The following is a 288,358-nucleotide window of genomic DNA, read 5'->3' as shown; positions in this document are numbered from 1 at the left end:
GGGTGGTTCTTTTTTGAGAAATAAAAAAAATAAATGATGTTATGACCGCCGACGATCACGAAGGATGATTGGAGAAAGGTGAGAAAGTTGAATTTCTTGGATCAGTAGTTCGTGATACTGCAACGATTTGTCAAACGTTCATTCGCTCGACGATGCATATTGCATATGAGTGAGTGTTCCAGTGGCGATTTGAGGGAGTCTGTCACAGCTAACGCTGCACACGCCTCTCATCGTGTACAAGACGTGTTCGATTGGGTGAGTGAGTGAGTGAGTTAACATTTAAAGTCACATCGGCAATATTTTAGCTACATAGCGACTATATCAAATTATACAATACATACGTTTAGAATAAAACCTGTCGACAAAGAACAGCAAAAATAACTAGATTATCATATATGTAGGTTAAAAATGAAACTTAGACATATTGATCCCTTGTGATGGAAAAATCAATACAGTCAAGCAGGATATGATTGACTGTGATTCTTGCATCACAAGGGATACAAAATGGAGGAGCCTCACCTTTCAATATATATTCATGTGTATGTCTTGAATGGCCAATACGTCGTCGTAAAATGACCTCTTTAAATCACTGAATGTTAGTAATTAAATGATTGGATTCAATGTACCCTGTTAATCTATTGTTGACCATGCGTTCCATGGTTTTGCAAACGGTCAATGAAATGGGTCTTGTTTGAGTTGGATTTGTTTTTTAGTGGGTTTAAGATTTTTTCTAGAGTTAACTCGGAGTTTAAGTTTAGTGTGTTTTGGAGTGTTGTTCCGTGTGTCTTGTAGTGTGGGCAGTGGATGAGTGCATGTTCTGTGGTTTCTTTTTGAGTGCAGTGTGGGCATGTGCCTGTTGCGTGTATTTTTAGTTTTTGAAGGTGGCTGTTCAGTTTGGTGTGGCCTGTTTGTAATTTAGCTATGGCCCTGTCGATTGTTTTGGATGGATGAAGAATGTTGGCTTTTGTTGGGGGATTTTTTAGTACGTTTTTGAGCTGACAGTTTGAGTTTTTCTATTTTGTTTGTCATGTTTTGGAGTTTTTTTTGGTTTTGTTATGCTTTTAATTTCTGATTTGGAAATTGGCAGATTTAGACTATTTCTTGGAGTTTTAGTGAAAGTTTAGCTGCTTGGTCGGCATGTTCATTACCATAAATTCCTACATGTGCGGGTATCCAAACAAATTCTACCTCTTTGCATGCTTTAGTTAGTTCATTAGAGCTTTTTAGTATTTGATTAATCAGTTTGGGGTGCTTTTTAGTGTTTTTGGTTTTTAGGGCCTGGATTCCACTGAGTGAGTGAGTTAATATTTAACGTCACATCGGCAATATTTCAGCCATATCGTGACGAGAAGTAATACTTTAATAACACATATATGTAGACTTTATAAAAGGACAGTATGATAACTAGAATATCACAGAGGCTATTTAAAACTAGTTGAGGAATGTTTAAAAGCAGAAAGAATTAACAACACAATATAAAAATGGGCAAGAGATCGTCAGTAACTAAAGGGAGATCACCATACCAGGGATCATGGGGACTTACAGTGCCTTTGCTTCCTGCATGAACCTTGGATGGATTTATATCAACCCTTCAGTCACTGGCGATATTTTACCAGTTAAGCCGTATATTACAAATGACGAAAATTCTATTTTTCTAAAATTCTGGCATGCATATAAATACTTCGAATGATGTGGGACTTACATACCCTCTTAGGGGGACAACAATTTTACGCTACTTCAACCCCCTTTGAAGGTACAGCCACTAACAATCTAAGTTATAGATTAGCACTACCCATTTTTAAAACAATACAGTAAATACATCAAAATATATGAACAAGTTCTATCTCTTTTAAAAAAACATAGTATTGAATGAGAATTACCTTTACTAAAAAGGTCCTTCACTGTTTTTACACTGAAATATTTATCCCTTTTGATGGACAAAATGAATATAGTCAAGCAGGACATGCTTGACCATGATTCTTTCATCACAAGGGATACAAAACGGAGTATCATCACCTTTTAACAAATATTCATATCGCGAATGGCCAATACGACATCGCCGCATAATGACCTCTTCAAATCTTGACTGAGAAGCCAAGTAGGTGTAACCAATATTTGGTTTTATTTCATGTAATTTATTGATACCTATTTGGGTGTCCCACTTCTTTTGCATCAGATCATGGATGTAAGATCTAATTATAGGTTTATAGTCACTGTATGGAATAAGAAGTGGTGTCACAGATTTGTTGAGTGCTGCTTTTGCTGCAGCATCAGCCATTGTGTTACCAATGATACCATCATGGCTTGGTAACCAACAAAAGACGATGTCATATTGGCCAGTAGCAAGATCATTTATTAATTCGAGAATTTGGATTAAAAGTGGATGTTTCGAAGACATATTTTTAATCGCCTGAAGGCACGAAAGTGAATCAGAAAAAATAATGAATTGTTTATGTTTAGATTGATGACCGATATATTTTAGTGCTGTAAAAATGGCGTTTGCTTCTGCTGTGAATATTGAACTGTTATCAGGTAATCGTGAAGAGTGAGTGAGTGAGTGAGTTATTATTTAACGTCACATGGGCAATGTTTCAGCCATATCGTGACGAGAACTGACATAAAATACATGTATTCGAATGGAATAAATATCTGAAATCGGAGTGAACTTACACCTATGATACATATATTTAGACTAAATAAAAAGCTGTCAACGATGGACAGTGGAATAACTAGAATATCACCGACTTGATTTAAAACTAGTTGTGAACATTAAAAAACAGTAAGCATTAATGAACACCACAATATAAAAATGGGCTAGAAATCGTCAGCCACTGAAAGGAGATCACCATCCTGGGGACCATGGGGACTTACAGTACCTTAGCTTCCTGCACGGACCCCGGCAGGATTTATATCATCCCTTCAGTGACTGACGACAGTGTACCAGTTAAGCCTGAGATTAAAATAACGAAGATACTACGTTTAAAAGCCTTGTATGCAGAAAAATACCTCGAATGATATGGGACTTACATACCCTCTTAGGGGGACAATAATTTTACGCTACTTCAACCCCCCTCGAGGGTATAGCCACTAACAATCTAAGTTATTAAACTGCACTACCAATTTTTAAAACAATACAGTTAGCACATCCAAATTTATGAACAAGCTCTATTTCTTTTAAAAAACATAATAGTAAACGAGAATTAACATCATTAAAAAGGTCCTTAATTGTTTTAACATTGAAATATTGATCCCTTGTGATGGCAAAATCAACACAGTCAAGCAGGGCATGCTTGACTGTGATTCTTTCATCACAAGGGATACAAAACGGAGGATCCTCACCTTTTAACAAAAATTCATGTTGAATGGCCAATACGGCATCGTCGCATAATGACCTCTTCAAATCTGGACTGACAGCCCAAGTAGGTGTAACCGATATGTGGTTTAATTTCATGTAATTTATTGATACCTACTTGGGTGTCCCACTTCTTTTGCATCAGATCACGGATGTAAGATCTAATTGCAGCTTTAAAATAAGTGTAGGGGATCAGAAGTGGTGTCACAGATTTGATGAGTGCTGCCTTTGCAGCAGCATCGGCCATTGTGTTACCAATGATACCAACATGGCTTGGTAACCAACAAAAGACGATGTCGTATTGGCCAGTAGCAAGATCATTAAATAATTCGAGAATTTCGATTAAAAGTGGATGTATGGGTGACATATTTTTAATCGCCTGAAGGCATGAAAGAGAATCTGAAAACAGTATGAATTGTTTATGTTTAGATTGATTACTGATATATTTAAGTGCTGTAAAAATGGCGTTTGCTTCTGCAGTGAATATGGAACTGTTATCAGGTAAACGTGAAGATATAGTTCTGGATCCAATGACGGTGACACTAGCAACTGCGCCACCATCCTTGGATCCATCTGTAAAGATAGATTTATAAGTGTCATAATTGTTTCTTAATTGACTGTATTCTTGTTGGTAAATTAATTCGTTAGTGTCTGATTTCTTTAGTTTTGTTAATGTAAGATCTACCTCTGGCTTGACCATTTGCCAAGGAGGAGATTAGAAAAGTTGAGTAGGAGCTATATCTTGGAGATTAATATTAGAAGCTGATATTGCAGATTTTATTCTGATTCCGAGTGGTGGAGTGAGTGTTGATTTCTTATTTTAAAGATCTTCGTAGAGAGGATTGAATATGCATTCAAAAGCTGGATTTGACTGATTAGAATATAATTTAGTGATGTATTGTAAAGATAATTTAAGACGGCGTTGTTTAAGAGAAGGCTCATCTGCTTCTATATATAGACTGTGAATGAGACGTTCTAAAGGCTCTAAGGCTAAGCCTCAGGCCTTGATGATGTATAGTTTCTAGTTTTTGTAAATTACTTTCGCAGGTTCCACCATAGACGATGGAGCCATAATCAAGATTTGTACGGATCAGTGATCTATACAAGCGTAAGAGGGTTGTTTAATCCCCTCCCCACTTTGAATTTGAAACTACTTTCAATAAATCGAGTGCCTTCAGACATTTAGCTTTCAGGTATTTAATATGTGGGAGGAAAGTTAAATGGTTATCAAAAATAAGTCCCAAGAACTTTGCCTCCTTCTCCACTTTGATAGGGCTGCCATTTAAAAATAGCTCAGGGTCTTTATGCGGTTTATATTTCCTGCAAAAATGTATGCAGTTATTTTTTTGATTTGGAAAAATTACACCCGTTCTCTAGACACCATTTGTGAATTTTATTGAGACACAATTGTAATTGCCTTTCTATTGTGTGCATATTTTTACCACGACAAGTTATATTAAAATCATCCACAAAAAGTGAACCATCAACTGAATCATTTAAAACTTTTGACAAAATGTTAATTTTTATACTGAATAAAGTGACAGACAAAATAGTGCCTTGTGGGACACCCTGATCCTGATTATTATGATCAGACAGGTTTGTACCCATTCGGACTTAAATTGCCTGTCTGTTGAAAACTGTGATATAAAATGAGGCAGACTGCCTCTTAATCCAAAATCATTAATTTAAAATACCATGTTTCCATGTTGTATCGTAAGCTTTTTCTAAGTCGAAAAAGATCGATACAGCATGTTGTCTATTTACAATGGAATGTTTAATGAACGATTCTAAACGCACTAAATGATCAATAGTAGTTCTGTTTTTCCGGAAACCACATTGTATATTGGTAAGAAGATCATTTGTTTCCAAGTACCACACTAATCGATTATTTACCATGCGTTCCATAGTTTTATAAACACAGCTAGTTAGAGATATAGGTCGGTAATTTGATGGATGTCCAAATATCATCGAATATATTCAACCTAGTTTCAAGGCATGATTCGGGTAAGTGTTTCAGCAGCTGATAATGAATATTATCAGCGCCTGCTGCTGTATCATGAGCTTGCCCTAAGGCAGTATATAGCTCATGTAGTGAAAATAATTCATTGTAATCTTCACCATTATCAGATGAAAAAATTACTTTTTTCTTTTCCTGTTGGAGCTGATATTTTTTAAATTCAGGAACGTAATTAGATGAAGAAGCACTGCAAAAAAAATCCATATATACAAGCTTGTATATCCTTTGGAAAGATGATATTTCCAAAGGATAGACAAGATTGGAATGATGATATTTACAAAAATATACAAGTTTGTATATACGACATATACAAAAATATACAAATTTGTATATATGGTATATCCAAATTTGTTTTCTTTGTATATATTGGTAAAGAGAGATAATTGTTATGTATTTGTGTATAATTATTATATATATATATATATATATGCAAATTAAAATGTTTAAAGTTGAGCACTGTGTTTCTTTGTATATGTTTGTAAAGGAGGATAATTGTTTTGTGCAAATATGTGCAAATGCACAGAGAGGATAAGCTGTCGGGGGTGATTGCATTGGCGGTGACTTCTGTTTTGAAAGTGTTGAAATCAATTTGTGCTGAGCTTGGATTCGTTTGTACGGGGAGGCCGCGATGTGATTTGTAACATGCTCTCGTGCACATGGCAGATTAGCCAACAGTGTGGATTGCACAGAGGATGAAAACTATTTTATTATTAATTAAAAGTGTTGAATTAGGTTTGTTCTGAGGTGTCGGTTTAATTGTAGGGAAAACATTGTTATAATGTCAAATCTAGGCGGAACGCGGAAAATCGCGTTTTTTTTAAAAACGGCAGTCCTTGGAAAAATCCTCTCCAAAATATAATGAAAGATATTTTTTTTAAAATACTCCGAAAATATCGTGTTGCCGGACAACCGTTGCGGATTGTCCTGTTTTCGAGTTTTCAACATCAAACATGCCTTTATTATTATTCATCACACAATCATGGGATCATTTCCGGACATCATACGTTTTCTATCCTGAATACTTGCACTATAACGGGAGGGGGTGGGGGTGGGGGTGGAGGCGTCACACAGAAATTGTTAATAATCCAATAACGATTTTTTTTGGGATAAAGTTGTCTTTTATAAGTGAATGAGATGTTTTACAGTTGTTCATGTGAAAAAACTATGAATGTTTATTCAGCGTCCGAAAACCCATAACACGGGGATATATGTTGTATTAATGTTTTTTGTTTTACAAAAGATAATAAGTACAAAGGTATGCTTTTCTCAATATGCTTCAACATGGGGAAAGGGACATTGCACGTTTGTGGCAGTATTGCTCCCAGGTGGCGTCCTCGTCCACTAATGCCTACATCCACTAATGCCTACGGCCTACAATAAACAAAGTCATGCACCAGTGATTTTCAGCGACACCTACTATCAGTGCATCATTTCTGCATCATTGCATTAGTTCTTATAGTATATACACCAGCAGATATTTGATGATTTCAAAGAAATTTCAAAGAGTTCATTCCTAGCATGGGGCATGTTGTTTTCATTGTGCAGGATTTATTCCACACTGTTTTATTTATTTGTAGGCAAAAGTGGACTTAGCCATTAGTGGCTGGAACCCAGGTGCGCAGAAACTATTCCCGATTTTTTAAAAGTACTGATTTAACTCCGAAATTTTACATCCGCCATCTTTGTTTTTTTTACTTTTGCCACTGTTACATTTGTTGGTATGAATATTGTCCAGACGGCACAAAATTGCTTAAAATGCAATCAAATGTTCAAAACATTTCTTGTGGCTCAGTCTAATATTGTTAGCAAAGTCAACAAACTACGACCATAAATGTATTGTACAACAGGCGCAAGAAAATTTTAAAAAATTCTTACAAATACAAATGATAAGAAGTCGAATATGAATACTTATACCTGTACTTTTTAGAACAAGAAATTGACACATTGACGTATTCAGATTAAATTGATATGTTTTTTTCTTATGTAAATGCAAATGAAAAAAAAAATAATAAACAGTGAGATACTATCGCTTTTGTGCAAAGCATCCAGTCCCAATGAAAGTGAACAGCATGCCGATGTTATACAAAGCAATCATATATCATATCGCGACTGTTAGTTCTAAACAATCAGGCAGTCAACATAATGACAGTATCAGTGGGCACATCGTGATATTTGAAGATAAAAAATGATAACACATGTCATCAGTCTGGGAAGTAATACACGGCATCTTGACAATGATCAAAAAGAAGAAGAAGAAGAAGAATAGTTTATTAAAGTGTCACTATTTAAACAACCAACCATTTTGGCTTTTGAGACAAAATACGCATTAACCCTTACCCTTAAGCAACGTTTCAGTATTATAGCTTGATGTATTAGAACAACACTATTTGGGAATGCCAGGTGCTACTGGTAGTGTTGGGTATGCTTACCCTTTTTGAAGATTCACTCTTTGTAATTCGACATCAAACGGATTACATCACACTCTGAGTAAACAATCTCATTTAACCCTTAAATAGTTAATTAATCTGCAGTATATTGTATCACTTAGTATTGCCTTAACGAGGAGTAATCCCTTGTCAGTTGTTGGCGAGTTATCAATTTATGTCTGGAGAAAGGGATTAGCCTTACTCACAATAAATTAACATTTCACACTGCAACAGAAGAGATTATCGATCATTATGCCTTTATAAGAAAGTGAGAAAGATAAAGATTGAATGAAACATAACGGGCCGTGCCTGCATTATATAGCCTGCAAGAATCGTCACTGTAAACTAATAGAGGATTAATTTCAATTTTACAGAATATTCAACTGCTAAGTATATGATAAAGTGTTGAAGTAGCATTAGATATGTTTGAGATTACAGTTTTCAATTAACTGTATAATGTAGCTTGCTGTCTTTGAGAGAGTCAGTATCTGTAGAGCTGGCTTGGTCTAATTGGTATTCAGTCCCTGGGACACAAATATTGTTTAATAGCATTGTTTTGTGAGCAGCCGGATGCGTAAATGATATGTAATATATTTCCGTATTATATTTTATAGTACTTGTTGTGTTAATATTGTTAACAACAGAGAGAACGAAGATTTTTTTGGAAAAACCATAACAGCATGCAATGTTCTAGCAAAAAGAAACTTGATTAATATTCATTTTGCTTAATTTCTACTTTGGAAAACTTATTTGGAGCTCTGAAAGCTTGACGCTGTATAATTTGGGACGCGCATGGTTGGATGCAAACTAAATGTTTAATTCTCGCAAATTAAGACACCAGCGGCGGTATAGGATCATATATCTAATGTCATTCAATACAGAATAGTACATGAAGATGTTTCAATGTTAAGATTAAATATATCTAACGATATGGAAATTAAATCTTGATAACTGTTTTTTAATCTTTGATCTTTTGGGAAAATAATAGTGGAACTGGTTGAGTGACTGACGTATTCTACATTAAAAAGTGACAGATACGTGATTTACATCACTGAAATTTAAAGTGATACAGTGATACAATTATAAGTGAGGGTTGTGATTTATTTAGGAACGAAGTCAGTATTTGGGGATTTAACTTGCGCTTTCCGACATTATGCGTATTTCGCACACGATTAAGAAAATAATGTAATTCATTTATTCATATGAAGTACAAATGCATCAATCCTTAATCACCCGACTTGTTGAATGTTATTTCGTGAATACACAAATTGCATAACACATTCCCTGAGGACAAACCCAAATGGCCCGTCCCTTTGTGACAGGTGTTAATTAGAGAATGTATTGCCACCACATTATGTCCCGGCACTTTTATGACATGTAATGAACCTATTCGGTCCCTGAATCTGTAACAACAACAGTGGTCTTATAAAATCCAAGTAGCATAAATGTTACGTAATTAATATTAAAAAAATGACTGATAAATATAACATGAATATAATTGCCCTTTTGGGGATAACATAATATTGGGAAAATATACTTAAAAGTACATGATTAAAGAATTTCAGAATCAACTGTTTCTTGTATTTACGACCGACTTCACACAAACTGAATAATTAAACATATGTTTATATAGCTATAATTACATGCATGACACCTACATTATCATGAAATAATAATGTTGGTCATGTTTGTTAATTTGTACATTTCGTTGTTATTGGTATCCTGGGGATGTTGTAATTATACACGTGTTCTGATCTTATTTGACGTAGAATACATGAAAAACGATTGGTCAACAGTTTGGTGCGGTCGATGGAAAGGTGTTCAATTACTAAGAAAAGCTATTTAACTGTTTAATACTTAATACGTGTCTTAAAATATGAATTAATTCTTAAGTTATAACATTAGTGCAAATTCACCCGAACGTAGGATGTACATGGACCGATTTCAAAATAGCCAAATTGACAAATTGTTTCCCATAAACCACTGAATATAAACTCACTTAGCCTTTAGAATAGAAAGGCGAATCGTTTCTTAATATATTGTCTTTTAAGCCGATGGAAGTTTAAATCACTACAACCGAGACCGAGGCGATAAAGGATTATGTGACAAAATCTGGTATCAGATGACTATTCAAATTATTAATGGTATCAGGTAGGAATAACTTGGCAAAACATTCTGTTCTACAACATATAGCCTGTGTATTCGTTTGATTTCTATAAATGTAATTACTAACAGCAAAGATGTTTTCCATCTTGTAAAAAGGTGTAATGGCTGTGTTAGTTTCTCTATATATTTTCTCGTGGCCTGTACCCCTTATCGCCCCACAAATAGTCCGTATAGTCCGTATTGAGTGAGTGAGTTAAAATTTAACGTCTCATCGGCAATATTTCAGCGTCCGGAATGAATCTTAGTGGAAACATTCTAGGATTAATTCTTGTTCTTGGTAAAATTATCCCAAATATGGGCATTATAGGCTTGTCCATAACTTCTAACGATTTATGTGAAAGGAGTTATTTAACTGAGTGAGTGAGTATGGTTTACGGCGGTGGACACCAGAAAGGTATCTAACACTTCTAAGGCAATTAATCATAGGGATTTCCTTTTTCACTCGTCAATATCAGAATCTGACTGAAATATTATTCCCAAAGTCATAAATATTAATGCCTTTCATTTTAAGATTAGGTTTTGCACTTGGGAAGACTTTAATTTAACGTGAAATAGAAAGCTTCTGTTTTCCCTGGATGCAATTTTACTTACTTTCATCCATTTGGTAATTTTCTCCATATCAGCATTAATATTTTACGCAGTAGTACTTGGAATTGTCCCTTCGGGGAATTGTCTGGACCCCACCGCAAACACAGTAAACAGAAATTCCAATGTGAATAATATGTACAATAGTTTGTTGGCTCGACATGCAAGACCCCATAGTTTTAGTTATAATGTAAAACTCATAGTAATATTAAATTATATTTAAAACAAATAATTAATGTATTTTACATGGGAGACGAAGCGACACACATTGCATTAAACAAATACTGGATTTGATGTAGTCATATAGTGAATCAATATGTGTCTTGTCTTCCAAATGTTCTATTGCGAACACATATAGTGTCAGCGCTCATGATCGCCATATCTATGAATGAATAAAAATATCATCATTAATAAACTCACCTGAGCTCACTGTGTGTTCTGAAGACAAATCGCTGTTAGGCATCCTGCACGGCTTCGTTCACGTTCACCCTCAAATGTACCAAAGAAATCTGCGATTGTGCGTGTTCAATGTTCGAATGCATTTTTGCGACAGGCGTTCGTTTATTTATTAAAATTCCACTAATTCATTAATCACATTGAGTTGCTCGCCTCTTCTCCAGTTGCTCACACTCTCAACTGATGTAGCTGCCTTGATTAACTGGAGTCCGGATGTACCTAATTACAAACTCTGTTCTAATTATGCTAATCGTGGAAGTGCATTATACTGGATGACAAACTTAGTAATCCTTTCACACTAATGATCCTTGTTTACAATGAACGCATGCCAATTGACTAAACAAACATCCTTAAGTAGAAGTATCACAATGGACGGTGTGTACAACTGTTTGACAAACAATATCAACCAATATTTCATATTTAGAATCACCATTACATGAAATCACAGAATCATATATATTAAATTTTACTTTGAAAACTCGAGAACTAATGTCGTGAACGTAATATAATAGGAATGTATTCTAACGATGTGTTTCCTATATATGTTTCCTTGTAAATTTTAAATTCATGGATTTTTTTATCTATTATTTTGCAATGATCGTGACAATCGCTAAAAGGCTACTCTCTTGCTATTCCGTTTAGTGGTTATTCTAGTTTAGACAGCGACAGCCTCTCGTTATACAACCAGTGCTTTTAAAATCTGCACAAATGTTCTATTTCTTATGCAAAATGCTGTCAACATCAAGAAATAAAAATTATTTCATAACACTCCAAATATAGTTGCCATAATGAAATAGTATTAACGTGTTATTGTCACGTGCAAAAATACTGTTCGGTAACATTAGTTTCAAACCCGGAGAAAACCTCTTACGAGTTCAAAAAATTCAATGAAGCAGTGGTAAAATCTATCCATATATACAAAATTGTATAGTTTTGGAAATACCAACTATACAACATTGTATATTTTGGAAATACCAAATATACAAAATTGTATATTTGGTATATATGGATATTTTTTCTTGTGAAGAATGTTGAGATAAAGTTTCCCCGAGTCTGTTGGCAATGGTAGATTTATCAGTTAACAAAGTATCACCATCCTTCAGATGGTTAACTGTAGAATTTGATCCCTTGCCTTTGATTTTTTTTATCATGTTCCATACCTTGGACATAGGAGTACGAGAGTTTATTTTTGAGACATAGTTATTCCATGATTGACGTTTATTTTGTCTAAATAGACGTCTTGCCTTGGCATTTGAAATTTTGACAGTGTTTAAGTTATGGACAGTAAGATGTTTACGAACACGTGGGTTGACAGAGGACTTAGGAATTGATTCATTAGCAATTTCATTCAGTTGATATGAAAACAACTGATATGGGTTATTAACATTCTGAAAAGACGCAGGTTGTAATTTATCTTTCTATAAAGATTGAAATCAAAGCCAATCAGCCTTCACAAAATCCCATCGTCGTGAAGGTGGATCATCAGTGGGATTAATGGATTTAAGCACAGTGGTCACTTCCACTAATGTCATCGTGGACTGACCAGGAGAATTCGTTTAACAAAACTGACTCCGTCAGAGACAGATCTAGAGATGAATATGTGCCAGTAGCAGGGTGTAAGTAAGTGTCCGAGTCATCATTAAAGATGCATAGATCATTATCAGAAACAAAATCCTCGATCACTTTTCCCTTTTGATTAATAATAGAACATCCCCATAAAGGATTATTCCTATTTAGATCACCCATGATGATACAGGACTTTTGGAGTTGGTCGTATAGTTGAAGTTCATCCCGCTGAATACTAGAAGAAGGAGGAAGGTATAAAGAGCAAAGTGTGAAGGCAATATGCAGTGTAAGTCTAACTGCAACTGCTTGCAGATTCGAGTCAAGCGGAACAGGACTGTGAACGACGACCCGCCGCACCAAAATAGAAGAACCTCCAGTAGCTTTATCTGCCGGAGGAGAGAAGGAATGATACAAACTACACTGCCTTAAATCAAATTTATCTGTATGTTTGAGGTACGTCTGTTGTACACAAATTGTTGATGGAATAAAATCTGTTGTTAATAACTGAAGTTCATTAAAATTATGCCTAAGCCCTCTGCAATTCCATTGAAGTATATTTGTATGGATCATGGTGGTTCTACGGGAGATCGCTCACGTGATCGTGAAGAGGAATCACAACTGTTGTTGTGATGTGAAGATGGAGTGACATCCATCTCTAAGGGATCAAAGAAGTTATGAACAGATGTTTCAGTAAGTGTGGGGATCTTTGTTGTAATTTTCCTGTTTTGTTTTTTCTTTTGTTTTGGGAGTATTTCTGCTGGTGGTGTGACAGTAGCTAGTATTTCAGGAGTAGGTGTAGATTGAGCCTGAGCCTTAGTCACAGTTTCAGAAGTTGAAGACATAATGGACTGACATAATGATGTGGCAGATATGAATCTCCATGTATATAGGTTGTCATTTCAGGTTGTTAGAATTGTGATTGTTTATAGTTTTACCTCTAATAGTATCATCTTCAAGCGTTAGACTATGGTTATTTTTAGGTCTTTGTCACGTCTATTACGGGTATAAGGGGTGACAGGTTGTGTTGTGTCATTGCCTGTCTTATGTTCTTTGTCTTGCGCGGCCCCTTGTGTTGAGTGGCTTGTTTTTAAAATACTAAATGCTACTTGCACGTCAGCCATTGCACTTCACAACAATCAGAGCACGTCAACGATCGCATCTCAGAGCACTTAGGACTAAACAACAAATCTAAAGGTTAGTATAATGTTTTAAGGATTGTATATATGTTATGTACTGAGTAGTAATGGTATTGGTGTAAATTGATTATTCTAGTGCATCATAATGTTTGCTTAAATGTATAATCGTGTAGTTGTGTATATTTTGTGCAATGGCGTTTATACATAAGTTCAATACTGTTCAGCATTATTTACATAACGCATATGCTTTAAATTGTTAGTTACTGTGTTTAAATGGTTGAATGAAAGAATGAATTAATGAACGAATGATATGACCTGCCATTTCATATACTCTATCGTCATGAAGTTCATTAGTAATTTATACAATACCACATTCAATTGTATTTGTATATATGTGCGCATTTAGAATATTCTGAATGTGGTTTGTTTATTTTTATAGCAGCACTATATTCCTCCAGAGGAAGTGGAATAATCTACACCCCAGTGTCACCCACAGGGTATGAAACCTATTATTGTGTCACTATATTGCAAGTGTGTAAGATACATAGTTTCTCTATCTTTAGCATTCAATTTGTTTAACGTTCATCGCAACGTGTACGTTAGTATGAAGTATTTGCCTTGTGTTTGTCTTATCAAGGAGTTATCGTTCTTGCATGGTTGCCTCAATGAAATGTGTTAATGATAATGTCATTATTTCTGTATAGTGTTATTTATTGCGTATGTTTTCTGAGGAACGAAATTATAATTACTCCTATTGTAATAGAAATGGTTTGTGATATTAATTTGTCGTGTTTATTTATATATGTGTACATGTTTATTCTGAACTAGTATTTATTCCCTATACATGTGTTTCAGGGTGTCTATCTGTCAATAGACAAAGAAAATAAAGTCTCACACCCGTAGCCTGTGTCTGGTCTTCCTGTATACCTACACAATCCCGGTTACATAATGGAGCCCCCAGTGAGGACTTTGCAGATTATTGTTGACAGAGCCACCACAAGCTGACAAGGAAGAGCCTGCTGTAGTTGTGTCCGGATCCGGCAGCTAGGTGAACTGGTCAGTGTTCAGTTTTCTTGCTTAGGACTGTTTGGAACACCAGCGACTTGTGCTGAGCTTAGTCAGACATCAGAGACTTGTGCTGAGATTAGTCAGACACCAGAGACTTGTGCTGACATTGACATGTGTGCTATGAACTTCTGCTCATGATTTGTGACTTTATTGAACTCTGGATTATATGCGTCAGATGACGTCCACCTGAACTTATACACATCTGATACAATATATCATGTTGTGTGATTTACTTAACTCTGTTTCCATGTACTTGTAACAATAAAGATCTTTGTATTGCCATCCATCATATACCATAGATCAATTTTGTTTGAACAATGCAGTAGTGAGTTTTGATTTCATTACTTTAGTTAACGGCCGGCCATATTTTGTATATGTTCTCTTGATTACGTTGTTACCAACATGTTTAGTTAGTTTGTGGATCCACACTTTGTATTACAAGTTAGATCATATCAATTCTCATTAGTATTTAGGTATTTCATTTATAGAATTGCTGACTTTGGTTCATAAGTGACTACTTAGTATTGGACAAATATCTATTTCTTATGTTCAGGTCAGTGTGTAAGTGTGTGAGTGCGACATGTCCATTTCAGGTCTCGTCTATTACCTTGAGTGGTAGCTAAGCTTAAATAACACTTTAACTAGGGACGTAAGTTCAGTAATATAGTATGGTTGAGTCATAGTCACATCAGAGTCACACACTTCACCGCACTGCACTGCACTGTTGCTACACTGTTTACTAACTCTAATTGTCTTCCCTACCTGTCCACTTCTTGTGGAGATAGAGCTGTTTAGGTCAGTGAAAGAGTTCACATTCTCATGTTTCATACGGTTGTGTCAAACTCTTAGTTGTGTAACCTGTAGGACATTCATACATGTAGCTGTATATTGATTTGCTGGTTCTGGTTACAGTTACTGTTGGGTTCTTGGGCTTGGCATTGTTTTGAATTTTTATTGTGGTATCTAGACTGATATTATTTTGAAAGATCAGGATCAGAAGTTTTTTTTATAGTTTTTTTGCTTGAACTTATTTTCTTTTCTTCTTTATTGTTTAACCTACGATCTGCTCACCCACACGCCTCATAGACAAGTTTGATTGAGCTTGTTCAAGATGTTTTTATTTAGAGAGCTTATCAACTGAAGGATCAATCCAATGTGTTTGCCAGTTGAAACACATTAGTGCATTGGCAACGTCACACTTATCCATTTATATTTGGACATTGTTTCTACTTTAGTGACTTCTGGTTACTTTTCTCTGTATTTCTCGACAACAATGGAACTTGATCCTGATGGATGGGAAAGCCTACTTACAGTGTTTGAGAGGTTAGGAATGTCTTCCAAAGTCGACACAGGCAAAGGCTTCAAGGAATGGATTCAAGGGATTGCACAAAAGGAAGATGGAAAAAAGACAGCCCATGAGATGTCCACTGAGAGCAAGCCCCCTACAGAACCTGGGATAACCTCAACTACGAGTTACCACCACTTTCCTAGGCTGCCCATATTCAGTGGAGAGACAGACAAGGATACCACTTATGATTTGTGGAGATATGAAGTTGACTGCCTTCTCCAGTCCAAGACTCATACACCTGATGTTTCCCTTCAAGCTATAAGGAAGTCTCTGAAGGGAGAAGCAGCTCTAATATCATAAAAGGTTGGACAGAAAGCCAGAATTGAGGATCTTTTATCTAAAATCAGGAGTGCTTTTGGTACACTAAGGAGGAAGGAGTCTCTTATGTCTCTGTTTTATGGTGCATCTCAGAAGGAGGATGAGGACGTTTCAACATGGGGATGTCGTCTTGAGAATCTTATGTATCAGATATCAGAGCAGCGCAACCTAACCTTAGAAGAACAGGATGAGATGCTGAGGAGCAAAATGTGGGATGGGCTCAAACCTGGACTGAAGAGTTTGGCTGCACAAACGTATGAAGTTATTTCCAATGTTGATGAATTGCGACTTTGTCTGAGGGAAGTGGAATTTGACATTAACAGGGGCAAGCCCATGATAGAGAAGAAGAAGTCGGCTACAGCTAAAATGGCTACTGTTTCAGATAGCTCTACTGCAGCTTCCAAGGAAGAAGTTCTTGACCTGAAGGAAATGATGAAGGAGATGAGAGATTGCTGAGCTCAGGAATCAACATCATGGTCAAGTTTACCAGCAGCAGACTTCGAATATGCCACTTCAAGCACGCTCCAATTATTCTTCCCTCAAACCAGCAAATCCCTGTCATACCGAGAGAAAAGGACCAAATGGAGGCAAGGGGAGAGCTTCAACATACACTGGTGCACGATCACAGCCTTTCCCATCTGCCCATCAAGCGTATGGTTCCAATACCGAACAGCCATACAGTATTCAACCACAGGCAACAGGTATTTCTCCTTACCCAACTCAGGGATCTACCGGATTTGTTTCTCCAACCGAGAGAAGAGCACCATGGAACAACAATAATGAAGAGGCTACACGGGTCATATTGCACGGGGATGCAGAGTCAGACTGGATCACCTATGGCATCCTTTAAACTGTCCCTGGCCTATGGGAAGGGGCCACCCTTAGGCTGGTCATCACGCCCCAAAGTACCAGATGGATTAGTTGGCAGTGCTAACGAAGTTGAGATTGTCATTGAAGGAGTACCTGCACAAGCATTATTGGATACAGGAGCTACAGTGTCAATTGTCTCTGAGACATTCTATAAATCCCATTTGCAGCACATTGTGCTTGAGCCTCTTGGTGATATTTTGGATATCGAATGTGCTGGAGGGGAGTCACTCCCATATCAAGGATTTATACAGGTCAATGTCACCCTTACCCCTGGGGGTGTCAGCCCTCAAGATCCTGTTTCCTGTTTCCTCCTAGTTGTTCCTGAAACAAGGTATAATGTTCGAGTCCCTGCTTTGCTGGGTACGAATGTTTTGGAATGTCTTCTTGATGATTGTAGGCAGCTACATGGACCAAGATTCCTACAGAAGGCAGCTTTACATACCCCTTGGTACTTAGCCTACAGAAGCATCGTACTCCGGGAGAAGGAGTTAGCACACAATGGATGGTGAGTCAGAAGTACAGAGACCAAGAATATGACCATTCCTCCTAACAGTAATGTCATCATAAAGGGTCGTATCACAAAGGGATTGACATCACCAGGAATTTGTGCACTTCTTCAGCCTACTCTCAGGTCATCACTTCCGTCTGACATTGATGTTGCTCCAACACTCATCACTTACAATAGTTCAAGGCCAGAGATTGTTGACGTACACATCTCGAATGTAACCACACAGACCTTACGTATACCTCCAACGGCTCTTCTCTGAGGTCCAGCCAGTTACCATACATGATTCACCCTTATGCCTCACAGTTGAAGCAGATGTGATGACGGATCAGATAGAGATTGATAAGGGAGAATTAACAGAGGAGGAGATCAAACATGGATTGGATGTAATCATGAGATTTCAGGATATATTTTCATAGAATGAGGAGGATATTGGGCAGTCTTCTATGGTACATCATCAAATAGAACTCATGGATAACAGACCATTTAAACAGAGTCACCGCCGCATACCACCTGCCATGTATGAGGAAGTCTGTAGTCACCTGCAACAGCTCTTATCTGCCTGCGTTATTAGAAAGTCACACAGCCCTTGGGCATCGAACGGACGACTCAGGATGTGTGTTGATTATCGCCAGCTGAATAATCGTACCACCAAAGACTCGTATGCTTTGCCAAGGATTGAAGAGCTCCTAGATTGTCTTGGTAGCATGAAATACTTTTCTGTGTTGGACATGAAAAGTGGGTACCACCAGGTTAAAATCGAGGAAGGACACAAGTCACGCACAGTATTCACTGTTGGACCGCTAGGATTCTTTGAATACAACAAGATGCCATTTGGACTATCCAATGCACCAGCTACATATCAGCGACTCATTGAAGAATGCCTAGAGGGTCTCCATCTCAACATATGCCTGATTTACCTAGATGACCTCATCATATTTTCCAGAACTTATGAGGAACGTCTTGAGAGACTACAACTCGTTTTTCGTCGTCTCAAGCGAAAAGTCAGATATGTAGGGTACATTGTATCTGAAGCTGGGATTGAAGTTGATCTCGAGAAAGTGAACAAGATCAGAGCTTGGCCTACACCACCTAACCCAGAGGAAATCAGAAGATTCCTTGGATTTGCAGATTATTACCGCAAATTCATCAAGGGTTTCTCGAAAATCTCAATGCCTTTATCGGAGCTGATGTCCAAGTCTTCCTCAACAGACCAGTGTACGTTGGTATGAGTATTCTTGACTTGTCAAAACACTTAATGTATGACTTTTATTACAACGAACTTAAGAAGCAATATGGCAATAGATGCGAGGTGTTATATACCGACACAGATTCTTTGTTGATGGAAATACTAACCGAGGATGTGTATAAAGATATGGCAGAAAAAAAATAGATATGTATGACACGAGCGATTACCCAAAAGATAATCCACTGCACAGCGTAGTAAATAAAAAGGTATTAGGTAAAATGAAGGATGAAAGTGCTGGGACCCCTATTGCGGAGTATGTTGGATTAAGACATAACATGTATTCTATAAAGAAGTCCGATAATGGGGAGATAAGAAAAGCTAAGGGTGTTAAGAAGTATGTGGTAAAAAAGCATATCAAACACGAACAGTATAAAGAAGCATTATTCAATGGTAGAACATTCAAACACGAGATGAACTCTTTAAGAAGTTACAATCATAGGATATATGGATTAAGAATGAACAAGACATCATTGTCCCCCTTAGATACAAAGAGATGGATTGATAAGGATAGTGTAACTACAGAAGACAGAATTTTATTCAGTAAAGAAGGCCACATGACCCATAGTTACAATATATTTTGGATGCGCTCTATTAGCTAATATTCCTCAATATAAATATAGAAACAGATAGCATACTGACAGTGGTGGGATTATATAAAGTGTTATATAAATCTGACAAACTAAGATTTTCCAGACGCTTCAGTTAGTTGTTTTCTTTTCTTAGTACAGTGAACCCTGAAACATTTCAAATAGTGATAACTGTAAAAATACTAGACATCCCCTCTGATACTGAAAATGGTATATAGAAATCTGGAGAAATAATATAAAATCTCACTTTGATCTGATGTACACAACATATTTATAGTAACAAATGATTTATTCTTTTTTCTCAACTCCTCTAGAAAAACCTTTCGGCTATCTTCATACCTAGGACATTGAAATATAATATGATTTTCATTCTCAAAAACATTACAAAAAATACAAATTGCTTCTTTATCCTCTTTAACACATTTACCTTTTCTAACATTCTGGATTCCAAATGAATTAAAACCACTTCTGAATTTTAACAGCGCTCTTCTAAATTTAGTTACATTTATACAAACCACATATTTTTCACATTCTAACAAAGATTTAAATGAGGAATAAAAAACAAGCAACTTTCTTTTGTTCCACATCTGAATGCCAATCCTGTGTTGCACAATCCAACACTCTTTGCTTAAATATGTTTAGAAATAACTGCTCATCTCCCACTTCATGCGATACCCATACTACTCCAAAACCATAAAAACATAATAAATTTCTAACATGAGTGGCCCAATTAGGTTGTTTCCTATCACAACAACTTCTTAGCATTTGATAACACTGAGATGGGTACCTACTTCTGGACATAGCGATAAGCCGTAACCAATATTTTATACATTTGACATAATATATAACTTTAAGTGGACGTCTGCCACATTCTCCATAGGCTACTGCATTTGGTAACTTATAAGAAATATTCAAAATAAATTTACAAAACTTTCTATGAACAATTTCTATACTCTCCCTCTCCATAAAACCCCATATTTCACTACCATATGTAAGAATTGGCATAATTTTCTTCTCAAAAATTTGAAATGAATTTTCCACTGGAATATCAAATTTCCTTATCAAAGACCTTACTGGGATTAATGCTTTACTAGCTTGCTCTGATAATACTTTACATGCTTTAGTCCAAACAAGCTTTGGTGTTACCATCAACCCCAAATATTTATAAAAACTTACAGTTTCCATTTTAACACCATTATATGTCCAATTCTCATATCTAGAAAGTTTACCTCCATTCTTAAAAACTATTATTTTTGACTTATCCATATTTAACTCCATTCCCCACTTAAAAAAATAAACAGCAAGCTGATCTAATCGCTTTTGCAATCTAAGAGGGGTGTCTGCTACAAGAATGAGATCATCAGCAAAAAGGAGAACAAGAATATTATACATTTCTTCGGATATAAATATACCATCATCAAAAGACTTGCTAATATAATCAACATGCTCTTTAATGAATATGGAGAACAGCAGGGGACTTAATGTACATCCCTGGCGAACACCAACAGTACAAGAAAAATATTCTGATAATTTTCTACCACCATTAACTACAACAGCAGATTTCACATTATCATACATACTCTTGATAACATTACAAAATTATCCATGTATACCATTTTGTAACAATAAAAATAATAACTTATCATGACTAACTCTATCAAAGGCTTTCTGAAAATCTATGAATGCGCAATAAAACTTTCCCTTTTTGCGCGTTATGAATTTCTGAGCCATAGACTGTAAAATAAAAATGTTATCACAGGTGGAATGTTCACGTCTGAAACCACCCTGGTATTCACCGATAATTTGATGAGATTCAACAAAATACTCCAACCTAGAATTAATATTTTGATACAAAAATTTTACTCATGGAATTCAAAAGAGAGATGCCACGAAAATTATTGGGATCACTTACACTGCCCTTTTTAAACAAAGGTATGATAATTCTAGATGTCCAGGCTTCTGGAAACTGTCCGTTTCTCAATATCTGATTAAACAATAAAGTTAAATAAGGGGTTAAGGTATTGACACCACATTTAAAAAACTCATTTGGGATACCATCATCCCCTGGAGATTTGTTTGAATTTAGATTTGTTATAGCTCTAGTTACTTCAGATGCTGTAAAATCTGCCGACAATATATCATCACTATTAGTACACATAAGGCAATCTGTAGCATCATGAACAGACACAACATCAACAACTGTCTCAGAAAATTCCTTATCAGCATAAACTTCCTGGTTCAACAATTCACTAAAGTGGCTTACCCACATATCTGGCTCTATCTTATTAAAAGTTGCTTGTTTATTGGTGTATTTCTTAATAATTTTCCAAAATGTCTTAATATCTTATTACCAGCTGCTTCGGTCAGATTATCACTGACCTTTTGTTTGCACAACTTTTGTTTCTTATTACATAAAGCTTTAAAACTTCTCTGAGCTTGCTTATACTGAAGAAAGTCCTCCTTGGTAGATGTTCTTCTTAAATCATTTAACAATCTATACTTAACCTTTTTAGCATTTACACAATCTAAATCAAACCACTCTGGCTGCTTATATAATGTACAAATAAATGCCTTACTCTTCATTTCTGAACCACAACAACTCAATACCGATACCAAATCACTGACTGCTGCACTAATATCAACAAAAATATTTTGAGAAAAATCATTTAGTTTAATATAAACCTGTTCAGATGTCAAATTCTGTATATAACTAGAAGCCAGCTGTGTAACTACCTATGCTTATTGTTATGGTGGTAATACTGTATCATTGGGAACTATGAGCAACTCTTCTCGTGCAAATGCCCTGCCCGGTCCATCTTTAAGATAATAAAGAATAGGCTCTCCTTCTTTCATAACCAATGGACTAATGTTATATGTCTTAAGGGACCAAATCGGATCGGTTATGCGACGTTGGCCTCCTTCGCATTCAGCGGGCTGGTATAAATATCTTATGCTTACTCTATTCGGAAGTTTTTTTTCTTTGCCTCTCCGCGGCGCTGAAGATTCGGAAGTCACAGATTTCATTTTAATCTCATCGGATGGTTTCTTCCCGATTAATCTTGTTACTTCATTATTCATCGCTGATACAACAGCTGATAATCGTGTCACCCATTCTGTTGATCTGAATCGATCTGATTTCATTTCAATCCCATACTGATAGCCAAACAAACGTTCCGCTAATGTCCGGTTAAATCTTTCCATGATTGCTTGACTATGGTGGGCCTCTTTTTCACCACGCCTGATTTCGACATCGTTGTTTGTTAATAGTTTAGTTACTGATCCCATAAACTCGTGACCAGGATCTACTTGAAATAACTTGGGCCATCATCCCCTGCATGAATTTTTTTAATGAGTTTATATTTTCTTTGTATTTTATGAAATAACAACAGTAGATGGCACTGCATTTGAAACAAATTGTGCAGAACATTTCGTTGGGAGTAATCCAGTCTGAATGCTAATGCAATAAGGATGTAGCTCACCCACAAAAGCCTTATACAAGTAAACTAACTATAGTTATAGTTAGATATTGTGATATTCTCTGGAAACTGGAGGAGGAGTAGATTTCATAAACCTCCGTAAAACAGGGGCAGTAACTCTGTTAAAATTTGTCGAAATGAGACGGGACTGCAATATGCGTATCATCAACATGTCGACATCTTGTGTGTAGAGTGTCAGGGATATTCTCCAAAAGCTGGAGGAGGAGTTGATTTCACAAACTTAGTACCCTCTCTCACAATTAGGCAAATAAAGCTCCGTAAAACAGGGGCAGTAACTCTGTCAAAGTTAGTCGAAATGAAACGGGACTGCGATATGCGTATTATCAACAAGTCGACATTTTGTGTGTAGAGTGTCAAGGATATTCTCTGGAAACTGTAGGAGGAGTTGATTTCACAAGCTTAGTACCCTCTCTCACAATTAGGGAAATGAAGCTCCGTAAAACAGGGGCAGTAACTCTGTCAAAATTAGTCGAAATGAAACGGGACTGCGATATTCGTATCATCAACATGTCGACATATTGTGTGTAGAGTGTCAGCGATATTCTCTGGAAACTGTAGGAGGAGTTGATTTCACAAGCTTATTACCCTCTCTCACAATTAAGCAAATGAAGCTCCGTAAAACAGGGGCAGTAACTCTGTCAAAGCTAGTCGAAATGAGACGGGACTGCAATATACGTATCATCAACATGTCGACATCTTGTGTGTAGAGTGTCAGGGATATTCTCCAAAAGCTGGAGGAGGAGTTGATTTCACAAACTTAGTACCCTCTCTCACAATTAGGCAAATAAAGCTCCGTAAAATAGGGGCAGTAACTCTGTCAAAGTTAGACGAAATGAAACGGGACTGCGATATGCATATTATTAACAAGTCGATATTTTGTGTGTAGAGTGTCAAAGATATTCTCTGGAAACTGTAGGAGGAGTTGATTTCACAAGCTTAGTACCCTCTCTCACAATTAGGCAAATGAAGCTCCGTAAAACAGGGGCAGTAACTCTGTCAAAATTAGTCGAAATGAAACGGGACTGCGATATTCGTATCATCAACATGTCGACATATTGTGTGTAGAGTGTCAGCGATATTCTCTGGAAACTGTAGGAGGAGTTGATTTCACAAGCTTATTACCCTCTCTCACAATTAGGCAAATGAAGCTCCGTAAAACAGGGGCAGTAACTCTGTCAAAGCTAGTCGAAATGAGACGGGACTGCAATATGCGTATCATCAACATGTCGACATCTTGTGTGTAGAGTGTCAGGGATATTCTCCAAAAGCTGGAGGAGTAGTTTATTTCACAAACTTAGTACCCTCTCTCACAATTAGGCAAATGAAGCTCCGTAAAACAAGGGCAGTAACTCTGTTAAACTTTGTCGAAATTAAACGGAACTGCGATACGCGTATCATCAACATGTCGACATCTTGTGTGTAGAGTGTCAGGGATATTCTCCAAAAGCTGGAGGAGCAGTTGATTTCACAAGCTTAGTACCCTCTCTCACAATTAGGCAAATGAAGCTCCGTAAAACAGGGGCAGTAACTCTGTCAAAGCTAGTCGAAATGAGACGGGACTGCAATATGCGTATCATCAACATGTTGACATCTTGTGTGTAGAGTGTCAGGGATATTCTCTGGAAACTGTAGGAGTTGATTTCACAAGCTTAGTACCCTCTCTCACAACTAGGCAAATGAAGCTACGTAAAACAGGGGCAGTAACTCTGTCAAAATTTGTCGAAAAGAAACGGGACTGCTATATGCGTATTATCAACGTATCGACATCTTGTGTGTAGAGTGTCAGGGATATTCTCTGGAAACTGTAGGAGGAGTTGATTTCACAAGCTTAGTACCCTCTCTCACAATTAGGGAAATGAAGCTCCGTAAAACAGGGGCAGTAACTCTGTCAAAATTAGTCGAAATGAAACGGGACTGCGATATTCGTATCATCAACATGTCGACATATTGTGTGTAGAGTGTCAGCGATATTCTCTGGAAACTGTAGGAGGAGTTGATTTCACAAGCTTATTACCCTCTCTCACAATTAAGCAAATGAAGCTCCGTAAAACAGGGGCAGTAACTCTGTCAAAGCTAGTCGAAATGAGACGGGACTGCAATATACGTATCATCAACATGTCGACATCTTGTGTGTAGAGTGTCAGGGATATTCTCCAAAAGCTGGAGGAGGAGTTGATTTCACAAACTTAGTACCCTCTCTCACAATTAGGCAAATAAAGCTCCGTAAAATAGGGGCAGTAACTCTGTCAAAGTTAGACGAAATGAAACGGGACTGCGATATGCATATTATTAACAAGTCGATATTTTGTGTGTAGAGTGTCAAAGATATTCTCTGGAAACTGTAGGAGGAGTTGATTTCACAAGCTTAGTACCCTCTCTCACAATTAGGCAAATGAAGCTCCGTAAAACAGGGGCAGTAACTCTGTCAAAATTAGTCGAAATGAAACGGGACTGCGATATTCGTATCATCAACATGTCGACATATTGTGTGTAGAGTGTCAGCGATATTCTCTGGAAACTGTAGGAGGAGTTGATTTCACAAGCTTATTACCCTCTCTCACAATTAGGCAAATGAAGCTCCGTAAAACAGGGGCAGTAACTCTGTCAAAGCTAGTCGAAATGAGACGGGACTGCAATATGCGTATCATCAACATGTCGACATCTTGTGTGTAGAGTGTCAGGGATATTCTCCAAAAGCTGGAGGAGTAGTTTATTTCACAAACTTAGTACCCTCTCTCACAATTAGGCAAATGAAGCTCCGTAAAACAAGGGCAGTAACTCTGTTAAACTTTGTCGAAATTAAACGGAACTGCGATACGCGTATCATCAACATGTCGACATCTTGTGTGTAGAGTGTCAGGGATATTCTCCAAAAGCTGGAGGAGCAGTTGATTTCACAAGCTTAGTACCCTCTCTCACAATTAGGCAAATGAAGCTCCGTAAAACAGGGGCAGTAACTCTGTCAAAGCTAGTCGAAATGAGACGGGACTGCAATATGCGTATCATCAACATGTTGACATCTTGTGTGTAGAGTGTCAGGGATATTCTCTGGAAACTGTAGGAGTTGATTTCACAAGCTTAGTACCCTCTCTCACAACTAGGCAAATGAAGCTACGTAAAACAGGGGCAGTAACTCTGTCAAAATTTGTCGAAAAGAAACGGGACTGCTATATGCGTATTATCAACGTATCGACATCTTGTGTGTAGAGTGTCAGGGATATTCTCTGGAAACTGTAGGAGGAGTTGATTTCACAAGCTTAGTACCCTCTCTCACAATTAAGCAAATGAAGCTCCGTAAAACAGGGGCAGTAACTCTGTCAAAGCTAGTCGAAATGAGACGGGACTGCAAAATGCGTATCATCAACATGTCGACATCTTGTGTGTAGAGTGTCAGGGATATTCTCCAAAAGCTGGAGGAGGAGTTGATTTCACAAGCTTAGTACCCTCTCTCACAATTAGGCAAATAAAGCTCCGTAAAATAGGGGCAGTAACTCTGTCAAAGCTTGTCGAAATGAAACGGAACTGCGATACGCGTATCATCAACATGTCGACATCTTGTGTGTAGAGTGTCAGGGATATTCTCCAAAAGCTGGAGGAGGAGTTGATTTCACAAGCTTAGTACCCTCTCTCACAATTAGGCAAATAAAGCTCCGTAAAATAGGGGCAGTAACTCTGTCAAAGCTTGTCGAAATGAAACGGAACTGCGATACGCGTATCATCAACATGTCGACATCTTGTGTGTAGAGTGTCAGGGATATTCTCCAAAAGCTGGAGGAGTAGTTGATTTCACAAACTTAGTACCCTCTCTCACAATTAGGCAAATAAAGCTCCGTAAAACAGGGGCAGTAACTCTGTCAAAATTAGTCGAAATGAAACAGGACTGCGATATTCGTATCATCAACAAGTCGACATTTTGTGTGTAGAGTGTCAGGGATATTCTCTGGAAACTGTAGGAGGAGTTGATTTCACAAGCTAAGTACCCTCTCTCACAATTAGGCAAATGAAGCTCCGTCAAATAGGGGCAGTAACTCTGTCAAAGCTAGTCGAAATGAGACGGGACTGCACTATGCGTATCATCAACATGTCGACATCTTGTGTGTAGAGTGTCAGGGATATTCTCCAAAAGCTGGAGGAGTAGTTTATTTCACAAACTTAGTACCCTCTCTCACAATTAGGCAAATGAAGCTCCGTAAAACAGGGGCAGTAACTCTGTTAAAATTTGTCGAAATTAAACGGAACTGCGATACGCGTATCATCAACATGTCGACATCTTGTGTGTAGAGTGTCAGGGATATTCTCCAAAAGCTGGAGGAGGAGTTGATTTCACAAGCTTATTACCCTCTCTCACAATTAAGCAAATGAAGCTCCGTCAAATAGGGGCAGTAACTCTGTCAAAGCTAGTCGAAATGAGACGGGACTGCGATACGCGTATCATCAACATGTCGACATCTTGTGTGTAGAGTGTCAGGGATATTCTCTGGAAACTGTAGGAGAAGTTGATTTCACAAGCTTAGTACCCTCTCTCACAATTAGGCAAATGAAGCTACGTAAAACAGGGGCAGTAACTCTGTCAAAATTTGTCGAAAAGAAACGGAACTGCTATATGCGTATTATCAACGTGTTTACATCTTGTGTGTAGAGCGTCAGGGATATTCTTTGGAAACTGTAGGAGGAGTTGATTTCACAAGCTTAGTACCCTCTCTCACAATTAGGCAAATGAAGCTCCGTAAAACAGGGGCAGTAACTCTGTTAAAATTTGTCGAAATGAAACGGAACTGCGATACGCGTATCATCAACATGTCGACATTTTGTGTGTAGAGTGTCAGCGATATTCTCCAAAAGCTGGAGGAGGAGTTGATTTCACAAACTTAGTACCCTCTCTCATAAATTAGGCAAATGAATCTCCGTAAAACAGGGGCAGTAACTCTGTCAAAGCTAGTCGAAATGATAAGGGACTGCAATATGCGTATCATCAACATGTCGACATCTTGTGTGTAGAGTGTCAGGGATATTCTCTGGACACTGTAGGAGTTGATTTCACAAGCTTAGTACCCTCTCTCACAATTAGGCAAATGAAGCTACGTAAAACAGGGGCAGTAACTCTGTCAAAATTTGTCGAAAAGAAACGGGACTGCTATATGCGTATTATCAACGTGTCGACATCTTGTGTGTAGAGTGTCAGGGATATTCTCTGGAAACTGTAGGAGGAGTTGATTTCACAAGCTAAGTACCCTCTCTCACAATTAGGCAAATGAAGCTCCGTAAAACAGGGGCAGTAACTCTGTCAAAGCTAGTCGAAATGAGACGGGACTGCAATATGCGTATCATCAACATGTCGACATCTTGTGTGTAGAGTGTCAGGGATATTCTCCAAAAGCTGGAGGAGTAGTTTATTTCACAAACTTAGTACCCTCTCTCACAATTAGGCAAATGAAGCTCCGTAAAACAAGGGCAGTAACTCTGTTAAACTTTGTCGAAATTAATCGGAACTGCGATACGCGTATCATCAACATGTCGACATCTTGTGTGTAGAGTGTCAGGGATATTCTCCAAAAGCTGGAGGAGCAGTTGATTTCACAAGCTTAGTACCCTCTCTCACAATTAGGCAAATGAAGCTCCGTAAAACAGGGGCAGTAACTCTGTCAAAGCTAGTCGAAATGAGACGGGACTGCAATATGCGTATCATCAACATGTTGACATCTTGTGTGTAGAGTGTCAGGGATATTCTCTGGAAACTGTAGGAGTTGATTTCACAAGCTTAGTACCCTCTCTCACAACTAGGCAAATGAAGCTACGTAAAACAGGGGCAGTAACTCTGTCAAAATTTGTCGAAAAGAAACGGGACTGCTATATGCGTATTATCAACGTATCGACATCTTGTGTGTAGAGTGTCAGGGATATTCTCTGGAAACTGTAGGAGGAGTTGATTTCACAAGCTTAGTACCCTCTCTCACAATTAAGCAAATGAAGCTCCGTAAAACAGGGGCAGTAACTCTGTCAAAGCTAGTCGAAATGAGACGGGACTGCAATATGCGTATCATCAACATGTCGACATCTTGTGTGTAGAGTGTCAGGGATATTCTCCAAAAGCTGGAGGAGGAGTTGATTTCACAAGCTTAGTACCCTCTCTCACAATTAGGCAAATAAAGCTCCGTAAAATAGGGGCAGTAACTCTGTCAAAGCTTGTCGAAATGAAACGGAACTGCGATACGCGTATCATCAACATGTCGACATCTTGTGTGTAGAGTGTCAGGGATATTCTCCAAAAGCTGGAGGAGGAGTTGATTTCACAAGCTTAGTACCCTCTCTCACAATTAGGCAAATAAAGCTCCGTAAAATAGGGGCAGTAACTCTGTCAAAGCTTGTCGAAATGAAACGGAACTGCGATACGCGTATCATCAACATGTCGACATCTTGTGTGTAGAGTGTCAGGGATATTCTCCAAAAGCTGGAGGAGTAGTTGATTTCACAAACTTAGTACCCTCTCTCACAATTAGGCAAATAAAGCTCCGTAAAACAGGGGCAGTAACTCTGTCAAAATTAGTCGAAATGAAACAGGACTGCGATATTCGTATCATCAACAAGTCGACATTTTGTGTGTAGAGTGTCAGGGATATTCTCTGGAAACTGTAGGAGGAGTTGATTTCACAAGCTAAGTACCCTCTCTCACAATTAGGCAAATGAAGCTCCGTCAAATAGGGGCAGTAACTCTGTCAAAGCTAGTCGAAATGAGACGGGACTGCACTATGCGTATCATCAACATGTCGACATCTTGTGTGTAGAGTGTCAGGGATATTCTCCAAAAGCTGGAGGAGTAGTTTATTTCACAAACTTAGTACCCTCTCTCACAATTAGGCAAATGAAGCTCCGTAAAACAGGGGCAGTAACTCTGTTAAAATTTGTCGAAATTAAACGGAACTGCGATACGCGTATCATCAACATGTCGACATCTTGTGTGTAGAGTGTCAGGGATATTCTCCAAAAGCTGGAGGAGGAGTTGATTTCACAAGCTTATTACCCTCTCTCACAATTAGGCAAATGAAGCTCCGTCAAATAGGGGCAGTAACTCTGTCAAAGCTAGTCGAAATGAGACGGGACTGCACTATGCGTATCATCAACATGTCGACATCTTGTGTGTAGAGTGTCAGGGATATTCTCTGGAAACTGTAGGAGAAGTTGATTTCACAAGCTTAGTACCCTCTCTCACAATTAGGCAAATGAAGCTACGTAAAACAGGGGCAGTAACTCTGTCAAAATTTGTCGAAAAGAAACGGAACTGCTATATGCGTATTATCAACGTGTTTACATCTTGTGTGTAGAGCGTCAGCGATATTCTTTGGAAACTGTAGGAGGAGTTGATTTCACAAGCTTAGTACCCTCTCTCACAATTAGGCAAATGAAGCTCCGTAAAACAGGGGCAGTAACTCTGTTAAAATTTGTCGAAATGAAACGGAACTGCGATACGCGTATCATCAACATGTCGACATTTTGTGTGTAGAGTGTCAGCGATATTCTCCAAAAGCTGGAGGAGGAGTTGATTTCACAAACTTAGTACCCTCTCTCATAAATTAGGCAAATGAATCTCCGTAAAACAGGGGCAGTAACTCTGTCAAAGCTAGTCGAAATGATAAGGGACTGCAATATGCGTATCATCAACATGTCGACATCTTGTGTGTAGAGTGTCAGGGATATTCTCTGGACACTGTAGGAGTTGATTTCACAAGCTTAGTACCCTCTCTCACAATTAGGCAAATGAAGCTACGTAAAACAGGGGCAGTAACTCTGTCAAAATTTGTCGAAAAGAAACGGGACTGCTATATGCGTATTATCAACGTGTCGACATCTTGTGTGTAGAGTGTCAGGGATATTCTCTGGAAACTGTAGGAGGAGTTGATTTCACAAGCTAAGTACCCTCTCTCACAATTAGGCAAATGAAGCTCCGTAAAACAGGGGCAGTAACTCTGTCAAAGCTAGTCGAAATTAGACGGGACTGCAAAATGCGTATCATCAACATGTCGACATCTTGTGTGTAGAGTGTCAGGGATATTCTGCAAAAGCTGGAGGAGGAGTTGATTTCACAAACTTAGTACCCTCTCTTACAATTAGGCAAATGAAGCTCCGTAAAATAGGGGCAGTAACTCTGTCAAAGCTAGTCGAAATGAGACGGGACTACACTATGCGTATCATCAACATGTCAACATCTTGTGTGTAGAGTGTCAGGGATATTCTCTGGAAACTGTAGGAGGAGTTGATTTCACAAGCTTAGTACCCTCTCTCACAATTAGGCAAATGAATCTCCGTAAAACAGGGGCAGTAACTCTGTCAAAGCTAGTCGAAATGATAAGGGACTGCAATATGCGTATCATCAACATGTCGACATCTTGTGTGTAGAGTGTCAGGGATATTCTCTGGACACTGTAGGAGTTGATTTCACAAGCTTAGTACCCTCTCTCACAATTAGGCAAATGAAGCTACGTAAAACAGGGGCAGTAACTTTGTCAAAATTTGTCGAAAAGAAACGGGACTGCTATATGCGTATTATCAACGTGTCGACATCTTGTGTGTAGAGTGTCAGGGATATTCTCTGGAAACTGTAGGAGGAGTTGATTTCACAAGCTAAGTACCCTCTCTCACAATTAGGCAAATGAAGCTCCGTAAAACAGGGGCAGTAACTCTGTCAAAGCTAGTCGAAATTAGACGGGACTGCAAAATGCGTATCATCAACATGTCGACATCTTGTGTGTAGAGTGTCAGGGATATTCTGCAAAAGCTGGAGGAGGAGTTGATTTCACAAACTTAGTACCCTCTCTCACAATTAGGCAAATGAAGCTCCGTAAAATAGGGGCAGTAACTCTGTCAAAGCTAGTCGAAATGAGACGGGACTACACTATGCGTATCATCAACATGTCAACATCTTGTGTGTAGAGTGTCAGGGATATTCTCTGGAAACTGTAGGAGGAGTTGATTTCACAAGCTTAGTACCCTCTCTCACAATTAGGCAAATGAAGCTCCGTAAAACAGGGGCAGTAACTCTGTCAAAGCTAGTCGAAATGAGACGGGACTGCAATATGCGTATCATCAACATGTCGACATCTTGTGTGTAGAGTGTCAGGGATATTCTCCAAAAGCTGGAGGAGGAGTTGATTTCACAAACTTAGTACCCTCTCTCACAATTTGGCAAATAAAGCTCCGTAAAACAGGGGCAGTAACTCTGTCAAAATTAGTCGAAATGAAACGGGACTGCGATATTCGTATCATCAACATGTCGACATTTTGTGTGTAGAGTGTCAGCGATATTCTCTGGAAACTGTAGGAGGAGTTGATTTCACAAGCTTATTACCCTCTCTCACAATTAGGCAAATGAAGCTCCGTAAAACAGGAGCAGTAACTCTGTCAAAGCTAGTCAAAATTAAACGCAACTGCAATATGCGTATCATCAACATGTCGACATCTTGTGTGTAGAGTGTCAGGGATATTCTCCAAAAGCTGGAGGAGGAGTTGATTTCACAAACTTAGTACCCTCTCTCACAATTAGGCAAATATAGCTCCGTAAAATAGGGGCAGTAACTCTGTCAAAATTAGTCGAAAATAAACGGGACTGCGATATGCGTATTATCAACAAGTCGACATCTTGTGTGTAGAGTGTCAAGGATATTCTCTGGAAACTGTAGGAGGAGTTGATTTCACAAGCTTAGTACCCTCTCTCACAATTAGGCAAATGAAGCTCCGTAAAACAGGGGCAGTAACTCTGTCAAAGCTAGTCGAAATGAGACGGGACTGCAATATGCGTATCATCAACATGTCGACATCTTGTGTGAAGAGTGTCAGGGATATTCTCCAAAAGCTGGAGGAGTATTTGATTTCACAAACTTAGTACCCTCTCTCACAATTAGGCAAATAAAGCTCCGTAAAACAGGGGCAGTAACTCTGTCAAAATTAGTCGAAATGAAACGGGACTGCGATATTCGTATTATCAACAAGTCGACATTTTGTGTGTAGAGTGTCAAGGATATTCTCTGGAAACTGTAGGAGGAATTGATTTCACAAGCTTAGTACCCTCTCTCACAATTAGACAAATGAAGCCCCGTAAAACAGGGGCAGTAACTCTGTTAAAATGTGTCGAAATGAAACGGAACTGCGATACGCGTATCATCAACATGTCGACATCTTGTGTGTAGAGTGTCAAGGATATTCTCCAAAAGCTGGAGGAGGAGTTGATTTCACAAGCTTAGTACCCTCTCTCACAATTAGGCAAATGAAGCTACGTAAAACAGGGGCAGTAACTCTGTCAAAATTTGTCGAAAAGAAACGGAACTGCTATATGCGTATTATCAACGTGTTTACATCTTGTGTGTAGAGCGTCAGGGATATTCTTTGGAAACTGTAGGAGGAGTTGATTTCACAAGCTTAGTACCCTCTCTCACAATTAGGCAAATGAAGCTCCGTAAAACAGGGGCAGTAACTCTGTTAAAATTTGTCGAAATGAAACGGAACTGCGATACGCGTATCATCAACATGTCGACATTTTGTGAGTAGAGTGTCAGCGATATTCTCCAAAAGCTGGAGGAGGAGTTGATTTCACAAACTTAGTACCCTCTCTCATAAATTAGGCAAATGAATCTCCGTAAAACAGGGGCAGTAACTCTGTCAAAGCTAGTCGAAATGATAAGGGACTGCAATATGCGTATCATCAACATGTCGACATCTTGTGTGTAGAGTGTCAGGGATATTCTCTGGACACTGTAGGAGTTGATTTCACAAGCTTAGTACCCTCTCTCACAATTAGGCAAATGAAGCTACGTAAAACAGGGGCAGTAACTCTGTCAAAATTTGTCGAAAAGAAACGGGACTGCTATATGCGTATTATCAACGTGTCGACATCTTGTGTGTAGAGTGTCAGGGATATTCTCTGGAAACTGTAGGAGGAGTTGATTTCACAAGCTAAGTACCCTCTCTCACAATTAGGCAAATGAAGCTCCGTAAAACAGGGGCAGTAACTCTGTCAAAGCTAGTCGAAATTAGACGGGACTGCAAAATGCGTATCATCAACATGTCGACATCTTGTGTGTAGAGTGTCAGGGATATTCTGCAAAAGCTGGAGGAGGAGTTGATTTCACAAACTTAGTACCCTCTCTCACAATTAGGCAAATGAAGCTCCGTAAAATAGGGGCAGTAACTCTGTCAAAGCTAGTCGAAATGAGACGGGACTACACTATGCGTATCATCAACATGTCAACATCTTGTGTGTAGAGTGTCAGGGATATTCTCTGGAAACTGTAGGAGGAGTTGATTTCACAAGCTTAGTACCCTCTCTCACAATTAGGCAAATGAATCTCCGTAAAACAGGGGCAGTAACTCTGTCAAAGCTAGTCGAAATGATAAGGGACTGCAATATGCGTATCATCAACATGTCGACATCTTGTGTGTAGAGTGTCAGGGATATTCTCTGGACACTGTAGGAGTTGATTTCACAAGCTTAGTACCCTCTCTCACAATTAGGCAAATGAAGCTCCGTAAAACAGGGGCAGTAACTCTGTCAAAGCTAGTCGAAATGAGACGGGACTGCAATATGCGTATCATCAACATGTCGACATCTTGTGTGTAGAGTGTCAGGGATATTCTCCAAAAGCTGGAGGAGGAGTTGATTTCACAAACTTAGTACCCTCTCTCACAATTTGGCAAATAAAGCTCCGTAAAACAGGGGCAGTAACTCTGTCAAAGCTAGTCGAAATGAGACGGGACTGCAATATGCGTATCATCAACATGTCGACATCTTGTGTGTAGAGTGTCAGGGATATTCTCCAAAAGCTGGAGGAGGAGTTGATTTCACAAACTTAGTACCCTCTCTCACAATTAGGCAAATATAGCTCCGTAAAATAGGGGCAGTAACTCTGTCAAAATTAGTCGAAAAGAAACGGGACTGCGATATGCGTATTATCAACAAGTCGACATCTTGTGTGTAGAGTGTCAAGGATATTCTCTGGAAACTGTAGGAGGAGTTGATTTCACAAGCTTAGTACCCTCTCTCACAATTAGGCAAATGAAGCTCCGTAAAACAGGGGCAGTAACTCTGTCAAAGCTAGTCGAAATGAGACGGGACTGCAATATGCGTATCATCAACATGTCGACATCTTGGGTGAAGAGTGTCAGGGATATTCTCCAAAAGCTGGAGGAGTATTTGATTTCACAAACTTAGTACCCTCTCTCACAATTAGGCAAATAAAGCTCCGTAAAACAGGGGCAGTAACTCTGTCAAAATTAGTCGAAATGAAACGGGACTGCGATATTCGTATCATCAACATGTCGACATTTTGTGTGTAGAGTGTCAGCGATATTCTCTGGAAACTGTAGGAGGAGTTGATTTCACAAGCTTATTACCCTCTCTCACAATTAGGCAAATGAAGCTCCGTAAAACAGGGGCAGTAACTCTGTCAAAGCTAGTCAAAATTAGACGCAACTGCAATATGCGTATCATCAACATGTCGACATCTTGTGTGTAGAGTGTCAGGGATATTCTCCAAAAGCTGGAGGAGGAGTTGATTTCACAAACTTAGTACCCTCTCTCACAATTAGGCAAATATAGCTCCGTAAAATAGGGGCAGTAACTCTGTCAAAATTAGTCGAAAAGAAACGGGACTGCGATATGCGTATTATCAACAAGTCGACATCTTGTGTGTAGAGTGTCAAGGATATTCTCTGGAAACTGTAGGAGGAGTTGATTTCACAAGCTTAGTACCCTCTCTCACAATTAGGCAAATGAAGCTCCGTAAAACAGGGGCAGTAACTCTGTCAAAGCTAGTCGAAATGAGACGGGACTGCAATATGCGTATCATCAACATGTCGACATCTTGTGTGAAGAGTGTCAGGGATATTCTCCAAAAGCTGGAGGAGTATTTGATTTCACAAACTTAGTACCCTCTCTCACAATTAGGCAAATAAAGCTCCGTAAAACAGGGGCAGTAACTCTGTCAAAATTAGTCGAAATGAAACGGGACTGCGATATTCGTATTATCAACAAGTCGACATTTTGTGTGTAGAGTGTCAAGGATATTATCTGGAAACTGTAGGAGGAATTGATTTCACAAGCTTAGTACCCTCTCTCACAATTAGACAAATGAAGCCCCGTAAAACAGGGGCAGTAACTCTGTTAAAATGTGTCGAAATGAAACGGAACTGCGATACGCGTATCATCAACATGTCGACATCTTGTGTGTAGAGTGTCAAGGATATTCTCCAAAAGCTGGAGGAGGAGTTGATTTCACAAGCTTAGTACCCTCTCTCACAATTAGGCAAATGAAGCTCCGTAAAATAGGGGCAGTAACTCTGTCAAAGCTAGTCGAAATGAGACGGGACTGCAATATGCGTATCATCAACATGTCGACATCTTGTGTGTAGAGTGTCAGGGATATTCTCCAAAAGCTGGAGGAATAGTTGATTTCACAAACTTAGTACCCTCTCTCACAATTAGGCAAATAAAGCTCCGTAAAACAGGGGCAGTAACTCTGTCAAAATTATTCGAAATGAAACGGGACTGCGATATTCGTATCATCAACAAGTCGACATTTTGTGTGTAGAGTGTGAAGGATATTCTCTGGAAACTGTAGGAGGAATTGATTTCACAAGCTTAGTACCCTCTCTCACAATTAGGCAAATGAAGCTCCGTAAAACAGGGGCAGTAACTCTATCAAAATTTGTCGAAAAGAAACGGGACTGCTATATGCGTATTATCAACGTGTTTACATCTTGTGTGTAGAGCGTCAGGGATATTCTCTGGAAACTGTAGGAGGAGTTGATTTCACAAGCTTATTACCCTCTCTCACAATTAGGCAAATGAAGCTCCGTAAAATAGGGGCAGTAACTCTGTCAAAGCTAGCCGAAATGAGACGGGACTGCGATATGCGTATCATCAACATGTCGACATCTTGTGTGTAGAGTGTCAGGGATATTCTCCAAAAGCTGGAGGAGGAGTTGATTTCACAAGCTTAGTACCCTCTCTCACAATTAGGCAAATAAAGCTCGGTAAAATAGGGGCAGTAACTCTGTCAAAATTTGTCGAAATGAAACGGAACTGCGATACGCGTATCATCAACATGTCGACATCTTGTGTGTAGAGTGTCAGGGATATTCTCCAAAAGCTGGAGGAGGAGTTGATTTCACAAACTTAGTACCCTCTCTCACAATTAGGCAAATAAAGCTCCGTAAAACAGGGGCAGTAACTTTGTCAAAATTAGTCAAAATGAAACGGGACTACGATATGCGTATCATCACTAAGTCGACATTTTCTGTGTAGAGTATCAAGGATATTCTCTGGAAACTGTAGGAGGAGTTGATTTCACAAGCTTAGTACCCTCTCTCACAATTAGGCAAATGAAGCTCCGTAAAACAGGGGCAGTAACTCTGTTAAAATTTGTGGAAATGAAACGGAACTGCGATACGCGTATCATCAACATGTCGACTTCTTGTGTGTAGAGTGTCAGGGATATTCTCCAAAAGCTGGAGGAGGAGTTGATTTCACAAGCTTAGAACTCTCTCTCACAATTAGGCAAATGAAGCTCCGTAAAACAGGGGCAGTAACTCTGTCAAAGCTAGTCGAAATGAGACGGGACTACACTATGCGTATCATCAACATGTCGACATCTTGTGTGTAGAGTGTCAGGGATATTCTCTGGAAACTGTAGGAGGAGTTGATTTCACAAGCTTAGTACCCTCTCTCACAATTAGGCAAATGAAGCTCCGTAAAACAGGGGCAGTAACTCTGTCAAAGCTAGTCGAAATGAGACGGGACTGCAATATGCGTATCATCAAGATGTCGACATCTTGTGTGTAGAGTGTCAGGGATATTCTCCAAAAGCTGGAGGAGGAGTTGATTTCACAAACTTAGTACCCTCTCTCACGATTAGGCAAATAAAACTCCGTAAAACAGGGGCAGTAACTCTCTCAAAATTATTCGAAATGAAACGGGACTGCGATATGCGTATCATCAACATGTCGACATTTTGTGTGTAGAGTGTCAAGGATATTTTCTGGAAACTGTAGGAGGAGTTGATTTCACAAGCTTAGTACCCTCTCTCACAATTAGGCAAATGAAGCTCCGTAAAACAGGGGCAGTAACTCTGTTAAAATTTTTCGAAATAAAACGGGACTGCGATACGCGTATCATCAACATGTCGACATCTTGTGTGTAGAGTGTCAGTGATATTCTCCAAAAGCTGGAGGAGGAGTTGATTTCACAAGCTTATTACCCTCTCTCACAATAAGGCAAATGAAGCTCCGTAAAACAGGGGCAGTAACTCTGTCAAAGCTAGTCGAAATGAGACGGGACTGCACTATACGTATCATCAACATGTCGACATCTTGTGTGTAGAGTGTCAGGGATATTCTCTGGAAACTGTAGGAGGAGTTGATTTCACAAGCTTAGTACCCTCTCTCACAATTAAGCAAATGAAGCTCCGTAAAACAGGGGCAGTAACTCTGTCAAAATTAGTCGAAATAAAACGGGACTGCGATATTCGTATCATCAACATGTCGACATCTTGTGTGTAGAGTGTCAGGGATATTCTCTGGAAACTGTAGGAGATGTTGATTTCACAAGCTTAGTACCCTCTCTCACAATTAGGCAAATGAAGCTCCGTAAAACAGGAGCAGTAACTCTGTCAAAGCTAGTCGAAATGAGACGGGACTGCAATATGCGTATCATCAACATGTCGACATCTTGTGTGTAGAGTGTCAGGGATATTCTCTGGAAACTGTAGGAGGAGTTGATTTCACAAGCTTAGTACCCTCTCTCACAATTAGACAAATGAAGCTCCGTAAACAGGGGCAGTAACTCTGTCAAAGCTAGTCGAAATGAGACGGGACTGCAATATGCGTATCATCAACATGTCGACATCTTGTGTGTAGAGTGTCAGGGATATTCTCCAAAAGCTGGAGGAGGAGTTGATTTCACAAACTTAGTACCCTCTCTCACAATTAGGCAAATAAAGCTCCGTAAAACAGGGGCAGTAACTCTGTCAAAATTATTCGAAATGAAACGGGACTGCGATATGCGTATCATCAACAAGTCGACATCTTGTGTGTAGAGTGTCAAGGATATTCTCTGGAAACTGTAGGAGGAATTGATTTCACAAGCTTAGTACCCTCTCTCACAATTAGGCAAATGAAGCTCCGTAAAATAGGGGCAGTAACTTTGTTAAAATTTGTGGAAATCAAACGGAACTGCGATACGCGTATCATCAACATGTCGACATCTTGTGTGTAGAGTGTCAGGGATATTCTCCAAAAGCTGGAGGAGGAGTTGATTTCACAAACTTAGTACCCTCTCTCACAATTAGGCAAATGAAGCTCCGTAAAACAGGGGCAGTAACTCTGTCAAAGCTAGTCAAAATTAGACGGAACTGCAATATGCGTATCATCAACATGTCGACATCTTGTGTGTAGAGTGTCAGGGATATTCTCCAAAAGCTGGAGGAGGAGTTGATTTCACAAACTTAGTACCCTCTCTCACAATTAGGCAAATATAGCTCCGTAAAATAGGGGCAGTAACTCTGTCAAAATTAGTCGAAAAGAAACGGGACTGCGATATGCGTATTATCAACAAGTCGACATCTTGTGTGTAGAGTGTCAAGGATATTCTCTGGAAACTGTAGGAGGAGTTGATTTCACAAGCTTAGTACCCTCTCTCACAATTAGGCAAATGAAGCTCCGTAAAACAGGGGCAGTAACTCTGTCAAAGCTAGTCGAAATGAGACGGGACTGCAATATGCGTATCATCAACATGTCGACATCTTGTGTGAAGAGTGTCAGGGATATTCTCCAAAAGCTGGAGGAGTATTTGATTTCACAAACTTAGTACCCTCTCTCACAATTAGGCAAATAAAGCTCCGTAAAACAGGGGCAGTAACTCTGTCAAAATTAGTCGAAATGAAACGGGACTGCGATATTCGTATTATCAACAAGTCGACATTTTGTGTGTAGAGTGTCAAGGATATTATCTGGAAACTGTAGGAGGAATTGATTTCACAAGCTTAGTACCCTCTCTCACAATTAGACAAATGAAGCCCCGTAAAACAGGGGCAGTAACTCTGTTAAAATGTGTCGAAATGAAACGGAACTGCGATACGCGTATCATCAACATGTCGACATCTTGTGTGTAGAGTGTCAAGGATATTCTCCAAAAGCTGGAGGAGGAGTTGATTTCACAAGCTTAGTACCCTCTCTCACAATTAGGCAAATGAAGCTCCGTAAAATAGGGGCAGTAACTCTGTCAAAGCTAGTCGAAATGAGACGGGACTGCAATATGCGTATCATCAACATGTCGACATCTTGTGTGTAGAGTGTCAGGGATATTCTCCAAAAGTTGGAGGAGTAGTTGATTTCACAAACTTAGTACCCTCTCTCACAATTAGGCAAATAAAGCTCCGTAAAACAGGGGCAGTAACTCTGTCAAAATTATTCGAAATGAAACGGGACTGCGATATTCGTATCATCAACAAGTCGACATTTTGTGTGTAGAGTGTGAAGGATATTCTCTGGAAACTGTAGGAGGAATTGATTTCACAAGCTTAGTACCCTCTCTCACAATTAGGCAAATGAAGCTCCGTAAAACAGGGGCAGTAACTCTGTTAAAATTTTTCGAAATAAAACGGGACTGCGATACGCGTATCATCAACATGTCGACATCTTGTGTGTAGAGTGTCAGTGATATTCTCCAAAAGCTGGAGGAGGAGTTGATTTCACAAGCTTATTACCCTCTCTCACAATAAGGCAAATGAAGCTCCGTAAAACAGGGGCAGTAACTCTGTCAAAGCTAGTCGAAATGAGACGGGACTGCACTATACGTATCATCAACATGTCGACATCTTGTGTGTAGAGTGTCAGGGATATTCTCTGGAAACTGTAGGAGGAGTTGATTTCACAAGCTTAGTACCCTCTCTCACAATTAAGCAAATGAAGCTCCGTAAAACAGGGGCAGTAACTCTGTCAAAATTAGTCGAAATAAAACGGGACTGCGATATTCGTATCATCAACATGTCGACATCTTGTGTGTAGAGTGTCAGGGATATTCTCTGGAAACTGTAGGAGATGTTGATTTCACAAGCTTAGTACCCTCTCTCACAATTAGGCAAATGAAGCTCCGTAAAACAGGAGCAGTAACTCTGTCAAAGCTAGTCGAAATGAGACGGGACTGCAATATGCGTATCATCAACATGTCGACATCTTGTGTGTAGAGTGTCAGGGATATTCTCTGGAAACTGTAGGAGGAGTTGATTTCACAAGCTTAGTACCCTCTCTCACAATTAGACAAATGAAGCTCCGTAAACAGGGGCAGTAACTCTGTCAAAGCTAGTCGAAATGAGACGGGACTGCAATATGCGTATCATCAACATGTCGACATCTTGTGTGTAGAGTGTCAGGGATATTCTCCAAAAGCTGGAGGAGGAGTTGATTTCACAAACTTAGTACCCTCTCTCACAATTAGGCAAATAAAGCTCCATAAAACAGGGGCAGTAACTCTGTCAAAATTAGTCGAAATGAAACGGGACTGCGATATGCGTATCATCAACAAGTCGACATCTTGTGTGTAGAGTGTCAAGGATATTCTCTGGAAACTGTAGGAGGAATTGATTTCACAAGCTTAGTACCCTCTCTCACAATTAGGCAAATGAAGCTCCGTAAAATAGGGGCAGTAACTTTGTTAAAATTTGTGGAAATCAAACGGAACTGCGATACGCGTATCATCAACATGTCGACATCTTGTGTGTAGAGTGTCAGGGATATTCTCCAAAAGCTGGAGGAGGAGTTGATTTCACAAACTTAGTACCCTCTCTCACAATTAGGCAAATGAAGCTCCGTAAAACAGGGGCAGTAACTCTGTCAAAGCTAGTCAAAATTAGACGGAACTGCAATATGCGTATCATCAACATGTCGACATCTTGTGTGTAGAGTGTCAGGGATATTCTCCAAAAGCTGGAGGAGGAGTTGATTTCACAAACTTAGTACCCTCTCTCACAATTAGGCAAATATAGCTCCGTAAAATAGGGGCAGTAACTCTGTCAAAATTAGTCGAAAAGAAACGGGACTGCGATATGCGTATTATCAACAAGTCGACATCTTGTGTGTAGAGTGTCAAGGATATTCTCTGGAAACTGTAGGAGGAGTTGATTTCACAAGCTTAGTACCCTCTCTCACAATTAGGCAAATGAAGCTCCGTAAAACAGGGGCAGTAACTCTGTCAAAGCTAGTCGAAATGAGACGGGACTGCAATATGCGTATCATCAACATGTCGACATCTTGTGTGAAGAGTGTCAGGGATATTCTCCAAAAGCTGGAGGAGTATTTGATTTCACAAACTTAGTACCCTCTCTCACAATTAGGCAAATAAAGCTCCGTAAAACAGGGGCAGTAACTCTGTCAAAATTAGTCGAAATGAAACGGGACTGCGATATTCGTATTATCAACAAGTCGACATTTTGTGTGTAGAGTGTCAAGGATATTATCTGGAAACTGTAGGAGGAATTGATTTCACAAGCTTAGTACCCTCTCTCACAATTAGACAAATGAAGCCCCGTAAAACAGGGGCAGTAACTCTGTTAAAATGTGTCGAAATGAAACGGAACTGCGATACGCGTATCATCAACATGTCGACATCTTGTGTGTAGAGTGTCAAGGATATTCTCCAAAAGCTGGAGGAGGAGTTGATTTCACAAGCTTAGTACCCTCTCTCACAATTAGGCAAATGAAGCTCCGTAAAATAGGGGCAGTAACTCTGTCAAAGCTAGTCGAAATGAGACGGGACTGCAATATGCGTATCATCAACATGTCGACATCTTGTGTGTAGAGTGTCAGGGATATTCTCCAAAAGTTGGAGGAGTAGTTGATTTCACAAACTTAGTACCCTCTCTCACAATTAGGCAAATAAAGCTCCGTAAAACAGGGGCAGTAACTCTGTCAAAATTAGTCGAAATGAAACGGGACTGCGATATTCGTATTATCAACAAGTCGACATTTTGTGTGTAGAGTGTCAAGGATATTATCTGGAAACTGTAGGAGGAATTGATTTCACAAGCTTAGTACCCTCTCTCACAATTAGACAAATGAAGCCCCGTAAAACAGGGGCAGTAACTCTGTTAAAATGTGTCGAAATGAAACGGAACTGCGATACGCGTATCATCAACATGTCGACATCTTGTGTGTAGAGTGTCAAGGATATTCTCCAAAAGCTGGAGGAGGAGTTGATTTCACAAGCTTAGTACCCTCTCTCACAATTAGGCAAATGAAGCTCCGTAAAATAGGGGCAGTAACTCTGTCAAAGCTAGTCGAAATGAGACGGGACTGCAATATGCGTATCATCAACATGTCGACATCTTGTGTGTAGAGTGTCAGGGATATTCTCCAAAAGTTGGAGGAGTAGTTGATTTCACAAACTTAGTACCCTCTCTCACAATTAGGCAAATAAAGCTCCGTAAAACAGGGGCAGTAACTCTGTCAAAATTATTCGAAATGAAACGGGACTGCGATATTCGTATCATCAACAAGTCGACATTTTGTGTGTAGAGTGTGAAGGATATTCTCTGGAAACTGTAGGAGGAATTGATTTCACAAGCTTAGTACCCTCTCTCACAATTAGGCAAATGAAGCTCCGTAAAACAGGGGCAGTAACTCTATCAAAATTTGTCGAAAAGAAACGGGACTGCTATATGCGTATTATCAACGTGTTTACATCTTGTGTGTAGAGCGTCAGGGATATTCTCTGGAAACTGTAGGAGGAGTTGATTTCACAAGCTTATTACCCTCTCTCACAATTAGGCAAATGAAGCTCCGTAAAATAGGGGCAGTAACTCTGTCAAAGCTAGCCGAAATGAGACGGGACTGCGATATGCGTATCATCAACATGTCGACATCTTGTGTGTAGAGTGTCAGGGATATTCTCCAAAAGCTGGAGGAGGAGTTGATTTCACAAGCTTAGTACCCTCTCTCACAATTAGGCAAATAAAGCTCGGTAAAATAGGGGCAGTAACTCTGTCAAAATTTGTCGAAATGAAACGGAACTGCGATACGCGTATCATCAACATGTCGACATCTTGTGTGTAGAGTGTCAGGGATATTCTCCAAAAGCTGGAGGAGGAGTTGATTTCACAAACTTAGTACCCTCTCTCACAATTAGGCAAATAAAGCTCCGTAAAACAGGGGCAGTAACTTTGTCAAAATTAGTCAAAATGAAACGGGACTACGATATGCGTATCATCACTAAGTCGACATTTTGTGTGTAGAGTATCAAGGATATTCTCTGGAAACTGTAGGAGGAGTTGATTTCACAAGCTTAGTACCCTCTCTCACAATTAGGCAAATGAAGCTCCGTAAAACAGGGGCAGTAACTCTGTTAAAATTTGTGGAAATGAAACGGAACTGCGATACGCGTATCATCAACATGTCGACATCTTGTGTGTAGAGTGTCAGGGATATTCTCCAAAAGCTGGAGGAGGAGTTGATTTCACAAGCTTAGAACTCTCTCTCACAATTAGGCAAATGAAGCTCCGTAAAACAGGGGCAGTAACTCTGTCAAAGCTAGTCGAAATGAGACGGGACTGCTATATGCGTATCATCAACATGTCGACATCTTGTGTGTAGAGTGTCAGGGATATTCTCTGGAAACTGTAGGAGGAGTTGATTTCACAAGCTTAGTACCCTCTCTCACAATTAGGCAAATGAAGCTCCGTAAAACAGGGGCAGTAACTCTGTCAAAGCTAGTCGAAATGAGACGGGACTGCAATATGCGTATCATCAAGATGTCGACATCTTGTGTGTAGAGTGTCAGGGATATTCTCCAAAAGCTGGAGGAGGAGTTGATTTCACAAACTTAGTACCCTCTCTCACGATTAGGCAAATAAAACTCCGTAAAACAGGGGCAGTAACTCTCTCAAAATTATTCGAAATGAAACGGGACTGCGATATGCGTATCATCAACATGTCGACATTTTGTGTGTAGAGTGTCAAGGATATTTTCTGGAAACTGTAGGAGGAGTTGATTTCACAAGCTTAGTACCCTCTCTCACAATTAGGCAAATGAAGCTCCGTAAAACAGGGGCAGTAACTCTGTTCAAATTTTTCGAAATAAAACGGGACTGCGATACGCGTATCATCAACATGTCGACATCTTGTGTGTAGAGTGTCAGTGATATTCTCCAAAAGCTGGAGGAGGAGTTGATTTCACAAGCTTATTACCCTCTCTCACAATAAGGCAAATGAAGCTCCGTAAAACAGGGGCAGTAACTCTGTCAAAGCTAGTCGAAATGAGACGGGACTGCACTATGCGTATCATCAACATGTCGACATCTTGTGTGTAGAGTGTCAGGGATATTCTCTGGAAACTGTAGGAGGAGTTGATTTCACAAGCTTAGTACCCTCTCTCACAATTAAGCAAATGAAGCTCCGTAAAACAGGGGCAGTAACTCTGTCAAAATTAGTCGAAATAAAACGGGACTGCGATATTCGTATCATCAACATGTCGACATCTTGTGTGTAGAGTGTCAGGGATATTCTCTGGAAACTGTAGGAGATGTTGATTTCACAAACTTAGTACCCTCTCTCACAATTAGGCAAATGAAGCTCCGTAAAACAGGAGCAGTAACTCTGTCAAAGCTAGTCGAAATGAGACGGGACTGCAATATGCGTATCATCAACATGTCGACATCTTGTGTGTAGAGTGTCAGGGATATTCTCTGGAAACTGTAGGAGGAGTTGATTTCACAAGCTTAGTACCCTCTCTCACAATTAGGTAAATGAAGCTCCGTAAACAGGGGCAGTAACTCTGTCAAAGCTAGTCGAAATGAGACGGGACTGCAATATGCGTATCATCAACATGTCGACATCTTGTGTGTAGAGTGTCAGGGATATTCTCCAAAAGCTGGAGGAGGAGTTGATTTCACAAACTTAGTACCCTCTCTCACAATTAGGCAAATAAAGCTCCGTAAAACAGGGGCAGTAACTCTGTCAAAGCTGGTCGAAATGAAACGGGACTGGACTATGCGTATCATCAACATGTCGACATCTTGTGTGTAGAGTGTCAGGGATATTCTCTGGAAACTGTAGGAGGAGTTGATTTCACAAGCTTAGTACCCTCTCTCACAATTAGGCAAATGAACCTACGTAAAACAGGGGCAGTAACTCTGTTAAAATTTGTCGAAATGAAACGGAACTGCGATATGCGTATCATCAACATGTCGACATCTTGTGTGTAGAGTGTCAGGGATATTCTCCAAAAGCTGGAGGAGGAGTTGATTTCACAAGCTTAGTACCCTCTCTCACAATTAGGCAAATGAAGCTACGTAAAACAGGGGCAGTAACTCTGTTAAAATTTGTCGAAATGAAACGGAACTGCGATACGCGTATCATCAACATGTCGACATCTTGTGTGTAGAGTGTCAGGGATATTCTCCAAAAGCTGGAGGAGGAGTTGATTTCACAAACTTAGTACCCTCTCTCACAATTAGGCAAATAAAGCTCCGTAAAACAGGGGTAGTAACTCTGTCAAAGCTAGTCGAAATGAGACGGGACTGCACTATACGTATCATCAACATGTCGACATTTTGTGTGTAGAGTGTCAAGGATATTTTCTGGAAACTGTAGGAGGAGTTGATTTCACAAGCTTAGAACCCTGTCTCACAATTAGGCAAATGAAGCCCCGTAAAACAGGGGCAGTAACTCTGTCAAAATTAGTCGAAATGAAACGGGACTGCGATATTCGTATCATCAACATGTCGACATCTTGTGTGTAGAGTGTCAGGGATATTCTCTGGAAACTGTAGGAGATGTTGATTTCACAAGCTTAGTACCCTCTCTCACAATTAGGCAAATGAAGCTCCGTAAAACAGGGGCAGTAACTCTGTCAAAGCTAGTCGAAATGAGATGGGACTGCAATATGCGTATCATCAACATGTCGACATTTTGTGTGTAGAGTGTCAGGGATATTCTCCAAAAGCTGGAGGAGGAGTTGATTTCACAAACTTAGTACCCTCTCTCACAATTAGGCAAATAAAGCTCCGTAAAACAGGGGCAGTAACTCTGTGTAAGCTAGTCGAAATGAGACGGGACTGCAATATGCGTATCATCAACATGTCGACATCTTGTGTGTAGAGTGTCAGGGATATACTCCAAAAGCTGGAGGAGGAGTTGATTTCACAAACTTAGGACCCTCTCTTACAATTAGGCAAATAAAGCTCCGTAAAATAGGGGCAGTAACTTTGTCAAAATTAGTCAAAATGAAACGGGACTGCGATATGCGTATCATGAACAAGTCGACATTATGTGTGTAGAGTGTCAAGGATATTCTCTGGAAACTGTAGGAGGAGTTGATTTCACAAGCTTAGTACCCTCTCTCACAATTAGGGAAATGAAGCTCCGTAAAACAGGGGCAGTAACTCTGTCAAAATTAGTCGAAATGAAACGGGACTGCGATATTCGTATCATCAATATGTCGACATCTTGTGTGTAGAGTGTCAGGGATATTCTCTGGAAACTGTAGGAGGAGTTGATTTCACAAGCTTAGTACCCTCTCTCACAATTAGGCAAATGAAGCTCTGTAAAACAGGGGCAGTAACTCTGTCAAAGCTAGTCGAAATGAGACGGAACTGCAATATGCGTATCATCAACATGTCGACATCTTGTGTGTAGAGTGTCAGGGATATTCTCCAAAAGCTGGAGGAGGAGTTGATTTCACAAACTTAGTACCCTCTCTCACAATTAGGCAAATAAAGCTCCGTAAAATAGGGGCAGTAACTCTGTCAAAATTAATCGAAATGAAACGGGACTGCGATATGCGTATCATCAACATGTCGACATTTTGTGTGTAGAATGTCAGGGATATTCTCTTGAAACTGTAGGAGGAGTTGATTTCACAAGCTCAGTACCCTCTCTCACAATTAGGCAAATGAAGCTCCGTAAAACAGGGGCAGTAACTCTGTCAAAGCTAGTCGATATGAGACGGGACTGCAATATGCGTATCATCAACATGTCGACATCTTGTGTGTAGAGTGTCAGGGATATTCTCCAAAAGCTGGAGGAGGAGTTGATTTCACAAGCTTAGTACCCTCTCTCACAATTAGGCAAATGAAGCCCCGTGAAACAGGGGCAGTAACTCTGTCAAAGCTAGTCGACATGAGACGGGACTGCAATATGCGTATCATCAACATGTCGACATCTTGTGTGTAGAGTGTCAGGGATATTCTCCAAAAGCTGGAGGAGGAGTTGATTTCACAAGCTTAGTACCCTCTCTCATAATTAGGCAAATGAAGCTCCGTCAAATAGGGGCAGTAACTCTGTTAAAATTTGTCGAAATGAAACGGGACTGCGATATGCGTATCATCAACATGTCGACATCTTGTGTGTAGAGTGTCAAGGATATTCTCCAAAAGCTGGAGGAGGAGTTGATTTCACAAGCTTAGTACCCTCTCTCACTTTTTTAATGGCCGAAAGCCCAGAAGATTTAAGAAAGTGTCTCACTATATTTGAAGAATATTGTACTATCTGGAAACTTAAAGTCAATGTTGACAAAACGAAAGTTGTTATTTTTGCCAAGCGCTCCATAATAGAGTCTTCAAGTTAATGTTAAATGGCTCGTTTCTTCATGTTGTTAAAGAATATGTTTACCTTGGTATTTTATTTACAAACACTGGTAGATTCTGTAAGGCACTAAAGAGACTGACAGATCAGGCATCTAGAGCAATGTACGCTGTATTTCGTAAAATTAGAATATTAGAAATTCCTATTGACTGTCAACTGAAATTATTTGATCAACTTGTTCAGCCAGTATTGTTATATGGATCTGAAGTGTGGGGTTTTGAAAATGCTGTTGTCATTGAACGTGTACATCTTAAATTTTGTAAACATATTCTCAAGTTAAAACAGTCAACACCCGATTACATGGTATATGGTGAACTAGGGAGGTATCCTCTCAGCATTTTCATTAAGATAAGAATGATTTCATATTGGTGCAAGCTAACATCATCACAAACTAGCCTTTCTAGTATAGTATATAAACTTATGTTTCAAATGTCCATTGCAAATCCAGATTACCATTTCCCACTATTAAAAGAAGTAAAATGCATTCTTCAAAATATAGGCTTTAATTACATTTGGCTGTCTCAAGCCTTTATTAGTGCCGCATGGTTGAAACAAAATGTGAAACATGTTCTCATTGATAATTTTCTGCAAAGATGGCGAGAATCAAAGGAAAATTCATCTAAAGGTTACTATTATAACATGTTTAAAGAGTTACCATCTCTAGAACCTTATTTACTAGAACTACCAATCACCTTACGCATCTCTCTTGCTCGTTTTAGAACAGCAAATCATAGATTACGCATTGAAACAGGAAGATGGTATAATATTGTGAGAGAGGAAAGAAAATGTACATTGTGTAACACTTTTATATGTGATGAAATGCACTTTTTATTAGAATGTCCAAAACTCTCAGAAATTAGAAACAAGTTTTTGCCTCAATACTACTGTATGTATCCTTCTGCCGTAAAATTCTCTCATTTGATGTCCATTACTTATAAGCCAACTCTATTAAAACTGGCAAGTTGTATAAGATCATGTATGGAAATGTTCCACTGACATGTTTTCTTCATTGTATCTTATTCCTGTGTCCAATTACATCTCTGTATCACTGCCGTGATTTACGAGAATAAACATCATTCATACTCATACTCACAATTAAGCAAATGAAGCTCCTTAAAACAGGGGCAGTAACTCTGTAACTCTGTCAAAGCTAGTCGAAATGAGACGGGACTGCAATGTGCGTATCATCAACATGTCGACATCTTGTGTGTAGCATTCCAGGGATATTCTCTGGAAACTGTAGGAGGAGTTGATTTCACAAGCTTAGTATCCTCTGTGGGTCGGACAGACGGACGGACGGACGGACTGTGTCACGACATAATCCCCCTTCGGCCATTCTGGCCAGGCGGGGGATAATAGGTTCGATTTTGCTATCACTGAGCTTAAGGTAATTTGAAGACATCCAGCTTTAAATACTTTCAACACACTCTTGGATTGATGATGTTAATTTTGAGGGGCTCTACATCAACTCAAAATGCCTTATTTTAGTTTTTGATTGAAAACCAGTGAACTGTGTGGTAGCCATAATGAGTGAGTGAGTTGGGTCTTACGCCGCTTTTAACAGTATTCCAGTTATATCACGGCGTGTCAGCTTAATGTGGGAGGAAAGCCCGAAGTGATGCAGGTCTCAGACGTTTACCAATTCGGTGAAACCCACGAGCACAGGTATGGTGCTGACAAACCTAGAAACATAATCGGGGCGAACCGGGATTCGAACCCACAATCATAGGTTTCTGGCGTGCCCCTAGGGACGCAACTCTGCACAGCGAATCGCGGCGCCTTAGACGACTGGGCCACCCGTGGCATCTGTAGCCATAATGAAAGAAATGATGATATTCGACATTCCTGCTACCCTTCCGCTCTGGAGTGTCAACAGAGACGGTGTTGATGTGGAAACCAACCACAAACACCAGGTCTACAGGGGTGCTATACTCCAGCAAAAAAGACACAGGTATCTAAGCTTATCAAACAGGATTAAAAGCTAGGCTCGTTTCACTCGACAATTACATGAAGACAAATAGAAGCCGGGGGTCCATTAATGCAAGATTAACGCATGAGCCATCGCCTCCTGGCCAACGACTCTAGACAAAAACTCATAATTTAATCATTGGGATAAAAATATTTCATGACCAAAGGCCTGTCGAGCCCATTCTACCACCCATCTCAGTGAAGTCAGGGTCGAATTAGTGTGTTGGGCAAAAGGAAAACCTATTCCTGGCTAAAGTGCCGTCAACCCGTCCTCAAAACAGGTTGCCCATTTTAGTTGCCTCTTATGACCAGCAATGGGTTGCAGTGGACACAATCTTCACTAGGTGACCCATTGGGTGAAATATCGAAGAGGTTATGCTCCATATGTCATTTAGTTATACAATATGAAATCCTTTTGTATGTCAATATCATTGTTATTTATGAAATATGTTAGGACCAGAACGTTATCTATCACATAATCTGGTACCTGCTTTTACTTCTCTTCTCTCTTTAGGAGATGGTGTTGTCACAATAAAACTGGTTTTATATGTCAAACATGTTGTTTTTCCCTTTTAACGAACTTTTAAAGTAAAGAATTATAAAAGGCCTTTATTGCAATAAATACCCTTTACTTGACGATACCAATTATATCATCACGGTATTTATTAATTCAACTACACATATACAGTTATGTCAACTCACTGAATTTCATTACATGGAGTGAGTGAGGGAGTTTTACGTCACATCGGCAATATTCTAGCCATACTTTGACGAGATACGATTGTTGGAAATAATGTCATATTGATTATAAATCTTAAATCAGATTCTGCTACGATCACGAAAGCATGATTAGAAGTCCGTTGGTTTTGTAACAATAAGAGCCAACCAGATGATGTCAGTATGTTTTATAGAAAATATTGGTCTTCGACTGACAATGTCTTCTTTACACCACGGTCCCATAAACCACACAGTCCGTGAAGATCATCAGCTGTAAGTGATGAAAATAAACATATTTAAAATAAGAAATTGTGCACATAAATCATTTGAAAATTGACAAATTGGTCTCTAAACACAAAACATGTTAAAACTTACCACATTCCAACCGGCAGAAAAAAAATTTAAGTAAAGGAGGATCGATGATTCATGATAAGCTGTTTCAATAAGTTTGCAATGAAACTATAATTTGAAAGTAAATAATCATGGAATTAAACATGCAAAGTTTCAGCTTAAATGGTTCGTGGAAAATGATGGTGCAGGCAACTATAATGTAAAATCATGATTAAACATGACACACTGAAATTGCTATATAACTTTGTCTCAGCTCCTTTCCACATAGAAAAATTGTGCATTCACATAATAGATGTTCTGATGACAAAAGACTGTATAATGACTTTCGGCAATGGACAGTACACTAACTAGATTAGTGAGCAAATGAGTGAGTTAAAATTTACTGTTGTATCGACATTATTCAGCCCCTTAGCGATGAGAATAAGTTGATGTATACACAATTGAGTCGGGAAAACAAAGTTACATTTAAAAACAAATTTGTCAAACATATTTTGGCATAACATTTACATATAACACAGGCCAGTTAGCTTACAGTTACCAAAGCTTGCCCACCTTGCTTGGGACCATTGTGACTTATGGCGCCTCAGCTTCCTGCGCGATAATCCAGCAGAATTTACTTCATCACTTTAGCCACTAGATTAAAAACTGATCAGCAATAAGCTTAATTAAAACACTTGTTGATGATAGTTACATCAATTATGATAGGAATATAATTAAATGTCAAACAGGGGGACATTAGTTTTACGGTACTCTAACCTCAATGTCAGAGTATTCAATAATGTCAGTTGGTAAAAGCATTACACCAAAGTTAAAACAAGAAATTTGTTATTCACAAACATACGCTACTGCCTAGAAGTTCATTCTCCTTACACGCGTTGAGAACGCGTGTGCAATGAGTGACCCACGCGTGTGCCATGTGTGTAACACGGGACTGAATTTCAGTTGAATTTGACCAATAGATCCGATGAATAGTGAGGTAAAATTAAACAATGAGAATTGACGGAAACCACGAGCTGAAACGATTGTCGCGGGTTGGTAAATGTTGCAATTAATTAAGTGATTGTGTTTGTGGATTGCGAAAGTTTTTGTTTTGACATTTGTCATTCCAGGTGATTGCAAATATATATATGATGTTCATTCGCCAAAGTTATGCATTAGATGGTAACATTATGATAGAGCAATCACAGCTACTAATGTCCTATTATCTCTCAAAGGAATAAGCCCCACATTCCACTTTTTGTTTTGTTTTAGTAAGAATTAATAAGAAGACTTGGAGGGACTCTACCATTTAACATTAAATATAAGAGAATATTGGAAATGAATATGAAATGGGAATAGTAAACGTCACTGTGTGTGACCATGTAGACAGAATCTCAAAAGAGTTTGTGATTTTTACAATTGACCAAAGCGCATACTGAGTATTGTTGCTTGAGGATGCCAAAGGTAACAGTTTATTATCAGGGAAAATTGGCTCTAAATAATTTTACCTTGTCGATAGGATATCTTTAGGATCTTTTAATCCTTTCTTTCCCTGGTGTTAATCCTTTTACACTAATGGAAGGAAGTCACTCAACCAGTTCATGCATTCTATGCCGGGGTCTCATCTCCACCTGATTCTAAGCAGTGGTCATCTTATTTTTTTTATTGGATTTACATTTCGACAGAACTATCATATATATTGGTCAACGTCATGACAATGGATATCAGTCACTAAAAAGAAAACCCAACCCTACCACGATCAGTACATATTACCAAAATGCAAACAACCTTGGGCAGCTGGGCCCAAATATACACTGATGGATCCAAGAATCCTATCAACAAAAGTGATGGTTACGAGATCCATATCTCCAAACCCAATGCACATGCGGTTGGCCTGCCTGATGGTCAGTCAGTATTCACTGCTGAATTGGAGGCAATTCATCATGCACACAAACTCATACTGGAACTACCGGAAACAAAGGCAGTCATCCTGTCAGACTCACTAAGAGCACTTCAAGCGATCAGCGGCAGAAACTCAAACACAAGGCCAAACACAGTCAATAATATTCTATACGAATATGCAAAACTACCGGACCAAGGGCAATAGGTGGAGCTATGTTGGATCCCGTCCCACATATATTCATGGAACCGAAAAACCAGACACAGTGGCAAAGCCAGTTCAGGACAAAGTGGAGATACAGCCTATTCCCTTTAGTAAACAAGAGATAAAAAGCAAAAGCATAGCCCCCAAATGGCAAGCCCAGTAGGACGCAAGTACGATCGGCAGATGGGAATACAAAATTCAACCCAAGATCCACCAAAAGCAATACTCATACCAAAATGAAAAGAAAGTTAGAATAGCAATCTCACGCCTCAGACTCACTAAAACAAGGTATGTCCATCTTGCAATCAACCCAAATCCATTGCTCACTTGTTACTGCATTGGGCACTCGCGAAGAGCAACCTCCCCATGGTGAGTGCTGGATAACGCTCATAGCTCTTCCCCCGTGTGGAACCGGGGTAGAATGTTTCAACAGCACCCCACTGCTGGTCGCAAAAGGCGACCGAATTGGGCAACCTGTTTGCCGTGGGTTGCGCCCCTGTGTCGGTTGAGGAAGGTAGTCTGGTGGTTGAGGCCATTGGTTCCAGGAATAGCGTTCCTTTGTCCAATACACCACTTCGACCCTGACATCACCTAGACGGGTGGTAGAATGGACCCGGTTCTATCAATCGGCTGGTCAACGCCAAGGCCTGAGCACATATTGTGTTTGAACTGATTTGACTTTTGATTTAACGTTTGTACTTTCAGACGTGGCCAAATTATATATTTTATCAAATTTTGAATTTTGATTGTTAATCATATGAATTGCCTAGAGTGGTATGCCCAGAAGGCGGTGGCTCATGGGCCAATCTGGTGGATTAATTAATATTCAATTAATTCTTCTGCTTGAGTATACCATCTCACAGTATCCTTGGTGCTGCCAGTTGGAGATCCACTGGTCTTTATGACACTCCGTGGTTGGTGGGGAGCTGGGATGATGTACCGGATACACAATCAACATGACACAAACAAACAAAAACAAAACGTGCACTAGATGATTCCTCTGATGAGGAAAACTCTTTTTCGAAGAATTCTTCGAACAGCTGGTCTCGAGTTTTAGTGGTTACTGCTGCTGATGGTACACAATTGAAGCTTAACCCATTTGTCATTTCTAAGGCAATTTATGGCATTGCAGGCGATGTTCAGGACGTAAAGAAAATTCGTTCGGGATTTCTACTGATTGACTGTAAAACTGGAAAAACAATCTAATTTATTGCCAGCTGTCAAGCATTTGGTTTCAGTTCCTGTGTTTATTTCCCGACAAAAGACTCTTAATTTCAGAAAGGGCATTGTCAAGAGACAGAGAACGTTGTCTCTGTGATATGACAGAGACTGAAATAGCAGATGAGTTACATGATCAAGGAGTTACAAACGTCAAACGTTTCACGTATAAAAGAAATAATCCGATCTTCAAATCAAACACCTATCTCATGACGTTCTCAAAACCAGCTCCTCCTAAAAATATCAAAGCAGGATATTTTAACAGTTAAGTGGATCAATACATTCCCAACCCACTTCGATGTTACAAATGTCAGCAGTTCGGGCATGGTGCACAGTCATGCAACAATCGCAAACTATGGCTTCAATATGGCGAAAATGACCACAATACAGATGACAAATGAACTAAAAGCCCCCACTGTGCAAATTGTTCTGGCGATCATGTAGCCTCTTCAAAGTCCTGTCCCAAGTTCAAACTTTAGCTTCAGATTGTTAAGCTAAAACATGAGAAAAACATTACCTTCCTTGAAGCAAAACGTTTGATCCTGCAATCTGTTTCACCGACCACAGCTGTGTCCTACTCAGCAGCTGTGACTCTCACACCTTCTAGATCTGTCACGTCTGTCCATTGCCAGACAGATATTACTTGGATCTCAAAAGGAAAGTATTCCTTATTACGGTCAAGTACTTCTTCCCAAACAAATGATGCACCACGATCAACGCATGTGGCAACACCATCAATGACAACTGCAACAACTCCAACGCCTTTCCCTGTTGTCAAAAATGCCAGCAAAAGAATTGATTACTCAAAACATTCAGATCGTGTGCCAAAGGGTCATCGTGACCCAATACAGATTTATAATCGTTTTGAAACCTTTGAGGATATGGATGTCTCTCCTCACCATCCAGGGGGCAACAGAAGTAAGTCGCCAAGAAATGGGAGACGTAGATCTCCTGTGCATCCACCAGTAACTTGAACATTATGAATCCACTGATTCAGTGGAATTGCAGAGGTCTTAGGACCAATTTTAATGAAATACATTTATTAATCAAAGATTTTACGCTGTCAGCAATCTATCTCCAGGAGACATATCTCAAAGAGACTGATAACTTTGATTTGCGTCGGTATAGTTCTTACCATTCATTTTCTCCTCCAGGTGTTAAAGCTTCTGGAGGATCTTCTGTTTTAGTGAAACAGGGAGTGATCCACAGCCCTGTTTCACTTCCTACCAATCTAGAAGGTGTTGCAGTCCGACTGACTTTGCACATAACCTTTACACTGTGTTCTCTGTACATTTCACCTTCTTCTGTGCTTCAGCGATCAGATCTTCAATCTTAATTTGACCAGCTCCCTAACCCATGCATGATCATGGGTGACTTAAACGGCCATAATCCATTATGGGGAAGTGTTGCCGTCAATCCTAAGGGAAAGACCTGTGAAGATCCAGGGTAAAATAGGTCTTCAGCAATCTATGTCATATAGCTGGAATATTGCTGAGTGCGGCGTAAAACAACAAACCAAACCAAACCAAACCAAACCTAAGGGAAAAGTACTTGACGATTTTATTTCTGATAACAGTTTATGCATTTACAATGATGGATCAAATACTTATTCACATCCTGCTACTGGAACTTATTCCGCTTTGGATCTGTCACCAACAGATTCAAATCTATTAAACGAATTTATGTGGTCGGTCAATGATGACTTGTGTGGAAGCGACCATTTTCCCTCAATATTAACAGCACTTAATCCATCTGATGTTCCACCTACATCAAGGTGGAATTTTAGGAACTTTCAGGGACTCTGTACTGATAGATTAACACCTGATATGTTCAGGACTGTTACCGACCCAATCCAATCGTTTTCAGACAAGCTGAATGAAATTGCTGATATAACCATCCCTAAGTCCTCTGCAAATCTACACATTCGAAAACCATGGTTTGATAAAGAATGTTAACAGGCTAGGAAAAGCAGGACAAAAGGGGAGAAATATTTCCGCCAACATCCAACTGTACATAATTTGGACTGTGTTAAAATCACAAATGCCAAGGCACGCCGTACATTCAAACAGAATAAGCGTAAGTCTTGGAGGAATTATGTCTCTAAAATAAATTCTCGCACGCCGATATCCAAGGTGTGGAACATGATTGCTAAAAGTAAAGGTAAAGGCTCAAAATCGACTGTCCACCATCTCAAGGAAGGTGACCATCTGTTAACAGATAAATTGGACATTGCTAATAAATTGGGCGAGACGCTGGCCAAACACTCTTCATCGACAAATTATGATCCCAACTTTCAAAAATATCAGAAACAACAGGAAAAGAAGAGGGTTGATTTTACTTCTCAAAATGGAGAAGATTATAATGAGGTATTTTCGTCCACGAGCTAAATACTGCACTAGGTCAAGCGCACGATACTGCAACGGGAGATGATAATATTCACTATCAACTCCTGAAGCATTTGCCTGATTCATGTTTAGAGACACTTCTTGATATATTTGATCACGTTTGGACATCAGGGAATTTTCCTCCTTCGTGGCATAACGCAATAGTTGTTCCCATACCTAAACCTGGTAGGGACCTTAGTGATGCATCTAATTATCGACCAATATCATTAACTAGCTGTGTGTGCAAAACCATGGAACGTATGGTAAATAATCGACTGGTGTGGTACTTGGAAACTAACAATCTCATAAGTAACATTCAATGTGGTTTCCGTCAAAATAGAAGTACCATTGACCATCTGGTACGTTTTGAATCCTTTGTCAAAAATGCAATTGTCAATAATCAGTATGCAGTTTCAATCTTTTTTTATTTAGAAAACGATACCACTTGGAAGCATGGTATTTTAAAGGATCTACATAATTTGGGGTTAAGAGGCTGTTTGCCTCAATTTATATCCCAATTTTAACAGACCGACAGTTTCAGGTTCGTGTAGGGTCCACCCTGTCTGACCATTATAATCAGGATCAGGGAGTCCCACAAGGCAGTATTTTTTTCTGTAACTCTGTTTAGTTTAAAGATTGATGGTATGTCAAAGGTTTTAAATGATTCCATTGATGGTTCCCTTTTTGTGGACGATTTTAATATTTCAAGCCGTGAAATTGTTTTGCGTACCATCGAGAGACAGTTGCAGCTATATCTCAACAAAATCGAAAAATGGTGTCTTGAAAATAGTTTTTAGTTTTCAAAAGCTAAGACCAATTGTCTTCATTTTTGTAGAAATACAAAGACCACAAAGATCCAGAGCTCTTTTTACATGGCACTCCTATCAAGGTTGTAAAAGAGGCCAAGTTCCTGGGTCTCCTTTTCGATCACCATTTAACTTTTAAGCCGCATATTAACTATCTTAAAACCAAATGCCTGAAGGCTCTAGATTTGTTGAAAGTTGTCGCCAACACAAAGTGGGGAGGTGATCAGTCAACCCTCGTACACTTGTATGGCTCCATCGTTTATGGTGGAGCCTGTAAGAGCAATTTACAAAAATTAGATTCGATTCACCATCAGGGCCTAAGACTATGTCTTGGCGCATTTCGAACGTCTCCTGTGGATAGCTCATATGTAGAAGCTGATGAACCATCGTTGAAGCAACGGCGTATCAAATTATTGCTGCAATACATCACAAAATTACGTTCTAACCCGTTAAACCCTGCATATAACTGTATATTTCAACCCCTTTACAAAGTACTTTTTCATAGTAAGCCTAAGCTGGTCCCACCACTAGGCATTCGGATTAAACCCCACATCACAGCTGCCAATATTGATATAGATAATATTTCTCCTTTCAGGCTTTTGTCTTCTCCTCCTTGGCAACTTATCAGATCGGAGGTGGACTTTAATTAATAATATGAATCCCACCGTTCCATTTTTACAGATGGATCCAAGGACGGTAGCACAGTCTCCAGTGCTGCTGTGATTGGATCAAAAACCGCATCATCCCGCTTACCTGACCATAGCTCAATTTTCACCGATGAAGACAAAGCAATATTAATTGCTTTGGAATATATCCCAAAACAGTCCAGTTGTAAACGGTTCATCATCTTTTCAGATTCATTATCGTGTCTACAGGCAATCAAATCTAGCTCTTCACGTCATCCATTCATTTTAGATATTTTAGAATTATATAATGACCTTGCTACTGGCCAATACGACATCGTCTTTTGCTGGTTGTCCAGTCATGTTGGAATCACGGGTAACACTATGGCTGATGCTGCAGCAAAGGCAGCTCTCAACAAATCTGTGACACCACTTCTTCTACCATACAGTGACTATAAACCTGTTATTAGATTCAAAGACCTAATGCAGAAGAAGTGGGACACTCAAGTGGGTATAAATAAATTACATGCAATAAAAGTAAATATCGGTTATACCTACTTGGGTTGTAAGTCCAGATTTGAAGAAGTCGTATTAAGACGATGTCGTATTGGCCATTCTCGTTATACTCATGAATATTTGTTAAAACGTGAGGATCCTCCATTCTGTGTCCCTTGTGATGAAAGAATCATAGTCAAGCATGTCCTGCTCGACTGCATTGATTTTTCCATCACAAGGGATAATTATTTCCAGGTTTAATCTATGAAGGATCTTTTTAATGTAAGTGCTCATTTAGTTATTGGTTTATTAAAAGAAATTGAATTAATAGATACATTTTTATCAAATGTATTGTAAAAAGTATGCGATTTTAATTTGGTAAAATGATTATATAACTGTGATTGTTAGTGGCTGTACCTTCAAAGGGGGTTGAAGTAACATAAAATAATTGTCCCCCTAAGAGGGTACATAAGTCCTATTTCATTCAAAGTATTTTTCATTTTCAATGTTTTTAATCGTAGAATTCTTTTTTTTTTTTAATGATTTGGCATAAACTTACTGACAATCACAAGTAGCCAGAGCGATGGTGTAAATCTTGCTGGGTTACCATGTAGGTAGCAGAAGTATCGTAAGTCCCCATGGCACCTAGTATGGTGACCTACCTTTGGTTATTGGTGATCTATAGCCCATTTTTAAAGTTTGTCCCCTTTCAAAGTATATTAATTTCAGCCACGTTTTTATTCGTAGTATATATGTTCGTTTAACTTTGGCTAAACTTGTCAATAATCGTCAACAGCTGAAGGGATGATGTTAATCCGGCTTGGGTCCATGCAGGTAGCAAAAGTACTGTAAGTCAAATGGTAATCTACCTTAAGCTGATGGCGATCTATAGCCCGTTTTTATACTGTACCGTTGCTTATAGTGATATCCTTTTAAAGTTGTATGCTAGTTTTAAATATTAATCTGTGATATTCTAGTAATTTTACTGTCAATCGATGACAGGTTTTTATTTAGTTTAAATATATGTATTAAAAATGAATCATTTCTCGTCACGATACGGCTGAAATATTGCCGATGTGACGTAAAGCATAAACTCACTCACTCACTATTGTGTACTGTTATGAATTGTTCAAATTTTATGATGATGTGCTAGTTTTAAGTCTACATCTGTGATAGTCTAGTGTTTTTACTGTCCTTTGTCGACAGATTTTAATGTCTATACTTATGTATTATTAATGTACAACTTGATTTAGTCACGATATGGCTGAAATATTGCCGATGTGACTATAAATCTTAACTCACTCATGTGTAGGAAGTTAAAGGAGGGGTACAGTTTATAGAAGATCAGGGTTCGACAGGACAGATATCTCGAAGGAGTTATATTTTTCCCAGCTCACTGATGGAGACAAGTTGTCTTCTGATAGGTAGATGTTATGTTACCTGTTAATGTGACATGTTTACAGTGAACAAATGGTCATTCTGTGCCATCATTGTTCGAATGGGATTTTGTAACAACAACAATAACATGACACTTGTGAAAAGGAAACAGAATATAATATGTAGTAAAATTACGCATGTCATCAGGTTCTGAACTAATGTCATTTGCTTGTTGCAATCATGTTATTCAGTTATGGCCATAATAGCTATTGAAGTGTTCAGTCAGGCACGACGAATATCTAAAAACTATATTCAAATAGAATGCACGTGTTACATTAATTATTTATTTTCGAACAAGGTACACTGGTGACAGCATTCTATGATGCATGGGAAAAGTACTGTAAGTCCCCATGGACCCCAGCATGGTGATCTACCTTCAGCTGCTGGCGATCTATAGCCCGTTTTTATATTGTACCGTTACTTATAGTGATATCTTTTTATAGTTGTATGCTAGTTTTAAATATTTATCTGTGATGTTCTAGTAATTTTACTGTCTATCGATGGCAGGTTTTTATTTAGTTTAAATATATGTATTAAAAATGTATAATTTCTCGTCACGATATGGCTGAAATATTGCTGATGTGACGTAAAGCATTAACTCACTCGCTCACTCACTCACTATGATGCATGGAGTGATTTCATTGGTATAGGGTGAACCGTTTGGAATACTTTCTGTTTTGCTCTGTTATGCTTTGTTTTGCTCGTTTAATATTAGATATAGTCTTAAAAGAAGTAGTGGATATTTGAAGACAACAAATGATTACAGAAATACGGGTTACGGTAATGGGTAGATGAGAAATAGGAAGGACTAGGTGTAACATGACCATTAACAGAACATTTCGGCGGTGTATTGTGAGGGTGCAAACATCCAACAAAGACAACAGTAGTGTGTAGTAAACAAATAAACGTTTCAGATAACTTAATCAATAATAGGTCATGCCCCAGGATTGTTTACACATTCGTTTATACCCAGAGGCATGTAGGGCATGGTAGGCAGTTACGATACGTGCTCGGTGAGTACGAAGGTTATCGTGATTAAAGCAAAACGTGGACCAGCATGGTGCGGAAAGGGTACAACTATTGACGTCAGTATAATTGAGAGTGACTCAGATTCATCTGAAAACATAACACGAGACCATCTGCGATTTCCAAGTTTCAGCGGTTTGAACATCCTTGGCGTTTGGCTAGAATGTGTCGATTTATTAACGGTGATACAGCACGTGGTCGACAATTTCTGTTTGGAATTTCTAACAGCCTGTTTTGTTTTATACATCGACCTTTGAACTTCGTTTTCCGTCTTAGGCGCCCAGTGCGGGGCCAATCATTAACATTTTGTGTCCGCAGAAACCTGTTCCATAGTCTGCAAATCACATTCTGAGACACCTTGAACATATCTCGCCGAGTTCTATTAGTTTGAAGCATACAGACAGCCCAATCTGATCGTAAATAGTGCATTAAAGCAAGAGTAGAGAGCTTGCGTGTTACCGTGGATAATAAAAATCAGTAATATTAATTTTCAGAGTGATTTGCCGACCTTTCATTGAAGTGACAAAATCATGTATGATCCCAAAAGCCCATGAGTGGAGGAATTGTATGGTCCACGTGCAATGTTGCGGATGCTTTGGGGCCTTAGCGTTTTGTTACGAAACCGTTCTATGTCCTGCAGTCATTATTTCGATAATGATCTTTCTTCTGACGACCGATCACATCTATATTTCAAGATCCCCTAGTTGTTTGGAGAATAAGTTTTAAAATACAAGTACTCTGAAAATGCCAGAAACACGAATTGGAACAGCTTCAAAACGTATCATCAAAGGTGGGACCAAATAACAAAGGTTCAACTTCCCAATGCTTCAACGGTTCTTGGGTAGATGTTTAAGGTCGCAGACGAAGATTGACAAACAATGACATAAGCTCAGTTGATGTTCAGTTTGGTGAGCTTAAATATGTATGGTTACGTGTTCGTGGTAAAAGAGAGGTTTTGTTTAAAGTAATAACGATCATTTCATGTGAGCAGTGAATGTAATGTCAAACTTACACTGTCTATTTCTCCAGTAAAACCATCACTGTCGCTGCATTTGCCTATCACAAGCCCTGCTTGCTTCCTCCTCAGACTACCTGAAACAACACGAAACAATTCAGATTGAAAGGTAGTGAAATTCATATATTGACCATGCTTAATTAATACAAGCAGAAGAAACCAATTTTGATAATTTAAGGTTCGTCTTTCATATTTTAATAAATCAAATATTTACTATAAATGATATGACGAATTCATATTTAGCATTAACCTTTAATGTTATTATGTACTTTGATCTGTTAGATACCAATATACATTTGTGGTTTCTTATAACCTGTCACTCATGGACTCATGGATCTGTGGTGAGCGCGCTTCTACATTTCGATGTCCAGTGACGGTCTGGGTAAGTAAGCAGTAAAAAACAAGTCGGAAAAGTCTGATGATGTTAAATACATTAAAAGACCTACCGAAAAAAACTGGGTTTGTCTTTTGACTCTTGTTCACAGACGCTTTTACTTTGGTGCCCTCGTAGATTAAACTGACCATGTTCCACTCGTTTCTCTAGTTTGAAAACACATACAAACATACACAACAAACATGTAACCAAAGCCTAGCGTACATGTGTATCCACTTTCAATATTCGAAGGATGTCTTTTAAAGAAATTCTTAAACATCTAAATAATTCATTTTTGAACATACAGTTAATTGGAGGAGAATGACCGTTAAAGAACATTTAAGTTTAGGGTAAATACAAACGTACTGATTTGGCAAAAAGGATATAAACAAAAACAAGGTATACGTTTAATCTTCAAAACACAACGTTCCAATATGTTTCATTTGTATCGTCAGGGAGAACGAAGTTACACTGATTGTGACGCCATGCGACGGTTTCAGTTGTTATGGAAAGAACTCTTTAATAGAAATATTCTTAAATCAACCCTGCACTATATAAGCTTAAATATTACAGAGGCATTTGCCTTGTTGACCATCACAACGTCACTTTAAACTCTTGCCTATTTACATTAGTGAAAAGAAGTCACTTAAAATAGATTGATTAATTCATAACTTATCAAATCTTTGGGCGTTATGTTTTACTTCACTTACTTTGTAAGGAATCTGAACATGCCACAATGGCGAACTGTATGTGTGCACTCTAAAGACAACCGTACCATCACTGGTATGCAACCTGATGTCAACCGAAGCACTCTCAACGTCATTCCCATGAAGACAATCTGACAACAGTACCATTCTGTCGGATCCTTCACGAGCGAAAAACTTTAAGTGGACAGCAAATTTGTACCCCATCGTTGTGCCATTCAAACGTTTGATGATCATCATGCTTTTGTCATAAAACTGACCCGTTCCGTATGCTGTAGGCTGAATATGAAACATTTCGAAGTCGTTGCCAGAACTACTTATGTCTTCGAATGGGCTGTCACCATCAAAGGTCATTTCAAATTTAGGATGGCATGCTGAAAACAGAATTTGAATTTAAATTTCTAAAGAGAAATGTAAATATTATAAGCCAGAGGATACAGTATGACGAACGAACAAAACTGTTTAATGTGTACATGTATTTAATTGATCTTATACAATCTTGAAACTGTTTTACCTGGGTGATCCTGGAATCCCGTTGGGGGATAGTCGCAACGACATAGTTCCTCCCTGAATATGGTCCCATCTGGACACGGACGGATGATGGCCAACTTATGCACCATGCGATAATAATAGTGGAAATTGCCATCGACTTTCAGTCTGTCGTCACACACTGATAACATATAATGTTTAATGCAACATTCTGAAAAGACATAATATGAATAAAACAAATACTGTAATATACGATATCGGTGGTTTCCGAATTTGTTCATTCATCACTTTGTTAGTAACCAGTTGATTTTGTTCACTATATCTTATTCAGGACGGACTAAACCCATCTGGGTTTTTTGGTGTGTTTTTTTAAGGCCGCACTGAGCAATATTCCATCCGTAAGACGGTGGTATGTAAATAATCGAGTCTGTACCAGACAATAGACATCATGATCATCGATCTTCACAAACAGGACACGTTGGTATACTTCAACCAATTTAGCGAGCCTGGCCACCCGTTCCTGTTAGTTTCCTCTTACGACATTTGTCCATTTGTGTTATGTATGTTCTGAAAGGGTCCTATGCCTGAAGATTTTCATATACACTGTTGAAACATATACAAATACGAAATAGATAAAACTGATACGGGCCCGACCTTTCCATTTACCCAAACAAAATATGATCTGAAAACAATCGTTCGGCCATGTCTTCCAAATATCTAAAAACAATTCTTTGCGTCCTGTATTAGTGAAGAATATTAATATAGGAAGCTACATGATTTGATCCAATTCTTTGACTTTGACTTTATATTTTAAGGCAATGGAGTCCAAATAAGAAATGTTACACCCGGAGAAGCAACAAATTCCAGCTCGCCCCCGGACATTACTTATTTCAGTTGATGTAAAGCCAAACCTTAAGTCTCTTCACATGCTCTCAGGATTTACTCTACACACTACTTGGTTATCGCACTGTTCATAAACAACAGGTTTTTCATAAATGTATACTTTGTTCTACTTACTATATGGAATATTGCCTGTGTGTCGTTATTTTGTTGTTGTTGACAAATCATGATACTTTGAAGTTCAAATATTCTCTCCTTATTGACTCATTACGAAATAGATACAACAGTTGTTATGTAGTGATATAATGAAGATCTATCAAATGATCTCATGATTTGGGACTTGATCAAATTTCGCATTAAAATCATAAAAAAATGAACACTCTAAATTACAGACCAAATAGTGGATTCAATAAAGTGATCTGGTACAGACGACGGCAGTACTTGAAGATCAACTCATATGCAAGACAGATCAATATGAATGATAAGTCGAAATAAGAATTGGAAGAAATATATATAGAGAGTGAGATCCAGATTAAATTTGACTGAAATGGGGCAAAGCAGTAACAGCAACATTTTTTAGTTCAGAGAAATCAAGGCAAGGTTGATAGACATAATAGGAGATAAAGAAGACAGCGCTCAAGAGCAGGCAAACCAGTTTACGAAATAGGATTGTTCAGATCCACTTAAACTGTTCCTTCGGTATATTTCTAAAGTATGTTCACATCTTGTTAAGATTGTAGAGGTGCCATTTTGGTAAAACGACGTTATTTTTTCGTTTGGTAATTCTGTGTATATATTACAACGTAATGAACGTTGGTGTTATTCATTAAACAACCCATAGAGCCAAACGTGGGTTCACTTAAGAAAATGAACTGATGAATGTTTGTCATCATAAGGGTTAACATATTTTTTTCACAAGATCTCTGCATAATTTGCAATATATCAGGGAAATATACATTCTAATTTTCGTTTTTAGCCGATAATTCCAATGATCAAAACATTATTTGAAAACAACAAAATTCATGTATTAATCACGGAACCCATCCATTCCTATACCCCACCCCACTCTCAGTAGGGAATAAAAAGTAGCAAGCAGATCACAAAGAGACATCTAACTCTAAAGTACTTTACTCATTTGCATTATGATGTCATGTACACATATCATGTGCGTTTTCGTTACATTAAAATACCCTATGATATTAGATTTCGCTTCCTTCATATTTTAACGCACTATTAATACATAGATTTATATTGGTAACGAACTTACTGGAAGATATATCATACCCAGGGTCGCATTCTGGGTTACAGGAAGGATTAGGAATACAGCCATGGTTCCACGTGAAGGTCGCTTTGTTCGGGCAGCACTTCATAACTGGTTTCTCATTTTCACATTGCCAGTAAGCACGACAGTTGTTCTCATATGGAAACGACGTGCCTGAAGCGTTTGTACAACGTTCTAAAAACACAGTATGTGAATTAATTACCGAACGTAAAATTATGTGTATATGGCACAAAAGACGAAATGTGAACATCAACGTGTTATGCAAGGGCGTTAGAGCTAATATGCCGATTTCCAAAGGGTTACCGGAAGATAAAAGACATTATTCAAGTAATATATACAAAATAAAGTACACCTGATTATCATGGATGACGAAAACACAATCAAATAAGTTATTTGATAAAGGGATAACCAAGAACGATCGGATTCACAAATTGAGGCTGTGAAATTATACCTGAAATATTCAGCAATTTCTCCTCGATAGTTTCATGACTTGTTGTAGAAATCAAGTCATCGGTTGTTGTGTCCATTTTTGTAGGCGTATTAGAAGGGGCTTGTGGCTTCGATTTCATTGGCATCTTTGGAGAAGTACGGACAAGGGGTGTTGGTCTTGCGGTCACAGTTGTTGACGGAGTTGTAGATAATGAAGGTGTACTTCTAGATGTAGATAATGCAACGGTTGAATGGACTGTTGTAATAGGATTGTATGTAGTTGTCGACAGTGTTGTGGAATACGTTATGGTCGACGATGTTATTGTTGATGTGGATGGGGTCTCTCTAGTGGCCGATGGGGTTGTAGGTAATTTTGTGGTCGATGGGCTTATCGTAGTTGTAGATGATGTTATAGTGGTTGTTGGTGGAGATCGGATTGTATTCGATTGGGTGACTGTGAATGGGGTTGCTGAAGTGATAGAATGAGTTTTAGGTATTGCTGTGGCTGGCAGGGATGTTGAAGTTGTAAACGGGGTGGTTGTAGTTTGGCTTTTAGGTATCGTTGTAGGTGATAAAGCTGTTGTAATTGTTGATATGATTGTAGGTAAGTGTGTGGTTGATTGGGGTATAATAGTTGTAGATGGGGTGAATGTAGCTGTAAATTGGGTTGTATTAGATGTTTGGGTTTTAGGTATCGTTTTAGGTGATGAAGCTGTTGTAATTGTTGATATGATTGTAGTTAAGTGTGTGGTTGATTGGGGTATAATAGTTGTAGATGGGGTGAATGTAGCTGTAAATTGGGTTGTATTAGATGTTTGGGTTTTAGGTATCGTTGTAGGTGATGAAGCTGTTGTAATTGTTGATATGACTGTAGGTAAGTGTGTGGTTGATTGGGGTATAATAGTTGTAGATGGGGTGAATTTAGCTGTGAATGGGGTTGTATTAGATGTTTGGGTTTTAGGTATCGTTGTAGGTGATGAAGCTGTTGTAATTGTTGATATGACTGTAGGTAAGTGTGTGGTTGATTGGGGTATAATAGTTGTAGATGGGGTGAATGTAGCTGTAAATGGGGTTGTATTAGTTGTTTGTGTTTTTGGTATCGTTGTAGGTGATGAAGCTGTTGTAATTGTTGATATAATTGTAGGTAAGTGTGTGGTTGATTGGGGTATAATAGTTGTAGATGGGGTGAATGTAGCTGTAAATGGGGTTGTATTAGTTGTTTGGGTTTTAGGTATCGTTGTAGGTGATGAAGCTGTTGTAATTGTTGATATGATTGTAGGTAAGTGTGTGGTTGATTGGGGTATAATAGTTGCAGATGGGGTGAATTTAGCTGTAAATTGGGTTGTATTAGATGTTTGGGTTTTAGGTATCGTTGTAGGTGATGAAGCTGTTGTAATTGTTGATATGATTGTAGGTAAGTGTGTGGTTGATTGGGGTATAATAGTTGTAGATGGGGTGAATTTAGCTGTGAATGGGGTTGTATTATATGTTTGGGTTTTAGGTATCGTTGTAGGTGATGAAGCTGTTGTAATTGTTGATATGATTGTAGGTAAGTGTGTGGTTGATTGGGGTATAATAGTTGTAGATGGGGTGAATGTAGCTGTAAATGGGGTTGTATTAGTTGTTTGTGTTTTTGGTATCGTTGTAGGTGATGAAGCTGTTGTAATTGTTGATATAATTGTAGGTAAGTGGATAGTTGCAGGTGATAACGTTGTTGTGGTTGAGGTCGAAGTGGTAGAGCTAGTTATAGTCTTAGACTGTGTTGTTTTAGAAAAGGTACTTCCAGATAAAATAGTATTAAGTGAAGCCTCCGTGGATACTGGATTTGTGGGTGAATATGTAGTAACAAATGACCTAGATTGGATGGTTGTATTCAGTGGAGATGCTGTAGATGTTGTATCAAATGTCCTTGGGTGATTGTTGTTAATGATATGTTTATCAAACATTGTGGGAGGTGGGGATGATGTTAGCAATATGTTGGTAAATGAATTTACTAGGTGTGTAGTTATATAAGGGGTTGCGGTAGTGGTGTGTGTGGTCGTTATGATTGACGATGTGTGTACTGCAATGGGCGTAATAGCAGTTGTTATTGTATATTTGGTACTGGTGTTCTGTTTTATGGGAGAAAGAGTAGGCGTTCTCCAAATACTAGAAGATTTTGTAGTGACAATCGTAGCTGATGTGTGTTTTTGTTTTGCCGCAGTAGTGTTTGTTTGACCCGACCATGGTTTGGATGCGGCTTTGAAAATAGGACTTTCCCCTGCGGTGATTTTAGGTGTCGCAGTGGCAGAGCCTTTGGCACTTGATATGGTTGTATCACTGGGCACGTGAGTACTCACTATGCCACTGTCTGAGATTAATTTACCTGAAGTTGTCGTGTTTGGTAACAGTCTTACCAGGGCATGTGGGGTGTCTGCTTTTGTTGTGTTATTTAAAGAAGTAGCATTTACTCTGGATAGTGAGGCTGATCCAAATCTACCACGAGGTAAACTTGTCGTTGAAGCTGTCACATTGAAAGTGGTTGATGGAAGTAATTCCGCTTTCCCTGAAAATGTTTTGACATTTTAAATTGCACAATGTTTTTGTTTCTTTTATCAGTAAAAATAAACTTCTAAAATTCTGAAAAGGTTACGATATGAGTATTATTTTGACATATCTTGCTGTTCATTAATCTTAGAACACGAGAACAAATAGATTGTAGTAGTACCTGCTTCTGTTAGTTTTGTAGTCGTGTTCTGTGGAGACATATCTGGGACTTTCGTGGATTCAGTTCTGTATTCCTTGTTACTTGAAGTTTCAAGTCTAGTTGTCAGTACAATTTGGGCAGTTTGAGTTGTTCTGATGTCTGTCAATTGTGTTTGACCAGACGATACCACTGTATCCAATGATTGGACCTCTCCATCTTGATTTCCACCTCCAAGTAAACTAAGCACATTGTAGCTATTGCCTGCGTTCGTCATTCCTTCAGAATTTACAACATTATCTGTATTATCAGCAAGGTTCAATATCATGTTCACTTGGGAATTACTGTTCGCCTCGTATCCTAAATTTGGACCACTTGGAAGGTTAATTACCTGGTTGCTCAAAGTATCATAACCACCGCCATTGTGAGCCTGCCACAAGTAAGATGCTTTGTCAACTGGAGTTCCTGTTGACAAAGTGGTATATTATTATAATCATAACATAACCTGATAATCAACATTACATCATAATGTGAATAAAATAGTGATCGAATGATACCAGCATGTACAGCACAACATTGTACGTTTTTTTATTGGTTTATCACAGTGTAGCCGGGTTATGGTGCTCACTCTGAATGAGTTAGCCACATAAGTGCCACCCTCTCATAACCCCCTAGTATTCATTATAACTTCATGTTGTGTTTATTATATGTTGTCCTCTACAGAATGTCAGCCAACTAACATCAACCTTGGTACCCTTTTGCAGCCTCTGTGATTTCTCCAGCTTAATCTCGACTTCCCCTATCTATACTATTCAAAAAGTAGGGGATATTGGATTTACAAGATTTATGACAAGGAAATTGTGAACCCTTTGTCAATTTATCCCACACTTTTGGTACTGCCGGTGAAGCACAGATTTTCCATACTAAGGGCAAAACCAAACCCAGGGTCAAACAGCAAAGTTGGTTGCCATAGCATGGAAGCAAAGTCAATAACTTTTTTATCAACTTCTTGCAACTTCCTTTCTCAGCATTTGTCACTTTTTATTGAGGAAGGTCTCTTATTTCCAGGTGAGAATAATTCAGTATTCTTATCTTTTTCCATCCTGTTCTAGAAACAAATACATTCATAGAAAGGGTATTTTAACTTTTCATTATTTGTTCTCTGACTTTGGTCATTGGTTTCTTGGTTTGACAGCCATATTGGATTCAAGGTTTTCACAGGTTTTTTTCTTCAAATCCCTACGCCTCTAAATCCCCTGCATGAAATGTATTCAAACTTTTTGAGAATTGTCTCCATACACAACGCAACAAATTGTCTTTACCGATTTGGGATATCCTTTTTTAGTTGCGGCCATAATGGATTTTGATTTTGATCATTTTTTTCACCGAAATTTTACTTTAAAGATCATATTTTGTAAGGATGTTGACAGAAACTATTGCAAGTTTACATAAACATATTGTGCCATATGCATCTCATTTATGTTCTTGTTTGCATGCTAAAATGAACACCGCTTGATGGTAATATTTGATTAATATTTGAGACACCCCTGGAACACGCTACTTTTGTAGCGGCGATGTCCTGCAAACGGTGACTATCTTTTGACAGAGTTGGTACAAACAAACCCTTTGTGGATTCGAACATGTGTTACTTGCAGCCCGTCATTGCTGCTTGCAGCTTTAATTTAAACTGTTATTTCTAAATATTTGCCAGTTCACACATTTGTGTTACATTTACTGAGCACACCAATAACCATGTGCTTCAACCATGTGCTATCCCGTTATCCCATATAAATGAGAATCTTTTCCTTTTGGCTTAAATAAGATTAGTTTATTCGGTATGAACTCTTTATGGGGGGAGGTTACTTATTCCCAGCTTCCCTCCAATCATCTGACAAAACAGAATGAGCTTCATCATCCAAGAACATCCTCATGTTATAACTAGCAGTCCAGTGGTTGGACAGATCACACCACGCCCGGCACAAAACATTCATCCCAAAAGGTGTTGACAAACCCATTGATGGAAAAGGGATCCAACATTTACAGAAATCCAATTACTATATCAAATATTTCAAATTCTTAGACATAAAAATATCAGACAAATAGACGAATATGTCATTTGAATAGTCCCTTGTCAGGTGAACCAACAGACTTAGAAGCGGGAAGCACATGCAGGTTCCATTTGCCACGTTTACAATCCAATTCAAACTAGTCTGAGGTAAAAAAAAAAGCTGCTCTGCTAGAAAGAGGTTAGAATGTTTGTTGTTTGGTGTTTGTTGTCGTGCGTTCTTTCTTTGAGATCGGGCACTCGTGAAGAGCAACCTCCCCGTGGTGAGTGCTGGGTAACGCTAATAGCTCTCCCCCCGTGTGGAACCGGAGCAGAATGTTTCCACAGCACTGTTTCATTGCTGGTCGTAAAAGGCGACCGAATTGGGCAACCTGTTTGCCGTGGGTTGCGCCCCTGTGTCGGTGGAGAAAGGTAGTCTGGTGGTTGAGGACACTGGAACCAGGAACCGGTGGTTGAGGGCACTGGAACCAGGAACCAGGAACCAGTGTTCCTTTTGCCCAACACACCACTTCGACCCTAACTTCACCTAGACGGGTGGTAGAATGGGCCCGGTTCTATCAATCGGCTGGTCACGCCAAGCCCTGTGCGTAATATTGTATATGCACACCTGTGTTTGTAATGTGTATTTTGGACTTGGTCATGCATTACTTGTATGAATTCACAATTTTGGATGGAATAAATTGCCTAGAGTCTTACGCCAGAAGGCGGTGGCTCATGGGCCAATCTGGTGATGTTGACCTCTGTATTCTATATGTCTCCACTTTTTTGTCATGGACTGAGCCAGCCTGGCACTACATCTGGTAGACAAATATAGCTATTCAAGTCATATTTGCTGGAGTATTACATCCCTGTATCCCTGGTGTTTGCATGCTGGAAATCCGATGCGCTACAACACTGTCCTTGTTGACACTCCATGGTGGGTGGGGAGCAGGTATGCTGAAACACTTTTCTTTCACCATGTCTACCCAACTACCTGGTTCAATTCGCAACGACAAAAAAAAACGTCTTGAAGATGATGATTCTGGGAACTTTCCCAACAAATATGATTCATGGTCCTGATTCCTGGTGATCGAGGCTGCTGACAAACTACCTTTAAAATTGAATCCGTTTGCTATTTCAAAGGCTATTAACGGACATTGTGGAGAAGTGAAAAATGTCACTCGTCTCCGTAGTGGTTCTATTCTTGTTGAGTGTCTGAAGAAACAGCAATCTCTAAATCTCTTGTCGATCAGTCAGTTTGCTAATGTTGAGGTTGCTGTTTCAGCATACAAGACTTTAAACTCCAGTAGAGGCATTGTTCGAGACAGAGCTCGATGCCTTTCGGACATGTCTGAACAAGAAATTGTTACAGAGTTCAAGGAACAAACGGTGACAGCTGTTAAACGTTTCACCAAAAAGGTCAATGGTGTTATCACTCCCCTGAACACCTGTCTCTTTACATTTGATAGACCAAGTATCCCTCGTTCAATTTAAGCTGGTTATGTTAATATCGGAGTGGAGGTGTATGTCCCCAATCCAATCCAATGTTATACTTGCCAAAAGTTTGGCCATGGTTCCAAATCCTGTGGTCGACATCAAGTTTGCCAGCGTTGTGATGGTAAACATGACAGCACTGAATGTAGGGCAGATGTCAGGTGTGCCAACTGTAATGGCCAACCTGAAGCCTGGTCCAAGTCCTGTCAACTATGGAAAACTGAATCCCAGATATTAAAACTCAAACATCAAAACAATATTTCATATCTGGAAGCCAAAAAGCAAGTAGCTAATCAGTTGCCATCAACTTTAACGTATTTTGCTGCAGTGTCTCGTTCTGTTGCCACTTCATCCATAGAATGTCAGACAGAGTTGACATGGGTTCACTCCGTTCAACCAGTTGAAACAACATCTGTCATTCTGCCCAACAAATCAGATTGTCAGCCCTGTACATCATCTTCAGAATCACAGACTGATTCACAAGCTTTACCAATTATTGAAAACTCCGTCTTCACAGGCCAGAGCTAGGAGTTCTTCACGCTCGCGTGTGAGGTCACCTATTGAGCCACCATGACTCAAATGCCTCATTTGATTCAGTGGAATTGCAGAGGACTCAGGATTTTTTTTAATGAGATACAATTGCTAATTCAGGACTTAACACCATCAGCACTGTGTCTCCAAGAGACTTATCTTAAGCACAACGATATATTTGATTTAAGGCAATATAAGGGGATAAAGCTACTGGAGGTTCTACAATATTGATCAGGCAAGGCATCATCCATAGCACTGTTCCCTTCAATACAAATCTTCAAGCTGTAGCTGTCCGACTTACATTGCACATTGCACTTACTTTGTCCTCCTTGTATATTCCTCCTTCAAATACCCTTCAGCAGGCTGATCTTCAGAATCTTTATGATCAGTTACCGAAGCCCTGTATCATCATGGGCGATTTAAATGGGCATAACCCTCTATGGGGAAGTCCAAATACAAACAGTAAGGGAAAAGTGCTTGAAGACTTTATTTCTGACAACAATCTGCATATCTTATGACGATTCAAACACTTATTGCTACAGGTACATATTCAGCACTGGATCTGTCAATCACAGATTCAAACCTTTACAGCGAATTCGAATGGTCAGTTCATGATGACCTTTTGCGGGAGTGACCATTTCCCTACAATCCTTAAAACTGTTAACCCTACTGACCGTCCACCAACAACAACACGGTGGAATTTTACAAAGGCTGATTGGTCATTATATGAATTATTATCAACTGAAAAATTAACAACATGTTAAAGATCCGATACAGTTGTTTTCGGACATGCTGAATGAAATTGCTGATGAAGCAATTCCAAAATCCTCCGCAATTCCACATATTCGTAAACCATGGTTTAACAAGGAATGCAAACAGGCAAGAAAATATAGGAAGAAAGCGGAAAAGTATTTCCGCCGCCATCCTACAGTCCATAATCTAGATAAGGTTAAAATTACAAATGCCAAGGCACGACGTGCTTTAAAACAAAATAAGCGTCAGTCTTGGAGGAACCATTTCGCCAAAATAAAATCCCGCACGCCCATATCCAAGGTGTGGAATATGGTACAACAAATAAAAGGCAAGGGTTAAAAATCATCTGTTCACCATCTTAAAGAAAGTGACACGTTATTAACGGATAAAACCGATATTGCAAATAAGCTTGGAGAAACGTTAGCTTAACTTTGTTCAACATCTAATTATGTCCCGGAGTTTCACAAATTTAAGAAACAACAGGAAAAGGTAAAAGTAAATTTCACTTCTGATAATGGTGAAGACTATAATAAAGTCTTCTCATTACATGACCTACATACCGCCCTTGGGCAAGCTCATGACACAACAACGGGAACAGATAACATACACTACCAGCTTTTAAAACATTTACCTGATTCATGTCTGGAGACACTTTTAGATATATTTGATCAAATATCAGGGAATTTTCCTCCTTCATGGCATAATGCTATTGTAGTCAAAATACCAAAGCCTGACCGGGATCTTACAGATCCCTCTAACTATCGACCTATATCCTTAACAAGTTGCGTGTGTAAAACCATGGAACGAATGGTGAATAATAGATTTATTTGGTATCTGGAAACCAATAATCTAATTACAAATATCAAATGTGGTTTCCGAAAAAATCGAAGTACTATCGACCATTTAGTATGATTAGAAGCCTTTGTGAAAAATGCTATTGTAAATAAAACAACAAGTGTTATCAATTTTCTTTGATCTTGAGAAAGCATACGATACTACTTGGAAGGCATTTTAAAGGATTTACATGATTTTGTTTTGAGAGGTCGTTTACCTCATTTTATATCACAATTTTAACAGATAGACAATTTCAAGTCCGAGTTGGTACCACCCTGTCTGATCATTATAATCAGGATCAGGGTGTCCCACAAGGCAGTATTTTGTCTGTTACCTTGTTTAGTATTAAAATACAGAGTCTGTCCAAGGTTTTAAGTGATTCTGTGGATGGATCACTGTTCGTGGATGATTTTAATCTATCTTGTTGTGGTAAAAATATGCATACCATAGAGAGGCAGTGACAAATCTGTCTAAATAAAATTCAAAAGTGATCTGTCGAAAACGGGTTTAAATTTTCTAAATCTAAAACCAACTGTTATACACTTCTGCAGAAAATATAAGCCGCATCAAGACCCTGAAATATTTTTGAATGGCACCCCTATCAAAGTTGTAAAAGAGGCCAAATTCTTTGAACTCATATTTGATAGCCATTTAACTTTCTTACCACACATTAAATCACTTAAATGTCTGAAGGCACAGGATTTGTTGAAAGTTGTATCTAATTCAAAGTGGGGAGGGGATCAGACAACCCTCTTACACTTATACAGGTCACTGATCCGTTCAAAACTTGATAACGGCTCCATCGTCTATGGTGGAGCCTGTAAAAGTAATTTTAAAAAACTTGATACTATCCATCACCAAGGACTGAGGCTTTGCCTTGGAGCCTTTCGCACTTCTCCTATTCCAAGTCTGTCTGTTGAAGCGGTTGAGCCTTCTCTTTAACAACGCCGTCTGAAACTATCTTTACAGTACATCACTAAATTATATTCCAATCAGTTAAATCCAGCTTTTAATTGCGTATTTAATCCTATTTACGAAGATATTTACAATAAGAAAAAATCTCTTGATCCATCACTAGGAATAAGAATTAAATCAGTCGTTTCTGCTGCGACCATTAACTTTCAGGATATAGCTCCCACACAACTTTTTTCATCCCCTCCTTGGCAAATGGTAAGGCCAAATATAGACCTCATATTAAATAGACTTAAGAAATCTGATACAAATCCACTAATTTATAAACAAGAATACAATCAATTACGAAACACTTAAGACACTTATAAATCTATATTTACAGATGGATCCAAAGGAGGGGGCGCAGTTGCTAGTGCCACCGTCATTGGATTCAGAACAGTATCTTCACGATTACCCGACAATAGTCCCATATTCACAGCGGAAGCACACGTAATTTTAACAGCACTAAACTATATCAAGAACAAATCCAAAAATAAAGAATTCATTATTTTTTTAGATTCTCTTTCGTGCCTTCAGGCTATTAAAAATATGTCCTGTAAACATCCATTTTTAATTGAAATTCTTGAGTTATTTAATGATCTTGCGACTTGCCAATATGACATCGTCTTTTGTTGGTTACCAAGCCATGTTGGTATCACTGGTAACACATTGGCTGATGCTGCTGCAAATGCAGCACTCAACAAATCTGTGACACCACTTCTTATCCCCTACACTGATTATAAGCCTATAATTAGATCTTACATCCGTGATCTAATGCGAAAGAAGTGGGACACCCAAGTAGGTATCAATAAATTACAAGAAATTAAACCAAATATTGGTTACACCTACTTGGCTTGTCAGTCCAGATTTGAAGAGGTCATTATGCGACGATGTCGTATTGGCCATAGCAGATATACACATGAGTATTTGTTAAAAGGTGAGGATCCTCCGTTTTGTATCCCTTGTGATGAAAGAATCACGGTCAAGCATGTCCTGCTTGACTGTATTGATTTTTCCATGACAAGGGATAAATATTTCAGTGTAAAAACAGTGAAGGACCTTTTTAGTAAAGTTCATTCTCATTAAATAGTATGTTTTTTAAAGGAAATAGACCTTATTCATAAATTTTGATGTATTTACTGTATTGTTTTAAAAATTGGTAGTGCAAATTCATAACTTAGATTGTTAGTGGCTGTACCCTCGAGGGGGGTTGAAGTAGCGTAAAATTATTGTCCCCCTAAGGGGGTATGTAAGTCCCATATCATTCGAAGTATTTTTCTGCATGCCAGGCTTATAAACGTGGAATATTCGTCATTTTAATCTTTGGCTTATTGGTACGCTGTCGCTAGTAACTGAAGGGATGATATAAATCCTGCTGGGGTCCATGCAGGAAGCAAAGGCACCGTAAGTCCCCATGGTCCCTAGGATGGTGATCTCCCTTTAGTTACCGATGATCTCTAGCCCATTTTTATATTTTTATAACTAATACTTATGACTTTTATATATTCTCAGCTAGTTTTAAATCGACTCTGTGATATTCGCCGGTTTTAGCATTATTCCAGCAATATCACGGCGGGGGACACCAGAAATGGGCATGTTACTTTTAAATCAACGTTTCCTCTTACATCTGATTTATTTATTTTTATTCTGTCAATTTGTTTTATTAAATATACCAAATGAAAATGGACCATGCAACTTTCAGTAACAATACCAGTCATCACAGTTTGAAATAAAAGATTTACCCATATCATTCTGCCCCTTATAAAATGTGTTCCACCATGTAGTGCTTTGAGTCATCACCGGTGTTTTTTGTTGATCCATTTCTCACAAAATTCTGATACTCATGCTCTTTCTGCAGGGAACATAATATTGGCGAACAAGGGAGCGTCATCTGTAGGTGAGCGGCTGACGCAGTCCGACTACATTTCTATGTGTTCAGTCGTTACTGGCGACTTTAATTAAGATGTACTTCAAGAAAATTGTCAAAAGACGGGGCATTTACAATACATTCACAGGCTCAGGCAAATAATTACTGAACCTCCCAAAAAATACTACTGGTTCTAGGACTTTGATCAATGTCCTATTTGTGTCATGCGTAAATAAGGTTAGCAATAATTGTCCCATCTTTGTTACTGTAAAAGAGATGATACACAACTCTCACACTTTCAAGACAAAAATCTATACGTACTCCTTGGGAGATAAAGAAGTCATAAATAATTGTATTAATGAGATACATTGATATATCCTTTTTTCATTGAGAAACCTTCAAATCACCGAAGATTTGATTTAGGAATTAAGAGATACATTTGATATCACTGTAAGACCGTAGGAACCTTTGTGGAAACATAATGAGATAATTAGGGAACTTAACCGCATTCATAGGCTTGCTAACATTCGAAGTAGTCTACAATAGGTCGACATATCATCGGTAAGGAAATCCAAAAGGGTTCTTCCCTGTTGGGACCCGGGGAAGATAAACAAGAATGTGTCCTCAGCACCCCATTGCTGGTTGTAAAAGGTGACCGAATTGGGCAGCCTGTTTGACGTTGGCTTGCGACCTTGTGTCGGCAGAGGAAGGGGTTCTGCTGGTTGAGGGCGACAGGGACGGCAATAGTGCTCCTTAGTCCGACACACCACTTCGACCCTAACTTTGCCTAGAAGGGCGGTAGACTGGGCCCGATTCTATCAATTGGCTGGTCGTATCATGCCCCGTGCATACAATTTTATTATGCACACTTTTGGTATTTATAAATCAATGTATTCTAAATGTCTTATATATTTCTAAAACTTTTAAACTTGCTTAGAGCCCTATGCCCAGAAGGCGGTGGCTCATGGGCCACTCTGGTGATGCTGACCTCCGAATTCTGTACATCTCCAATTGATTGTCATGCCCGAACCAGCATGACCTATAATTTGATAGATAGTTATAGCTTTCCGCGTCTAATTCGCTGGAGTATAACACCCCTTTATCCCCGGTCTTTACAGCTTGGAAATCCGCTGCAGCATAAGACTGTCCTTGTAGACACTCCATGGTGGGTGGGGAAAAGGGGTGCTGAATCTCTTTCCTTTCGACATGGCTTCACAACACCGTGGTTCAAATCGAAGACGCACAGATTCTGACAATACCTCGTCTGACGTGAATACATCCATTGGATCTGATTATTGACCACGTTTCGTGGTAACTTAAGCACGTGACAAAGAACCAATCAAGCTTAATCCTTTTGCAATCTCCAAAGGTATCGCTGGTATCTGCGGAGAGGTTTCAAATGTCACTAAACTTCGTTCCGGTTTTCTCCTTGTAGAGTGTGCAAGGAAACATCAATCCGTCAATCTACTCAAATTAGATGAGTTTGTCAACATCAAGGCTGCTCTTCTGAACATCTCACACTGAACTCATTGTCCGTGACAGAGCACGCTCCCTGTCTGACATGACCGAAGAACAAATTGTGAAAGAACTTGTCCAAAATTTAGTCACAGCTGTGAAGCGGTTTACTGTCAAGAAGAATGGGGTTGCTGAACCGACCAACACCTACCTCTTCACTTTCGCTCGATCAAAGATTCCACATTCGATTAAAGCTGGTTATTACAGCATTGGAGTGGAGGTGTATATCCCCAATCCACTCCGGTGCTACACTTGCCAAGCGTTTGGACATGGATCCAAGTCCTGCCGTGCCTCTGCTGTTTCACAGCAAAAAAAGTGTAGGTTTCCGTCTTCCGGAAACCTTCCAGATACCTACCCATTTTGGATACGGCCCGGATACCTTCCAAAAAAAATGTCAAAATTTGGGGGGTGCATTTTGTTCACTTAAGTGTGAAACACATAAAAAATTAACTTGAAAATACCAAGCAATTTGAAGGTTGCTGAAGGCATCTGGAAGGTTTCCAGAAGGTTTCCGGAAGGTATCCGGTTGCAAATTTTCTTCATGACTTGCTTCTGGTAAAAAATGTTAGCCTGTGCATTACAGGTAGCTGTTGTAATATTCTGGGTTACTTTAATGGTAAATATCTCCTAAAACATTTTTGGAGAAGACAATTGTCCAATTTCATATATTGTCCTTTTCAGATGTTAATGGTATTTAATGAACAAACATCAGTTCTCGTATAATGATATCCTTAAATTTCATGTCCAGACTTCCAGTTTGTACTGAGTAAAAGAAAAAGTCATTGACAATGTGCTCACTTGGGCCTTTGGTCCTAGTGAGATGATAATAAGACTATTTGTAACGGTACATGTACTTGTTATATCCAAAATACTAACTTCATTGAAATTTGCCTCACCCTAGTTTTATGGTACTACAGTAAGCTCTTCCTCAGTTACTGTGAATTCTTTTATTAAAGGGATTGAGAGTTAATTTGACACTGGAGTTGTAACCACTGCACATATATGTGTATTCAAATAATATAACAACTATGTGCTTAATACTTCACAAATATCTCCAGAAATAGCCATTTTACTTATAATTGCAGAAATACTTTATGAATGACCCCTTCACTATTGCCTTGATCTTACACTTCAACCCTTCAAGAGTTATCACTTTTGAGTGTGAATTTGACCTTCAATATCAGTGATAAATATTTCAAAAACATTTCAAAGAGCTATCCAGCACATAAACCAAATATGCAGTCCTTTGGTAGAATTCAACATATCATTGACCAAAATATGGAAGTAATGTAACCAGTATATGTATGAGAGTTACTAAGACTTCTGCAGAAAAGGCAATTTAGGGGAAAATGTAGTATATATAGATCACATACAACCTTTTTCCAACTTCGACCCCTGTCCAGAGGAAGAGTTAGACCACAAACAAACTTTTTGTCTGGTTGTGACTTTGACCTTTGACATAACAGATCAATGTGTCATTAGACGTTTTCAGAGCAAAGGAAACATGTGTTATTTATCTTGAGATGCCCAAGCAGTGCATGGTTTCATAAGATAAGTGTGGCTATTAAACTGAGGCAAAATCATGAAACATCCCCATTTACACAGCTGGCAAATGAAACATAAGCAACAATCAAATTATCAATTTCTTTTATTCATATGCCTATAGTATATCGCACATTGAACAGTGTTCACATGATGGTTCCTGATGCAGTATGCAATTTCATCCTATTCTTCAATACTCATAACAGAGTGTGATAACTGTTCGCTTGACAGTACCTACGGATTATGTTCACCAGTTCAGAGAACTTACTTTCCCTCAATCCTCCTTTTCTTTCTATATTGCCATGGATGAACAGGAACCAGGATGGGGGGATACCAGTTAGACTCTATCTCTGCTGCATTGTGTTAGTAGAATTGTGAACTTTCCATTTGGTGTTTGGGTCCACATTTAAAGACAATAAGTCCCATTTATCATTCCTTTCAAGTGTTTACCATATGGCTCAAGACAAGAATTTCCTGAATGTCCTGGAAGAATTCCACTCCAGCTTGGCATTGCTTGGTCTTCTCACATTAGCCAGACCAGCCTTTGTGTGTCCCAGTACAATTTGGCATACAACTTCTCGGTCGGCCTCCATTGAAATAACAGGACCCTCGTCATCGCTGTCTGCAAATCACCTCTGATATCTGAAGGGGTGCAGCCTCTGTTTAGGACTCCCTTGTCTCGTCCTTCCAGACTGTCAACTTGGAGTACTCATCCAGGGATCTCAAGCAGGACTTCAGTTTCTGCAGCATTATGTAAAAAGATTTTAGCAATCAAAAAGAATTGTTGCCACATGTACTTACAGATAGAAGGCAGCAAAATCACTTAAGTTGTCATATGTGAGTCTTGTTATATGCTAAACATTTAAGATAATCAGATAACCAGTGACTAATGTTATGAACTCGGTCCAGACAAACCGATGATAACTATTATGGACAATATCCCACATTACTGTGGTATGATTATATGCGATCAATGAGCCTACTCAATCACTACCTTATCTATTAATTAGGCTTGGAATGCTGGGAATCTTTTTAAGAGATGTCATTTAGTGATTGTTTCAACTCATCAACATGGAAAAATATATATTTACAATCCTTGTCATATAGCCAAACTATTGCTGGATGCAGTGTTAAATAAATGAGTTGGCTTTAACACTGCTTTGAACAGTATTCCAGATATATCACCGCATGTTAGCTTGATGTGGGAAGAAAGCCCTAAGTGATGCAGGTCTTTGAGGAATCCCACGAGCATGTGTATAATGCTGACAAACCTAGCAACATAATCGGGGAGAACCAGGATTTGAACCCATGACTATAGGTTTCTGCTAAGCCCAAGAGATGCAACTATGCACAGAAAATTGTAGTGCCTTAGATAATAGGACATCCGTGCCCACAGCGATAAGGAACAAACTGAAGACATATTTGCAAAATAACCATATGAACCAAACAGAATAATTTCAAAATATTTACCACTCACTGTTGCTCTTCTATGGTCTTTCTTTGCATTGATGCTGCACAGATGACTGTCTCTTTTATTCATCCGGACATTCTACAAACATAAGTAGCATTCACATCACAGAAAAATGTCCAAACTGTACATGTTGTACATTTGATTCAAATGAAAAGACCCCGGTTGTGATTCCGACTTAGAACTACCCTAATCATAATAATTCATGTCAAACATTCAGAGATGACATTTATCCCCATATTTAACAAATGTCAAAACAATATTTTGACAACAAAGTCAGGGTCATTCAACACATACATTACATAGGAAATAACTTGTTCGAGGTGAATATCATTCCATGAATTATTGCCAAATTTTCTTGAAATGCAGATTAATGCAATGCAGTATTTACTTTTCTTTCTAGGCTATTTGTTTGGCTTTTCCATGGCACTGTTTCGACAGAGATCTAACCTTGATATGACACTTTGTTCAGAAATGATATAAATAAGAGAATACTTTATTATTCCCGAGAAAATTTGGGTTACATTGTAAAAGCACAGAGAAACCAGCATAAGATTCATGATTTAAGTTAAATACACTCGACCCGTGAAGATTCCGGGGTAGAATAGGTCTTCAGCAACCCATGCTTGCCGTAAAAGGCCATTATGCTTGTCGTAAAAGGCAACTAACGGGATCGGGTAGTCAGACTCGCTGACTTGGTTGATGCATGTCATTGATCTCAATTCCATGGCTCGATGCTCATGATATCAATCACTGGGTTGTCTGGTCCAGACTCGATTATTTACAGACCGCCGTCATATAGCTGGAATATTGCTGAGTGCGGCGTTAAACAACAAACCAATCTAAATACACTCATACATACACACACAAACACAACATCCAAACACGAGGGTTAGAAATTGGCACTAGTCATTTTGACATTTTAAAGGTTTTGCTATATGCTATCATTTTAGGACTAGTGGACTGAAAGTGTTAGTTCCTACCGCTGCAAACACTAATCAATTATGAATTGGGTGGTCAGATTAGGTTGTCATCATACTCTGAGGGCGTGGATCTTTGCTGATAATAACAATCACTAGATTGCCTGGTCCATGTTCAATTATTTACAGGCTGCTATCACAGAGCTGGACTATTGTGAGTGTGATGTTTCACATTGCATTGAAATATACCATGATGAATACATGTAGTTTGTATTTATCACAAACAAAAATACTCACTCAATACTTGGTATCCTCCCTGAGGATGTCTGTGAACCTCCCTACAAACCCTGAACATGCTGAAACAGAAAACAACTAACTTGTCTTTATCCTTTCAATGTTTCAGTGTGAATTTGTTAAAGATTGATAAGCTGTCATTATTCATTGTGATCCATATCTCACTTTCAGGCGGTTCAGGTGGCAACACATGATTGGAATTGAATGACACATTTTGTTTGACATGCACTTTGCCAGATTTATACCCTTGGTAACTAACCCTCATCATCAAATCCAAGCGTTATGTTGATATTAAGGACACGACCCTTAAAAGTCCTGCACCTGTAGCTCTTATGCAAGCCCAAATAGAAATACCATGTCACAACAAACACTTGATCATAATAATAACAAAGGGTTTCCGAAAACAACAAAACTAAAAGGCCCTTGACGTTTACAGTAGTTACATGGAGATCAGGAAAGTATCTAAATCAATCCATTCCATAAGATCTCTGTATAGAATTCATGGAACATTATGTCACGAAGCCCTGCTACGTACCTGGCATCTGCAAGCTGCTCTTCCTTCCTTCGGCTGCCAATCGAGTTTTCGAAATACTTGACGTCCTCGTTGTGGATGGCTCAGGTGGATTTCGACCGGGATTTCCGTGTTAGAGGTGATTGAGAACAATGTATTGATACACGAGGTTTGTATTAGGAAGTATATCTATGTGGTGTATGGAATATGCGTTTGCCTACCATGCCAGGCAGTGTGACAAGGGATATCCCAGCGGATGTAATATTCCTACAGCAGAAATGTTTCACAACCTCGATTGCAGGGAGCTGAAGACGTGACATATTCAGACAGAGACCATAATACATAGACTGTTATATGGTCTCTGATTCAGGTAAGGAATATGTTAATAATATTGATCACGTATTAAAGTTATTTATCTTCTGTAAGCCACTTATTCTGTTTTATATATGTTAGTAAATGTGTGATTTAATTTTTGTAGGATAAGCAATCTACCTAACTTATGTTAATCCTTGCTAATGTATATGATAGAGAAATATGTTTGCTTACTTATATTCCTTTATCTAGATACTCTAAAGTGTCTCATTGTTTTAGTTCATACCGTACCGACTAAACTTACTTTTGCAGGTGTGAAGAATCAAGAACAAATTAAATGACAGGAGTTTTGCAACAGTGAACATTGTGAAGTGGAAGATAAGACATTTGAAAGGTATGGATATTTTCACTTGAACTTGTTGAAGAATACCGTGATGACAACTTTATCATGTTGGGAATTTTGGCGGTGGGGTAGCCTAGTGGTTGAAGTGCTGAAGACCAAGGTTCGATTCTTGTCATGGGTACAACGTGTGAAGTCTATGTCAGGTGTCCCTTGCTATGGTATTGCTAAAAACAGCGTAAAACCATACCCACTCATGTGGGGATTCCGGGTTGGAATTGGTCCCCATCAACCTATACTAGTTGTAAGAGAGGGTTATACTATAAAGGGAAATAGCACCTTGCCTACTATTGCCTGGTGAAAACAGCACCTTGTTATTTTTTTTACCTTGGGTCTGAATATGCCCGAATACATGAAATTAAACTTGCATGGTAACTTGTAAACACAAATAACTGAGAAATGTTCAAAAAGGTTTACATTAAAAACTAGCATCTACTCGCCGACTCTGATTAGCTCAAAGTCAAGCTGAAACTGAATCTGGCGAAAATGTCAAGAAACTGGACAACAGGTATACTATATATGTCATATTTATTTTAGTAAGTAGGAAATAAATAGTAATTTTATAGAAATTTCATTTATATATCTTTCGGCCAGGAATCAACATGTCTCTCCAGATAACAGACAACAATTAGTAGCCCTTTTTGCCAAACAAGGTGCTGTTTTCGTCTGAGAAATCAGTGACATTTTGCCAAGGTGCCGTTTTAGCCTCACCCATAAGAGATAACCTAATAGATCAGGTGATCAGGCTCGGTGACCTGGTTCATGGCATCTGACAGTAACCATCTAACACTGTGGATTGATGTTCACAATATCAATGACTGGATTGTCTAGAATTTTGGGCCTACCTTTAGAATACAGTACCTAACTAATCAAACAGGTCACAGTACCCTGTGGTGTAATTCGTAGTATTCTGTTGCCTGACACACTGGCAAAACAATGCCTCGTGATGTCAGGGGTCATTGGATGTGCATATATATGCTCTTTTCAGTGGTCTATCGTCTCCACGCGCTATGTTGTTGCATAAGTTTTAATTATTTGTTTACTAAATATTGTTTTAAACATATTTATTTCACAACTTGTGAACTGGATGAGTAAACAAGCAAAAACTTATTTGAATACCGCTCCAGAATTAGAAAACAATATGATATGACAAAAGTACAGTCAAGGAGTACAATTATATGCATGTTCTTATTATAGAAACTACGTTGTCGGCGCTGTCAGGTCGCATTTTTAGTAGTAATAGTGTACTGCAATATACGGCAAGGAATAGTATTATAAATTTAAGATGCTATGTAAAATCACAAAACCTATTGGATAGCTGAATGTAGTCTTGTACTGATTTAAGAATTTCTAAGTTTATTTTTGACGTCCTTTCAGGATTACCTAATAGAATTGAATTTAGATCATATCCCTTAACATAATAGTACATATTCTGTCTTAAATCATTGTAATTTGGGCATATGAGAAAGAAGTGAAGTGCATGTTCAGTGTGATGGCCACAGCTACATGCAGGATTATCTTATAAATATTGCCTGCGGATGCACATTTTATAACAAGTGCTTGTTTATTTTCTATATGCTTTTATTTCATTTTTTACTTATTACAGTGGTTAAAATGATTTTAAATATAAATTGAAACTTATAATGTGCAATAAGCGGGTTATAGCTGAAACGACACCTTAGCAAAACGGCACTGACTGGCGAAATACTCGCCGAAAGCGAAAACGGCGATTATTACTTGACGAAAATGATATCTTATTTTTTTTTTACCTTGGTAAAATAAATGAAATTAAACTTGGATTGATAACTTGCAAAGACCAATAATTGTGAAATGTTAAAACAAGTTTACATTAGAGATTAGCCTCTACTCCAACTTATCCTATACCCGACTCAATTTATTGTGATAACATGCTTTGAAGTAAAATATATGGAATTAAACACACATCGTCTCATACAAACACAAATACATGTAGTTGTTAAGCGTTGAAACAAGTTTACCTTCGAAATTAGTCCCCTACTCCAATTTACTCACCGACTCTGATTGGCAGACAAAGCTCACTTGTTGTGAATGTATTTTTCACTTTAAAGTTTAAAGTACTCAGTGTCAAGCTGAAACTGTATTTAAGAATCCTAACATGGTGCTGTCAGATTACAATTTTTCACAATGGCCTTTCGGTGTGTCTTTGAACATGTTGAAAGGTTTTTACAAGGGATATTTGTCAGTAATAACTGATGCTATTTCTGCCCTTACATTACAACAAATAAATCCGCCAATATGGAACTATTTTATTGATATGTGGCAACAAACATACTTCAGGCTGTACAGTTTACAAATGGGTTAATATCTATGTCATCTTGTTCCTCCTTATGTCTGGGCTGTTGCTCGCTACAATTTCGGAACTTCTTTACAGTTACAGACAGAAAATACCAGAACCGTTAACTACTACAAATCAAATACTGTATGGGTTTCACTGAAAGTGTCGCCACAACTGAAAATCTTCAAATACCTGTATTTGGCTATAACTTTGACTATTTTTTTTCTGTTCCTGCCTATTATCTATTCCTGCCTCAGGTAAGGATGCGGTGATTTATTTAAGTGCACACATATATCACAGATAAACTCCTGAAGTCTATGAAAGTTATTTACAAGTTATACACATACGGACTCAAAGGTGGAGAATGTATTAATCTCAACTTCTTTATTATGATGATCACAACATTTCAGAGTATGTACTTACTCCTTCATTAGGTGAATATTCACAATTCTGCTCCAAATGCTTAGATCAATGCTCATATTGTCAACCATATTTGCCATTTTTATATCATATTCATGTGTATAATACATTTTATTTCTAATAATGGCGTAATTGGGACACACAAATATAAAGTAACCCAATACTTTCCAAAACGGGCGACAATGCTTGTCTAAAGAGTTGACTAACGCCATCAGGTGGCGATCAGGCTCGGTGACTTGGTTGATGCATGTCATTGATCCCAATTGTGTGGGTCGATGCTCATGATGTCAATCTCTGGACTGTCTGGTCCAGACTCGATTATTTACATATAGCCGGAATATTGCTTGAGTGCGGCATAAAACAACAAACCAAATCATAAGTGCAGGATGAGTGATTTGAAATTAGCAAGTTTTATGTGACCTTCAATCATTACAACCTGATCTGAGTCTTGAAAAGATATGACTTTGATTCAGTGAAAATTTGCATCATGATAGTTTCAACTGTAGATACAGTTAATCTGTTTTTTGTACAGTTTCTGTTTATTCAATGTATATGTTGTTCAAATAAGCTTTGCCTCTTCACCAACCCTATTCCTCTTTTGGAATAAATAGTGTCTAATAATTCAAACACCATCACTACTAATCATCCTAGTAAACACAACAAAGAAATGCACATCAAAAACGTCATTATTATTATTTCTGATCTCTGATAAATTAGAAAAAAATGTTATCCAGCAAGATACATTTCCTTGGTCCCAAGAAGCATGTTACATAGTAAACTGACTCGATAAGTTGAATAGCAGTCAGCGTGGTTGTAAAGGCACAACTGACTAAGCCGTCACTACTCAATTAAGTAATTAACAGACAATTGCAAGTACTAATACCCACCCGACACTAATTGCCCTGTTAATCCCTAGTCCACAATGAGTTGACATTGAGTTCATTTTGCTAAATAGCTGTTTTTAGAGTAGCAAGGTAATAAACATCAAAGGTGGGGCAGGCTTTGATCATGTGTTCTGTAGAAGAGATGATGTCACTTGTTTTATGTTTATTTAGGATTAGCTACATCCCTTGATGCTACCAAGGCAGCCCTTGAGATTATCAGACAGTTTGGCTAGACACAAACTGATGTCTCCCTTGTAGCACACTATGTGTCAGACACAGACTTTGACCACTCTGTGCAGATGCATATCAATGCATAAAGAACATTGGGTAGATGATACAACAATGCCACACAAGTCAAAGTTGGGTTTAACTGTATTGAGAAACAGATGATGGATCCAAAACTTTATAACAGTAATTATGATTAATTAAAACTTTGCCAGGCCAATATTTTGGCAGATTTGCATGTTATTGTTAATCTTCATTTAGTTAATTTTCAAAAAAGATAGGATAAATTATAAAATATGATAATGAGTCATGAATATTTGAATTAAGATCAAAACAAACAGGGAGGGTCACCCCAAAATGTGAGAGTCTCTAGGGGAGGCTTTTGACAAAATGGACAATAAAATATAAAGTGCTTTGCATTTTCTTTCAGGGAGGGTTGTGTCAAAAAATGAATGAGAGCATACCGGTAATACATGACCGGCCCCTTTAATGTAATATACATAGTTTTTAGTTGATGGTTCAGGTTGTACTTTTCAGTTGAATTTCTTATCACTGTCTATGATGGACTACCAATTAACGGTAGATATTAAATATCCATAATAACTTAGATAAATGCTTCTACAGTCTCATCCTAATTTGTCAAAATTTGAATTTCAATATAGCTTCCATTAATGAATAAATGAATTTGGTGAGAATATCTATTGTCTGAATTCCTAATATACTTCTTTTGTATTTGGTGTGCAAGGGTAGCCTAGTGGGTGAAACAGTCTCTGAAACCCGGGTTCAATTCACCACATGGGTACAATGTGTGAAGCCGATAGCTGGAATATTGCTAACAAGCTGCATGAAACTATACCAACTCACTCGCTCATTATGTTGTTTTTTGAGATCACTTACATGACATGTGTTTTAGAACCTATGTAACTTAGTTTTGCATAGGCTTGTTTACCCTTCCTTACATTTTGATGTAATGCAAACATTCAAGCAAAATTCAGGTGAACCTTGTGGTATTGTTTTAGAAGACCGGATACATTTTTGTATTTTCTGAACACTTTTCTGTTTGCAATGGCTTATTTACATGTTCAAAGATTGGTTAAATATCAGTTGCAAGATAAATTGTCAATACCTCACTGTTCGAGAAAACAACTTTAAACATTTGTAAATATGTGTGTGTTTCATAACTTTTGACTAACAAGTTTCTAAAGATGTTATGAAATGTTTCAGGTACCTGGATTTCACAATCTGACACCAGCTACATTTAAGAAGATCTTGCTCACACAATTCAGACAAGGGACTCGCCGGATGATGAACAGTACTCCTGATAACAACCAACAGATTCACCTTAGAAAGTGATGATTCTGAATGAATAATGCCACACCAGTGTTACTGTAGGTGGTTTTATTATGACACTAATGAAGTCTGAATGAATTTATGCCAAAGCACCGTGACTATGTCCAGTTTGTGTACACCGATGCTGACTATACAAATCTGAATGACTTTTGTGGTTTACTGCAGAAACATAATTGACTTTAGATATTCTTCTTCAATAAAATTCTTCTGAGATTTGACTAATTTGTTTATTTAGAAAATGGCATTGAAGCGTCTGTTCTGTAAGGCCTTGCAAACACCACTGGTTACTTTATGCTAGTTCCTCTTCTTGCTTGATCAAATTTCAATTTGTGATATGTACCAATGAAATGCCATATAATCAATAAATAAGATTTTTTTCCAAAAACATGATTTGTTTTGCTTCATTAGCATAAAGAAATATAATACTGATCAGCCATAACATAGGTGCTGAACAAATATAAAAGGTACTAATGCCCTGAATGTTTTCCTACTATAAATACAGCTCACTTAACAACAGTTGTAGTTCCACCTTAGTAGACAAATGACATTGATATTTTTTCTGTACTTCATTTAGGTGTTTTCTATGGATGCCATTAGTCTTATGCACCAATTTGGGACAATTGTATTTGTTTTATATTCCCATGAAACTACACTGTCCAGATATAAGTACTGATACCGTTCCAAACTAATCTGTTAATCTCACCAGGGCCAAATGCCAAAGCACATAGCCAATGACTTTCCATTTTTTTCTAAGTGAGAATGCTGTTTTGCCACTTTTAGCAATATTGCAACAATATCATGGTGGGAGACACCAGCAATAAGCTTCACACATTGGACCCATGTCGCAAAACAACTTGTGAACAATGCATGCCCACTTATCTCAGTTTGAGGAGGATATTTACAACTAAAATAACACAGAATATTACAACAGGTACCTGTAATGCACAGGCTAACATTATTTACCAGAAGCAAGTCATGAAGAAAATTTGCATCCGGATACCTTCCGGAAACCTTCCAGATGCCTTCAACAACCTTCAAATTGCTTGGTATTTACAAGTTAATTTTTTTATGTGTTTCACACTTAAGTGAACAAAATGCACCCCCCAAATTTTGACTTTTTTTTGGAAGGTTCATGAAGGTTTCCGGAAGGTATCCGGGCCGGATCCAAAATGGGTAGGTATCCGAAAGGTTTACGGAAGACGGAAACCTACACTTTTTTTGCTGTGTTTGCGTTTGTTCTGCTGTTTGCTGCGGTGAAAAAGAAGCGGCAAAAACAGCTGCAAACACCAAAGGCCACCTCTCCTTAGAGGTCCCAGAACAGGTCCTTTGGTTCTCTCTCTGGACTCCATCTCCACATGAAACTGATAGGAGTACTACAAAGTCTTCCTCACGTTCGCGTGACATCTCACCTGTGGAAGCCCCACCATGAATTCACAAAACATTGTACAATTAAATTGCAGAGGTCTTAAGAGGAATTTTAATTAAATATAACCTTGAATCCAAGATTTCTAACCGTCAGCTTTTTGTCTCCAAGAAACGTACCTAAAAAACCCAGATCCATTTGATATCCGTCAGTGCAGTTCTTACCATTCGTTTTCACCTCCTGGTGATAAAGCTACAGAATGTTCTTCTATCCTGGTGAAGCAGGGTATAATCCATAACCCCCTGTTCCGCTCAACACTACTCTACAAGCTGTTGCTGTCTGTGTTACTTTGAACATAGTGTTTACACTGTGTTCACTGTATCTTCCACCTTCCTCAACTGTCCGTCAATCAGATCGTCAGACTTTGTACGATCAGCTCCCGAAGCCCTGTATCATCATGGGAGATTTAAACGATCATAATCCCCTATGCGGGAGTACTGATACAAAATATAAAGGAAAAGTTCTTGAAGAATTTATCTCAAATAATGATCTATGCTTCCTTCAATGATGGTATTAACATATATCTTCATCCTACCACTGGCACAAACTCTGCCCTTGACCTTTCACTGACCGATTCAAATATTTTAAATGAATTCGAATGGTCAGTCCACGATGACCTTTGTGGAAGTGACCATTTTCCAATAATACTTACAACTATTAATCCGTCTGACGAACCACCTTCAACAAGGTGGAACTTTACAAAGGCCAATTGGTCTTTATACCAAACACTTTGTTCTGAAAAACTAAAACCTGAAATTTTCAGGCATGTTCCTGATCCTATACAACCTTTTTCACATCTATTAAATTATATTGGAGACGAAAGTGTTCCTAAGTCCTTTGCAAACCCTCATATACGTAAACCATTGTTTGATAATGATTGTAAACAAGCTAGGAAAAATAGAAGAAAGCTGAGAAATATTTCCGCCAACATCCCACTGTCCACAATCTGAACAATGTTAAAAATCACAGGCGCCAAAGAAGGTTATACCTTTAAACAGAATAAACGTCAATACTGGAGGAACTATGTATCAAAATTTAATTCCCGCACACCCATGTCCAAGGTGTGGAACATGATTCAAAAGATTAAGGGCAAGGCCCTGTCTGATCATATCGATCAAGATCAGGCCATCCCTCAAGGCAGCACACTATCACTTTTCAGCATCAACATGAATAGTCTCACTAAAGTATTAAACAATAGCGTTGGTTCACTTTTTGTGGACGATTGCAAAATTTCTTGTCGTGGTATGAATATTAATACAACAGAAAGACAGCTACAGCTCTGTGGCACTCGTGAAGAGCAACCTCTTCGTGGTGAGTGCTGGGTAACGCCAATAGCTCTTCCCCCGTGTGGACTCGGGGTAGAATTTGTCCACAGCACCTCATTGCTGGTCGTAAAAGGCGACTAAATTGGGCAACCCGTTTGCCGTGGATTGCGCCCCTGTGTTGGTGGAGGACGGGATTCTGCTGGTTGAGGGCACTGGAGCCAGGAACAGTGTTCCTTTTGCCCAACACACCACTTCGACCCTTACTTCACCTGGCGGGTGGTAGAATTGGCCCGATTCTATCAATCGGCTGGCCACGCCATGCCCTGTGCATGGAAAAGTTTTTTTTGGATAATATCACAGCAATTTCTTTAATATGTAAATCGTTTTCTTAAAATGATTGTATTCTTCACATTGACTAGAGTCCTATCCCAGAAGGCGGTGGCTCATAGACCAATCTGGGGATATGTACCGCTGAATTCTGTGTTTCTTTAGAAAAATGCTATGGGCCGAACCAGCCTGACATTCCTTCTTTTAGTAACAACAGCTATTTATGTCTCTGTTTCTGGAGTATAACATCCATGTAATCATGGTGTTTCACAGGCTTGCTTCCACTGTGGCACCGTTCTTGTTGACACTCGATGGTGGGTTGGGAGCATGGATGCTGAATCATATTATTCCTACCATGTCTCAACCAAATCCTTCTAGATCTGGTTCAACCAAAAACTACAAACGTCGTCACGTTGATGCTTTGGCCTCTGATGAGGATGTATCAAATGATGTTGTGGATTCGTGGCCAAGATTTGTTATCATTGCTCCTGCTGATGGCGACACACTAACATTAAACCCTTTTGCGATCTCCAAGGGCATCCAAGGTGTCTGTGGAGACGTAAAGAATGTTACGCGCCTTCGAAATGGCTCAATCCTAGTTGAGTGTGCATGGAGGCTAGAATCAGTTAACCTTCTGTCATTACAGCAGTTTGTTAATGCCAAGGTTGTTGTCTAGGCACACAAGACACTGAACTCTACACGTGGAATTATCAGAAATCGCGCTCGTTGTCTGGCTGACATGAGCGAAGAGGAAATTACGGATGAATTGAGAAGTCAAGGTGTAACTGCTGTTAAGCGGTTTACAAAGAAACAACAAGATGGAACTATAACAAAAATAAAATACTTATCTGTTCACTTTCTCTCTTACAGTTCTTCCAAAGTCTATTAAAGCAGGTTACTTCAACATCGGAGTGGAGGTATATGTACCTAATCCACTCCGGTGCTACAAATGCCAAAAGTTCGGACACGGTGCCAAGTTTTGCAATAAAAATGCAGCATGCTTCCTCTGTGGTGGTGCTCATGGCTTCCTCGAAATCTTGTCCATTATTTATCCAGGAGACTAAAATCTTAAAAATTAAACATACCAACAACATCTCGTGTCTTGATGCAAAGAAATTGGTTCCAACCCCTGCTCTTGTACCAAAAGTCACAACTGTTTCAATCTCATGCCAAACAACTATCTCTTGGATAAAGCATGATCAGATAATCCTTGACGACCATTCTCAGACATGTCAGCATGAGCCACTAAGATCATCATCTTCCTCTCAGACAGACGCTCAGCCCATACAAGACAAACGAAATGAACCAGTGCAATCATATGAAACTCAAGCAGTGGGCGAAGCCCACTTGACAAAAAAGGAAAAGAAATTACGTAGGGCCAGGGCACTCCAACATTTGGAGGTGCCTTCTCCTCTTACAACCCCTGTAGAGGTTCATAATCCATATGAACCTTTGCAGATGGAGGTTACTCCCACTCTGCTTGCTCATGGGGATGGACCTCCAGTCACCAGTTGAGCCACCATAAGTGGCTCTCTTAAAATTGTCCAATGGAACTGCAGAGGACTGCGGAATAATTTCAGTGATTTGCAGTTATTAATTCAGGATTATAAGCCATCAGCATTTTGTCTACAAGAAACCTACTTAAAAAATACTGACCATATTGTCTTAGACAGTACGTTTGACATCGTTTCTTTTCTCCTCCAGGGCCTAAAGCCACTGGAGGGTCTTCAATCTTGGTGAGGCAGGGTGTGATTCACAGTTTTGTCCCTCTAAATACACCACTTCAAGCTGTTGCTGTCCGTTTAACTTTAAACATTGTTTTCACGTTATGTTCTCTATATGTACCTCCATCTTCCACTCTTCATATCACTGATCTTCAAGCACTTTATGACCAGCTCCCGAAGCCATGTGTCATTATGGGAGATCTAAATGGACATAATCCACTTTGGGGTAGTGATGTTACTAACAGTAAAGGGAAGATATTGGAAGACTTTATTTCGAACAATGATTTATGCATATTTAACGATGACTCAAAAACCTATTTACATCCTGGTACAGGCACCTAATCGTCTCTTGATTTATCACTCACAAACTCTGAACTTCTAAACGAATTGGAATGGTCAGTCCATGACGACCTCTGTGGAAGTTACCATACTCCAACTATTCTTCAAACAATAACTCTGTCTGATGTTCCTCCATCATCAAGATGGAACTTCACTAAAGCTGACTAGCCTTTGTTCGAGTTACTCTGTACAAGCAAATTCAATCCTGGTCTTTTTGTTGATGTTCCTGATTCAATAAAAGTATTTTCTGATGAACTAAATAACATAGCTGATGAATGTATTCGTAAGTCCTCTGTAAATCCACACATCTGTAAACCATGGTTTAATGATACTTGCAAACAAGCTAGGAAGGCACGGAAGAAAGCTGAAAAAATATTTCCGTAACCATCCTATGGTACATAATTTAAATAAATTCAAAATTTTAAATGCTAAGGCACGATGTACATTTAAGCAAAATAAACGTGTGTCTTGGCCATGGCGAGCTTACGTTTCAAAACTTACACAAGAAAAAATACCCATTTATACAATATATACAATTTTGTATATTTGGTATTTCCAAAATATACAATTTTGTATAGTTGGCATTTCCAAAACTATACAATTTTGTATATATGGATAGATTTTACCACTGCTTCATTGAATTTTTTGAACTCGTAAGAGGTTTTCTTGGGGTTTGAAACTAATGTTACCGAACAGTATTTTTGCACGTGACAATAACACGTTAATTAATACTATTTCATTATGGCAACTATATTTGGAGTGTTATGAAATAATTTTTATTTCTTGATGTTGACAGCATTTTACATAAGAAATAGAACATTTGTGCAGATTTTAGTAACAGATAGTGTAAATAATACCGCTGTCTTAATTAGATTGCGGTTTGAAAAAGCACTGTTTGTATAACGAAAGGCTGCTGCTGTTTTAATTTAGGTCGGAGTTAGAAAAGCACTGTTTTTTTAACGAAAGGCTGCCGCTGTATAAACTTAATTGGGGTTAGAAAAGCACTGTTTGTATAACGAAAGGCTGCCGCTGTCTTAACTAAATCGGGGTTAGAAAAAACACTGTTTGTATAGCGAATGACAGACGCTGTCTTAAATAAATCGAGGTTAGAAAAGCACTGGTTGTACAACGAGAGGCTGTCGCTGTCTAAACTAGAATAACCACTAAACGGAATAGCAAGAGAGTAGCCTTTTAGCGACTGTCACGATCATTGCAAAATAATAGATAACAAATCCATGAATTTAAAATTGTACAAGGAAACATATATAGGAAACAAATCGTTGGAATAAATTCCTATTATATTACGTTCACGACATTAGTTCTGGAGTTTTCAAAGTAAAATTTAATATATATGATTCTGTGATATCATGTAATGGTGATTCTAAATATGAAATATTGGTTGATATTGTTTGTCAAACAGTTGTACACACCGTCCATTGTGATACTTCTACTTAAGGATGTTTGTTTAGTCAATTGGCATGCGTTCATTGTAAACAAGGATCGTTAGTGTGAAAGGATTACTAAGTTTGTCATCCAGTATAATGCACTTCCACGATTAGCATAATTAGAAGTTTGTAATTAGGTACATCCGGACTCCAGTTAATCAAGGCAGCTACATCAGTTGAGAGTGTGAGCAGCTGGAGAAGAGGCGAGCAACTCAATGTGATTAATGAATTAGTGGAATTTTAATAAATAAACGAACGCCTGTCGCAAAAATGCTTTCCAACATTGTACACGCACAATCGCAGATTTCTATGGTACATTTGAGGGTGAACGTGAACGAAGCCGTGCAGGATGCCTAACAGCGATTTGTCTTCAGAACACACAGTGAGCTCAGGTGAGTTTATTAATGATGATATTTTTATTCATTCATAGAGATGGCGATCATGAGCGCTGACACTATATGTGTTCACAATAGAACATTTGGAAGACTAGACACATATTGATTCACTATATGACTACATCAAATCCAGTATTTGTTTAATGCAACAGGTTTCAAGCATTCAAAATTGTGCATTATTATAAAATACAATGTGTGTCGCTTCGTCTCCCATGTAAAATACATTAATTATTTGTTTTAAATATAATTTAATATTACTATGAGTTTTACATTATAACTAAAATTATGGGGTCTTGCATGTCGAGCCAACAAACTATTGTACATATTATTCACATTGTTCTGTGTACTGTGTTTGCGGTGGGGTCCAGACAATTCCCCAAAGGGACAATTCCAAATACTACTGCGTAAAATATTAATGCTGATTTGGAGAAAATTACCAAATGGATGAAAGTAAGTAAAATTGAATCCAGAGAAAACAGAAGCTTTCTATTTCACGTTAAATTAAAGTCTTACCAAGTGCAAAACCTAATCTTAAAATGAAAGGAATTAATATTTATGACTTTGGGAATAATATTTCAATCAGATTCTGATATTGATGACTTAAAAAGGAAATCCCTATGATTAATTGCCTTAGAAGTCTTAGATACCTTTCTGGTGTCCACCGCCGTAAACCATACTCACTCACTCAGTTAAATAACTCCTTTCACATAAATCGTTAGAATTTATGAACAAGCATATAATGCCCATATTTGGGATAATTGTACCAAGAACAAGAATTAATCCTAGAATATTTCCACTAAGATTCATTCCGGTCGCTGAAATATTGCCGATGAGACGTTAAATTTTAACTCACTCACTCAATACGGACTATACGGACTATTTGTGGGGCGATAAGGGGTACAGGCCACGAGAAAATATATAGAGAAACTAACACAGCCATTACACCTTTTTACAAGATGGAAAACATCTTTGCTGTTAGTAATTACATTTATAGAAATCAAACGAATACACAGGCTATATGTTGTAGAACAGAATGCTTTGCCAAGTTATTCCTACCTGATAACATTAATAATTTGAATAGTCATCTGATATAGAGGATTATTAAACTTGGACAGTGTGACTTATATACAGTTAAGCCATGATACCAGATTTTGTCACATAAACCTTTATCGCCTCGGACTCGGTTGTAGTGATTTAAACTTCCATCGGCTTAAAAGACAATATATTAAGAAACGATTCGCCTTTCTATTCTAAAGGCTAAGTGAGTTTATATTCAGTGGTTTATGGGAAACAATTTGTCAATTTGGCTATTTTGAAATCGGTCCATGTACATCCTACGTTCGGGTGAATTTGCACTAATGTTATAACTTAAGAATTAATTCATATTTTAAGACACGTATTAAGTATTAAACAGTTAAATAGCTTTTCTTAGTAATTGAACACCTTTCCATCGACCACACCAAACTGTTGACCAATCGTTTTTCATGTATTCTACGTCAAATAAGATCAGAACACGTGTATAATTACAACATCCCCAGGATACCAATAACAACGAAATGTACAAATTAACAAACATGACCAACATTATTATTTCATGATAATGTAGGTGTCATGCATGTAATTATAGCTATATAAACATATGTTTAATTATTCAGTTTGTGTGAAGTCGGTCATAAATACAAGAAACAGTTGATTCTGAAATTCTTTAATCATGTACTTTTAAGTATATTTTCCCACTATTATGTTATCCCCAAAAGGGCAATTATATTCATGTTATATTTTCAGTCAATATTTTAATCCGAATTACGTAACATTTATGCTACTTTGATTTTATAAGACCACTGTTGTTGTTACAGATTCAGGGACCGACTAGGTTCATTACATGTCATAAAAGTGCCGGGACATAATGTGGTGGCAATACATTCTCTAATTAACACCTGTCACAAAGGGACGGGCCATTTGGGTTTGTCCTCAGGGAATGTGTTATGCAATTTCTGTATTCACGAAATAAGTCGGGTGATTAAGGATTGATGCATGTGTACTTCATATAAATAAATGAATTACATTATTTTCTTAATCGTGTGCGAAATACGCATAATGTCGGAAAGCGCAAGTTAAATCCCCAAATACTGACTTCGTTAAGCAAAATGAATATTTATCAAGTTTCCTTTTGCTAGAACATATGCATGCTGTTATGGTTTTTCAAAAAAAATCTTCGTTCTCTCTGTTGTTAACAATATTAAAACAACAAGTACTAGAAAATATAATACGGAAATATATTACATATTATTTACGCATCCGGCTGCTCACAAAACAATGCTATTAAACAATATTTGTGTCCCAGGGACTGAATACCAATTAGACCAAGCCAGCTCTACAGATACTGACTCTCTCAAAGACAGCAAGCTACATTATACAGTTAATTGAAAATCACAAACATATCTAATGCTACTTCAACACTTTATCATATACTTAGCAGTTGAATATTCTGTAAAATTGAAATTAATCCTCTATTAGTTTACAGTGACGATTCTTGCAGGCTATATAATGCAGGCACGGCCCGTTATGTATCATTCAATCTTTATCTTTCTCACTTTCTTATAAATGCATAATGATCGATAATCTCTTCTGTTGCAGTGTGAAATGTTAATTTATTGTGAGTAAGGCTAATCCCTTTCTCCAGACATAAATTGATCACTCACCAACAACTGACAAGGGATTACTCCTCGTTAAGGCAATACTAAGTGATACAATATACTGCAGATTAATTAACTAATGAAGGGGTAAATGAGATTGTTTACCCAGAGTGTGATGTAATCCGTTTGATGTCGAATTACAAAGAGTGAATCTTCAAAAAGGGTAAGCATACCCAACACTACCAGTAGCACCTGGCATTCACAAATAGTGTTGTTCTAATACATCAAGCTATAATACTGACACCTTGCTTAAGGGTTATCGGAATAAATTTGAATTTGATTTTCAGATATTCTCCTCCATTGCTCATGAGCATATACATGGATATACATACATATGCATTATAAATTTGTAAATAAAGTTGTTGTTTTTCTTCAGAAGAGTCGTAACCGAGTCCTCGGGATACGCCATCGCAACCTTCCCGTCCAGAAGAAACAGAGGTACGAGGACGCATTAAAGATAGCTCAGTTGATGCCCTCCGAGGAAAGTAACTATGACGAAGACGGCATAAAGATTTTTTACAGTACGACCAAAGAACTGCGAGTCGACGGAACTGCAGATGGCGAAGAGGCTCGCAGATGAGACATACATTAAGAAGCTGGACAGTACAGCAGCTTTCCCTAAGGCAAGACGTGTCCGTTGACCACCATCCAAAAACCCATTCCCTGACATGAAGAAGGATATGTCATGGGTCAATACCGAGTATGGAATCCCGTGGTGTAGTGTGGTGTGGTGTGGTGTGGTGTGGTGTGGTGTGGTGTGTGTAACGTAATATATGTGGGTGGGTTAGTGACTGAATTTGCGGATGTGTGTGTTCGTTGTACTTCTATGGGGGATGGGGGGGGGGGGGGGGGGGGGGGGGGATGCGTATTTTGTCTCAAAAGCCAAAATGGTTGGTTGTTTAAATAGTGACACTTTAATAAACTATTCTTCTTCTTCTTCTTTTTGTTCATTGTCAAGATGCTGTGTATTACTTCCCAGACTGATGACATGTGTTATCATTTTTTATCTTCAAATATCACGATGTGCCCACTGATACCGTCATTATGTTGATTGCCTGATTGTTTAGAACTATCAGTCGCGATATGTTATATGATTGCTTTGTATAACATCGGCATGCTGTTCACTTTCATTGGGACTGGATGCTTTGCACAATAGCGATAGTATCTCACTGTTAATTATTTTTTTTATCATTTGCATTTACATAAGTAAAGAACATCAATTTAATCTGAATACGTCAATGTGTCAATTTATTGTTCAAAAAAGTACAGGTATAAGTATTCATATTCGACTTCTTATCATTTGTATTTGTAAGTTTTTTTTTAATTTTCTTTCGCCTGTTGTACATTACATTTATGGTCGTAGTTTGTTGACTTTGCTAACAATATTAGACTGAGCCCCAAGAACTGTTTTGAACATTTGATTGCATTTTAAGCAATTTTGTGCCGTCTGGACAATATTCATACCAACAAATGTAACAGTGGCAAAAGTAAAAAAAACAAAGATGGCGGATGTAAAATTTCGGAGTTAAATCAGTACTTTTAAAAAATCGGGAATAGTTTCTGCGCACCCGGCCACCTGGGTTCCAGCCACTAATGCCTAAGTCCACTTTTGCCTACAAATAAATAAAACAGTGTGGAATAAATCCTACACAATGAAAACAACATACCCATGCTATGAATGAACTCTTTGAAATTTCTTTGAAATCATCAAATATCTGCTGGTGTATATACTATAAGAACTAATGCAATGATGCAGAAATGATGCACTGATAGTAGGTGTCGCTGAAAATCACTGGTGCATGACTTTGTTTATTGTAGGCCGTAGGCATTAGTGGATGTAGGCATTAGTGGACGAGGACGCCACCTGGGAGCAATACTGCCACAAACGTGCAATGTCCCTTTCCCCATGTTGAAGCAGATTGAGAAAAGCATACCTTTGTACTTATTATCTTTTGTAAAACATAAAACATTAATACAACATATATCCCCGTGTTATGGGTTTTCGGACGCTGAATAAACATTCATAGTCTTTTCACATGAACAACTGTAAAACATCTCATTCACTTATAAAAGACAACTTTATCATAAAAAAAGTCATTATTGGATTATTACCAATTTCTGTGTGACGCCTCCCCACCCCCACTCCCACCCCCTCCCGTTAGAGTGCAAGTATTCAGGATAGAAAACGTATGATGTCCGGAAATGATCCCATGATCCGCAACGGTTGTCCGGCAACACGATATTTTCGGAGTATTTTTAAAAAAATATCTTTCATTATATTTTGAAGAGGATTTTTCCAAGGACTGCCGTTTTTAAAAAAAACGCGATTTTCCGCGTTCCGCCTAGATTTGACATTGTTTTCCCTACAATTAAACCGACACCTCAGAACAAACCAAATTCAACACTTTAAATTAATAATAAAATAGTTTTCATCCTATGTGCAATCCACACTGTTGGCTTATCTGCCATGTGCACGAGAGCATGTTACAAATCACATCGCGGCCTCCCCGTACAAACGAATCCAAGCTCAGCACAAATTGATTTCAACACTTTCAAAACAGAAGTCACCGCCAATGCAATCACCCCCGACAGCTAATCCTCTCTGTGCATTTGACCATAAAGTCTACTCACATACCAAGCACCGCGCCAGGAAAAGTACCAGACGCCTCAATCGCTTACCCGTCAATATCACTGCAAGGAGAGTATGTACTCCCGCTAACAGTGTGGAGTACTAATTAAACATTTCAGTAATGTTACACGCCACTATATCAGTTTTTTTTGTAACTTGCTGATACCATTTTGCACATACAAAACAATTATCCTCCTTTACAAACATATACAAAGAAACACAGTGCTCAACTTTAAACACTTCAATTTGCATATATATATAATAATTATACACAAATACATAACAATTATCTCCCTTTACCAATATATACAAAGAAAACAATTTTGGATATAACATATATACAAATTTGTATATTTTTGTATATGTCATATATACAAACTTGTATATTTTTGTATATATCATCATTCCAATCTTGTACATCCTTTGGAAATATCATCTTTCCAAAGGATATACAAGCTTGTATATATGGATTTTTTTTGCAGTGTTAATTCAAGAATGCCCATGTCCAAGGTATGGAACATGATTAAGAAAATCAAAGGTGAGGGATCAACGTCTGGTATCCATCATCTTAAAAATGGGAATGAATGGTTAACTAATACCTCTGATATTGCTAATAAACTGGGTGAAACTTTGGCTGAACATTCTTCCTCTTCCAACTATGTCGCTCAATTCCAAAAATACAAGAAACAGCAGGAAAAGAAAACTATTAATTTTAAATCAGATAATGGGGAAGATTACAACGAAATATTTTCTATTCATGAACTACATACTGCTCTTGAACAAGCTGACGACACTGCTACAGGGTCTGATAATATACAGTATCAACTCCTGAAGCACTTACCAGCATCATGTTTAGAAACACTGTTGAATATTTTTGATGAAATTTGGACGTCTGGAAGTTTTCCACCTTCTTGGCGTGATGCCATAGTTATTCCAATACCTAAACCCGGGCGAGATCATACCGACCGTTCAAGTTACCGACCAATTTCATTGACAAGCTGCGTTTGAAAGACCATGGAACGCATGATAAATAATTGTCTAGTACTTAGAAAGAAATAATCTCATAACAAATATTCAATGTGGTTTCCGTAAAAACAGAAGTACCATCGATCATTTAGTACGTTTAGAATCATTTGTGAAAAACGCCATAATAAACAAACAACATGCAGTGTCTATCTTTTTCGATCTCGAAAAAGCATATGACACTACATGGAAACACGGGATTTTAAAAGATTTACATGATTTTGGATTGCGAGGCTGTTTGCCTCAATTTATATCCAACTTTTTAACAGACAGACAATTTCAAGTTCGTGTGGGATCTACCCTGTCTGATCATTATAATCAGGATCAGGGTGTCCTACGGGGCAGTATTTTGTCTGTCACATTGTTCAGTATTAAAATCAATAGCCTCTCTAGGGTTTTAAACGATTCAATTGATGGATCGCTTTCTGTGGATGATTTTAACCTCTCTTGTCGTGGTGAAAATATGAATACTATAGAAAGACAATTGCAGTTATGTCTGAATAAAATTCAAAAATGGTGGCTAGAAAATGGCTTTAAGCTTTAAATTTCCTAAATCAAAGACCAATTGTATTCACTTTTGTCGAAATATAAGCCACATCAAGATCCAGAACTTTATTTGGATGGCACACCTATCAAAACTGTAAAAGAAGCCAAGTTCTTAGGACTTATTTTTGATAGCCACTTGACTTTTAAACCCCATATAAAATACCTTAAAGCCAAATGCCTGAAGGCGCTTGAGTTATTAAAAGTCGTTTCAAATTCTAAGTCGGGAGGTGATCAGAAGACCCTCCTCCAATTATATAGAGCCCTCATCCGTTCAAAACTTGATTACGGCTCCATCGTGTATGGAGGAGCATGCAAAAGCATTCTAAAAATACTGGATACTATTCACCATCAAGGATTAAGGCTCTGCCTTGGATCCTTCAGAACATCTCCCATTAACAGTTTATATGTAGAAGCTGACAAGCCATCACTTACACTCCGACGTATGAAATTATCTTTACAGTATATTACCAAATTATCTTCAAATCAATCTAATCCTGCATACGATTGCGTTTTTCATCCCCTTTATGAAGAACTTTACCAAAATAAGTCCTCTCTTATTCTCTTATCCTCTCTTGGAATAAGGGTAAAAACTGCCATTTTTTCTGTAAATACACATCTTGAAAATATATCTCAGCACCGCCTTCTGTCTTTACCTCCTTGGCAACTGGTGAAGCCAGAGGTAGACTTTGACAACACTCAAGAAATCACAAACCAATCCACTACTTTATCAACAAGAATATAACCAACTGCGAAAAAAATATGACACATACAAATCTATATTTACTGATGGATCAAAGGATGGTGATGCAGTTGCTAGCGCTACTATCATTGGATCCAGAACTATCTCGTCCAGGTTACCACATGACCGTTCAATTTTCACCGCAGAATCACATGCCATCTTAACAGCTCTTAAATATATTCACAATCAATCTAAGCATAAGCAGTTAAAAATATTTTCAGACTCTCTTTCGTGTCTTCAGGCTATCAAAAATATGTCATGTACACATCCACTTTTAATCGAAATGATTGAATTATATAATGATCTTGCTACTGGCCAATACGACATCGTTTTCTGTTGGTTACCCAGTCATCTTGGTATAACTGGTAACACAATGGCTGAATCCGCTGCAAAAGCAGCGCTCAACAAATCTGTGACACCACTTCAAATCCCATACAGTGATATTAAACCTGTTATTAGATGTTACATTAAAGATCTCATGCAAAAGAAGTGGGACACCCAAGTAGGTATCAATAAATTACATGAAATAAAACCAACTATCGGTTTCACTTACTTTGGTTGTCAGTCCAGATTTGAAGAGGTCATAATGCGACGATGTCGTATTGGCCACAGCAGATATACACATGAGTATTTACTAAAAGGTGAGGATCCTCCATTTTGTATCCCTTGTGATGAGAGAATCACGGTCAAGCATGTCCTGCTTGACTATGTTGATTTTTCCATCACAAGGGATAAATATCTCAAATCATCAAGTATCAAGGATATTTTTAATGGAAGAAGTTCTCGTTTAATAATTGTTTTTTTTAAAAGTGGTAGATTAAAATTGCAAACTGAGATTGATAGTGGCTATATTCTTGAAGGGGGTTAAAGAACTGTAAAATTATTGCCCCCCTGAAAGAATATGTAAGTTCCACATCATTCAAAGTACATTTGGGTCTACCCCTTTTTTAATCGTAGCATATTTGTTAGTTTTAATTGATACCTGCAATTGACTATAATCACCAGCGGCTGAAGGCATGGTGTAAATCCTGCTGGTGGCCATACTGTGGTTGCTGGCGATCCCTAGCTCGTTTTTATCGTTTTGTTATGTATAGTAATATTGTTTTATCGTTCAATACTAGTTTTAAATATGTCTGTGATACTCTAGTTATTTTACTATCCTTTGCTGACAGGTATTTTTGAAAGACTACACGTATTTTGTATGTATGTTTAAATTGTTGTAGTCATTATATGGCTGAAATACTGCTGATGTGACTGTAAATCTTAACTCACTCACTCACTCACTCACTAACTACAGCTCTGTCTTAACAAAATTCAAATTTTCAAAATCCAAAACAAACTGTATTCACTTTTGTCGTAAGTGTACCGAACCGCAAAAGAAAAGTAATATTACATATAAAGTTGTCATTTAAATATCTGGGTAATTTTTGTCAAAGTTGCTAAAATTTAACATTACCTTTTCCGGAAAAAATGAAATTTGTTGATATAAAAACAAAGCAGATGACAATAAAACCGATCGCCCAAACGCATCACGGCAACGGCCATGGTAACCCAATGCACTTGATGCACCGGATAACATTCATTCGTTATTGAATTGCTACCACATGCGCAAGTAGCCAATGCATTTCAAGTCCACGTAAGGACCATAGACAGATTCCAGCAACGGTACCAGACCACCAACAGTACAGATGACCGACCACGTTGTGGAAGACCAAGGGTCACCACCGGACGTCAAGATGAGATTGTGCGACAGTATCTTCCAGATCGCTTTGTTAATGCTGCGGAAACTGCTCGACAGACCATGGGGACACACCAGCGACACATTAGCGCGTCGACGATTGACGAGCAGACACCTCCACTGTCACAGGCCACACGGAGGACCCATTTTGACACCACCTCATCGCCGGGGCCGTCTTCAGTGGGCAACACAGCACCAGCATTGGCGCCACCAGTAGTGGAGAAGAGTCCTCTTCTCAGACGAGAGCCGTTACTGTATCTCAACAGCAGATGGCAGGGAGAGAGAGAGTCTGGTGACGCCGTGGGGAACGTTATTCGGATGCTTGTGTTGTTGAGAGAGACTCGTGGGGTGGTCCGAGCATCATGGTGTGGGGTTGAGTTGGTCTTGCACAGAGGGTCGGCCCTGTGGTCTTCCAGAACATCGGTCCAGGGAGATGCAATGGTGTTACAGCAGCTCGGTACATTGATCAAGTCTTGAGACCACACGACATACCTCATTTAGCACGTCGCCGCAACCACAAGTTTCAGCATGATAACGCCCGTGCCCAACACTGCGAGAGCAACCAGAGACTTCCTCCAGCAGAATGGCATCAGAACCATGCAGTGGCCTGCCCTCAATCCCGATTTAAATCCCATTGAGCACCTGTGGGACGAGATTCAAAGACGGCTGAATGACGTCCGACCAAAGCCGACAACTGCAACGTTCCTCAGAGTGTGGGCTCATGTGCCTATGGCCTTCATCAACCGCCTCATCCATTCCATGTATCGACGTTGCACGACAGTTATCAATGCACATGGCGGACACATGAGATACTGACTTGTGATGCCAGTTTCTCAGAGACTAGTGTTGTGTTTCACTTTAAGAACATTTGACACTTTAATTTCAACCTTGACGATCAGTTTTGCCAAGTTTCATCTCTTTAATATGTCTGAAAGTATCTTTACAGTGTTTGGACAAATAAGGTTTCTCATATATCCATCCATGGTGACGTTTCTTTTGTGGTTCAGTATATAAACCTCACAAGGACCCAGATTTATTTTTAGATGGTACTCCTATCAAGGTAGAAGAGGAGGAGAAATTCCTGGGCCTCATAGTTGACCGTCATCTGACATTCTTACCACACATCAAATATCTCAAGGCAAAGTGCCTGAAGGCTCTCAAATTGTTAAAAATCGTTTCAAATTCCGAGTGGGGAGGGGGTCAGACCACCCTCCTTCACTTGTACAGACCGTTAATACGCTCCAAACAAGACTAAGGTTCCATTGTCTATGGTGGAACATGCAAATGCAACTTAGAAAAATTGGACACAATACACCATCAGGGCCTAAGACTCTGTCTTAGAGCTTTTAGGACCTCTCCCGTGGACAGTTTGTATGTGGAGGTCGATGAACCTTCACTCTAACTGCGCCGCATTAAACTTTCACTGCAATACATCACTAAATTGCACTCAAATATATCAAATATGAAAACCTGTTTCAAAATCGATCAAACCTGGTTGCACCACTTGAAATCAGAATTCAACCACACATCACAGCAGCTAAAATTGATCTAAATATATCACCTTACCATCTTCTGTCTTCTCCTCCCTGGCAGATGGTGAAGCCAGATGTAGACCTCAGTCTAACCCAACTTAAAAAATCCGAAACAAATCCTTTGGTTTATCAACAAGCGTACAACCAATTGCAAACTCAATATAATTCTCACAGGTCCATTTTTACAGACGGGTCAAAGGATGGTGGCAAAGTTGCTACTGCCACCGTCATTGGATCCAGAACTGTCTCCTCAAGAATCCCAGATTCTAGTTCAATCTTTACTGCTGAGGCCAAAGCTATACTGATAGCCTGGTCTTTCTACTTCCCTTTGTGACTAAACTTGATTTAGTCACTATATGGCTGACATATTGCCAATGTGACTTTCAATCTTAACTCACTCACTCACTTACAGCTTTGACCTATATTAAACATCAAAACCAATCTAAAAATGTCATCATTTTCTCTGATTCCTTGTCTTGCCTTCAGGCACTTCAAAGTGTCTCATCATGTCACCCTATTATTCAAGACATTTTTCAATGATCCTTCTACTGGCCAATGGGACATCGTCTTTTGCTGGTTGCCAAATCATGTAGGCATAATAGGTAACTCAAAAGCCGATGCTGCAGCTAAGGCAGCTGTTGGCAAACCACTATCTCTACTACCTACTACGCTATCGGTCATACCTACTTGGGTTGTCAGTCAAGACATGACGAGGTCGTTTTACTGTATACATTATATTGTTATGCTCACATATGTTTCATGAATTGTTTTTAAATATAGTATGCTAAGGTATGTTTCGGAAATTGTTTTTAAATGTAACTTTGCATAAAAAACTAAATTGTAAATATATTAACTTGGTCTCGTCGCTATATGGCTGGAATAATGCCCATGCGACGTTAAATCTTAACTCACTCACTCACTCACTCACCCAAAAAGGGTTCTTTGAAGTAGAAGAAAATATAAATACTACACAATGTAACTAGACTTGGTGTCTCTTAGTTAAAAAATATGTCAAAACGCGTTCTGGTAATACATCTTTTCTCCAGGTAGAATCTAATGATAAAATGAATGATAATACTCAAGATATTGTCAATGTCCTAAACGGATTCTTTTGGATCAATCAAAAGTAAGAAATCCGGATTTAGATCTTCGTGCAAAATCAATAATCCAGTGTTGTCAAACAGTCTTAGCGTTAATGAAGTTCGGGATATACCTTAATCCGTTAATACCTCTTTCGCAACAGGACCAGATGGTATAGGGAACTAATTACTTGATATGACAACACACCGTATGGCTCCGATAAGAGCAAAAGTATTCCTTATTCCTTATTAGTCGTCCCAAGATAAAATCATGGTATTAAGCATCAATACAAACGGTGATGTATGTGATTGTTAAAAGAATTGCACTGCAGCCCGTACAGATGTTTGAGAAATGTTTATTCAAATATTCTGGATTGAAATACAACACAGCAAGAACAAAATGATGCAGACGCTGTAGCCGCTGAATGATCGGACCATAAGAAAATGTCAACGGGACCTGAACAACATCTGTTACGATGACGTCAGAAGATCAAAATGGAGTAGGAGGTCAAACGACAAAGTTACAAAGTCAATAACGGGTATGACCACCCTGTGCGTGAATCACAGCAGTGCATCGGCGACGCATGGAGTCCACCAAATGGGCATGGAAGGCCTGGGGAATGGCCTGCCATATCCTCCTGAAATCCTGTGCCAAGTCACGCACGTTATCTGGAGGATGTGGAAGACGACGCAGACGGCGCTACATTTCATCCCACACATGCTCTATTGGGGAGAGATCTGGAGAAATTGCAGGCCCCGGCAGCAACATGACATTGTTATGGTGAAGGAAATCCATTGCGACCCTAGCCGTGTGAGGACGAGCGTTGTCCTGTTGAAATGTCAATCCCGGGTCATGACGTTGCAGGAAAGGAATGACTACAGGTCTCAGAATCTGATCTCTGTAGCCAACACCGGTGAGATTGCCCTGAACAACCACCAAAGGGGTTCGGTGACGTGCTGTTATCCCACCCCAAATCATCACAGAGCCACCTCCAAAACGATTCCTCTCCACAATACAGTTGCGTGCATAACGTTCTCCCAAACGCCGGTAGACACGTTGGCGCCCGTCACTGTGGGAAATGTTGAACCTCGATTCATCTGTAAAGACAATATTTCTCCACCATATGAGGTTGGCGAACATGATTTCGACACCATCTTAGACGGTTGACTCGATGACGGTGTTTCAGGATGGGACGTATGGCAGGGCGTCGTGGTCGAATCCCGTACTGACGTAAACGATTCCTGACAGTGTTGGATACAGCGCAGTCCAGGAATTGTCTGGGACATCGTTACTGCTGTTTGGAACCTGTGTCGGAGATGTGTAACTCGAATCCATCTGTCCTGTCTTGGCATCGTTACTCGGGGACGTCCTGAACGTGGGTGGTCGGCAACGTCATTTGTGTTCTGATAACGGCTCACCAATGCCGATATTGTGTTACGATGGCATTGGAAATGTGTTGCCACCTGTTGTTGCCTCATTCCCGCTCGGATCATTCCAATGGCTTCATGACGCTGTGCAGCTGTCAATCTTGGCATGATTTGCTTGTGATATGCTTGTGTCTGCGCCTGAGAAGTTTTGAATTTTTGAATGACCACAGATCATGCTTTCCAAAGTGACAGCGAATCTTGAGTTGCACATGCTGTATACAGCTGCACAGGATGCACGTGCAGTAACACATTGCACGTCTATAGGCCCCCATCAATGACGTCATATCGCATGGCACGTGCATGAGCGTTTGAATGTCTCCAATAATTGCTGTGTTCAAACCTATCTTTCATATATGGACGGTGTGCCCTTATATCTATATTTTCTCCGTGCACAGATTCTTAATGTGGCTAGTATATTTAATTTCGCCACAGAAAACAATTTATTGACAAACTTACAATCAGGCTTTATGCAAGGTGCTTATACATCAAACTCTGATACCCATATAACTTTGGCGCATGGGCCTCAGATCAGGAGTAGTGTAGGTAATGGTGATTCTACCGCAACCCCACTAGAGTCCAGATTTATATACCTATACTGCTACTACAGATGGAATTTTTTATGTCAAAACGATGATGTGATTCATCGATACTCAAGAGACTGAGCTAAATTGTAACGAAAAGGGCTCTAGCTCACCACTACCTGAACCATTTTCGAACCCTATCAATGCTTGTATACTACAGAGGGAATTTGTTATGTCAAAACGATGATGCGATTCAACAATCGTCATGATTTGTATTAAAAGAAACATCAATATTAATTAATAATGGATAAAATTTACTAAAGTCCACGAGGATATTGGAAAGGTATAGGAGCAATGCAAAAATTAGCCACTGCGGCTAAGGTATCTAAAGCTGTGGCCAAGGATTGGTTAAAGAAACAAGCGATGTGGCAAATATACTTACCGGCACTGCGTTATATACCGAGGAAGAAGTTTGATATTTTTACAACGAATGAACTTCACCAGGCTGACCTTGTTTCTTCCCCATGATAATGTAAGACGCAAAACGTATAAATACGCTTTAACCGTAGTGGATGTGGCTAGTCGATACAAGGAGGCTGAGCCATTAACCTCGAAAGATTCAACAGAAGTAGCTAATGCACTAAGTTGCATATATAAACGCGGACCACTAAAATGGCCTAAGTTATGTCAAGTTGATGTTTATGTTTAGTTTATGGGATCAGTAACTAAACTGTTAACAAAGCACGATGTCGAAATCAGGTGTGGTGAAAAAGAAGCCCACCATAGTCAAGCTATCGTTGAAAGATTTAACCGGACATTAGCGTAACGTTTGTTTGGCTATCAGTATGGAATCGAAATGAAATCGGAACGATTAAGATCAACCGAATGGGTGACACTATTATCAGCTGTTGTATCAGCGCTTAATAATGAAGAAACAAGATTAATCAGGAAGAAACCATCCAATGCGATTTAAATGAAATCTGTGACTTCCGAATCTTTAGCACCGAGGAGAGGCAAAGAACAAAAACTTCCGGATAGAGTAAGAGTAAGATATTTATACCAGCCCGGTGAACTCGAAGGAGGCCTACATCGCGCAACCGATCCGATTTGGTCCCTTAAGATATATAACATTAGTCGGTTGGTTACGAAAGAAGGAGAGCCTATTCTTTATTATCTTAAAGATGGACCGGGCAAGGCATTTGTACGAGAATAGTTGCTCATAGTTCCCAACGATACAGTATTTCCGCCATAACCATAAGCATAGGTAGTTACACCATCCTTATCAATCCATCTCTTTGTATCTAATGGGGACAATGATGTCTTGTGATTGACACTTCTTCAAGTGTTCATCTCGTGTTTGAATGTTCTACCATTGAATAATGCTTCTGTATACTGTTCGTGTTTGATATGCATTTTTACCACATACTTTTTTTTTCTTTTTTTTTCTTTTGATATTTCAATTCTTTATTCATGTACATGTGTAGGCCAGCGGCCCATGGTACAATATTTGGTCCATCATTAACATTGATAGGCTTAGTTGTTTGGAGTCTAACATTCATAGCATGGTATATAAAAGTTGCAACATTTCTAATCACAGTTTCATTGTTTACCGCCATAAGCATATTGAATTTAGCAAGAGTAGGATGTACAAAATACTTCTGTGGTAAATACTGAGGACGAAGTTCATCATAGGCGTTACAAATTTATAAAAAATGATATTCATTCTCGACATATCTTTGATTGCAACTGTTGCACAATCTCTGCTCTCGTGGAGTATTAACGTATCTACCAGTCTCAATGTGGAGAGTGTGGGAGCAACAGCAAAACTGGGCAAGTGTAACACAAAATTTGTTTATAGTGATAGCAGACAAATACAACTCTAGACTAATGAATTTTTGAAAAGTGTATAATGGAACATTTTAGAACTATTTGCTAAAGACCAATGCCAACCTGTTCGTAAGCAAATTTAAACCTATCTTCACATTCGGAAATAAATGATTCGGGGCAAGTATCATATATTTCCCATATATATCCAAATCCAAGGCTGTATAAAAGAGTTTTGACTTTTGTAGCCTAATTAGTTTTACCATGTGTGGCTAGCTGAAATAACATATCATAACTTTTCTTAAAATATCGTGAATTTGGGAGGGACATAAGTTTACACCAATATTTTATACAGCGTTTATACGCAGAAATGTACAGTGGGTATCTTCCACACTCTCCTCACACAACATGATTGGGAGTAGACGTTTTAACACCTAGCAGACGTTTATAAGCAAGTACATTTCTATTTCTTTATAGTTTTTAAAACTCCACATTTCAGCCCTATATAACATAATTGGAGCAATTTTAGTATCGAATATTTAAAAAAATAGTTTCAGTGGAATAGGTTTAAGTGATGAAAGGGATTTAAGAACCGAGAACAATACCATTTTAGCCTGTAATATAGCATTGTAAGTATGTTTCGACCATGATAAATTCTTTGAAAATACAACTCCCAAATATTTGTACGATGATACACATTCCAACTGACAACCACTGAAATACCATTTCTCAGATCTAGAAAGTACTCCACCATTCTTAAAAACAACATACTTCTTAACACCCTTATCTTTTCTTATCTCTCCATTATCGGACTTCTTTATAGAACAGGGGCGGTCGGGTAGCCTAGTGATTAAAGCATTGGCTCGTCACGCCGAAGACCCAGGTTCGATTCCCGACATGGGTACAATGTGCGAAGCCCATTTCTGGTGTCCCCCGCCGTGATATTGCTGGCATATTGCTAAAAGCTGCGTAAAACCATACTCACTCACGCACTCACTCTTTATAGAATACATCTCAGGTCTTAATCCGACATACTCCACAATAGGGGTCCCAGCACATTCATCCTTCATCTTACCTAACACCTTTTTATTTACTACGCTGTGCAGTGGATTATCTTTTTCTGCCATATCTTTATACACATCCTCGGTTTGTATTTCCATCAACAAAGAATCTGTGTCGGTATATAACACCTCACATCTATCGCCGTACTGCTTCTTAAGTTCGTTGTAATAAAAGTCATACATTAAGAGTTTTGACATGTCAAGAATACTCGTATCAACGTACACCGGTCTGTTGAATTTTATATTACTCTTCTGCATTGTAGTGCGGCTAAGTCGTTATCGAATATCTTGCTTCTGTCAAAAGACGGAGTGGCTATAAGTTTCCTGAATATTTCTTCCTCATTAGACCTGACTAATTTAACATGAACATGCTTCCTTAGATTCTCCATAGTTTTACCAAATACATTCATGACCTTATATAGGTTCTTTTCCAAATCGCTGGTGGCTATCTTTCTTAAATCTGTGTTCAGCCTTATATAGGGCTCCATCCAAGGGCTTTGATCAAACTTTAGAACTCTATGTATTTTCTTTAGTTTCATACCTAACGATAGATATAACTGGAGATTTCTGTAGTGAACTATATATTTTGTCTTATCCATCAAATTTGGTACGAGTTTTTCTGTGTTAGCTAACCTAGTATTACCAATCCAATCTTTATTCACCATTAATCTTTCGGGAGCTAGCGGATAACTGTTATAGTCTTTGTGCAACGAATTTGGATATTCCAAATCAACTTCTAGTATGTACCCTTTATTCACATTGATATCATTCACATCGATATCATTCACATTGACCAAATCAAAACCACCAGTGGGTAAAGGTTGACTCATAGCCCATCTGTACAAATTGTAAGCATCGAGATATAATATGTGCGTATCGCGTTTACTAAGATCATATCCTTCCACTAATTTATTATTAGCCTTAATGCCATCGAGTTAGTACTTTTAGTTCTACATCGGTCTTCTTCAACAATGCACCCCACGATAGTCCAGGACTGGAATAGTACCATGCCTGGTCCAAGCCATATTGTTTTAAACATGTCTTTCTAACTATCTTGAATATATCGGCGAGTAACAGCACATCGGTTTTTAAGTACACATCATGATAATCGCCTAAATTCTTACAACCAGACCGTCATAGGGTGTTTATAATCAGCATCGGTTATTTAAGATTCTGTTAGGTTACTACAGAATGATTCAAGGGGTGGTAATTTAGTTTCGTTGAATCTAGACCAATCATCCATGTATTCGTAAGGATATACACCTTTTCTCAGAGACAAATGACGTGTTATCCGATCAGTATATTGATTTGTTATTGCAAAGTCCTCGGGATTGTTTGCATTAGATAAATTGTCCAGGGAAGATAACAGAAACTGTACGGAGTCTATGAATCTAAGTCCATTACTTTTCTTTATTCTGGCTTTCCCATCCTTGTCCGTATAATGTATAGTTTTAGTCAACTAGAATGATATGTATTTTTCCATATTATTAGGAATGCACTTTAAGCCGCCGTCGGTCTTTGAGATAGCTTGTATGATGAGATGAGAATCATATCCTCTAAGATTGTGAAACACAACGGGGATGGATGTTGTTTGAGAATTCATTTTTAGTTTCAAGTTACACTTGTTATGCGCGGCTCCCCGATAATTACCCGTGACGTGACAATGATCTCTTACGGAATCCCCATTGAGTGGTTTATTACACTCGGATCCTCTGAATTGATGTATCTAATGATGTGTTTATAGTATCGGATTCGGTTATAACTTCTTGATTGCTCCTGAAATAAGGTTCGGTATATTCAGTGCTATCATCTGCGTTACTTTTACTCAATGACATTTTAACCGTCAGCTGGTATTTTATACTATTTAAATCATCTAACTCCTCGTTAATTTTGCTCGATATGATGGGCTTAACATCATTAAGATCCATGTTGGAATTAATATCCATCTTCCAACCTCTTAGATATTTACCAACGCCGGCTGTGTGTACAAATTCTAACTCATTATTATCAACAACAGTGGGTTTATCAACATCGCCAACTGATTTATTATTATCTAGTAAAGTGATCAATTCAGCTTTTCTTATTCGAGAATAACCTCTCAGCCCAATCTTTTGCTTGAGCTCTGAGTTCTCTAACAGTCTGGGGTTTGTTGTATTCCAAACCGAGTAAATCAATCAATTCAGCTTTTCTCATTCGAGAATAACCATGTAGACCACGTTGTTTTGCCAAAGCCTTCAACTCTCTAACAAAAACCATTGTGGTTTAATGGTATATACAAAATGATTCAAATGTCTAAATTGTTATATTTCCATATCTAAATACGTATTCTCCCCAACCTATTTCTCTCATTGATATAATCTCTCTTCCTAGCGTAAATAATCTGCTTCCTGACCCTATCAGCACCGTGACTCTTACATAAACAGTAACTACCTTTGACCCCTATCCCACATACAGAACAAAAGTAATTGTTATATCCTTGCCTGATGTAATTTGAATGGTTACCACACAGTAAACACCCACACATGGTTTCTCTCATTGAATCGGCTTCCCCATGAGTGTATATCTGCACAGGTTCATGGTTATACACCTATCATTTCATTTGTCTAAAAGCAAATCATATCTTCACTGGTTAGTCATAGTTGTCATCGCTATTTATAGATTAGCCAGTCAGGGTTATTAATAGCTGAGTAGTCAGCTCAACATAGCTGAACAGCCAGTCAGAGCAATTCATAGATTAGCAGTCAGAGTTATAATTAATGGTTGATACACAATAGATCATGGATTATGCGTAGTTATTGTGTAGCTAAAAATAGCAATGACTAATAAACCGAACATTATAAACGCTATCTTGCGGTCTTTCTGAGCCTCTGACGGTGTATAACACTGAGAGATTGTTGGTCTCAGTATTGGGTCAAGTTTCTTTCCATAAACAAGGAAGTATTCGTGCATGGCAGATTCAACATCCTTAAAAGTTTGAATTGAATGCCCCTCTTTACGCAGTTCATCATTAATAAAATCTAATCCTAACATCCTATTTTGGGCCCATTGTGACTGGGCTGTTTCGAGTTTTTCTAATGCTTTATTATGTCGTTTACGCTCTTCTTCAACTTCTTTAGCATTTGATTCCCTCAGAATAGAAAATAAATAATTACTCCCCAAAAAGCTAGAGCATTAACAATAGCTCCACCGACCATCATCACAATTGTTGCCATATTCAAATGTTTTATATGAATATAAAATATTCAAATGTTCAATAATATAAAATATTCAAATGTTTAATTACTTCATTATGTCTTCTGGGATAAGCCCTTGTTTGATTAGAATATCTTTTGTTGCCATTGCCAATCCAATATCAAGAACCACCATACCGATATCATAACCATTAAAATCTAGTTTGGGTGGTGTGGCTTTAGTAATCATTTTAGCCATACGAGCATAGCTAATGGCCAAGCCACTGACCACTGCTGAATGATACTTTGAGTTTACCAACATTTTACTGTCTGTAAACTGTATTAGTCATGCCTTCATAACATCATATGAGGGCTTAACTCTAAATGAACTTCTTGTTGTGATTGTGCAATAGCTGGTGACGTTTTCTCTTCTCCGGCCTTATAAAACAACCATACCGCTGCTATAGCAACAACCCCTTGTGTATAGGGAGCCCAAGTTTTAATCGGACTATTTGATAATATTTTAATATGTTCAATATTGTGTTTTAGCGCACCCTTCCTACAAGCTGCGACTTTTCAAGGATTCTTAGTCACTCTGGCTTGTGATTTCGCAATCACTGGTATTTCCTCATTCACTTGTTGTGATTGTGCAATCGGGGTTATTTCCTCGTTCACTTGTGGTACAATCGCTTGTGATACAATCGGGATTATTTCCTCGTTCACTTGTTGTGATTGTGTTTCCACAATCTGTTGTGGTGTCACTTGAGGCTCCATTATTAGTAAGTCGGCACTCATGTTTAAATTGACAATACCTAGCCATTATAAAAACGGTGGTCACAGGCGCTAAGAACATTCCGTATCTATGATAAAACTTACTGCTTACCGCGCTTAAAGCGTGTTTGATCATTTTCGCATAAACATTCCTCAAATGAGTCTCAATGAAACAAGGCTACCCATTTGGTCTGCTCTCTCAGATCTTTCAGGACAGAGTTGTATTTTTCAGTAAGTACCCAAATGCTATGCTCCATATGCCGACCGGAGAATGCTAAATATGAAAGCGTATCTTTCTTTTTGGTAAGTTCTTTACTCGCACTGCAGTCATCTATTATGAAAAGGGTTGATTCTCCTTTGTATTTTTCATGAAATACTCGTAAACAGTCTTGTAAACTATCGCCCGGATCAACTCTGTGCACCCCGAGATCATTCATTACCCAATCTCTCGATAGCTATGTTTTATTAACGCTTATAGTCGGGCACAAAATAATAATATGAGCGAAAACATCCTGATAAAGACTTTGTAAAATATCTAGAATAAAAGCTGTTTTTCTACAACCTGTTTGCCCGCAGATGATAGCGCAGTGTGGTTCTTTAGGTAAAAGATTATTAATAGATTGCTTGCACGAATCGTCCATTCTGTATATTAAGTTGCGCGTCCATAATCATGTACAAATATATGTTTAATTTACCAACCGCTTCTTGGTGCATCCTTATCTGTATAGGAATACTCTCGCTGGCATTTTCTATTCTCCGCCCACTGCCGTGTAGTTGGTCATCGTCCGACGTTCGCATGCGAGCCATAGCGCATACTTCATGGTAAGGAATTCAGGCATCAATACATCCCCGAGAGACAGAACTTCTGGACTTCGTTTTATAGAAGGGAGTTTTTTAATCTCATCCCACTGTTGATATACTCACATGCCTTGACTTTATGGTGGATTAGGCACGCCCTCGATAGGCAATTCTACTTTTGTAATTTTGGGGTTGTAGAACTTCTCAGTATCTCTTGCAAATGCATCAGAGGGGTCCTCGAACAACATTAAAATACCCTTCAACAATCTAGCGGGGATGTTTAAATTGATATTCCATGTCGTATCTCTTTTGTTCCTGGTGATCTTTCGACGTTAAAGTATGCGATCGTACAAAATGGCTAAACTTCTGGTATACTGGTAAAGAATTTGTCTGGCTAATTCAGGATGTGTTATCATATCATATCAGTGAGATATTTTCAATAGGATTGCTACTAGGATCTTCGGTAGCTTTGATTACTCTGCTGTAGTCATTAAAAGTGAGTTCGTATTCTAACCTATCGCCTAGGGATGCTTGATAGAAGGGCATGTGACTATCTATCAATTCAAAGTCTAGCGGAATATAGAATCGATTAACTAATGCATCAGCAACAGCCTTATCTCCTGCGAGGGTATTATCGCCACTATCAGCACCTACACACAGTCTCAATGTGTTCTGATTACAAATACCTTGGTTCTGTAAGTTTACCGTTCTTTAGCCATTCTCCAGAGATCCATGTAACAGAAGTATACATCACTGTCGTCAATACTCAAAACCTCATTACCACTGATTTTAATCGCGGTTTTCTTAACAATCGCACAACCTATGTTCTGAACAGGCTCTCTGCTAGCGTCAGCAGAATTCAAACTAATTGTAAATGATAGTCGTGCAGTTCCCGGAACTAACACATCATGGGCGCCGGGATTAGGAAAGTGAACCAGAAGTGTATGATTCTGATCAATGGTACTCAGGTTATTAGTTATAGTAACAGACTGACGAATTGCTTTGACCCCTAATAGATCCCGAAGTCTACGTTGTGAGTTAAACTTGCGTCCGTATTGCGAAGACATTGTTATATTGAAATTATGTAACCTTATGTTTAATATAAAAATGGATGATTTTAATCTAGATAACTTTGATAATCCGAGTACAATCGAAGAGGGTACTGATGAAACCAGCTTTATGAATCTTAACGATGAACTTTTGAAACCAACCGTTAATGATTATTACGATGCCTTAAAAGAAACTCCAATATGTCGTGACTATTCAAAGTTTATGATAGATAGTAAAGGAATATTGTGACGGCTCTCCGGATATTGATCTTATGAATTCTCGTACTCCTAAGCCCCTATCCTTGTCTACGATAGCCAGTAAAACATGGCATCAACATTGTTCGTAATGAATTAGGTTTTGTAGACTACTTACGAGAAAAACTTTCTGCGAAGACTACTCAGGTTCTTCGGACTGTGTGTACTGAACTCTGTATCATATATAAAGATAATTTGGAAGAAAGCTTGAAGCTGGCCTCGGACGGACTCATTGAAATCTTGGATACCTACTATGATAATTCCATGTTACAGGTACTATCCTCGGAGTTCAGTATTAGGGAATTACGAGGTCTTGACAAGACAATGCAAACAATGTGGGGAGAATTCATCAATAATATAGCCAAGCTATCTGAACTCAACAAGCATATAGCTTATGAGAAAACAAAACTTGAACAGGCGGGTGATGAATTCAGTAGACACCGCGCTGCTGAAAGATTGCGTAATTTAGAAGATGAAAAATTGGCCCGCCTCGAAGCGGCTTCGAGCAATAGAATGGCACTTCGTTCACAAATCAGTCAAATTTGTAATACTATTGATCAAGTCCTCAACGATGATACTACACTAGCCGATAAAATTAAAACTGTTCAGAGAACAGGGAATAACCATTGCCAGTATTTTAACCGAATTGGGATTTATTATATCGACCTCCACTCTGGCGTTAACCGGTGGTACAGGTGGTACAGGAGGTACAGAAGGTGGCACACCGCCTACTGATAAAAATGATGTAAAAGAGTGGATAAAAAAGCATTTAAAAGCATTAGGAGAAACACTGGGTAACCTCGCTGGGAAAGCCGCATCTGCACTTCCCGGGATATAGGGAGCATTTCCTGGCTCTTGAATTTATTAGCTAAGAGTAACTCGTCTTCGGAATGGCTCTCTTCTTGTGGAGTGTGACCAGAGACAACAATCTCTAAATCTTTTGTCAGTAAAACAGTTTGCAAATGTTGAGGTTGTTGTGTCTGCTCACAGAACACTAAACTCATGTCGGGGCATTGTTCGAGACCGAGTGCGTTGCCTTTTCTGATATGTCCGAACAAGAGATTCAAGCTGAACTTGAAGATCAGGGTGTAACAGCTGTTAAGCATTTCACCAGAAAATTTGAAGGTGTTATCAGCCAAACAACGACTTACTTGCTAACGTTTGCCTCCACATCAATTCTACAGTCTATTAAGGCTGGATATTTTAACATCGAGTGGAGGTGTATATTGGCCATTGTCCTGAATGGCAACGCCAATCAGAAATTGTTAAAATAAAGTACCAAAATAACATTTCATTTACAGAAGCAAAGAAACTCTATCTCAACCAGACAAAAGCTCCCTCAACTCTAACTTACTCTGCTGTGGTCAGTCGACCTGTCTCAACTACATCTATCACGTGTCAGACTGACTTAACATGGGCTAACTCAGATCAGCCTGTTAAAACCATTTTAATTATTAAGCCCTTATCAGCACATTCAGAAACTCAGACTATGAATCTTTCTGTGTAGCAGAATGAACCAGCTACAGTGGTTCAGGCTGAGCAAATTATTATTACTGACACACCAGAACTTGCTCACTTGTCAAAGAAACAAAGGAAAAAACTTACTAGGCAAATTAAATCTAGGACACCTTCTCCTTCGGACCTTACTGTACACAACTCGTTTGGTCCTTTAGACATGGAGGTTACTCCATCCCAGGACAGGAGAAGGAGTGTTTCTTCTTCACGTTCATGCGGTAGGTCTCCAATTGAACCGACATAACTTGCTAAATGAATTTGATCCAATGGAATTGCAGAGGACTCAGAAAGAATTTTAATGAGATTCACTTATTTGTTCAAGATTATAAACCGTCTGCATTATGTCTCCAAGAGACATATCTTAAACATACAGATACTTTTGACCTGAGGCGGTATAATTGTCATCATTCATTTTCTCCTCCGGGTGACCAAGCGACTGGAGGCTCTACCATTTTAGTCAGGCAGGACGTCATTCATAGCGTTGTTCACCTGAATACTAACCTTCAAGCCGCTGCTATCCGCCTTACCTTAAACGTTGCATTGACTTTGTGCTTTTTATATTTACCACCTTCATCTGATCTTCAGAATCTATATCATCAGCTCCCTAAGCCTGCGTCATCATGGGCGATTTAAATGGGCATAACCCTCTATGGGGAAGTACAAATACAAACAATAAGGGGAAAGTCATGAAAGATTTTATTTCTGATAATAATTTATGCATATTTAATGATGATTCAAACACATATTTACATCCTGCAACTGAAACGTATTCTGCCCTTGATCTGTCCCTCGCAGATTCAACAGTTTACAATGAATTTGAATGGTCTGAATGAACTTCCCCACGGTCCTAAACTATCTTCAACCGGATGATGAACCACCCAGATCTCATCTGAATTTTACAAAGGCAAATTGGTCTTTATATGAAATATTACCTGGTGAAAAATTGAAACCTGACAATTTCAGAATTGTACCAGATCCTATCCCGTTGTTTTCGAGTCAACTGAATAACATTGCTGATCGAACAATTCCTAAGTCCTCTGCAATTCCTAATATTCGTAAACCATGGTTTAATAGTGACTGCAAACAAGCAATAAAGTGTAGCAAGAAAGCGGAAAAATATTTCCGCAAACACCCTACAGTACATAATTTGAATAATGTTAAAACTACTAGTGCCAAGGCACGATGTGCTTATGAACAAAATAAGCGCAAATCTTGGAGGAACTATGTCTCCAAAATTAATTCACGTACACCCATGTCTAAGGTGTGGAACATGGTTAAAAAAATAAAAGGCAAAGGTTCAGGATCCACTATACACCATCTTAAGGAAGGTGATCACTTACTAACTGATAAAACTGACATTGCAAATAAACTTGGTGAAACTCTTGCCAAACATTCTTCATTGTCAAATTATGTTACTGAGTTTCAGAGATTCCAGAAACAACAGGAAAAGAAAAAAGTTAATTTTGATTCTTATAACGGTGAAGATTATAATGAAGTATTTTCATTGCATGAGCTACATACTGCACTTGAGCAAGCTCATGATACTGCTGCAGGGGATGATAATATCCACTATCAGTTGTTGCAGCATTTGCCTGAATCGTGTCTTGAGGCACTTTTATATATTTTTGACCAAATATGGACGACAGGGAATTTTCCACCCTGTCTGACCATTATAATCAGGATCCTTGATCCGTTCAAAACTTGATTACCGCTCCATCGTCCCTAATCGTCGCCAACAACTGAAGGGATGATGTAAATCCTGCTGGGACCCATGCAGGTAGCAAAGATACTGTAAGTCCCCATGGTCCCCAGTATGGTGATCTACCTTCAGTTGCTGGCGATCTATATCTCTTTTTTATAATGTATTGTCCTGTCTAGTGATGTATTTTTATGGTTCCATGCTAGTTTTAAATAATAATCTGTGATAAGTCTAGTTATTTTACTGTCCCTTGTTGACAGGTTTTTATAGTTTACACGTATTTATTATGTATAACCTTTGAAAGTCACGAAATGGTTGAAATATTGCCGATGTGACTTAAAATCTTAACTCACTCACTCACTATTAGCTAAGACCACCACTTGGCTTAGTCAAAACTTGTTGGCACTGATCGTAGCAATTGCAGGGCTCTTGTACGTATCTGCTAAAGACTATTTATCCAAATCAGTTCATTGAGAACTATTTATCCAAATCAGTTCATTAAGAACTATTTGTCCAAATCATGAGTAAACCAACTGCGACTCCACATACTATAAGCGCTGTTTTTTTATCGATATGTTGTTGATTTTTGGCGGCAAAATGTGGTTGTGCGTCAGTAGATGTGTTAGTAGATGCCTGTTGTGGTGTCTGTGGCTTGACTATTCCCGTTTCGCCTGTGTTTGTTTGCGTTATTAATTTGGTATTAATATCTGAATTGATACCTGTTTTTTGTTGATCAGAAGCAATAACAATTTTATTATTATAACCAATCACTTGACCAATCTTAAGTTCCATATTACTCGGAGACATGTATAGTCCCGGCGCATAAACGTAGCCTACTTTGGATTGAGCGTACTGTAATACATCTTGATAACGCTTTATAGAAGATGGTATGTCAACTGGTGAATTAATAGCATCCTCCACGTTTGCAACAAACCGTTTTCCCAGAACCAATTATTCCCGTTCGTGTTTGTGATTGTGCACAAAGAATTGCCCATACATAAGTTCTTATTGATTCATTAACTCTTACAACTCCTGGGTTAGTAAAATTATTTTCTGTTTTATCATTAAGAAATTCATTCCAAGCGTTTGCGGTATCGTTCAGTTGTACAAACTTTGTAACAATATAAATGAAACCACTCTTAAAACTCATAATATCACCTCTCCAATGTTTTTCGAAAGTTCCCACTCTTTATACCATTCATGTGTTTTTCGAAAAAAAATCATACATTCTTATGTAAAGTTTGATCACATGCAACAACTTAAATGCATTAAATGGACCTTTGTTAACTTCTTTAAATAAATCATCGCTTTCTTCTTTGAAGGTTATATTCACTCTTTAGGGAACGCCTAAACCATGGTTAGTTCCTTTAATACGCCAATCTTTACTCGTAGAAACATTAAATTCCTGACAAATACGTTCGAAGGCCCTCTTATTGTATGGATTATTTGTGGAGTTCCATGCTCGATCCTGCGGTAATGGAGCACTAATTTCTTTAAGAATACCTCTAATCTGATAGTACAAGTGAAATGATAAAACAGACTTATTTAGTTCAAATCCTGGGGCATAAAGAGATACACCACATCCTGTTGTGGCACACCATATGGCAAAGTTTAACTGGTTCTGCCAAAATGGCATTGGATTGTGGAACCAATCGTGCACCATTTCATCGCTAGTTGCCGTGACCCTGTATTTTTCAAAGATATCAGGGAATTTAACCAAAAAAATAGCACCAGAGGCCCTTACTAAAATCGACTGATTAGTAATGTAAGTTGATTTCATATTTAAGTTATGATATAGTATCTTTGTATATTTAATATGTATGTTACACTCCCAGGAATAACAAATGGTTAGCCTATTGAACTGCTTCATACTATTGATAACTCGGCTGGTCAACTTGAAGTCGCCCTATGCGATGTAACGTATTACCAGCGGTGGACCAATATAAGTGCTGCAAGACGAAATAATTGGTTTTTATTAGGTGAAATAGGTATTGATCACACTCACATTGTTATACCTAATGTGTATTACAGCGTATGCTCACTCAATAATGAATTTTTTAAGCCTAATGGAATTAATCTCACACAAAATGAATCGAATGGGATGCTGAGTTTAAACGCTGGAGAAAAGAGTTTAAATCTTGCCCCGAACATATCAGATACACTTCAACTTGAAAACTCTTGAGGAGAAAGAGGAGTAATAATATCACCCAACGAAACATTGCATGGAATTAAATTGCCTGATTTAGTTCCCTATAAAGAGTTGTGCGTCCATCTTGAACAGATAAGAACAACTGGAAAGTCCTTCTACTATGCTGAGAGCTTTTCCAGTCAAAGATGAAAAATACAATAGCGGTAGAACAGAATCTTTCTCATCATTACAATATCAAAAATTAAAGCGGGAAATTATTTCAGATCTCAAAAATTCTGTATTAAGATGTAAAACACCAACCTGCACATATAGGATACTTGAGAGTAACACTCCATATTATAAATAATGGTTGATTCATTAGGCCCTGGATCGCATAACCTTAGACAATGTAATACAATTGTGCTTTCCGATCTTGGAGATTTAAGTGATGTCGACGTTAGTAGACTCCATAAAAACACTTCATACAATATTTCTCACAACGATGATAATGAATGGACTATGATCGAAGCAAAAATCGAGTGCCTACTGAATATCGTCATTACCCCACCATATGTGATGATGGGTAAGGCACATAATTTAACTAAAATAATAATAAGTGGGATTGTACTCGGGGCTTATATCTCATCAAAACGAAAAAGTGTGTTAGTCTCTCCCCTGCCAGAAAACCCAGGTCATATGTTTTTTAGTCGTCTGGCATAAAAAAATGTTAGTTTAAATTTTGTTACTGAATTCAATGATATTAAAGATAACTTGAATGCCATACCTGATCTTTCCACACTTATCATTGAAGTCTTGTTTGGAGATGCACCGGTAGATGCCTTCGAGATATTACCAGGTCTATCAATTAAATGGCTCAAGCAACACGAGCGTCGAGGGAGTCCAAATTATTAAAGGTGATAGCATTTCTCTTACTAGCATTACTTACTAAGATATTTATGCTGTATAATATGCTTTTAATAAGGTTGATGTATACTCTCAAAACATTGAAGCAAGATCAATTAAAGACTATTATATGATATAATAATATACACTATGGGTTTACATCCGGCGCTCGATGAAGCATCTGAAAAGATGGATACTGTTGATGGATTTCGTTTGTATCAAATAAGCGACATAAAAAATCGAATAGAGAAGGAGAGGGAGATGAGACTTGGATTGTATAAAAAGTACCGCAGAGCTGTGAATGCTCTCGACGGAGTTGACACTGCGCTTGTAACAGCTGGCATGGGACTCGGTGTAGCCAGTGTTGGTTTATTATCAACTATAATCACCGCGCCTATCGTACTTGGCATGGAAATAGCCGCCGGAGTCTCAGGACTGGCAGGAATAGCGATAACATTTATTTCTCGTAAGTTGCAAAAGAAAACTTTAAAACATGATAATATTCGGATACTCGCCGAAGCAAAGTTGAACAGCATTGAGGACCTTATTTCAACAGCAATGGCTGATTGTAAGATATCCGAGGAGGAGTTTCTTTAGTGTTGTCAGAACTCACCAAATACAACGTAATGAAGCAGGAGATTCGATCCAATTCTCGTAAGACCAGTGGTATTAGTGAAGATGAGAAAAAAAAGTTCATAGAACAGGGGAGGCAACAAGCGTGTCAATTATTCCGTGCCAAAACCAAAGAACTGGTTGGAGATTAAAAATAGATTGCTTGATTGTGTTGGATCACACTACAATAATTTAGATGAATGCTTACATAAGTATATAATAATGTTAACGACATTTATGCTCCAGGACAAAATTATCAATTGGCGAGAATTACCACAGGGTATATAATATATCAGTGATATCAAACCAACCAAATACGGTCATCAATTGTTTCTTTCCAATTTCGAAAAAGAATATGTAGTCTGGTCTCCAAGTAAAATGAACGAAGAACTTAGTAAAAATGTTGAATATTACTTTTTTTCAAAATAATGGCATGCGTAAAATAATAGAGAATATTTTCATTACAAATTAGCTTAGTCTCATTACTATTGTTGAATCGCATCATCGTTTTGACTTCTGACTTTCCATCTGTAGTAGCAGTATAGGTATATAAATCTGGCTCCAGTGGGGTTGCGGCAGAATCACCATTACCTATACTACTTCAGGGAAAAGAAACGAGCCATGTTTTGAAACAAAAGCAAAGCCTTTCATGGCTATGGCCTAAGGGTATTATAAATCCAATGCCTACGGACTACGGGACAGTTTATTAAATTGGTTTGAAAGTTATGTAAACAATAGATCTCAGTAAGTGGTTATTAAAAGCTATATCTCAGAATTAAAATCTACGCAAGTTAGTGTTCCTCAGGGATGTGTGGTGTGACCACTGTTCGTTATTTGTTTTTATTAATGATATTATAAAAGGAATAGAGACGAATGTGTCCCTTTATGGTGGCCATAAATCAATGTATGTCATCATAGATTATCCAGTTGCGGCAGCCACTTGTATTATAACGATTTGTTTAAAATTTCAACCTGAACCAATAAAGTGAAAGGAGGGATCAATCTTGATAAGACTTAAAGCATAACATTCATCAGTCAAGTTGATCCCGGGAATAGGCCGAAATAAAATAGGAACAATATTCCCTTTTAACAAGTAGAAAGCCATAAGCAGTTATATGGAAAATGCCTATCGAGTAAAACTCTAGAGATAATGTAAAAGTCTTTAATACTGCCTATTTCGACCATTGCTGACATATTTGGTACAGTTGCACAAACGAACAATGTTTGTCATCAGAAAACCTGCATTTTGATGATCTAAGAACTATTTGTGGTGTGGTTCGCAGCACCAGTCATAATACACTGCAAAAGGAAAAAAAGTTTCAAGAAGGAACAACAGAAGGAAGATACCATTCCAAACTGAAGATCTTTTTATAACACCAGCTTGGCACCTGATCAATATCTCTGTGAAGCTATTCTGGGTCAGGTCTCAGATACCAAAATTTATAATCTTAGGGACGCACTTCCCAAGGACTTTATTAACGCTTGCTCATAAAGAGAATCTAAAACTTTTATTAATGGCCATGGAACTACAAATAAATATATGGACTTAAACTTCAGTTCTAGATTATTGATAGACATTATGCATTGTCGCCTCAGGCTTGGCCTCAGCGAATAAAACGCCAATGAATATAATGGACATATATTAGATATATCAGCCTGAAAACCTGGGTATGATTTCGAAAATACTTCACATTTTCTAATTTCATGCAGAAATTATACCTATATTGGAAATAATATGTATTTTTATACCCGTGAACATAACTCATTTCAGACCTACCACTAAGCCAACACTCTTTCAAGTGCTTAAAAGTTCCACGAAGAAACTAAAACCTTGGGACTTCTGAAGAGGAAATGGGACAGAACAAGTTGTGTTTACACCCAAATAACCTGCCAGAGGAGTTTCATGTAACAAACTCAAATCATGCTTTCGATATGAAGTTGGAGGAACAATTGGATGGAAAACCTTCCATTCAATATCAGCAGGTACATCTGGCAGTCTCCATTCCCTCATAAAATAACTATCCTTGAAATAATAGCAAACTTGAACCTTGTCAGCTTCTTCTAAGGGAGTGCCCTGATGGCAAGAACTTTGAGTTATAGGTCCCCCCCCCCCCATATATAACTTAACTATATTATTATTAACGAAAAATATTAGACCATGGGCCATGAAAGTGCAAGCCTAATTAGGGCTCCGAGCCGAAAGGCTTGAAGCACATTTCTTATGGTATTACCAGACAATGTGTCGTCTGTGATGTTAGTCTGTGTCCAGTTCCTTGGTGAACTGCAACTGTGTTATCGTTATGGTTTACCGATTTTAGTAGTGACAGAGAGACTAACTGCATTATAAAAGTCTCAAGAAACCGACTATAGAAATCACATGCGCGCAACATGTCAACATGGTCATTCCACTGTCCGACGGTGCTGTTCTCGGCAGTGATGCAGGGTTGTGTATTGATGGTCTGGCCCCATAGGCAAATATACACCTTGTTTATATATAGTTATCTGTTTCCCTACTACACATGGGAATCGGTAAATGGAGTGCACCAGTGCGTGAGTCACGGTAACGGTAGAGCAAGACAGCGGTAGCGCTATAGCGCAGTAATTGAGCGACTAGCGATTTGTTGCCCAGGTCCTGTATTGACTGTGTGGCCCCCCATCCTGCTCTCGTCTGATACAAAACTGTGAACATGCCGTGCATAAGTCTTTGAATGACATTTAGAAATTGATGCAGATGAGGTAGATAATCAATGAATGTAAACATATTTATAATTTATAGATAACGACTTCTTTATTTACTGTAAAGGCGACATTCATATATTCAGCGTTAAGTACACAATGAATTGCGCATACATTTTTTTGGACTCACAGCGTGTCAGCTTGCCTAAGTATTGAGTATTGGTCAGTCGTGTGCATATTGGAGCATGAGCCACGGTAATGGCATAGCGAGACAGGGGTAGTGCTATAGCGCGTTTATTAAGCTGCTGGTAGCGGGCTCATCTGAGAGCCACATATTTTCAAAACCTAAACTATTACTCCATGTGAATATACAATATAATAAACAATTCCTGAACTTAGGTATGACGCTTTTTTTGCTTATCATAACTGTATTACCACCATTATGAGTAACACTATCAACCAAGTCACCCAGCCTGACTACCTGATCAGTTTAGTCGACCCTGCTAACAAACATAGGTTTCAGGAGATTTTTTCTAACGCTGAATACAAACAGGTAACAAATTTCCATCTTGGAATATTGAATCATAAATACAACATGTTACCGTGGCAACCCACACAAAAAGTTCTTTACAGAAAAAGACACCAATATAGGGTATCCCTGATGTGTATACAAAGATTCATGAAGACATAGTGGAGTTATGCTCCAGAAACAAAATGAAGTAGACCAATCCCGTTTCTATATCCCGAAACACTCAGGGTTATGCTGTAGCGTCATGTTTTGACTGTTGGACCCCATCATGGCTCGCGGCTAGTAATGGTGAGGTGAGGTGAAATGGGGTTTAACGTAGTGTCCAAGATTATTGCACTTATATAGCGACGTGCATGCATGTGTATGTGTGTGTGTGTGTGGCTGCTTGAAATTGTCCGGACTGATGCCGATTTATAGTGCCAGCACACTGAGATACCTTGCCGCAGTTTAACACGAATACCCCACTCAGACACAGTATACTGACTCCGACTCTGTTTTAGCCCCTTAATGCCGAGCGCCAGACAGGGTAACAACAAGTACCATTTTTTAATGTCTTTTGGTATGACGTGGCTGGGGATCGAACCCCGGACCTTCCTCTCTCTGGGCTGATGCTCTACCATTTGACCATGGAGGCGGTCTCGGCTAGTAATGAGCTGCGTCTGGTTGATTTAGTGTTGCCTATCCAGTGCATTACTGCCCGCACACTAATTCTTTCAACCGGAACTGAGAATAGGTGAAATAGAGGATAGGATAGGTAAGTAGCGTTCTCAGCTACAGCTGTTGATACTGGCGAACTTAGTGGCGGGTAAAGCAGGGTCCAAATGCCAAGGGGGCAAATAGAGTTACCGTAATAAAATTGCTAAACTGGAGCACAGACATATTTTTCTCAGTCAAAATGGACCAGGGAAATATCACATTGTTAATAGAGACCATATTATATTATATCATACACACCGGTAGTACATGTATCCTTCCTAATTCCGGAAGTGTCTTATAAGACAATATGGAGATATACTTTATAACCAAGGGCCATTAAGAACTCGGTTTCATTGTTGTAATTGTCTGAAAGTGAAATATTAGGAATGGACTCCCATGAATGTAAACCAGGATCCGTTACTATATTTCAGTACCATTTGGAGCCCGCATCGCTGCTTGCAACTATATTCATTATTATTATTGTTCCGCCGATTTTTGTACCAGCGCTAGCAAAGTAACCACTTGCTCGATTTTGTTGAAATTTCGTATGTATATGTTGACAGTTGAGTTCTCTAGATAAGAAAAGAATCCCAAGGTCGTAGGCCGAATGACCTTGGTCGTTGGTCACGTGGTTTGGCAGCCGTGTTGGAATCAAGGTTTTCACAGGGTTTGGGGGTATATGTCTTCAAATCCTAACTCCTCTGAACCCACTGCATGAAATGATTTCAAACTTTCTGAGAATTGTCTCCATACATAACACATCAAACGCTGTTAGCCGATTTTGGATATCAGTTTTAGTCATGGCCATATTGGATTTAAAGTTTTCACAGTGTCTTTTGGGTACCTGTCGTCTACTGCATACTCTTCTGAATCCAATGCATGAAATGCTTCCAAACATTCGGAGAATTGTCTCCACACACAACACAACAAACTCTTTATATCTGTTTCAACTGCGGCCATAAAGGATTTTGATTTTGATCACTTTTTTCACCGAAAAGTTACTTTAAAGATCATATCTTGTAAGGTTGTTGACAGAAACTATTGCAAGTTTACATGAAGTTTGTGTGCCATATGTATCCTATTGTTTGTTCTTGGCTGCTAAAGTAACACCGCTTTGCAGTAATATTTGATAAAGATTTGGGACACCCCTGGAACACGCCAATTTCGTAGCGCCGTTGTCTGATGATAATATTTTGACGGAGTTGGTACAACCAAACCCTTTGAGGATTCAAAAATGTTCGAGGTCTGAAATGGATTTAGAACAGACTTGGACACACCGGCACACGACAATGTCGTAGCGGCGATACCCTGCAAGTGGTGCCTACATTTGACGGATTTGGTACAAGGAAACCCTTTGAAGATTTGAACATGGACGTTTGTGCGTAGTGTTACTTGGAGCCCGCCATTGATGCTTGCAGCTTTAATTATAACTGGAATCATTCTCAGAAGAACTTTGCTTAGTCATGAGTAACAGCTCATAAAGGAACAATACCTGGAATTTCTTTTTCAAGATTTTCAGTGCTTTCCAAAGTGCTTAGGCTCAAGACAAACAACAGGATTAGGCAAGCATCTACCCCATGCCAAATCATTTACAATGGGCAAGTCTACACCTTTAACAGGGATAGTTTCTACAATCCCCACCTTGACCAACCAGACACCAAATATGTCTTCAAATTCACAAAATGGAGAGGTACAACCACATAAACTCTCCAAACAAAACCAAAGTTTGCTGATGACTCCTCGGAAAGTGGCAAAATTCCATCCAAAATCAGAGATGTCCTCAAAACGGTAATGGGCTAAACATTGGAAATGTCACCTTCAGCTGACACAAAACCTTTACTAACAAAAGGTAAGTACCCTCTCTCACAACAACAGACTTGATGACAGATGGCTGGTCGACAACAGCTAACTCCTCATTAGTCTAACCACAAAAAGGCTGTGACCAGACATTCACAAAAATCATTCAGGGAAGAGTGACTGTTCTTTAAAGATAACTTTCTACACTCAGAAATGATATGCCCTGGCTTGCGGCAATATCTACAAGAAGGCTCTTGCAAGTATCCAGAAGTATCTTTATAACCAACTGGAGTAGAACTTGACTTTTTGTCAACAAACAGAATTCTTAGAAATAGAGGGGATGAACTATCCTTTCGTGGTTTGTAATCATGTGAACTCCTGCCTGTAAACCCTGACTGCTTAAAACTAACTCTTCGAGTTTTGCGAATAATCACCAACCACAGTAGCAGCCTTGTGTAACTGATCCACTTTCTCTTCATCAAGATATATCCATTGACACACATTGTTTTAAATCCTCAATCAAAACCAAATGCCTCAAACTATCAAAATCACCATTGACCTTTTTAAGTACACCACCTATTAAACAGATTTCCCTTATCCCTTGCAAACTCATCAAAAGTAGAACCGTCCCTTTCTTAGCAGACCTAAACGTTTGCCTGTTAATTCATAAGCCTTCAAAACTTCAGCCTTAACAACCTGATTATCAGAACTTCTATCAATATGGAAAGCAGAATAAACTTCCTGTGCTTTTCCACTAAACACACTTTGCAAGAAAATGGTCCACTGATTTTGAGGCCATTTCAAAATGTGAGAAATACTTCTCAACATCACGTTCCGCGAAGGGCAACACAAGTCTAATCTGCTTGAAAAGATCAAACGATCACTCACCTTTAGAAGTATGGTGAGAGAGATCATTTTGTAATTCAAGTTGTTTTAGCCTAATTTCTAATATAGCTTCAATTTTCAATTTTTCATTCTCCGATTTAATTGTTGTAAGCCAAAATTCTTTTTCCATAGCCATTTCTTTCAATCAGATCAAAATCTTTTCATTCAATTACATAACAAGCAATTCGCACAACTGAAAGCCCCTTACCTCAAGTGAAGTCTAATTGTACCTAATATACTGATCAACAGATGAAAGTATTCACCCCGTATTCAAACTTACATCAGAACACATAACAGGTGGCGTAAAGGCAACTGGCATTGAAGGGGGTTTTACATTTGTAAACCAAAAGTTTTATTTCCAAATTGTGAAATACATCATGGAAAAAGATGGTTCATTTGACCCGCCATGCTGATATATTGGAAAGCTAATCGGGAAACGTTGGAGAGTATGTTATTGACTGTCGCTCAGTGAGAGATAATCTCATAATAACCGCGAGACCGAACAGTTTATCAGGGAACCACCCAGATTTCGATAGTTCCAATATGAACTTTAAGGGGGTTCGCTGTATCGAGCAATGACACCCCCAGCTCCCGGAGCTACCAACTGACCCAGGAAGAGGGACAGTGTAACGAGTGCTTCAATGAACTGAAGTGTGAGCCATATGTCATAATGGAGCAGCTACCGGAGGAAATGGAGAATACAGTAGGGACGTTAAGGGAGACATAGGAACCACAGAGACACTGTGCCTAACTTAACAAACAGGACATATTGAGGTGATGGACTTACTTCATACGTTAAATGGTAACATGCATCTCATGGCGAATTCAACTGTGATAACCCTGAACTCAAAAGTTAGACCCCGTTAGATATATACATGTTTCTGCAAAGGACAGAAGATTGGTGACAACCCTAAATTATTAAAGTTATTGACCGCGCGCGCGCGCACACGCACGCACGCACGCACGCACGCACGCACGCAAGCACACACACACATCCTCCATCCTAGTGAACAAAATGAAGAAAATGCATATCCAAACTATCGCATTATCGACTCGATCGGTGTCCTGACAGATTGATAGTCCACAGCAATCAATGAATTTACCTCAGTATTTATTTAACACATCTTACAATCACCCACTACAAACAATCAATTGCTTTACAGTAAATTTAGTGTCCTTCGTAATTTGGGCTGAGCTGCCTTTACATATGCATGTGAATAACTAATTGCTTTTGTATTATTTGATTGTCCAAATGCCATTACTGAAGGCCCTGTACAGGAGGTTAAAGTACCGTAAAATGATTGGTCCCCCTGTGTGACACGTAACCTGTCATATTCGATGTAACTGTCATCAACCAGTGTTTAAGCCAACACATTGCTGAGTATTTTTTATATATTGGCTGACATTGTGCATAACCACCAGTAGCTAAAGTGATGACGTAAATCCTGCTGGGGGTATCATGTAGGAAGCTGAGGCACCGTAAGTCCCCATGTTCCCCAGCGATGTGGCCAAGCTTTGCATACTTGTGGCCTATAGCCCGTGTTATAAACTGTATAAATGATATTGTTGTGCCTAGATGTATTTAAAGCCCCACCCTGACTATAAATAGACCGCAAGGTGAAGGTGTTTCACTTTCGAACAAGGACTGACAATGTAAACACAACCGAGTGTCGGGAGAAGTTTTTTGAAAACCATACGGGAACAAGATCACAATTGACCGTCAAACTTCGCATCAACTTGAATTACAAACCATGGATACAACAAATGGCTCCATATCAAGATATAAGTCAATAAATTTTCTGTAGTTTTATCATAAAAAATCGAATCGATCGTGTTTGGCGTCTGCATCAATCACAGTGGGCGGAGCGTATATTACGGTTGCGCTTTAAATAGCAAAGCACATGGTCATGTGTACATGTGACACATTCAATGCATTTGTGGTCAAAGTGTATTGTGTTGTTTATTTTTACGGCAGAACAGCAGCAGAACATCAGTTTCGGTTAATGTAACAGTAACGATACTTAAATACAAAATAGACGACGCGATTCGTTCAGTTCAATCCGACAATTACAGATATTTGTTTAGTTTTGGTCATTTGCATTCAACAGTTAGATTTGTGCCACACAATAATCAGTTTATATTCATCAAACTTAAATTATTACACAGACTTTTCAACTAGTGTTGAGGAAGGGGCCTGCCTAGTTTGTAGCACCAGAAGTTGCGCCAATATTTCTCAACTTGACTACAATAGATGAATATGTCACGTGTATCAATATAGCAATGCACATAAGCAACTGGTAAATAAGTAACGAAATATACTTGATGTTTTGACAGAAGGCGTATCCAGATAATATTGTACTAACGATAAACGAACACTCCAATACACATATTCCAAGACATCTTTAATTATGAATTTCCCTTTCTTTCACAGAATTTTCACGCACAAAACTGAGTTTGATCATAAGATCCACACTTGTCCCATGTATTTTGTTGTTCGGGGTATTTGGATACACTTCGTGCACGAGTTTTATAATACAATCCGGATCCCTTTCCCCACCAATCCTTTATCTGCTGCAACGTTTATATTAATTCCGTTTCTTCAAGTCCAAGTATCTACGATTTCTCCAAACACTTCGTTTATTTAGCTCAGTCCAGAAGCAATGTGTTCGAATCGACGAATTTCTGCAACATGGTTGCCGCACCATTCCCTAACTGCGATTGCCTGTGCCATGTCACGCATGGTTGACCAAAGAAGTGTGAACATTACATATTCGGCTTCATTTGGTTCCACAATGAAATCTAGCTGTGACACTGATTCACTAATCCCAAGAATCGGCACTGAATTTTTCAAAGTTTCTGTTGCACTTGCAAGGGCGGGAAGAGAGGCACCATCTTTTCGATTCGGGTTGTGAATCGGAATGATGTCATCTTGAATTGGAACTTTCTCCACGATAAAGTCACCAATGTCATAATCGAAATGACCAAAGAAAGGCTCCCTGATTATCTCGAACAACTCTCCGTCAAATTTGGCTTCACATGAAAAAGTTTTGTAGCTCATATTGAAGACAAGCGAAATTGCAAAGTTCTTGACAGTTGTAAGCAGCAAATCGATGCGCTCATGGGGCGTGGCTGCTAGGAGATCGCGTGGTCAGAAAGGGGAAAACAAAAAGTTTTAGAAAGTGATAAAAGAAATACGCAGTGCAATCCAAAAGTACCATGTACAGGATATTTAAAAAAAATCTTTTCTAAGAATGCACATTAATTTATTAATTTATCCCAAGGTCGTAACCCTGATCACGTGTTGGGTATTTGGAAGGAATCTTTGCGATGACGCCATGAATGAGGCCGTGTGTATTACATTGTTGAATTCAACTGCCCAGGAAGATTGTTGAGGTATTGACATTATGACAGATGTTCGTCATGGATGGAGAGAAAAATGTATCTGAGAGAAACATTGTTGCTTTGATTTTCGAGACAAAACATGCCGAAGTAGCCAGCGACCTGAATGTATAAGCTTGAGGAAAATATTGTTGAAACCCATTTTCACGCACATGACAGAATTAATGTGAACAAATATTTATCTGAACATCGTTTACAAGTCTGTGAAGCTGTCCGTATTTCAATATCTTTATCTCCATTCCGACGTGAAATAATATAATGTCTTCGTGTCTCAATTTTGCTGCCGCTGTTGAAAATTGCGCACCGATCTAATAAAAGAAATACTACTAGATCTACCATTGCACCGTCATAAAAGAACCAGGTCAACTTTATCTTTGTTCCGTTGTTTATTAAAAATTCGTTTCCGAAGCAAAGCGAATCGATCTACATCACAAATTAATTCATGGACTAGATTCTAGTACCAAGCGTTAAACCTTTTTTTAAAATGTCATAAAATAACTTACACAATTATTGAAAGACATTTTTTTATAAGTAATATATTTTATTTCGTCCGCCCGCTCTCTGGTTAGTTGAGGCTTTAGGGGAGAAACACATACAAAAAATATGGATGGCCTTATGCAAATGACACTTGGCATCAACAGGGATCTGGGTCACTGGGACCCGCCAAGTTTCACGGATCGAGTTACTTTGGCATGAGGAGTTTCATCGGACAAGTGAGACTTTTCCAAAAATACATTGCTAGTGGGCAATGAAAAAACGACAAGAAACTACTTTGATCACTTGAAAATATTTTTGACCATTACCAGGGTTTTTTACACGATCGTTGTCATCCACATTCCAGATGAGGCAAGACGAACACAGTGAAGAAAAACATTGTTGAAATCACCCATTGCCGTATATAGTGTGAGAAATGCTATTTATAAACTGCAGATATACCGTACACCACAGGATAACGATTGGCGCCCCAACACACATTGTTCCTTGTTCATTTACACTGCTCATATGCATCACGACAAACGTATTTCGTTCTCGTCCAGAGATCTAGAACTATAATTTGTGTGTTGGATAAATCGTAGACATTCCACGGTATCATTTTATGAAGTTGTGAGAACGACATGTCAGGTAGATTTTGAAACAAAAGATGTACGCGTTTGTTGAAAAGTCTTGGAATCGTTTGGTAGATATTTATATTACCATTAAAACTTACGCCCTTGTTGTCAAACGGCCCACGTGGGTGGGTGTTTACATGACGTCAGACGTTTACGCATTAAATAATGAAATTTATGTGTTATCATGATGTCATATTTACCTGTCAGATCACTTGTATAAGCTCCGCCCAGTAGAGTGCGGTAGTTACTACCGCAGATGGGCTTTTATAAAATCTGTTTTTAAATATAACTTTGCATTCATGAGACTTGTGGAAATATCAACTTGGTCTCGTCGCTAAATGATTGAAATAGTGCCAGTGCGACGTTACATTTTAACTCACTCACTCAAGTATATTGCTACAAGTAAGGCAACAGAATCAAAGTTAGAAGTTGTCAAAATCTTTCCGAGAGTTTTTGGTTGTCTTTAGCTGTTGATAATTTTGTACTTGCTCAATATCTTCTCCATTTTAATACTTTGATTCAAAATTGGCAGGCTTCGTTGAACCATGGACAGTGTTTTTTCATGATTAGGGTTGAAGGTAGATGCTAGAGTAACTGTTACCCACATCGTTTTCTTCGGACTTTTCTCTCAGTTTTGGTTGCTCAATATTAAGTGCCTTGCGTATGTTCAATTAGTTTTGCGAGATAATTTTGATGCAATAGGAAACCCTTAAGTTCAGCAAGGCGGGTAGGTTTTAACATCATTCCCGGAAACAATGGTAAAAATACGTCTGTAAGGCATTTGTATGATACAGGTGACATGATCCAAAATCCAAATATTGGTGCGTAGCAGTATCTTTATAAAAGATGTCATTTTGTACATTTTAATGAAAAATCTTTCTTCAGCTTCACAGTAAATAATCGGTAACTGTAATCATTTCTCCCTGAAGATAACGCCGAAACACGTAGAACAATTCGTGTTGTTTTTATTACACGCACGCACGCACACACACACAGTATTCAGTTATGGCCTGATGAGAATCATACGTGGCACGAGTTGAAAGCGCTTGCCAATTAAAACTGTGTTCAATTTTACTCCACTTATTTATTTTTTACTGTATTGTGACAACGGAGCTACAGCCTTTTAATGCGGGGAGTCTTCCGTCTTGGACAACCCCTCGACTGTAATGCAGAGATGCGCTCTAGTGGTAATAACGTGTTCTTGCTTTTGTTTTTTCGGTTTAGAGTGAAACACGGATTCTGGATCTTAAACTACGCTGTTTTGAACAAACAGTAACCCAGAAACCACTGGTCCGATTTCGATCAAATTGTATGTGCTTATCGACGATGATTGTTGATTCTCAGCCTCACAGATCTAAAGCTACAGGGTGGAAACGTAAACACAATTCATGTAAAACAACCACATTTAAAGTCTTGTTACTCATTGGATCATCCAATAGCTGTCAGACTCGACACATTTATTACCGCTTGGCGGTTATATTTCATTTTCAGTTACATCTATATATTTCATGCAGTGAAGATGTTAAAAGAAGCAGCACACAAAGGTACAAATAAGACCCTATACTACCTTTTAATCGTTGCTAGAGTTATGGGGATTGTTGTTGGGTATACCTTCTTCAGTCAGTATAGGTATTTCTAAAATATGTACTCCCTGACCCACGCAGTAATGACAAAAATTGCAAAGTGCGCTTTTCAAGAAATATCCATTTTGCTCGAGATAAATATCATCTTGGTTTTGATCACGCAGTTACAATCCGGAAAAGAAACCGGAGTCACGTATCAGCAGACATGAAGTTATCTTCTTTAAATAATCATAGCAGTATTTCGTGATTCTATTTCAAGTGGTCAGGACTATAGACAAAGGTGTATTACGCTGCTCTGATTATTACAAATTTCACTGGATCTGATATCAACAGATGTGAAGCGCTGATGACAAAGTTTCAGATACTTTAATATCTGCTGAAGGCATTTACCTGTCAGGTTTCAGTTCCTGCTCCGGCCCCGGAACCTCAGCGGAAAGCATGCCTACTTGAATCAAGGTATCCGGCACCGGAAGCCCCACCGGACACCTCATTCTGAGTATCCATGCACAGCAAACGATGTGTAGCCTTTTGTTCAATTAAGTGTGAAACACCTAAACATATATTTGAAACTGACCGAGAAAATTGAAGATTGCTGATGGTATCCGGATGCAAATTTTCTAGATGTCTTTTTTTTCTTGTAGCCTGGGCAGTAGTATAGGTAATGATGGTTCTGGACCACTTCCACTGGAGCCAGATTTATATACCTATATCACCACTACAGATGGAATTTTTTATGTCAAAACGCTGATACGCATCAACGATCGTCATGAGATTAAGTTAAATTGGCTCTAGCTCACCACTACCTGGAGCCAATCAATGATACCATAGAGGGACTTTTTAGTACAAAACCGATGATGAGACTAAACTAAATTGTAATGAAAATATTCTCTATTATTTTTACTCATACGTATACCATTATTTTGAACGAAGTGATATTCAACATTTTTACTAAGTTCTTCATTCATTTTACTAGGAGACCAGACTATATACTCTTCTTGGTAATTGGAAAGAAACAATTGATGACCGTATTTGGTTGGTTTGACATCACTGATATAATATATACCCTGTGGTAATTCTCTCCATTTGATAATTTTGTCCCTGAGCATAAATGCTTCGATAGCTTTTTCGAGTTCTTCCTGTGTTGGTTTGTAATTCTCCATTATTAAATACTTATGTAAGTATTCGTTTAAATGTGATCCAACGATAGGAAGCAATCTATTTTTAATCTCCAACAAGTTCTTTGGTTTTGGCACGGAATAATTGACACGCTTGTTGCTCCCCTGTTCTATGAACTTTTTTTTCTCATCTTCGCTAATACCACTGGTCTTACGAGAATTGGATCGAATCTCCTGCTTCCTTAGGTTGTATTTGGTCAGTTCTGACAACCCTAAACGAAACTCCTCCTCGGATATCTTACAATCAGCCATTGCTGTTGAAATATGATCCTGAATGCTGTTCAACTTTGCTTCGGCGAGTATCCGAATATTATCATGTTTTAATGCTTTCTTTTGCAACCTACGAGAAATGAATTTTATCGCTATTCCTGCCAGTCCAGAGACTCCTGCGGCTATTTCCATACCAAGTACGATAGGCGCAGCGATTACAGTTGATAATAAACCAACACCGGCTACACCAGTCCTATGCTAGCTGTTACAAGCGCGGTGTCAACACCATCGAGAGCATTCACGGCTCTGCGATACTTTTTATACAATCCAAGTCTCAACTCCCTCTCATTCTCTATTCGATGTTTTATGTCGCTTATTTGATGTAATCGAAATCCATCAACAGTATCCATCTTTTCAGATGCCTCATTGAGCGCCTGATATAAACTCATAGTGTATATTATTATATCATATAATAGTCTTTAATTGGTCTTTCTTCAATGTTTTGAGAGTATACATCAACCTTATTAAATATTTATTTTACGGCATAAATATCTTAGTTAGAGAAACGCTGTCAACTTTAATAATTTGGACCCCCTCAATGGTTGCAGTGGGTGATACTCCCAAATAAATAATACTGCAACGTTGACGTTGTCATTTCTTAAGCCATTTAATTGATAGACCTGGTAATATTTGGAAGGTATCTACCGGTGCATCTCCAAACAAGACTTCAATAATAAGTGTAGAAAGATCAGGTATGGCATTCAAGTTATCTTTAATATTATTGAATTCAGTAACCAAATTTAAACTAACATTTATGCCGGACGACTAAATAACATATGACCTGGGTTTTCTGGCAGGGGAGAGACTAACACACTTTTTCGTTTTGATGGGATATAAGCCCCGAGTACAATCCCACTATTTATTATCTTAGTTAAATTATGTGCCTTACCCATCATCGCATATGGTGGGGTAATGACGATATTCAGTAGGCACTCGATTTTTGCTTCGATCATAGTCCATTTATTATCATCGTTGCGAGTAATATTGTACGAAGTGTTTTTATTGAGTCTACTAACGTCGACATTGCTTAAATCTCCTAGATTAACAGGGAATGTAACTTCTTTCCGCTTGTATACATTATCTTGTAAGTGTAAAGCGTATAACTTACCATCAGTACCGGGTTTACCGAATCCTTCTGTGTCTCAGAGATTGGAAAGCGCAATTGTATTACATTGTCTGAGTGTTCCAGGGCCTGATGAATCAACCTTTATTTATAATATGGAGCGTTACACTCAAGTATCCTATATGTACAGGTTGATGTTTTACATCTCATACAGAAATTTTAAGGTCTGAAATAATACCACGCTTTAATTTTTTATATTGTAATGATACGAAAGATTCCGTTCTACCGCTATTATATTTTTCATCTTTGACTGGAATAGCTCTCAGCAGAGTTGAAGGACCCTTCTAGTTGAATATTATCCGTCGTACTGATCTGATCAAGATGGATGCACAACTCTTTATAGGGAACTAAATCAGGCAATTTATCTCCATGACGTGTTTCGTTGGGATTTATTATTGTCATTATTCCTCCTCCGTAGTTTACAAGTCCAAGTGTATCTGGTACGTTCGGGGCAAGCATTAAACTCTTTTCTCCAGCGCTTAATTTCAGCATCCCATTCGACTCATTTTGTGTGAGACTAACTCCCAAAGGCTTAAAAAATTCATCATTGAGTGAGCAAACGCTGTAATACCCATCACGTATAATGTAAATACCATCATCATCTGTTCCACCTAGTACCTGAGTATTATGTCTCACATCACTCATATTGGTCCACTGCGGGTAATACGTTACATCACATAGAGCGACTTCAAGCTGTCCATCCGAGTTATTGATAGTATGAAGCAGTTGAATAGACTGGCCATTTGTACAATTGATACAATTGTAAATATACAATTATACCATATCATAACTTGAATATGAAATGAAACATTATTTTTAATATGAAGTGTTACACTCAAGTATCCTATATGTACAGGTTGATGTTTTACATCTAATACAGAAATTTTGTGATCTGAAATTATACCCCTCTTTAATTTTTATCAACGAAGTTGGCGGGGGATATAGAAATGCGTTCCGTCTGTGTGTGCGTGCGTGCGTGCGTGTGTGCGTCCCGAAATCGTTTCCGGAGCATAACTCAAAAACCGTTTAATATTTCTCTACGAAACTTTGCATGTCTATCAGACTCATGCTGAACTGGTGCCTTTTGCTATATAGGAATTTTATAATTTTTTATTTTTTACGTTTCCATGGCAACAAGTTGGACTTAGGTTCTATAAGGGTGCTGTTCGTTTCGGGAGCGTAACTCAAAAACTGTTAAATAATTTCTTACAAAACTTTGCATGTTTACCAGACACATACTGAACTGGTGCCTTTTGCTATTAAGGAGTTTTATCAATTTTTATGTTTTACGTTTCCATGGCAACAAGTTGGACTTAGGTTCTATAAGGGTGGTGTTCGTTTCCGGAGCATAATATAACTCAAAAACTGTTAAATACTTTCTTACAAAACTTTGCATGTCTACTAGGCACATATTGAACTGGTGCCTTTTGCTATTTAGGAATGTTATAATTTTTTATTTTTTACGTTTCCATTGCAACAAGTTTGACTTAGGTTCTACAGGGGTGGTGTTCGTTTCCAAAGCGTAACTCAAAAACTGTTAAATACTTTCTTACAAATCTTTGCATGTCTACCAGGCACATACTGAACTGGTGCCTTTTGATATATAGCACTTTTAGAAATTTGTATTGTTTATGTTTCCATGACAACAAGTTGGATTTAAGTTTTAATATAGGATTGGTTTACTTAAGGAGTAAAACAAATAAACTGTTAAATATTTCCTTGCCAAACATTGCATGTCTATATATAAATCGCATACTGAACTAGTGCCATTTGATATTAAGGAGTTTTAGAAATGTTTATTTTAGAATTTCCATTGCAGCTATTTTGACATAGGCTAAGAGAAATGTTGGGTCAGTTACCTGGTTTGGGACCATAACGTGTTAAAATGGGCAGGGGATATAGATGACTTTGTCAACTATACGCTTGTTTATATTGTAATGATGAGAAAGATTCCGTTCTACCACTATTATATTTTTCTTCTTTGACTGGAATAGCTCTCAACAGAGTAGAAGGACTTTCGAGTTGAATATTATCCGTTGTACTGATCTGATCAAGATTTATAGGGAACTAAATAGGGTAATTTAACTCCATGCAATATATCGTTGGGTGGTATTTTTCCCGTTCTGCCATCAAATCCAAATGTTTCTGCTAAGATCTCGACAAGAAGTAAATTCTCTTCTCCAGCGCTTAATTTGAGCATCAAATTCGACTCATTTTGTGTGAGACTAATTCCATTAGGCTTAAAAATTTCATCATTGAGTGAACATACGCTGTAATACCCATTAGGTATAACAATGCGAGTGTGATCAATACCAAAGTTACCTATTGGTCCACAGCGGGTAATACTTTACATCGCAGATAGCGACTTAAAGTTGTCCATCCAAGTTATCGATAGTATGAAGCAGTTCAATAGACTGACCATTTGTTATTCCTGGGAGTGTAACATACATATTAAATATACAATTATACTATATCATAACTTAAATATGAAATCAACTTACATTACTAATCAGCCGATTTTAGTAAGTGCCTCTGGTGCAATTTTTTTGGTCAAATTCCCTGATATCTTTGAAAAATACAGGGTCACGGCAACTAGCGATAAAATGGTGCACGATTGGTTTCACAATCCGATGCAATTTTGGCAGAACCAGTTAAACTTTGCCATATTGTGTGCCACAACAGGATGTGGTGTATCTCTTTATGCCCCAGGATTTGAACTAAATAAGTCTGTTTTATCATTTCACGTGTACTATCAGATTAGACGTATACTTAAAGAAATTAGTGCCCCATTACCGCAGGGTCGAGCATAGAATTCCTCAAATAATCCATACAATAGGTTCACGTATGAGCGTATTTGTCAGGAATTTGGTATTTATACTGGTAAAGATTGGCGTATTAAAGGACTTAACCATGGTCTAGGTGTTCCGTACAATGGACAAATAACTGTTAAAGAAGAAAGTGATGATATAGTTGAAGAAATTCACCAAAAACCATTCAATCCATTTAGGTTGTTACAGACCAACAAATTTTATGTAAGAATACATGATCTATCTTTAAAAACCCATAATTGGTATCACGACTGGGAACTTTCGAGTAACGATTGGAGAGGAGATATTAAGAGTGGATTAATTTATATTGTTACAAAATTTGTACAACTGAATGATACTGCAAACGCTTGGAATGAATTTCTTAATGATAAAACAGAAAATAAATTGACTAACCCAGGGGTTGTAAGAGTTAATGAATCAATAAGAACTTATGTTTGGGCAATTCTTGGTGCACTAACAAAAACACAAACGTGAATAATCGGTTCTGGGATGGCGCTCGATGCACAAAAACAGTTTGTCGTAAACGTAGAGGATGCTATTAATTCACCAGTTGACATACCATCTTCTATAAAGCGTTATCAAGATGTATTACAGTACGCTCAATCCAAAGTAGACTACGTTTATGCACCAGGACTATACATGTCTCCGAGTAATATGGAACTTAAGATCGGTCAAGTAATAGGCTATAATAATAAAATTGTTATTGCTTCCGATCAGCAAAAAACAGGTATAAATTCAGATATTAATACCGAATTAATAACGCAAACAAACACAGGCGAAACGGTAATAGTCAAGCCACAGTCACCACATGTTTCACAACCATCTACTGACGCACAACCACAAGTGCCACCTCTATTGCAGCTAAAAATCAAAAACATATAGATGAAAAAACAGCACTTATAGTAGGTGGAGTCGTGGCTGGTTTACTCATGATTTGGATAAATAGTTCTTATTTGGTTAAATAGTCTTTAGCAGTTACATACAACAGCCCTGCAATTGCTACGATCAGTGCCCACGAGTTTTGACGAAGCCAAGTGGTGGTCTTAACTAATAAATTCAAGAGCCAGGAAACTATACTCCCTATTATACCGGGAAGTGCACACGCGGCTTTCCGAGAGAGCTTCCCCAGTGCTTCTCCTAATGCTTTTAAATGCTTTTTTATCCACTCTTTTATGCCACCCCTATCACTAGGCGGTGTGCAACCTCCTGTACCTCCTGTACCACCGGTTAACGCGAGAGTCAAAGTCGATATAATAAATCCCAATGCGGTTAAAATACAATGGTTATTCCCTGTTCTCTGAACAATGTCTTAATTTTATCAGCCAGTGTAGTATCATCGTTGAGGACTTGATCAATAGTTTCTCGAATTCAACTGATTTGTGAACGAAGTGCCTTTCTATTACTGGAAGCAGCTTCGAGGCGGGCCGATCTTTCGTCTTCTAAGTCACGCAATCTTTCAGCAACGCGGTGCCTACTGAATTCATCACCCGCCTGTTTAAGTTTTGTTTTCTCATAAGCTATATGCTTGTCGAGTTCGGATAGCTTGGCTATATTTTAGATGTGTTCACCCCGCATTGTTTGCATTGCCTTGTCAAGGCCTCGTAATTCCCTAATACAGAACTCCGAGGATGGTACACTGGCCGTGGAATTATCGTAGTAGGTATCCAAGATTTCTCCAAGTCCGTCTGAGGCCAGCTTCGAGCTTTCTTCCAAATTATCTATGTTACCGAGTTCAGCACGCACAGTCCGAAGAATCTTAGTACTCTTCGCAGAAAGTTTTTCTTGTTAGTAGTCTACAAAACCTAATTCATTACGAACAATGTTGATGCCATGTTTACTGGCTATCGTAGACAAAGCTAGGGGCTTACGAGTACAAGAATTCATAAGATCAATATCTGGAGAGCCACTCAGTCGCAATATCCCTTTACTATCTATCTTAAACTTTGAATAGTCACGACCTATTGGGCTTTCTTTTAAGGCATCATAATAATCATAAACGGCTGGTTTCAAAAGTTCATCGTTAAGATTCGTAAAGCTGGTTTTATCAGTACCCTCTTCGATTGTACTAGGGTTATCAAAGTCATCTAGATTAATATCATCCATTTTTATATTAAACATAAGGTTACAAAATTTCAATATAACAATGTCTTTGCAATACGGACGCAAGTTAAACCCACAACGTAGACTTCGGAATCCATTAGGGGTCAAAGCAATTCGGCAGTCTGTAACTATAACTAATAACCCGAGTACCATCGATAAGAATCAAACGCTTCTGGTTCGGTTTCCTAATCTCGGCGCACACGATGTGTTAGTTCCGGGAACTGCACGACTATCATTTACAATTAGTTTGAATTCTGCCGACGCTAGAAGAGAGCTCGTTCAGAACATAGGTCGTGCGATTGTTAAGAAAATCGCGATTAAAATTAGAGGTAATGAGGTTTTGAGTATTGACGACAGCGATGTATACTTCTGTTACATGGATCTCTGGAGAATGGCTAAAGAACAGGAAAACTTACAGAACCAAGGTATTTGTAATCAGAACACATTGAGACTGCGTGCAGGTGCTGATAGTGGTGATAATACCGTCGTAGAAGATAAGGCCGTTGCTGATGCATTAGGTAACCGATTCTATATTCCACTAGACTTTGAATTGATAGATAGTCACATGTCCTTCTATCAAGCATCCCTAGGTGATAGGTTAGAATACGAACTCACTTTTAATGACTACAGCAGAGTAATCAAAGCTACCGAAGATCCTAGTAGCAATTCTATTGAAAATATCTCACTGGAGTATGATATGATAACAGATCCTGAATAAGCCAGACAAATTCGTAACCACTATACCGGAAGTTTAGCCATTTTGTACGATCGTGTGCTTCGACATCAAAAGATCACAAGGAACAAAAGAGATACGACGTGGAATATCAATCTAAACGTTCCTGCTAGATCATTGAAGGGTATTTTAATGTTGTTCGAGGACCCCTCTGAAGCATTTGCAAGAGATACCGAGGCGTTCTACAATCCCAAGATTACAAAAGTAGAATTGACTATGGAGGGCGTGCCTAATCAACTATATAGTCAAGGCATGCGAGCATATCAACAGTGGGATGAGATTAAAAAACTCCCTTCTATAAAACGAAGCCCAGAAGTTAACGCGGTCGTGAAAGATCTGTCTCTCAGGGGTGTATCGATGGCTGAATTCCTCACAGTATACGCTGAGGCTCGACATGCGGATGATGACCAACTACACGGCAGTGGGCGGAGAATAGAAAATGCTAGCGAGGGTGTTACTATAAAGATAACGAAGCACCAGGAAGCTGCTGGTAAATTAAACATATATTTGTACGTGATTATTGATGCGCAACTTAATATACAGAATGGACGATTCGTGCAAGCGATCTATTAATAATCTTTTACCTAAAGAACCGCACTGCGCTATCATATGCGGGCAAACTGGTTGCAGAAAAACAGCTTTTATTCTAGATATTTTACAAAGTCATTATCAGGATGTTTTCGACCATATTATTTTGTGCCCGACTATAAGCGTGAATAAAACATAGCTATCGAGAGATTGGGTAATGAATGATCCCGGGGTGTACAGAGTTGATCCAGGCGATCGTTTACAAGACTGTTTACGAGTATGTCACGAAAAATACAAAGGAGAATCAACCCTTTTCATAATAGACGACTGCAGTGGTAGTAAAGAACTTACCAAAAAGAAAGATAGTCTTTCATATTAAGCAATCTCTGGACGGCATACTCAGCATAGCGTTTGGGTACTTACTCAAAAATACAACTCTGTTCTGAAAGATCTCAGAGAGCTGACCAAATGGGTAGCCCTGTTTCATTGCAAAGACCGAGATTCATTTGAGGAATGTCTACGCGAAAGTGATGTTATTTATACCAAGCCCGAACGAGATAGAGTCAGAAAACTGTTAGCTTCAACGAAGCATTGTAAACTCGTATTAAAAACCGATCAACCAGCTGCTTATGCAATTGCTTAGTAAAAATATAGCAAATATAGCAACTGCTAAGCAAAAATATAGCAAAAACAAGAAACTGCTAAGCAAAAAATTTAGCAAAAATAGCAACTACTAAGCACAAAAATTTGGCAAAAATAGTAAAAATAACTGCTGAGCAAAATTATAGGAACTGCTAAGCAAAAATATAGCAACTGCTAAGCAAAAATATAGCAACTGCTAAGCAAAAATAGCAAAATTATAGCAAAGATATAGCAAAAAGATTGCAAAAAGATAGCAAAAATAGCAAAAATATGATAAATTGAACATTAGCGGTTATTATGTAATAATGTGGCTTGAAATCCTAATTCTTTCGCAACAGTTTATTATTAAGGGCTGTATTGGATTTGCCATATTTTATTATGTTAGACTTAAATATCTCCTTAGGTATTACATTATGGAATGCGATGAACTCATCGAACAAATGCTCAAAGAACCTGATCAACATGCAGATAAATCTTTCGATAAACATAGAGAAAGACTCGCGGCTTTGGTAGCTGATGGAAAATGTTTGGGGGAAAATATACCATCGAAAAAATTGATAACATGACCGATGAAGAAATTAAAAACTGTACGCGTGTTACGAGTCTAGACTGGGAGCTACCATGACTAAAACAATAGGTTCGGCTATGTTACAACTATACACAGTCGTAGCTAGTACATTTCTTCCTATCACAGCAGAACATCACCCATATTTATGCAAATCTCTCGAGAAAGACCCATTCATCGAACACGCCATAAGTGCAGTAATCTGTGAGTTTTATCATAGATACAGAATGTTCTTAGCTCCGGTGACCACTGCTTTAATAATGACTAGGTATTGTCAATTTAAACATATGTGCCCACTTGATAATAATGGAGACTCAAGTGACACCACAGATTGTGGAGACGCAACAACACGTGAACGAGGAAATAACCCCGATTGCACAATCACAACAGATGGTACCACAAGTGAACAAGGAAATAACCCTGATTGCACAATCACAACAAGTGAATGAGGAAATACCAGCGATTGCGAAATCACAAGCCAGAGTAACTAAGAATAAGGGTGCGTTATCGAGGAAGGCTAGAAAACTAATGCATAATTCAAATATTGAACACAGTCGTCCGATTAAAACTTGGGCTCCCTATGCACTAGGAGTTGTTGCTATAGGGGTGGTATGGTTGTTTTATAAGACCCGAGAAGAGAAAACGTCACCCCCGATTACACAACAACAAGTTCAATTAGAGGTTAGCCCCAATATAATGTTATAATGACTACTCCAGTTACAGACGGTAAAATGTTGGTAAACGCAACGTATCATTTAGCGGTAGTCAGCGGCTTGGCCATTGGCTATGCCCGTATGGCTAAAATGATTACTAAAGCCACACCACCCAAGCTAGATTTTAATGGTTATGATATCAGTATGATGATTCTTGATATTGGATTGGCAATGGCAACAAAGGATATGCTCATCAATCAAGGACTTATCCCAGAGGACATAATGAAGTAATTAAACATTTGATTATTTTTTATTATTGAACATGGCAACAATTGCGATGACGGTCGGTGGAGCTATTGTTAATGCTCTAGCTTTTTCGGTGAGTAATTATTTATTTTCTACTCTGACGGAATCAAACGCTTAAGAAGTTGAAGAGGAGCGTAAACAACATAATAAAGCATTAGAACAACTCGAAGCAGCCCAGTCACAATGGACCAGAAATAGGATATTAAGATTAGATTTTATTAATGAAGAACTACTTAAGCAAGGACATTCAATTCAAACGTTTAAGGATGTTGAATCTGCCATGCACGAATACGTCCTTGTTTATTGAAAGAAACTTGACCCAATACAGAGATCAACAATAAGTCAGTTTAATCATCAGAGGAACAAAAAAACAGAGAGATAGCATTTATAATGTTTGGGTTATCAGTCATTGTAATTTTCAGTTATACAATAACTACGCATAAACCATGACCTGTAAACATACTAGTCAGGGTGAGTCTTATCAACCACTATGACCTGTAAACACACTATGTCACCCTGACTGCTAATCTATAAATAACCCTGACTGCCAATCTATAAATAGCACTGACTGTTGTCTATTTTTAGCTACACATAATCTATGAGCTATTACGTATCAACTAATCTATAAATAGGGATGACAGCTATGACTCACCAGTGGAGATGTGATTTACCTTTTAGACAAATGATATGATATATGTATAACCATGAATCTGTGCAAATATACACTCATGGAGAAATCGATTCAATGTCAGAAGCCATCTGTGGGTATTTACTGTGGAACCCACTCTTATAACATCAGAAAGGGTTATAAAAATTACGTTTGTTCTGTATGTGGGATTGGGGTCAAAGGTAGTTACTGTTTATGTAAGAGTCACGGTGCTGAGATGGTCAGGAAGCAGATTATTTACACTAGGAAGAGAGATTACATCAATGAGAGGAATAGTTTGGGGAGAATTCGTATTCATATATGAAAAACAACCATTTAGACATTTGAATCATTTTGTATATACCATTAAATCACAATGGTTTTTGTCAGAGAGTTGAAGGCTTTGGCAAAACAACGTGGTCTACATGGATATTCTCCAATGAAAAAAGCTGAATTGATCGATTTACTCGGTTTGGATTACAACAAACCCCAGACTGTTAGAGAACCCAAAGCTCAAACGAAAAACAGTGGGCAGAGAGGTTATTCTCGAATGAGAAAAGCTGAATTGATCGCCTTAGTAGATAATAATAAATCAGTTGATTGATAAACCCACTGTTGTTGATAATAATGAGTTAAAATTTGTACCCACAGCCGGCATTGGTAAATATCTAAGAGGTTGGAAGATAGATATTAATTCCAACATTGATGTTCATGATGTTAAGCCCATCGTATCGAGCAAAATTAACGAGGAGTTAGATGATTTACATAGTATAAAATACCAGCTGATGATTAAAATGTCATTGAGCAAAATAAACGCACCTTTACCCACAAGTGGTTTTGAGTGGGTGAATGATATCGAAGTTAATGATAAATGATTCCGATAAAGGGTACATACTAGAACTGGACTTGGAATATTTAACTTTGTTACATAAAGACCATAACAGTTATCCACTAGCTCCTGAAAGATTACTGGTGAATAAAGATTGCATGTCGGAATATCAACACTCATTGATGGGTAACACTAGGTTAGCTAACGTAGGAAACCTCGTACCAAATTTGATGGAGAAGACAAAATATATAGTTAACTACAGAAATCTCCAGTAACATCTATCGTTAGGTATGAAACTAAAGAAAATACACAGAGTTATAAAGTTTGATCAAAGCCCTTGGATGGAGCCCTATATAAGGCTGAACACAGATTTAAGAAAGATAGCTACCAGCGATTTTGAAAAGAACCTATATGAGCTCATGAATAACTCAGTATTTGGTAAAACTATGGAGAATCTAAGGAAGCGTGTTGATGTTAAATTAGTCAGATCTAAGGAGGAAGAAAGACTCAGGAAACTAATAGCCAGTCCGGCTTTTAACAGAAGCAAGATATTCGATAACGACTTAGCCGCATTGCATATGCAGAAGAGTAATATAAAATTCAACAGACCGATGTACGTTGGTATGAGTATTCTTGACTTGTCAAAACACTTAATGTATGACTTTTATTACAACGAACTTAAGAAGCAGTACGGCGATAGATGTGAGGTGTTATATACTGACACAGATTCTTTGTTGATGGAAATACAAACCGAGGATGTGTATAAAGATATGGCAGAAAAAATATATATGTACGACACAAGGGATTACCCAAAAGATTATCCACTGCACAGAGTAGTAAATAAAAAGGTATTAGGTAAGATGAAGGATGAATGTGCTGGGATCCCAATTGCTGAGTATGTCGGATTAAGACCTAAGATGTATTCTATAAAGAAGTCCGATAAAGGGGAGATAAGAAAAGCTAAGGATGTTAAGCAGTATGTGGTAAAAGAGCATATCAAACACGAACAGTATAAAGAAGCATTATTCAATGGTAAAACATTCAAACACGAGAGAAACTCTTTAAGAAGTTACAATCATATGATATATGGATTAAGAATGAACAAGACATCATTATCCCACTTAGATACAAAGAGATGGATTGATAAGGTTGGTGTAACTACTTATGCTTATGGTTATGGTGGTAATACTGTATGATTGGGAACTATGAGCAACTCTTCTCGTACAAATGCCCTGCCCGGTCCATCTTTAAGATAATAAAGAATAGGCTCTCCTTCTTTCATAACCAATCGACTAATGTTATATATATTAAGGGACCAAATCGGATCAGTTGCGCGACGTTGGCCTCCTTCCAGTTCACCGGGCTGGTATAAATATCTTACGCTTGCTCTATCCGGAAGTTTTTGTTCTTTGCCTCTTTTCAGTGCTGAAGATTCGGAAGTCACAGATTTCAGTTTAATCGCATCGGATGGTTTCTTCCCGATTAATCTCGTTACTTCATTATTAAGCGCTGAAACAACAGCTGATAATCGTGTCAACCATTCGGTTGATCTCAATTGTTCCGATTTCATTTCAATCCCATACTGATATCCAAACAAACGTTCCGCTAATGTCCGGTTAAAACTTTCCATGATAGCTTGACTACGGTGGGCCTCTTTTTCACCACGCCTGATTTCGACATCGTGCTTTGTTAACAGTTTAGTTACTGATCCCATAAACTCGTGACCAGGATCTACTTGAAATAGCTTAGGCCATTTTAGTGGTCCTCGTTAAAGCATATTTATACGTTTTGCGTCTTACCTTATCATGGGGAAGAAACAAGGTCAGCCTCATGAACTTCATTTGTTGTAAAAAAAACTTCTTCCTCGGTATATAATGTGGTTCCGGTAAGTATATTTGCCACATCACTTGTTTCTTTAACCAATCCTTGCCCACATCTTTACATACCTTAGCCACGACGTCTAATTTTTGTATTGCTCCTATACCTTTCCAATATCCTCGTGGGCTATAGTAAATTTTATTCATTATTAATTAATATTGATGTTTCTTTTAATACGACTCATGACGATCGTTGAATCACATCAGCGTTTTGACATAAAAAATTCCCTCTGTAGTAGCAGTATAGGTATATGAATCTGGCTCCAGTGGAAGTGGTCCAGAACCATCATTACCTATAAAAATTTATATCATAGAAGCATTGATAGGTTTGGAAATATCTCTAAGTGGTGGTGAGCTAGAGCTCTTTTCATTACAATTTAGTTTAATCTCATGACGATCGTTAAATCGCATCAGCGTTTTGACATAAAAAAATTCCCCCTGTAGTGGTGGCATAGGTATATAAATCTGGCTCCAGTGGAGGTGGTCCAGAACCATCATTACCTATACTACTTGGGCATATCAGATAGCTGTAGTAATATTCTGTGTTGTTTAAGTTGTAAATAACCTCTTAAAACTGAGATCTCTGGGCATGGACTTTTGGAGAAGATAATTTTTCAATTTCATATATATTTCTTTTTAGATGTTATGCTATTTAGTGAACAAACATCAGTTCTAGTATGATGATATCCTTCCATTTCATGTTCAGACTTCCAGTTTGTTCTGAGTAAAGTATAAAGTCATCTACTATGTGCTCACTTGGGCCTTTGTTCCTGGTGAAATGTTAATAAGATTACAATGAAAATATGGCTTATGCTACTCACTGAAATTAGGTCACAGTGACTTGTAACCACTGCTCATACATATGTATTCAAATAATATAACAACTGCATGCATAATACTTCACAAATATCTCCAGAAATAGGCATTGGTGATAATGGAAAAAAATATTTTTATGAATTACCTTCACTGTTGCCTTGACCTTACACTTCAACCCTTCATGAGTTATCACTTTTGACCTTGACAGTGAATTTGACCTTCAATATCAGTGACAAATATTTCAAAACCATTTCAAAGAGCTATCCAACACATAAATCAAATATGGTGTCCTTTGGTGGAATTCAATGTAAAAAATATGAAAATGACATAACAACTATATGTTTAAGAGTTACTAAGACTTCTGCAGAAAAAGGTACTTAAGAGAAGAATGAAGTACATGTAGGTCAGGCATGACCTTTTGCCACCTTCAACCGCTACCCTAATGAAGAGTTGGGCCATAAACAAACTTTTTGTCTGGCTATGACATTGACCTTTTACATGACAGATCAATGTGTCATCAGACTTTCCCAGAGCATAGGAAACACATGTTATTCCTGAGATGTCCAAGCAATGCATGGTTTAATAAGATAACTGTGGCTATCAAACTGAGGCAAAATCTTGGAACATCCCCATTTACACAGCTGGCTAATGCAACATTAACAACAAACAAATTGTCAATTTCTATTATTCATATGCTGGTATCAAACATTGAACAGTGTTCACATGATGGTTCCTGATGCAGTATGCAATTTCCTCCTTCAATACTCATAACAGAGCGTGATAACTGTTCGCTTGAAAGCACCAACAGACCACGTTCACCTGTTAATAGTTACTTGCCCTCCAACCTCCTTTTCCTTCTGTATTGCCATGGTTGGTTGGTTTGTTGTTTAACGTTAACGCCGCACTCAGCAATATTTCAGCTATATGACGGTGGTCTGTAAATAATCGAGTCTGGACCAGACAATCCAGTGATTAATATCATGAGCATCGATCCACGCAATTGCGATCGATGACATGCATCAACCAAGTCAGCGAGCCTGACCACCCGATCCCGTTAGTCGCCTTTTACGACAAGCATGGGTTGCTGAAGACCTATCTACCCCGGAATCTTCACGGGTCGTATTGCCATGGAACCAGGATGAGGGGAAGTCAAGGCAGATGTGCTCTATCCCTGCTGCATTGTGTTAGGATTATGAACATTCCATTTGGTGTTTGGGTCCACATTTAACGACAATAAGTCCCATTCATCATTCCTTTCAAGTGTTTACCAGTTTATCACATGGCCCAAGACAACAATTTCTTGACCGTCCTTCAAGGGTCGCACCCAGGTTTAGCATTGGTTGGTCTTCTCAAATTAGCCAGACCAGCCTTTGTGAGTGTATCCAAGTACCACTTGGCATACTACTTTTCTGTCAACCTCCATTGAAGTAAAAGGACCCTCCTCATCGTTGTCTGCCAATCACCTCTGACATCTGGAGGGGTCCTTCCAGACTGTCGACCTGGAGTACTCATCAAGGAAAGTCAAGCTGGACTCCAGTTTCTGCAGAATAATGTGTTAAGATTTTTGCAATAAAAAGAATTGTTGCCACATGTCCTTACAGATAGAAGGCAGAAAATTCACTTAATTTATCACATATGAGTCTCGTTATATACCAAACATTTGAGATATATATTGTTCCATGTTTAATGAGTTGAAACAATCATTAACTGACATCTCTTAAAAAAGTTCCCAGCAACCTACAGTAGATCAGGTAGTTAGTAGGCTCATTGATCGCTCGTAATCGTACCCCAATGACGTGGGATATTGTCCATAACAGTCATCATCGGTGTGTCTGGACCGGGTTCATAACAGTAATCACTTGTTTGTCCTATCGATTTGAGATTTGATTATGTGCAATCCTTGTCATATAGCGATAAAGCCGAACTATTGCTGGATGTGATTTATAAATGAGTGAGTTGGGTTTAACACCGCTTTGAACAGTATATCAGTTATACAACGGCGTGTTAGCTTTATGTGGGAAGAAAGCCCGAAGTGATGCAGGTCTTAGGTGTTTACCAGTCTGATGAAACCTACGAGCAAGTGTATGATGCTGACAAACCTAGAAACATAATCGGGGCAACCTGGACTGAAAAGTATGACCATCGGTTTCTGCCAAGCTCAAGGGATGCACAGCAAATTGTGGTGCCTTAGGTAACTGAGCCATCCGGTGATAAAGAACAAACAAACAGAAGAAATATTTGCTGAAAAGCCAGCCATATGAACATGATGAACCAAACAGAATAATGTCAAATATTCACCACTCACAGCTGCTCTTCTCCCGTTCCTCATTGCTTCTCTTTTATGGTCTTCTTTCTTTCCATTGATGCTGTGCAGATGCTGTACAGTCTCTTATATGCATCCAGACATTCTGCAAACATAAGTAGCATTCACACTACAGAAATGTCCTAACTGTACATGTTGTACATCTAATTCAATTGAAAAGACCCCAGTTGTGATTTCGTCTTAGAATTGCCCTTGATTATAAATATATTTATAAAAATAATGAATGTCAAACACTCAGAGATAAAATTTATCCGCATATTTAACAACTGTCAAACAATTTCAAAGTCAGAGTCATTCAACACACACTTTACATAGGGAATCACTTGTTCAACAATGCAAAACGATCCTCGTCAAGGTCAAAGTCATTCCATGAATTATTGATAAATTTTCTTGAATTAATGCAATGATTGTTAATGACACAAATACGGACTGGAATGAATGATTTACTGGCTTTGTTTGTTTTCATTTTCGGCATGCACTGTCAAAAGCGGATCTAATTTGGATCACCTTGTTTTGACCATCAATCCATTGTCCTGATACTGACATTGTATTTTATCAAAACCCAACACATACACACATACACACACAACCCCACTCAATTGTTTGTCCTTCTACTAACCATCCAAAAGTCTGTTTAAAGCACCCCTTTTCCCGGGTTAAAGCAAGGAAAGAAACAATATTGCTGAATAATAATGTGTTGTAACATGATTACAAAAGAAACAAAATATTTGTGTGTTTAGGTCATGGTACATATCAATAATCTGTATGTACATTGTACTTTACATTGTCACATATTGAATAAGTGGGTACAGTAATGCCACTATTCACATATGCTTAATCATATCCCTGTCTTAACATGGCAATAGAACAGAATATACCATGTGTTCCCCAAGAGGAAATGGTTAGGCCTTTACATTATAACTGCTGTAAAACTGGTCAATTAACATGATTAAGTAATACCGTGTTTTTTCCAACCAAGACAAGTTTTTGTCTGTGAATTCATGTACCTGCCCATATAACAATCAGCAACCAAAAAGATGCAGGTAATATGTACGTTCCGAGCCTTGAGAGGGGACATCACTTGAGATGTATACAAACTAGTTGCTTTAACTGTACTATTTGATAACATAATCAGAAAATATTAAGAATGAAACGAACAGTATAAACTTGAAAAAGTTGAATGTTGAATGCATGTAGTTTGAAAGTATCACACACAAAAATACTCCCCCAATACTCCTTTTCCTCCTTCAGGACGCCTGTGAACCTCCCCACAACGCTGAACATGCTGAAACAGAAAACTTGTCTTAATCCTTTTAAAGTTTCAGTGTGAACTTGTTCACATGATTGGAATGCAACTATTTGTGTGACATGCACTTTGCCAGTTTTATACCAATGGTAACTAACCCTTATTATCAAATCCCAGCATTATGGTGAGAATAAGGACACGGACCTTTAAGTCCTTATGACCCATACATCCTTGTCGTTATAACAAACAGTTGCTCATAAACCTATTTAAAAAAAAATAGTTTCCGAACACACCAAAACTAAAAGGCCCTTGACGTTTACAGTAAAACATGGAGATCAGGAAAATATCTAAATCAATCCGTTCTATAAGATCTCTGTACACAAATCATGGAACATAAGGTAACGAAGCCCTGCTATGTACCTGGCATCAGCCAACTGCTCTTCCTTCCTGCACCGCTCACGTCTTTCGGCAATTGCTGTCAATCGAGTTTTCCAAATACTGTTGACTTCCTCGTTGTGGATGGCTGAGAGTGATTTCGGCCGGGATTTCCGTGGTGGAGGTGAGGGAGAACAATATATCGATACACTAGGTAAGCATATCGTAATCAAGCATCACGGTGTATATCGATACACAGGGTTTATTTACACCCATGTTCCAAAATGGCGCCCTCGACCGTAGAGGGAATTTTGGGTAAAATGGCTTGTCCCGGAATAACACGAGTTGGTCACGAATGGGAAAGAGGCGAGTGGTGACGATTGGATCCGTCATTTGTGCAGCAGTTACGGAAAGGGGCGAGGTTTGCCGAATACGGTTCATTGGCGGCCATATTGGGAGCAGCGGGGAATTCGACAGTGTGTATAAGGAGTGAGTGAGTGAGTGAGTGAGTGAGTATGGCAATATTCCAGCAATATCACAGCATATGTGTTTGCCTTGCATGCCAACGATAAGGCAGTGTGGCAAAGGGATATCCCAGCGGCCCTGATATTCCTACAGCAGAAATGTTTAACAACGTCGTCAAAATTGGCCAAATCTTGAGATTGCAGCTGAGGTCCTGCAGGGAGCTGAAGTGACACATGATGTGAAGAATCAAGAACAAATTTAATGACAGGGAAGTTTGGCAACAGTGAACATGCATGGGATACGAGCGGAAGTATTTCCCTCAGTGATCTATCATCTCCACACGCAATGTTGAATATTTGTTTTCTTAATATAGCCTTTTATAACAAGCATTGTTTGTGAAAGCACTTCTATTTTGAATATGTTTTCTATTTCGTTTTATTAAGAATTCTAGTGTCTAAAATGATTGCAAATGGGAACTAATATAAAATTATTATTGGTTGTTTATTAGGTATATTATATTGGTACTGAACACATCCAAATGTAGCCCGTGTTAGGGTAGGTAGCCCCGAACTCTATCCTTAGCCCTGGATCCCCTTTACAGTCAATCAACCCTAGCTCTACGATCATTAGGGTTATGGATATAATTGGTTTTCAGAAACCCATGCTTGCTATAACAGACGGCTATGCTTGTCATAAGAGGCGACTAACGGGATCGGCTAGTCAGGCTCGCTGACTTGGTTGATGCATGCCATCCCAATTGCGTAGATCGATGTGATCAAGACTTTATTATTGACGCCTACACCTCATTTCGCCTACACCCTTATCAAAACAAATTCACAGCTGACTACACATAAGTCAAGTGCTGTGTTACCTCTAAAATAATGAACTGACCCAAAAGAAGGTTAAACAGACAAGACATTCTTAAAGCTTCATACATTGTCTCATAGCTGATATTAACATTATGCAGTAATAATAATAATGACTCATGATTACTGTAGCTTTAGTACATATCCAACGGCATCAAGAAATTGCATTACAGTTTAATCTTCCACTAAGAAGCTGTGTCTTTAGTCTTTCAATTCTTTCGTCCCTTTGTCTGTCAACACGAGATCGGGGTCTGCATGATCCTCCAAGATCAATTTGTTTCCTGGAGCGTCTGTCTGCCTTTTCAATCTTCTTGATCTCCTCCAAGAACTGATAGATGTTAGGGTGAGATCGGGGCATTCTCTTTTTCAGTCCACAGTGGAACCCTTCCAGATGGTTGTTGGATCGGGGACCGGTGTTGTGTTGGTTCCAAATATGGCAGGGGAATCTAGCGTCGTCATCTACCCATGTGCTGGTGACATAGTCGTTAAAATCACCAATCTGTTGATCATCAGGTCCTTGCTCCATCACCTCAACCCATGCATTCTGTACCTGGTCAAGTGGGAGAAGTGGCAGGGCTGCGGCACGTCGAACATGGGACTGAATTGCTGGATTGTTCGTGTATTCTCGTACAAGACCTCTCTCAACTACCTGATGCCACAAAGCTTGTGAATAGTGAAACAGACAACCCCTCACATAACTATCAGGAAAAACCTCTGCAATGGCACTTATGACTGCTGACTCGTAATCAGTCTGAAACACCTCTGGAGAAAGTTCAGTACCAGTTCTGGTTCCTACTGTGTCCTTCAACAACCTAAATAGTCTAACATATGTCTGTTTGGTCTTGTTAGGAAGCAACGAAAATGCAACAGGATACATTTTACCATTTACAAGACAATGAATAATATACACTTGGAGCCACAAGCTAGGACAAACAGAAAAAGTATCATCCATAAACAAACTGTCAGAGTCACTACACTTTGAACCTCTATGCCGCTTGGATTAGATTAGAGCTTGTATTAGTTAACAGCCTGAGATGGACAATGCCCATTCATATAATAGGGGTGAGGCAATTAAGCATTTGAATTATTGTAGGCGAAATGAGGTGTAGGCGAAATGAGGGCAAGCCTTATTGACAGACCGCCGTCATATAGCGGGAATATTGCTGAGTGCTGCGCTAAACAACAAATATACAAACAAACAAACATTAGGGTTAGGTACCCGTCATTCCTCACCACTCTGTATCTTGTAGACGTAATCTAACGTAATGGGACGAGTGTGCCAAATGGCATCAGGATCACTAATAAGCATCTGTAGACTACAGTCACGAGTCACCATGCCCACCTGTGACCTTCGTAAGTGTCCGTCACCTATTCGACCCTTTTCGTTCAATTCTTTAACGGACCCGGGGTTGAATGGGTCGTAAGAGGCAACTTACAGGATCGGGTGGTCAGGCTCGCTGACTTGGTTGATGCATGTCATTGTATCCCAATTGTGTGGATCGATGTTCATGATGGCAATCACTGGATTGTCTGGTCCAGACTCGATTATTTACAGACAGCCGTCATATGGTTTGAATGGTGCGGAGTAAAACAACAAACAACAACATGATTCTTCGCCCTGCACTTGTGGAAATCAATTTAGAGGATCCTACACATTACTTCTTTTCATGTCGTAACTATTGCAATTTTCGTAATAATATATTCTACTACATGTGTTTTAAACATATTTATTTCATAATGAAGTGGATTTGCAAACAAGCCGATGGCTTATCTACGAGTAAATCTACAAAATAAGTGTCAATTACTATAAAATACTAATTCAATATTATCAATTGAACATTAATGTAATCATTAGATCATAAGTAGATAACTGAAGTATAAGTCCATATTGATTAATTAAATCTACCAGATTCTGAGATAAATGCATTCATTGATTGAATTATTTCAATGTTTTCCTGTACATAATTCTCAAAATTACCATATTAAGCAGTTTTAATATCATATCGATGTATATAATAATACATATTATTTCTAATAATGGCATAATTTAGACACACAAATAAATAATGAATGGTATTTTTTATAAAAGGTGCCACAAGTGCGGGATGGGTCATTTGATCACGACATGAATAAGTTTCATGTGAATATAAATCACTACAACCTAATCTGAGTCATGATAGGATACGACTTGGATGCAGTAAAAATGCAAATCACAAACGGACGAACTCAAAATCCCGCAAAATCCGAATCCGACTCAAACTGACCCAAGACAGTTAAACACCAACGGCTTAAACAATGATACTATAACTGTTCCACTGGTTGACTTATCAGCTCGTGAAAAACTCTCTCTTGATGACACCAAGTGTTTTCATCTCCATGATTTGTGTGATGTGTACTTGTGACTGGAACCCTGAATGGTATGTAATTATTGATTGACACTCTAGTACAACAGGACATATTACACCATGGGGATTAAGTTATTAATAATCATTGTATCAAACATTTATACGTTGATACATGTTTGCACGTTTAAATTTTACAAACCACTATGGTTTCAGTTCGCTATTGCACGTAAAAACTTTAATGCGCATTACGGGTGAAGGTTAATATTTTATTTATATTAGGTGGGTTATAAATCATTTTAAGCACAACGTATTTACATACTTTAGTAACTTAGGCATAGTTATACTTTTTAAGTATAATTAATAAGTAAGCTACGTTACTGTACGAATCAACACTCATGAGTTCCATGCATGATATGGGATGCCCGATCAAGTATGTTCTGCAACACGAAGCGTTTTACTATTATTTGTGGTTATTCAGCTAAAACGTATCAGTACTGCGGTAACACATGGTAATTATGTGTCTAATCAACGTTTCGATAACGATAACAATTATTCATAACGTACCTCATATGTGGCATCTGCGCGATATCCTTGGACATGTATCCACAATTGAAAATGTGCTACTTTTCAAGCTTACGTAATCTGTTTACGGGGGGAAACGGGATGTTCGTACATCTCGTCGTGTTACATAACGGTCATACAGTAAAACCGGTATCCTCCCAAAACGTAGACCTGCCAAAACGCAGACCCGTTAAAACAACACTCGTTATGGCTGGTTGCATCAGTATTTAGTACCCTGTACCCTTAAGTAAAATGGTCCTATGTAACAAGAAAGAAAGCTGGGTAGAGTTCACAATTTTTTATTCAAATGTTATTTCATTGTCATTTATGATTATCAGTCATTTTCACTTGTTTATCATCAGTGGACCAACTGCATCCAGGTACTGAAGGGGTGTCTTTTCACGGCGATGAAGCTGTTCCTTCTCTCTGTAGACAACCTTCCTGGGTGGCGGTGCTGCTCCAAATTGAATCTGCGCTAGTTTCGCTCTCTCCGAAATTTCTACCTTCTGGATCAGTTCGATAAATCTGAAGATGTTTGGATGCTTGTGCTGAGTTTTTTTAAGACAATGTTGTTTTTGTCCACTATTGCTCATTGTCTCAACATATTGATAATCCCTCATAGCAGGGGAAGTGGACCAGTCCATTCATTAATTAGGTGTGACCAGCATGGCCCAATTAATTAGTGAGCTAATTTTAACTGCTTCTTGGGAGGTCTGCATTTTGGAGGTCTACGTTATGGGAGGGAACCGTAAAACCTTATGATGAGAGGGCTAGTAGTTTTTCGATGTTTTCGAATCGGGTACTGGGTGATGTTATTATAAACAAGTTATTGAAGTCATTGAGCTATTGAAGGGTTCCGTAAATAACTGTTTCCCTGTTCTTTCGGATTTATTTTCTCATCTGAGGTAATGGTAATTATCTCATTCTCAATTTTGCTTTTTATTTGTTTGTTCATTTTGGTTATTTACTGTTCACTTAAACAAAAAGAATTGCCATTTGACTTTATTATGTTCACATGCCAAACTAGCGCTCGTGTGTATTTTATGATACTTGTAGACTTGAATTTGTTGGAGCCCACTGCTTTCCTGTGTTACGAACTCAGTTTATTCGATGGCCGTTGATATAGCACAATACAGGCAAGCGGTGGGCTCATTTGCAGTTTATCTTCATACGAATCAAAACGAATCAAAATGTAAAATCTTCACTCATTTTATTAAGTCTCTCTGCTTATATAATTCATCAGTTTCAATCTTCTTTTCAATACTGCTACTCTGCTGTGGAGATGTTCATCTTAATCCAGGACCCTCAAAAGGCACAGATTTAAAGATTATTCATCTAAACGTTCGTCGTATTAAAGACAAACTTGATATCCTTGAAGTTGAACTAAGGCATTATGATGTAATGTGCATATCTGAAACATGGTTACACACGTGTATACACGACAGCGACATAATTATTCCTGGTTTCCAGGTTCCATTTAGGAAAGACAGGTCAACTCGAGGGGGTGGCGTAGCTATTTACGTCAGAGATAATATGTATGTCAAAAATATGGATCAGCTTCTCATAGTTGGTCTAGAGGCGATATGGGTACATGTTAAATGCAAAACTCGTGACTATTTAATTGGTACTGTTTATCGTGCAGATAAGAGTGAAGCGTATTGGGAACTAATTGATCAATCAATAGGAAACGCAGTCGATATGAATATGTACACTGTAAATTGCAGGAGATTTTTATATAGATATACTTCGAGATAATAATCCAAAAATCGAATATTTGCAAATGGTTCATGGACTTACACAAATTATTAGAGAGCCTACGAGATCACCCAACATTCCAGTACGTTGATAGATTTACTTTTTGTGACAGATGTTGAAAGTGTACGGGACTCGGGAGTACTTGATCCAGTGTGTAGTGACAACTGTCCAATATTTGTAACCATTAAAGAAATAATCCCTAAATGGCATGCCTTCAAACGTAAAGTGTACTATTATTCTATAGCAGACCCAGATGGCTTAAATACTGACATGTTAAATACTGACATGCTGAATATTGATAGTGATTTATTTTTCACATTGGGGGATGTGAACACAATTACTGACGAACTTACATCTCGAAGTATAAAAGTTTGTGATAAACATATTCCTAATAAAATTGTAACCATACGATCAAAGGATCCACAGTGGATCAATAATGTAATACGTTAATAAGAAAACGAAATCGCCAACATAAGAAAGCTAAAAGACGTAATTCTCCAGCTGATTGGGCAAATTTTAGGCTGTTAAGAAATAAAGTAATCGACTATGTCCGAAAGGCAAAGAAGGCACATGCATCTAACTTGATACTGTAATAAATAGTTCACTTGGTGGCGTGTAGTAAAGGAATTTTCCCCCAATTTTATTTGGGGATAGGTTGTATGATAACTCCATGGATATTGCTAATATTCTCAATAACTTCTTTGTGGACCAATCTCGCATAAGTAATCCTGATATGCACCTTCCACCCGAAGAATTAGATAAAGTTGAAAATCCATTAGTAAATATAATTTTGATGGAAAATGAAGTTAGGGATATACTACTGTCCGTGGACACCACAAAGGCAACTGTCCCTGATGGTATTGGAAATAAAGTACTTAAAAACACAGCTAACAGTTTAGCCCCAATCCTTAACTTAACTAAACTATTCAATTTCTCTCTTAAACGAGCAATATTTCCATCACTATGGAAAGAAGCTCTTATCATTCCTATTCATAAGAAGAATAGCGTGAATGAATGTACAAATTACAGACCGGTTGCGCTCACAAGTTGTTTAGCAAATATATTTGAAAAATTTAAGGAATAATAATGTGCTCACTAACCTACAATCTGGATTCACGCAGGGAGACTCCACCTCAAATCAGTTGACATATGTATATGACTTTATTGCAAAGGCTTTAGATGGAGGTTAGGAAGTTAGAGCTGTATTTTGTGACGTAAGTAAAGCTTTGGATAAGGTTTGGCACAAAGGAATAATTTATGAACTACACCATTATGGTATCTGTGGAAATTTATTGAGAAGGTTTGATAGTTACTTAGAAATCGATATCAAAAGGTAGTTATAAATGGCTATAGCTTAGATCCAAAAGCTGTCTTGGCAGGTGTGCCACAGGGCTCGTTCCTAGGACCATTATTGTTTATTATTTATGACATTGTTGAAGGAATACATTGTAATATAAGACGTTTTGCTGATGACACATCTTTGTATGTGATCATAGATGATCCTGATATAGCGGCTCGTGATCTCAATAATGACTTGGACAGAATTTCAGAATGGACTGCCAAATGGCAAGTTAAATTTAGTCCCGAAAAAAATGAATCTATTCAATTTACCCGTAAAGTAAACCCTATAGTCGCAAACCTAACTTATATATGAATGGTACAGAAATCAAAGATGTACAAAGTCATAAGCACCTTGGTATGACTGTACAAAGTAATAGTAGATGGAAAATGCACAATGATGATATTGTAAGGAAATGTCCTCTGGTTAACTGTTTAAGGAGTTATAAATATCGTCTATCCCGAACTACCTTAGAAACTATGTACAAATCATTTATTTTACTAATTTTTGATTATTGTTGTCATATTTGGGACATCTGTACTATTGAACAAGCTAACTTATTGGAAACATTACACTTAGATGCTCTTAGAACCATATGTGGCGCTGTCCGGGGTACGAGTCATCAGAAGATTTACAATGAAACAAATTGTAGGTCATTAAAAGACAGAAGATACAATTTAAAACTGGTAATGTTTTACAAAATGAATAACCATTTATCCCCGGAATATATTTGTACGCTTATTCCTGATACAGTTTCGGAAAACAAAAATTATGACTTAAGGGATAAAACTAATCTTCAAACAGTGAAGTGTAAAACAAAAGCTTATGCAGATTCATTTATACCAGCTACAACACAACTTTGCAATATGTTACACCAGAAAACCTAACGGGGGCAGAGACACAATTTAAGAATTTGCTTCACGTAAAGGGAGATAATGGTATACACTGGGATTTAAATTATGGAAGCAAATTATGCCAAATCTTTCACAGTCGCCTCAGGCTTGGCTGCAGCGATCTTAACGCAGATCAGTATAATAGACATATCTTGTTCCTGTGGATATCATACCGAAGATGCTCTACACTTCTTTTTTGTGTGTACAAATTACTATGCTCTTCGCAATGAAATGTATTTTTACCAACATGGTTATTCTTTACAAACAGTGCTTTGCGGAAATTCGGATTTGAGTAAGGAAGAGCAAATGCTAATATTAGATTCTATTCAACACTTTATATTAAAATCAGGCAGATTTTCAGTTGAATGATTATTTAAAATAAACTGCAAATAGATTTATTATAAATACACATCTAGCTTGGCATGTACAGTTTATTTGTTGCATCTAACCTTCATTTATGTATTCATTGTAATATGTCCTATGTGTAATGGAGCGGTATTAACATAAGCGCTTCGCTTGTTTACCAATCCATTTTCACACTTTTGTGAATAAATATGTTTAAACCAAAACATCTGCCGATATTAACCATGCTATTACAGAATCTGTTCACTTGTTTTTGTATGTAAAATATGTTTGTACAATTACATCAATCTAATGATTGTTTGTACGTGTGATATGCCGGTATGTAGAGGTATGTACAAGCATGTACATACCCGTATAAAAATTATGTTTATGTGCATGGATGCACCGGTTTGGCTATGTACCAGGATATGTCTGTATGTTTTTATGTGTGACTTGTATATTTGCATCATGATAGTTTCAGCAGTGGGTACACTTAATCTGAACTTAGCATTTTGTTTACAGTTTACGTATATACATTTTAAATGTCTTTGTAGGGAGAAATGCATATCAAAACTGTCATTATTTCTGATAAGAGGAACTGTTTAAGTAGAAAAACCTATTATCCGGCAAAATACATTTCCTTGGTCCCCAGAAACATGTTACACAGTAAACTGACTTGATTAGTAGAATAGCAGTCAGTGTGGTTGGAAATTAAGTGATAATACCCACCAAACACTAATTGCCATCTTAATCCCTAATCCATAATAAATTAACATTGAGTTAATCTTGCTAATGAGCTGTTGAGAGCGTAGCGAGATAACAAACATCAAAGGTGAGGCAGGCTTTGATCATGTGTTCTCTAGAAGAGATGATGTCACTTGTTTAACGTTTATTTAGGATTAGCTAGATCCCTTGATGCTACCAAGGCCGCCCTTGAGATTATCAGACAGTTTGTCTGAACGCAACCCGATGTTTCAACTGAACATATTGGATTCTCCCTTGTAGCAAACTATGTGTCAGACAAGGACTTTGACCACTCTGTTCAAATACATAACAATGCATAAAGAACATGGGGTATGATTCAATAGTGGCAAGTCAAAGTTGGGTTTTACTGTATTTGGAAACAGACCATAGACCCAAAACTGTTTAACTTTATAACATTCAGATAAGTATTCGAATAGGAAAAATACACATAAATTTACAATCACCCTTGAAAAGTTCCAAAACCGAATAGAATTACTGTCGTTATGATTAACTTTGCTAGACCAATATATTTGGCATTTGTTCCTGTTATGGTTAATCTTCATTAAATTCATTTTCAAAAATGATAGGATAAATGATATAAATATGATAATGATTTTACTCATGCATGTTGCAAATAGCCGCATTAAAGTCAGAAGAAACAGGGAGGTTTACCCAAAATATGACAGTCTCTAAGGGAGGGTTATTAAAAATGGATCATAAAGTATAAAGTGCTTTGCATTTTGTTTTTTCAGGGAGGGTCATGTAAAAATGTAAAAGAACATACCTGTACATGACCGGTCCCTTAACGGTAATATACATAGTTTTTTGTTGATGGTTCAGGTTGTGCTTTACAGTGTCTGTTTTGGCCTACCAATTAATGGTAGATATTAAATATTAAATATTCATAATCACGATAATAAGTAAGGTCATTATTTCCAATGTGGCTCCCATTGCACCTAAAGCAAGGAACGATTCAAATTAAGCCTCATTCTTAGAATAATGTTCTCCTCACGATTAATATGGTCTAAAGCATGTGAAACCCTTGCTTTGCAAGCAGGGAAGGCAATAGGGCCAGTTTTTCATTTGTTTAGTAATAACAGATTTATAGATTTCTCGACTGCTTGTAAAATATTTGACAGTAAAATAGCTCCAATATTGATGTATGGTTCGGAAATATGGGGTATTAAATATTATGATACAATTAAAAAGATACAAACATGCTATTTTAAACGGTTTCTTGGTGTTGGTAAATTTGCATCAAACAAAGTTATTCTGGGTGAAACTGGACGTCATTGCATGTTTATAAATACGCAAATAAGGTCAATTAAGTAATGGATTAAGCTTTTGCGAATGAATGCAAGTCGATACCCCTTCCAAAGTTATGTTATGCTTAAAATATTAGATGAGAATGGAAAAGTCAATTGGGCATCGTATGTTAGGCAAATGCCATTTAATAGCGGCTTCGCGTATGTGTGGTTATTCCAAGATCTTGGAGATAAGAACATGTTTTTATCTGCATTTAGAAGTCGCTTAAGAGATATATATTGCCAATCATGGTACCACAGTTTATAGTCGTCTAGGTTTTTAGTGAATTATGCTATTATATAAAATCTCATCTGCATCCCGAATTATACATAACAATAGTCAGAGACAAACGATTAGTTAGAGCAATGTGTAAATTTCGAATATCTCTTCACAACTTTCGAGTCAACATTATTCGTAAAAGGTCATTGTTAAATATACCTCATTCAGAATCTATATGTAAAGAATGTGACCTTCATTTAGTAGAGGATGAAAACCATGTCTTTTTTGTATGTAAGAAATATATTCACTTGAGAAATACATGTTTTACATCATTACAGAAATATTATAAAGGTAATATTACGTTTGCAAATTTAGCTAAATCATTTGATATCAATGTACTACGCTTGATAGCTTTATATTTATGTAAAATGTTTAAAATGAGATCGACAGAGATGTAACACACTGGACATGTGACCTAAAATGTTATTTATCTTACAACTGTACTATGGGCCATGTGGCCTGAACTACGAAATAAACTTGATTGATTGATTCAGCTGCTCTAATCAGTAATTCAATCAGTTGTATAAGGACCTGAGTATTTTGTGAAAATATCTGTTGTATGAAATCCTAATGTTACTTTCTTTTGTATTTGGGCTGGTAGGGTAGCCTAGTGGGTAAAGCGTTCTCTAAAGCCCCGGGTTCGATTACCACACATGAAGCCCATTTCTGGCGTCCCCGCAGTGATATTGCTGGAATATTGCTAAAAGCCGCGTGAAACTATACTAACTCGCTCGCTCATTATATAGTATTTTAAGATGACGTGTGTGATTGAAAGTGTTGATAATTATGAATAACTCTGTTTTTATGTATAAGAACCTTTGTTACTTATCTTTGCATTGCCTTGTTTATCCTTTCTTATATATTGATGTAATGCAAACATTCGAAAATAAATCAGGTGAGCCTTGTGGCAATGAAGGTATTGTTTTTAGAAGATCGGATACAAGTTTGTATTTTCTGTATACTTTACGGTTTGCAATGGCTTATTTATTTGGTTAAATATCAGTTGCTTGATACATTGTCATTACCTTACTGTTCGAGAACACAACCTTTTACCCTTTGTCAATAGATGTGTGTCCTTAATCTTTTAATTAACAAATTTCTAAAGATGTTCTTAATTGTTTCAGGTACCTGGATTTCACAGTGACACCATCTACATTTAAGATGATCCTGCTCAGACATATCAAACAAAGGACTCACCGGATGATGAATAATGCTCCCCAAAACAACCAACAGATTCACCTCAGAAAGTGTTGATTCCGAATGAATAATCAGTCTGATTCTGTGGGTGGTCTTATTACGACACTAATCAAGTCTGGAGGAATTAATACCTCCGCAGTGTGACTATGTTTATGTGGTGAACGCCGACGCTGAGTATACAAACCTGAATGACTTTTGTTGCTTACTACACAAAATCATTGACTCTAGATATTATTCTTCCTTGAAATTCTTCTGAGATTTGAGTAATTTGTTTATTTAGAAAATGGCATTGAAGCGTCTGTTTCTGTTTTTGCAAGTTCTTGCAAACACCTCTGGTTACTGTACCAATGAAATGTCATACAATCAATAAATATGATTTTTATCTAAAAAAAATCTCTGTTTTGCTTCATTAGCATAAAGAAATATAATATTGATCAGCCATAACATAGGTGCTGAATATATATCAAATATAATAATGCCCTGAATGTTTTCCTACAATTAATACAGCTCACTGAACAAAGTTTTTAGTTCCATGTCAGTAGAAAAATGACATTGATAGTTTTATGCACTTTATTCAGGTTGGTTGGTTGGTTTGTTGTTTAACGCCGCACTCAGCAATATTCCAGCTATATGACGGCGGTCTGTAAATAATCGAGTCTGGACCAGACAATCCAGTGATTAATATCATGAGCATCGATCCCCGCAATTGGGATCGATGACATGCATCAACCAAGTAAGTCAGCGAGCCTGACCACCCGATCCCGTTAGTCGCCTTTTACGACAAGCATAGTCGCCTTTTACGGCAAGCATGGGTTGCTGAAGACCTATTCTACCCCGGAATCTTCACGGGTCACTTTATTCAGGTCTTTTCTGTGGATGCCATCAGTCTTATGCACCTATTTGGGGCAATTTAATTCTGTTTCGACCTTCAATAAAACTGGGCTGTCCAGATAAAACAAGTACTGATGTAGTTCCCAGATAATCTTTCAATCTCACCAGGAACAAAGGCACAAGAGACATAGCCAATTACTTTCAATTTTTTGTCAGAGTGAGTATGGTGTTATGCCACCTTTAGCAATATTCCAACAATATCATGGTGGGTGACACCAAGCAACGAGCTTCACACATTATACTCATGTGGCGAATTGAACTCTGGCCTTTGGCGTGACGAGTCAACCACTAGGCTATAACAAACTGGGAATATGAATATATAACTTAAGGAAACCATCATACTGGGACTGATAGTTGTTCATTTAATATGCTTAACTTAAAAAATTGAATATATATGCAATTGAAAAATATTTTTCCCAAGAGATCTCAACTTTAAGAGTATATTTACCACTAAAATAACACAGAATATTACTACAGCTATCTGATATGCCCAGGCTAACATTGTTTACTGGAAACAAGACAAGAAGAAAATATGCATCAGGATACCTTCAGCAATTTTCAGTTTTCTTGGTAAGTTTCAAATATTGTTTATGTGTTTCACAGTTAATTGAATAAAATGCACCCCTCAAATTTTGACATTTTTTTTTTTTTTTTTGGGGGGGGGGGGGGGGGGGGGGGGGGAATCCTACCATATCTGGTGCCGGATACCTGGGCTCCAGTAGGCATGCTTTCCGCTGACGTGTCCGGTGCCGGGTACCACGGATCTAGTATCCGGCAAGGTTTCCGCCACCGGATACCCGGATGCATTTTTGGTAAGTGTTCGGAGGTGTCCGGAAAGGATCCAGAAAACGGAAACTGCATTTCTTTTGCTGTGATACCGGTATATGGTCACAGGTTTCACCAATATCATTACACGAACTTTTAGCATACAAATGTGTTTTTTTGGCAGACGGGTAAGCAAGTAAATCTACAGACGGTAGCGAAAACGACGTACATACAGCGATGTTAATTGGAACGGTTCTTCAGAATGGAGGCTAGATAATGTGTTAGTGTTCTGATGATACATGCTCATAATCTGAATAGTGCCAAACATTAATCTGTCTGATGCGTCAGATAAAATCCTGAATTCTGTCAGGAGGCTGTTTGTCAGATTTGTTGTATGTATGCTCTGTTTTAATAAATAGTGAGGAACACACATTAACAACTAAGTCCCTTATGACACCAGACGTTTTGACACTTGTCTTTCGGGTGCATGAACGTATCCGTGTTTCCACCATTTGACCATCTACCATCAGATGAGTGGGTTCTGTTGAGTGCACAGGGTGAATGTACATCTGGCAGATGAAATCAATGCTCTGAACTGTGGAATAACCATTGATAGCACCATTTTATGAATCCTTTTGTTTGCAGACGATATAGTGCTGTTAGCCCGCCCGAATGAACAATGTCTGCAAAAGATGTTTGATGCTGTAACTGCCTGGTTTGTTAAATGGAGACTCGAACTTAACAATGAAAAATCAAAGGTTATTTACATCCGAAATAAAAACTCATCACAGACTGAATTGAATTTCTCTTGTGGACTTAAGGATATAGAAATAACTGACAAATATAAATATCTTGGTCTCTGGTTCCATGAGCACTTAGACATTTACTTCACTGTTAAGGAAATTGCTAAAGAAGACAACAGAGCCTTATCAAGTCTACAGACGAAGTACTTTAACCATGGTGTAATGACTCATAAGACTTTCTCGAGACTTTATGAATCGCTTGTTCAATCAGTCTTAATGTATGGCTCCGCAATTTGGGGACTGGGTGAATTAAGTACAATCAATAGTGATTCAACAGAGCCTGCAGATTCTTTCTTGGAGAGTCGTGTAACATCTCAAACTAAACGCAAGCTACTATCTTAACTAGATATGTATGTATCAGAGATCCGAAAATATCTTTTGCCAATCGGGCGTTTGCATTTTGGTCACGCCCACCTCATATCTGAGGTGCTGGATGTATGAACACAAAAAAATGTGTCACTTTCATAACATAGATAGTGTTTCCTCGCTATTCCGCCCTTCAATACCTCGGTTATAGCGCGCGGTGACAGTTGGCTCCCAAAATTTACTTACATTTTTAATAAACCCTAGGTTTACACTGACATAATGTTTTCCCCCCATCTCAAAAAAACATTATCCGCTGATCACCGCGAGCACGTAAGACCGGATATACCAGTCAACAAATCCAAACTGAAATACGCAATCCCATTATTATGCTATCTGGTTATAAAATGGTGTTCATTGTATATCTGGCGTTATGTTTGTAATATATTTTATCAATTTTATATAAAATTCCATTCCATATTGTTTACATTAATTTTGGCGAAATCGTCGTGTGTGTGTGTGTGTGTGTGTGTGTGTGTGTGTGCGTGCGTGCGTGCGTGTGCGTGCGTGTGTGTGTGTGTGTGTGTGTGTGTGTGTGTGTGTGTGTGTGTGCGTGCGTGTGTGTGCGTGCGTGTGTGTGTGTGTCTAAGGCGCCGCGATAAGTTGTGCAGAGTTGCGTACCTTGGGCACGCCAGAAACATATGATTGTGGGTTCGAATCACGGTTCGTCCCGATTATGTTTCTAGGTTTGTCAGCACCATACCCGTGCTCGTGGGTTTCACCGAAGTGCTAAACGTCTGAGACATGCATCACTTCGGGCCTTTGATATTAAGCTAATCGCACACGTATTTCCTACTGCCCTGGCAGCCACTGGGATCTTTCGAAAACGTCTGTGAGTATTTAAATGCAGGTTTAAAATTATCGTTTCCTTCTTCCCTGCTGTGGCTGTCTACAGCTAAGAATATGTTCAGTCATGTATGATTTGACACATATATACTTTGTCACGTTCAAGGGAACATTGTTACTTAATGAAAATGAGAATAGCTTTCATCGGTGACATATGATGTAAGTTTTTCCTGTGTTATGACAGAACGCCCACTTTAATGCATCACGATTTAAGGTGGACATGTATACTTATGTAGTTAACGAAAGAGGCCGCTTTAATGAACACAACATATTTAAATACATGTGCAACGTGTACAAAGTGTGACCCTCTCAGCTGACGATAAGCCTCGCATTGATATTGCATTGTAGTGGCATTGTGATTGTTGTTGATCAGTAGTAGCAATCAAACAGAAAATATCGCATGTTCACGTTACAGTTTCCTTATTCAGAAATGCAAATTAGTGTGTCCACCTGTCTATTCCATATTTTGGGGAAAAGAGACATTACTTATTATGTAATCATAAGAAATCTCTGCTAAAAACAGAATTCCTTTTAATGAGGAAAGCTAATGGGATAATTATTTCAGAATGCGAAGGTGTGAGTGATAGTTTTATTCCAATTATATCACATACCCATAGAAATTCATCATACAGAAGTGAGTGAGTATGGTTTTACGCCGTTTTAAGCAATATCCCAGCAATATCGCGTCGGGGACACCAGAAATGGGCTTCACACATTGTACCCATGTCGGGAATTAAACCCGGGTCTTCGACGTGACGAGATAACGCTTTAACCATTAGGCTCATAACATAAAAACATATACTAGTATATAGTATATATATAAGCTACACGCGCAACTTTTTCCATAGAGATAAACACGTCGCCCGTCTGTATTATCATATTATGAAACCCCTTATTATTGTCCACGTCGCATATTTAACATGTGTTTCGGTATGCAGAATAGTATCTATGAATATGATATACGATGCTGGGAGAGAAGATGAAAATGAATTTTGCTTAAATCTTATCTGTCAGTTTAAGAGACATATCCCACTATTTTTGTAAGAGTTTAAACCCTAAAAGTGTAACACAAATCCAGTATCTAGACTATTTTGGAGAACAGTCATACGGACCTTAATCGTAACATAGCATTTATTTCAGTGACCATATTTCTGACTGTGGCATCAAACAACAAGCACTTATTTTTTCACTCGCTCTTGGTTCGTCTGCTACCGTCGACAATACAAGACATGGGTGAACATTATGGACCTGAAACCGAGAGTGCCTTGCAAGAGCGCCATGTCCGGTCCATATTCATTTTGATGAATTGAAACAAACGAAATACAGCCATTTGGTATTCATCCATGTGTGCATAGTGAAACATACATATGGTTTTTACGTACAATGCTTTGAAATTGTTAAGAACTTTATTATGTGAACCATCTCGACAACAAGACGTTGCCTAAAATGTGACTACACTAGAAAAGACACGGATATGAAATGATTTGCTTTGAATACATTTCAAACCCGATCTATGTGAAATTCCACTTCAATCCAGTCAGCAATTACTGATATTATAAAGAATACGGTAACTGCAGATGCATTTGACTTCATAATTTGGAAACTACCAGAAAACAACATTTTGATAACTCTCTGGTAAGAGAAGGCAAAGTTTGTGCTTCAAATGTCCTGTCAGGACATTTCGCCCATTACATTTGCAGTCTCAAAATGATCATCAGCTTATCTTACTTCAATTCATATTTGTAGGTGTACTTACCATTGCATACAGTGCAGAGATAAAATACCGCGATGCAGATCCTCAGCATCATTATCTGCAATATGAAGTAGATATATGTTTGAAAAGAATGGAGTGAGGTATCTTTCACACCAGAACTGAGTTGTATAAATGTCCTTGCAGTAAGAGGATGAAGCATGTTAAGACATATAACCGTTAACCGTAAAAAGATGATAACTTCATGTGTTTTGTTTCTTACATTAATAAGTTGAAACAAAGTGCGTCAATTGTTATATCAAGATTTCCATAGGTATAATCTAAAGGAAACACACTGGGTACATATAACATTTGGGCCTTAATACAACCGTTTTACAGAATAATACACAAAACAACAAAATATATTCTTGAACTGTGTTCGACAAGACATGTGTCCAAAAGCTCTTCCACAATTGGTCAGGATGGTGATACTTGGGACACACTATTTCTGAGAACAGTTAACTTAATCAGTCTGCTATTCGGAGACAGACAATGTCTGAAGACCTTTGAGATGCATATCAATTCATACAATCTATGGGATTTGTAATCACGTTCGCCTCGTTTTGGCTAAAACACGTTACTTTATGTTGAATAGTCACACGAAGGAAAATTCGTTATTAACGTGAACAATGTTATCTTCGTACAATACAAAATTACCTACCGTGCGGGTGATATCTGTCAGACGCAGAGGAAAACACTGACACTTTCACTCCACCTGTACTCCCCACACGAATAGCCTGTAAATACTTCGGCAACGACACGGGCGTGTCCGGAAGAATGTTGTGACACCAGGATGTGGAACACAAAACGAAACGTTTTACAGCCTGAGATGTCACTGGCATGTTTCGAATTTGGTAGGATACATGTGTTGGTTGCCTTTCCCAAATTATTGTCGTTATTCTTTTAGATATGTACGTACTCCTACCCCTGGTTTTAAATTTCTCCCACAAGCTTATATCTGATATGGTAAGTTAGTAGACGAAACAACTGACATGAAGTTTTCCGTTGACTTGGAGTTATGTTATCTGCAGCTGCACATTAAGTGTTTTGTCAGAATATAACCACCCCCGCCTAGTTGTATACTTTAAATTTGTATTATTTAAGAATTGACTTCGATGTGTTATGCATTGTGCATTGAGGTATAGATGAAATGAAAGTGTAAATTCGCTAACCCCATGTGCGCACATCGGCTTTAACTCCATACATATATAAATGCAAACAATATTGAAGTCAACCTTACCAAATGAGTTACACAAATGTCAATGTCGCATGTTCACAGCATCACTCAGTCATTCTGAAAACAATAAACTAGAACGAGGTCACGGTCAAGATCATGGCGTTTCAGGTCTACTGATTGTTGACGCCAGATGTGAAGTTAAATATATAGATGTTAAAGCTGGAATTTGAGAGAAATTCTGATTACATCACCCTTGTTGATGCAACTGTGTTTAATTGACAATGAGACAAAAAGGATTATGTTTGTTTTTTGCTTAACGCCGCACTCAGCAATATTCCAGCTATATGGCGGCGGTCTGTAAATAATCGAGGCTGGACCAGCCAATCCAGACATCAAGAGTATCGATCTACGCAATTGGGATACGATGACATGCATCAACCAAGTCAGCAAATCTGACCACCCGGTCCCGTTAGTCGTCTCTTATGACAAGGGGGCGGTCGGGTAGCCTAGTGGTTAAAGCGTTCGCTCGTCACGCCGAAGACCCGGGTTCGAATCCCGACATGGGTGCAATGTGTGAAGCCCATTTCTGGTGTCCCCCGCCGTGATATTGCTGGAATATTGCTAAAAGCGGCGTAAAACCATACTCACTCACTCACTCACTCACTCTCTTATGACAAGCATGGGTTGCTGAAGACCGATTCTAACCCGGAACCAAGGATTGGTCAACTGATGGTAAGTGAGTTAGGGAGGTAGGCGGGGAAAGTGGGGAGCGAGTATGTAATTACGGCATAGTTTAAACAACTACTAGACTATCCCCACCGCCCCGGACTGATGTGAGATTTCTGTGTTGTGGAGCAATGGCGATTGTAACCATTCACATTTTTGTATATACGGTGGAATCTGTCCAAATCATACTTTTTTCCACAACTCTCTTATTCGGACTTTTTACTTAGGACTAAAACTACGGTCCCAACAACCAATCTACTATTGAAGACAGGACGGGACCGGATGGTCTGTCACTTTGAAGTAAGCTCAGTCATTGTCAGCTAAAACAACAATGCTAATCCTGTATGTAATCCTTACGATAGTAGCGGCCAACACTTAAAAGGAGACTTGTTTAAGGAGTTACCTCTCCCCACAGTAGCTCGCTATCTGTTTAAATAACAATCAATCTGATCCTATGTCACCGGACAATGGCACGCGACAAGGCAGCATCATAAGCCCAACCCTGTCAATAATCCATTTCATCATATCAACTATCCTACCCAAACGATTATGTTTCTAGGTTTGTCAGCACCATACCCTTGCTCGTGGGTTTCACCGAAGTGCTAAACGTCTGAGACATGCATCACTTCGGGCTTTCCTCCCACATTAAGCTGACACACTGCGATATAAATTTAATACTGTTAAAAGCGGCGTTAAACCCAACTCACTCACTCACTCATACCCAAACTTCTAAATTCGCTGATGACGGAGCAATGTGGGTAAAGCACACAGATATTTCACAAATCCGAAAAATACTCAAGTCAGCCCTCGACGGTGTAGATCAGTGATGCAATCAATGGGGCTTCACCCTTTCAAGTTGAAAAACTGTTGGAGTTCCATTCAAACGCAGTGGGGAAGATGCTGTGATACCCCGTCTCTCCATACATGGCAAACCAATCAAATTCGAAAAATCCGCAATATTTCTAGGGGTGATCCTCACTTTTCGCAAACATATAGAATATGTGGAAGACAGATGTCAAAAAGACCTGAACGTATTACGGGCAATTTCAGGCACATGTTAGGGCACATGTTAGGGCACATCGAGGGACACTCAGCTGAACCTCTACAATTCATTTATCAGATCAAAAATAGACTATGGTTGTGAGGCCTTTCACTGAGCATTAAATACTGTCTTGAGTCGCCTCTACATAATACAATGCAAAGTCCTAATGCTTGCCACAGGTGCAGCAACTGGTACATCACTGTAAGCACTACAAGTAGAAACAGGAGAACTCTCAGTGAAACTGAGAAGAGAGCAAGCAATATAATCGTTCTGGGCACGAACCTCAAACCCTTTGGTGAAAAAATATGGCAAGACAAAAACAGCCAAAATGAAGCCCAAGCTCGGAAAAATCCCTCACTTAAACCATCCGGGATATTAGTACGTGTTCTCATCCGAAGTCACAATTATGATGATATTCAGCCACCAGAAAGGCACTACAAAGGGTTACACCCTTACTGGACTTTAAAAACTCTCAATGTTGACACTGCTTTAATGTCAGAAGTCACTAAAAATAGAAAACTCAACCCTACTAACAATATCACGTTTTACAATGTTCTTCTAGATCGAAATTACCAGCATGCAACTGCCTTTCCCGAATTACTTTCAATTAAATAACAGAATACCCAGTCTCGATTATCTCAGCTAAGTGCAATTACGCTATTGAAGCGTGGGTCCCAATCAAACTGATACAAGAATGTGAGTTCAAATTATTTTCATAAGATCTTATCATTATCATTATCTCAGCTAATAGCTAGACATCTAACATGATCTCTGTCTTCATATTAATAGTGGGCACTCTCCACCGACCCACTCACCCACTCCTCTAAACCGTTTAAGCAGTTTTGGTACTTGGAATAGCTCTGCGATGCCTACAATACGACAACATCAACACCAAGCAAGAGCTTAAACGAGTCCGTTCAAATATGTACATTTCTACAATCCTTACACAACTCTTGCTTGCTGCTGTATTTATCAAAGCAAGTGATGAAATATTCAGATAATGAAGTATTTTATGTCTAAATGTGTTTCGCTTGGACACCACACAACGGTTGGCATTTTTTTCTGACTCCAATAACTATAGTCCACACTTTTCATGAACGTGCTATGTTCAAAAGATGTTGATATTTTGGGATATTGAGCCCTTGACATGTGTTTAACCTGTTGAGGTTGGTTGGTTGGTTGGTTTGTTGTTTAACGCCGCACCTGTTGAGGTAAAACACATAAACACTTTGTTCCTTTAAGGGACATCAATCCAAACGTTTAGAGCTAAGTTTGTTTAACAAAAAACTGTTTTACACCATAACACATTTTAACAGTCTATAAAAGTGGTAACATCATATAGACACGACCCTTAATATTCAGCATTGCAGCAGATAACAGAAAGTTTTTTTATAAAAAGTTATAAAACGTCAACACCAGAGAACAACCAGTCTCGATTATCCGCAAATATATATTCCGTTGGACTTAACAGCGAAATAGCGGTGAAAAATATATGCATAGATCACTGAAAATCGGTGAAAAGGGTAAGCATGTCCTGTTCTACAGGTAACACCTGCCACTCACACAATATGTATTAAAAAGTAAGTATTTGCATGTTGCCTTCCATGCGACGGTTGTCTCAAACAAACCAGAGAATCAAGTAATGGACCAGACAGAAAATTCAGTGACACGTTACCGAATTAACTGTTAATGTGGAAGCTAAAAACCGATATGTTAATTTTAAAATATTGTTTTTATGCCAAGTAAAAAATATTGTTCGGCTATATCTCGGTCATATTCATTTGTTGTTACTTTTCACTACTTTTGATATTCTCGTCATACCGAACTGTATGCGTTTTCTAGTTTAAGGGACTTTTTCTTAAGAAGAATCATGTATGTAATTGAAAATATAATCGTAATAGTGCACTCCTTGGGTATTGAGAACAATAGTGTATTCATAAATATTCTGATTTATATGTCAGGTTAGCGTACCTTTATGTAGTCTTTGAATGACATTTAGATGTGAGACACATAAGGAAGAAAATTTGTGGATGGGAACTTCTTTATTATGAGGAACACAAAGTTTCGGAGTATATACTTACTCCTTCATCGGGTGAATTAATGCTATGAAGCAGAGAACATATATATGTACCCGTAAAGAACAACAAAGTAATAACATAACAAAGGTGGAAACTTGAAAAGGGAAGGGAACAGATAACTGGCGCTGATAGGTGATGACAGGACTTAAATTATGACTGCTAACAAGCAATAGGCAATGGGCAATGGGCAAACGGGAGGGGTTAATCCCCCGTAGCCGGTCGGGTAATCAGAAGTAATCTGGATTAACGGTGGCTCATTGTTGTTCATTTGCATGACCTATTAATTCTCCGTGGGGTGTCTGAAGGAGCCTCTTTCCATTAGCCTGTACAGGTTTAAAGGACTCCTGAAGTGGTCCAGTCGAACACGGCAACCTATATGTCCAGGACATCCACATCTGAAGCAAGTAGGAGGCTGTCGATGACTTGTTTCCTGTCCATGTCTTCGGTATCCTTGTGGCATGAAAGATGGAGGTACGGGTACAGGCTGTGGTGGTAAAGGATGTTGGCATAAAGGCACATGCTTGCGACGGGTATGCTTTCTGGGTAGGGTGTCCTGGCTGAGTGAAACCACCTGATGTCTGAGCGTCAAAAGGACGAGTCCGTTTACTCCCCTTCCAAGAGTTCCAAGATGCATGAGTGCTGGGAGAACGGTATTGCTGGAACACCTGTGCTGAGTTTGTATGATGTTCCTTCAACTCTGCTAACTCTGTCTTAATCTCTTTCATCATGGCCTGCAACCTTGAAATATAAATTCGAAACCCTAAGGATAACTAATTGTGATCACCAAGGAATAAGATACTATAAGTACTTGTCATAGACTACATTGTAGCTTATATATCTGGCCAGATAGATATATAAACACTCAATAACAAAACACAGCTACTAAAGGTAAATTACACAAGAGTTGTAGTAGTTGGCACCAACATGGCTGGAGCAAAATATATTACACTAAACAAAAATATTCACACACAAGGCCTAATATAGAAAGCATAACAGAAAGGACAGTGTCCATGTTCTACCTGATATCAAATTAGTAAACACAGCTTATCATTAGCTTTAAATGCTCCGTCAATATTACAATATATCTATAACAAATATCAAGAGATGCAAATTACATAGATATGAGCAATACATAAATAATCAGAGTTTACCATATGAAAGATCAGAAGAATGTCTTTAGAATTCAGCTCACGTAGACAGACTGTCACAGTATATGATACAGCATACGACACGGTCATGACTGAATACCAAGCCATTACACAAGTAACACTCAGTTATGATCCATACACATGAACTGATTTATACAACTTTATTCCTTGCTGGTTTAATCAGTCCTTTCAGTTCATTTGCTGAGCGAGTATGCAGTGTAATTAAAACATGCAATTTCTCAATAAGTGTTAGCTTGGCCATTCAGCATATGAAGCTTCTGGCCATGGGGCAATTAGTAGGTAAAACACTGTGTTATAACTAACTGATGTGACTAAGAACTAATTATATATGATAAATATATTCTAAAAAATTAAATTAAATTATAACAAACAAATACACATTTTATATCGGCCACATATATAATACTATTTCATCAATCTAAACGTATTCCCTGATACACCTGTAATGTTCTTTATGGAAATGCAAATGCTAAAGCAAAAGATTAATTTAGAAATACTAAAACTGTTCATAATGTCATGTTCGGTTCCAAATTCAATTTAGCGCGGTTAAATCTACAGGTAACCTAGCTCTACATTGAAAACACAGTATGTTTATCTCCTAATTACATGAGCATTCATTTTTTGTACTGGATTCCGCACAAAGAGGAACTGGTGTTAAGTCAAACAAAAACATTGTATAATTGTATATGAAGCTTCTTTCCTGTGTCATACCAGTCGAAATTGATCAGCCCCTAATGATGGTGTCACATGACAAATCTGGAAGCTGTTGGGCCAATAGATTTTAAGATGTATGATGCTATTATCTCAAGTTTGTATGAATGAAAGTATTCAGAGAGTTTACAAGCTAGTACGGCCGCTAAACGACACGAAACGGCCACTCAGAACACAAAATGTTTCGCGACTAATTCTGATGTGTCATGCCAGTTTGCAAGGCTTTCTATCAAGCAACTGAGAAGATACGTCTGTTGAAATATAGTCTAATTATAATAGTAGAATCGAACCTGTAGATTTCAATATGGCGGCTAAACAAATCTCATTTTGACATGCATCAATGTACAAAACATTCAACATATGATGTTGCTACATAATGGCGACTTGCAATCTTTTCTATGCATTTTACGACGTGGTATTTCGACTATTGCAATCACTGTTACATAACTTCAACATGGCGATAAAGGAAATATGAGTGAGTGAATCAACATTTAAACTCACATAGGCAAGAAAATATGATAACACGGCTTTTGGAAGCTTCCATCAGTTACGTTCGGAGTTACAATCCCTCGATGTGAGAACACCTTATGATGACGAGGACATTTGCTGGCAAAAAAGAGGCTAAGATAGAAGTCATATACTACGTCCAATGCTAGGAGGTTACTTATTTTATGATCACTCCTGACAACAAAATGGTTTGATTTATGTGAGTGAGTGAGGTAAGATTTATAGTCATATCAGCAATATTTCATCAATATCTTGACTAAACATTAATAATAACATAAATTTAGATAATAAAACAGTTAAAGAATTAGATTATCACATATATATACAGAAAGAAAAAAAAGTTAAGAACACCATTATTTCCGAACCATGACAAATGGCAAAAATCATGGCATGGGATGACTGACCACGGAAGCTGGGAGATACCAATGTCGTCGGATAGAACAAACATTTGACAACAAATAAAGAAGATATTGGTGAGTTGTGATTGAAATTTACTGACAAAAAACATCATGGTAACACAGGTACTGTTTTTTACCTCAGACAATGCCTAAAAATGTATGGGGCTGCAGGATTAGGTAAACGAGTTACGTTTGATGTTTGATGTGAAAATGTTCCTTAAAGTCTCTACTTGACATGACACGTGAAACAGATCAGTAGCGGATATAACCGCAACGTTCCCGAATGACGCATTCCACCCTGCGTCTCATGCCTCCAGTCAGACTCTGGATCTGTTGATGGGTCAACAACAACCACTCCTGATGCAATGCTGCTTCCAAATTAGCGTAAATCTTGTACAGGAGGATCTCGTGCCTGTATGCGCCGCCCCTGAATCTCCCAAACATGTTTAAGGGGGTTCAAATCTGGGCTCATTGCTGGCCAGGGTACAGTCGTTATTGCATTGGCCCTCATGTAATCCACGACTGCATGCGAACGATGAGGCCTGGCATTGTCATCCATGTACTGAGGTCGAGTAGCAAGAAGGTGGTCAAAATGTCAAAATGAGGAACGACGACTAGCCTCAAAACGTCCCGGATGTACTGAGCCCCTGTTAAGTTTCCCCTTATGATGACCAAATCCAACCTGCAATCATGAGAGATACACCCCCAAACCATTACCGAGCCCCCGCCGTATGCAACAGTCGGTTTAATGTTCCCGGGGGTGTAGGCCGTGTTCCGGTGCCTCCAAACTCTCGTTCTTCCATCAGTGACGTGGAGCAGAAAGCGACTTTCGTCTGGCCAATGGATCCGTCTCTTTATGTTCTCAGATTCCAGTTCTATCGCGCAATATAACATGCTAAACGAGCAGCTTTGTGGTGATCTCTCAACAAGGGACGCTTTATGACTCGTCTAGCCCTCAGTCCTGCTGCTTTCAGTTGGTTTCTGACGGTTCTGGTGCTGAAACGACGATTGGGCACCCACAGCTGTTTCAAACGAGTACTTGTTACTCATTATCGTGAGGGGAACTTTATAATAAATATATTTACATAAACACATCTGTCACCTATGGACAGTCAAATTAATAGATTATCACAGTTTCGATCTTAAAACAGAGCGTTTAAAAGAAGAAAGTATTGTTCAACAATCTCTGTTTTCTACCAAATCCGTTACGTTACAGAATATTGTCATCAAAGTTAACTCAATCCCTTTAAAATGATTCACACAAAACAGATCCTTTATGGGTGAAACCTAGAAACAGATCCTTTATGGGTGAAACCTAGAAATAGTTGTCCTATGTGATGGAAAAATAAATGCAGTCAATGCCGGACATGCTTGACCGTGATTCTTTCATCACAAGGGACACAGAATGGAGGATCCCCACCCTTCCATAAATATTCATGTGTATAACGAGAATGGCCAATACGACATCGTTGGATTAAGACTTCTTCAAATTTGGACTGAAAAGTAGGTGTAACCATAGTTGATTTTATTGTATGTAATCTATTTATACGTACTTGGCTGTCCCACTTCTGCAAATGATCTCTGATGTAACATCTAACCACAGGTTAATAATCACAGTATGGAATTAGAAGGGGTATCACAGATGTGTACAACAATGATTTCGTTTAAGAGTGTATGCTTAGTAATACTTAAGAATTGAACGTCAGTTTGGATGGGTTCATTGAAGTGTGAACTATTTAAAAGCGCTGGTTAAAATGAGGTTCACACGAATTTTTTACAAGCGCTTTTAAATCGTTCACACTTCAATGAACCCATCCAAACTGACGTTCAATTCTTATAATTTCATACCTCGTAGTTTACTGGTCTCGCTGAATAATATCGTAACAATGTGTGCTTAAATTTGAAGTCCTCTGGTTTCGCCGAAGAACATTGCAACAATGTTATTCTGTCGGTATTTGCCGGATCTCGGTCACATACGTTTCCCCACTCATACTCAGTTACGCAAAGAAAAATAGTTCTTTGAAAATATACAACATAATCTAGAAATATGTCAACATAATTTCATTCTCTGAACAAATTTACAAACAATATTTGGGATAAATCAGATCTTAAAAATAGGTTACAGGGAGGTGAACAAAAATATTAACATGACCTCGATGCACCGAGGCGAGGTCAACCTCCAAGCGCGGATTTATATATTACGTCACATAAGTTTGTAAAGAGGTGCATTTCGAGTCGAACGGGAGCATGAGGGTGAAATTTATACTTACTGTTGTTGAAAATGACGTTTATGGAGCAGTTATGGAAAACACCCTGACGCGTGAACCCTCTCATGGCACTAGCAAATTTGGAATATCACCGATTTATGAATGAGTTGCTTGTGTTTGGATAATCACAAACCAATTCGGGCGATGCGGAATGGACTGTTGGGGACTAAACCGAGTGCTCTGAAACTTGCGTGTTTTGTGTTAATTGTCAACGCCAGGGAGTGTTATATTTGGAGTTTGGGATTTTTCGCGTGTGCTGTAATACTTGGCTTAGCTGGTGTCTCTTGTCACCTGAGATGGACCTACTGTGTGGCCAGCTTCATTCTGTGCCCCGTCACTCCTCATGTGCCGCCGCTTCTCGACCTAGTATGCACGGAGAAGGTCGGCCAACTCATAAACCGGAATAGTAGATTTCTGATTCCGTCTACGGATATTTTCTCGTCTCCGATGACCAAGCGGTAAAACAGGTAGGCAAGGGGTTTTTTTGGTGGTTTTTTAAAATTTATGTTTATGTTTTATGGTTTCTCAAAATCCTAGATTTTTTGCCCGATACGATAGTGAATCGGGTTTTGGTTTGGGATTGATCAGGAGCAGTCGCGTTTGCTCTGTGTCAGCGGCCACATCTGAGCAGGGTACTACATTGTTTTCCTTGTTGCTAGATTCCTGTCATTTTCGAAAACAAGGCATCAAAGTCAATATCGCTCAATAAATCAATTTCGTTCAACTCAGTAATTTTACAGAATTAATTTTCTTTACTTGCGTTATTAGCATTGAAAGATGGCCATTCCATATCCAAATCACCGTAAGGACAATCCATTTTGTTTCATGTAGCAGCTAGACGACATCAAACAGCAGAACCAAAGCTTTATTTACGTATAAGTCAGATAAATGCAGGGATTAAAAAGAAAATAGAAAAACGAGTTGATCGTAAACCCTGGACGAGATTTCGGGGAAAACCCGGAAAGTAGTTCCGGCAAAAGTTCATACGATCAGTTTCACAAAAAAATTGTTTACATCGTGTGAACTTTTTTTTGTCCGTTCACAGGTGTGTGAAGTCCAAATATCAGATCAGTGACTACCCATTCAGCCAATCATCATGAAAGAACCAATGTAAACTTCAAAGTATGAAATTATATTGATATATTTTTAAGACATGAGAGATGGTAAAGATAATATACTGTTTATCCTTTGATTGTTTACCGATACAATTGAGAGCTGTTAAAATGTCATGTGATTTGTATTTGAGTTGAAGCTTCCATTGTCTCTTATGTGAAACGTTTGACGTGTGTAACACCCTGATCTTTCAATATTTACAGCAAATGCCCGGGACCCCAAAACCGTACCTTATATCCGTCAGTTCGTTATAAGCGTGTTCATTTTAAACGTAGTTTACTATCTTTCTATTTCTGTCGTATCAAAGAGATAATGTTCCCTATCTCTGATAATACCTCTGCTGGAGTTCAGATTTTTAAAAAAAAGTGAAATCATAACTGGGGTAGAAACACATTATTTGAGGGCTTGTGAGGTTATTGTTGTCTTGCATGTTAACATTCAGTCAGCAGCAATCCAGATGAAATTTTTCGGATACCCTGGACATCTCCAGCAATGCCATAAAGTGCCTTTGAAACGGCAAATGGGTTCAATTTTAACGATGTGCCATCACAGAACTCCAAGTAGGGATGGTCCCAGCTGTGGTCCAGGTAACAATTTCTTGTTGAGGTTTTTACCTTCATGCTCAGAAGAGCAATTAAACACCAACCTGTGTTTACCATTGTGTTCCACAACATGATGAGAAATGTACCATGACTCGGAAGTCCTCCTGTCTTCCTCGTCACTAATAACTTGTACATTAATGTGCCCCCTTTTAACTGGCTCTTGAGGTACGATCAGTTCAGCCAAGTTTGAACCAGTCAGACTTGTTGTAAGCAAAATAGTATCTGGTTTCTCCAAGAGATCTAGAGACTTCACAGCAGATTCATGAATCGTGGTTCTTTGGGTGGTTCAACATGGTACTGAATGGCTGAATGGCTGATCAAGATATACTTGTGCAGACGGGGGAAGATGTCTTTAAAAAGATCACCTTCTGTGCTGTCATATGCCTGCATGCATCATGTAGGGCAGTGAGATGCAACTCAGTATATAGTTGACATGGTTTCTTTAGGTTATAGTCCTCTGGTTTGTGTTTTCTCGCACATTGAAAACACCATTCTCTCAACCAAGATTCAACTTCCATATCAGAAAGCTTCTTAAACTCTGGGCATATATTCAGAAAATGATCAGCTGGTATATACTTTGGTTTGGCCTTGACCTGTTGTCTGCCATTTGAAGCAATTTTTTTTAGTGTAGTATGTTGATGCAAAACTTGTTTCCTTACTTTGTTGAATGGGGAGAATTGTACGGCAACACATTCACTTGTCAGACTTGCTGGAGTCCCTCCTAGGCACTGCCTGATGAGATAATCTCTTGGCCCTTGATTTTAGCCGTAAACACTGGTCAAGGTGGGTTAAATTGTATGTTGCATACGATCCAGACTCATACAGTTCCTGTTTGATACAGTACTCTGTAAAGTTATCACACATCCCATGGGGAAGCTTAGTGATCAGATTTGACACATGTGAAGCACAATACAGTTCAGCTCCACTCTGCATGGATTTCCACATCCCAACTAACGACTATATACGTAGGGCAAAGTTCTCAAAGGCATCATAATCTCCAAATCTAATTGGTGGACTGTTAAGCAAGGCATTTATCTCATTCTGAATCAGTTGACCCGCACAACCATATGTGAGTTGCAACTGAACAACCTGAACAGCTCTTGTATAAGGATTAGGGTGAAACGTGAAGGCTTTGGCAAGCTGTATGGTTTATTACCAAGTTTATCCAATAATAGTTGATACTTGTTAGTTTCAGTCGGGTTAGGATGAACATCAACTTATGTCTTAAATGTCATCCTCAGTAAGATAAAGTCTCATTCCTTACCACTCTTAAACTCTGATAGAGCAGGTTTAGGAATTACATCACAGATGAAATCAGCATTGCATTCATGGTCAAATCACTACTGGGTTTGGTTGGTTGTTTGTTTAACGCCAGCTATATGATGGCGGTCTGTAAATAATTGAGTCTGGACCAGGCAATCCAGTGATTGACATCATGAGCATCGATCCACGCAATTGGGATACGATGACATGCATCAACCAAATCAGCGAGCCTGACCACCCGATCCCGTTAGTCGACTTTTACGACAAGCATGGGTTGCTGAAGACCTATTCTACCCTGGAATCTTCACGGGTCAAAATCAACACTGGGAACATCTGAAGCAAGTTTAGGCCGAGGAACAATACCAGGTGATGGACTGACATGGGAATCCTTATTCTATCTAGGTGCAAACACTTTTGGATTGAGGGTGTGATTATGGTCAACATCTGAATGTTCACTTTCAGGCTTGATAAATCTATCAGTTGTTGCTTCACATTGGTCAGTAAATTGCCTTGGGTATGTTACCTCAGTGTTGAGTTCCCTGGGATAGGATGTCTCATTGACACCTGGCTCCTTTATCCTATCAGCACTGTCAATCTTTGATGAACTTTATTTTTGCTTCTTTATACCTATTCTCAGTTTCTCTCAAGTTTCTTTCTTTATGGCCCTGCCACACTACAACGTTTTACAGTAACTTGCACCTAGCGTGTAACAGTATGCTGTCATACGTCGAGCTGTCATCGAAAAAAATATGATTTTGACGTATCCATAGCGTATACATAACGAATTCACTGTATATGTACGTATGTCTAACGTATTAGTAGCATATCACTGACTTATACCCAAGTTATGACAGCATATAAAAGTGTTGCCAGCATGTGTCTGGCGTGTTCAACGTATGAATAGCGCGCTCAGCATGGGGGAAAGGTGCCTAAAACAGGTCCCGTGGTAGTGTACACCCATTCATCAAATTACTTTATTCAAGCAGTAGTCTTCGCTCTGTCAACATCATCAAGATGCCTCCCAGGAATAAACCTGCCAGGGGCTGAGCAAGAGCCAACAACACCATTGTGGGTTTCAAAAGTCAATAAACATCAGATTCTGCATTTTCTCACACACTGCTTTATTCTGTGATCCAAACAGTCAATGTTCAACGTAAACCATACGAAGCAGGTTCAAGCTGAAACCATACAAAAACAACAAACTTACTTGCATATTCTCATGTCCGAAACACAGCTAGCTTGTCACAATACAAACTTACTCCGTAATAATCCAAAAATACGGTAAATACGGTAATAACATGCACACGTCACAACACGGTGGTAACTCTGAAATAATTCTGGCTTTAAACGAACAACATATTAAATTACACCCCTTTCTTAAATAAATATATCATGCATGCATATGCAATGTATTACTTACAAATTTCGTGGCAGAATCATAGCGTTGACAACAGCCGTACATCAGGTTATCACTCACAGCGATGCACACTTTCAAATTTCACGTCACCCCGCATGCTTTTTCCTCTCATACCATCCACCCGCAGTTACCACCCCTGTCCAAGCCAAGCCATTCAACCGCATACCGCTAAATAAAGAATAGTGCCTTTCTGTCATCTACATTCCGGCCCCTTAAATGCGCAGAGAAACAACATGTTAATCGCGCATTTAATAAACTAGAACACAATTAATCTTTCACAAAACAGTTTCTGAACACAAATACTGGTCACCCCAATTAATCATCAATGTCTACTTCACAAAAGGATGAAAAAGGTAAGTCACTCATGGACTCCTTCCAACAGACATAACTTGTCAACAGGTCTGGTTAGCGCAGAACCTCCTGTACGAACCATAACGCTGCGTACTAGTCCATCTTTTCCTGGATAGGTTTCCACGACTCTTGCCAAAGGCCAACTTCTCCGGGGACAATTCTCATTCAGAATTAACACAATATCACCCACCATAATGTTTCTCTTTGGCAGTAACCATTTCTGACGTAATTGTAGTGAAGGCATATATTCCTTCGTCCAGCGTTTCCAAAATATATCCGCCAGGAACTGAGCATGTTTCCAGCGTCTTCTATATGCATCTGCTGCTTGGAAACTTCCCAAAGGTAAATCAGGACCTGATCTAAGTAACAGAAGATGGTTAGGAGTCAGAGGTTCAGCATCTTTGTGATCATCTGATACCACTGTGATTGGTCGTCCATTCACAATCGACTCAATCTCGCAAAAAAGAGTATGAAGACCATCATCATCCAGTGGACGGTTCGTCCTCAACAAAGCATTCATGACTTTACGAACTGTCCTTATGAGTCTCTCCCAAGCACCTCCCATGTGAGAAGCTGCAGGAGGGTTAAACATCCAACAGATTTCCTTTTTGCTCATGAACTCTCCAATTCTCTTCAAATTCCAGGCATCAATATATCGTGTCAATTCAATTTCTGCACCACGGAAATTTGTTCCATTGTCTGATCGAACTGTCTTCGGACATCCTCGACGTGATATGAATCTTACAAATCCATTCAAGAAAGAATCTGTATCCAATCCATCCAACTTTTCTAGATGTATTGCCCTTGCTGTCAAACATGTGAAGATGCATCCATAACGTTTGACCTCAGACCGGCCCCGTTTCACCATAAATGGCCCAAAGCAGTCCAATCCGACACTGGTGAATGCTGGATCTCCTGGACTCACTCTGTCTCTAGGCAGGTCCGCCATCCTTTGGTTATTCGGCGACTTCTGACGTCTTTTGCAATCAACACAACTGTTCAGAAGTTTGCTCACTAACTTCCTTCCTTTAGGTATCCAGAATCTTTGTCTGATAAGGGACAACACATACTCTTTGCCTGAATGTCCACAGACTTCATGGTAATGTCTGACAATTAGGGTAGTAACATGACTATCCCTTGGCAGTATCATATTGTGCTTGCTCTCAACAGGTACAGGTGCTGCTCGCAGCCTTCCACCAACACACAAGACACCCATTGGACTAAACATCGGTTCCAGTCGATAAATGGTACTACTTCTTGCAATTGGCTTCCCAGCTTCAAGTGCCTTCAACTCCTGTTCATATGTTTTTCTCTGCAACACTTGAACTATCGCAGTCTCAGCATTCTTCAGCTCCAATACACTGAGCACACTATCCAGCATTTTAGATTGCGTTTTCTTGTGAGTCCTATTATAGAGAATTCCTTTTAATCTCAGGATCCATGCTACAGCTCGTTTTAGGCTGTGCCACGTGGAGTATTTTTCAAACAAGTCAAACAACAGATCTCTGCAGCCATTCGTCACAGTTGTGTAAGTTGTTGTGGCTTTCTTCACTTCCTTGTCACCATCAGGAATTTCTAGACTGAGATTGGTACTTGTGGGCCATTCAGACTCTGCTTTAAACAGAAACTCAGGACCATGTTTCCATCTGTCAGAGGACACCATTTTGTCTGCATCCAGCGCCTGTGACACGTCATCAGCAGGGTTCTCTGTACTGCCCACATGTCTCCATTGGTTTGGCTCTGAACTCTCACGGATAAGAGCTATCCTGTTTGCTATGAACACATGAAAGCGTTTGTTTTCATTCCTGATATACTGTATCACAATTGTACTGTCTGTCCAGAATACTGATCTACTAATTTCCATTTTCAGCTCCTGACGAAGCATCACGTCCAGCTTTACTGAAATGACTGCAGCTGATAGTTCCAAACGCGGTATGGTCATTTGCTTCAATGGTGCCAGCCTGGACTTGCTAATGAGTAAAAAACATTGAACTGGCCCATCGTTATTTACCACTCTAAGGTAGGATACTGCACCATATCCCTCACACGAAGCATCTGAGAAGTGATGAAGTTCATAGCTTCCATCTTCTGATGCTTGAGTGATCACGCATCGGGACAACTTAAAGTTCTCCAGTTTGGGCAAGTCTTCTACCCACTTTGTCCATTTCACACTGTTTGTTTGATTCAACAGTTCATCCCAGCCTTTGTGCAGTCTTGTTTCACTTTGGAAAACCTTCTTTGCTTGAAGAATGTATGGACTAACAAATCCCAATGGGTCATACACCGACGCAATCACACTCATTAATCCTCTTCTTGTGTCTGGTTTATTCTTTATTGTAATTCTGAAACCAAAGACGTCGTTCTCGGTGTCCCAAAGAACCCCTAGAGCTCTTTCTTTAGGTAATGTACCTCCAATAAGGTCAACTCCTTTAACCCCCTTTGCTGTCTGTTCTTCAGGAATGGATCGAAGCACTTCTCTGCTGTTGCTGATCCACTTGTTCAACTTGAATCCCCCATGTGATACAAGTGAACACAAATTTTGAACATGTTCAATTGTTTCAATTTCTGACATTAATGACTTGAGACAGTCATCTACGTAGAAGTTTTCAAGAACAGTCTGCACAACCTTAGGTTCATAAGTTGCACTATTATCCTCTGCAGTGCGTCTAAGTGCAGAACTTGCACAACTTGGGCTCCACACCCCTCCAAATAAGTGCACAGTCATGCGGTAGACTTCTGGTTGATTGTTTCCCCCTTCTGAGAACCACAGAAATCTTAGATAGTCTCGATCACATTCTGGTACCTTCACCTGATGGAACATTCCTTCTATGTCCCCCATAATACCTATGGGACCTTCACGGAATCGCAACAACACTCCTATCAACTTGTTCGTAAGGTCTGGGCCCTGGTAGACTTGATCATTCAGACTAGTTCCACAATACTTTGCAGCACAATCAAAAACAATTCGTAACTTGTCTGGTTTATGTTCGTTGATAACTGCGTGATGAGGAATATACCATACACCTTTACCTGGCTTGTTGATATCCTGTTCCTTTACCTTTTCAGCATAGCCTTTGTCGATCAATTCCTTGATTCCCGACTGATACTTTTCAAACAACTTGTCATCCTTTGACAAGCGTTTGCCAAGTGATTCAAGACGACTCTCGGCAACAATGTAGTTATTCTCTACATTCGGAGGCCTGCTCCTGAATGGAATTTTTATTTCATAGTGACCATCCACAACTTCTGCAGACTCATCCCATATCTCAATTGTCCTTTTGTCATCCTGCGACATTTCACATGTGCTGTTTGACAATGATTCACACCTTTCTATTTTCCAGAATCTTTCAACTTGCGCATCAAGTCTTTGATCAATATCGACAAAATGTGAGATGACTTCACCATTTCTGACAACTCTCAATGGTCCATTCAGAACCCAACCCAGCACTGTTTTCACGGCATAAGGTTCATTGTCATTTCCCTTTCGCACATCAATAGGTGTCAGCGCCACTGGAACATCTTGACCAATGATGAGACCCACATGCACTCTGTCCACTTTAGGAAAGTCCATACCCTTCAAATGCTGCCACTCATCAACGTTCTGCTGTTTGACAGAATCACATGCACAAATGGACAGATTTGAGGTCCCAAATACGTGTGAAAGTTCTATGGTTGTCCTGTTCCCTTCATCCGTTATCAACAGTGATCCTACCCTTGTACTCGTTGTGCTGTTCACTTTCTCCAGTGTAGTCAACAATAGTGATGTTTCAGAAACATCTACTCCAAGTTCATCAAATAGTTCATTGGAGCAGAATGAGTTTGTGCTTCCACTGTCAAGCAGAGCATATGTCCATATCTTTCTGTTACCAGTCTTCACCGAGACTTGGAGTCTTACCACAGGAAGAGCTACCCTTGGTCCTTGAGTTACAACATTGCACGCAGAACTTTCAACCCTTAATGGTTTATCTTGTTTAGGCACTGTTGAGCTCAGGTTTCTCTCCTTTAGATATGTTTGATGAACATCAGTTTCTGGTTTCGCCAGGAGATGTATCAATCTTGAATGCTTTCTCATACAACCCTGCACCTGACACTTGCTGGGCTTATGACAGTCTCTTGACATGTGGTTATTCGAAAAACAGTTGAAGCATAGTCTCTTTTCAACAACAAACTCATGTCTCTTCTCAGGTTTCAGGTCCCTGAACTTCCGACACATGAAGAGTGCATGTTCGCCACTGCACAATGGACAATTTGGTATTGGAAAACCTGAAAATGAATCTGAAGAGTGTTTATTGTACACACTTGTTTGCACACTGTAGTTGACACCTTTCTTCTCAAAGGATCTTGGTCTATTCTGTGTTGAATCATCCTTTAGTCTGTTTCCAGATACTACTCCAAATATGGGATCATTTGCTTCTTCGGCAGCTCGCAGTACAAAGTCGACCAGCTGTCCTATACCAGGATATATATCTGCATAGTTACGCAAGCCTTCAACGTCAGTAGGTCGCAACCATGGACCTTCGCTAATCTTCTTCACCCACGCATTTGCTATCACATGCTGACTTCCGAATCGTGTTTTCAGAAGGCTCAGGGCTTCCATATATCCTTCATCAGGATCCATGACTGAACAGCATTCAATCACTGACAAAGCCTTGCCTGTACAATAGTTCAGCAATCGATTCAGCTTTGCACCACTACTAACTGATGTTTGAGCAACATTGGTTTCAAATGAACTTATGAACATCCAGTATCTCAATGGGTCACCATCGAATTTGATCAACTCACTTTTTGGTAACTGCACTACCTCTAGTATCTTCTGTTGCATAAGCCAGACATTTGAGTCGGACTGATGTGACTGAAAGTTTTCATCATTGGTGTGCACATGTCCTGATATACCCGAGCTATGATGCATATTATCTGCTGAAGCTTTGTTAATCCATGTTCCAGCTAATGGATTAAGAGATGTATGTCTTTGGTCAAAAGTCTTATTCTGAAATCCCTTTAGAGGCCCTTCTCGCTTGTGAATATGTGACCCTTGAGTCAGTTCAGCTTCAAAATCTTCATATACCTTTTCTTCAGCCTCTGTTGCATGTATTTCACACTCTAGTTCTAGTTTCTCTTGTGCTAGCTGTATCTCCGCTTGCTGTCTCTTGAGTGATTGTTGTCTCTCTAACATATCAGCTTTCGCTAGTAAAGCAGCCTTTTTGGCTTTCAGTTTCATTTTGGAACTTGAAGTTAACACAGAACTTTTACCTGTTTGGCTTACCGAATCACCTGGTTGAATGTCATCTAGCTTTCCTACTTGTGTATCCAACCCAACTTTCACATCCTTTTTCAGCTCATCATAATTAGCCTGAACTTCAGCCATATATCTTTTAGCATCAACAATCTCATCTGGATTATTTACCACAGATTCAAGCAATTCAGTGTTCTTAATCCATAATTTATTTAAAGTGTGCTTTATGATCCTGAATGTAGATTCAACTTCACCAACATTGTCAGAGTTCATCAAGTCTCTAATTTTTTTCATTTTGCTTGTAAGAGCAGCTTTAATACCACCTCTTTCCTGTCGATAATGCCTTATTGCTTCAGCAATAGCACCATCTCCATCATCGCCTTTAAATGCCTTTATTCACAGTTTCCACAGCTATTTCCCTTTAATCACAATCGTGGAAATTTCTTGAACTAAATGTGGGTTTCAAAAGTCAATAAACATCAGATTCTGCATTTTCTCACACACTGCTTTATTCTGTGATCCAAACAGTCAATGTTCAACGTATACCATACGAAGCAGGTTCAAGCTGAAACCATACAAAAACAACAAACTTACTTGCATATTCTCATGTCCGAAACACAGCTAGCTTGTCACAATACAAACTTACTCCGTAATAATCCAAAAATACGGTAAATACGGTAATAACATGCACACGTCACAACACGGTGGTAACTCTGAAATAATTCTGGCTTTAAACGAACAACATATTAAATTACACTCCTTTCTTAAATAAATATATCATGCATGCATTTGCAATGTATTACTTACAAATTTCGTGGCAGAATCATAGCGTTGACAACAGCCGTACATCAGGTTATCACTCACAGCAATGCACACTTTCAAATTTCACGCCACCCCGCATGCTTTTTCCTCTCATACCATCCACCCGCAGTTACCACCCCTGTCCAAGCCAAGCCATTCAACCGCATACCGCTAAATAAAGATTAGTGCCTTTCTGTCATCTACAACCATACCTCCACCTGCTGTAGAAGCTCCCGTGGAGGAACCTGTAGAAGCTCCTGTGAAGGAAGCTGTAGAAGCTCCTGTGGTGGAAGCTGTATAAGTTCCTGTTCAGGGAACTGTAGAAGTTCCTGCGGAGGGAGCCGTCCGCTCGCCCTAACGCCCTCATATCTTTGTCAAGACAAAGAAGAAGAGGGCCAAAAAGACTGACTATGCCAGAGGAAGAGACCATGTTGCAGTTCCTCCATGAGAATCCAGTCCTCTGGAATGTCAAGATGACCGATTATAGGAGAGTCGACAAGAAAGCCAAGCTTTGGAAGGACTAGGCCACGCAGATTGGCAAGACCTCAGAACTTTCTCCAGGGATGTTTCAAATCACTACGGGACACCCTCATCCGCCTTGACAAGAAGAAGAGTGGGGATGGTATACCTGAGAAGACCGAGCGTGACGTTTGGACCAAGTCCAGATTCGGGTTTCTAAAGACTGTGACCAGACACTGCCCTGAGCGTCAAGGCCACTATTGAGGCGCAAGCAGGTGATATTGAGGCTGCTGAGGCTGCCAGCGCCGAACAGCTAGTTGTTCTTTAGGGTGATGACTTCCCTTTCCACATCCACAGTGCGCAAAGGCAAGCAGACACAGGATAACGACCTCCTGCAGTCACTCCAGAGTCCACGAGTCCGGAGTCCCACCAGCAGCCCATCACCAAGCGGGCACCTTCGCGAAATACATGCATGAAAGTCTGATTAGCATGTCAAAGCGCAAATTCAAGAAGGCGATGTCTGCCATCAACAAGATCCTGTCTGAGGTGATGGAGGAGGACACTGAGGGAAAAAACACTTTTGCAGTCACTCCAGAAGAGAGTCCACGAGGCCTGTGAGTTCCGAGTATCACCGAGTCCGACCTCTCTATGTTCCGAGCTCTCTATGGCGCTGATCAAAATGACTAACATCCCCCACACCTCACACACACACACACCCACCCTCCCTCCCTCCGTTTTGAGCGTTCAATTAGCGCCGATAATGTCAACTATGGTGCCAGGAAGACAAGTCGTTTTTAATCGGCGCCATAGTCGACTTTTGGCGCGTTCGGAACATAGAGAGGTCGGAAAATTGAGATGCAACCATTTTACCATGTGCCAGTATTATTGATCAGTTGATAATTGTTAAAAAATAAAGATTGAAAAATGAAATTTTGTGTGAAACCATATCGGAACAAACAAAACAAGATTGACATTTAAAAAGACAAATTCATCGTTTATTTATTACAATAGACATATGAAATATGATGATCAATTGAAACAAGTGGGAGGTCTAGATCATCCACAGAACTGCACCAGCTGGGGAGTTGACCCAATGCTTGAGGAGATTCCTCTGTTCCTTTCCTTTATTGTTGGAGGTGTAGAGGCCAGCGGCTGTTAGGGTGTCAACCAAGTTACAACCCTCTCGACATGCTCCGGAGACGAAATCCCCTCATTCTCTGCATTGTCCAGCTGCTGGTTCTGGAGTCCTGGGTACCGGGTCCTCTTCAGGATCTGCAGGACCATACATGTTTTGACGATGAGCTTGGCGTTGGACGGGTCATGCACGGGATTCACTCAGTTTTGTTCAGACCTCGCAGGCGATAGGGCTTCGACATGGTGGGTCGTAGAGCGACGTCATCGTCGCCGATGAAGAAGTAAGACACATCCTGGTTGTCATTCTGAAGAGGATCTGTGTCAGGGAAACTGAGGGTACCATCTTCAGCGCATTGTTTCAGCTCAGAGTCATTGTAAATCTGAGCATCTGATGCTGACCCAGCGCCACCCAGATCTGCCCAGATGATTTTGTAATTAACATCTGCAAGCCCCATCAGAACAATTGAGAAGAATCCTTTGTAGTACAAGGACCCACTCTGTCGAGGACACCGGCAAGCAATGTGCTTTCCATCAAGTGCTCCAAGTGTATGGGGAGGCATCCATCCTTCAGGAGTGGTTGGACAATTTATCGCCTCGTCCATGTATTTGTCGATGATGGCCTGACAGACCTCTTTGACGACGAGTGACATGGTGTTGTGAGGGACCCCCCATCGGAACTTCATCGAGGCATACTTGCTTCCAGAGGCAAGGTGATACAAAGTCAAGGCAATCTTCAAGCCAGGTTCGAGCGGTTCCCTGAGGCTGGTATGCTGCTTGGTTATCCAGGAACCCAATCTGGCTAGCAGCTTGTTCTTGAAAGATGCCTAGGTTAGAAGTAGGTTACGCATGCGTTATCAATACGTTTGGTGTACAGTACACCTTCAGCCAACTTATGTCGACATATAAACTGACGTCCAAGGGAAACTGTACCAGAGTTTGAAATCACTCTTGCTCAAAAACAACAAAACATACAAGCATGAAGTAAAGTGTAATGAGAAGATCAATATATCAACATAATCAACAGTGAAAATGACAATCATACCGCGACCGAGAATGACGTCAGAGCCCCCCAAAGTCGGATGTGGTACAAAACTCGAGCTTTCAGAATCATGGACAATAGGCAGAGTACATAAACAATCGCTCACGTTCAATAACAAGTCATTAGTAGCGTGTGTGACCACCAAATGCCTCAATACACGCAAAAACTCTTCGACGCACAGAAAAAGTCAGTCGTCTGATGAGGTCACGTGGGATTTGACGCCATTCTTCTAGGAGGGCCAAGATCAGTTCTTGCCGGTTGGCTGGAGAGTGTAGTCGTTGTCGAACACGACGATCCATCAAGTCCCAGAGGTGTTCTACGGGGGACATGTCGTGTGAGCGTGCAGGCCACGGCAGGACGTTGACGTTGTTGGCTGCGAGGAAGCTAGTGACAGTTCTGGCTGTATGGGCTCTAGCGTTGTCATGCTGATAAATGACACCACGTGGCTACTGTTGGAGAAATGGTAGGACAACTTGACGAAGAATGTTATCCATGGAACGCTGAGCTTACTTTTTTTCCGTCAACGATGACCAGCGGTGTCCTCTCCTGCCCACAGATCCCTCCCCACACCATGACACTCCCTCCACCATATGGCACGACCTCCTGCACGCAACACGCCGCCGTTCGTTGTACCTCTTCGGCGGTAAACACGTTGTCTTCCATCAGCCCTCAACATACAGAATCGACTTTCGTCAGTGAAGACAACCCTCTGCCAGTCACGTCGTTGCCAACGTCGTACAGTCCGGGCCCATCTCAATCGCAGACGACGATGTTGCGCTGTCAATAGCTGTCCTCTGTATGGTCTAAAAGCCCTGATTCCATGAGCCCTGAGTATCCTGGCCACTGTCTGTCGACTAACCCTGTGACCTGAGGCATTTGACGCCGATGACGTCACTGTCAGGAAGCGATTTCGGAGGTGCAAGGTACGAAAGTACCGGTCATCATGGGGCGTGGTAACCCTGGGTCTGCCTGTTCTTGGCCTGTCAGCCGTCCGCCCTGTCTGTCTGTAACGTTGCATCAAGTTGGTAACGGCAACATGGGAGCAACCGAAGGTTCGTGCAATATGGGCGTGGGTGGCTCCCATCTGTACCATATCCAAGGCTCGTTCACGTTGTTCGACTGTGAGTCGTGGCATTTCTTTTGTGTTTTTTTATCACTGTGGATGTCTGACTTGCCGTTGCAATCGTTTTATACCCTTTCCCGCACGCGTATTTGCAGTTGTCCGTGGTGCACGTGTTTTTCACTTTTTCGCGTGTTAACATTTTCTGCATATACTATTGTTGTATTTAGGTTATGTGTTTAAGATAGAATTCATCGAAAAAATTTTTTTACTTTGTCTGAAATTTATATTTTCAGTTTCTTTTGGACGTCAGTTTATCAGCGTATGGGTAACGTATATCTGGCGTATGTAAACGTATGTAGAGCTTACGTATAATTCATACCTTCACATACGGCGAAAATGTTGAGCATGCAGAAAAATGTTTTTAAGGCTCGTCGTACTACAACATATACCAGCGTGCTTTTAACTTATACAACTCACACCTAACTTATCCGGCGTTTTGGCTAAAATTATCATACGTTGCCATACTGTTACTGTTATACATTGTAGTGAAACAGGTCCATCAGCAACCTGTGACATCCTACTTTCCTTCTCTTTCTTGATACTCCTCTTCAATCTGACTTATGTCTAGTTTCAGATACTTCAGCCTCCATATGATTATGAACAGCTATCTCTCTATCTTCTTCTACTGCTTCTTAAGTTCATCAAGTTCATGTCTACGCTTTACTTTCTGAAGTTCAGCCATTTGCTTATCACTTAGTCTTGCCAAAACGGACGAACTAAACTGGGCGGCAAAAGAAGGTATAGGTCGAGTTCCATGATCGATAAAAAATTATCAAAAAGGTTTTGTTGTGAATTATTATATAATCTAGGGAGAGGTAACAAATGATTGATCAACCACAGTTTGAATGAAATTGTGCAATCACAGGTAATGTAAACTCGAGGTAAACAATGGTGGGGTAAGAAATTTCATTTTCAAAAGTTGTCTGAAATGTCACCAAAAAATTGTCAGACACACTACAAGTTCATTGTCGACACAATTGCCTTCAATAGCGTGTATGACCTCCAGCTGCTTCAATGCATGCTGTGATACGCCGCCTCATCGATGGCGTCAGTCTTCTGATGACGTGGACTGGAATCTGTTGCCACTCGTCTCTCAGGGCCTCTGCAATTCTTGTCTGTTGACGGGAGGCTGATGGCGTGATTAGAACCTGTCTGTCAAGATGGTCCCACAGATGTTCAATAGGATTCATATCGGGTGAGTGGGCAGGCCAGGGCATAACGTCAACGTTCTGCTGGTTTAGAAAGCTCCGAGTCAGTCTTGCAGTATGGGGCCTGGCATTGTCGGGTTGAAACAATGTCCCCTGCTGTTGGTTTTGTAAGAACGGAAGCACAACTGGCTGTAACACTTGGTCACTTGTACTGCGCAGCGTTCAGGTTTCCCTGTATAATCACCAAATCAGTCTTCTGATCTCCACAAATACCGCCCCACACCATGACACCTCTCCCGCCGAATGGATGGACCTCTCGAATACACGCCGGAGCCAAACGTTCCCCTCTGCGTCGATAAACTCGTTCTCTGCCGTCATTTCGAAACAAGTTAAACCGACTTTCATCAGTAAACAGCACTCGACGCATTTCTCACTTGCCAGCGTCGAACCTGCCTCGCCCATCGCAGTCTCAGGCGTCGATGTTGAGCAGTCACCACCATTCCTCGGAAAGGACGATACGCTCGGATTCCAGCAGCACGAAGTCGTCGTAGTACTGTACGTTGGCTAATGGTATGTCCCAACGCTGTTGCTGCCGTCGCCGTCGCCGTTACGAATCTGTTTCGCAGGTGAATGGGTCTTCCAGTGGTGTTGTCACTCGGGGTGGTCCGGTTCTAGGTTGGTTGGTTGGTTTGTTGTTTTACGCCGCACTCAGCAATATTCAAGCTATATGACGGAGATCTGTAAATAATCGAGTCTGGACCAGACAATCCAGTGATTGATATCATGAGCATCGATCCACGCAATTGGGATCGATGACCTGCATCAACCAAGTCAGCGAGCCTGACCACCCGATATCGTTAGTCGCCTTTTACGACAAGCATAGTCGCCTTTTACGGCAAGCATGGGTTGCTGAAGATCTATTCTACCCCGGATCTTCACGGGTTCCGGTTCTAGGCCTGTTCTGCGTCCCTGTCTGCCTGTACCGTTGAATCAGACTGGCTACTGTCAATGGTGTACAACCAAACCTTCTGGCAATTTGGAAAATGTGTTCGCCCCATTTCGTCCATACCGATGTCTCTCTCTCTCTCTCTCTCTCTCTCTCTCTCTCTCTCTCTCTCTCTCTCTCTCTCTCTCTCCTCCTGTGACAGTCGTGGCATTTCTTTTGTATGCTTTCATTACGTGTGGTTATACCCTGCAGACGAACGCATTTATACAGCTAACATGCACGTGCAGTTAATGCCATAGACGGGGAACCTGTTTCACCATTTTTTTTGTCACTGCACGAGCGCCGTCAGAGGTGGCGCGTTCGGATGAGGTGTTTTTTTGGTACCTGTTCCTGGGCAGTCATATTCCCAATACCCACTTTCCACTAGTTATCGCAGGGGGCACGGGTGGACCAGTCGTCTAAGGCGCCGCGATTCGCTGTGCAGAGTTGCGTCCCTTGGGCACGCCAGAAACCTAACCTGCATCACTTTGGCCTTTCCTCCCACATTAAGCTGACATGCCGCGATATTACTGGAATATTGTTAAAAGCGGCGTTAAACCCCACTCACTCACAAACTCACTAGTTATCGCTGTTTTTTTACAAATTGCCAACCTATACTCTCTTTTGCCGCTTAGTTTAGTAGAACGCGCACTTCCCATACTTATTTCTGATCGTTAAGGGTCATTATTTAATCTAAGTTCATGATTCATGTCAACTACATAATCTGACAAATAGGCAGGTGGTCGACTGCGCCTGGACGAAAACCGGACAGGGCGTCCGTCTTGCGCGCGAGACCGTGTTCCACCGGTTATATCATTGCCATCACTGTCAAAGCTCATAATTAGGCAAAATACTTACACATCCGACTCGCGGGACCATGAAAAGAAGACGAAGAAGTCTCCGGTAGTCATTCAAGTCCATTTAATGGCAGTCTATTATTTCAACATACAGGAAAGGTAAACTGAGGGCCAAAAGAAACGTTACCAACATTAACTGATTTGCCACTTTGAAACAAAGATGCCAACCTGTTCAAAAACAGTAAAGAACACATCTCACGAATACAGCCTTCATGTTCTCTGTCGTTCTTTCCACGTGCTTTGCGGATTTAAGGAGATATTGGTGTTTTTCAGCAAATTTTTTAAACATTCTTTCCCAAATTATCGTACAATTTCCGGGTATAAATTACGCACGGATCTGTTCCCTATCATTGGTTGCGATGATTAACACCAACGAACATGCCAAGACTGACCACTGTCCAGAGGGAGAGAGTCATAGTTATGCTGCAGATGGGAGCGACACAGAGAGCGGTTGCCATTAACATGAACTGCTCCAAGATGACCATTACCAGACTGGTCGCACGTCTCCGACAGACTGGCAGAACCGCAGACAGACCACGGAGTGGCAGACCAAAGGTCACGACCCCGCAGGATGACCGCGTTTTACGGGTACTCCATCTGAGGAACAGATTTCTTACTGTGACGTCATCAGCTGCCAACAGCTTAGGAGATCCGGTCAGCAGACAAACAGTGACCGGGCTTATCGCCCTTTCAAGGGCATGACCTTGACCCGTCAACATCGACGTGCCAGATTGACATGGTGCAGGCAAACAAAGGGAATGGCGGCGAGTGCTGTTTTTTGACGAGAGCAGGCTCCAACTCTTCAAACCTGATGGGCGGACGCGAGTTTATCGACGACGTGGTGAACGTACGGCTCCTTGTTGTGTCCAGGAGGTGGAACCTTACGGGGCGGAACTGTGATGTTCTGGGTCGGCATTTGCGAGGACGAGAAGACGGAACTTGTCAGCATCGAAGGCAATCTGACAGCACAACGCTACATTGACAATATCTTAGGTCAGTGGTTCTTCCTTTCATCCAACGTCAACAACGGACGGTGTTCCAACAGGATAACGCCACACCCCATAAAGCCCGTAATACTAGAGACTTCCTCAACGCCAACAACGTGACCGTCCTGCCGTGGCCAGCTCGATCACCAGATCTGTCACCCATAGAACATCTCTGGGACCAGCTGGGGCGTCGTCTTCGGAAACGTCAACATCCTCCCTTCACGAGACAAGCGTTGATCGTTGCCCTCCGTGAGGAATGGAATCGGATACCTGCAGTCGATGTGAGGACGCTTGTCTACTCAGTTCGACGCCGCATTCGAAGATGCATTGCCGCTCATGGAGGTCATATCCCGTATTGAACGGTCTGGGCCGTCGTCACCTTAAAGTTGTAACCAATGTTATTGATCGAATACTGGACGAATGACCCCTTGTCAAGAAATGTCCCTGTTGGAGGTCAAGGACTTTGTTGTTGAATTAGCAAATTCGCATTTTACTGCTCTGATTGATGAATTTCTACAATACAATTGTTATTGCTGCTTCAAATTGTGTTGGTCATATTTTATCCTAGAAATATCGTTGGTAACGTTTCTTTTGGCCGTCAGTTTAGTTTGTCAAATTGGCAGACAAACGAAATTACACTCTATGACATGTACACGGGCTATTACTATTCTTATCATTATTGAACAGCATTCACTCAATTACTTTATGCCAATACAACTCCCATTAACGTAGTTGAAGAAGCCACATTTTTAGACATTACATTTGATTATAAATTATCCTTTAATCCACATATAAAGAACCTTAAAGTTGAAAGTTTAAGGGCACTTGATATTATGAAGGCTGATTCAAATACTAAATGGTCAATTCGAATCTGGTCTATAGATGTTTCATTTATTGATCAGCCCGCATATCGTACAATTAACAATCAAGGTATTAGACTATGTCTGGGAGTAGTAAGAGCGTCCCCTATCGAGAGCTTATATTTCGAAGCAAATGCACCATGCCTAAAGTCAAGAAAATTTAAAATAGCACGCCAGTATATTTTTGAGCTTCACTCTAATCCATCTAACCCAGCTTCAACTGTATGTTTATCCAGCTTATCGGGGTTTGTAGGAAACAAACCAAGGTCGATTCGACCTATCTATACAATCACATATCAGAGACGTAAATTTAAATACCAATATTTCTAAATATAACTTTTCTGAAATACCACCATGGCAATCCATACAATCCATACAAAACTGAAGAAAGTTGTTATAAATATATCTCCTTCAAAAATCTATAAAACAGATTATCGAAAGATGGTGATAAGGTATCAGCTGCACCTATTGCTGACAATAGCACCGTTTCTGTCAGATTCACTAAGATGATATAACTTCTAATGACAGGTTTATAATCACTGTATGAAATAAGAAGTTGTGTCACCAATTTGTTGAGATCTGCCTTAGCAGCAGCTGCAGCCATTGTTACCAACGATTCCAACATGGATGGGCAACCAACAAAAGACGATGTCATATTGACCAGTAGCAGGATTATTATGTAATTCAATGATGTCAAGTAAAACTTGATGTTGACACGAATTATATTTTATTGCCTGAAGGGAGGGCAATGAGCCTGACCAAATAATGAAATCCTTATGTTTAGTCTGTCTATTTATATATTCCAGATCTGTTAAAATGGCATTTGATTCAGCTGTAGAAATGTAAGCATTATCTGGTAATCTGGTTGACAGTTTTTATTACAAAGAGAGTGGGGCTATCAACAACGTCACCATTCTTGGATCAATCTGTAATTAGAGATTTATTAATATCATATTCGCTTCTTAACTGATTAAATTCTTGATGATTGTAGTTGATTTGTTTCAGATTGTTTTAGTTGCTAGGGAGAAGAAAGCAGGCGGAAAGGAGTTATATTTTCAAATTCAATATTAACTGCAGAAATGAAAGGTTTAATTTTCATTCCTGGAGGGGGAATAAGCAATGACTTCTAATTGTAAAGATCCTAATAAACAAAAATGCATTTGCAAGCTGGATTTGACTAATTTGAATATCATTTTGTGACGTATTGTAAAGATATTTTTATTTAAGAAGTGGTTCATCAACCTCAATTTACAGACTGTCAACGGGAGAAGTTTTGAAAGATCCAAGACAGAGTCTGAGACCTTGTTAGTGGCTAGAATCTACAGTTTACGCGCTTTTACACGCTCCACCACATATGATTGAGCCATAATCGACTTTAGACCGAATTAGTGATCTGTACAAGTGGAGACTAGGACAGGCAGCCGTCATACATGTACATCTGGAATATTGATATGTGTTGCGTTAAACAACAAAGAGAGAAACCAAATCTTTAAAATAATTTTATAATCAAAACATCCATCATGGTCCTATCCTGATGTCTGCACATTAAGTCATCAGTTCACAAGTACTTTATTCTGATTAATACATGGTGATACAAATGAAAGTGTAAAACATATTTATACAACATTCGTAGAAATAACCCCAATCCAAAATCAAAATCACTGATACTGCACTGAGGCTCATCGTGTCAAGACGACACGTCTCTGTCTGTATTCAGTCAGTTCAGCAGGTAGATATCCACAACTGAAATAAAATTGACGGTTATCAATACTCATGATCAGCCCTGAAATACTTGCCGGATTTATGTCACAATCCATGTTCCTGCACTGTATATATCGTTTTCTCAGAAACTGAACCCAATGAGATGGTGAAATGGAGTTTAATGTCGCGTCCACGATTATTGCACTTATATAGCGACGTGAATGCACGTGTGTGTGTTTGTGTGTTTGTGTTTGTGTGTGTGTGTCTGTGTGTGTGTGTGACTGCTAGTACTAGTCCGGACTGATGCCGATTTATAGCGCTAGCCCACTGAGAAACCATGCCGCAGTTTAACATGAATACCCTACTCAGACACAGTATACTGACTCAGAGCCGACCAGTCCTTGTTTTAGCCCCTTAATGCCGAGTGCCAGACAGGGTAAAAACAAGTACCATATTTTGACGTCTTTTGGTATGACGCGGCCGGGGATCGAACCCCGGACCTTCCGCTCTCCGGGTTGAAGTTCTACCACTGGACCACAGAGGCGGTTTCGGACCCAATGAAGCTGATACCTCATATGCTTCTGAGTGATTTGAAATTTAAGGTCACGTCGAGTAATATTTCAGCCATATTATGACTTGACTTGAAACAATGTTATCAAACGACAATATAATAACTATGAATATATCACAGATTGACTTATAACTAGAAAGTGTTTTTACTTAAAGAACATGTGTCTCCCTCTCCTTTTTCCTTTTGATACATTAGTTTAAATCGTTACTGTAAATGTGTTTGCAAATCCCAAGACAATAGCAACAAATTAAACATACTGGTTTCATGCAGAGATATTAATAAGCTGTAGAAATTTGGCGAGAAACAGACGCTACTTTTCTCAGACTCCAAACCGTTTCCTTGCAAACACAAGACATTTAAAAACATGAACAGGTTTCATGCATAAAAACATGTTTGAGAGTTATGGCTTGGAAACGAAGCCTTGATTGAGACCAAATTGTTTCTAAGATTTCAAAAGGGCAAAAGGTACCAGTTAAGCTGATGATCTATGCATATGCCAAGTTTCGTTGAAAAACGTTGCAAGGTTTTCAAGTTATGGCCCGGAAACGAACCCTACCCTCGTTTCAGACTAAGTCGAAATTGTTTCCATGGAAATGTAAAACATAATAAATAAAAATAATAATTTAGAAAAGAAATCCATACAGCACAAGGCACTAGTTCAGCTGATGAGTAATGTATATGCCAAGTTTCGTTGAAATAACGGTTTTCAAGCTATCGTTTGGAATAGGATGGGAACGTCGACGCCAACGTGAACCATGCCCTAAATAATGTCTCCGTCCCTTCTAAGGGGAGGGGTCGGGAGGGGGAGACAAATATATATCTCACCATTTAACAAGGATACAATATAAAAATGTGGGCTAAAGATCGAAAGCAACAAAAGTAAGATCGCCGTATTGTGGACCATGGGGATTAACGGTACTTCACCTACCTTTATGGTTCCCGTGCTACAGTTTCACCTGTCCCTGAGTTCCTGGCACTTAATGAAAGATTGGCTGGAAATTACTCTGAAATACTTATCCCTCTACACATTGGAGCAAACTGTGTTTGACGGTGGTTCTCTTATCACAAGGGTACATATCGGAAGATCCTCACCTTTCGTTTGTATTCTTGCGTATATCAGGTATGGCCAATACGACGAAGTGTAAACAATGCCTGGCTTATTTTCATGTAATTTGTTACATTTATTTAGGTGTCCCACTTCTTTTGCATTAGATCTTTAATGTAAGATGTTATTGTAAGTTTGCAATCACTGTATGGTATAAGAAATGGTGTCACATATTTGTTGAGCGAAGCCTTTGCTGCATAACCAACAAAGGATGGTAAACAAATACCTAAAATAATTTGATCAATCAAAGATAAGTGACCGACGACATGAAAAGAAAATCTGAAAACTGTTTACATGCAGACTGTAATTCAGTCTATACCAAAGCTGTTAGAATAGCCCCAGCAGTGAATACTGGAACTGTTGTCTCGTATTCTAGATGATATAATTTTTTTATCAAACGGCACTGGCGCGTGCTACCATCCTTGGTTCCATCAGTGAAAATGGATGTTAAATATTGTTTTTACTTCATAATTGTACATACTCCTGTTGATATACTAATTTATATGTGTTAGACTTTATAAAAGTTGTTTACAAAAGGTCAGTATTGAGAGGTATGACCCAGATCTAGATTTAAAGCAATAATATAGAAATCACAAGTGGTGGAACCTCTGAAACAGTTCTACATTGGGGAATTAAGTTGGATTTGTTGGATCGGAACGCATTTTAGTAATGTTAGGAGCATAAATAATGGGTGAGTGAGTGAATTAATATTTAAAGTCACATCGGCAATATTTAAGCCATATCATGACTGTCAAATGTTGTACCTAAAATACATTTGAAAGTATAAAATCCTGTCGTCCAAGGACAGTTCAATAACTAGAGTATCACATGATTATTTAAAGTTACTTTGAGAGCATGTAAAAAATAACTATCATTCAACAACACATATAAAAAAGGCAAAAGTTCGCCAGCAACTGAAAGAAGATCACCACACTAGGGACAATGGGGACTTACACTACTTTTGCTTCCTTTACATCATTCCTTCAGGTGTTGGCGATTATTGATAAATTTAGCCAAAATATAAAACAACATATATGATGCGATTAAAACGTGACAGTAATAAATGTTCTTATAAGGACGTGGTTTTACGACGTACCATCTCCGCGGGACAATCTTTTTACACTTCTTCAACCCCCTTCGAGGATACAGCAACTAACAATCTCAGTTATCTAATTTATTCTACCAATATTAATAACGATCATTTAAACACATATTTCAGAATTTATTAAACAATTCTATTTCTTTTTAAAAAAACAAGAATTATATGAGAGCTGATATTGTTGATAAAGATCCTTGAGCGATGAAGCGATGATCCCTTGTCATTGAAAAATCAATACAGTCAAGGAGGACATGCTTGACCGTGATTCTCTGCAGAATGGAGGATCCTCGTCTTTCACTAAAAATTCGTGGGTATATCAGGCATAAATAATGGAGCCACAGAGCGTGTTAGTAATCCATATTAATGAACACACAGTGAATATAGTTCATTGTAGTCTTCATCATTATTCTAGACGGGTGGGAGAACGGGTTCTATCACTTAGGTTAGCATGTCAAGCCCTGTGTATCACACTTTAGATATGGTTTGACTATTTTTCGAATGGTCTTCTGTTCATAATGTTACATACGAGTTTTGCCTAGATACCCAGGACGGGTGGCTCATGGGCCAATCTGGTTGCTCCTCTGGCTCTGATAGAGTATAACATCACTGTATCCATCCCTATGGTCTTAGTTTGCTGGAATGCTGCTTACATATGCCATACCCCGGCCCTTGTTGACAATCCGTCCAGGGCAAGGAACAGGTTTGCTGAACCACAGTAAATACAAGCATGGTTAAACACAAAACAAACAAAATGAACCGAAAACTTTCAAAATCTGACTATGAACTCGATTCATTTGAGGATGAAATTGTGAATAGGTTATTGTATTAAGAGACGGACACTTGGCCTCGGTTCCTTGTCATAGAATCTAAAGGCGACTTACTCTGTATTTCTTTTGGAACAAAGACCCAAGGGTAAAGCTTGGTGAGTTGAAGGGCAAAATCCGTGCAGTGGTAAGGCTATTTGTTTTAGATGTGGGGAAATTGATCATGATGGAAAAATTCATGCTCAACCTTTTAAATTCTCTGATTGTCAGGCTGATCATATGTCATCTTCAACTGACAACGGTGAATTTAAGTTACATTCGACTGCACAAAAGATTAATGAGAGCAAAAGATCAGCTACACTGATACCAGTAAATATGCAAGCTTACGTGTATCTGCTAACACAACATGACTTTCTTATGCTCCTGTAGTTAAAACAGGGCGGTGGGGTAACCTAGTGGTGAAAGCATTCGCTCGTCACACCAAAGACCAGGTTAAATTCCCAACTAGGGTATAATCTTGAAGCCCATTTCTGGTTTCCCCTGACGTGATTATTACTAAAAACGGCGTAAAAACATACTAACTCCATCAAGTAGTTAAAACGGTTAAAACAGCATCATTTTACTATGAGATAGTTTTGTTGTAAGCAGTATTAGACACGCCACATTTATAAAGAGAGTTTCGTAAATCGAAACCTAGCCAACATGAAAAAACAAAGTTACAGCTCCAGCATCAACCCAAGTAGCATCCACATCAACATAAACAGAAACACCACTAAAATTTAAAGCATCTCATAATGTTGAAATTCCCCAATAGAAAATTCATACTGAACAGGCGTCAAAGGTACTCAAAGATCCCCATGAACTCTACAACAAGTATGGATATGATTAGGAGGTATCATGAGCACTTGTTGTCGTACATGAAGCCACTTGCCACCTAAAAATAAAGCCAGGATTCTATCCATTGTTACTCCAACTTCAGGAGTAACACCAATTATATAATTCAGGGGAATTGCAGAGGTCTCGGGACCAAGTTTAACGAGTTATCCTGTATTAATCAGGATTATAAGAAGTCAGCAATCTGTCGCCAAGAGACATATCTTTATCATGCAGACAATTTTGATCTAAGGCATTAAAAGTGAAAAAGGAACTGAAGGCTCTACCATTTTAGTCAGACAGGACGTCATTCAGAGTGTTGTTCATTTGAATACCAAGCTGTTGCTATCCGCCTTACCATGCACATAGCATTTACTTTGCATATTCCACTTTCATCTGCGCTTTGAGAGTCTTGATCTTCAGAATCAATGTGATCAGCTCCCAAAACCCTTCATACCCCCTACGGGGAAGTACAAGTACAAACAATAAGGGGAAAGTTATTGAAGATTATATTTCTCATTATACATTGTGTGTGTTCCACGACGGCTGTACACGACGACCTTTTGTAAAGTGATCACGTCCCTACAGTCCTAAAAGCTAGAAAACCGAATGAGGACTCACCGTCATCAAGATGGAATTTTATTAAGGCCAATTTGGTCCTTCTGTGAAATACATATATTAAGTGCTAAAGACCTGACAATTTCAGAAATGTACCAGATCCCATCCAGTTGTTTCCAGCTCAACTAAATGAAATTGCTGACCAATCAATTCCTAAGTCCTCTGCAAATCCTTATATTCATAAACCATGGTTTACTAAGGAATGCAAATAAGCAAGAATGTGGAGGAAAAAATCGGAAATATATTTCCCCCTACATCCAACAGTTCACAATTTGAATAATGTTAAAATTGCTTGTGCCAAGGAACGAGGTGCCTATAAACAAAATATTAACTGATAAATCTGAAATTGCAAATCTGACATTGCGAAACTCTTTCCAAACATTCTTCATCGTCAAATTATGTTCCTGAGTTTCAGAGACATCAGAAACAGGAGAAGGAAGAAATTATTTTGATTTATAATAACGGTGAAGATGACAATGACGTATTTTCAATGCATCGGATGAAGATAATATCCACCATCAGTTACTGAAACATTTGCCTGAATCATGGCTTGAAACACTTTTAGATATATTTTACCAAACATGGGAACATCAGGGAGTTTTTCTCCTTCGTGGGATAACGCCGTAGTAGTCCCGTCGTGATCATATATACTCACACGCAGAAGAAACGCAAGTCGAGTATGCAGTATACATGTTATTTATTTTCAACAGTAAAGACAAGAAATACTAATAGGGCAAGATTTACAAAAATGTGACTGAAGACAGTTTAATGGATTGAAAGGCAGATGACATAATTGGTTTTTTTAAATGTTAAGGGCTTACACAGTTTCTGGTCAATACCCAAAATGTCAGTCAATACCTGGTGTGACCACCCACTGCAAAAAAAATCCATATATACAAGCTTGTATATCCTTTGGAAAGATGATATTTCCAAAGGATATACAAGATTGGAAAGATGATATATACAAAATATACAAGTTTGTATATATGACATTTACAAAATATACAAATTTGTATATATGGTGTATCCAAATTTGTTTTGTTTGTATATATTGGTAAAGGGAGATAATTATTATGTATTTGTGTATAATTATGATATATGTGCAAATTGAAGTGTTTTAAGTTGAGCACTGTGTTTCTTTGTATATGTTGGTAAAGGAGGATAATTGCTATGTATTGCTCTATAAATGTTTTGTATGTGCAAAATAGTATCAGCAAGTTACAAAAAACTGATTTAGTGGCGGGTAACATTACTGGAAGGTTTAATTAGTACTCCACACTGTTAGCGGGAGTACATACTGTCCTTGCAATGATATTGGCGGGTGGGCGGTTGAGGCGTCTGGTACTTTTCCTGGCGCGGTGCTTGGTATGTGAGTAGACTTTATGGTCAAATGCACAGAGGGGATTAGCTGTCGGGGGCGATTGCTTTGGCGGTAACTTCTGTATTGAAAGTGTTTGAGCTTGGATTTGTTTTACGGGGAGGCCGCGATGTGTTTTGTAACATGCTCTCGTGCACATATGCCAACAGAGTGGATTGCACAGAGGATGAAAACTATTTTATCACTACTTGTGTTGAATTTGGTTTGTTCTGAGCTGTCGGTTTCATTGTAGATATACATTGTTATAATGTGAAATCTCGGCGGAAACGCGGAAAATCGCGTTTTGTAAAACGGTAGTCCTTGGGGAAAATTGTATTATGAGCAACCGGATGCGTAAATAACGTGTGTAATATATTCCCGTATTATATTTTATAATACTTGTTCTTTAAATATTGTTATCAATGCGAGAACGAAGATTACCTTGAAAAAAGACAACAGCATGCATATGTTCTAGCAAAAGGAAACTTGATATATATTCATTTGGCTTAATTTCTACTTTGGAAAACTTAGTTGGCGCTCTAAAAGCTTGACGCTGTATAATTTGGCACGCGCATGGTTGGGTGCAAACCATATGTACATCAATAATAATAGTAAAAATAATAATAATAATAATAATACATCATGATGGCAGTTTCAATGTAAAGATTAAGTATTTTTAAAGATATGGAAAATAAATCTTGATAACTGCTTTAATCTTTGATCTTTGGGAAAATAATAATGGAATTGGTTGAGTGACTAACGTAGTCTACTTTAAAAGTGACAGGAACGTGATTTACATAATTAAAATATAGAATAATATACAAATTATAAGAGAGGGTTTGTGATTTATTTTGGGATGAAGTCAGTATTTAACTTGCGCTTTCCGACATTATGCGTATTTCGCACACGGTTAAGAAAAAAAATGCAATTCATTTATTTATAAAAAGTACGAATGCATCAATCCTACATCACAGGACCATGTACATAATTTGTTGAATGTTATTTCGTGAATACACAAATTGCATAACACATTCCCTGAGGACAAACCCAAATTGCCCGTCCCTTTGTGACGGGTGTTAATTAGAGAATGTATTGCCACCACTTTTATGACATGTAATGAACCTGGTCAATCCCTGGGTCTGTAACAACAACATGGGTCTAATAAAATCAAAGTAACATAAATGTTACGTCATTCGAATTAAAAAAGAGACTGAAAAAATGTAACATGAATATAATTGCCCTTTTGAGGGTAATATAATTTTGGGAAAATATACGTTTTCTTGTATTTATGGACGACTTCACACAAGCTGAAAATTAAACATATGTTTATATAGCTATATTTACATACATGGCATTAACATGTAATAATAATATTGATCATGTTTGTTAATTTGTACATTTCGTTGTTATTGGTATCCTGAGTATGTTGTAATAATGCATGTGTTCTGATCTTATTTGACGTAGATTACATGAACTAGTAGAGTGACTTTCTTTCATCAGCGTGGAAGGATTACCCACACATATACCCTTAATCCTTTGTCAAACAGAAAGAAGTCATATAGATATCATATCTAACTGGTACTAAAAGTTCACTATCAATCTCCTCTGATAACAAACTTACATTTAATATCCCCAAGCTACAATACCAAGCATGCTCATGGAGTAATTATGAGAAACCCGAATGATATCCTGTCTACGTGGTCACACCCGGTGATTGTTAAGACATTCAGACAATATAGCAGTCTGTATTCATTTCTTATATCCCAAAAGTCCCCACCAAGCTTCCTTTTATTAACATTGGGATGAGGGGAGATATACATATTGTATTAAATAATACATCAATACATCAAAACAGAACAAAAAAGATAGGTCAACAGTGCGGTTGATGGAAAGGGGTTTCCTAAGAAAAGTTATTTAACTCTTTAATACTTAATACGTGTCTCAAAGTATGTATTAAGTCTTACTACTAGTTATTATATATGTGCAAATCCACCCGAACGTCGGATGTACATGGCCGATTTCAAAATAGGTAAATTAGGCCGATACATGGCCGATTTCAAAATAGGTAAATTAGGCACTGTTCAAATTGTTTCCAATAAACCACTGATTAGAAACTCACTTAACCTTTAGAATAGAATCGTTTCTAAATATATTGTAGTTGGGGCATGTGTAAAAATTAATGCAGTGTACCATTGTGACAGCCACAAGAGCATGCATGATGTGTTATCTGAGATGTGTTTTTTAAGCCGATGGAAGTTTAAAGTGACAAAATCTGGTATCATGGCTTAACTGAATATAACATTGTCTAAGTTTAATAATCCTCTTTTTCCGGTGACTATTCCAATTATTAATGGTATCATGTAGGAATGACTTGCATTCAGTTCTACAACGTATAGCCTGTGAATTGGTTAGATTTCTTTATATGTAATCACTAACAGCAAAGATGTTTTCCATCTTGTAAAAAGGTGTAATGGCTACGTTGGTCTCACTCTACATTTTCACGTGGCTTGTACCTCTTATTGGCCCACAAATAGTCCGTAATCAGTGAGTGGGCGAGGTAAAAATTAACGTCTCATCGGCATTATTTCAGCGTCCGTAATGAATTAATGTGTAGACATTCTAGGATTAATTCTTTTTCTTTGGTACAATTATCCAAAACATGGGAGCAAAATATTGGCAATATATATGCTTGTTCATGACTTATGTAAAAGGGGTTATTTATCTGAGTGATTGAGTATGGTTCACGGCGGTGGACACCAGAAAGGTATTTAAGACAATTAATCATAGGGCTTACCTCGTTAACTCGCCAATATCATAATCTGACTGAAATATTAATACCAAAGTCCTTTCATTTTAAGATTAGGTTTTGCACTTGGGCACACTTTGACGTGATATTGAACAGTTTTCTTTTTCCCTGGATTAAGTTTTACTTGCATTCATTCATTTGGTAATTTTCTCCAAATTGGCATTAATATTTTATGCAGTAGTATTTGGAACTGTCCTTTTTGGGAATAGGGTTGACCCCATCGCAAGCACAGTAAACAGAAATTCCAAGGTGAATAATATGTACTATAGTTTGTTGGCTCGACATGCAAGACTCCATAATTTTAGCTATAAATTCATAGTAATATTAAATTAATTTTTTTTTATAAAGAATTCATTGATGTATTTGACATGAGACGTAGCGACACTCATGTATTTTATAATAATGTACAATTTCAATGCCTTAATTGTGGCATTAAACAAATTCTTTGATTTGATGTTGTCATATTGTGACTCAATTTGTGTCTAGTCTTCCAAATGTTCTATTGCGAATACATATAGTGTCAGCGCTCATGATCGCCATATCTATGAATGGATGAAAATATCATCATTAATAAACTTACCTGAGCTCAATATGTGTTCTGAAGACAAATCGCTGTCAAGCATCTTGCACGGCTTCGTTCACGTTCACTCTCAAATGTACGAAAGGAAAATCTGCAACTGTGCGTGTTCAATGTTCGTTTGCATTTTTGTGACAGGCGGTCGTTATTTTCATTAAGATTCCACAAATTCATAAATCACAACTGATGTAGCTGCCTTGGTTACTTACTTACTTACTTTGGAGTTTTAACGTGCGCTTTCCGACTGATGCGTATTTCGCACACGGGCCCGGCCAGGCCATTTAATGTGTTTCCGAAAGGGGCTGCCTTGGTTAACTGGAGTCAGGATATAACTAATTACACATTCTGTTCTAATTATGCTAATCGAGGAAGTGCATTATACTGGATGACAAACTTAGTAATCCTTTCACACTAATCCTTGTTTACAATGAACGCATGTCAAATGACTAAATAAACATCCTTTTTTATTTTCTTAAGTAGAAGTATCACAATGGGCGGTGAACACAACTGTTTGTAGAATGATAGTTTCAGAAAGGAATACAAATACAAATATACAGAAAGGGGTTTAAAATGGTTTCTTTCTTTGCATCCACGCATTGTTGTTGTGGATGCGGTTATTTGCTGTCGGAATTGTTTTTGCAATTCAATTAGTTAATTACATGTCACATGACAACTGCATGTCACGGGGGCCTGGACATAAATCACGTGGTGCACTATTAGGCCTATAATAACCCCCAACCTTGATTCTGCATCAATTCAAAAACTCCTGAATCCTCATCGACTCCTGAACACTTAGATTTTGACGTTGTCATCTTGATCATCAGAACCATCAAAGGCGGCAAAATACAGTAAGCAACTTTTCTCCCACTTTTCAATTCAGATGTAGACAAGTACAACACGTTTAGTAATGATTTAAAAAATTGTACGAGTTTCTTAGTGTCAATAATTAGTAGAACAGACGTAAAACAGACATACGAATGGACACGTTATAGACAACAATCCTATATATTTTAGTAACAATGATTAGTTGGAGTGACCAGTATATATTTGCAAAAAATAGATTTATAAAAGTTCAGCTTATTAAGTACAATACACCCATCAAATAGAGCTGCATGTGTCAGGGACCCAATCTAGATAGCGCCCACACCTAGAACCGCTGCGCCGGAAGTAGGTAACGTTTCTAGCTCTTACGTCGAGTAAAATCAGAAATGATTTGCGTGATACATATATGATGTACATATATGTGAACAGCCTCTCGTTATTAATGCCCTTTAATTGTAGTCATCTTACTATTTGATCGTTTGTGCCACACAAAGCTATAAGTTCCGTAATAAAAATACGGAAAAATGAACAGATTAATCTCATGGACATGTATTCAAAAATGGTAGCATAACGAATGAAGTAATGTTTTAATTTCCGTTCCCATAATACTGTTTAGATGAAACACCGTTAGCAACTTGAATGGGAATAAACAGTGGTAGCTGTCACTAGCCAAAGGATACTAGACTATACAAGAACAGTTTTAGCATCTCACACCGTCCCGACAGGCGCCAACCTCTCAAATATTGCACAACATATATTGATGGCGTAGTATGATATTAATATTACATTGTTTCTTGAATACTGTGCGAAGAATATTTTGTACGATGGCAAGATTCAAAACAAGTATCATTATCTTCTTTGCGAGGAATTTGGAAGTTGGAGTATTGAGAGAGGATAAGATCTGTGGATGAACAACATCACTTGCTTGATAATGGTGTTACAACATACACCTAAGCGTCGCTCCTAACTGTAATAAAGACGTTGTTCATCAATATATCTTATCTCTACTCAGTTTTCATTATCGCTAAAATTAGACAAAACTGTAAAAATGATTTAACATGTGTGGTAGCACAGCTAGTCCCTGTAAAATTTTCATTTAAAAAAAATAAATAAAAAATCACAGCGCACAGGGAAATTGAGCGAGGCTCAATTCGAACGGTATTCCCATGTTATGTTATGTTTTTCTGAAAATGTACATGAAGCGGATTGGTCAAGAAGTTTATATGAAGACCACTCCGGAATACAATGATTCAAAAATGCATACATGATATTGTAAATATATCTAGATTTTTAGACAGGATAATGCATAGATAATATTCCAACAGTCAGATTAACCAGATTAAACAGATTCCTCTTCGCTGGGCAAACACTGGTCTATGTAGAATCATATCGTTATCTGGGACTACGGGTTGACGAGCATCTAGATATGTGAAACTGTGAAAGAGTTGTACAATTCTGCCAGCCATGCTTTGTCTTATTCTGTTGGGTGTATGTCTTATGATGTTTTTTATGAAACTGTATGAAAGTCTTGTTGAGCCGGTAATGTTCTATGGCTCTGGTATATGAGAATCGTGAAACTAATCCAAAATAGAGCCGGTAAATTATTTCTTGGTGTTAGTAACGGTACCTCCATGTATAGCCACTAATGGAGACATGGGTCTCTCCTCCCCGTTTGTTACATTACATGCTAATGTTTTTAGACTACCCCAAGATTAATAACAGTACTTGTAACGCTTTGATGAAGAAAATGGTTACTATGTAAAAGTTCATGGAGTACTAAAGTTGTTAAAATTGCCTGTAATCTTAATATTTATGATGTTATGAATATTATGACTGCTCCAATGTCCCGAAAGAAGAAAATTGCCCATATTAAAAACGTTCTCGTAAACAAAGATGAACTGAGCTGGAGAACAAAGCTTTGGAACGATAAACATAACGTTAAGGGCAATACATTAAGAACTTTCATGATCGTAACGTTGTTGCTCCTTATGTTTTAAATACAGGGACCACCGTCGCATTTTAGCTAGTTTTAGATCTGGATCGAAACAGGACGATTTACAACCCCCCAAACCTTTAAGAAAATAGAATCTGCCCGCACTGTTTTAAAATTGTTCATAAAAGTTTGGCGAAAATGAATTTCACTTTATTAAATGTTATGTCCTTTATGATCTTAGAAGTATTTCACTTAGATAATGGTCATCTCTTTTGAAACACGTGACGCATTCATAAAATAACTTCCTCTGTAAGGTTCACACCCAATTGTCAGACATCCCATTTGGCAGGTGACCGAATCATCAGACAGACCAGTCAAGTGTGACCAGTGTATTCGCCTGGTCTAAACTACTAATTACTGTGCTGCTCTCGACTGTGGGCAGAGTAAGCTATTCAAACTCGTTAAGTGATACAGATTAACCAAATTCCTCTTCGCTGGGCAAACACTGGTCTATGTAGAATCATATCGTTATCTGGGACTACGGGTTGACGAGCATCTAGATATGTGAAACTGTGAAAGAGTTGTACAATTCTGCCAGCCATGCTTTGTCTTATTCTGTTGGGTGTATGTCTTATGATGTTTTTTATGAAACTGTATGAAAGTCTTGTTGAGCCGGTAATGTTCTATGGCTCTGGTATATGAGAATCGTGAAACTAATCCAAAATAGAGCCGGTAAATTATTTCTTGGTGTTAGTAACGGTACCTCCATGTATAGCCACTGATGGAGACATGGGACTCTCCTCCCCGTTTGTTACATTACATGCTAATGTTTTTAGACTACCCCAAGATTAATAACAGTACTTGTAACGCTTTGATGAAGAAAATGGTTACTATGTAAAAGTTCATGGAGTACTAAAGTTGTTAAAATTGCCTGTAATCTTAATATTTATGATGTTATGAATATTATGACTGCTCCAATGTCCCGAAAGAAGAAAATTGCCCATATTAAAAACGTTCTCGTAAACAAAGATGAACTGAGCTGGAGAACAAAGCTTTGGAACGATAAACATAACGTTAAGGGCAATACATTAAGAACTTTCATGATCGTAACGTTGTTGCTCCTTATGTTTTAAATACAGGGACCACCGTCGCATTTTAGCTAGTTTTAGATCTGGATCGAAACAGGACGATTTACAACCCCCCAAACCTTTAAGAAAATAGAATCTGCCCGCACTGTTTTAAAATTGTTCATAAAAAGGGTGGCGAAAATGAATTTCACTTTATTAAATGTTATGTCCTTTATGATCTTAGAAGTATTTCACTTAGATAATGGTCATCTCTTTTGAAACACGTGACGCAGTCACAAAATAACTTCCTCTGTAAGGTTCACACCCAATTGTCAGACATCCCATTTGGCAGGTGACCGAATCATCAGACAGACCAGTCAAGTGTGACCAGTGTATTCGCCTGGTCTAAACTACTAATTACTGTGCTGCTCTCGACTGTGGGCAGAGTAAGCTATTCAAACTCGTTAAGTGATACAGATTAACCAAATTCCTCTTCGCTGGGCAAACACTGGTCTATGTAGAATCATATCGTTATCTGGGACTACGGGTTGACGAGCATCTAGATATGTGAAACTGTGAAAGAGTTGTACAATTCTGCCAGCCATGCTTTGTCTTATTCTGTTGGGTGTATGTCTTATGATGTTTTTTATGAAACTGTATGAAAGTCTTGTTGAGCCGGTAATGTTCTATGGCTCTGGTATATGAGAATCGTGAAACTAATCCAAAATAGAGCCGGTAAATTATTTCTTGGTGTTAGTAACGGTACCTCCATGTATAGCCACTAATGGAGACATGGGTCTCTCCTCCCCGTTTGTTACATTACATGCTAATGTTTTTAGACTACCCCAAGATTAATAACAGTACTTGTAACGCTTTGATGAAGAAAATGGTTACTATGTAAAAGTTCATGGAGTACTAAAGTTGTTAAAATTGCCTGTAATCTTAATATTTATGATGTTATGAATATTATGACTGCTCCAATGTCCCGAAAGAAGAAAATTGCCCATATTAAAAACGTTCTCGTAAACAAAGATGAACTGAGCTGGAGAACAAAGCTTTGGAACGATAAACATAACGTTAAGGGCAATACATTAAGAACTTTCATGATCGTAACGTTGTTGCTCCTTATGTTTTAAATACAGGGACCACCGTCGCATTTTAGCTAGTTTTAGATCTGGATCGAAACAGGACGATTTACAACCCCCCAAACCTTTAAGAAAATAGAATCTGCCCGCACTGTTTTAAAATTGTTCATAAAAGTTTGGCGAAAATGAATTTCACTTTATTAAATGTTATGTCCTTTATGATCTTAGAAGTATTTCACTTAGATAATGGTCATCTCTTTTGAAACACGTGACGCATTCATAAAATAACTTCCTCTGTAAGGTTCACACCCAATTGTCAGACATCCCATTTGGCAGGTGACCGAATCATCAGACAGACCAGTCAAGTGTGACCAGTGTATTCGCCTGGTCTAAACTACTAATTACTGTGCTGCTCTCGACTGTGGGCAGAGTAAGCTATTCAAACTCGTTAAGTGATACAGATTAACCAAATTCCTCTTCGCTGGGCAAACACTGGTCTATGTAGAATCATATCGTTATCTGGGACTACGGGTTGACGAGCATCTAGATATGTGAAACTGTGAAAGAGTTGTACAATTCTGCCAGCCATGCTTTGTCTTATTCTGTTGGGTGTATGTCTTATGATGTTTTTTATGAAACTGTATGAAAGTCTTGTTGAGCCGGTAATGTTCTATGGCTCTGGTATATGAGAATCGTGAAACTAATCCAAAATAGAGCCGGTAAATTATTTCTTGGTGTTAGTAACGGTACCTCCATGTATAGCCACTAATGGAGACATGGGACTCTCCTCCCCGTTTGTTACATTACATGCTAATGTTTTTAGACTACCCCAAGATTAATAACAGTACTTGTAACGCTTTGATGAAGAAAATGGTTACTATGTAAAAGTTCATGGAGTACTAAAGTTGTTAAAATTGCCTGTAATCTTAATATTTATGATGTTATGAATATTATGACTGCTCCAATGTCCCGAAAGAAGAAAATTGCCCATATTAAAAACGTTCTCGTAAACAAAGATGAACTGAGCTGGAGAACAAAGCTTTGGAACGATAAACATAACGTTAAGGGCAATACATTAAGAACTTTCATGATCGTAACGTTGTTGCTCCTTATGTTTTAAATACAGGGACCACCGTCGCATTTTAGCTAGTTTTAGATCTGGATCGAAACAGGACGATTTACAACCCCCCAAACCTTTAAGAAAATAGAATCTGCCCGCACTGTTTTAAAATTGTTCATAAAAAGGGTGGCGAAAATGAATTTCACTTTATTAAATGTTATGTCCTTTATGATCTTAGAAGTATTTCACTTAGATAATGGTCATCTCTTTTGAAACACGTGACGCATTCACAAAATAACTTCCTCTGTAAGGTTCACACCCAATTGTCAGACATCCCATTTGGCAGGTGACCGAATCATCAGACAGACCAGTCAAGTGTGACCAGTGTATTCGCCTGGTCTAAACTACTAATTACTGTGCTGCTCTCGACTGTGGGCAGAGTAAGCTATTCAAACTCGTTAAGTGATACAGATTAACCAAATTCCTCTTCGCTGGGCAAACACTGGTCTATGTAGAATCATATCGTTATCTGGGACTACGGGTTGACGAGCATCTAGATATGTGAAACTGTGAAAGAGTTGTACAATTCTGCCAGCCATGCTTTGTCTTATTCTGTTGGGTGTATGTCTTATGATGTTTTTTATGAAACTGTATGAAAGTCTTGTTGAGCCGGTAATGTTCTATGGCTCTGGTATATGAGAATCGTGAAACTAATCCAAAATAGAGCCGGTAAATTATTTCTTGGTGTTAGTAACGGTACCTCCATGTATAGCCACTAATGGAGACATGGGTCTCTCCTCCCCGTTTGTTACATTACATGCTAATGTTTTTAGACTACCCCAAGATTAATAACAGTACTTGTAACGCTTTGATGAAGAAAATGGTTACTATGTAAAAGTTCATGGAGTACTAAAGTTGTTAAAATTGCCTGTAATCTTAATATTTATGATGTTATGAATATTATGACTGCTCCAATGTCCCGAAAGAAGAAAATTGCCCATATTAAAAACGTTCTCGTAAACAAAGATGAACTGAGCTGGAGAACAAAGCTTTGGAACGATAAACATAACGTTAAGGGCAATACATTAAGAACTTTCATGATCGTAACGTTGTTGCTCCTTATGTTTTAAATACAGGGACCACCGTCGCATTTTAGCTAGTTTTAGATCTGGATCGAAACAGGACGATTTACAACCCCCAAACCTTTAAGAAAATAGAATCTGCCCGCACTGTTTTAAAATTGTTCATAAAAAGGGTGGCGAAAATGAATTTCACTTTATTAAATGTTATGTCCTTTATGATCTTAGAAGTATTTCACTTAGATAATGGTCATCTCTTTTGAAACACGTGACGCATTCATAAAATAACTTCCTCTGTAAGGTTCACACCCAATTGTCAGACATCCCATTTGGCAGGTGACCGAATCATCAGACAGACCAGTCAAGTGTGACCAGTGTATTCGCCTGGTCTAAACTACTAATTACTGTGCTGCTCTCGACTGTGGGCAGAGTAAGCTATTCAAACTCGTTAAGTGATACAGATTAACCAAATTCCTCTTCGCTGGGCAAACACTGGTCTATGTAGAATCATATCGTTATCTGGGACTACGGGTTGACGAGCATCTAGATATGTGAAACTGTGAAAGAGTTGTACAATTCTGCCAGCCATGCTTTGTCTTATTCTGTTGGGTGTATGTCTTATGATGTTTTTTATGAAACTGTATGAAAGTCTTGTTGAGCCGGTAATGTTCTATGGCTCTGGTATATGAGGATAAAACGTTAATCTAATCCAAAATAGAGCCGGTAAATTATTTCTTGGTGTTAGTAACGGTACCTCCATGTATAGCCACTTAGGGAGACATGGGTCTCTCCTCCCCGTTTGTTACATTACATGCTAATGTTTTTAGACTACCCAAAGATTTAATAACAGTACTTGTAATGCTTTGATGAAGAAAATGGTTACTATGTAAAAGTTCATGGAGTACTAAAGTTGTTAAAATTGCCTGTAATCTTAATATTTATGATGTTATGAATATTATGACTGCTCCAATGTCCCGAAAGAAGAAAATTGCCCATATTAAAAACGTTCTCGTAAACAAAGATGAACTGAGCTGGAGAACAGAGCTTTGGAACGATAAACATCAATGTTTAAAACTACTTTCAACTACTTGTTGCTGGCGTACGCATTTCATATTGATCAAACTGTTATTAAGATCTGTAAAACATAACGAAATACAAATTAGTTCATAACATCATATAGTTGTCATAATGAAAATAGTATTAAAGCATTATTGTCACATGCAATAATTATACTGTTCGGTATCATTAGTAAACTTTGCAACCACATATTATGTGAAACATTCTATAAGAGGTGAGGAAATTGAATGAAGCAGTGGTAAAATCTAACCATATATACAAAATTGTATATTTTGGAAATACCAACTATACAAAATTGTATATTTTGGAAATATCAAATATACAAAATTGTATATTTTGTATATATGGGTATTTTTTCCTTGTGACCATTAGCATTGATCACCGCCACACATCTCCTGTGCATTGAGTGGATCAGACGATTTGTGAAGGCCCTAGGGATCTTTCTGCACACATCCAGAGCAGCTGTGCGTAGTTCATCGGCAGTTGTAGGTACTGGGCGCACATTTTGCAGACGCCTTTGAACCTCATCCCACAAGTGTTCGATGGGGTTCAGATCAGGGCTGAGGGCTGGCCACGGTAGAACACGGATGTTGTGTTGTTGCAGAAAGGCCATGGTAGCTCTGGCAACATGGGGACGAGCGTTGTCCTGCTGGAAAATGTGTTGTTGATGTTGTGCCAAAAATGGAACAACGTGGGGTCTGATCACTTTGTCGATATACCGCTGAGCAGTGACGCCGTGTCCCCGACCTTGACCAACATTCAGAAAGCGCATGGGTCCAAGTCTCGCATTAAGTCCAATCCCTGCCCATATCATGACGCTAGGTCCACCCAATGGATCCCTTTCCACAACGTTTCTGTCAGCGAAACGATCATCACCTCGACGCCGCCAAATTCTGACTCTTCTGTCTGCATGGGAGACACAAAAACGACTTTCATCAGAGAAGATGACACGCTTCCAATCACGATGACGCCAATTGTGATGACCCTGTGCCCACTGAAGTCGAGCTTGTCGATGCCATGGTTGGAGAACAGGACGACGTGCTGGTCGGCGACATCTGAGGTTGTTTAAACGGAGACGTCGGATCACAGTGTCCCGGCTAATGTGCCGATCATGTGTTCCTATGGTCTGTCGAGCACTTTCACTTGCAGTTAGGAACGGATGTCGATGGTGTTGACGGGTAATCTGCCGATCTTGTCGAGGTGTGGTGACCCTAGGACGGCCGCTCCGAGGAAGGTCATCTGTGCACTGTGTAGCATTGTATCGATGCAAGAGACGGTAAATTGTGGTTATGTTAACGTTGAAATGACGGGCAACATCTTGGACAGACTCTCCAGCTTACAAACGTCCGATAGCCTGGTTTCTCTGAATTTGAATGAGGCATGGCATTGTTGACCAAGGAGAGGTAGGTCCTAGAATCGGCCACAGTTCTATACCCACTACAGTTCATGACAGTTCGTGCATTTTCGATTTCGCGAGAAATGGGTGCATGATACCCACATATTCATTGAAATGGTGCGTTTTGGCCATTCGTTTTTTCTGTTGCGTTTTTACTCGGGGCTTCCAAAAGCAGGCTTCACTACATGCTAAAAGTCGTATCAATTTATGGTTCCGTGTTTGTTTCCTATTTGCTTAAACCACTTGCGTTTCTTTTGCGTGTGAGTATAGATTCCTCAAATTACCGCCCTATATCTTTTGTCAGTTGCGTTTGAAAAACCATAGAATGAATGGTAAATAAAAGACTAGTTTGGTATTTGGAAACCAATAATCGATTTACAAATATTCAATGTGGTTTCTGTAAAAACATACTGTTGATAATTAAGTACGATTAGAATCCTTTGTTAGAAATGCTATAGTAAATAAACAACACATAGTATTAATTTTCTTTGATCTTGAGAACGCTTACCATACTACCTGGCATTTAAAAAAATCTCATGATTTGTATTTTAGAGGCCGTTTACCTCATTTATATTTATATAGTTCTTAACAGATAGGCAACTTCAAGTCCCAGTGGGTTACCCTGTCTGACCATTATAATCAGGATCACAAGGCAGTATTTAGTCTATCACTTTATTTAGTATTTAAATGAGCTTCAAAGGTTTTTAATGATTCAGTAGATAGATTGATTTAAATATTTCTTGCTGTGGTACAGATATGCATACAATAGAGAGGCAGTTACAAGTCGGTCTTCAATAATTGACAAATTGTCCCTATTCAGAGTTTGTAAGTGGAGGCGGATAAGCTTTCCCTTAAATTATCGCAACAGTACATCATGCACAAAAATTACAGCTTTTGATTGCCTATCTAATCCATCACTTGGAATAGGAATAAATCTAAACATTATTAGTTCATAATCTTTTCATATTCTTTTTCAGGCTATTACTAAACATTTGTCATGTTAACATCCTCTTTTTCTTAAAATTGTGGAAATATATAATGATTTTTTTTCTGGCCAGTATGACTTCGTCTTTTGTTGGTTACCCAGCCATGTCGGAATCAGTGGCAACGCCATGGCCGATTTTACTGCAAATGCAGCACTCAACAAATCTTTGACACCACTTCTAATCCAGTACAGTGGTCATAAATCTGGAATTAGATGTTACATCAGAGATATAATGCAAGAGAAGTGGGACACCCAAATGGGTCTAAATAAGTCAAGCCAACTATCGCACAGGCATACTTGGTTGTCAGTTCAGATTTAACGTCGTGATTTTACGACGATGTCGTATTGGCCATAGTAGATATACACATGAATATTTGTTGAAATGTGAGGATCCCCCATTTTATGTCCCTTGTGGTGATGGATTCTCGGTCAAAACAGGTCCTGCTTGACTGCTGATTTATCCATCAAAAGGGACAAGGCTTCAAGGCTTCATCCAACAAGTTTTTAAAATCTATGTTCCCAATTAATTCTCTTTTGTTTTAAAGAAATTGAATTGTTACATATATTTTGTGTTGTGTATAAGATGAGGTACCTTGTTATAATTGGCAGAATAAATGTGATAACTGAGATTGGTAGTGGCTGTACCCTCGAAGGGGGTTGACATGCTGTAACATAACTTACCTCTAAAGAGGGTATGTAAGACCACGTTATTCCAAGTAGATTTATTCCTACTACCTACTTTTTAATTGCAGATTATGTGTTCTTTTAATTCGACAAAATTTGTCACTAATCGCCAACACCTGAAGGTATGATGTAAGTTCTGCTTGGATCCATGCGGGTAACAAAAGTTCCCATGGTCCCTAGTATGATGATCTATCTTAAGCGATCAATAGCCCATTTATATAGTGTTGTTGAAGTATTTTTATATACTCTCAAACTGGTTTTAGATAAATCTGTGGTATTCTAGTTATTGTACTGTCCTTTGACGACAGGATTTTATACATTCTGAATACATTTGTAAATATATAATTTAGTCAAATAATGCCAAATAATGCCAATAATGCCAAAGGTATTTCTCTACTCTCGTCCCACACTCCCTTGCAATTAAACCATGGTTTAAGCATTTGTGAGATTGAAGAGGAATGGGGAATAGTTCCATCAGCTCTAGAAACAAAAACAATTGAATAGGGTCAAGGATATTAATAACAAAAAGGCAAAATGTTTCAAATAATGGCCAGTTTGCTTCTTTCAACTCCACCTTTTTGCAGGTGGATCAACAGTCGGGCTAGGTCATGGTTGTAGATATTTGGATCTATGAGTGACAGATCAAGTGCAGAATATGTTCCGGTATCAAGAAGAACAAAATGTGGAAAAAGCCAACATTTAATATGCACAAATTATTATTTTATGTAATGTTTTCAAGGTATCTCCCCTGAGCGCTAGTATCGTCACTTTCCCATTGAAGGTAGTCCTTGGGAACTGGTCGAACAAACTTGAAGATCATTCATTCTGCTGAAGAGGGGAAGATGGGGAAATATACATGCAAAAAAGTGTGAAGGTTATCTGTAAAGTACGGTGGACTGTTACAGCTTGAAGGCTGCATTTCGGAGGGACAGGGATGTTGGTTATACCCAGTTTCAACTTAACATTGAATTAAATCAAATATTCATGGTGGTTAACCGGGGATCGTGAGCGTGTGGCGCCACTCCCATATGTGTGAAGGAGTGACCGACATTCCATGTGGTTGAGACGGATTTTGAACCGCAACACGAGTTTCCAAAGAAGTCACATCCAAACACAAAATTGGTCTGGTCCTTCTCCCTAACTGTTTCTTTTCTTTCTGTGTGAAGTGTGCAACACCCTGGACTATTTTTAGAGATGATTCAAGATCTTGTGTTGGCTCTTGTGGTGGTTCCTTAGTTTGAGTGAGTGAGTGAGTTGAGTTCAACGCCGCTTTTAACATTATTCCAGTTATATTGCGGAAAGTAAGCTTTATGTGGGAGGAAAGAACGAAGTGATGCAGGTCTCAGACACCCTGGACTATTTTTAGAGATGATTCAAGATCTTGTGTTGGCTCTTGTGGTGGTTCCTTGATCTCGAAAGGCCGAAGTGATGCAGGTCTCGGACGTTTACCACTTCGGTGAAACTCACGAGCACGGGTATGGTGCTGACAAACCTAGAAACATAATCGAGGCGAACCGTGATTCGAACCAACAATCATAGGTTTCTGGCAGTCAACTGCGCCTCCCCCCCCCCCCCCCCCCCCCCCCCCCCCCTTCTCGGGTTTGAGAGGGAGATGGACGTTGACAATCTTATGATCTTTTCATCTTACTTTCATCCAAAGTTGTCTGGGCTTCATTTAAGTTGAAACAGAAGACAGAAGAAAAAACTGCATGGATATGTTAAACGTGTAGTACATTTTGATTGACAGGGACTAATTTCTGTCCCCGAACATATAAGATAATATTGTATTGTGGTTTTGGATTATGGTTTCATGTTTCTTCCTATCTGTCCATCTGAAAGACAAGTTTGTCCCTGACCCCAGTGCCCTCAAGCTTGTACCAGACTCCCTTTCTCCACTGACAAGGAGGCGCAAACCACGACAAGCAGGTTTCAAAACGTAATCGCCTCTTACAATAATACTAGGGTGCTGGGGGTGCTGGGGATACATTCTACCTCAGGTCCCCACAGAGTTATATGTTTGTTCCCGCAAATGATAAAACTGGAATTTGTTAAAGAGGTTCGAACGGATTTTCAATATGACTGCCACATCAGACTTATTGTAAAACATATTCATTGCCAAGTCGATCATGTTTGTTAAAAATGTAGTCATATTTAGTATATGTGAAGTTTGTAGTGGGGCTCGACATATAAGTACGATATATATTCACAGGTGCATTTCCTAGCACTGTAAACATCTTCTATGAAATTGCCAGACTGTCGATCCCGAAATTTAATAGTTATGATTCTTCTTTAGATGGACAGCTTATTTTATCCAAATCTAAGTTTCAGCACAATGGACTTTGTCTATGCGCGACTCACAAGCTCAGTAATGTTATATACTAAGTTTCTTAAACGTATTGAAACCAATCTCAGTTAGTGCCCCTATAACATAGCATAACACATTTCTCTCACATGTAACAGTGAATTGGATTAGGCCAATTCAACAAACATTAATCTCATAAAGTTGGTCACACTGATTACTCAAAAGAATTTACACAAATTCGCTCAGTAAAGTACGGCAACGTGAATAGTAACCGGATGTTTGATTATCCATAATAGTACAGCTTGTAATTGTGATTATGTTACCTCTTTTAGATATGCCTTCAAGTACCGATCCTGTGGTCGTGAAGGTCGAGCAATAGTAAGTGCAGTCTGCCGTCTCGTTATGTATCCTAAAAATGAGGAATCGTTAATGTGGATGCATAGCTGAAGAAAATCTACATTAGAATAAAAAATGTCTATATAAATCGATAAAAGATGAGTGTTTACTTGTGTAAAATAAACCAAAAAAAACAAGATAATCTTCTGAAAATATAATAAAAGGTACTCTCATTTGGCATTACGTTAAAAGAAGAACTATATCATCCGTGGAGTGAACATTTATTAAAGAAACTGCTAGACTAGTAAGCTAATCAAGGAGATAACGGTCCAAAGGAACCATCTGCAGGAATATCGTTGTACATGTACATAAGATACTTTTTGTGAAAAATGAAACATCTGGCCTTGCTGTATACAGAAAAACTAAATGTAGGATTCTTATTAGTAATATTACCCCCAGAAGTTTGAAAAGTAATAACATCAACGCAATGAACAATATCAATGATATTTCCCTTGAGCCATGTACCGTAATATTCTTGACCCGTGAAGATTCCGGGGTAGAATAGGTCTTCAGCAACCCATGCTTGCCGTAAAAGGTGACTATGCTTGTCGTAAAAAGGCGACTAACGGGACCGGGTGGTCAGGCTCGCTGACTTGGTTGATGCATGCCTTTGATCCCAATTGCGTGGATCGATGCTCATGATATGATATTAATCACTGGATTGCCTGGTCCAGACTCGATTATTTACAGACCGCCGTCATATAGCTGGAATATTGCTGAGTGCGGCGTTAAACAACAAACCAACCAACCAACCAACCAACCGTAATATTCTTTGACACGAAAAATGTATTTTGTTTTTGGGTGGTGAAGAATATAGATTATATATACAAATTGTTCATTTCAGATCATGTACAACATCATATGTAAGTACGGATGAAATGATACTCCTGGAACCGGTTTGATACATTGACACTTGTTAAATGCAGTCAGATTTGGGGATGTTATAAAGTAGTTGCCCATTCATAATCACGGCTCTAAGATAAACATTTATTAAAACGTCAAACATGCAAACATGCAGGATAAAACCTCATTAAAGATTGTTATAAAGAATACTACACTAACACATCAAATAAGATACTTATGCTCTACTTCTAAATTCGAAATTTTGCTCCAAGCCGAACTTCATTCACATTCTCACAATTGATTTTTACCACACAGACCGACTCGTCACTCTATCATTGCAGTACTGCCGATGTGACGTGAAATAATAACTCGCCCACAAATTGGTATGAAACTATAGTACGTTATTTGAAGAACTAACCATGCCTTGAAATGCTGTTCGTCCTGTTACCAACAGTGAGACTGAGCGTATTGCCATCATATATGACCGTCACGTTTTGCCATCCTCCCTGCAAAAGGTCGTACCTGTAGTGCTTATATATGATAAATAAATACAAGTCATTATATTTTATGTCTATATGTAGACACATATTTGAGATTTTTAATCATCTTCTGAAGTGGTCATTACGTTAATCAATCTTCCGACACAATGGAATTTATTACTTACATGTAAGCTTGATCCTAATATTACAGCATTTGCTTACGTCATACTTAACCCAGAGATCCTTTACGTTGACGTCATCACTCGTATCCAAACTGGCAAGTACGGATTGGTTGTACCCTGTCTGAGTACCGATATATATGCTTGGTCCTCGCAAGTCACCAGGGAAACAGTTTCCTATTACTGTGAAATGACCTTCAGTCCCGTTGGATGAATCAAGTCGAAAACTAAAGGTGATTTTGATATAAAGTCCAAATTCCATGTTAGAGGTTGACCAGATGACCATGCGCGAAGGAGGGGAAAAGTAAGCATACCCTTCCCTGCCAGGATATAAGATATCGACACCGATCGCCGTTGTATCTCGTTCATTGCCAGACTTGTCCAGAGTGTCAGTTCTGAAGGGGATGTATGCAAAAGTCGAACAGGGGGATCCAGCTGTATTGCAAAAGTGTTAACATTTAGTTTGTTATGTCAGAAATACGTTAATAAGTATTCCTCTATTCTGTAATATATATACAAACTCGGATGAAATAACCTCACATAGCAGTTGACAGGTATTTAAGATGTCATATCTCAAAATGCACCCATTTAAGTCAGCCATGTTACAACCCTTAATGTAAAAATTACTCTTAATGCAAAATGTTTTACATTAAGGGTTACGTGTTAACTCTTAATGTAAAAAAAAATTACATTAAGAGTAACAACCCGCAACACTTAATGTAAACATTATTTTTTTTACATTAAGAGTCAACATCGTACATATCGCCCCTTAATGTAAAATATTCTTATAAAGAAAGTTTGATTGGAAATATAGGATTGCTATTGCTATTTTCAAGTTTTTTATTGTTTTTGCTCGGTTTCTTGCAATTATTCGTAATAAGCGACAGCGTGAGAAACTGACTTTGCTCAGATCTGAGAACAAGAGGGACTATTATAAGAATGGCGGGCTCGTTATGGAGGACATGCCAGCTACTACTCTGGAAGGTGATGAGCATCAGTTGTCGGTTCCAGTAGCAGATCGCGACTCAAGTGGAACATCGTCAGCTGTGGATCAGGAGCGGGTGCTGCCGACAAGGTCGAAGGTTATGCAAAAGCATATCTTACATTGCAAGGAATGTAAAAGATTTAACCAACAAACTGTCCGACATTGGCTTTGTTTCTTTTGTGTTGTTTCTTTTGTATGAAACATAGTCAATAGAAAATAACTTTAGTGACATTTTTCCAGAATAAAAACTTTTTTGTTTACCAGCCACAAAAAGGTCCCAGTTCGGGAGGTATTCGGGAGGAATACTTTTGATAAAATATTCACTGGCAAGATATGTAATGTTATTGATGTTCGATGCAGAGAACATACTATTACTATTCTGTTGGATAAAAGTATGTTTGGTTTCAGTAGAGCTCCATTATGTGTGTTTACATATATCCACCAGGAGAGATCGACCTGGTATGATAACAAAAAAAGACAAAATGGGGTAGAGAGTTTGCTGTATTTTTTATTGAGTACACTGGTAGAGTATCCAGCTGTTTTTATCATTGTACTTGGATTTGTTTGTTTGTTTATTTGTTGTTTAACGCCGCACTCAGCACTCAGCAATATTCCAGCTATATGACGGCGGTCTGTAAATAATCGAGTCTGGACCAGACAATCCAGTGGTCGACATCATGATTATCGGGGTATGATGACAGGCATCAACCAAGTCAGCGAGTCTGACCACCAGATCCCGTTAGTTGCCTCTTACGACAAGCGGGGGCACGGGTGGCCCAGTCGTCTAAGGCGCCACGATTCGCTGTGCAGAGTTGCGTCCCTTGGGCACGCCAGAAACCTATGGTTGTGGGTTCGAATCCCGGTTCGCCCCAATTATGTTTCTAGGTTTGTCAGCACCATTCCCGTGCTCGTGGGTTTCACCGAAGTGGTAAACGTCTTAGACCTGCACAACTTCGGGCTTTCCTCCAACATTAAGCTTACACGCCGTGATATAACTGGTAAAATGTTAAAAGCATAGTCGCCTTTTATGGCAAGAATGGGTTGCTGAATACTTATTCTACCCCGGATCTTCACGGGTCTAATTGTACATGAACAGCAGAACCGGTGTGACGCGGGACTATGAGGAGAACGATGTTATTCACCATGTTGAAAGTAATAATTACTTAGTAATTTGTTACACAATTTGAGATGGAAAAATATTCATGTGATAAATTACAAAATAACTATGGAAAAACTCTTTTGGAAATGTGTTCAATTCTGAACATACATATTGTGAATGGAAGATTTGGAACTGACTTTTAAATCGGTGACTGTACATTTATTGGGCATTAAGTGAGTGAGTTGGGTTTAACACCGCTTTTAACAATGTTCCAGTTGTATCACGGCGCGTCAGCTTAATGTGGGATAATCTTGGTGAGGTGGAGGACATAGTGAAATGTCAAGGTTATGTGCAAGAATTGACAATTGACATATCAGAATCCCCAATCACCAGATCCGAACTTTTTGAAAGCATCAGTGTCAAGAAACATGATAAATCGGATGGCATTGACGATATCTATGGACGCCATTGTACAAACATGGTTTGAGTGCTAAAATGGGTAAAATGTTACAATACATGTACAGTAACGTACAGGCTAGTGTTTGTTTAAACAATAGAGAATCTGGTATATTTGTTGCTTCATGGGTGTGAGGCAAGGTTGTATGCTTTGTCCCTTTTTGTTTCAGGTTTTTTTTATAAACGAATTGTCGTTTTGGTGTTAAGTTACATACGGAATTTATTGATATTTTTCTACTTCTATTTGCGGAAGACCTTATTGTGTGTGGCAATACTGTCAACAACGTACAAATGATGTTGAATATCTTGCATGATCACTGTTGTAAATGGGAAATGCCAGTCAATCTATCGAAAACAAAAATAGTTGTTTTTCAAAAATAGGGGAGGTTTATCACCTTATGAAAAAATGGTATTATGTTGGAAATGCGTATGAATTAGTTAGTGGATACAGTTATCTTGGCTTGTATTTTAGTGATAGATTACTGAGGTCGAATGCTTAAATAATATTGCAATTCAGGCAATAAAGGTGTTCATGGTCCTGTTTATTAGTGTACTTTCCTTGAAACCATACTCGCCTCACTTTTACTTCAAATGTATTGATACAAAGATAACACCAATACTTTTATACGGGGCTGAAATTTGGGGGTTCAGTGACATGGAACCGAGTCTGGCAGATGTTTTATTCAGTCGCTCGCTGTTTTGAAATGTGTCAAATATTGGCTGTCTCTTTATAATATGCAAGCATCCCGTTTACCCCAAAAGATGTTACAATATGTTGCGGTTGTACGATGAACAAGGCCAGGTAAATTGGGTAACGAAACTTAAAACTGTTATTTTCAGATTAGGATTTGGTGATGTCTGGTACTTTCAAACATGTGGTAAAAAAACCCGCATTTTTAAATATGTTACATCAGCGGTTAAAACTTTTTTTCAGGTTTGGCATTGTGATCTATGCGAAAGCTCCAAATGGCTTATTATGCACAGTTTAAAACATCCATTTCATGTCAGAACTATTTGAGTGGTATAACTGTAAATAAATTCAGGACCACATTGACTCGTTTTCGGCTCAGTCCTCACAATCTAGAAATTGATCGTGGACGACATTTCAATATTCCTCGTGAAAATGTAAAGTTTGTAACCTAAACCATAACGAAAATGAATATCACTTTTCGTTAAATTTTCTATATTATAGCCATCTAAGGCAAAGTTTTTACATCGTTCCAAATATTCTTAAGTTTAATACACTACTGTGAGCGCAAGACCCTATTATCAATATGAATACAGCAAAAAGTACTTGTTTTACGCCAATGCTGTAAGAACACAAATACTCAAACTTATGCAATTATTTTAAAACGGCTTTTTCAAAAAAAATACAAAGGAGTGTGTTGTTTTTTATACTGTTTGCACCTAAATTGTATTTCGTTTTTACAAAAAGTCCCGTGACCTACAAGTACTAAATAAAGTGAAGACTAATTATTCGTAATAGAATATATCTTCCTTCAACTGTGCGCGTTTTCTCATGAACAACAAAAAGTAGAGCTATGGAACCAGTGTGCACTGCACCTTTCATATTCCAACAAGCTCTCAACAACGACAACCTGGTCGTTATTTACAGGTTTTCTTTGTCGGTCATAACTGACGATTTTGCTAAATCTTGGTACAAAGGTGTATCTAGGGACACTATACAATATGACTTTATTTACGTTACCACCTTGCTTCCATGGAAACGGAAAGGGCATCTGCAGAGCTGATTCATCGATATTCAGAGATTTCGTCCAAAATTGGTATTTAGGTACAATGAGAGAGAGAGAGAGAGAGAGATTCTTTATTTCCTCCAGATGCGATTCCGAAGATTACAATGAATATATATTCAATTACACGCAGTTAACACAATAAAAAAAGGCACAACATATTTACAATTACACACAGTTTATCAAATTCAGATACCTAAATGATGACAGATTTTCACTAGAAGATATATATCAGAAGATGCTTAGTTTGTACAGATACGAGGAGAACTGAAGTATAATAGTTTCCCAGGTGTGTTGATCCAGATTGTGAGTAAATTTTGTTTCAGCCCCAAATAAGACTGATAACATATCTGTTTCATCTTGCATTTCAAAATCAACATATTTTTGAACGTCAAGTACGTCAATGAGAGAAGAGAAAAACGCATTTCTTTCTGATATCAGCGCTTCACAATGTAAAATAACGTGGCTGTCATAGTCAAAAGCATGCCTATTACAGAGCATGCACTCTTTCGAAAGTTTACTACGTGATGAGACTTTCACACAGAGTTGTAAAGCAGGTCGATATTCCGGGTACAGAAAAGCTAATTGCCAAAGTACATGGTATGTTAATTTCGTATGAATTCTCTTATAACGGGACATGCTTGCGTTATTTGATACATTTGTGAGCCATGATTGTTCTTCGTATTTGCATATAGTTTCGTTAACACGATTTCTCCATTTCAATTTTGGAGGGAAAGTACCGTACTGAGTATATGCACGAAGGTAGGGACTCAGATTGTATTTATCAAGTGTTGATTTAAGATCTCCACAGATTGTCTTTGAATTGACAGGGCTTGCAATGGACGCGCAAAAAATATCTTTTGCAAAGTTATTACAGTTCAGATTGCATAAACGACCAAGAAATAAAAGTTTGCATTTATCAATATATGCAGTAATTGTCCAAAGTCCAAGGTTCGAAATAGTAGATTCTGAGGGAGATCTTTTATCAAGACCCTGTACAATGCGTGCAAAATATCTTTGCGTTCCTTCCAACAGAGCGGCATGTTGACCCTTGATGTCATAGAGTAATTCACATCCATAAAGGCTGGTTGTGAGTATCATTCTGAGCCATATTTTCACACTTGAAATTGGATGAAGATCATAACTATTTAATCCTAAAGATCTTAGGGAGTTAATATTTTGTCTTGCTTTCTGACAGTACTTTTCAATTCTTGTTTTACAGGACAGATTGTATGTTAGAAGTATTCCACCATACACCGTAGAGTCAGTTGTAGTGATGTGTATATTACCAAGTTTACAATGACAGTTATATCCCTTGCGTTTTGCTTTGGTGAACACAATTATTGCACTTTTTGATGGATTATATGTTAGGCGCCACCTTGAGGCATATGTATGTACAATATCAAGGGATGTTTGTAAGCCTCTCGGTGATGCGCTAATAAGTGTAGTATCGTCGGCAAGCAAGACTGCAGGAATATCCATACCATATGCACGGATGCCACATTGTGCTTGTCTAAGGGCTGTAATGATGTCATTTATAAAAACAAGAAAAAACCAAGCAGAGATTACTCTGCCTTGGCCAACACCTTGCTGAACCATATATGTGTCTGATTGTTCACCTTGGAAGGAAATATAAGCATAACTATTTGTATAACAATGATGTAGTAATTTCCATGTATTACCTCTAATGCCCAGTTTATGTAGTTTGTAAAATAATCCATCGTGCCATATCCTATCGAATGCTTTTTCATTATCTAAGAAAGCTGCATAGACTGCAGAGTCCCTTTGTATGTAATACTGAATGCCTTCGATCAAAGTAAATACTGACATAATAGCTCCATGTTCTTTTCTAAAACCAAACTGTAGCATATCAGGAAAGTCTGGGTTAAGTCTACATAGTTTGTCTTCTATACGTTTGAGCAGTATTTTTTCAAAGAGTTTACAGAGACATGATGTGAGAGTAATACCTCTATAATTTCGAGGGTCAGATTTTTCATTCTTCCCCTTATATATTGGTATGACCATACCAAGTCTATAATCATAAGGTACATATTGTAGTTGCATCATATGATTAAAAAGTATACGTAAGGAATAAATAAGATGTTCTCCTGCATAGATAATATGTTCATTTGTAATCTTATCCGGACCTGGGGATTTATTCCTGCTGAGGGATTTGACGGCCTCTCTTATCTCTTGACATGTAAATTCTTTTTCCAATTCCTCATCAGGCCTCTCTCGTACTTGTTTAAATATCTGTACCTTACTAGTTATATCTTCTTTAAATACATCATCAAATCCTTCGGAATGGTAGGGTTTGGCTAAATCTGAAAAATATTTACCCCATAATCTGCAAATAGCTGAGGGTGTAGAACCACATTCATCCTTATAGTTAAGTATAGGTATCTCGGCCACCCTCCCTCGTTGTTTTCTAACAGTTTTATAAAAAGAATTTATATCAAGTTCAGCTGACCTCTCAATTTCCCTTAGGGTATTCTTTTTGTTGGACCTTTTCGATTTTCGATAGAGGCGCCTGAAGTGTCTCGTTTCAGTTTTATAAGAGATGCGCGAATCTGAGTTTTCGTCCCTGGGTTTACATTTCATTAGATTATTAGTTCATTGTACCCCCGCAACGAACTTAGGTGGTATAATGGAATAAGCGTGTCAGCCAGTCTGTCGGTCTGTCCACAGAAAATAACTTTCTGAACAATTCCTTTCAAACTAATTGACTGATTTCAATTAAACTTTGTACACGTGGTCACTTCAACATGTTGGGCACATTGCAATTGTTGTTTGTTTTTTTTCATTTGGGTGGAGTTATTGCCTTTTATAACTTCGTCATCTTAATTTGTCTGGACGACTTCAAAACTACTACATCGATTTCTTTCAGATATGTACGTAGGTGTAGCTAAGGACATGCATTCGTTAATTCCCCACAGGACAGTTCTAGTTAGCTTAATTTCTATCCATACATGCAAGATGTCCGAAAGGCTTTTGTGACGTATTGCCATCGGTCGTTGTACGGCGCGCGTCATCCGTCATGCGAAATCTATTCACAATCCAATACGATTTATTATGTTTATTATGTTTATTATGATTATTTATGTGATTTAATATGTCTAAATATAGCATTTACAGCTCACCTGGTACGAAGTCCGTGGTGAGCTTATGTCAGCTCCCCCAGAAGATCGAATGGTCGGTTCCTTACCGACATGAAATACTCTACAGGCAGTATGCCTAATGTTCTTTTTCGCTATTTTCAATCAACAATGGTCTTAATACAGGATATGCTAAACTGCTATAGAAAAGGTTTTGACTTCATATCCGAAAAATATAAACTTTAAGTGGCTATATTTGGAAACCTACGGGTTTTTTTTAACCAAACATCATTGCATTGGAATTCCTGTCGTTTGTAATAGCATATGATTCTGGTGTATGCATCCGTAATACTGCAACAAAATGTCGATTATGGTATGCCTAAAACTCTGTTAATGGACCATTCCAACACCACCATCTACAACTTGGTCTGATCTGCTTGGGCTGAATACACCTTTCCGTCATTACGGTGATACATAAGAGGTTACCTTGCAGAGTATCGAAAAATAACCTTTGCAAAACAGTAAGTTTGATCAAAATCGGTTAAAAGGGTTAGGGGTCATAAACCCTATTAAGACGCCTGACTATAACAATCAGTTTGTCGCTGTGGAGAGGGAATCTAAAAATGATTAAGCATTTGCACATCTGGACAAAGTAACGATCAATTACATCTGCGAAGTTTCATTAAGTATTATTTCATAGCGCTAACCTTCAATGTAAAAAAAATATTATCGATCACTTCAACCCTTAATGTAAAATAAATTACATTAAGAGTATCATTTATATTAATGTGACAGATACAACATTGTACATATTTATTTTATTCACCTTCAGTATCTGCTTTTAAGTGTTCAACTTTAAACATAAATCATTAGTTAAGATAGATTAAATGTAGTTAATATGCCCTTCATGTTGTAAGCCTTAACAAACCCAAGCCATGACGTGCTCAACTGATTGGCCAAGCTAACCCTCAAAGTTGACCCTTTGTCTCACTGCATGTTCTCAGTCTGCACACATTTCCTGCACAGACAAGTTGACAGATGAAATAATCTAAAATCAGGTTAGTATAAATATATATGTGTATACTTGTATGTAATTGCAGTTAAATGTTGCAGTAAATTAAACCTATAATACTAAACTTAACTAAACGTGTTTAATATTATCATATTCCCAGTTACAATCTATTTAAGTAAATGTGGTAAACAAGACTTCTAAATTGTAAGCTTTGTCATTACTAATATATCACTTTTCTGTCTCTTTATTCTTGTATGTATGAGGAAGAATGTATGTGTTGTTTTATGGAATAAGCTATGTTTTAATTGCTTTTGTGATCAGTTCTGTATAATATACATTCTGTACTATGCGGGATCCGGAGAAATATTTTAACGTGTATGTAAATAGTTGTATTAGTCATTGTTATAAAAGTATATGTTTTATTCAGATATCCGGAATTATAAGTTGCAGTGCTAGTCGGTAAGACACCCGAGTCTCACCCACAGGGTAGGCACATAATAACTTGTAAAGTCAGTTTCAATATTTGTGTAACACATAAGTGTATCACACCCGTAAAGACATGTATATATATGTATTTTTGAAAGAGATTTATAATCTCTTTACACCTAGTTAATATATAAATAATTATTCTATTTGGTTCTTACATCAGTTAGCAGATCATTGTACAGTGTAACAACTAATATATGAAGAAGATGTGTTTGTAATGTAAAATGGTTTGTAATATTGTGATGTCGATGATTGCATTATGTATATTGTTAATATTACTTATCATTCCTTTAATATGTTTCAGGGTGTAGATACTAGATACTACATATTAGATAGATAAATATGTGACCGATCCGGATCCATTGGCGAAATAAACGTCTCTCACCCGTAGCGTGTGTTTGGCTATCACATCATTCACTGCCCTGCTACAAATGGAGCCCCCAGTGAGGACCATAGTCGCCATGGAAGGAATGACATAGATCGCCAGCATCATCAACTTTTGATGATTTCTTTGAAGTGACCTTTGTGTGACCTTGGACACTGTCACGTGACATTTGTGTGTTTATTGTGACTTTTCCAGTATTTGATATTGCTACTTCAGCTTGGACATTCAATTCAATTCATGGACATTCTGATCATGTGAGTCCTCATCATGTATAAATTCATTGTAACAATGTTACATCCTTTGCTAGCTAGCATTTAAATTTAAATTTACTTTGTACCTGGCGCCAGTTCAATTAAGTTGTGTAAACTGTGACTTTGTGTACGTCACATATTTCGTATTTTGTTCATGTACAAAGCTTTGTATTACAGTAGACTTCTTTGTCAGCTACTTCTCATTATTCTGTTGGTACCAATATTATCTACGTAGCTACAGGTTTTTTATTATATCATGTGTTTAGTTTAGTTTAGTTAAGTTTAGTTCTGTTTGGTATTGTTAAGTTTAGCTTAGCTTAGTTTATTTTTGTATAGTTTTGATTTAGTTTACCATCAGCTTTTAGTTAGTTTACTTATATAATGGTACTCAGTGTGTATGTGTGTATGAAAATGGCTTGATTTCATTTCTACACTCTCTCCTTGTTTAATCAAATAAAAGGTTAGCAAATAAAATTTAATGGTATAAACAACATGTAAGCTAAACATGTCTTAATTTACTGACTGTATGACGACAGACTTTTGCACTTTCTTTGAACATTTCACATTTTGATTCCAACATCCCCTTCCACTCCCTCTGTGTTGTCTGTAGATTTAGTATTTAGTCACTTCCTTGGTTTGTAAATACACTATGTAAGTATTGTATTTTCAACTTGGGATTTGTCGTATGCCTAGCATTATATTCAAGTATATGTACACCCTGTCGTTTGTGCACTTGTGCTGCGTTTCTTTCTTTTGAACGCCATGATATAACGGGAATACTGTTTAAACCGGCCTTAAACCTGCCTTACACTAAACTCACTCACTCTTTTTTGTGTGTGAGTATATTATTACACTTTGCCGTCACACGTGCTATTTTGGGAGGGATTGCCTTTCAGCTTAGTTTGTGTATTAGTTGTCTGAACTAAACATTCCACTTGTTTGTCTTTGTTTGCCCTAGTAGTTGGTACAGGTACTCTGTCATTTACTTGAACTCGCATTATCCACTCCACTACACACGTGTATAGTAGATATTTTCTATTTTGCGTTCTCATAGCTGTATTTCTGCACGATTGCAACATGCGTCATGTTGCTTATTTCATGCTTCGGTGCATGTGTCCTTAGTCATACTCATATAGTTACATGCCAGTGTGACCCTCTATATCACTTGGTACTTCCTACACACTCACCACGCGATTAGTGTTTCACTCATTTGACTTCCTGGTACCCTTCGATATTCCCTCTTTACCTCGTTGGCACATGGTCTGCTTTTTGAGCAGTTGTGTTTGTTTTCTTTGCCTACTTCTGCTGCATTCCTTAACCATGGAGTTCAAGGATGAGGAGCTGGAAGGCATGGCCACACTTTTTAAGAAGTTGGGGATGCAACCGAAGGCTGACACGCATGAGGATTTTAAAGCCTGGATCAAGGACATGTATTCTCGCCAAGGCCCTCTTACCGGGGAATATGAAGAGACATCGCGACATCCTACTCAACCAGAGACACAGGATGTTAAGCCCGTAGCTGTAGCATACCATCAGTTCCCTAAGCTGCCATTGTTTAGTGGAGATTATCAGGGCAAGGATGTCTCATTTGACCTTTGGACTTACGAAGTGGATTGTCTCTTGAAGTCAACAATCCTTTACACCAGATGTCATGGATCAGGCCATCAGGCATTCCTTGAAGGGAGAGGCAGCCAGAGTAGCAATGAGGCTAGGATCCAAGGCTTTAATACAGGATTTACTGAACAAACTCTACAGTATTTATGGAACTGTTCAGCGCAGAGCAGCTATCTTGGCTCAGTTTTATAGCGCTTCCCAGGGTGAAGTTGAAGATGTTGCTGCTTGGGGATGCCGTTTGGAACACTTGCTTTCCAAAGTCACGGATCACCACGCTATTCCTTTTCAAGAACAGGATGACATGTTGAGGAATATGTTGTGGAGTGGTCTTAGGCCATCATTGAAGAATGTGTCCGGCCATAAGTTTGATTCTGTCTCCTCCTTTGATGGACTCAGGATATCCCTGAGGGAGATCGAGTATGACATGAAGCAAGGAAGAGATCCAACACCATCACCTAGGAATAGAACTGCTACTGCCAAGATGGCCTCCGAGTCTTATACAGTGACTAAGAAAGATATTGATAGTCTGACTTCTGCTATCCAACATTTGCAATGTCAGGTTACAGATCTGAAGACCAAGCAACGGGAGACAGCCTATGCCTATCAGCACCAGGCTATCACCCCCAGTCAACAGAGGGGCAGACGCCGAGGCAATCTGCCATTTACCTCTCAGGAAGTGATTGCACCACCCCAAGGAGCTACCCCATATGGATCCTTCTCACCCCACGGCTTGGATCAAGGACCAGATGATAGAGTGTACACACCACAAGGTATTGGAGCTACCACAAACCCTTACTACAGAGGTGCAAGAGTAAACCATAGAGGACAGGGACCTACACTTCCTACATCTGGTGCACAGAGGAACCCGTATCCACCACCACCTGAGAAGGATTATCCTTATTCTACTAGGTCTCAGGAAGTTACATGCTTCAGATGTGGTTACCCAGGACACATTGCCAATTGATGTCGAGTTCGTCAGGACCATCTTCGTCGCCCTTTAAACTGGCAAGGGTCTATGGGCAGGGGTCACCACTAGACTTACTTCAGAACCCCAACAGAGTACCTGAAGGATTAGTTGGTCAAGCAAATGAAGATAACATCATGCTTGATGGTAAGCCAGTTCGAGCTTTACTTGACACAGGAGCCACAGTGTCCATCATATCTGAGTCCTTTTATGAGGAACAGTTACAGCACATTGAACTGGAGCCCCTCGGTAATATTTTGGACATTGAGTGTGCAGGCGGCGAGACTTTACCATATAAGGGGTTTATTAAAGTGGATGTATCCATCACTGGAGGAGGTGTTGATGTGGATGCTGTTCCATGTTTATTCCTGATAGTACCAAGTACCAGATACAGTGCCCGCGTACCAGTACTTCTAGGAACTAACATCTTGAACTGCTTATTGGACAATTGCCGGAACCAGCATGGAACTAGGTTTCTACAGAAGGCCCCATTGCACACCCCATGGTATTTAACCTACAGGACTATTGTGCTTGGAGAGAAGGAACTGGAACGGAACAAGTGGCGACTTGGACTTTTGAGAAGCCCTGAAGACAGGAATGTCATGATCCCAGCTAATGGTAGAGTTGTAGTGAAGGGTCAAGTAACCAAGGGATTAAGGACATCTAGACTTTGTGCTCTTCTACAACAAACCCCACAGGCATCCATTCCTTCTGATGTCGACATAGCTCCAACAGTCATCACTTATGACAAGGACAGCCCAGGTGACATCGAAGTGCATGTTTTCAACATCACCACCCGTACCATAGTTATACCTCCCAGATCCTTACTCTGTGAACTTCAACCAGTGACTCTGCAGGATGCACTATGTGGTCGACCTATAGATGAGAAGACTCTATTGGAACAAGTGGAAATAGAGAAAGAGAGTTTGACTTCTCAGGAGATAGAACAAGGCCTTGATGTTATCTTGAAGTTCAAGGACGAAGAGGATCTTGGGCACTCATCAGCTGTTCAACACCGGATTGATTTGACAGATGACCATCCTTTTAAGCAAAGACATCGTCGAATACCACCAGCCATGTTTGATGAGGTCCGAAGTCACTTACAACAACTTTTGTCTGCAGGAGTCATCCGAAGTTCACATAGCCCTTGGGCATCCAATGTTGTCTTAGCTAGGAAGAAGAATGGAGCTTTAAGGATGTGTATAGATTTTAGACAGCTTAACAACCGAACCATCAAGGATTCTTATGCTTTACCACGTATCGAGGAGCTGTTAGACTGTTTAGGAGGCATGACCTATTTCTCTGTTTTGGATATGAAGAGCGGGTACCATCAGGTTGAGATAGAGGAGAGCCATAAGGAAAGAACTGCCTTTACTGTTGGACCATTGGGTTTCTTTGAATATAACAGGATGCCATTTGGTCTTTCCAATGCCCCAGCGACTTACCAGCGACTTATGGAGCAGTGTCTCGAGGGACTCCATCTGAAGATCTGCCTCATCTACCTCGATGACCTTATAATCTTTTCAAAGACTTATGAGGAACATGTTCAACGTCTAGAGATGGTTTTCAGAAGACTCCAGGAATGTGGACTGAAGCTCGCGCCAAAGAAGTGTAAATTCTTCAAGCGCCGGGTGAGATATGTTGGCTATATAGTTTCTGCTAATGGCATCGAGGCAGACCAAGAAAAGGTTGACAAGATAAAGAACTGGCCTACACCATCAACTCCTGAGAAAGTTAGGAAGTTTCTCGGATTTGCTGGTTATTACCGGAAATTCGTGAAAGACTTTTCTAGCATTGCAAGACCTCTGTCTGAACTGATGCCAAAGTGTGCCAAGAAATCCAGGAAACAAGCCACAAAGACTATGATATGGAAGTGGGGTCAGGACCAAGAAAGAGCCTTTGAGGAGATCAAGACATGCCTTTCATCCCCACCCGTTTTAGGGTATGCTGACTACACAAAGCCCTTCGAGCTCAATACAGATGCCAGCACTCAGGGTTTGGGAGCAGTACTGTATCAGCATCAAGATGGCCACCCACGAGTCATAGCATATGCAAGTAGGGGACTGAAACCTTCTGAAAGAAACTTCTCTGCACATAAACTGGAGTTTCTGTGTTTAAAGTGGTCAATTTCAGAAAAGTTTCATGACTATTTGTATGGTCAGGACTTTGTGGTGATGACTGACAACAATCCCTTGACGTACGTTCTGACCACAGCTCGATTGGATGCTACTGGACACCGTTGGTTAGCTTCTCTAGCCAACTACAACTTTACCATCCAGTACAGATCAGGAAAATCCAACATAGATGCTGATGCCCTGTCCAGATTGCCTCAAAGAGAACATCAAGTACACATGGAAGAGGTCAACAAGGACTCAATAAGAGCAATCTGTGAAATTTTACAAGTGTCCAGTCTTGTTCAAAGTTTGATTCTATCCACCCCTGACATAGATGAGCAAGAAGAGATAACTGAAGACAGATGCGAGTTTAATGCCAGGGATTGGAGACGAACTCAATCAAAGGATCCAGAGATTGGTATCATCATTGATCATCTCAGAAACAGGACTAAACCAGACAGGACACATTTTATTGGGAATCAAGAGATGACTACGCTGTTGAAAAGTTTTCAGCACTTTCAGCTAAAGCGAGGTGTTTTGTATAGAGTCATCAAGACAGATGGAGAAGATCAAGAACAGTTAGTCCTTCCAACAAGATGTAGATCGGCATATTGCGAAGTCTCCACGACAACGTTGGGCATCCAGGGAGAGACAGGACCTTGTCTCTCATCAAGGACAGATTTTATTGGCCTGGGATGACCAAGGATGTAGAGACTCATGTTCAACGATGTGTGCCATGTCTGCGTCGTAAAACACCAACAGGAAGAGCTCCACTGGTCAGTATAGAAACCTCACAGCCTCTAGAACTGGTCTGCATGGACTTTCTCACCCTGGAGCCATCAAAGGGAGGACAGCAACATGTTCTAGTTGTGACTGACCACTTCACCCGCTATGCCCAGGCCTACGCTACCAAGAACATGACGGCCAAGACAACTGCTGAAGTCTTCTTCAACAATTTCATTCTACATTATGGGATACCTAAGCGTATTCACTCGGATCAAGGAGCAAACTTCACTGGGAATCTCATGCGAGAGTTATGTCAGCTTCTGAAAATCAACAAATCTCGGACCACACCATATCATCCAATGGGGAATGGAATGTGTGAACGTTTTAACAGGACTCTCTGCAACATGCTTGGTACTCTTGATCCAGATAGCAAGAAGAACTGGAAAGCCTATGTTGGACCACTAGTACACGCATATAACAGTACTCGCCATGAATCAACAGGCTTTGCACCATTCTTCTTGATGTATGGACGTCATCCACGTCTCCCGGTGGATATAGCTTTTGGACTTGACATGGATTCAGCCAAGTCAACATCAATGACCTGTTACATCAAAGACTTGAAAGATCGTCTCACCCAAGCTTATGACATAGCATCGTCTGCAGGTAAGAAAGCCCAGTCCAGGAACAAGAGTTTCTACGACCAGAAAGCAAGAGCAGCTGTCATTGAGAAGGGAGACAGAGTACTTGTAAAGGTGGTTGCCTTTGACGGCCGGCACAAGTTAGCAGACAGATGGGAAGAAGATATTTATGTCATCTTGGACCAACCAAATCCATCCATACCAGTTGTTGTCGTTGGTAAGGAGAATGGACACGGACGGACAAGAACCTTGCACAGGAATTTACTGCTTCCTATCGGCTCTCTTCCCCAAACAGCGCCAGTACCTAAACCAAGACGAATCAAGTCTCCACAACCACAACCTAAAGTTCGACCAAGGACGTGTGTAAACCAGTCACCCAGAGAAGACACCACAGGCATCTCACAGGATGAAGATGAACTGGAAGATGGAGAAGATATGGTGTTAGTCACCACTCATCATTCGGACTCTGCAGGGTCAGCTCTTTATCCAGCTGACAGGCCACCTGAAGACAAGACGAACGAAGATGTTGAGAGTGAGGACCAGAACACTGAAGTTGATGGAAGGGATGAGACTGCAGATGTTGAACAACAGGAACAGCCTTCAGAAGAACCCCCAGTTCCACCTGTGGATGTCCCACCAGACAGAGAACTTGCTGCTGCTGCACCGATTCCAACGGTACCACCGAATCCTCAACCAAGGAGGTCTGTTTCGAGAGCGGAGACCCCCTAAATGGATGAGCGGTGGTGAGTTTGCTCTTTCAGCAGTTACTCAACCAGACTGGTTATCTCGAGCAAACTATCTCAGTTCTCTCATAGAGGAAGGATTGCTTGAGGGCCAGCCAAAACGTCTCTCTGATGCTCTACTGGATCAGGTCACAGGAAAGAATAAATGACGAGGACGTCATTTCACCAAGGGGGGAAGTGTGTGACAGATACAACATTGTACATATTTATTTTATTCACCTTCAGTATCTGCTTTTAAGTGTTCAACGTTAAACAGAAATAATTAGTTAAGATAGATTAAATGTAGTTAATATGTCCTTCATGTTGTAAGCCTTAACAAACCAAAGCCATGACGTGCTCAACTGATTGGCCAAGCTAACCCTCAAAGTTGACCCTTTCCTGCACAGACAAGTTGACAGATGAAATAATCTAAAATCAGGTTAGTATAATATATATGTGTATACTTGTATGTTATTGCAGTTAAATGTTGCAGTATATTAAACCTATAATACTAAACTTAACTAAACGTGTTTAATATTATCATATTCTCAGTTACAATCTATTTAAGTAAATGTGGTAAACAAGACTTCTAAATTGTAAGCTTTGTCATTACTAATATATCACTTTTCTGTCTCTTTATTCTTGTATGTATGAGGAAGAATGTATGTGTTGTTTTATGGAATAAGCTATGTTTTAATTGCTTTTGTGATCAGTTCTGTATAATATACATTCTGTACTATGCGGGGTCCAGAGAAATATTTTAACGTGTATGTAAATAATTGTATTAGTCATTGTTATAAAAGTATATGTTTTATTCAGATATCCGGAATTATAAGTTGCGGTGCTAGTCGGGAAGATACCCCAGTCTCACCCACAGGGTAGGCACATAATAACTTGTAAAGTCAGTTTCAATATTTGTGTAACACATAAGTGTATCACACCCGTAGAGGCGTGTATATGTATGTATTTTGAAAGAGATTTATAATCTCTTTACACCTAGTTAATATATAAATAATTATTCTATTTGGTTCTTACATCAGTTAGCAGATCATTGTACAGTGTAACAACTAATATATGAAGAAGATGTGTTTGTAATGTAAAATGGTTTGTAATACTGTGATGTCGATGATTGCATTATGTATATTGTTAATATTACTTATCATTCCTTTAATATGTTTCAGGGTGTAGATACTAGATACTACATATTAGATAGATAAATATGTGACCGATCCATTGGCGAAATGAACGTCTCTCACCCGTTGCGTGTGTTTGGCTATCACATCATTCACTGCCCTGCTACATTAAGAGTTGTAACAAGGGTGAACCCGCAACCCTTAATGTATTTTTTTTACATTAAGAGTAATGTTTACATTAAGGGTTGTAAACAGAGCCATGTCATACCTGAATGTGCTGTGGCACGATTATCTCTGACGCAGGTACAATCAGTTGCAGAGAAAATAGTGTTGGGCGGACAGGGTCTTGTTATCCAGCTATTGGCCACTCGCTGTTGATACATCGCCTCGTCATCAGAAAAGGGACGGTATCCTGATTCCTGGCAGTGACCTTCGCAAAATAGAAAATAAATGAATTCGGTCGACTCTCAGGAAGATGTCAGGAGAAAAAAACCATAAGGCATGTTAAAAAAGAAGGCAATCGACTTAGGTATGTGTGCACTTGCGTGTTGGCGGCACAGCACAAGCTTCTTAATTAATTACTGGTGCTTCTGTACACACTGCTTGTACTATTGTTGTGTTTTGCTTGTTGAAATACATGGAACGTAAGGCCATCATCAATGTTATATATTAGGTGGTCTCAAACGTATGTCAGCAGTATTGTTGGCATGGGTTTTGACGTTGATTTAATAGTTATTTAGTTGTATTATAAATGAATAGTATAAGCCACCATAACTCGAATCTTATTTGAGCCGTGGATTAGGTTCGATATGATTGTCATCGTACTCGATGGCGTGGCTGTTGCTCACATCATCAACTACTATAAGTACTACTACAAAATAGTTTGAGGGCCATATATTGTTTAACAATATTTACTTATTTCTATAGGAATTAGACAATTATATAATATACAACTGGTAATATTATTTATATATACTGATACTATCGTGTCGAATTTGTAATTTTACTGATTTCATTAGAAATATTACTAAATGGATCGGCAATATTTAAACAAAACTTAACGATTTAAGCCATGTTGATTGTTTAACGATCAGTCTTTTGGCCGAGCCAATGTTTTTTGCATTTCATCATGTTTAGAAAACAAACACGCTCACACACACACACACACGCACGCACGCACGCACACTCACACACATGCGCGCTGATATATACGAGGACATGAAAAGGAAGTTACCTGAAACTGTTAATGATGACAGCAGATGTTTTACTATTATAAAACTACTTACTGCTTGTGTTCGTGAGAGTTGCAGATATGCTTTGTGTTGCGTTGTATAAGCACACGTCTTTACATTGGTTGGATAAACTGGCTTTACAACCACCATTAGCAAGTATCTGTAACTCTTGACAACAACGGACACTTCTGACTCTTCCACCGACGCATTCATAGTACGTGCGACAGTTGCCACCAACTGAGACGTGTGCATTTCCTGCTGTGTCCATACAGGGATCTGGAGAAAAAAAGTTATTGGCTAGAATATATAGAGATAAAAACACGAGTGCCTGTCAGATACCATTTATCTTACAACGAGTTGTTTCAAAACGTATAGATACGCTTTGAAACAACGAGTGTAAGTTAATGGTATCTGACAGGCACGAGTGCAGTAATCTGTTTCTTACACACCATAAAATCGCACCTTTTAAGCGTCGACTCGATGCATTTTGTCTGTTCTCATGATCGCAGTGGCGCATTAATACATAACACACCGGTAATGAATGGCGTCATCCGACGTACTGCTTACTATTCATAAATAATGTGACCCTACACCTGAACCTAAAAACGTTTCCGCCATCAGTGGATTACAAAGGCGATGATGATAGTGCATGATGCCGACTTAAAAAAATTCCCCTCAAAGAAATTACCAAATATGTACAACAATGTTTACTACCGTATGACATCACTGCCGGTGACCGACTTCTACAAAATGGCATGTTCACTGACACCAGTACACGGGATTTTCAGAGGAGGATTTTCGTTGATTGAGGGATGGTACATACATAAATGTGCCATGTAAGTAATCAGAAATAATCAGAGAACTGCGTACTGTAATTTGTGATTTTTTAAAAATGTTTTCCAATATAACAAAGAGAATTTATCAGAAATGCAGATAACTACCGTCGTCGTTGTGCGTGACTTTGCATCTGTCATGGCGTCACACAGGACGGGAACGTTTACGATTTCTGTTGAATTTCCCTGATCATTGAAATGTATATAATTTTAATTCCATTATTCGTGCTACGATACTCTCACCACGAATATTCTCAAACGCGTCAGCCAATGTATGCAACAATTAGACGAATTGATCTCTCAAAATGGGAGAGAGTAAAATCTGAATTTTATCTGATCACCAATGTGCTATTTTTTTAATTCAATCCTTCGACTAAATGTCTGATATTTAGATTTTTAAACACACAGTAATTTTGGTTTGCCTCAAATGACAGTGGATTATATCACAGAAGAGGGAATTACGAACAGAATTCAAAACTTGTTGTGTGCGTGATGATGTATTTCGAATTTTAGTCGACTTCGAAGTGAGGGTTGAAGAGGAAAGACATATATATCGTCGGATCATATGTTTTCGGACATCAGACGTTTCAGACGGCAATGTTTATCGCGAATTACTCCCGCTATAACAAGGGTTGTGGTGTCAACAGACATTGTAAATACTCAGATGATGGCTTGATTTTTAGATAAAGCTGTTTTTGATAAGTGAATGAGATGTTTTACGGTTCTTGTGATTTGCGTCCGAAAACCCACAACACGGGAATATATCTATTTACACTCTAAAACCATTAGATCTACGTTCAACACAGATGTAGGTGGACATTCGACTGAAGCACGAGCAACTTATCAATGACTTATGATCTGGAAAATAGTCCGTCATCACAATGGAGTAGCCAATCACTTGCCTGGAATTTGATCTCACACATATGTTTCATGCCAGTTATCTCAAATGGGTTTCTCACCCACAGGTGTGTAAGAATAACATTTATTACATGACATGACGTATAAGCAACAGTGATAGTTTGATTCTTGTTCGTTGGCTATCACTGCTTCATTTCAGATCACTCACCCTGTGATCTCTATTCTAAAAGTCAAGTATTTCTTTAACTGGCTTGAGTCTTTGTGAGATACATTTGGACTAAGGGCATTCGTGAATATAAATTATAGAGAGTGTTTTACTGTCAAATTACATTATGGCCGTTATTGAATTCTTTATCCTTACCTGACGTTAATACGATATCCCATAAATATGAACTATAAATAAAGCCATAACTCACAGTCAGAAGTGTACCAATAGTAGAATGTTATTTCTGTCTCTGTGCATCGTTTTTATTTGTCCAAGGAATAACGTTGAACCATGAATAAGAAATGTCACTATATTTTGAATACACTACTGTAATTCTTCTGGTGCTATGAACTAATCAGGAACCGTTTTTCATATTTTGTTGCTACGGTTTCCTAGTCGAAAAGATGAATGAGAGTCGTAAGACACAGCATGGTCTCGACATGTTTATGGATTCATAGACACATTTTTCACAGTTAATAATACATATTAATAGAATAAAGAAGTACCAATAAACATCAGTTTCCCCTGTGAAACAAATATATGTAAGCCAGTTTCACCGGGAACATCAACTTGACGCTATATGATGATTTGGGTGGGTTTAGGGTATTGTTTGCTAATGGTTCCGTCTTTTTCGTTTCACATTTTATAAGCCATTCAGTATTTCTTCCAGAACTCAGTACGTTAATCATGGCAAGTGCTTAACAAGTGTAATTTGCTGTTCAACGTGTTCAAATGAGTTGGTTGTATTTCTCACACCTATCACATGAACTAACATTTTGACGTGTCGTGTCTTGCTTGATAAACTTTCAAGAAAGGTCTTCGTCGTCCAAACTGCAAATATTATATGAGTCATGTCTCTACATGACGCACGTGCGTTGTGTCACGTGGTGGTGGGTTGGGTGTGATGGTGGGGGGGGGGGGGGGGGGGGGGGGTGAGGGTGTGTGTCATGGTGGGACGCCTCTGTCAACCCGCACTTCGGTTCTCGAGATTTTATCCACGCTCTATCCCCTCTTTAGCCCAATAAGGAAGTTATATACACTTTTCGGTTTGGTGTTGGCACTGCACGTGTGTTTCCTAAAGCCACAATGACAATGGATTTGTACAACTATTTTTTACCTTGACAGACATCTCATTGAAATTTGATATGTGTTATTCATGATACATTAAAATCATCTGCAAATAATGACCCAACAACAAAGTGAATCGATGCTCATGGTGTCACTCTCTGGATTGTCTGGTCCAGGCTCGATTAACTGCTCTTGCTCCTTATTTGTATGTATTTCTGTTGAGATATAAACTAGGTAAACTGTTGGGCTGACTAATTGCCATAAAAAAGATTTGACAAAAGCCTGTATGGTATCTAATATGCAGCTGTAACATGGGGAATCAGCTTGGGTCCAGCTGAAACAGTTCTTCATATAGTGGATGAAAAAACATTATTATCAGGAGTGTTTCATGGATTTGAACGTAAATTTGTAATATATTAAATAAACAATTTCATAAGGAGGCGCTGAAGAGAAGGCTCATCACCTTCCACAAAGAGGCTGGCAATAGAAGGTGTCCTAAAGGCGCCAAGACATACCTTGATTTTGTATTGCATTGATTCTTTTCTACACTGCTTTTTCTGGCTCCACCATAAATAACTGATCCATGATCTAATTTGACTTTCATCAAGTAAAAAACCTTCAGGCATTAAGGCTAGTCCCAAGAATATGGTCTCCGCCACAACTGTAATGAGAGTACCATTAAGAAAGAATTCGGGATTTAATGGGATTTATAACAAAAACTAATATAATTCGTCCTGGCTTGTCAATTCTAACATTCTATACAATGTCTAAACAAAATAACTTTTACATGTATTCCAAAGTCATCTGTGCTGCTTAACAAACATAAACCATGCTTTAACGATGATTGCAAAGAAGCTAGAAAGGCACAGAAAAGGACAGAGCATTATTTCTGTTGCCATCCCATGGTCGACAATTTGATATTAAAAATTATTAATGTTATTGTCCGACGTACTTTACAACCAAAACAAAAGTCTGTCTCAAAATCAATTCATGTGCGTCCATGTCCTAAGTATTATCCAACCTATTAAAGGCGTGGGTTCCAAATCTAGCATTCACCATCTTAAAAATGGGGACGACTTATTAACAGATACTTCAGACATTGCCAAAAGTTTGGCGAAACGTTCTTTTTCATGGAACTATGTCCCTAAATTTCACATATATCAAAAGCTGAAAGAAAAGAAAGCTACTAATTTTAATTCAGATAATGGGGACGATTATAATGGAATCTTTTCTATTCATGAGCTCCATACTACCCTGATAATTAGTCCAGGCAATCTGGGTCATTTTTTCACTCAACTTGGAACAAATTTGAACAGAATTTATTTCACAACTCGCTGAAGTATAGTTAACACTTTTAGAGAGAAACTACGTCACCAGAGCGCCCTTGTGGCCCAAACTTTCAAGATGGCCGCCAAGAGCTTGATGGTTAGACATAGAATATCAATACACTGTTGGTCTATGATGACATATTTGAGTGATTTCAACTTTTACTTTGGGGTAAACAGACCCCAGGATCTGTGTAGAATACTCAATCATTTGCATAAATCTAATATAACCACCAAACATCAATAGTAATCTCTTAAATGACATGTTTTTGCGAGATGAATTTCGATGTTGATTGTTATTGTCTGAATCTACTTATCAATATGACAATAAATGCTGTAACAAGTTTCGTTTTCATTCATGTAAATACTTGTTGGAAACAAGTATGACCTATTTGAGATCTTCACAGAATTTACTCAAAACCAGTTGTTTCACAAAGAAGTCGATGAGTTATAACCCTTGTAGTTCATTTGCGGAAATTCAATATAACCACCAAATACCAATATTTGAATATACATCTGAAAACATTTTAGCCACTGTTCATTCCATTATATGATTGTGTGATTCATGAAGATTATTACGCGAAGAATAGTGGCAAAGTTGTCATCGTGAATACTGTAGATATACGTTGCAAGGTCATTACACCTGTGATAGATTGACATGGAACTTTGAATGTTACAGTTACAAATATTCAGTATGGATTTTGGAAAGTTAAAGGACTGTTTACCATTTATTCTGGTTAGAGTCATTTATTTAAAATGCAACTTACTGAAAACCAACATGCAGTGTCTTCTTTTGCTATCTATAAAAAACATAACAGACCATGTAAACGTTAGTATTTTAAACGATTAAAAAGTTTTTTAAACATGATTTTTGAGAAGTCGTTTGCTTCAATTAATATCCACGTTTTCATCATTGTTTCATGAAAATAAACAGTTTATCGAAGGTTTTTATCGTCAATTGTGGATGATTTTTTATTTGTTGTCATAGAAAAACATAATACTTTTGAAAGATTACACCAGTAATGTTTAAATAAAGTCCATTAATGGTATCTTAAAATGGCTTTAACTTGTGAAAAGTTAAAACAAACTGCATACGACATCTCATGGAATCATAGATTGTATTCGTCTTCAGGGCGTATGGCTTAGCCTTGGATTCTTTAAAACTTTACACATATTCATAGTCTGTTTGTGGAGCCTGATGAACCATCCCTAAAACAATTTCGCATAAAATTGAAACTTTTACATAAATTGTTAATTTATATACTTCTTCTTTTTCTCTTGGTGTGGAAAGGCCCTGAACACATCACAGCATCGCCATGGTCACCAACCAAACAAATGTCTCACCCACTATAATCACATGCATATTAACAAGACAAACTGACCACTTGACACAACCTGCAACATCAGGCTCTTTCTTAGAATGGACAGGCTAAGTACTGTGATGTGGGGATGGTTGGGTGGGCAAATGGCTTGTGCGATCAGATGAGTAATAAATATACGATTGATTGGAAAATGTTCAAATTTTTAAACCTATCCTATCTCACATGCTATGCATTTCATTCCACGGTTGGATTGTGGGTCGCATATACTCTAGCCTGTTATAGACTGCAACCTTGACACGTACACGAGGAAGCTGGTGTTAAGCAATGCTTTAACCACAAGATTGTTTCACAATTAAGGGCCCCCGTGGGGACCTGGTGTAGATAAGAATGTGTCCTCAGCACCCCATTGCTGGTCGTAAAAGGCGACCGAATTGGGCAACCCGTTTGCCACGGGTTGCGCCCATTTGTCGGTGGAGGAGGGGAGTCTGGTAGTTGAGGGCACTGGTTCCTGGAACTGTGTTCCTTTGCCCAGCACACTACTTTGATCCTCACTTCACTTAGACAGGTGTTTGAATCGGTCCAATTCTATCAATCGGCCAGTCACGCCAAGCCCTGTGCGTATCACTTCTAATTTTTATTTTGCACATAGATGTATTTATCACAAATGTATTGCTTGGTCTTTGAAAACACACATATTAAAAATCATATTTTGCCTAGAGTCCTATGGCAGAAGGCGGTGGCTCATGGGCCAATCTAGTAATATTGACCGCTAAATTATGTATGTCTCTAAATTATTGCTATGGGCAGAACCAGCTTGGCAGTAAATTTAGTAGACGAACATAGCTGTTCATGTCATATTTGGTAGAGTTTAACACCTGTAGCCCTGGTGTTTTGCATTTTGGATATCCAATGCCATAAGAAACTGTCCTTGTTGACACTCGATGATGGGTGGGGGGCAGGGGTGCCGAACCGCTTACTCTCATTATGTCTGAAAAACACTCTGGTTAAAAAAGAAAGAACTTGGATGCTAGCTCATCTGATGACGAAACTGAACTACAATTGGATTCCTGGGCTCGGCTCATTGTAATCGAAGCATCAGATCATCAACCTGTGAAATTAAACCCGTTTTCCATTTCCAAGGCCATCAATGGCTGCTGTGGTGAAGTCAAGAATGTCCCCCGCCTCCGTAATGGCTCCATACTTGTGCAGTGTGCACGGAGACAGCAATCTCTAAACTTGTTATCACTCAGCCAATTTGCAAATATAGAGGTTGCTGTCTCATCACACAGAACGCTGAACTCATGTCGAGGCATCAAAAGAGACAGAACTCGTTGTCTGAGTGAAGATGAGATTGTCACGAAATTAAAAAAACAAGGTGTAACCTTATTAAACTTTATTATGGTTCATCATATATGGTTGGGCTTGTAAGAGCAATATAAAATTACTTGACACTATTCATCACCAAGGCCTGAAACTTTGCCTTGGACCCTTCAGAACTTCTCCTATTCGTAGTTTGTATGTAGAAGCTGACGAACCATCCCTTTAACACCGTCGGATTAAATTAGCTTTACAATATAGCTTTAAATTACGTTCTAATGACTACAATCCAGTTTGTGACTGTGTTTTTAATCCCCTTTATTTTAATCTATACAAAACAAAGTCTTCTCTTACTGCACCACCATGGCAGTTTGTAAAACCAGAGGTGGCTCTTACATTAACTAAAGTGAACAAATCCAAAACCAATCAACTAATTTATCAACAAGAATATAATCAATTATGAAGCTTTTACACTACCTACAAATCTATCTTTACAGACGGATCCAAGGATGGTGACGCACTTGTCATCGCCACTGTCATTGAATGCAGGACTACATCCATAATACCAGATAACTGTTCAATTCTAACAGCCGAATCAAAAGCCATATTAACAGCACTAGAATACTTTGTATTCTATTAAAGCATAAACAATTAATTCTATTTTCCGACTCTCTTTCCTGTCTTTAAGCAAACAGTCTTCCAAACATCCGCTTTTAGTAGAAATTTTTGAATTATCTAAAGAATTATCGAACTTGCTACTGGCCAATACGACATCGTTTATTACTGGTTACCAAGCCATATTAGCTTCATTGGTAACACATTGGCTGATACTGCAGCTAAAGCAGCACTCAACAAATCTGTGACACCACTTCTGATTCCCATACACTGATTACAAGCCCGTTATTGGATCTTATATCCGAGATCTGATGCAAAAGAAGTGGGACAACAAAGTAGGTACTAAGTAGGTATTAATAACTTACATGCCATTAAACCAAATATTGATTACATCTACTTGGGTTGTCATTGAAGAGGTCATTATGCGACGATGTCGTATTGGCCATTCCCATTACACCCCTGAGTATTTGTTGAAATGTGAGGATCCTCTATTTTGTATCCCTAGGGATGAAAGAATCACGGGGTTGAAGTAGCTTAAAATTATTGTCCCCCTGGGAGGAAATGTAACACTACATCCTTCACAGTACCTTTAATCATGCCACAGTTTTAAGAGTCATATCTTTGTTTATTTTAATTAATGGCTAGCAGCTGTAAGTCCCCAAGGTCCCTAGTATGGTGGCCAAACTTTGGTTGCTGGTGATCTCTCGCCCATTCTTATATTGTATTGTTGAATGATAATGTATTCTTTTAAATATTCTAAACTAGTTTTAAAATCGAAACTTTGATACTCTAGTCATTATACTGTCCATCGTTGACAGCTTTTTTTCAATCTTAGTATAATTATTATAACCGTTTCGTCACGATATGGCTGAAATATTGCCGATGTGACGTTAAGCTTACACTCACTAACTCACTCACAATAAAGTGTCAAAAGACATGAACCCGGGAAAGGGTAAAACACTATAAAAATTTAGAAAAAACTTTACTTTACTTGAATACAACATCAAGATATCGGGTATAACATTTGCTGTGTTTCTTCACGTAGGACAACGTTTCAAGAATGACTGCGTAGTTTTGAAGTAGAGAACCTACTCAACCACACCTTCAGAAGGGCTCTCCCGTCAATTAGTTCTTCAAGACAGACCACCACATATGCTCTAAAACTATTTTCACTTTGTCAAAGCTATCAACCATCTGCATGATTGACACCATCGAAATGATGGCGACTTCAAGTAGGTGAAGGCCCCAAAACGTCGGTGAATGTAAATTATTGTAGCAATTAGTACATAGTGGGCAGCAAAGACTGTTGGGACTTCCAGAAACAATCTAGCAAAGGTATAGGCACGAAGAATCGCCGAACGGAGCCAGTGATGGCTGTCGTGGATAGTGTGATGAAGAGCCTCTTCTGGGGCATTGATGCATTTCAGAAGTCGTAAGCTAAAAGTGGAGAGCTCTCACCAGACATAAGGGGATGTCATCATGGTCATGTGGGTTCAAAATGGATACCAAAGAGAGGATGGTGAACAGCCCATCTGGTTAGACCGGGCGTTGCTTCTTTGCAATTAAGTCTCAATAAACATCCAGGTAGACTTTTACATGATGCAGCCTTGGGAAAGGTGATCGAGATCAACCTGCTGGTGTTAGTGATCCGAAAGGCCTGTACAGGTAGATCCCTCTCGCCCTCGAGTGTAGAATTGATATGATGATCGATATTGATCCGCTAAATCAGCGGGACAATCTTCATCAGTATGATGTCATTCCTCCCGCTGGTGTTTAGAGTTCTGCGTCTTAGAGATCAATGTCGATCCCTGGAAAGTCGATAGTTGTTGATGTCGATTCTTGTCAGTGGAGTGCAATCGATCTTGAGTTATTCTCTCTGTTAGTGAAGTGGAGGACAAACACGAGGTGCTGATCTCTGCTGGAGTCTGGAGGGAGACTGTGGTCTGTGATGAGCCTCTTTAACGAGTACTAAATTCTCTGGATCAGTGGAGGAAGATAGACAATTCTCGGCTGAGGGTTGGGGAACATAGGGAGGGTTAATAACCGCAGTGGAAGTGGTGCTGTCTTTTGCCAGGACTGTGCGTATGACTGTAGACGTATGTTGAGCAAATATCTGCGGAGTAACAGGCGCAGAAGCGACACGCAGTTGCTAACTTGGTTTTGACGGAAACATTCTCATGTAAAACACTGAGACGTCCAATATGACGTCCTCTTTAACTGATAAGTCAGGATGGCTGCAGAGGGTGGTTTGACGATAGTGGAGGGAACGGCTAGATTGGTCACACGCTTATGTTTCTTTGATGAAAAAGGAACATTCTCTGTCTCTCAAAATGTTTACCGTTGATCGATTTTGTGTTTCTGGCATTTTCTTATTAACAATGGGGCCGTTTTATGGCGAAGTCCGGATTACACAGATTACAAAAAGTTGACTGAAGACATAGCGAAAAGTAAATAATGTATAGGAGATAGTCTACATACTGATGCCACACTTCTCGTTACACTCATGACAATTAGTGAATCAAATTAAGCTGATGATTCAAACATGTTCTCACATCGTGATGATAAGAAAGAGAAAACGTTGTGTCAAGTGGTCGGTTTGGCTTGGTCGATATGCCGGGATTATAGTGTGTGACCCATTTGTTTGGGTGGTGACATGACGATATTTTGATGTGTGTCTGTGTAATTATTTTTTTTAAGCTGAAACTTTGAACAGGGCGTTTCCACACAAAGATCGATAGAAGAAGGAGAAATGCATAGTGTGAGATAGGATAAGTTAAACAAATAATCTTCACAACACATTTCTAATTTACATTAGTCTAGATTCAATCCAGCATATGTCTGCGGTTTTAATCCCCTTTATACAGAACTTCACAATAAATAAGTATCTCGTATTCCGCCTCGTGGAGTAAGAAAACAATGTAATATTTCTCCTGCTAAAATAAATCTTGAAAATATAGCCATCACTCAGCTTCTGCCTTCTCCACCCTGGCTTAGGTCGACCTAACATTAACTAAAGAAATCGGAAAAATCAACTAATTTATCACCCGGCATATAATCAGTTAAAAAGCTTTTACAAGAGTTGCATACAAATATACATTTAAAGATGGAATGAAGGATGGTGACGTAGATGCCAGCGTCACTGTCAATGGATCCAGGTTTCCTGATAACTGTTCCATTTTCACAACAGAAGCCAATGCCATTTTAAAAGCTCTAAAATATATCAATACACAGTCAAAATATATGCAGTTGAGTTGTCAGGCCAGATTTGAAGAGGTCATAAAATTGACGTGACTGTACATTTTAACTCATTAACTGTTACATTCTGCATCCAACCATGGTTTATGAATACATGTATATGGAATTGCAGAGGACAGAGTAATTTTATTCAATTTGGCTGAGACCACCTGAATAAGATCAGGGGCGTTGCTGGTGTTAAGTGGTGTGTGTGCAGATACTGCAAAAGGATTCAACTTAGAGGAGTGCAAATCACTTGGAAACGTAGCCAGTATGCAATACATGTAGATGGTCCCTGATTATTGTAAAACGTACCTATATTTTGTAGGGACAAAATTATCTATGGTGAATGTTAGAGTTTCCTCATCCCTACTCCCTACATGCTACCGAGTTCGACAGTAGTGCAAAGAAATCATGTTTATTGAAGCCATAATGCACCTCTTTGTTTACCTCCGTTACATCATGTGTCAAAAGATTTGGAAAGGAGAATATGTGTATCTAGCTGTGGTGACCACTAAAATTAACGAAGCTGAAAATGATGAAAGCTACCTTAGACTGATGACCACATCATAGGTAGGGGGTGTCAACATAAGTACAGCCACAAGGCTTGTCAGGCAAGTATGTTGGCATAAGTGCATAGACAACATCTTTTCATGTTTCCTTGTCAGTATATATTGAGAAACATGCCTCTAGTCATACAGTGCATGGTATTCTGTCCTACATGGAGGCGATATTATACATTTTAAGATTTCAAAAACAGATTTAGAATGAAACCTATAGGCGTGTCAAAGTATTCATTTGAATGTGATCATTTTACATTTATACGCGTATACACATACAATTCAGCTAACATTTAAAAACCTTGTTTATGATTGTACAGCAAAGTGTATCCCCATGCCATGTGCTACTACTTAGCTTATTACGTCACTGACGTTGGCTGCTGCACACTGCTGCAGGAGTGATGATAAAATCAAGTTATATTACCGAACCATTGAAATTAGTGCGAGCTTCTGTCTATATGGGAGGGTCCATTTACTTCAGACGGAACATTTAGGAGATACATAGGATAAATATAAACCTTGTCACGCACGATTTCAAGTGAACTAAAATATATACGATTATTGCACACGCCAGGAAACACACGGAAACGATGACCATATTGACATACTTGCTCATTTATTTCGTTAGTCACATGAACCTCGGATTACACTTTCATTTCCAAACATGCAAACATTTGGTAACGTTGTCCCTTCGTGCGGCGATGGACTTAATGAGACAACGTATTTCAACTTTCTAAACACATTGTTAGTTCATGTGGTTGTGACAACGTCCATGGTAGTCAACTAAATAGCGATGCATGGACGTAATATCATAACATTGCCACAACGTACAATTACACGTTTCTACAAAATACAATGTCACCACAACGCAACAAAGAAGAAGTTTATTCGGTACCAAAGGCCGCATGGCCAAGAGTACAATACATGAGATAAATATTTGCACATGGACAAGTGGGACAACGGTTTTACTATCTCAATACAACATTTATGATACATTATACAGGCAGATTTCTTTTCAAATATAAAGCAATATTTTTAATTAGCTTAACATTTTTTGTTGCTACTAGATTAAATTTTGCTCGTGATGGATAGTGGTAATAGTAGCTTGGTGTGTAGAGCTTTCTGTTTTCCATATAAAATGGACAAACTAAAAGGAAATGGTATTCATCTTCAATTATATTATGATTAGATTTCTTGCACTTTAGTAAATCAATATTGACTATTGTCATTGTAACGAAAGTGTTGAATACCCAACTTATGGCTCAAACATCGGAATTTAAATAATATGCGGAGAAGATCTTTGTTTGGACAAAGCTCCATAATACATTTCTCTGGTTCAAATACAGACTTATATGTAGATTAATGATTTAGAAATGATGAAGAAATAAGTTTAGCATACCAATTCTGAATCTCTATGTTTGTACATCTTTGCCTAAAACATTGTATAACATGTTATATGCTGCCACACTCCTGTGCGATCCAAACATACGTAAATCCGTCTTCTAATAGCAGCAAACGAACATGTTGTGGCTGCCGTTTTCATCCTGTGATTTCAACATGTCATGACATGCTTTTGGGTATCGACAACTATCCACTTACAAACAGCCTGCGCCAATGCTATATACAACGACTAAAATAATTAACACATAAGTAGGTTCTACCTACTTCGCCTAGTACAGCATTGGTTGATGCTTTTTTATTAACATATAAATATTGTTTCAAGTAAAAACTCTGAATTTTTTAAATATTTGCACGAAAAGTTTAACCCCAAATTTCCGAACATTATAACAATATGGCAGCTATTTTATTGTCAAATATTGTAGATGCTACCTTCAGAGAAATGTTTGGATAATCCTTTGATAAGGTAATAATAGGAAACATAGCCTTTCTGGCTTGTAGTGCTACTGTTTCACACGCTTTTGACCAAATTAATCTGGATGTGAAGACAATACCTAGATATTTATAGTGGGATACTACTTTCATATGTTTACCATCATAAGTCCATTTGTCTGTAATTCTTAGGTATCCGCCATTTCTGAAAACAACAATACATGACTTCTCCAGGTTAACTTCTAGGCCCCATTTGTTACAATTACCTTTTAACACATTAAGTTTTCTTTGTAGGCCTATTACAGTGTCATCAATCAATGTTACGTCATCTTCAAATAATAGCAGTATGAAATCGTTTAGTCCATCTCTAACAAAAACACCTCTCAATCCGCATTTCTTCATTTCATCTACAAGCTCATTCATAAAAGATATGAATAAAACAGGACTCAACAAACATCCCTGGCGTACTCCACATGATGTTGTAAATATTTCAGTTTTCGAATGTCCGATTCTAACACAAGCTGAGACCTTGTCATACATATCTTTTAGAATTCTAAATTTTTTCCCATGTACACCTTACATAAGAAGTACATACAATAGCTTATATCTGTTACATAAGTACATTCATATAATCCTTGACAGTTGCATCAAATCAATCACTGCTGTTACAACGAGTCGGGTTTAGTAAATCCATAAAATAAATAAACCACTTCTCTGCCGAGATATGTATCGTCTCATTACGGTTCTGCAATAGTGCTTTTATTTTAAAACAAAACTTCTTACAATCGCCATCTGCAACTGCTGTACGAATTTCGTCCGCGATCGTATTGTTGAAATGTTGGCACTTCTCTTTGCACAAAAGGCGGAAGTGTCTCTTAGACTGAAAATACCTAGTCAAATTATCATTGGTTCGACATCTCCGAAACGTGTTTAGACGACAATATTTGGTTCTTTTTGCGAGCTCACATTCATGATCAAACCATTTAGGTTGAACACGTTTTAAACCCTGTCGACTGTTACAGTTACCGTTAAGATGATTCCCCATATGTTGCAAGAGCTCCACTAGCTTCTCAGTGGCAGCATTAACATCGAAATGTACTAATAGCAGAAAATCATTCACAGTGTTACTCGAAATGTCAGATATATCAGCTTCATTGAATTGTCTAAGTCCTAAATCTGCCCATTTATATTACACCACCATCGTTTGCGACATTAACAGCGCTTGAAATTTAATTTAACTTGTAAAATACGAGATACTGGGAGATGGTCCGAGTCCCTTCTGGAATGAACAACGTTATCTATAACAGATTGAAAACAGTTAGTAGTTGCTAATACATAGTCAGCTTGGCTTGATCCATTACTTGTAATACACGTGACAGAACCAACTTCATCACCTTTTCTCCTACCATTTACAATGTGTCTTCCCCACAACTTGCATACTTCCAATAGAGCTAACCCATACTTACTCACTACAAGGTCTTGCGTTGATTTTGTCTCGTTAAAGTCATCAGCTCAATACAAATCTGTTAGTGGTAGGTAATTAAAGTCATGATCATCTTTAATTAAAAAATCGCCATTCGACCTAACTCTGGCATTAAGATCCCCTAATAAAAGGATAGGTGTATCACGACCATACATAGCGTGATTTAATAGCTGATACTTTAGAGGCCAACTCTTCAATACCATCAGTCTCAGGGTCCTCGTATAACGTGGATTTTTCAGGGAGTATGTATGGAAACCCAATGATGAAATTTTCCTTAACTCTAAAAAATATACTATTTTGCCATTCTGGAAATAGTCTCTCAAACAAGTGTTCAAATCTCGAGCGTATATAAACAGCAACACCACCGGAAAACCGACCAAACTGCCGTTTTCTCTTTGCTGGAGCTACATGACATAAATAATCAGGAAATAAGTTTACTAGCTTACTGGAGTCACACTGCATAGTTTCGACATAACCGAAAATATCAAATTGTTCACAAAATATCATGAAGGTGTTGTCTTGCAGATGGGAATGTATTCCTTGTATGTTCCACACATTAAGATTGAGCAGTGTAGATGGTGTCGTGTCCCGTACAAGTAGATATGTATCGGTCCTCTAATCTGTGCCACGGTCGGCTTCCTAGGCTGTAACAGACTCCCCATGAGTACTCCCGTTGCCGCGCCTCCTGGGTCCATAAGGCGTCCCTCCATGAGACCCACGATTACGACTCGGTGACTCCCGGTTGGTGTAAGTGAGTCGATTACTGATCTTTCTGAGGTCATCATTTTCAAGGACATAGACTTCGCCGTCTATCACTAACTTGTCATAGGATAGGTAAGCAGTCTTATCTTTTACGTGCACCCACCATATAAGGGATAAGCCCTGCTCTTATCTTTCTGACTCTCTATAATCGTTCGCTACATGTAACATCTCGTTTCCTTTTAGTTTCTCTCTGGCAAGTTCAGTGACGCTTACCTTGTCCTTGTAGGACAGGAACTTCACTATTTTCGGCTTCTGTCTTCCTTGACTTCTTAGACGATGAGCTCGCTCGATATCGATAGTGTCAGCAGTGACCACCCCAAGGTTATCGTGGAGAAAATCCCTCACAAGTTTCTCAGTCACCTCCCACTTTTCTCCAATCACGCCCTCTATGCCATGAATAATAAGATTGTTCCTCCTGCTCTAGGCCTTCTTTATCAAGAAGATGTTCCAGTTTAGATATTCTTTCTTTAAGTTCGACGTTTTCCGACCTCAACTTCGATGATTCATCTTTTATTTCATTTCTGACTGTATCAAACTATTTATTAACTTTACCAATGTCCGATCTTATAATCTTCAAAACATCAGTGCTGTCATCCTCGTATTGGCCAGAATGGCTGTTGTTTGCATTAACGTCGTGAACGCTAGAGTAGACTGTCTAGTTGCCATACTCCGAGCACTCCTTCCGCCACTGCCCCGACTCCGCGGGCCTGGGTTCAGAACATATTTGTAAGAGTCGTGGTATGTACGGGATGTAAATACAGGCATAAACGTTGTTAATTTCACCAACAACACATGACGTCTTGCATATTGTCTTGTCAAACTAACTGGTGTACATTTGACCATGATAAGACATCCAACATCCACTCACATGGATAAACAAATTCAACATGAGCAATATCTTCAGATGTCTTGACAAATATGATCCCGATATTCTTAGTTCTTTCAATAATCGACGTGGATTGCGTCTACATGGTGTAAAAACACCCGATACGGCCTCGCCAACATTCAAGTGAATCTCCCATATTGCACGTGAAATCAGTGATTGTCACGGGTGACTGGTGCGTGACAGCGATTGACAAGCGATTGCCTTCTGATGATGTGAGACTATTGCTTCTTAAAACGACATTAAATTGTAATTTATCGAAACATTTTCGTCACAACCGTACTCACATACGTTTTGTGCATCTTACACCGTGTTTCGTTGTTATTGTTGATGTGTATAAGTCCATTTTGAACTCTTTTCATCAGCTCGACGTGAACACGTCCGATCACACCTGACGCATGCGCACCCAATCCGATGGGACTCCACAGAATAACGTTGGATGTAATATAATAACATTGTAACAGCGTAAACACAGTTGACAATTTTCACAATACGCATTTGAGAACCTATATCAGATAGCCGAATCACAAAGAGTAACGAAGAATGACGCTTATTTTACGATACAACATTGTTCTACCAAGACGTCCTTTCTGGATATCCGAACATTCGCTCGCAACTTGAAATTAAAATAACGTTATTTTTAAGAAGGTAGTGAGTTGTTCCCCGTAGATGTAGTTGTGCAACGGAGATAAACGCAATGGCCGAACGATCACATTGAAAGTGTGCTAGATATGGCAATCAATTTGGGGAGATAAGGTACAGATGATCGACGTGAGAATAGTGAGAATATACAGTAAATACAAATATTAATCTCCACCCTCTGTTCATAAAATGGAGATCGGATTGTTTTCAGGGAGTCATCATTATTTAGATACGGGTAAATATATTTAAACCTGTAAATTATATGGTTGTTTGTGGTACGATGAAACACTGCAGGAAGAATAGAATAATAGTCATTATTTATTTAATATATGGTCACATGAAAATAAACATATGCTGTACAAACCTGAACTGCACATTACAGTTTCCGCTGGTGCGCAGGTCAGAGCATCTTGGCTCCAAAATTGTCCAAGAGAACATTCTCGCAGAAAAACTGTCCAACCAGCTGCCTTTGGCGCACATTGCACATACTTAGAGCAATCACCGGGATATGGATTGAAACCAAATCCTGATGTTACAATACATCCAAGGCACAGATCTGAAAATAATACCATCATTAATTTCATATTTGATTTGATTTGTTTTCACGGAAATGCTAACACACAAATTTTATGTTTTGCATTTCTCATTCCTATGCATACACTATGAATCGTCTGGCATAAAATATGTGAAGAAATGCAGTTTGAGAGAATTAAAGAGCATGGTCTATAATTAAGGACAACGGTCAAATAGACGTAAAAATGGTAATATCGAGAAACTTGAGCCTATGTATCGAGGTCTATTACTAATTGCAAAAAATTGTTTTGAAAAAAACATGACTGAGTAATGGCCACAAGAAGTTTTAGTTTTCTGTATGAGATACATGTTAAATCTTGGCGGATTCGAACCTCTTTAGCAAATCCAGGTGTAATTATTGGTGGGAACAAGCATTTGTAAGTTCAGTTTCATTGGTTTAATTGTTTCTTATGATATTTAGAGAGTAGACATCGCATTTTCAGACCGTAAAGAGCATGGCCAAAGTGCAAAGGTGCAATATCGCAAACAAAACTCGACATATACAAGGTGTTCATTACTGTTGGAGTCAAAATTGCTCTGTAATGGTCATTAATAAAAGAATTCAGTATTGCTGTTGGTCATATTTAAAACTGAATCCAACCATGTGAAATTTGAACTTCATTGGTCTGGTGGTTGCTGAGGAGTAGCTGTTTACAGACGAAGGCGACAGCCATGCCATGACATGAAGTCACTTGACTTTTTGTGAGGTTAGCTAAAATGCGGACACATTTACTGTTTCTAACAGAAGGACAGCTTGATTTTTTAAAACGATCGCCTACCTTTCTCCTCCTTATGAGATAATGATAGAGGGAGTTTGTACTGACCGGAAGGTAGGACAGGAGACGATGAAACAGGTTTCAGTGAGTCGCTCGTGTTGGTTGCATCTAATGATGTAAATCTTGCAGTGCCGTCCGTTCTTTGAGTGAGCGAAGTTGCAAGTGTAGCTGCCGATGCTGTACTGCTTGAAGATGTACGCACATTCCCAGTTACAGGTATTATCCCAATAATTGTAGATACAGGATTACTTGGAACATGAACTGTAGTACTTCCTGCTTCAGGAGTGGTAACTGGAGTACTTCCCGTTTCAGTAACTGAAGTATGTCTTGGAACATAAACTGTAGTACTTCCTGCTTCAGGAGTGGTAACTGGAGTACTTCCCGTTTCAGTAACTGAAGTATGTCTTGGAACATAAACTGTAGTACTTCCTGCTTCAGGAGTGGTAACTGGAGTACTTCCCGTTGCAGTAACTGAAGTATGTCTTGGAACATGAACACTAGTACTTCCTGTTTCAGGAGTGGTAGCTTGAGTACTTCCTGTTTCAATAACTGAAGTATGTCTTGGAACATGAACTGTAGTACTTCCTGCTTCAGGAGTGGGAGTTGGAGTACTTCCTGTTTCAGTAACTGAAGTATGTCTTGGACCATGAACTGTAGTACTTCCTGCTTCAGGAGTGGTAGCTGGAGTACTTCCTATTTCAGTAACTGAAGTATGTCTTGGAACATGAACTGTATTACTTCCTGCTTCAGGAGTGGGAGCTGGAGTACTTCCTATTTCAGTAACTGAAGTATGTCTTGGACCATGAACTGTAGTACTTCCTGCTTCAGGAGTGGGAGTTGGAGTACTTCCTGTTTCAGTAACTGAAGTATGTCTTGGACCATTAACTGTAGTACTTCCTGCTTCAGGAGTGGTAGCTGGAGTACTTCCTATTTCAGTAACTGAAGTATGTCTTGGAACATGAACTGTATTACTTCCTGCTTCAGGAGTGGGAGCTGGAGTACTTCCTGTTTCAGTAACTGAAGTATGTCTTGGACCATGAACTGTAGTACTTCCTGCTTCAGGAGTGGGAGTTAGAGTACTTCCTGTTTCAGAAACTGAAGTATGTCTTGGAACATGAACTGTAGTACTTCCTGCTTTAGGAGTGGTAACTGGAGTTCTTCCTGTTTCAGTAACTGAAGTGTGTATTGGAACATGAACTGTAGTACTTCCTGCTTCAGGAGTGGTAGCTGGAGTACTTCCTGTTTCAGTAACTGAAGTGTGTCTTGGACCATGAACTGTAGTACTTCCTGCTTCAGGAGTGGAAGCTGGAGTACTTCCTGTTTCAATAACTGAAGTATGTCTTGGAACATGAACTGTAGTACTTCTTGCAGTGTTTCTTGATGTACTAACTGGAACTTGAGTACTTCCTGCTACAGGAATGGGAACTTGCGTGCTTCCAGTTGCAGTAATTGAAATATGTTGTGATGTGGGAACATGAACTGTCGAACTTGCTGCGGCAGATACAGGACCTGGAGTCCTTCCTGTTCCAGGATCAGGGGTATTTCTTGATGTTATGACAGGAACTGGAGTATTTCCTGCTACAGGAACGGGAACTTGCGTACTTCCAGTGGCAGTTACTGACGTATTTCTTGAAGTAGGAACATGAACTGTCGAACTTGCTGCGGCAGATACAGGAACTGGGTTCCTTCCTGTTCGAGGATCAGGGGTATTTCTTGATGTTATGACAGGAACTGAAGTATTTCCTGCTACAGGAACGGGAACTTGTGTACTACCAGTGGCAGTTACTGAAGTATTTCTTGAAGTAGGAACATGAACTGTCGAACTTGCTGCGGCAGGTACAGGAACTGGGGTCCTTCCTGTTCCAGGATCAGGGGTATTTCTTGATGTTATGACAGGAACTGGAGTATTTCCTGCTACAGGAACGGGAACTTGCGTACTTCCAGTCGCAGTTACTGAAGTATTTCTTGAAGTAGGCACATGACTTGCAGTAATTCCTGCTGCAGGTACAGGAATTGGAGTACTTCTTAGTGCGGAAACAGGTGTATTTTCTACTGCAGCCTTAATTGGTAGACCTACACAAATACCAACCATATGAGCATTAAAATAACGGATTACATATGTTTTTTTTATTCCTACAGTCATGTCGTACAACAGAAGACAATATGCCATCCAAAAGTTAAAAAGGGTAAGCAAAAATTCGAACCCTTTTATCTTGTCAACTAAAGTGAGTTAAAATTTAGCGTCACATCGGCAATATTTCGGCCATATCATTACGAGAAGTTATCTGACATAGATAGATAGATAGATAGATAGATAGATAGATGTGTGCGTATGTATGTGTGTGTGTGTGTGTCACACCGTCAGTCAGCCATTTTGAGAATAACAGACAAATGTATAAATGATATATTTGCGAATGGCGTTGGTTTCGCTGTTGTCTTACTGGATTCTCGACTAACTGAAATCGTATAAACTTCACATTTAAAACATATTCACTTTAATATGATCTCAAGTTCGGAAGAATGACTTCCCGACAGAAGAGACTTTCTGTGTGGTCATGCCATACGTTCCATGACAACACAGAAAGACTCCTCCGTTGCGTCACACATACCAAATGAGATTGTGTATCCAATCCTTCGAGGCACTAAATAGAGATAGCAAAGATTTTAAGAATTGACCAACGTTACACAGTTTAGCCATCGCTCTATGAAGGTGTAAACTCCAATGAACTCATACAAAGTAAACGTTAATTCTTAAATATGTACATTCACAATCGGTCTGGAGTATATATCGGGCCAGTCTTCTCTTTCACTGTGATACTGTCAAGATGAAATTCAGACGCGAGCACATTTCAAATACATTGGCAAGCTGATCAAGGTGAGCGGACAGAATAGGCATCGCTATGCCCCGCATGCAACTTTTCACATGCTGTGTACACGAGTGAGTTTCATTGTGCATATCACGAATGACCCTCATCCCTCTCCCAAATGTGCACGAATGACCCCCATCCCTCTCCCAAAAGTGTCCTTTACCAATTACTTCGCCAATTAGTAAATATATATCTACAATTACAATAGTTCCATTGTTTATACCCATATTGATTCGTAATGCTGATGCATGTTTCCTCTCACACTTACATGTGTATTTGTTGGGATTGTTAAAACCTTTCTATTAAACAAAGTTGGATTTACATCTTAATGTATTGTTAAACTCTCTTATGATCAAAATTATACATTACACTTAGCAATCGTGATTTCGCTCCCTGGGAAATACTTTTTGTATTAGACTTTTAGGTCATATCTCAAATATATGTACTTTTTTGTTGCTGATATACTACTATTAATAAGGGTTGATAAGCTACCATTACCTTCAATAAAAAATTTTTTAATCCTTCAGTGTTCATGAGACAAAATATGTACTTTGATATCTCTATTTGAGCGATATGGAATGTTTGTATAAAATTGTGGTATTCCGTTTCAGGTAAACATACGTTTGAAGCTTATCTATAACCTAAGGAGAAGGTGTAGGTGATAATGCAGTGTTGGCAATAACAGTGTCTTTAAGATGGTATTTCTGCCAAATGGGGTTAAGAATGTCAATATCTTTTGTTTGTGTCGTTTATATAACCTATCCAAATGACTCTGTTTGAAGCTGTGATCCCTCCGTTTGAAGTAGAGATCAACAAAACGTTTCATGTCATTATGTCTCAGTTGTCATAAATACATACTTATGATTTCTTGATCATACCGTCAGAAAACAGACCCTTTATAATTTAGTAATTTGCATATGATCTATTACTTCTTTGGTACTGGACAGATCAGCCATTTATTAACCTGGCGAGAAATGAGATCTACATTCATCTAAATGATTATTTGCAGACCGCCGTATCATAGCTGGAATATTGTGCGATGTTAAACAACAAACAAACATTTCTAGTCAGGTGTGAATATTGCTGACTGCTACGTTCCACATCAAACACATAATGTATTGATTGATAGTAAAGTGTTATCTATAAGGTAACTTGTACCACGCCAATTCTAGACTGGCAATGTGATTGTGAACCAACCTAAATTGCATATAGGCATGCTTATGAGCTACTGCCAAATACCCCAAATTTAGACAAACCGATGCTTAACTGTGGAGCTACCATCTGTAAGCAAAACGCAACAGATGACGAGGCGCAATTGCAAAATATGCACGATATGTCTAGCTTATGTAAAGCATACAAGCGATTTAGTGAGGAACATACGAACTATTAAACATGTCACCTCAACTGGTCGACTAACAACTCATATGATTACACGAAATGATCTTTCATTGTGCGAATACTTAAATTCTTACTCACACATTATGTACACTTACAGAAGTACATGTATAAACCCGTGTACTCACCTCCACATATTCGATGCAATATTTCATTGACAAGATGAGGGTTGCCCAAACCTTCCGCGCCAGTTGGTACCCTATACATATATTGCTGACTGGTTACCACGTGAGGAAGAGATGGACTTATTCCTCCTATTCCTACGCCAAACACCAATATTCCAGAACGACGGGCATATATTCCTTCAGTTACGTCAAGCAGCATGTTTAGGGTGCTTGGGCCAGTGAGTAGAACTGTGATTCGGTTGACAGGGGTGGTTATCTGGGACATGTAGTATCTTGATGTCTTCAAACACAATGCCGTATTACCGCCATAATTCGACCAAGGGATACGGGATACAAAGATTTTGAAAAGAGCTAATTGAGATGTTGGCCTTAATTGGTATGTAATTGTATACCCATATGAGAACGCGGACACTATAAGACCTCTCTGTGATAGACTTAATCTGTCAACAAGGCTAGACACTAAGCTTTTCATGTATGAAAATTCGTTGGCTGTTCTTGAGGCTTGTCCATCCATACAGAAACTGATAGCGATAGGTCTCGCACAATCTGTTGACACAGAAAAAACCGTTATAATTTACCATTTCAAAAGACAAAATCTAATTTGAACCACTTATTGCTATGGCGCTCATGAACTAGATTAAACAGAAAAAGAAATACGGATAAGTTTTGGGGTTCATGTTTTCAATAATCTAATCATATATGGATCGAAGACATGTTGTGAAACTTACAAGGTACTTTACCTTGCAAAATAACAGCATTACAGAAACAGAAAAAGGACATTTAGTCCATACCAATAGAGTATGGCAACAGACCGATCCAGCCTGTAAATCAAGACTGGCGCATGCGTCAGTTTGGGCCAATGCAGATTTACTTCCAGGCTCAAACGATGCCTGTGAAGGGATGTACATACGGGCTGTGTAATTCTAATTCGCGGTATCCTTTACGTATCGCTGAGATTAGATTATTCCTTTACCAAAACCCATAGGGTCGGGAGAAAAATGTTTGAGGCGGGACCAGCATGTTCGGTATGCTTCACGATCAGTCACCATTTTTTCCATGGGACCTACGTCTGCTCGAAGGTGAGAATTTGCACTAGTTTCCTCACTTTGTGCATTATTCAATACGCGTAAATGACAACAAGTAGCAAGTTAAGATTTTGCACATGTTAGAAACAAGGATAATACTACAAAGTCAGAAATATCGACATTTAGTAAACAGGCCATATTGCTGAAATGACACATGCTAGACAGCTGTGACACACTGTAAACAAATACGACAGTGGTTTCAGTTAGAGCAGATCGAAATCGTACTTTATGCACATCAAAGTACGAACAGGTGGACAGTGCTGTCCGCTCTCTTGAATATTATTAAGTTTTTCAGAGATGTCTAAAGTTTTATGTTTTAGTTTCAAAATGACACAAATTCGCAAAAAGCCTATATATTAATGTTGCAACTTACACGTGCAGTAATGATTTCTTAAACATAGAAATACAGTCATAGTCAGTGATTTTCGCTCCAGCAGAATGTTTTGAAATTCAATATTTTAGCATTTCTATGAAGAGGCCGGACCGAGCAATGAATTCCCTGATCTTATGCATGTGAATACCCTCTGCTAGCGCGACCCGCTAAAAACATTCAAAACGAGACTCGGTATACACATATGGTATGGACCAGCACTGCTGTTTACCACGCTGCTGTGGTGAAAGACGTAAAGACAAAGCGCAAAAAGACATTAACAAAATGAAGAAGTTCGGAAACAGTGGATTGTAAACAGACATAGTGATGAGGGACCTTTTTAAAGGTATGTTAGCATATATACTAAGTCAAATTAAAACTTCACATTTTTAAAAGTAATCCCATATATGATATACAACGGACAAATGTATCAGAGAAGGTAATTTTTAATCATTAATGTCCAAAGAAGGATTTTAATTAACGGTGGTAACCATAATTTGTTCCAAGCACCTACGGTATTCGGTAATAACATCAACAGTTTAAATCATAAGTCCCAAGCACGAGAATCTGATGGCACACAAGTTCAGTACCGTGTATGGCCACCATGTGCGTTGACAACTGCCACACAACGCCTCCGCATGGACCTTGTGATGCTTGTGAACACATGATTGTTGCTGCAAAATGGTGCCAAGATCTTGCAAATTTTGTGGTTGGTTCTGGAGAGTGCGCAGACTTCTGCCAAGAGCATCCCAGACGTGTTCGATGGGATTGAGGTCGGGAGACCTTGACGGCCAGTCCAAGACGTTGACTCCCGCATTCTGAAGGAAATTCCTTGTCAAAATTGCTGTGTGGGGTCTGGCATTGTCGTGTTGGAAGATCAAACCGGGTCCATGTGCTGCCATAAAAGGCAGAAGTTCTGGTGCCAGTACCTGATCGCGGTAAGCAGCAGCGGTGAGGTTGCCACGGGTGACAAGAAGCCTGGAACGTGCATTGCCACAGAAAGCTGTCGCTGTGCCCACAACTGACGTCGACGTCTGTGTAATTGAGTCAGAATCGGCCCGCAGTATGGCCGTCGTGCTTGAGGGTGAGCAGTTCTCAGACGATCGTAGTGATATCTGGTGCAAATAATATCTTGCTTCAACGATTCACAAAGCGATTAAGTTGTGATAACAATCTTTTACATGTAACAGGTATAAAATCAACCATTTTGGACAACTGTACCAATAAAATTTTATTATGCGTTGTATATATGTATATAGGGTTGTCAAACAGACTACAACTTGTTTACAAGTATCATAACTGGTTGTCTGTCTATCTCTATCTCAGGTATATTACTCTCACAGCTTCATCAAGTTATAGGGTCAGTTCATTCTTGTTTAAGGGTAGTCAGGTTATTCAAGTTTAGTATAATTGTTTTACTGTCTTGATCAAAGAGCTGAAGGCTAGTTCTTTGTCTTGATTGGTGGTTTTAAAAATCTGTGTCACCAGCCATCTTAACACCTTGTTAACACAAGTTCACAGGTTAGTTAAAAGTATTACTCACCCGGCCCGTAAATACCCGGGGTAGAATAGGTCTTCAGAAACCCATGCTTGCCGTAAAAGGCGACTGTGCTTGTTGTAAGAGGCGACTAACGGGGTCGGGTGGTCAGGCTCGCTGACTTGGTTCATGCATGTCATCGATCCCAATTGTGTGGATCGATGCTCATGATATTAATCACTGGATTGTCTGGTCCAGACTCGATTATTTACAAACCGCCGTCATAAAGCTTGAATATTGCTGAGTGCGGCGATAAACAACAAACCAACCAACCAATTTCAACTCATGGTATTACTAACTAAACTATTAATCTTACTGATAACATTAAATAACTTATAGTAATATATTATTTGTGATATTGTAAATAATGATTTATGAGTATGAATGTTATGAATGGGTTCATGAAACAATGTCTTAGATTTCAGTGTAATGGTTGTGCACTATTTCAATCTAAATGCATATTGTAAGCTTTATCTGTATGATTATTATCTGATATGTAATAACCTATGTAGGCTACCGCATACAACATATTTGAAGGACTGGCCGAAATCTACGCTCCATGTCACCCATAGGGTATGCCTTTGTTATAGTTTGTATAAATGTTCTGTATACTATCAGTAATGTTCAGCTGGTAGGTAATATATTACTATTTGTTTATGAGTTAACGCGATTTACTTGTTATGAAATTCTAATGCTACAGATCATATATACATATGCAGCGACTTGACAATGAGATTTTTATTGTTTTTTGTGCAATATTTAATTGATTTGTCTAGATGTGTTTGATAGATGTGTTTAGGAATACTTATTTCCTTTTTAATGTTATTACAGAGTGACATGCAATAGCGACAGTACATTGTGGAAATAAACAGGTGTTTCACACACCGCAGCTTTGGTCTTCATGTGACTAGACCAGCAGCGGCTGTAACATACACATTAAACGGTTTGTCACCAATTATTTAGTCAAATGTGATGATTGTTCGTTTTTCAATCAATGACTTTATTTCTTTACAAATAGATTCCGTTTCCCCTGATCATTTTTATTATTTAAAAAGTGTAAATAGCCAAAGTTTCAAAATTAGAAAAACATGGAAGTCTTCAATGCCCCCATTGTAACTGTCCCTACATAATTTTCACTTCTACGTCACACTTGGTTATTGCATGTGTATATGTCTCTAGTTGACCACTGTATTAACAAAATTGTTCGTAATTGTATGAAACCTATACTGGTAATTCATTGTATGAATTTGTCATATTTGACATGCTGGAATATTTTTAATCGATTACACATTTGCATAAAAATGAAGCCAGTGTGACCATTATCTGTATGGTATGCTTCCATGTTGGCCAGATAGAGCTGCTAAAAAATAGACTTATGCCAGAATGTTTTACAATTTAACTTCGCAGTCAACCCATGCTATAGGCACTGGCCCCAACTGTACAAGCATTCTGACCATGCCCATGGCGTTTATTTATTACAAGGTTTGGAATCATGATTTCAACTGGAATATAGTGGTGCAGGAAAGCTTTGCAGTGACTGGTGGGTTAGCTAAATTTCATGTGCCGGTCAATACCCATAGGCAGAGTAGTATAGGTAATGGTGGTTCTGTCGCAACCCAACTGGAGACAGATTTATATACCTATACCGCTACTACAGGGGGACTTTTTTATGTCAAAATGATGATGCGATTCAACCATCGTCATGATTCGTATTAAAAGAATTATCAATATTAATTAATAATGGATAAAATTTACTATAGCCCACGAGGATATTGGAAAGGTATAGGTGCAATACAAAAATTAACCAGCGTGGCTAAGGTATCTAAAGATGTGGCCAAGGATTGGTTAAAGAAAGAAGCGATGTGGCAAATATACTTACCAGCACTGCGTTATATCCCGAGGAAGAAGTTTGATATTTTTACAACGAATGAAGTTCATCAGACTGACCCCTTGTGTCTTCCCCATGATAAGGTAAGACGCAAAACGTATAAAACGCTTTAACCATATTGGATGTGGCTAAACGCGGACCACTAAAATGGCCTAAGTTATTTCAAGTAGATCCTGGTCTTGAGTTTATGGGATCAGTAACTAAACTGATAACAAAGCACGATGTTGAAATCAGGTGTGGTGAAAAAGAGGCCCACCATAGTCAAGCTATCGTTGAAAGATTTAACCTGACATTAGCAGAACGTTTGTTTGGATATCAGTATGGGATTGAAATGAAATCAGAACGATTAAGATCAACAGAATGGGTAACATGATTATCAGTTGTTGTATCACCGCTGAATAATGAAGTAACGACATTAATCGGGAAGAAACCATCCAATGCGATTAAAATGAAATCTGTGACTTCCGAATCTTCAGCACCGAGGAGAGGCAAAGAACAAAAACTTCCGGATAGAGTAAGCGTAAGATATTTATAACAGCTCGGTGAACTCGAAGAAGGCCAACGTTGCACAACCAATCCGATTTGGTCCCTTAAGATATATAACATTAGTTGGTTATGAAAGAAGGAGAGCCTATTCTTTATTATCTTAAAGATGGACCAGACAGGTAGTTACACCATCCTTATCAATCCATCTCTTTGTATTTAAGGGGGATAATGATGTCTTGTTCATTCTTAATCCATATATCCTGTGATTGACACTTCTTAAAGTGTTCATCTTGTGTTTGAATGTTCTACCATTGAATAATGCTTCTTTATACTGTTCGTGTTTGATATGCTTTTTTACCACATACTTCTTAACGCCCTTAGCTTTTCTTATCTCTCCATTATCGGACTTGTTTATAGAATATATCTTAGGTCTTAATCCGACATACTCCGCAATAGGAGTCCCAGTACATTCACCCTTCATCTTACCTAACACCTTTTTATTTACTACGCTGTGCAGTGGATTATCTTTTGGGAAATCGCTCTTGTCATACATATCTATTTACACATCCTCGGTTTGTATTTCCATAAAAAAAGAATCTGTGTCAGTATATAACACCTCGCATCTATCGCCGTATTACTTCTTAAGTTCGTTGGTAATAACAGTCATACATTTTGTGTTTGGACAAGTCAAGAATACTCATACCAACGTACACCAGTCTGTTGAATTTTATATTACTTTTCTGCATATGTAAATATCAAATATCTTGCTTCTGTTATAAGCCAGACTGGCTATAAGTTTCCTGAGTCTTTCTTCCTCATTAGTTCTGACTAATTAAACATCAACACGCTTCCTAAGATTCTCCATAGTTTTACCAAATACTAAATTATTCATGAGCTTATATAGGTTCTTTTCGTAATCGCTGGTAGCCATCTTTCTTAAATCTGTGTTCAGCCTTATATAGGGTTCCATCCAAGAGCTTTGATCAAACTTTAGAACTCTGTGTATTTTTTTTACTTTTATACCTAACGATAGATATAACTGAAGATTTCTGGAGTGAACTGTATATTTTGTCTTATCCATCAAATTTGGTACGAGTTTTTCTGCGTTAGCTAACCTAGTATTACCCATCAAGGAGTGTTGATATTCCGACATCCAATCTTTATTAACCATTAATCTTTCTGGAGTTAGCGGATAATTGTTATGTTCTTTGTGTAACGAATTTGGATATTCCAAGTCAAGTTCTAGTATGTACCCTTTATTCACATCAACCTTGTGAATATCATTCACATCAATATCATTCACATCAACCCACTCAAAACCACCCGTGGGTAAAGGTTGACTCATAGCCCATCCATACAGATTGTTGGCGTCAAGATATAATATGTGTGTATCGGGTTTACTCGGATCATATCCTTCCACTAATTTATTATTAGCCTTAGAATACCTTTTCGCAGCCATTGATATACCACCTCTAAATCATTTCTCAACAAACAAGTGCATATCGTAATCGGTGAGTAGTTTTAGTTCTACGCCGGTCTTCTTCAACAATGCATCCCACGATAGTCCAGGACTGGAAAAGTACCATGTTGGGTCCAAGCCGTATTGTTTTAAACATGTCTTTCTAAATATCTCGAATATATCGGCGAGTAACAGTCAATCGGTAGATCGTGATAATCACCTAAATTCTTACAACCTAATTTATCCCAGACCGTCAGAGCGTGTTCATAATAGACAATGGTTATTTTAGATTCTGTTAAGTTACTATAGAATGATTCAAGGGGTGGTAATTTAGTTTCGTTGAATCTAGACCAATCATCCATATATGGACACCTTTTCTCAACAACAAATGACAAGTTAACTGATCGGTATATTGATTTGTTATTGCAAAGTCATCGGGATTGTTCTCATTAGCTAAATTGTCCAGGGAAGATAACAGAAACTGTACTGAGTCTATGAATCTAAGCCCATTACTTTGCTTTATTCTGGCTTTCCCATCCTTGTCCGTATAATGTATAGTTTTAGTCAATGAGAATGAGATGTATTTTTCCATATTATTAGGAATGCACGTTAAGCCACCGTCGGTCTTTGAGATGGTTTGCATGATGAGATGAGAATCATATCCTCTAAGGTTGTGAAACACAACAGGGATGGGTATTGTTTGAGAATTCATTTTTAGTTTCAAGTTACTCTCGTTATGAGCGGCTCCCCGATAATTACCGGTGACGTGGCAATGTTCTCTTACAGAATCCCCATTCAGGGGTTTATTACAAACATGACAACTCATTGACTTCTTTTAGGCCCTCCAATCATTCTTTGTCACACACATGGGTTTCTTACACGATCAATTTTCCCTGATTATTCTCTCTTCATTTTGTAGATATTCTAGGAATTTCCCGCTGTATCAGGACCTCTGTAAATCACGGGCGGGTTTGTTTTCACATCATACCTTACACCTATATATCCAAACCCATGAGGAATATGTTTTTGAGTTTTGTACTATCTTGATTGTTTCAGTAGGTATTTTCTATAGGTTTCATAAGTGCTTCGAAGTCAGCGTAAATTATATACGGTACTGGCATTTGATTACAATAATGCTCAAATTTTAATTTGCCTCTTGGCATATCAATCCTGATAGCAGTCTATCAAACACCTCTGCAGTCTTCTTTATGCGCTTCTTATAGATCTTGTCTGCTGTACCCATGCAGGCATCTTTCGCAGAAATATTTCTTTCCTGCATGTTTTGTTTGATCGTATAATAGCCTGTTTAAACTCTTTATCCATGTATAATGATATTTACCATCTTTTTGGATCAGAAATGAATTGATTGTGGGAATATGTTCTGGGGCAGAGCTTATCCTGTGTACAACAATTCCTTTAGAAGAATGTCCGAAAACATTTATAGCTAAGTTATTTTGCTTTTCCGCCTCATCAATTTGCGAGATTGGTGTAGGTTCGTCTATACCATCAAGGTTAAGTCCGTCGTTTTGGGGATAGCTAGAAGGTCTATTTGCAAGTTTAGAATCTGCAGGGAACAAAGCAGATCTTATCATTCTTCTGAAACAGTCATCACCTTTATTTTGTACATTAATTATAGCTTTTTTCTTTTTTATAATATGAGGGTAAATCTATATAAGATCCACCTTTGAAAGGCATACAATTTGCTATATCTAAATATAAACTATCAATTTTATCCACACCCCAACCCGAACCTCTTTTAGTGCAACGTTCTAAAGTTTCTTGTATCCCCTGAATTAATGTTACGATGGGCGTAACAACATCAACATCCATGTTGGAATTAATGTCCATATCCAAGTCCAGACAGACGCCACCCAACACAGTTGTTTAAGCTGAAGTACTTGACCCAGCGCTAATAAGCTTTGCTATTTGGTGTGTGATTGGATTAATGTAAGGTTGGATTAAGGTGAGGATTCTCCTGTAAACGTGACAGAGGACATTTTGTTTAGATATAAATCCACTGATGCTTAAGAGGAGGGGGTGTCGCATTCATATTGAGTCGCATTTTTGGCCAGCGGTCGCATTCTTTTGGAGACGAATTAATTTCACGTTTTACAGTATTTACCAACGCCGGCTGTGGGTACAAATTTTAATTCAACGGATTGATTATTTTTATCAACATCGCCAACTGATTTATTATCTAGTAAATCAATCAATTCAGCTTTTCTCAATCGAGAATATCCACGTAGACCACGTTGTTTTGCCAAAGCTTTCAGCTCTCTGACAACATGAGTCATTGTGATATATAACTACATGTGAACTCATTTCTTATTGGTTTGAATTCTACCCAATCTATTTATCCCATTTCGGTAAGCCTTTTTTCTCTCATAAATAATTTGAAACTGTTTCTTGTCATAACCGTGACTCTTACATAAACAGTAACTACCTTTGACCCCAATCCCACATACAGAACAAGTATAATTAATATGCCCTTTTCTAATTGCAATGGAATGGATACCATAAAAATCTGCAATACAGCTTTTTCCACAATTTTGTAATTGGCCCATGCATATGAATTTACATCTTGATGTGCCTCTCGCCATTGTGATAAATATACACTTCTAGTATCATGTGTCTAAATGTGTGTCGTCAGCCGCGTCCTGCCCAGCCTTATATGAGCAGTCAGCCAGTCAGGGTTATTAATAGCTGATAAGACTCACCCTGACATAGTGTGTTGACAGGTCATGGCTTATGCATAATAACATAGCTAAATATAGACACACCAGTCAATCTCAACATTATAAATTTTATCTCTCAGTCTTTCTGAGCCTCTGACAGTGTATAAAACTGACTTATTGTTGGCCTCGGTATTGGGTCAAGTTTCTTTCTTTAAACAAGGAAGTATTCGTGCTAGCAGATTCAACATCCTTAAACGTTTGAATTGAATGCCCTTGTTTACGCAGTTCATCATTGATAAAATCTAATCTTAATATCCTATTTTGGGTCCATTGTGACTGGGCTGTTTCGAGTTGTTCTAATGCTTTATTATGTTGTTTACGCTCCTCTTCAACTTCTTTGGTGTTTGATTCCCTCAGAGTAAATAATAAATAATTACTACCCGAAAAAGCAAGAGCATTAACAATAGCTCCACCGACCATCATCGCAATTGATGCCATAATGTTTTGAACTCTGTTCAATAATACTATGTTTATAAAATATTCAAATGTTTAATTACTTCATTATGTCTTCTGGGATAAGCCCTTGTTTGATGAGTATATCTTTGTTGCCATTGCCAATCCAATATCAAGAATCATCATACCGATATCATAACCATTAAAATCTAGCTTGGGTGGTGTGGCTTTAGTAATCATTTTAGCTATACAGGCATAGCCAATGGCCAAGCCAGTGACCATCGCTGAATGATACGTTGCGTTTACCAGCATTTTACCGTCTGTAACTGGAGTAGTCATGCTTTATAACATTACATGAGGGCTTAACTCTAATTGAACTTGTGATGCAATCACTTGTTGTTATTGTGCAATCGCTGGTGACGTTTTCTCTTCTCGGGTCTTAGAAAACAATATCGTTGCTATAGCAACAACCCCTAAGTACATAGGGAGCCCAAGTTTTAATGGGACGACTATGTTCAATATTTGAATTGTGTATTAGTTTTGCCTACCTCGCTAGCGCACCCTTCCTACCAGCTGCAACTTTTCGAGGATTCTTAGTCACTCTGGGTTGTTGTTGTGCAATCGCTGGTATTTCCTCGTTCACTTGTTGTGATTGTGCAATCGCTTGTGTTTCCTCGTTCACTTGTGGTGCAATCGCTTGTGATGCAATCAGGGTTTGTATTTCCGTCTCCATTATTAGTAAGTGGGCACGTATGTTTAAATTGACAATACCTAGCCGTTATTAAAGCGGTGGTCACCGGCGCTAAGAACATTACGTATTTATGATAAAACTCACAGCTTACTGCGCTTATAGCGGGTATGATGAATGAGTCTTTCTCGAGAGATTCGCATAAATATGGGCAATGTTCTGCCGGGATAGGAAGAAACATACTAGCTACGACTGTGTTTAGTTGTAACAACCGAGCCTATTGTTTTAGTCATGGTAACTCCCAGTCTAGACTCGTATCGCGTGTACAGTTTTTTAATTTCTTCATCGGTCATGGTATCAATTTTTCAGTGGTATAATTTTCACCCAAATATTGGGAACATTTTCCACCGGCTACCAAAGTAGCAAGTCTTTCTCTATGTTTATCTAAAGATTTATCTGTAACTACTTCTGCATGTTGATCAGGTTCTTTGAGCATTTGTTAGATAAGTTTGTCGCATTCCATAATGTAATACCTAAGGAGATATTTAAGTTGAACATAATAAAATATTACATATCCAATACAGCCCGAAATAATAAACTGTTGTAAAAGAATGAGGATTTCAAACCACATTATTACATAATAACCGCTCTAATGTTCAACTTATCGTATTTTTGCTATTTTTGCTATTTTTGCTATCATTGCTAAATTCTGCTCAGCAGTTGCTATATTTTGGCTAAATTTTGCTATATCTTCGCTCAGCAGTTGATAAATTTTGCTAAGCAGTTGCTACATTTGCTAAGCAAGTGCTAAAAGTGCTCAGCAATTGCATAAGCAGCTGGTTGATCGTTTTTTAATATGAGTTTACAGTGCTTCATTTCTGCTAACAGTTTTCTGACTTTATCTCGTTCGAGCTTGGTATAAATAACATCATTTTCGCGTAGACATTCCTCAAATGAATCACGGTCTTTGCATTGAAACAAGGCTACCCATTTGGTCTGCTCTCTGAGATCTTTCAGTACAGAGTTGTATTTATGAGTAAGTACCCAAAAGCTATGCTGAGCTATGTATTTCGGAGCATGCTAAATATGAAAGCATATCTTTCTTTTTGGTAAGTTTTTTAACTCGCACTGCAGTCGTCTATAATGAAAAGGGTGAATTCACCTTTGTATTTTTTGTGACATACTCGTAAACAGTCTTGTAAACAATCGCCCGGATCAACTCTCTGCACCCCAGGATCATTCATTACCCAATCTCTCGATAGGTATGTTTTATTAACGTTTATAGTCGGACACAGAATAATAATATGGCCGAAAACATTTTTTTCAAGATATCTAGAATAAAAGCTGTTTTTCCACAACCCGTTTGCCCGCAGATGATAGCGCAGTGCGGTTCTTTAGGTAAAAGATTATTAATAGATCCCTTGCATGAATCTTCCATTCTGTATATTAAGTTGCGCGTCCATAATCATGTACAAATATATGTTTAATTTACCAGCCGCTTCGAAGAGCTTTGTTATCTGTATAGTAACACCCTCACTGGCATTTTCTATTCTCCGCCCACTGCCGTGTAGTTGGTCATCATCTGTGGTTCGCTTGTTGAGCCATAGCGCTTACTTCATGGTAAGGAATTCAGCCATCGATACATCCCCGAGAGACAGATCTTTCACAACCGTGTCAACTTCTGGGCTTTGTTTTATAGAAGGGAGTTTTTTAATCTCATCCCACTGTTGATATCCTCACATGCCTTGACTATATAGTTTATTAGGCACACCCTCGATAGTCAATTCTACTTTTGTAATCTTGGGATTGTAGAACTTCTCGGTATCTCCTGCAAATGCTTCAGAAAGGTCCTTGAACAACATTTAAATAACCCTTTAACGATCTCGCTTGGATGTTTAGATTGATATTCCACATCATATCTCTTTTGTTCCTTGTGATCTTTAAGTGTCACAGCACGCGGTCGTACAAAATGGCTAAACTTCCGGTATACTGGTTATGAATTTGTCTGGCTAATTCAGGATCTGTTATGATATCATACTCAATAGTATATTGTCAATAGAATAGCTACATGTACCATCTTCAGTAGCTTTGATTACTCTGCTGTAGTCGTATGAGTTCGTATTCTAACCTATCGCCTTGGGATGCTTGATAAAAGGGGCATGTAACTATCTAGTAATTCAAAGTCTAGCGGAATATAGAATCGGTTAACTAATGCATCAGCAACAGCCTTATCTCCTACGACAGTATTATCGCCATTATCAGCACCCACACGCAGTCTCAATGTGTTCTGATTACAAATACCTTGGTATTGTAAGTTTTCCCGTTCTTTAGCCGTTCTCCAGAGATCCATGTAACAGAAGTATACATCTCTATCGTCAATACTCAAAACCTCATTACCACTAATTTTAATTGCGATTTTCTTAAAAATCGCATGACCTATCACTGCAAACACGAAAACGTCGTTTTTTTCCATATATGGTCATTGGACGGAAAAACGACTAAAAATTCATTAAAATTGATTAATTGGTCAGCGTCTAGAAAGTGTCCAGAAAAGGGTCGAGTTTTTCAAGCGTAAAATGGACGGAAAAACGATGCTTTTTGCTCCGCCTTGTACAACTGTTAACGGCCAATCAGATGGCGCTGGTCCCCCGACGCACGTGATGTCCAAGGCTTCCTTTCGAAAGCTTTAGGTTTCGTATTTCTGGCATGCCTTGCTCTAGTATCTGTCGCGCGCAGTGCAGCGAGATTTGCTGATAAGCTAGTTTTAGGATATGTAACATGTTAGTGGAATTCAGACACGCGCCAAGAAGTCAAACCAAAAAATGTTACTAAGTTTATTGTGGTAACGGCTATGCACAGTTACCCCTATCGGATAATGGGTTGTGTTTCATTTGGTTATAACAATAACTAATATTTTAATGTGAAGTTTACAAGATATACGACTTGGACGCGAGGTCGGTCACATGACGTTCTTCACGTGACTGTATTCTTGAAAAAGGCGTAAACACTGACTACTTCCACATTCCTGGGGAAAACCCTTGGAATTCCCTGGTACGAATTCATACAGAAGTGTGGTTACAACCCCATTTAAGGATACCCTCGCTACAACCCATCCCAGTGGGAAAAAACACGAAAAAAAAATCCAAACTGTCGCATTGACAATTTACTGAAATCTTTGAATTTACCTTAGTATCAATTTGACACATCTTCACAATCACCTTTCAGTGATCGGCCAATTGATCAGTGATGCCAACGGCTTGAAATAGCCACAGGTTAATTAACAACTTCGAAAATATCTCCCGTCACGTTTATCGTGTCGGCCATTTTGACGTATTGTACTTGATGTAAATGTATTACGATGCTCTGTCATTGTAATTGACTTACTGAGGTAATTCTGTAAAAGATCTTCTCACCTAATGAGGATATTGTTTGGAATATATTTCTTGTAAACATACTAAAACATATGTTCCTCGCTTTGGGGGAACTATTTTATTCCGGGGTGGCCCATTAAATCTAGTAGTAGGTCAAGGCACCATGCGTGATCTGTTATTCTTTGTGTTTAAATTACGATTTGGGGCGTTAATAAAATACACTGACGCAAGTATATTCTATTCAAATCAATTGGATAATTGAATATGCTTTCTTTTACATATTACATAACATCACTGCACAAAATATGAACAGTTGCAGTAACACACTACGGTAATCGCATTAAACATCATTTTCAACTGTACAGTATTTCAGTATTTCAGTTATATCATGGTGTATCAGACTGATGTGGGATACAAATCCGAAGTGGTTCAGGTCATCCAATGGGTGTTCGGGAAAAGGTGAGCGTATCCTGCCACACAAGTGGCACCCGTCACAAACACATGCAAGGACAAGTCAATTGTTCACCTGAACAAAGCAC

The 288,358-nt window shown here is 38.7% G+C and overlaps 3 protein-coding genes and 2 long non-coding RNA genes across 9 annotated transcripts; 1 reads left to right on the top strand and 4 right to left on the bottom strand.

The window, feature by feature from the left end:
• Positions 1-51,621: 51,621 nt before the first annotated feature.
• On the bottom strand, positions 51,622-176,910 carry LOC124147160 (mucin-2-like). Of its 3 annotated transcripts, none has more exons than XM_046517772.2 (10): positions 176,829-176,910; positions 176,174-176,228; positions 69,711-70,151; positions 67,026-69,548; positions 66,560-66,748; positions 64,478-64,633; positions 63,970-64,337; positions 63,333-63,426; positions 62,884-62,963; positions 51,622-51,719 (listed from the first exon to the last, which is right to left on the bottom strand). In XM_046517772.2, the coding sequence occupies exons 2-10, from the start codon at positions 176,223-176,225 to the stop codon at positions 51,675-51,677; spliced, it is 3,948 nt and encodes a 1,315-aa protein (XP_046373728.2). In that variant the 5' UTR covers positions 176,226-176,228; positions 176,829-176,910; the 3' UTR covers positions 51,622-51,674. The 3 variants fall into 3 exon arrangements, with proteins under 3 accessions (XP_046373728.2, XP_048252074.1, XP_048252075.1); XM_048396117.1 differs by lacking the exon at positions 51,622-51,719 and adding an exon at positions 54,457-56,531; XM_048396118.1 differs by lacking the exon at positions 51,622-51,719 and adding an exon at positions 54,457-56,531 and having other exon boundaries at positions 66,560-66,727.
• LOC125380043 lies at positions 81,178-84,592 on the bottom strand. Of its 3 annotated transcripts, XR_007221020.1 has the most exons (4): positions 84,435-84,592; positions 83,903-83,961; positions 82,688-82,766; positions 81,329-81,958 (listed from the first exon to the last, which is right to left on the bottom strand). It is a non-coding gene; the product is annotated as an uncharacterized LOC125380043 (long non-coding RNA). The 3 variants fall into 3 exon arrangements; XR_007221018.1 differs by lacking the exon at positions 84,435-84,592 and having other exon boundaries at positions 81,178-81,958; positions 83,903-84,167; XR_007221019.1 differs by lacking the exon at positions 84,435-84,592 and having other exon boundaries at positions 81,179-81,958; positions 82,695-82,766; positions 83,903-84,167.
• On the top strand, positions 84,639-90,681 carry LOC125380044. The gene is made up of 3 exons (XR_007221021.1): positions 84,639-84,780; positions 85,035-85,116; positions 90,190-90,681. It is a non-coding gene; the product is annotated as an uncharacterized LOC125380044 (long non-coding RNA).
• A 13,458-nt stretch (positions 176,911-190,368) lies between the features above and the next one.
• Positions 190,369-198,765, bottom strand: LOC124147149. Its single transcript, XM_046517758.2, has 5 exons — positions 198,658-198,765; positions 197,235-197,482; positions 196,773-196,786; positions 191,179-196,379; positions 190,369-190,398 (listed from the first exon to the last, which is right to left on the bottom strand). Exons 1-5 carry the CDS (start codon positions 198,763-198,765, stop codon positions 190,369-190,371), a joined length of 5,601 nt encoding a protein of 1,866 aa, XP_046373714.2.
• Positions 198,766-207,205: 8,440 nt separating this feature from the next.
• LOC124147159 (mucin-5AC-like) lies at positions 207,206-284,493 on the bottom strand. Its single transcript, XM_046517771.2, has 9 exons — positions 284,331-284,493; positions 269,469-271,493; positions 268,436-268,627; positions 251,189-251,410; positions 250,171-250,332; positions 232,515-232,906; positions 232,232-232,319; positions 230,898-230,983; positions 207,206-207,356 (listed from the first exon to the last, which is right to left on the bottom strand). The coding sequence occupies exons 1-9, from the start codon at positions 284,491-284,493 to the stop codon at positions 207,336-207,338; spliced, it is 3,351 nt and encodes a 1,116-aa protein (XP_046373727.2). The 3' UTR covers positions 207,206-207,335.
• Positions 284,494-288,358: the final 3,865 nt, after the last annotated feature.

Source organism: Haliotis rufescens, unplaced genomic scaffold (assembly GCF_023055435.1).
Source record: "Haliotis rufescens isolate VD_foot unplaced genomic scaffold, xgHalRufe1.0.p SCAF_15, whole genome shotgun sequence".
Classification (NCBI taxonomy): Eukaryota; Metazoa; Mollusca; class Gastropoda; order Lepetellida; family Haliotidae; genus Haliotis; species Haliotis rufescens.
This window is presented reverse-complemented; position numbering and strand designations above follow the sequence as displayed.

Bases quoted from the DNA above. Each gene is read 5' to 3' on its own strand.
- LOC124147159 (XM_046517771.2), bottom strand. From the start codon at position 284,493: ATGGAGACGGAAATACAAACCCTGATTGCATCACAAGCGATTGCACCA. The intron at 232,907-250,170 runs GTATGACATGGC...TTTGCAATACAG, and splicing joins TCGTGCCACAGCACATTCAG to CTGGATCCCCCTGTTCGACT. The intron at 230,984-232,231 runs GTTAGTTCTTCA...CCTCATTTTTAG, and splicing joins GAACAGCATTTCAAGGCATG to GATACATAACGAGACGGCAG.
- LOC124147160 (XM_048396117.1), bottom strand. From the start codon at position 176,225: ATGATGCTGAGGATCTGCATCGCGGTATTTTATCTCTGCACTGTATGC. The intron at 64,338-64,477 runs GTAAAACAGTTT...TTCTGTTTTCAG, and splicing joins GGGATTCCAGGATCACCCAG to CATGCCATCCTAAATTTGAA. The intron at 63,427-63,969 runs GTAAGTGAAGTA...TTTTCAAACTAG, and splicing joins ATGTTCAGATTCCTTACAAA to AGAAACGAGTGGAACATGGT.
- LOC124147149 (XM_046517758.2), bottom strand. From the start codon at position 198,765: ATGGTCCTGCAGATCCTGAAGAGGACCCGGTACCCAGGACTCCAGAAC. The intron at 197,483-198,657 runs GTAACTTGGTTG...TTGACATTCCAG, and splicing joins CGGAGCATGTCGAGAGGGTT to AGGACTGGATTCTCATGGAG. The intron at 190,399-191,178 runs GTGGGTGATATT...GTATGGTTTCAG, and splicing joins TGCCAAAGAGAAACATTATG to CTTGAACCTGCTTCGTATGG.